This window comes from Anas platyrhynchos, chromosome 6 (genome assembly GCF_047663525.1).
Source record: "Anas platyrhynchos isolate ZD024472 breed Pekin duck chromosome 6, IASCAAS_PekinDuck_T2T, whole genome shotgun sequence".
In the NCBI taxonomy this organism is placed as follows: domain Eukaryota; kingdom Metazoa; phylum Chordata; class Aves; order Anseriformes; family Anatidae; genus Anas; species Anas platyrhynchos.
In genome coordinates, this window is record NC_092592.1 from 7,315,756 (window position 1) to 7,566,529 (window position 250,774).

At 50.3% G+C, this 250,774-nt stretch overlaps 7 protein-coding genes and 2 long non-coding RNA genes across 26 annotated transcripts; 3 read left to right on the plus strand and 6 right to left on the minus strand.

Annotated features, from left to right (window-relative positions):
- Positions 1–798: 798 nt before the first annotated feature.
- Positions 799–6,951, plus strand: AIFM2 (AIF family member 2). 3 transcript variants are annotated; one of them, XM_027460537.3, is made up of 9 exons: positions 799–1,199; positions 1,764–1,879; positions 2,578–2,697; positions 3,016–3,108; positions 3,399–3,507; positions 3,596–3,748; positions 4,407–4,610; positions 5,563–5,760; positions 6,069–6,951. In XM_027460537.3, exons 1-8 carry the CDS (start codon positions 878–880, stop codon positions 5,715–5,717), a joined length of 1,272 nt encoding a protein of 423 aa, XP_027316338.3. In that variant the 5' UTR covers positions 799–877; the 3' UTR covers positions 5,718–5,760; positions 6,069–6,951. The 3 variants fall into 3 exon arrangements, with proteins under 3 accessions (XP_027316338.3, XP_027316337.3, XP_027316339.3); XM_027460536.3 differs by lacking the exon at positions 6,069–6,951 and having other exon boundaries at positions 812–1,199; positions 5,563–6,021; XM_027460538.3 differs by lacking the exon at positions 6,069–6,951 and having other exon boundaries at positions 814–1,199; positions 4,410–4,610; positions 5,563–6,021.
- On the minus strand, positions 6,400–32,304 carry MACROH2A2 (macroH2A.2 histone). 4 transcript variants are annotated; one of them, XM_072040347.1, is made up of 10 exons: positions 31,420–31,560; positions 25,633–25,865; positions 17,395–17,501; positions 15,872–16,069; positions 14,283–14,393; positions 12,537–12,636; positions 11,502–11,591; positions 9,352–9,526; positions 7,826–8,000; positions 6,975–7,114 (listed from the first exon to the last, which is right to left on the minus strand). In XM_072040347.1, exons 2-9 carry the CDS (start codon positions 25,802–25,804, stop codon positions 7,844–7,846), a joined length of 1,110 nt encoding a protein of 369 aa, XP_071896448.1. In that variant the 5' UTR covers positions 25,805–25,865; positions 31,420–31,560; the 3' UTR covers positions 6,975–7,114; positions 7,826–7,843. The 4 variants fall into 4 exon arrangements, with proteins under 4 accessions (XP_038037470.1, XP_038037469.1, XP_071896448.1 ...); XM_038181542.2 differs by lacking the exons at positions 7,826–8,000; positions 31,420–31,560 and adding an exon at positions 31,970–32,304 and having other exon boundaries at positions 6,400–7,114; XM_038181541.2 differs by lacking the exon at positions 7,826–8,000 and having other exon boundaries at positions 6,400–7,114.
- LOC119717369 (uncharacterized) lies at positions 31,646–55,084 on the plus strand. Of its 4 annotated transcripts, none has more exons than XR_005266766.2 (5): positions 31,646–31,785; positions 33,551–33,638; positions 48,007–48,175; positions 49,510–49,929; positions 50,053–55,084. It is a non-coding gene; the product is annotated as an uncharacterized lncRNA (long non-coding RNA). The 4 variants fall into 4 exon arrangements; XR_011810432.1 differs by having other exon boundaries at positions 49,510–49,596; positions 49,749–55,084; XR_005266767.2 differs by having other exon boundaries at positions 49,510–49,596; positions 49,752–55,084.
- Positions 41,200–129,986, minus strand: COL13A1 (collagen type XIII alpha 1 chain). Of its 2 annotated transcripts, XM_072040344.1 has the most exons (46): positions 128,969–129,986; positions 122,268–122,337; positions 103,083–103,090; positions 100,468–100,494; positions 97,963–97,998; positions 97,393–97,419; positions 94,803–94,853; positions 91,016–91,051; positions 89,593–89,619; positions 89,087–89,113; positions 88,036–88,062; positions 87,908–87,934; positions 87,612–87,638; positions 83,818–83,883; positions 80,787–80,903; positions 80,298–80,339; positions 79,428–79,454; positions 78,651–78,686; positions 77,393–77,455; positions 76,805–76,831; positions 72,609–72,653; positions 70,972–71,004; positions 70,144–70,170; positions 69,520–69,582; positions 67,686–67,739; positions 67,044–67,130; positions 66,755–66,799; positions 66,035–66,079; positions 65,391–65,459; positions 64,878–64,901; positions 63,939–63,992; positions 63,392–63,436; positions 62,911–63,063; positions 62,278–62,376; positions 61,795–61,848; positions 60,951–60,992; positions 60,409–60,435; positions 59,049–59,129; positions 57,001–57,036; positions 54,655–54,708; positions 54,317–54,370; positions 53,478–53,513; positions 50,896–50,982; positions 49,941–50,018; positions 46,835–46,873; positions 41,200–43,042 (listed from the first exon to the last, which is right to left on the minus strand). In XM_072040344.1, the coding sequence occupies exons 1-46, from the start codon at positions 129,269–129,271 to the stop codon at positions 43,010–43,012; spliced, it is 2,535 nt and encodes an 844-aa protein (XP_071896445.1). In that variant the 5' UTR covers positions 129,272–129,986; the 3' UTR covers positions 41,200–43,009. The 2 variants fall into 2 exon arrangements, with proteins under 2 accessions (XP_071896445.1, XP_038037455.2); XM_038181527.2 differs by lacking the exons at positions 49,941–50,018; positions 103,083–103,090; positions 122,268–122,337; positions 128,969–129,986.
- A 4,762-nt stretch (positions 129,987–134,748) lies between these two features.
- On the minus strand, positions 134,749–158,304 carry LOC140002867 (uncharacterized). 4 transcript variants are annotated; one of them, XR_011810434.1, is made up of 7 exons: positions 158,033–158,304; positions 150,470–150,538; positions 149,251–149,369; positions 147,899–148,055; positions 144,241–146,794; positions 143,028–144,152; positions 134,749–135,033 (listed from the first exon to the last, which is right to left on the minus strand). It is a non-coding gene; the product is annotated as an uncharacterized lncRNA (long non-coding RNA). The 4 variants fall into 4 exon arrangements; XR_011810433.1 differs by having other exon boundaries at positions 147,899–148,034; positions 158,033–158,303; XR_011810436.1 differs by lacking the exon at positions 149,251–149,369 and having other exon boundaries at positions 147,899–148,034.
- Positions 158,305–167,357: 9,053 nt separating this feature from the next.
- NEUROG3 (neurogenin 3) lies at positions 167,358–168,383 on the minus strand. Its single transcript, XM_027460495.3, has one exon. The coding sequence runs from the start codon at positions 168,135–168,137 to the stop codon at positions 167,619–167,621; it is 519 nt and encodes a 172-aa protein (XP_027316296.1). The 5' UTR covers positions 168,138–168,383; the 3' UTR covers positions 167,358–167,618.
- A 6,141-nt stretch (positions 168,384–174,524) lies between these two features.
- TSPAN15 (tetraspanin 15) lies at positions 174,525–191,258 on the minus strand. 2 transcript variants are annotated; one of them, XM_038181022.2, is made up of 8 exons: positions 190,647–191,258; positions 186,640–186,825; positions 184,104–184,178; positions 182,386–182,481; positions 180,252–180,368; positions 177,574–177,621; positions 176,338–176,454; positions 174,525–175,857 (listed from the first exon to the last, which is right to left on the minus strand). In XM_038181022.2, exons 1-8 carry the CDS (start codon positions 190,740–190,742, stop codon positions 175,705–175,707), a joined length of 888 nt encoding a protein of 295 aa, XP_038036950.1. In that variant the 5' UTR covers positions 190,743–191,258; the 3' UTR covers positions 174,525–175,704. The 2 variants fall into 2 exon arrangements, with proteins under 2 accessions (XP_038036950.1, XP_038036951.1); XM_038181023.2 differs by lacking the exon at positions 190,647–191,258 and adding an exon at positions 190,496–190,625.
- TACR2 (tachykinin receptor 2) lies at positions 190,552–204,085 on the plus strand. 5 transcript variants are annotated; one of them, XM_072040349.1, is made up of 8 exons: positions 190,552–190,691; positions 191,740–192,497; positions 193,742–194,159; positions 194,285–194,912; positions 198,133–198,327; positions 201,301–201,457; positions 202,044–202,240; positions 202,678–204,085. In XM_072040349.1, exons 4-8 carry the CDS (start codon positions 194,509–194,511, stop codon positions 202,871–202,873), a joined length of 1,149 nt encoding a protein of 382 aa, XP_071896450.1. In that variant the 5' UTR covers positions 190,552–190,691; positions 191,740–192,497; positions 193,742–194,159; positions 194,285–194,508; the 3' UTR covers positions 202,874–204,085. The 5 variants fall into 5 exon arrangements, with proteins under 5 accessions (XP_071896450.1, XP_038036945.1, XP_071896451.1 ...); XM_038181017.2 differs by having other exon boundaries at positions 191,740–191,848; positions 191,943–192,497; positions 193,742–194,912; XM_072040350.1 differs by having other exon boundaries at positions 191,740–192,210; positions 193,742–194,912.
- A 2,744-nt stretch (positions 204,086–206,829) lies between these two features.
- LOC101794107 (hexokinase-1) lies at positions 206,830–238,549 on the minus strand. The gene is made up of 18 exons (XM_027459861.3): positions 238,371–238,549; positions 233,638–233,800; positions 229,481–229,629; positions 224,887–225,006; positions 222,441–222,536; positions 221,084–221,183; positions 220,807–220,990; positions 220,096–220,251; positions 218,192–218,425; positions 217,197–217,501; positions 216,615–216,763; positions 216,394–216,513; positions 215,283–215,378; positions 214,337–214,436; positions 212,316–212,499; positions 210,138–210,293; positions 209,279–209,512; positions 206,830–208,680 (listed from the first exon to the last, which is right to left on the minus strand). The coding sequence occupies exons 1-18, from the start codon at positions 238,431–238,433 to the stop codon at positions 208,536–208,538; spliced, it is 2,754 nt and encodes a 917-aa protein (XP_027315662.1). The 5' UTR covers positions 238,434–238,549; the 3' UTR covers positions 206,830–208,535.
- Positions 238,550–250,774: the final 12,225 nt, after the last annotated feature.

Here is a 250,774-nt window from a genome sequence, read left to right on the forward strand (position 1 = left end):
AACCCACCCGGGGCCATGCCCGCGGATGTTTTCCCTTTGTCTTGGAGGCAGGTTGAGGGGATTTGCGTTGTGGCCAGCAGAGATAGGGCAGGAACAGCGCCTGCTTTGTGGCAGCCGCCGTGCAAATATCCCTATTTAAGGGATTTTGGCACCCTCCATGCTTGCAGGGCCTTTGTCAGCCCCCCTGCTATGAGGACACCCAGCACGGCCCCGTCCCCGTCCCACGCCGAGCTGCCTGCACCCTCTGGCGGCCACGCCGCCTCCCTCGCAGCATCCCACCAGGACACCCTGAAAACGCTGCTCCCACCCCAAAGCCTGGGCACGATTTGGGGTTTTCTGCCTCCCGGCTACCTCCAGCCGACGGGCAGGGCCGGCTCTCCGGGAGCGAGTTCAGCTCTGCCCTGTTTTTCCTGAAAAAGTGCAAATTCCTTCCTCCATCCCCGCGGGTGAGGGTTGGGGGGGGTGCTCCAGCCCTCGACGCGGGGCTGGTGGGCGCTGCAGGAGGAACGAGGAGCAGAGGCGGCCCTCAAAGCTTCCCGTGGAGCACAGGGCAGCGCTGCCAGCAGCGTGCCCGGGAGCTATAATTACCACGGGGCCGGCCGCCTATATTTATCCGCAGTGCCACAGGAGCCAGAAGACTTTGGGGGGGGCGATTTCTGAGGTCTGGGTGCCCTATTTGCTGCAAACTTCTTCATCCTGAAGGGGAAAAAAGCATTTAAAATGTGCTCAAAGCTCAAGGAGCTCGAGGGCTGCAGGTGGGGGCTGGAGCTTGCAAAAACGCTGCTGCAGATGGAGCTGCAGGGGCGCACGGCTCGGCACGGCTCGGCACAGCTTGGCACGGCTCGAAACAGCTCGGCACGGCTCGAAACAGCTCAGCATGGCTCACGAGAGCTCAGCATGGCTCAGCACGGCTCGGCACGCCCCGCAGGGTGCTGTGCTGAGTCAGGGGGCGGGTAAGAGGCGGGCCAGCTCCTGCAGCACTGCGCTGGAGCCTTCCTCGCCCCCCGAAGAGGAGCGTCGAGCCATGGGCTCCCGGCTGTCGCTGGACGACTCCGTGCGCGTCGTCATCGTCGGCGGTGGCTTCGGGGGCACGGCGGCCGCCAGCCAGCTGAAGGCCTGGGCCGTGCCGTTCGTGCTGGTGGATATGCGGGATGCTTTCCACCACAACGTGGCTGCCCTGCGGGCCTCCGTGGAGAGCGGTAAGGGGCGAGCGGAGCCAGTGCCGTGGGCCTCATGGCCAGCTCCTGAACCGTGCCCCGGGGCTCTGAGGGGAAAAGGGAGGAGCAGGGCAAAGGAGGGGCCTCCCCGGCTCTTGCCATGCTGAAATGTTTGACATTTTCCACCTGGAAAACAAGCGCTCGGCTCGGGGAGGTCCCACACACCGTCTGCGTTCGGCTAACCCCGTGGCTCACGGGAAAAATGAGGCGTAGTTATCCGGATGCTCTTTTTTATTTTTTTTTATTGTTCTTCAAGAACTTAAAAAAAAGTTCACTGAAGTGAAACTCTCGGTGTCTGGAACAGGCAAAGGGATGATGTGTGAAATGCTGCCTCGCTCAGCAGCGAGGCCACACGGGACCAAGTTCAGTTTCAGCCTTGTCTGGGGCACCTGGCTCACCCCAGCCCTCCAGGAGCTGGGGATTTAGGGGGGAAATTCAGCTTTCAGGGCTAGGAGCAAGCAGCAGAATGACACCAAAACCTTTGTGGGGCTTGTTAAACCTCCAGCCGGAGGAAGATCTCTTCCTAACCATCTCCCCCTGCCCCAGGATTTGCCAGGAAGACCTTCATCTCCTACTCGGCCACCTTCGGCGACAGCTTCCGACAGGGCCAGGTTGTGGGCATCGACCCCGCGAGGCAGCAGGTCCTGCTCAGCGATGGCGAGGTGGGTGCTGAGAGAACTCGTCCCCAGAAACCCGGCAGCCTTTTGGGGTCACCTGCTGATGCTGAACATCGGGCTGCAGCGGGGTGTGCTGTGAGGCTCTCCTCCTCGGGTTTTCTTTGGTTGGTTTTGGCTGCAGGAAGGCGGTACCCCCAAATCCAGGCTTTGTCTGGTTGGAGAAGGGATTTGGGATGAAGGCTGCAGGCAGCTCTGTGTGTTTGGGGTCCTCTGGCAGGGGAGGGAGTGGGCTCACAGAGGGCAGCACACTGATCTGATCGCCCCTCGGCCCACTGAAATACCTGGCCCCAAAGATCTGTGCTGCAACAGGGGCGTGCTGCAAATCCTCCATCCCACCTGGTGCTCTGATAAGCTTTTGTTCTCAGGGCTGGATTTAGAGCTCAATTAGCCCTGGAGCTCAGATCCTTATCTGACCACAGGAATAAACCCAGGGAAGGAGCTCCAGGAGCTCCTGTCAGCCCCAGTATCTCACCTCTGTTGAGAAGGGGGTGAAGGTGGGAGGTCAGCCTGTTATCCGTGTCCCTCTGGACTCTGATCCCAGAGCTCCAGCTGATCTCTGGAGCCCTCTGTGACAGCAGCTTCAGCGACTGACACAAACACCGGGTTATTGCCTGTAAGCCCGTGGTTGTTCAGACTCCCTCTTTAAAAGGTCTAACACCCCCTCCCACCCTCTGCCCTCCCAGGAGCTTCACTACTCCCACCTCATTCTTGCAACAGGCAGCGATGGGCCGTTCCCCGGGAAGTTCAACAAAGTCATCGACATGGAAAGCGCCATCCAGGCCTACGAAGACATGGTTAAGGAGGTGAGGAATCAACTTACCAGACACAGCTACCCGTGTCTGAGAAGGAGACCACGATGCCTGGAGGAGTAGGACAAGGAGCACGGGCTAGCTTGTGTCCTGCACGCCCTGGGGGAAGCACGATCTGCACAAGGGGAGATCTGAAAAGCTCAAAAGTATCACAGTATAGACAGGGAGGGCGCATGGGGTTCTCATTTTCGTCTCCTCTTAACAGACCAGGTGGTTTACTGGTGTCAGGCTGACGCCGTGCATCGGGAGGGTCTGCTCGCAGAGCGGCTGAAAGCCTTCCTCTCCTAACACCAGTTTCTTCTTTACTTCGAGATCGAGAAAGCTGAGCGCATCCTGGTAGTGGGAGGGGGAGCTGCCGGCGTCGAGATGGCTGCAGAGATCAAAACAGAGCACCCGGCCAAAGAGGTAGCAGCACATCAGTTGCTTTTTTACTTGTTTTTGAGCCTGTTCTTTGATGGGCCTGCTGCAGGTATTGGAGATGGCTATGAATCAGGAGCTGCAGATGCAATGCCAACCTTCCTCCCCGTTGCCTCCTCTTCTGGGAGCACCCTTATGGCCTGCCACCAGCAATTTTTGGCATTTGGCATCTCTTTGGGCATTTTAATGGGATAGAAGGAAGCTGTCTATTGCTGCCGCCACGTGCGCGGTGTCCTGGCCCACTCCTGTATCCCCGTCTGCTGTTTTGTCCCCAACAGGTCACCCTCATTCACTCCAAAATTGCCCTAGCTGATACCGAGCTGCTCCACAGCGTCCGTCAGGAGGTGAAGGAGATTCTCCTCCGGAAAGGAGTGCGCCTCCTGTTAGGTACGGGCTGAATGCCTCTGAGGATCTCCAAGCCGCTCCTCCTTTAGCCTCGGAAAGGTTTGTGACCCAGGGCTCTCCGTCCCAACAGGTGAAAGGGTGAGCAATGTGGAAAACCTCACAACCAACCAGTTCCGGAAGGACATGGTAGTACGGACAGAAAAAGGCACCGAGGTGGCTGCCGACATGGTGATCCTGTGCACGGGGATAAAGATCAACTCTTCAGCATATGCCTCTGCATTTGGTAAGTGAGAAACACCGCGCGTGGGAAAGCAGCACAGCTCCTCAGTGCCTTCTACTCGAGTACCGGGAGGTCAGAAATCAAACTTAGGTTGTTCCATGACACAGCAAATGCTCCAACATCACGTTAAACACCCAACTGTGAAACGTGACCTCCAGAAACTTACGGATCACGAGGCTCACAACCTTCTCCTGCTCCTCCTGCTAATACCTGCAGCGTCCTGGGTCAGCATCAGGCAGGTTACACCTAGAAGCTGGTGACAACTCCTGTCATCAAGGCCAGGATTGCCTCCCAGATAAGGCGCTTGCAGAGTTCCCAGCACAAGTAGGCTCAGCACATTCAGCATTCTTGCTGCACAGTCAGTGCCACAGGGCATTGAGCGGATCAGTTTTTCAGTAGCACACCCTCAGAGTCCCTTACAGCCCACAACAGCTATGGAGTGCTGTGACCATTACCCAGTCCCTTTCTCTGATCTTAATGATTCCATGTTCCCAGACGTATCAAAGGATAATTCGTTGTATCAGAACATAACTCACTCCAGCAAGGCAATGAGCATCACCTTCTTGCTGTAGAAAAGAGAATGAAAACCTAACTCCCCTCTTTGTGTCAATGACACATTGGTGGCATCAACCCCAACCTGAAAGCTTGCTGTTTGGCCCAGCAGGAGAGCAGCTGGCAAGCAACGGAGCCTTGCGCGTTAACGAGCACCTCCAGCTGGAAGGACACGAGAACATCTACGCCATCGGGGACTGTGCAGACCTGAGGGAGCCCAAGATGGCTTACCACGCCGGGCTCCACGCCAACGTGGTGGTGACAAACATCATCAACAGCCTGACACACAAGCCGCTGAAAACCTACCAGCCAGGTGAGGTCGTCTCTTGGCAGCTGGCTTTAGCTGTTGAGCTGCTTTTCTGCAGGGAACAGCCGTATTAACACGTCTGCATGGGATGCTAGTTAGAGGGGGGGAACCCACAATTGGGGTTGGCTATGTAGGCTTCATCTTAGTTCTTGCCAAAGACCCTGCAGAAATTAATTACCTGTGCCAGTCTAGGTAGGGAACGCATCCTTTCTTCACTAACATCTTCCTAATTAATCTACTGGTGGGTATCTGCCATTCATCAATCTTGGTTCCTTTGCTTTATGTTCCTTACTGTCCAATTAAATCCTAGAATTAAGGAGAGGACTTGACTGTCTCCTTCCTTCTCCCCTTAAATGATACAACAAGCACAAACTGAAATATCTGGTCAAAAAAAATCTAGCTAGAGGATGGGTCTCACTGATAAGCAACTGATTTGCAAATACTTACTGTAATTATCTTGAAAGCTGTTCCACATGGATGGGAGGTATCTGGACTGCTGTTGGGTTTTAAAGGCTGCCCAGTCTACTTTCTTTTTTTTTTTTTTTTTTCCTCTGCTTAAATTTTGTTGTCTACCTCTTGGACTCCCTCCTGGAAGGACAAAGTCATTCTACACCACACAGCATCAGCCAAATCCTTCTACTGCACAGCTCTAAAGCAGGGGATCTCCTGTTACACCATCAGGAGAGCAGAGCTAGCCTTCAGTTTTTCTGAAAGGCCGATGCCTCCTGAGAAGAGGGAATGAAAAAGGCAACCTCACAGATGTAGAACAGACAGTAGAAAGGGGAGAGTTGCAAGTCGTTCTCCTTGGGCCTGCTCCCTTCCTTGTCACGCAGCACATGTGTTACTGTGCTCAGCAGAGGAGGCTGCTGGGGCCAGCAGAAGTACAGCACCTACATGGAGTACGGTTTGGTATTAAGCTTTGAAACTGCTTCATTTAAGCTCTGTCTCTTTTTTCCAGGCTCCCTAACGTTCCTGCTTTCAATGGGTAAGAACGATGGCGTAGGGCAGGTGAATGGCTACTACGTGGGACGCCTCCTGGTGACCATTGCTAAGAGCCGGGACCTGTTTGTCTCCAAGAGCTGGAAGACAATGGGACAGACAATGCCCTCTTAAAGGGGACTAGAAACAAACCCGCAAGGAATTCCACAACCAGAAGGTGAGGGCGCACTATTGTTGCTTGGACAGACCGATGCTGTCTCCCACACCACCTCTGAAAGCCACCCTTTAGTGCAACACAGTGAAGGGGAGCCCTGTGTTACTGTAAAGGGGAAGGAGGCACTTCCCAAATTAACGAGCAAAGATCTCATCATAAAGAACAAGGAAGGAACGTTTCGTTTACTTCCCCGGTGAGATAGCTCTGAGCAAGAAACTTGGTCTACCTCCATTTGTAACAATAAACACTGTGGTTTGCAAAATGCGTGGCTTGTTTGTTATGTGGTTTTTCCCTGGCTTTCTCTGCTCTAGCTTCTAGGAAGGTATCTGCCTGTCACTCGGGTCCAGAGCTGGCATCTGCTCTGCAGCATGCAGGAAGAATGGCGTGCAGCAGTGCCTGTGCAAAACCTACCTAGAGCCTTGAAAAGACTGTGGCGATCCTGAAACTCATCAGAATACAACGCAGCTTTGTGCCAGCATCTCCCCAGCAGCTTTAATTATGTCACAGCACTCTACTTCTACCAGAAGTACTTGTGTACTGAGGGTGATACAACAAGTACTTAGGGATGCTGCCTTCCTGTTTTTTTAAGGTGAGAAATTTCCAGAGCAAAAGCAGGGTTTATAACAATAACCACACTTGACACATCTTTTTCTTTTTTTCTTATAAAACAAACAAAATCAACATGAAATATTCCCAGTAATTACAGAGATTATTGTGAATTAAAAGCAAAACAGAAGCTCCTCATGCGTCACTTCCAAAATCCTCCCCCCCACCCTCCCCCGGCGGGCTGGAGGCAGAAGTTTAACATATACCCTCATGGGAGGGGAAAAGGGAGCAGAATATTTAAGAGCTTTCTCTAAAGTGTGTGTGTGAAAAATTCATCACTACAAATCTAAACTGAAGTTACTCTTTAAAAACTTCTAAACTAAAGTAACAAGGGACACTAAAACTCCTGGAAAAGAGATGGCAACTCAATTGCTTAAGGTGATATAAATGGCTAGAGGATGCTGAGAGCATGAAGAAATCGGACTAAACCCCGCTCACCTCTAGTCACAGCTCTTCATCAAGTCACAACACATCACACTACTACCACTCCCCCTCCTCACCACATTGAAAAAATAAAACCCACCTCTAATGCTTTTAATGCTACTCAAGTTTGTTGAAAAATAAAGTTTCATTTGGCTGCCGTTGCTACTTAGTGTCTAGCTTGGCCATTTCTTGCACATAGATGCCAATACTTTCGCTGTCGAAGAGCAGAAAGTAAATGTTCTTCAAGGAGGAAGAGCTGGTGCCGTCAAAATGGGTGGAAATAGCTCTGAGAGTCACCTGGGCTGCCGTCTGTTTGGGGAAGCAGTTTCTATGTGACAAGGGAAGAAAACAGAACAAGAGTGTCAGCTACCTGTGCAAGCATTATGCACACGTGATGCCAAAAGGCACAAAGCACAGCCATACCCACTACAGGTTGCTGTTAAGACAGCACCAGTTACAGCTTTTAACATGTACACATCCCAGAAGCAAACCCCAAGGTTCTGATAACAACATTCATCTGCTGCTGTGTTAGCTCCCTTGCTGGCGTAGCTACTGTTTTCGTTTGCTTCTACTCTTTATAACCACACAAAGTATTTTAAACACTCGCCCTCAGAATCAAACTCGTCTATGCCATGCCAGGCAGGCTAAAAAGCTCAAGGATTTGTTGTTGTTGTTGAAAACAGAATTGGTTTAAAAAGGTGACATCCGACTTCCTTTCCCTGTAATTAACAATTCTTTGCTTGAGACTTCAATGAAAATAATTGAAGTTACAACCTCAAACCAAGGTCCACTCCCTCTGAATTGTGACTCTTCTTGGAGCACTGGGCCCATGTCTTTGAGACTTCGGTTTTATTGTATCTTAATCGCTCTCATACTCCTTTTTCAACTCACAGAAGTTCAGCTGCAGCTCGGTTCTTTGCCCTCGTTTCAGCACAGAGTAGTTACTGTGAAGGTCAGCAGCTTTTCATCTTTGTTTATATGAAATATGACTGCTATAAAAACAATTTCAAGTACTGTTCTACTTGAACTTGACGCATACCTCGTGAAACACCCTGCCTTACGCTGTGCCTGCGCTTAGGAAGGTCTCCACATCATTGTACTTTGTGCTTAAGAAGGTCTCCACATTGCTGTACTTGTCTAACACCAAAGAGGTTCCTCGACCTAGAAAGCATCCCTGTCCTGAAGTGACAGATGCGTCTCTCTGTCGCTGAGATCTGGAGGGAAAGACACACTTTTTTTTCATTCCCTGATGGAGTTTCTCTGCTGCCTGACACTGGCTGTGATAGTTCTGCTGATTTTGCACAACCCTGGAGCACATGGATGTGGCTTCCTCGCTACATAAGCATGTAGACAGCCAAACAGCTCCCAGAGTCTGGGTGAGACTGTGCTGGGGCACGCTGAATTGTCTGAAGGCGAGTTAAGACCTGGCAGAGATTGCAGATAGGCATTGAGCATAACTGTTGTTTGCTCTCGAGTTTAATGTCTCCTATTTAGATTCTACTGTATGATAATGCTCCAAAGGAAGTTAGATGGATGCCAAAAACTTCAGCCAGAACAACCACACCCTTACTCTGGGGCAGGATTGCACACAACTCTTCTGCTTCTCAATTAAGTTTGTCTTAACTTATCCTCAAAGATCTCCAGTGACAAGGCCACACCAGAACAGATATGCCATTCCAGTGCCTAACAACACTTACAGGCGAAAAATCACAGAATTTTTAATAGCATCCAGAGCAGCTTTTAAATTGCTTCCTTTTTTCCCCCTTCTCTGATAACAATATGCTGTACATTTGTGTATTTCTCCTCCTAAGAGCAGTACAACTCACTTCTTACTCAATTTCACGTTAGGAATTTCAGACTTATCCCATATCTATTAAACACTGCCCAAAAAAGAGCTTGGAAACTGATTATCAACAACTGTCACGTGCATACTCGCTATCATCTACATGACCACGGACAGACAGACTTTTACTAGCTCTGGTCCCACGACAGACCTCTGTAACAACCCAGTTAATACATCTTTGTGGCAACTAGCTACCAACACAGACTTTTTGAAAAAGTTTTCCAGCTAGTTCATATGCACAACACGAAAACCACACCACCTTTGGGTTTCTTAGTCAAGAACACTTTATTTGCTAGTTATTAAGAAAGAAATGCAAAGTTTTACAGTTGGTGTCATAGCTGCCTTTTTAGAGCAGAACTGTGTTTAAGAAATGGTGATTTTCTTTTGAAAGAAATCATTTGTGTGACTAGTGTATTTACTGTATATTCTTGGGATGACTTAAGTAAATATTCTGCATTTACCTAGCTCGAGAAGCATCACTTACCTTCAGTATGGTGCCAGTGTAACCATATTAATCCCAGTGGAGCTTTACTAAGGTTCACCACAACAAAATGAAAGGACATAACAATGTTCTTTCATTCTTCTACTCACAGCCAGCTCAGCTCTCCTCTCCTGAGACTACGCTCATGTCTCTACTCACAGGCTCCCTCTCACAGCAGCAGCTCTGATAGTCACACAATTGTTACACAATTTAGAAGCCTCTTATGCAGAAAAAGCCATACCTGCCACTGGGAAAAGGGGGGAAAGCCACAGACTTCAACTTCTTGTCTTCTGCAGCTGTTAAGCAATTCTTTATGGTCTCTTCAAGCTGCTCTTCGCACTTGTCTGAGCCCCACTGTGGGATGTGACAGTGGATGACAAACTTTGCTGCTAGGCCACTAGACTGAGTAAGCGCAGCTATCAAAGGAAAATACAACAGCGTTTAGTTTTGAAAGGAAATCACCCGGCAATGACTTCTCAGTCCCACGTACTTTCTTAATTCCATTGCCTCTCCCAAAAGAAATATATGAGGAATGAAAGAAAGCCACAATGACTCACTTGCAATCATAATCTGACTGTGTTATCATTACTTGTGTGATCAATTGCTTCTTTATTCTCTAAAGAACCCGGGCTCATTTGGTTAACAAACAGTTATTCAAGAATAGTTTATAGCTTTCTCATTCTGCATGGCCTCTGCATGTTCTTTTTTTTTTTTTTGCAAAGTATCAAAACCTTGCACTGAATACAATGTCATTAATTCCCCAACAGACATTCCTGCAGTGTTGTCATGGCCTTATCTGAATGCCTTGCACAAATATTCTGCAACATCTGTACAGCTCCAGAGTTATACTTGGACTCCCTTCGTGGACAGGTGGTTTCAGAAAACAACCTGAGAAATCAAAGATGTTTATTGAAAAGTAGCCACCAGTATTAGAAATCTCAGATCCATTTTTCAGGACTTGCAACATCGACAGCGTGGCACCCGTTTGCTTTTGTGGCAGTTGTGACTTTCAGCACTTTTAAAATCTGAGCCTTGGAACTCTCAGGTCAAACACCCAGAAATTAGTCAGGCAATTATTGCCCAAGGATGAAAAAGTTGGATTTATTCACTCGTCCATCACAGAAGAATTCCATCTAACGCTTCACTTTGCTACCTAAATTTCAACCAGGAGAGAAGCCTCAGGCCTTTAACCTAAGGAGCAAATTGACTGAAAACAACAGAGGTAACCTGTGAACAGCACTTGAATTCAAGGCCTAGGCTGGAGCTCAAGTGATTAAAAACCATTTGTTAGTGCTTGCCTGAAAACCAGTGGATGTGGCAACATCAAACGCAGCAGCACAACACAGTGCTTGACAGAGTACATCTTCCTTCCATGAAACTAAAATTATCCTCTTTCTTGGGACCAGTTTAAGAGCACAAAGTAAGTCTATTGTCTATGTGATGTTGATAGAGAAGTAGTTTGGTTGGATGTTGTGGCATATTATTTCTGATGCAATGCAAAAGTGAAGTAAAATGTGCTGTACAAAAATCTCTCTGTGATTAGACTGTTCCTTTAGGAAATTTGAAAAATGAAACCCTTTAAAGTACTGACATGCTTTTTTCAGTGCTTTTAGTACTGAGGTACTAAGCCACATAAGGCACGAAGAGATGTATTGTAACTTCTCCCCTCTTCACCCACATCCAGCTCCTATAAGTCGGCTAAATTTGTCTACAAATGAAGACAATCTCAAGCCCTTAACTATTCACTGCTCCACATGCGTTAAACATTTAAAGAGAGCTCCTTTGTAATTTGTATTTCTATATTGTAGCTGTAATGCCTGGGAGAAGAGCAGCAATTGCTCTTTGAAAACCATGCCAGTTCTATAGATTGTATCACATCTACGTTTATTGGTGTTCAAACAAAGTGAGGGAATTGCTCTGTCTGCATTGTTCATCAAATATGCATAAATCCGGGTAATTTGTAAACTAGAATTGCTCACAGACTGAGAGCTAACCCTCTCTAAGAAATGTGGTACAAGTAGGAGAGGAAAGAGGCACTGAGGTAATAACACGATTTTTTTTCCATAACTTTTGGACTCCCACAGACAGGAACTGCCTAAGGGAAATTAATCATCCTGCTGTTACTTTTTAGGTGGCACTTAGAAGCCCAAAGACAGGATGTGCACAGCACAGAGGTATCCTAACCCTCTTCCCTTTTTCCCTTTTCCTGCCCCCAAACAGGTTGCCTGTATCAGCAACAATTTTGAAGAAGAAATGTTTGCATCACATAAGCAAAGGCACATATATAATCAAGAACAGCTTTGAATGCCAAGAAAAAAGAACATTTCAGTATGTTCTTTTTTCCTAATGTGTCAAGCCATTTCCACAAACAAAGCAGAATATCCTTTTTACCTTCAGCAACTTCCAAAGGTCCTTGAGATTTGCGAAGCTCCTTCACTGTTTCTAAAAACTCTTTTCCTCCTGCCTTTTCCAAAGCCTTGCCTGCAAGGAAACAGAGCAAAAGGCCTTGGCTTTGAGCTACCAGCAAAAGAAAACAATTCTACGTGATTTAAAAGGACATTGTGCACATACTGGCATGTTTCCCTCTATCAGCAGCAGCTGATGTTTATGCTTGCCACTATCAGCCACAGATAAAGTTTGCTTTTTATTGTTTTCACAAAAAACTTCTCTGTTATTACCGCACATTAACATAACTATCTGTAAGAATGCTAACTTCCTTTGGCTTATGGTTAAAAACAGTGAAGAGTGGGATTTTCCAGACTCGGATTTTCAGTCTCCTAAATCAACTCAGCATACAAACACTACTACTTTCCTGAAACAATTTCTGAAATAAACACAGCTGGGATGCCAGTCAAGTCCTCAATGACTGACTGTATACAACAAGGATCCAAAAAGCCTACTAGTGAATTCAGTCCTTCTGTGCAACTGGCTGCGTATCTTTTTTACCTCCCTCACGGCAATTCCCCTGTTTTACACCACAGTAATAATATTTCCTTGTATCACATGAGCAGTACAAGGCTTTGTACATGGGTATTTCTGAAGCATACAAAATCCTGTAAGGAAAAGCATAACTGTTATTACTGTAGATGATTTTCCTCATAGAATTTCCAAAAGCCAATGTAAAAAAGAAAACAACCCAATAAAGACTGGAATAACGATTATCTACACCTTTACTGCTCATGTGCAGCAACAAATCATCTATGTTTTCATTGTTGTTAGCCATCATTTAAAAAAATGAAGATAAATTACTGATTAGCATATTATATCTACTCAGTTCCAGCCTGATTTTCAGAAGTGTAAAGTGATATTTTATGGCCTGGGGAAAATCCAGATGAAACTGGATGGAATCCCAGCAGGCAGCTAGGAGACAAACTGCTGTTGCAACTTTAGATTTTTTTTTTTCCCCTGCAGGTAGCAGGGCCTCACCTATCTCCTCCTTGAGGTCTATTTCAGCAGTTGTAGGGTGAACGATGCCTTCTACTTTCATGGAGCCAATATGGCTGATGTCACTCTGTGTCAGAGAAAGCTGCAAGATACAGATGAGAGAGTAAAAAGAATCAAATTAGTAATCTGTGTGTGAAATTACTTTCATACGAAAAAAAAAAAAAAGGCTGGACTCACAATTCACACAATTTTATTTTATTCAGTATGGTTGACTCTGACTTTTAACCTTTAATTAGTCTGTACACCATTCAGATGTTTCACGATGTGCCCATAGCTTGGAAGACTGTTCCTGAGGAAATTACTGCTACTAGATTCATTCATGTCCTAGCATCACACTTTGAAGAAAAAAAATGCTCACCTTGGAAACCCTCTCGTTTAAAGAGAAAAATACTAAAAATAAAAGTTTGTCCCCTACAGAAACACTTGTCCCCAGTAAACTGCTTGCAGGGGAACTACTACCGATGGGCTAGACCCTATCTTGATCCATACAGACTTCACCACCCACGTAATTAATTTCATTTCAGCTCCTGACGTAAATAAAACAAGGAATGTTTTACCCACCCATGCATCAGGACACAAGAACTGGCCAAAACTTGATGTCTTAAGGAGCCCAAAAAAGGCTGCTCCCCAAATCTCACAGCCTCATCACTTTGAGCAGCAACAGAGGACAGAAATCCTAGAAATTATTAAAAAGACTTTACAGTTGCTGAACATGTGCCCGATACACCTCATTTCTTACAAGTTAAGCTACAGAATTGATGTCCTAATATGAAAAATAAACACCGCCCATTTTAGAGAAGAAAGGGGGAAGCTGCACAGGTTCTGGAGGATCTTAGAACAGCACTGAACTCTAACAAAGGAGATAAAGGTTTCATCCACCTGGCAAGAATATTGCTTTTAGCAGTCTTCTGGATCTAGTACGCCTCTGGCATAAACTAGACCACTAGTTTATTATGAGATGAGATCAGGTAGACTGAATTTTTAAGCACTGCTTCATATAAGGGTACATCAGTATGGGGGGCTTACAGAAGCAATTTCAGGAACAACACTTTTTCCAGATGATCCTACTACCTGAAAATCAATAAGACAAAATCTTTATCTCTACAATAATAATTAAAAATCTGTACTAGACTTTATAAGGAAGGAAAGAATAAGACAGATAGTTGGCTGGACATCACTGACACGGGTATTTTGGTGGGACAGTTTTGCAGTTCTGGCCAGGCAAGGTGTCACAGTCTGTGCTGAGATGGAGAAGCTGGCTTGATCACTTTGAAGAGAAAGGCACCCCATGGCCCATTTTCAGATGGAGTGCTCAGGCTTCTGGCACAAACTAGCGTGTGGAACTTGATGAGTGATCCTCAGGCTTGGCGCAGAATTTTAGTTTATTTTTTAATAAGTAATAAATAGCCTAGAAGGTTAAACCTGGTTTGGCAGTATGCTAGACACGCAGACAAGTCCAAATGGAACAAAACTCTACTATAGGTTTAGCCAAGAAATCAATCTCTAGAGAAGAGAGGCTGACTAGCATTGTTCTTGGAAATCTTTTATCTGCAGACATAGTTTTGAGATCCTCTGCCCCACCTATGACTTGAGTGAGTTCTGGCCTTAAATTTGGGACCACTAAGGACAAAGGCAGAGAAGATTTTTTTACTGGTGTTAAAGCATCTTTCTGTTTATGTGAGGCTCCACTGCTACGATCCCAATCTGTTAAATCATAAATTGCATTACCTTTTGTCCTGGCACGAGGCTCTTGGAGGACAAGATAGTAAAACCATCCCCAGGTCCATCTTCAGATGTTGAATTTGAAGCTCCTTCTTTTTCGTTGTCCTTTTGTTTATTCTAATTTGGGGTAGAAGGGGAGAGAAACAAAAACTCTTGAATGCAAATTAACGCCTAACATTATTCGGTAGGAGATTTCATGAGTTAATACAAATTTCATCTTCTCTGAGCAATATACTACTTGTAGCTTTTTACTCCCCAAAGATCGTGTAATAACAGAGGTCTTCACTGTCTATAAAATGCTAAAACATCAGTGGTTTATCTAAGGCATTACATATGTTTGTAGACATTCAGTGTCGGGGCACACACCTCCACCTGTGGTTTTACTGATGATTAAGGTTGTATTTATGGATGGGTGTGTGCTAGTGTGTTTGGTTTTGCTGCTAAGAGAACAGAACTCACACTGAATCAAACAGGAACCCTGACAAAATGAAAAAACATCGGAAAGAAACCGTAAACCTCAGGTAATGAATTGAATCATAAATCTCAATCCCTATTGACGGAAGGGAGCCATCACACCTCCATACAAACAGATGAACAACTAAATGAGCTAATAGGTGAAGGTTGAATGCAAAACCCCCTTTGTGAGACACATTCCTTCGTGCAGCCCAGCTCCAGGAGCAGGAAGCCTGCTCCTACATGGGCTGCTGAAGCACACCTTCAACTACACAGCTCTGCTTTCTTTTCAAAAGTTGTTTCTACACATTCTCAACTAGAGAGATATATCAAAGCTTAGAGGTCTCCAGAAAGATGTGCTTAAAAAAAGAAGTGTAAAAGGTTTAGGTCAAAGTTTAATGATTTAATGCCATCCTAATCAAAATTTAGCAATGTCTTAACGTGCAAGCTTTGGAATGACAAACCAAGTGCACTGATCTGAGTTACTGCTTTACCAAATCAAAGCATTTTGGATGGTGACAGAGGATGGGCAACCGTGAGGGAAGATGCAGTGGCCAAGTTCCAATTCATTTATTCTTCTCCTAACTCTTAAAAAAAACAAAACAAAACAAAAAAAAAACAAAAAAACAAACAAACAAACAAACAAACAAACAAACACATTTGTAACAGCACACCTAAGAATATATGAAACAAAATGCTTGTCAAAAACGACATGCATGTACCATGTCATGGCAACTTCTCCAGACATGAAAAATCTCTAAGAGCAATATGGTACCCAAGAAAGGCTGATGGTGTGACATGACTCAAAAAGAAAATGATTGTAAATGCAGCTCCCTGTATTTTAGTAAAAATTCTACAGTTATCAAGAAGGTACTGCAGAGGGTGACGTGGATATCTGAAAAGCTTCACTTGAAGCTTTAAAGGTTTTTGTTACAGAAATTCACTATAACAGTACTGTGATAAGCATCTTCCCTTCTATTTCCAAATTTAGAGAAGTAAGTTCCTGATGTGTCTACTACCAACTCCTACCTCCAGTTGTGACAAATGCAGAGGCACCGATTTGTTCCTCCTGATAATTTCAGTTGGTTTTGATCCAAACCTTCTCTCACATATCCAGGATCCCGTACCTGCCTCATGCTTACCTTTTTGGGTGTCCGGGCCTTGTTAGACTTTGCCTTCTTCCCACTCTTTTTGCTCACCATGGATTTCCGTCCCTTCTTCTCAGGAGTCGGGGAGAGGATAGTCTCAGATTTGCCTTTGGCACCGCGTTTCTTGGCTAGGAGCTCTGGCTGAATTCTGGGCAGGACACCTCCACTTGCAATAGTCACACCTTTTAGCAACTGCAAGGAAAAGCAGCATAAAGGAGTTCATTATAAATTCTCAAAGTTTGCACTCCAGCAATTTTTGCTGACTTCATAGCACAAACACACCGAGCCCACACTTCCTAAAGCACCGTACCTTTTCTGTTTATCAGAAGAAAACCCAATTAGAGGGAAAACCTGGCAAGTCCCAGCAAGGTCGGTCAGCATACCCCAGAGAACTCTGTCACTCTACAGGTCAGACTCTTTTCTGTCTTTCAGTGCTGGTCTTTCTGCACACCTCGGTGACTCGCAGGCAGTGAGTGAGGGTAAGAGGATACAAGCACTTGCAGGCTACTTAAAAAATAAATAAATAAAAATTGCACCCCAGTGCTGCTGAAGGAAGGTTGTAGACTGCCTGCACAGGAACGCAGATGCGGTGGAAGTAAGCATAAGACCCAAGAACCTGCTTTGCAGGGGTAAACAACAGGAACGGGCAGCAGTATTTACACAGAGGGCAAAACCTGGCCGATCCAACTGACAGCAGTAGATCTGTTCCACAGGCCAGTGACCAGTTTTATGGTGCAGGGAACGGGCTGGTAGTGTTCCAATTCTTTTCCTTCTCTCATCACCTCTGTTTTGAGTTTTCAGTTTCCGTAACAGAAAACAGAGCTGGATGACTTCACGGGCACCACATTTTCATTATTTAGAGCAGACAAACTCGGTGCAGGAACCTTTCAAGGTGTGAGTGATGTCATCCATCTTTGCACAGGGCCATCCAAGAAGAGGTCCTCTGCTGCTGACTGATCCTTTCCAGCAGCCCTGAATGCTGCAATTCACAGCCCATGCCATGACCTCTCTTCTCCCTCCACAAGTGATCCTCAGAGTCAAAACACACTGCAAAACCAGTCAGTGTGCTAACAAGACTCAGACATATGGAAGGAGAGGCAGTGCTGGACGCAGCTACAGCAGAGAGTCAGCCAGCTCCCCATCCAAGATGGGCCTCACAGACAGCGTAATAGAAAACACACACACTTCCACAGCTTTTGGAAAAGGCTGTCTGTCTTGTATATTTTTGTTAAGTATCAGATATCACCGAGTTAAAAATTAGGCATCAAGTTCTCCCACTTCAACACAACCCACAGGCTGTGGAAGCAACGAAATTTATATCCAAGTGATTTCAGACATAATATCACAGAGAACCCTTTTTTTTTTTTGGCTCTTCATTTGGGTTGGCAACATCTTGCCATCTTCTGCTTTAATATTTGTGTTTCATTCATATGTCAGGCTAGAATGTCTAACTTTCTTGGGAACAGCTTCATTCACGCTACAGCAGATAACACTCGCACTGCAAGGTAAAGGAGTACCTGATTCAGCTCCTCATCATTTGCTACTGCCAGGAGGATGTGCCTGGGGGCAATTCTTCCTTTCTTGTTGTCTCTTGCTGCATTTCCTGCTAGTTCTAGAATTTCAGCTGCAAAACACATTGAGATAAAAATGAGTGACAAAAATGTAACTTCTGTACACCCTGTGTACTCATTTTACGTTCCCTTTTCCTATCTATTTACCTCTTGGGGGGTATTTTACCGATTTAAATGATCTTTGCTTTGGAAATGCAGAAACCAAACAACACTCAATATATTTTAACATTACATGACAGAATTTGTTCTTTCTAATTTCCTAAAGGACAGCTAGCAGAAAATATGCTCAGCTTGGTTCACATAACTTCTTTTATGATTCCCAAGTCAGAGTTCTCTTTCAAAAAAGAACAAACACCCTATAAAAGTGTACATCAGCAGTCCAGAATGTAGCAGTAACCCTGTAACAACAGAACAGCAAAGCATGCAACGAAACCCCAAACCGAGTTCAGAAAGTTGTGACAAAACAGCAAGGATTCTGAGGACCAGGTAAGACAAAGACTGAGGTGCATTTAAAGAAGTACTTTGAAAGCCAACAAACTAGCCAGGCGATGCTGCAATTCGGTATTAAAGGGCACTGAAAATCGGTGAGAGGCTTCATTTCAGAACAAGATACAAAAGGTTTGGCTTAGATGCAAGCAGAGACAACACGGGAGCTTCAATGCATGATCTGTTGGTAGAAAGTTCTCTAGGTCTCCTGGAACAGGCGGTCAATTCAAAAGTTCTTTCTACTTTTGCAGTAACTTTTAGACAGTGACTGAAGTGGCTGAGGGTTTTCTAATTGGTATAGAGGAAACACAGACACATCTTTCTTAGCAAACTGTAGCCATCAGCATTATTAACTTACACAGTTTAGGCTGTATTTGTGACTTATTTCTCACATAAGAACTCCACTGTAGCACCAAGAAGAAAGGAGAAGGGAATGTTTTGTTCCAAATAACCATCAGAAGTCATATTTGCCTCTTATTTCATTTAAAAAGGTATCAAGTGCCCACCTTGTTTTTGTTTTTACATTTGTCAGTAACAGGAGTGAGAAACTTACAGCCCACCTGCTTTCTGTTATGATATCTTACTCCCATTTCATCAATTATATAAAGAGCTGCAACTATTACAGAAAGAACTTCCATGGAAAGTCTAGTGGGAATCTGCAAAATGCTCTCTGGCTAAAATCCAAAGGATTTCAACAAGAGGTTTAGCTCTCAGTTCATGGGAAAAATACAAGCTTTCAATTTCGCTCTGTTAGAATAACAAAAGTGCATACTTGTCATCCAGCTTTCACTGCTAAAGCACACATATTTAACTGAACGTTGGAGATGTGAGAGCCATTGTTTCAACTTGTGTGCACGTTCACAGCGAATTGCTCAAGAAACAGTCAGCCTCTGTTGAAACTGTTCACAACTATTCATGCAAAACTTGCAAAAAACATTATTAAAGTTGCAAAGAGGAGCATTTAAATTTTAGGAGCTATCAGAACCATGGCTGTCATAACTAGGCCTCCAGCCTGAGGGAAAAGCAGCGAGCAGACAGGCAAAAACAGGATCGGGACACCACCACAGTGGGTCTACAATAAAAGCTGGGCCAGCAACCTCAGCTCTGGCATTTCCCAACTCTGAGGTGTCTGACCTAGACTTGAAAGGAGATGGAAAAGAGATCCTGCACTGTCCGGTGATGGTCACCCCCGTGGGGCTGCAGGGCTGGTGCTTGCAGATCCCTGACCTCTGTCGGTGGAGCGAAGGCAGCAGCAGACAGCAGGAACAGATTGCCATCCAGTGTGCAGACCAGCAGAGAGCAAGAAAGGAGACCCACACTTCTCCGGGGGTTTGTGCAGATTTACGCTGACAGCAGAGGAGAATTGCAGCAGGAATTAAAAAAAAACAAACATACTTACCTGGTTGGGAACTGCAGTTCTTTCAGATGTGCCATCAACAAGCACATCCTGCTAACCGTGTGCTCACCCCACTCCCCCAGGCTCTGGGTCCTTTGGCCAGCAGCATCCTGATGGTGCACTCAATGTCCTCTGCCTAATGTTGAGAGCAAAAAACGCAGAACACTCAAACACCAGGCACTTTGCATCTACCACAGGACACCAGGAAGAAGGGAATCCAAGACAGAGATGATGTAGGGCAGACCGCAGAAGATGCATATAAGTAACTTACCAAAGGATGCCAATTATTTGCATAGGTACATAATTGCCTTACCTCTTTCTAACGATTGTCTATATGCATATTTTTCGAATGCTGGAGACTTCAGAATAAAGGCAGGGACTCGGTCTTAAGAACATAAAATGGCATGTGCAAAAAAGGAAAAAACAATCAAATCTGGAGGCTGCAGTTACCACATCCTCTACTGATAAGAGCAGATCCCTAAAGAAACTAGTTTATGTTTCCAGCAGAAACATCTCAACAGCTGAGGTCATCTAAACTCTAAGGAGACTGCAGTCTGAGAATATAACTCCTATAATGAAGTCCTTCACTACAGCAAGCTCTCTTGAAATTGGGCATCTGGATATTCTCAGACCTAAGTTGGTTTTATTTTATGTCCTCCTAACAGCAGACATTAAGAATTAAAGTGAATTCTGAAATAATTTGGCTCCCTCAAGATTCGAAATCCACACAAGAAGCCTCCACACTGGAAGCTTAACTTCAAATTCAGACATCTTCGGCACAGATGGCTAAAAGCAAACGAGCTCATTTGTGCACACTGCATTTCACCATAGCCTCATGAAGGAATTGAACAGAGGCAGCAGAACTATGTCCAGAACTGGCACAGCACCTAGGCCATTAAGTTCCTGGGTAGGTGATCACCTTATCAGTATTTAAAAAATCAAAGACAAATCTCACCCTCTGCAACTACCTTTATAAAAAAAAATGTGGAGTTTCTTGGACTTCGGGCTACTACAAGAGAGTAGAAGAAGACTGGGCACTGGTGTTTGGATCTTGAAAAAGTTAAGTGACCCCAAAAAGAAGGTTTTAAGTCTTTTCAGCAGACCCTCTTAATCCTGTTTGATAAGTACTCAGGAGCAGGGAAGAACCCAGCTGTCCTGCAACCAACACAAGCAGCAGCTAAGCCATGACCTGAACGGGATGCCATTGTCTCATCCTGTAACATACAGGAGAAAGAGAGGTTTCCTTAGCTGATGGATCAACAAATCTGGAATGTGTGCGAACTAAAAGCATCACAGTCAGGCCGAAGTTATTTGGTCAGCTGAGCCCAGCCTGCTTTGTGAAGCGCTCAGCGGGCCCGATAAGGAAGATAACTGAGAACTAACGACCACAGAAGCAGAAGGATTTCAGACAGGTTATTGGGTTTTCCACTTCCCCTTTAAGGTACGCTGACAGTTCCTGTTACGCTACGACACACAAATCTGCCCCGTAACACCTCTGCTCTGACAAGATGCATCAGATGGAGTTTTTGGTCCTCCACTGGCAAGTGGAAAAGCAACTGCTCCATTTGTCTCCTGATGGCAGGTGAGAACACCAGACAGAAGAGCACGCCAGTCGATGTCCTTTGAAGGAGGAAGCATTTGCTGGCGCTGTTCCTTCCCTAATTTAGAGAACGCGGCTTTCCACTGCCACCTCGATCGGTTTCTCTCACCAGCACATTGTTCACATCTCGTCTACTTCCTAAGCAAGATGCATCTGTATTCTTTGCCTAGGTTTTGGAAGGTGCTTTAGGGCGCACATTCTGCTGCTGTTTGACTCAGACGATGACTGCAGTCAGCCCCGCACATGCTGCCAGCACAGTCTGGCACGTGCATGTTGCAAAGTCCAGAAATCAAGAACCAAGCTTATTTTTTCATCAGATTTTTGACTCTGAAGCCAGTGGAGGCCAACACTGTTCCAGGAAACACAAGCTTCTGGACAGGAATTAAGTTGCAGTTTTGCAATATGACCTTCAAGCCTAAGATATGAAACAAGATAGATTATAAAAAATAAATAAAAACATAAAAAGCTTTAGATCCTTGATAAGATCTTCCTCATCTTTGCTAATCAGTCGAGGTTTAAAAGTACCTCTTCTCAAGATACGCTGCAGTGATTGTTGGCATTTTTACAACGGAGTTGACAAGCCAGAGCTCAGATTCAGTGTTGACAATGGCAGTGGGCTGCAGCCACAATCTGTCTTGCAAACAAAGGGCAAAAAGGGGATCTAGCGGCCTGCAACACAGAGAACGCCTGTGAAAGCCAGAAGGCAGACTGAACCACACGGTGGCAGGGCATAAGGATGCCCCAGGTGCACACGCACCATCTGGACAATGCCAGTCAAGAGGCTCAGTGCTTCAGGGTAACACAAATTCAGGCCACTGACGAATTACATACATGGGAGAGTCCATCCTATGTCCTGGACAGATGTCAGACAGCTCTGGTCCAATCTGACGCCTCCTGCCTCACCCACCCTACCCATTCCCCAGCTCCACAGCCCATTCCCCTTTCCTAGGCACTGAGACTTCCACCTCATTTTCCTTCCCTGGGCATTTCTGCCTTCTGTCCGCTCTTCTCAGACTCGATCTTCCTTTCTGGATTCTTCACCAGCAGCACCTCCCTCCATGGGATCCATGCCCTGTGCCCTATTTTTGCAACTTTCTCTTCAGCTTTGGGTGTATCATTGTGGACGCCCTCTGCCACTTACTTCCCCTTTGGCCCTCAGTTTAACTTCCCCACCAGCATGAGCCATCCTCAGCTGTCTCCAGCATCAGCACTCTTCTCCTATAACCATCAGCTCCCCAAAATATTACTAACTGTTCCTCCTTCCCCAAAGGATCTGGAACCTGTTCCCTGGCCCCAGTCTCCCCTACCTGGGATGTTTATCCGCTTAATCCCAGCCCTTCCCAGTTTGCAGCCAGTAAGCAGGATTAGCCTCTCCTACTCCCACCCAGGGCATCTCCAGTCCCAGACCTCTTGCCACCTGCCTCTTTGCAGCTTTTGTCAGCTCTGTGCCATGACCAGGGGCAGCCAGGGACAGCAGTGAGAGGGGAAATTCCTTCTGAGCACCTGTAGCCATGGGCTGAAGCATGCTCAGTCACTGTGTGGGGCGGCCCACGCGCGGTCCTGTATCACGTCAGAGCTGGGAGAGGTTGAGGCACGCTCCGTCGCCCTGCGGGGACGATGCACCGGCAGTCTGGGCAGCACTAGGAGCTGGGAAGGTCCTCACTGAGCACACTCCAGCCTAAGTCTTCGGAGATTTTAAGCTGTTAAAATCAAAGAAGTCACTGCTGAGCGTGAGCAAATCTGATTTTTTCAAAGTTACAGCTTGGCCAAACAGCAAATTTCTTTGGGATGGCGGACACCACCCTTCCCCTTTCCTAAAGCAAAAAAAAAAAGCCTCTGCCTAAAAGCAGAAAATAAAAAATTAGGGGAAAAGTTCTCATGAATGCTTTAACATGGCAAAAGAGAACTGTTCAACCCACTTTGGTGAAAGGGTTGAAGAACCACACCAGAGTTCTCCACCCTTTTACTCCCACTCCCCCAGATTACGCCTGAAGCAGTTCCCCTGTGTGCAGGCTTTCAGCCCACGTAGTCACCACTTGATGACAAAAACATCATCAAACCAATTTAAAACAGGAAGCCTCAGATAATGCTAAGAAATGCTACCAGTTTGATATAAAATACCCTGTCTGACAACAACCTCGGAAAACCACATTTCATTTCTAAAGGCATCCCCAAACCAAATATTCTATGTTATTGCATACCCGTTGGGAATAGCTAGATCAGCAGGGTCAGCCGCAGTAATGCTGCTTTTTAATCAAGCTATCCATCTCTGTAATCTTTTCAAACAAAACTCTGGACAGAGCACAGAAACTTTGGTTTGGAAGTCCACAAACAATAGGTGTTTGCTCAGAAATATTGCTCTGCTCTCACAATATATACAGGGCTGGGCAAGGGCTCTCTCTGCTGAACCAAGCAGCTTAAAATAACATTCCCTTACAATTTATGTGGGCCCCCAGCCTACATATCTAGCAGTTCTCTTGCTTGGCTGACTATACGTTCTGTTTTTTTTTTTCCCTAAAACAGAGTGTAGGCCTGCACATAATCTGTCCTTACCATATTAATCATTTAAATTTAACTGCATTTGTTAGCCAGAAGCAGAACCAGAACCGAGGTGCACTGTTCTAGTTCAGACAACAGGCAAACAGTGCTGTGCTGTGGGTTCTGAAAGGCTTACCATGACTTAGTCTGCGCTATGGAGGTGCTGCATGCAACAGACACTAACTTGGCAATTTATTCGTACACCTCGTAATAACTGTGGCAGCTCAGAGAACAAGCTTCTCCAGATGCTTATTCTAGGAAACTCCTCTGAAGGCTGTGGGCCTGTGGGCTGGGAAAAGAAAAAAGTGTTTCTCCCAGGACTGAAGGTCAGCAGTCACTAAGGAATGTGTTATTCAATAACAAAAGTTAGGACGATTTCCAAAATTCATGTAATGCTGTGTTCCTCTTGTCACCCCCAGACAACCGATGGCTGCAGGTGACTTCTAAGCAATTCATGATCAATGGTACCGAAAAGCAAACACACCTTGCTAGAGAAATCCATATTTATGGCAATCCTAAAGGTCTCAACCCCGCTAGAAAACATACAGGGGCCCAGCAATAACAACAAGGTTGAAAAGCAGTGTGGGCAGAGCAGGAGAGCTGTAAGAGCTCTGAATCCTCTACCTCCACATCTCCCCCAACTCTGAAGCATCTCTGCTGAGCAGCATTCTGTGTCGCAGGTAAGGAAGCTCCGCAAGCCACAGATTTCCCTGGAACAGCACAACTGCGCCAGCTCCACTGAGAGAGAGATTTCGGCACTTAGAAGACTTCGATTTTAACATCTGAAACTGGATCGTGCAAATACTTATGTTCTTAATGAAGCGAAAGGGCTCCTCCAAACTCACTTTCAGAACTGATCCTTCTCTGTGATGAAATAAGACTGAAAAATACAAACGTGTTAGCTCTTACACAGCATTTAAAAAAAAAGTGGGGGATATGCTCACCATCTTGCATTTTGTTCTGCTTTTCAGTGGTGTTTTGGTTTAAAACCAGCTCCCTACTTAACTCCTGAAGGAGCTGGAGGTAAACATAAATGCAAATTTAAAAGTTTTGTTCAAGTTTTTTCCACATAAGCAACATTTTATTTTGGTCCTGCAATTAACCAGCACAAACGTGGAAGTTTCTGTAACACGCTATCAGGCATCATCAGAAATGTAACCTGAAGTTATCACTGCTTCAGATGTTCTCCACACCTTTAAAGGGAAACAGTGCTTTTAATGACTTTATGAGGTTCTGGTGTGTAAAAAGACAGCAGTGTTTACATAAAGGCCGGAGCACTGTTATGGACAACCAGGCTCCATACGTGCTTCGCCTGTGCCACTTTGGTAATCTACGCTCCTGAAACATTAACCCACTCGACTAATTCCAGGCTGGTAACTCCTCACAGGTTCTTTAATGCACCTCAGTCTTGACCTGTAACACTTCAGGAACTGGAACTAGAATCCTCTCTCTGCCAGGCAATGAAACAATCTGGCAAGGTGCTGTTTTCCCACACTTAAACACGAATCCAGGCAGATACATTCATAGGATGGTCCAAAACACCACAGTACATTACAACACACCACAAAATATTACAGTATATGGCATCCTGGTATCACCTGCCCCTTTCTCTGAAGTCACTTTCATAAAGCAAAGGAAAAGCTCAGGTGTGGAGGAAGATTTAAATCTTGACACAGTTTCTTTACACATCCAAGAAGCCAAACAATTTTCTTTAAATACAAATGCACCACCTCCGTGTCTCATAGCACTTTGACACTGCTCCACGAGGAAAAATGCAGCCAACAAAACAGAGTTTGTTCACTTCAAACGCACTACAGACGTACAAAGTGAGGGTTTTTTTCCCCTCTCTACTGTTATTCACATCCAACTGTATCAAACCTATCAGTTTTCTCTCAAACTACCTATTGTAGAGCAGCAATAAAGAACAAGCAGCCCAACTAGTGATCAAGCACAGCGCCTCTAAAGGAGAAAATTTCCATCCTCAGCCTCTTCGAGAAGCAAATTAATCTCCTTGAGCACTTTAAGCGAATTTATACCTCTCCTGCCCTTTCAGAGCCAGACTTTCAGAGTGCTGAACACGTCCATACCTCACCCCACAGGTACCCCAGGCTGCCATGCACCATCAGCACCCGAGGGGCTGATCAGCATCAGGTTCTTGGTTTACCTGCTAGATACTCTATGACAGCTGCCATGTAAACTGGTGCTCCGACACCTATCCGGTATTTGTACGTTCCTTTCTTCAAGTAGCGCATCATCCTCCCCACGGGGAAAATAACGCCTGCCCTGCTGGAGCGTGACAGTTTGGACATTTTCTTCTTCCCGCTGCGGCCCGACATCTTGCTGCTTTGTGCTTCTCAACGTGCTGGTGATTCTTAGTCCCTTGCTCCAAACCAAAAGCTGTAAGAGAAAAGAAAGAGGACCGATGTTCAGGATATGAGAAACATCTTTATACATCGTTGCCTTGTACTTCCAGAAGAAAAAACAAACAAAAAAAAACAAAAAAACAAAAACCACAACAAATCCAGTCTCAACACCTGATAAAATCGAGGCATTATTTATATTCAGACAACTGGAACAGGTGCTATAGCTTTGTTTTGTTTGCTTGTTTTTGACTACCGCACCACCAGTATAGCAATACCACAGAAATACTGCTTGGAGAATTAAAAATAATAATAAAAATCCAGCATACATTAAATGAATCTTTAAAAAGAAACACAACCCAGAAACAACTCTCAGGAAGGCAGACAGCACAGCATGGCAAGTTTCAATGCTGATTTTAAAGTTCAGCGAGTTACAGACAGCTGAGAGCTGGGGTGATGGATAGCAGTAAGCAACATGAAAAGCAGATGTTGACGCCACCTTCGCCTGCAACTAGAGGAAGCTGTGCTGCTCGCACAGCAGAAGACAAAACCTACCTACAAATACAGCTTCCTCAGAGGTCTTTTATACAGAAAATTTAGCATGTCGGGCTGAAGAGAAGCAGGGAAGCGGCCGTGCTTCAGGCACCTCCCCTCGCACCGCTCGGCCGCAGGAACAGAGCCCCAGGGGGCAGCTCACAGACCTCGTCGCTTTAATAATTCTCTCCGGATCACCTTCACAGTATCTACAGAGGGCTGCAGAAGCCTTCCTCCACGGATCTAAAGGATTAAAGCCTTCCCTTTAATCTCTCATCTCAGAAGGACTGGCTACCATTTTCTCCTGTCCATCCAGCTTTCTCGGGATGGGCTTTTTCTGTGCTGAGAGCCGATCTTGGTACACAAAGAGTAGCTCGAGATGCTCTCCTCTGAAGGCAGTGAGGAGCGTGACTGCCACAGATGGCATTTCTGGTACCGAAGGCACAGCTACTTAATTCCCGGCATCCACCCGCCTCGGTGGAATGAGGAAACAAAAGGCAGGAGATGATCTAAAAAGTATTGACAACTTTACGTGATGGAGTAACATTTTTTTTTTTTTATAAAACCACAACCTGCATTTTAAAATAGCCACCTGAAAGAAGGCCTTGGGCAGCACTGCAGGCCCTTGGGAACATCAACATTTGTTCGAGGAGGGCACAAAGCTGGGTTTCCTTTGTGATCCTCCAGTGAAGGTCACCTGGCCCCAGCACAGCCAGGCGTTCACAGAAAATGGCTCATCCCTAACAGCCTAATGCCAGGGTGGGTTTCTACGATAATCTAAGCCAAACATTGGTTCCACTTACATCAAGGAAATAAACCCACCGCAAGGCCTGCGGGGATGGACAACGCCCTGGTGTCTCCTCGTCCATCAGCCAGATCATTTCTCTTAGTGCCTGCAATACATTATGGGGGCAGAGTAGCCGAAGCTGGGAAGGATTACACCAGTAAACCTATCAGATGTAGGGGCATCCAAATTTATGCTGCTCGTCATTCCATCCTGAGCTCCACAAAAACCGCCAGGCCGGAGTCACGAGTGATGGTAAAAAGCTGATAAGCAGCAATCAGCAGAGATTAGACAGCTAGGGCCACTTCAAACACACCCAAGTGAATCAAAACTTCCACGTAATGGGAATAAAGTGCATTTATGCAGGAGGAATTAGTTGTGTAGGACCAAACAACTGGTGTGCAAAGGCAAGCTCCGTGCCGCGGCCTCCGTGCTTCAGATACGGCACCAAAGGGGGATCCTCGAAAGTGTGATGGGGTCGGCCAGAGGCCTGACAGAAAATCTGAACAGAAAGAGGAAGTAAGACATAATAATGGTCTTTTGAGACACAAATGACTGCTTCAAAGATGGAAAAGATGGGAAAAGCTCCATGACAGCATCACTGGAAGGTGGCAGCAGCTCTCCCTCAGCACGGCTTCAGAGGGGCGAGAGATGTGCCACAAGTCAGCGAGGTACTGACAGGAGGCTGGACAAGGTCATCTCTCGAGGTCCCTCCACTTGACAAAGTTTGCTACTTCTGACAAACCCTGCACAACCTTCCCATTTTATACTGGGCTACCAATTAACCTTCCTAAAGCATCCTTTCCAGCTTGTGGTAACTGACGCTGCAACTAACCAGCAAACATAGGCTGGGGTCTAGGTTTCTAGCCAGGGGAAGAGCAAACTTGTGGATCAGCCTCCTGAGTAACACGAGCTACAGTATCACATTTTAATGTGAAACTTAATAAATGTGTGCACGAGCCTACGATCTGGTTCCTGCTACACCGGGATGGTTTCATCACCCAGCAATTCAGTTCTGCGCTGACATCCTGACAGAGAGCCACATTGAAGGAGCACACTACAAAGAATCACGCATCTAAATCATATTAAGCAAGCCTCTCATATATTTGCTGTAGTACCAAATCCCAGTTGCTTATAAATCAGTGGGAAAAAAAATAAAAAAAGCAAACATCATGAGGCTTGCATCCACAGAAAACACAGCGGTTGTACTTGATCTCTGTGATAGTAAATCAAAACATGTTTGCATAACTAAGCACACTGCTCCAGGGCACACCGTTACGTTATATACACTTGTGGGTATAATTAAACACTTCTGGCTCATTCCTTTGTTGCCTCATTGAACTTCCCACCTTTGTCTCTGTGCCTTTATTCTCTCCTTATCTCCCTCAGCCTCCGCTGTTCTCAGCCATTTTTGCCCCCTGCTGACAAAGCAACCTTTGGATCCCCAAACATTTTTCCAAATGCACTGCAGGTACCAGTCCAGGTACGTTTGCAGAATTTTGCTTAAGCCTCAGAACAGGAGAAGTTTCAAAACTCTGCTATCATTCTTCCCCTCTTCTTTGCAATGTACATGGACCAGGCTACACATGAAGCATCTGGAAGCTCTGTTCTTGTCTTGTATCCTACAGAAGATGATTACTGGTAGAAAACACCAAGCTATGGCATAATCAAATCTGCTAGAATACAATTAATGTGAACTTGAAAAAAGAAACAGGATACACTACAACAGTCAGCTACCTATGCCAGATATCTTAGAGAGTGGATGCTAAGGCAACACTTCACAGGCTCAGATGAACATCAGTCCTTGCTATCTTGTACAGAAGAGCTACACCTTGTCCACAGTGAGGTCCCAGGGGCCAGGATCATTTCTCCCCCTGGCAGGGACCCGTTTGACCCAGGAGGATGCACACCAACTCATACCTGACGCCATTTACACGATGCACCCACCTGGGCTGCTCCAAAGCTGCCAACAGCAGAAGAGCTACAAGTTGAGCACTGCTGGTCCTCATTGTTGTCTACAGGTGATGCTGCTTAAACATCAAGATCTTATCAGTTGAAAAGCACTCAAGTCTACCCACATTAATTATTGCCAAGCGATGCAATGACTCTGGGTTTGCCCTAACAAACTAGAGTCCCCGCTGAAAAAACACGGCCATGGCATGTACATGAAGTCCATCGTCACTGAGTTGGAAAAACTGCATCTATATCTGGCTACCGTGACATCATGAGGCTTGGGCAATTTAAAGCAATTAGTGCTTCCAATCCCCTAATTGGTCACGGCACACTCCTACTCTTCACAGCTCCACCACCCCTGTGTTGCTATGGGGGATTTAACAGCTACCAGATCTCCTGGAGCTCTCTACAATATGATGAAAATAAGGTAGACTGTTGCAAGCTGGGCCTTGCTCTGGGAATTGCATCTTCCCAAGAGCCCAAGGCAACCAACAACAATTTCCTTTTGCCTGCTGGAAGCAGGGCTCTCCCTGCTCCCAGGCGGATCTGCTTTGGCCACCTGGAGGTTCTGCCACTGCCCACCCCACCACGGTTACCTGCAGAGGGCAAGCACCAGACTGCCCCATGATTTGCATCCCACATATCAAGGTTTACCAAAACAACCTTAAAACCACTTTCCAGCCCTTCCTACATCGATGCGCAGAAGTACAAAACCACGTAGTGACATTTCGGTGGTGAGACCTCCAATACTATTAAAAAAACACACGGACACAAAACCAGATTGTGATGTGCAAGTGAGCCTGGAGTGGAAAAGCTGGGCAGGAAGCAAGCTCAGAGATCAACAGGTTCAGAGATTTACAGGTCAGGATCTGGCAAGAAAGCATGGGTGCCCTCCAGGTAGCTCAGTGCACCACCAAATGCCTACAACAAAACAACTGATTTTTTGTTTATGCTGAACAGCTGTTAGGCAAAACATAGACAAGATTTTTAATAGTTGATCAAAAAGTATCTAGATCGGAAACTGCTTGTTGGAGCCCAAAGCAGAAGCTGTTTCTTGCATGTGATGTTAGCAGCCTGATGGAGGGGACAGAAGCGAAGGCGCCCTCCTGCTCCCTCAGGTCCCTTCTGGCATTAGTTCAGACAAGCTCCTCAGACCAACCAAGGGAAACTAATTTTTTCTCTCAGAAAGAAAACTGATAGAAAACAAAGAAAAGAAAGCTTTGTCTGTGCAATGCAGAACAAAAGCGCTGCAACACGGGTGGAGAACAGCAAACTCCAGCTGCTCCTCTTCACATCCCTGACCAAACGCAAGGCAGGATAACACCTACACCAGGTATGAAGCACACGCTAGCGACTATCACCAAGCATTTGAGAAATAATCGGGTAAAACCCTGGTCAGATTAAACCAGGCGCTATATAAACAGCGCATATATGGCCAGCAGGCTATATACACCGTTGTCCTGCTGGGTTTTCAAGGTGGCAGAGACACCCCTGCAGCACAAGGAGCCCAGGGGCACTGGGGCAGGATTTGGGGCAGGATTTGGGGCAGGATTTGGGGCAGGATTTGGGGCAGGGAGTTTTGGCAGCAGGCGCTCAGCAGGGAGCTGCCCCCACAGCCCTGCGGCTTTGACACAGCACTACTGAGCGGTGCTTTGGGGCGTGTGCGTGAGCCGTACGCTTGTGCTGGGCACCCACGGGCTTTGCCTTCCACAAATTATAACTTTTATTCGGAAAATTAAAGGCGAAATGGGGGGGGGACAGGGGACGGGACCCGCGGCCCCTGAGGGGAGGCGGCAGCAGGGCCGTGTGCACGCGCAACGCCGCGCGGTTGCCATGGCGACGCCCGCCCCGCCCCTCCCTCCCCTCCCTCTCCCCGCGGGCGCTGAGGCGAGGCGGCCGCCGATTGGCTGCGAGCGCGCGCCCCGCGCAGGCGCCCTACGGCGGCGAGCGGCGAGGAGGGGGCGAGCGGGGAGGGGGGGGGCGGAGTGGCCGCGGCTTTCCCGCGCAAACCCCCCCCCCGCCCCTCCCCCCCTCCCGTCAGCGGCCGGAGCCTCCGTGAGGGGGCGGCGGCGGGGGGCGCGCACCCCCCTCCCGCCCCCTTTAAACCCCTTAAACCCCCCTCAAACCCCCTTAAACCCCCTCAGAGCCCTCCCTAAGACTCCCCTCAACCCCCTCACCCCCCTCAGACCCCCTCACCCGCCCAAAATCCCCTCACACCCCCCCCCCAAACCCCCTCCCCCCCCCCCCTCCATCCCCTCACGGCCGCTGAGGGGAGCGCCCCCCCACCCCCACCCCCCCCCCCTCACCGCCCGCTCCTCACCTGCCGGTGCTTCCTCACCGCCTCCTCCTCCTCCTCCTCGGGGCCCCTCTCCCCTCTCTCTGCCCTCGCAGCCGCCGCTCGCCCTCGCCTCCTTTTCCCCCCCCCCACCCCGACCCCGACCCCGGGCCCGCTCGCCCCGCCTCAGCCGCCGGCTCCCGTCTGCTACGTGAGGAGGGCGATGGCGGCGGCGGCTGCTCCCGCTCCTGCTCCCGAGGGGGGCGGCAGGGCTTCCCTCCCGCTCCGCTACACCGCCTCTAGGAGGAGTCACCGGCCTGCTGCAAGCCCCCTGCGGCTGCCGCCCTCCTTGCCCGGGGGGGAAGGGGCCGGCGGCGGCGGGGAGACCCCAGCCGAGCCCCCCCCATGGAGGTGAGCCCGGTGCCGGTGTGCCCGGCCCCACAAAGAAGGGGGGGGGGGGGGGGCGGCTCTTTGTGTCTTGCGGCCTGCTCAGCCTCCTCCCCGGCCGCCCCTGGGCTTTGTAGCCCGGCCACGAGGGCTGCCAAGTTGCTTTCTGCCTCAGGCAGGGCTAAGCATCGGCCCGAGTTTCTCTCACCTTTTTATCCTCACACGCCTCGCATCGCTGCGCTGCTTCCCCTGGCTCCGAGGCTGCTGTGAGGCGGCCTTAACCCAGCCGGCTCCAGCTCGCACACGGCGTGGTGCTGGGAGGGTGGCTGGGAACAACAGAGCAGGAGGATAAAGAGGCGTCCATGCTCTCAGCCTGCCCTTTGTTGCTGCGAAAACCACCAAGGTTCACCGGCTTCCCGGAGTTTGTGGCTGGCCCTGTCAAAAAGAAACTTTTGTGCCCGTGTAGAATCGCATTCGGTAGGGGGAAAAAAAAATGTTGAAGTGTTCCTTCAGATTATATTCATTGTGGACCACACCATCTCCCAGAGAAAGAGGGCGTGAGTGGCGGCAACCTAGGGTTTTCCTTGTGAGCACAGGCACTAACAACAGCTGTATTTTGACATGCTTTAAAAGGGAAATAAAGACACTCCTCGTCTTTTTCAGCAAGTTGCCCAACAAGATCCACATATCCCCAGTTTCATGCTTTGGAGCCTTCTCTTCCCCCTCCTTCGGCCCAGAATTTTTCTGATGTGCTATGAGGAGCGATTCCTCGTCGCAGCCTTGCCTCTATGGGCTTTCCTTTCTCCTTTGTGGCCATCTGCCTTTACAAAACTTCCAGGACAGAAGTACTTGAGGTGTGAACCCCTGGGCCAGATTTAGATGAAACTGGCCACAGATTTGCTGGATCAGTGTACGGGGGATGTGCAGACCAGCAATGAGATAGCAGAAGTTTGTTTTTGTAAATGAGGTCAAAATGCTTTGAAACCCCAGGAAAAACAAAACAAACAAACAAAAAACACCTTGCATTTGAATTATTTTACACAAAAGGGGAAGCCTTCATTGGATCTCGTCTGTTAATACTTTGAATGTAGCAAAGGGAAAGATACCTATAGAGTTTTAAGTGTATTGAACCGTTAATAGCTTTTGGGGAGGGTAGGGGGAACAGAAGATTTTCAAACACAAAGCATAAAACCAAAAGAATGTAAAACCCATGTGAAGGAGCAGGAGGAACATTTGTGTTTTTCTATTTCAAGATAGGAATAATTGCATCCAATAACGCTCACAACCATGCATGTGGCGCGTAGCTTTGTTATTAAAAATAATTTGAGACAAAATAAGCATCACATATTTTTGAAAACATTCCCAGTTTGTTGCAGATTAACAAATAGTTGCTGTGTGATAACAACACAAAAGCGTGGGAGGTCTACAAAGAAAAAAACATTTATGCCTTCTGCTTTAGGCAAACTTTCAACACTTGGAAAACTCATTCTATTTACAAAACAAAACACCACAACTTTTTCTGTTTGTACGCAGCCTTCTCATTACCTGCAGGCATGTTGTCAGGTCCACCACATGGGTACGTGCCTTTTTGATGGCTTCGAGGAAGTAAAACATTGTCAACGTGGGGCTCCTGCATGTTTTCCTTTTGTGGTATAATGTGGCTATCAGATGCCAGTCCTAGAAGAGGCATAGCTCCTCTGGGTGCACAGGGCTGTGGCCTCCTCATGCAGCTTTTGCCTTCCCTAAAATAACAATCTAATTTCTGTTTCTTCTTTATCACCCACGGCAGGTTGTTCCCGTTTTCTGCAGCAGCAGCCAGGTGTCCCAGCAGCCGTCGTGTCCCCGCACAAGTCGCCACACCACCGGCAGCAGAGCAGGTACTCTCTGGAGTTGGGCTTTCCTGTTTTGCAGCGGCTTTCTGCTATTGCTCACGTTATTTCTGTGGGGAGCGTGGTCTGGGAGGGGGTTCTGTGTCCAGGGAAGCAGCACCAGCACAGAGAAGACCCGTGTGCTCAGTGAGCCGTGCGTGCAGGGCCTCAGAAGCAGCCGTCAACTCACAAGCCACGATGCAGACCAGCAAGGATGGAGAGCTACCACCCGGTAGCTTTCAGAACCACCTTTTTTAGAGCAGCACAGACACACACATTTTCTTCCCAGCTCTGGGCTCGGTGTTGAACGCTGAGGCTGCACGGGAACGGGGTGAGCAGGAGGTCCCTTACTCTGCTCAACAAGGCCTCTGTGGCAGAGGGCACCTTCGCCATCATGGTAGGCAGGGGATGAGCCCAAGGTTTTTGGTCACAACAGCTTTACGTCCTGGTTTGTCAGATCAACTTGTTCAGGGAAAGGTCACGTATAAGTCACATTCCTCAAATGGAAAACTTCCAGAGCTGGATTAAGCGGGAGCTTCCCCCTGCCATCAACAGGAGTGGAGTCTGCCCTCACTAGGTTGTGCAGAGACCATCTGCCAGTTGCCTTCCCAGTGCAAATACAATCTGTTCCTTTGTCAAAATAAACAACATAGCTATTGACAGAGCAGTTATAGACTGCCGCCTGCCTAACTCACCAGCGAGTGGAATAACAGCCTGTTTATGGCACTCTCACTTTTGGGCAGAAGCTGTTAGATCTCAAACATTGCAATGAATATTTCATAGTGCCAGAACCAGGAGATACGGCTTCACTCTTGCTTAGGCTGGCAGGCATCCAGGGTTGGCCTGGCAGTACAGTAATGTCAAGCACTCCGAAAGCTCTGTCTTAGTGCCCTGTGTAATCCAGGAGTTTCATCAAAGCAGTACCAGTGTTGTCATGTTTTTAGGACAGCCTAACACAGTAAAAGTTGGTCTGCGTACATTATGGCAGTAGACAACAGATGTAGTAATAGAGTTCCGTAAATAATCCGTATTTCTGTTACGACTTTTCCACATTTTGAGCCATTTCTGAATCCCCCAAACACACCCTCCATAGCGTTTACAGCTTTAATATGCTGCAAGCATATTATGCTTTATGCACAGCAAGCTCTTCTTAAAGGAAGTGCAAAAACTAAACTTTTTTTTTGAACTCTTATTGCAGTATTAGTGTAAAACCAGGCTGTGGCATATACTTCATAATTAAACTGTTTCTGTGCCCGTCAGGTTCCGGCATGGTGTTTAAGGCAGACTGGTGGTTAGGATATCTTCAAAAAAAGTTGCAAACTAGCTCAGGCATAAGCAAAAAGAAGAGAGAAGCTTTTCCTGCCTAAGCACCCGTTCTAAAAGCTAAATGCTGCTTATCAGAGGGGAAAAAAAAGTATTTTTCATCCTTGTTATTTATCATTAAATACATTAGATGCAGTCTGCAGAGATAATTGTCTTGACTCAATTAGTCATATAAGTAAAAATATTTAGTAGGAATATTCAAATAGTTATGGTTACTCCTGATAATTACGTCTCTTGTCAAATTGAGATTTACAAAAATCTTTCAGAATTAGAGAAAAAAGAATAAAGGAACAAAAAGGGGAAAATAACACTATGTTCTTTAGTGTAGATAAAACCCGTTCGGGTTTTGTCCCCACAGCTCAGAAACAATAGCCAGAAAGGGGCGAGGTGTACAGAGAAGTGGCACGGTGATCACACAGATGGGGTGACTTCTCTGAATAATTAAACAGGTTGGGACTTCTAGCTAAGACAGCACACTATGACACTATGGACACTTTATTTTGCTTTGTGTCCCTGTACCTCCAAAGGAAACTATCTTTGCTGTTAATAAATAAAACCCTATTTCAGTCTCTGAGCTTAAGCAAAGCTGGATTGATGGAATGGTAAGTTTGCGATGCGTTTGGCTCCAGATTCAGACAATAACCAAACACTGCCAATCCCAATCTAGAAGGCAGAAAAGCCTCTCTCTCCGTAACACACAAGTTTCTTGAAGCAAACTACAACAGCATGCTTACGCTTTTACCACAGCAGGGTTTTTCAGGGATGCCTGGAGAGATGCAGAGAGCAACACACCCCAGCAGGCACCCAGGGACTTCTTCTGTAAGGGTATTGTGGTCCTGCCGTTTGTGGAACTTTGCTTTTTGTTGGAGGAGCAGGGGTGTAGCACTTCATCAGCTCACTGTTTGATCAAGTCACTCCACTATTCATCACATCAGATCTGTGCTTCGGGATGCTTTCTTAGCAAACTGCCACAGCTCATGGAAAACTAGATTCTTTATTTCATTCCTCGCAATCTTTGGTAGTTGTTTCTGATTCGTTGTTCTCATGCTAGTAAAAATATTTGTCCCTTTGCACTTACCCCCTTTGGTATGATTTGGAGCTGTGATAGATATTCCCTTTCTCCTCTGGTGACATTTACAAGCCTGGTGTCTTCCTGCACGGGACCAGTATGCTCTGAGCTTTTCTCAGAGAAACTTCAAAGGACATAACAGCACTGTGCATTCATCAACTTTCATAACTGCAGCTCAATTTGATTTAAAATAGCCAGTTTAAATCATAAATCAACTTTTTATTTTTCCCTACAGAGCCTTCAGGTGAAAAAAGTATCTCAAACCTGATCTATAAATGGAAATATATAGAAAGGCTTCATTTGGGTCACTTGTTTGTAAGGAGCAGAATGCAGCTAACCTCCAAAACACTTATTTATTGCACAAGTGCAAAATTTACTGCTCTCCTGAGGTATAGTGATTATACTTGCAGGAACAGGAAAACCAGAAGTGACCTTAGAGCCCCAAGAAATTATGGGAATCATAGGTTCCTGATGCATTTTCCTCTCCAAGTTGAAGCATCATAATGTGCTCTTTTTTTTTTTTTTTCCCTTTTTCTGTGTAGCTTAGTTCATGAGTCCCTGTTAACCACCCGGATCCTTGAGGATTTTGCCTCGTGATCCAGGGCTCATCACAGCTAAACCCAGAGGAGGTCAGGAGTGAGGCACTTAGTTTGGCTGCCTAACAGCTCAAGAGCTAAAGGTTTTTCAGCAAATCACTTTCCTCTCAAGGAAACACCACTGTGTCCATGGGCTCTTTCCCTCTGTGTTAATACAGAGAGAAAGCCAGGAGGAGCAGAGATTGATTCCTGCAGCTGCCCGTTTCTCCCCTTTCACTGAGAAGGGAGCTGAGGGGACCTTACTCTAAGGCAGGCGCCTGATTTTCACGTCTGGAGTTAGAGGAGGTAAATGTGTCAGGGGCATGGTGTGATGATCATGATGGCTGTCACAGCGTTTGAGGCCAGTGACACTCTTCCCTCTTGTTGCCATGCCAAAACCAAGCCGCCAGGCCAGGTGCTGCTAGCCCCAAACCATCAGCCAAAGGCTCGGTCATTTGGGTTTTTGGTTGTTTGTTCCCCCACAGTTAGGGATTCATAGAAGCTGATCAGATGTTTCATTTTAGGCCAGATCCCTTACACAACAGCTTTTGGGTTCTGAGCCTGCTATTTTGTGTTTTAAGAAAGAGCTCCGATAAGGCTGGTCAGGGGTCTCTGGTGTCCGGTAACGGAGCTCAGCTGATATTGCTGCCTTTGTCCTAGCACAGGCACTAAGTCGGGCTTTGTCCTCTGTCCAGCTGTTTCCACCAGGTTGGTGAGAACATTTTTGAGACTTTTGTCCCCCTGCCGAATGGGTTGAGATGTGCCACCTAGTGCCACGGTTCCTGGGGTGACTGGCGAACAGCAGATGGCGTCCTCTCCTTAGGATCTTAATCTGAACGCCACCCCCAAGTGCAAAGAGGGGCCACCAATTTCTGGTGCGTGATTTGCATTGGCTGGCGTTTAAAAAGAGACAGAAACTTTGTGTAAGTAAACAGGAGTTTTTATAAAATGGAAAAGTATGTACATCAGACGTAACAAATGCAGATCGCACTGGAATATGATGGCACACATTAAAATAGAAACCTCATTAAAACATTGACACCACGGAGTAAAGCTTCAACGCAAGGCACAGGGAATTCACCAGACTCCTCTTGGAAAATGATGGGACGACACACCAAACAGGGCGGTCTGCTGAACACCACAACAACCATCCAGCCCAAGACGTTTTCTGTTACCTCCTGCCTGGTTTTCCAGCAGTCCGTTCCCCAAACTAACTTCCTCCTGGAATCCCCCAGCTTTATCCTGATGCGGTGAATAGGCTAAGGCATTTAAAACACCAACACTCAGCTCTCACATAGCGATTTTCCTCGTAATATAAAAGAGCACCTCAGAATAAGATAAGTATTATTTTCTTTATCTGATAACTTGGTACACGGTGATTAAGTATATAAAATTTCCATCACTTGCAAGAAAGTAGAAATGCTATAAAGGCACTATAATTAAGCTGTAGGTTACTTTTTTGTAACTGAATCTCATTTATTGCTGAGCAATCAGTCAGCAAGTTAAGCACACACCTACTCTTAAGGACAGGCATGGCTCCTCTGAAACCATTCAGTTAATGGATGCGAAGTGGGGAACTGAGGCACAGTTCTGGTTCTGACAAAAATCATAGGCTAGTTGTCGTTCATACTGATGGAAGTCGTTTAAGTGAATCCCTTTTCTCATGTTAAATATTTCATCTGTTAAATATCTTTTAAGTTCTAAATCACACAAATATTTTGCTTATAAAATAGTGTAAAAATACAAAGAAAGAAAAACTAAATTATTTTAAGTTCCGTTATGATCAGTTAACTCCTTATGCCATAGCTCAGAGTGTAACCCTACAAAACAGTACCTCTGCTTTTCTAAAATAAGGTTAGAAACGCTCAACATGGAATTCAGAATTTCCAGGTTTAAAAGACAAAACAAATCAAAGTTCTCCTATTACCAAGGAAGAAGTAGAAAAGAGAAAGCAAATGCTTGTTTTGGCTGAAGAAGCTCCTACAGAGGCTGTAAAGATGAGAAAGAACAGCCCTTTGTTCTCTTCATTCCAGCAATTATTTAGTGGGGAATTTTCTTACAGGCCAAGAAATTTTGAGTAGCTGAACTACGTCAAAAGGAGTTGAAATAGTGTCTCAGAATCAGCACATTGACAATAACAATTGCTGGTAATACAAAAGAACATTACAGCACTTACATTCGTGAAAGCCAAACAACGTTGGATATTTAATATCAATCAGAGTTCAATATAACCAATGTAAAAAGTGTATACAGGCTTAAATGCCTCCATCAATCAGTGTTTATAGGCGACACACAGAAACAATGCCCTGTTGATATTTACCCATAACTCAGCACTTTACTACAGCTACGTTAAATATTGTACATTCTATGCCACCAAAAAAAAATAAAATAAAATAGAGTCTCTCTTGTAAAATTCAAGAAAACCAGATAGGTTACAAATTGCTTCAGCAATCCTTCTCCTGCAGGGATTAGTGAATTAACGCCTGCCTGACATTGGCCGACAAGCAGACCTTTGGCAGAAAGCATCTCCAGCATCAAAGAATTTGGTGTCCAGATTAGAGGAAGCTGAGAAACATACAGTGCCAATGACACAAATGCTCCAGGTGTGGGAAAATGACACCAGGGAGGTGTTTTGCTGGGCTCTGAGTACCAAGGGGAGATCCACTTGACACAACTTTCTTGGCAGAGCTCGTAAACAGGGATGGAGAAACCCAGTGAGGAAGCCCTTGGCCACACATAGCGAGCTGGGGAGCAGAGAGCACCACCTCTGCACGGCACTGCTCTGCGCTGGCTGCATTTGGCACATATCACCATCAAAGGTGTGCTTCTAAAGCACATCCCCTGCCTGTGCTCTCACGCTCTGCCTTGGCTCCCAGCACAGAACCGTCGAGCCCGTGGCATCTGCAGGCTCTCCCTGTAAACCAGCAGCTCCCCTCCCATCACTCTGCTGCTGAGCATCTGGAGTCAATTTTGCATCGTTAAGCCTGAGAATTCCGTGGAGCCAGGCCATTCCCCAGCATCAAAGGGATGCTCAAGCCTCCTTAACAGGGTGGGGGGATGCAACAGCTACGTTCTGCCCCGATTTACCCCAGCTCTCAATGAAATGCTTCTGAGGAAGCGTGTCATCTCAAAAACTCGCCAAGGTGGTGAGGCTGCTTGGTCTGCAGCTCGAGCACAACACCCGGGTAAAAGCAAACCCTTGCAGGAGAGCAGAGGGGAAGATTTACTGAAGCAACGTTTTGAAACATTACTGGGAGAGAACAATGGAATTATCACAAAATGGAATTTCACACGCCCCACAAATCCCCGCCAGGGACAATGGATTGACAAACAGCCTGCAAGAGAAAGCAAGAACACCAGATCCTTTCCATCAGTTTCACAACTGACCCTCTTGCACCTACCACCACCACGTCTAGCCTACTACACTCAGCATGTGACAGCAGTTAAAGCCATGTCTTGCAGCAAAAAAAAAAGTCTAGCAAGATTTTCTTAAACAAAACAACCCCTCTAATATTTGTACTAATTCTGTTTGTAAAAAACACTTCTTTATTTGATAACTTCAGCAAGCAAATAACCATAAGAAAGCTACGAAGCTAAACTGGTCTTGCCACGTAGCTTTTTAAACAGTAGAAGCTTTACAGTCAACTCCAAAAACTTCATAGATATCTACAGTCTTAATTTGTGTTTTGCTGTGATTTTTTTCCATTGGATCCAGGTGTTGGACAATGAAGGGCTACAGGAAAGGAGGAAGCAGTGCAGGAAGGATAGATAAATGAGTGGGAAAATGATCAAACTGTGACCAACAGGGATTTTCTGAAAATGCAGAAAAGAAAGTCCTTGTCCCTGACCAAACGGGTACATCTGGAAACAATAGGGACAAAAACAAGGGAAAAACAAAGATGTGTAAAAGAAACAGAGGCTCTCACCCAGCCCAGCATTTGCAGGCGTGTTCGATGTGGAGCAAAGGCCGAAGATGAGCTGAGTGTAAGTGCACTGCTGGGGCTAGAGGAGGGAAAATAATGAGAGATGACGATACTGTGGCAGGTAACAACCAGGAGCTTGCTGTTTTCAAGCAAGCAGCTTTTGAGCTGCTAGCTCAGAACCACCTCCTAGCGAAGTCTTCTTCAGGCTGCAGAATGCTCCTGAAGAGGGCACAGCGACCCTTGCCAGACTCCCTTCCAAATGACAGAGCATATGAAATCGAAAGAGACCGTCTTTAATCAACCGGTCCTTCGCGCAGCCCTTTTGGATTCTGTAAGTGGAGTTTTGGAGAGACCGTTTTGTCTGGGAGAGGTCACTGGTACCTGGTCCCTAGGCACAGCCTGTGGGGATGCGTCTGTCCCCACTGAAAACTGGTTTGCCTATGGAGAGCACCATCCTTATTCTTGGACTTTGGGAGAAAAAACAACACGCTAGGAATGTCCTTGGGACATCTCGAGTCAGAAACTTTTACAGACTTATTCCAACAGCTCATCAAAAATATATTTAAAAGGAAACACTAGAAAAGAGCAAACAAATTGCCCCCAAAATATCGTTAGTAAAAAGAAAGGTAGAAGTAGCATTATCAAACTATATACATAATTGTTTTTTTTTTTTATTAAAAAAAAAGAAGAAAAAAAAACACACCTACCGCCTGCAGTTCTGGTCAGGTTCTGCCCTTCTCCCCCCACCCTCCAAAGAAATAAAAAATAAGAACTACAAATAAAACAGATTAACCCTTTCACCAGCCTGACTCCTAACTGAAACAATTTATTCCCCTACTACTGTGCTTACTGAATGCATTTGTTCAGAAAAAAAAAATCACAACGGGTGTTCTTTAGATCAGACTCAAAGTAGAACTTTTCCCCTGCTCCTTTTAAGCCTTGAATTACGTTAGAAGTGTACTTTTTATGCAGTGGACGAAAAGGGCTGGCTGCGGGGTGCAGATGTCCTTCTCAGAAGGTCAGGACTATTCCAGCTGAGTGGACGAAGCTGTCTGAGCCAAGGTTATTGCGTTCTGGGGCTCGCTCAGATCTATTAAACATCACTTTGAACTTGAAATCAGCTCCTTCTCTCTGAAGCAGCATGAATTGCTTGTCATTTAGTTCTGCCTAATGCTTTAGATACCATTCATCAACTCTAGTAATAATGGCCCCGATTCACCAGAGCACTTAAATATGCAAATAGCATCATTTAGGCCAATGGCAATCACACACTTGAAGTTAAATGTGTGTTTTAATGCTTGGACAAATGGGATTCCCAATGTACTCAACGAAAAAGAAGTGTTATGAGTCATGTTCACAAAGTTATGCACTTAGTCTTAATTTTAGCCTTTTTAGTGTATTGGAAGAGCTCTGGTGAAAGACCCTACAATGTTCGTGTGAACGGGATTTAACCTTCAGCAGTGGGAACTGACGGCAGGTTTGTGTGGCAGTTGGTATGAGGTGCCCACAGTTGCATGTCCTGACCTTCAGGTAGCTGGGAAATGTCCTCTGCACCCCTCAGCACCTTGCCAAATCTTTATCTCCTTTCAGTAAATGTATTGGAACACGTGACAGTGGGATTTGACCCTTGTGATCCTGATTTTCCATCTGGAAGTACATCACCTGATGAAAGGTACCCACAAAAAGGGCCTTAATAGGACAGCAAAATAATACTTCTGGAGGGCTCCAGACAAAAAAAAACATCCAGTGTGCGTGGTGGAGACCAAACAGAAGCACAGGAAGCAAAGGAACTGTCCAGTGAAACCAGGTTTTATCCATCCTTCACATTTTCCTTCTCTGACAAGATATTTCACACCTTCAGTACCTTTCCCCTTTGCAGCAAAAGGCTTTGTTCCTTTCTAATTTACCAGGAGATAAAAAGTTTGTGATGAAAAGGTTAAGGATGGAATCATCAAAGATACAGGTGGAAGTTTGTCATCTGGGAACCAGATAGGGTAGGAAAAGGTTTTCTCGTGTCCTCGGAGCAGCACTCTGAACTGAGCACGCGCAGCTTGACTGGCTTTCCTACAGAAAACATTCCAGAAGGATTTCTTTCTTGGATCAAAGGATCCCCCCACTGAAATTGTTTATGTCTTGCGCTCATTTATACAGCAGCTGCTGGAAAACGAGCCCAGTTCTTCATCTGAAGAGCCTGACCACAATAATAGACTGAAGTGAAAATGACCAAAGAAAGAGAACACAAACGGTGTCATTTCCAAACTCTGCCACTGGCCTCTGGGAGAAGGCCGAAAGCAAAGCAAGAAGCGCCGGCACGCTGAGCTCCCGCGGCCCCAGCAGGCCTTATCTGGGCACAGACTCCGACACGGTTGAAGAACTCTTCCCAAGCTCCAGGGAGGGAACTTGCAAAGCATCTCCAGCACATCTTCAGGAAGGTCCTTCTTCTCCTCTCGTTTTGCTGTCGTTTCCCAAACTTCTCCACCCTCATTTCTCTCACTTTTTAGCTATCAGCCAAGGAGTTTGACCCTTGAAGGGGCAGACAAACAATTTCACATGAAACGGGCCAGCTGGAAAAACAGCGCTCAGCAGTGACAACGACCTGGTCCCTGGTTTCAGCAGGGAGAGGCCCTGAAACCAAATCACTGGATTTGGAGCAGCACAAGCCCAGCCTCTGCTAGGCGGGTTTTTCTTGAAATGCAAGGCAGGTACAGTTGGGTAGAGCAGCTGATCGGTACAATTCCCCTCTGACTCACAGCCTCAGGTTGACCCGAAGCGGCTGGGGGAGATCTCTGTACCCGCAACCTACAGCGGTTTCAGATTTTATGACTACGAGGGGCTATCTACTTCAGATAAGAAACAAAAAACATTTTTTTGCCAAGGTATAAAAGGGGCTACTGCTTTTCAAGCTGAAATAGAAATTAAATGAGTTTTCTCCTCTGAAACATCAGTCTCAAAAAAAAAAACACTTTAAAATACTTTTTGCTGAACTAATTCCAGCTTTTAAGGGAACCCAAAAGGAAGCCTTGGGAAGTCATAAATTGTGCTGCCCACAATAAACACCTCAGAGCCCAGCAGTGCATGTGAAGACAAACCAAGGCTATGAACAGAACCATTTGAGACAGAGAAGAGGAAGGTAATAGGGACGAGCAGGCGAGCTGCTGCCATGTACACGTGCATGTAGGGGGCACGCATCTCTGCTGACAGGGAGTAGCTGAGTCGCACAGAAGGGGTAACACCAAAGTCTCCCAGGGTCTGCCCTGGATAACTCAGGAACTGCTGACGGAGGAGTTATGCTGGGGCAAAGCTGGAGGTAGGGACATCAAATCAAGCCCTTTTGGTCAGACTCCTCCCTTGCATTTCGCTGATACAAGTCAGGTACTTTTAAAAGTTGCGGCAGTTGTATTTCAGGGTCCCCTCTGCCTCAGGCAAAAGCTTTCTCTCTCACAAACATATCCCTAAAAACCAGCCCAAGAAACCAAAACAGGCAGAGACTCCTAGAGGAGCCTTCAGCAGCTGCGTTAAGACAACACAATACACACGTGCTTCTTTTACTTTCAGATGAGGCAAACCCAAGCAAAGTCCCATGCAGCACAGTCACAAGGGCTACAAAACAAAAACACACCACAGACAGCAAAGGGAACAAGAAGTATTGGCGGGTTCCTCCATGGACCTATCAGTTTTTGGTAGTTAACTACAGCCAGCTTTTTGAGAAAGGACTGAAGCATTCAAACCACCTACCTTGTGAGCCACGTGCTACAAGAGCAGAGAAGAAACTCCCTGCTGCCACCACCATCGCTTTTCAAAACCAGCACTGTAGCTGGGGGGGCTTTTATTGCTTTGTGTTCAACAGGTGTGTAACTAAAACACCAGAGCTGTGTGGCATCCTTGCTTAAATGAGGACTGTTCTTGGCTGAGCTTCACAGCTGCAGAGCTTTGTACCAACAAGCTGGGTCTTAAATCAGTGAGAGACCTCACTGAGAACACAAATGAGAATCCCTCAGTGCTCTGCAGTTTGTTTTCTTTCGCTGCCATGTCAGCTCCAGTACCCCTGGCATCTCATGACAACATCACGCATGGAAAAGTTTCACCCACAGCACAATGTTGGCATAAGAAGAAATGTTTGTGAAGATCACAAATTAGTCTAGGTTGAAAGTTACAGGGAGCTTCCTGACTGCGAGAGCAATCTGAGCGGGGAGCAGCCTGTAGGCACGGGATGCGGGGGGTAGAAACCTCACTGCTTTTTAGCTGAAGCTCGAAACGTTTCTGGCAGGGCGAGGTGACAAACGGCTTTCAGTCAGACAGGGGCTGGGCTCTGCTCCTGGGGGCCTTTTCTTCTGCACACCAGAGGGGCACGAACCCTGTGGTCGTGGTGCTCTGTGGGGCGTGCAGGCAGCTGGCACACAACCAGCTCACAGCTTGAAGCCAGCTGAGGAGCGAGCACAGGAGGTGCTCATCATCACTTCAGCTGGCACAGCCAGGAGAGGCAGCTGGGGGCACAGCCTGTGGTTCCTGAACCATGGGGGTAAAAACCAGACTGCAGCATTGTGAGGGTACCGATAGGAGGATTTTTAAGTACTGAAAGCAGCTCTGCATCCCCCTGGAAGCCCCAGGGTGCAACCTGCCCTTCACCCTTCGTGAACGACCAAGTAAAGCGGATGTGTTTTAGGGAACAGATTTAGGCTCCCACTCTTTTGCTAATTTTGTAAGAAAAGCACTCTGTGATGTTCCTTAATCTGATGATGTGTTTTTTTTCTTGTTGGGTAACAAGCTTGAGACACTAACAGTGGCAGGACAGGAAGGGTAATTAGGGTGGACAAACACAGGTTAGAACACGCTGCAAATTTGCATGCGGCTTTGGTTAGCATTAAAGGAGCCACAGGGCTCGGTTTATCTCATAACCATTCATCAGGGCATCATCGAGGTACCTGCCATCTGCTTAATTGTAAACGAAGCTTTAATCAGGCTAGTTGCAGGCCTACAACTCAGAAAGATGTCTGAATTCCTGAACTGTGGTGTGAGGGGTAATCTAGAGGCAGGAGACCGAGAGGCTCTTCATACACACTGGGTCTGCAGCTCATGGGGACGCTTCCCTTTCTGCGCAGCCCCAGGGGCTGGCACAGGCTGTGCTCGGCTACCTGAGTGTGGTGCTGACACGTGGCTTCCTCCAGAATTATCAGGGAAGCTCAAAGTTCCCAGTGTACAGGGGCTGTCGTGAATCTTGGCCGCAACACCCTTATTTAACCCCCAAAACCCTGTGCATGCGCCTCTTTAGGAAAAATATGCAATACTCAGAGATACTCTTGAATGATTCCAGCTTGAAAAATGAAAACAGCCTTTGAATCTATACAGGGCAGCTCCCGTGGGCGCTTTTAATGCAATAATTTATTAAGTTCCTATATTCATCATGTGTGCACAAGTATCATGTAAATATTACAGCTGTACTCCATGACAAAACAAGCGTAAAGCAGACACAGAATTATACAGAGAACCGACAAACGGGGAAGAAGGGAGATGTAGTATTTTCTGTACAAAAAATATGCAGCTTCTTGATAATTTGTAAAAATGCATTAACTTTTGGCATTTCAGAGAAGAACACTGTATAAAAATAAATATTCTATGTAAAATAACACACACAGGCCAGTCCAGGGTTAGAATCATCACTGCAAAAGAAAACAAACGGGCGTTAGTGGCGGTTCAACAACAGCAGGACAGAGGGACAGCAGGACAGAGGGACAACAGGAGGGAAGCTGGCTCCAGCATCTGCTCCAGGAAGAAGCGGGTGCTGGATCTCAGCAGGAACCCTTCGTGCTCTCCTGGAAGCAAGGCCAGGAGCTGTGGTCCACGCTGCTCTGTACCTCCGCCCTCTCCAACCACTCTTGTGCTCTGAGTTACAGCACGCAGCAGGTCACGGAGCGGGGCCAGACCCTGGGGAGCAGCAGAGGCGTTTAGGGGAGCCTCCAAAGGGAGCTCCTGAGGTGGGCGAGCCAGCAGAAACATGGCGAGAGCGGAGGCACCGGCATTTACATGCTGCTGCTAGCGGCAGCGCCTGCCCCAACAGCAGGGCTATCGCTGCGCAGGTGCTGGAGCACTTCAAGGCCAGCCAGCTTACAGGCCATAAACCCAACGCTACCCAACGCTCTCCTTTTTAGCCCATAAAATCGACCAGCATACAAACAAGAGTTTTGCTTGCTGCTTTTCAGAGGTTTGGTGCTGGAAATCCCACGCGTGCCTCCACACCTATTTTGCTCATAGAAAAATCAGCGGGACCCGCAGCGCGGCCAGCTCAGCACAGCCACAACAGCGCCAGGGTTATTTTACCTTGTTCCAGCAGCCTTGAACCGGGAGGCCGTCTTCTCCCTGCAAAAGGGATGGGTGAAAGAGCAGGTTAGGATGTGGCAAGTCGTGCAGAGAATGCGGGAAGAAGGAACAGGCGAACTGTTACAGCTGCAACAAACAGCCCGAAGCGGGGCTGGAGGAATAGTCTGACAGATATTCCTCCCCCCTCTGCAGCGACCCAGCCCTGGGGCCAAGCCCAGCTGGAAGCAAGGAGGCAAGTGGCAGGTCTGTGCCCCCAGCTTGGCTCTGTGGCACCAAGGTGAAACACCACGCCTGGCACGCAAAGGGCAAGCAAACCCCGGAGGCAGCACTAACCTCGGGTCCAGAAAAAAAAAATCCATCTCCTTTCTGCCCTGCTTGTTAGAGGGTTGGCTTCATCGCGTGAGAGGCTGCCCAGCTGTCCCCTCTTGCCTCTGAGAAGCTCCAGGGAAACCAGGAGGGCGAGCAGCTGGCAGCCCGTGCTGGCTGAGCATCTCGCTGACTCCTGGAGTGTTTGTGTTTTCTCTTCCCCCCCCCATAACATCAGTGAGATTTCTGTGAAAATAGTTCTGCAGCCCTGAAGCCTCGGGCTACCCCATCCCAAGGTGGGCACAGGACTCATTTATTTTTTATCATTGAAGGCTGGATACTTTAAGGACTTTGCTACCAAAAGGCAGTTGGGAAATGCTTTTGTGAATTACTGCCATTAATTACATCTCAGCGCAGCTTTACTTAACGGGAGAAAAGAGGAAACAAACGTCAACAGTAACGTGCTCTTGAGCAGGAGATACACAGCTGAAAATTCAGGCACAGGGAGCTGCATCTGTGACACCAGAAGTCAAATACTTCTGTGTCTGTCAGGTTCTCGGGCTGGTGCTACTCCCACTGAGAACTGAAGGCAGTAAAATTCTACTGAGCATGATGCGGGTACATTTCTGCAGTCAAATGACTCAGTTCTCACTGCCTCCAGTACCAGAAACCACTGTTGTGCGTTTCATCCCATTTGAGAAAGGGAGAAAAAAAAAAAAAGCAAATGCACAGTAGCATATTCTGACAAAAACTATTTAACAGAGAGAGACTTTCCAGGGATTCATGAGCTGAGCACTGTCATGATGCTGTATGCTGTTTCTTGCTTATGTACTAAAATGCAAATTGCTTTCTGAATGCCTTTTCAGGACTGCAGTCTCCTCGTGGTTCTTTCTCCCCACTTCCCCCCTCTCCTCCCAATAAGTGGAAATCCTGAATCACGGATTCCTTAACCACCACTTCAACTGGGGCCTTCCCACTGGCACGCCGGTGGTGGCGGGAGCGACCGGTGTTGTGTGTCGCAGGAGGAGATGGCAGGTGAGGTGCACAGAGGAACGGGAAGGCAGAGTTACAGCGTGAGGATCGGAGGAAGACCAGGGGCATGAGGCAGTGTTTGTTGCAGAAGGGAAACGGGACATGCTTGTTAGCTCCGAGTATCCCCATCCATGTATCAGGTGTGTGAAGCTGTAGTTGGCAGCCTCCAGGAGTTATGCACGTGGATGTGCCAGCAGGATGCTAAGCTTTTAACCCAGTTGGATCAAAACCCATGCTTATTCAGGTTCCCAAGCTAGCTCGCATGCCAGTACGCTGTATCTACATATCAATAAAAATAATGGCATCTGCATTCCACCAGCTTCTCTGGCAAGTTTCCCTTAACAAAAATAGGTACGAAGAGGTGCGCATTCTCACATGGCCATGCAGGGTAAATTCTGACAGCAGAGACAAAAAAAGAAAGGCAGAATGTTGCGGCACAGGCAGAATCCTTGGCAGCTGCAAAATCAGGTGCTTTATTCAGCCAAACTTACTCCATAGAAACCTGGCTGTTATTAGTGGGAGGTGAAACACGTGGCTCTTCTTCCTTTGGAGACTGTTCCGGGCAGGCATGATTTCACTTTTGGGACTGGCAGAAGAGTGGCTTTGTGCTGCGCCGAATTTACAGAGCAGCAACTGAGAATGTGCAAGTGGTCACCACTATGGTCACTGCCCCACAGAGAAAAAGGCAGCACATGAAGCAGGGAGTGCTGGAGGCAAGCTGACACCAGCTCTTCACAAAGGCCAAATAACGAAGGCTTTTCTAATGGCAACCCTGGGGCTGGTTTCCTCAGGAAACTAAAAACCCCTTCTGGACAAAGTATGGCTTCACCTAGATACGTTTTTCTTTGGGATACGTTTTTCCAGCCAGTTGAAGGAACTGATCTCACATCCCCTGTAAATGGCATCAGACAGCTTTAAGAGAGCCTAAGGGATGGAGAGCCCAGGCATGGTGAACGGGGGCTGGAAGGGCAGGGGGATACTATGGGGTGGCTGGGACAGCTGTAGGGATAAAACCCTCACCTGGATGCTGCGCAGCCACAGAGCAGCTCTGAGTAAACCCACAGACCGGTGATGTTTAATGCAATACTTAGAAATCAGGTGAGGTTAAATGCTCCCACCTGCCTTTGTGCTACAGTCATAGGGTTAGATGCAGCACTGGTGCAATAAGCATTCTGGAATAGATGAGTGATTATCAGGAAATGGGCAGTTCCACACTTCTTGGGAGCTGTGGGTACCATTTGGAGTTTGGGGAGAGCCACAAATAGGAATGGAGGAAGATAAGTGCCTAAATGACATGTTTTACGTGGGCTTGCTAACAGCTAGCTGTATTTTTACAGTCAATGGACGGTGACTGAGGCAACACAGAGCAGCGCCAGACTGTGCTAACCACACCGAAACGCTTAAACGTGGAACTACGGAGGGAGGTAAGCATCGCAGCTCCTTGGCTACAGAGCCAAGCTAGCGCAGCTGCAGCCTCCATACACGAGTCTACTAAAAGCTCTCAGAGTGAAGGCAAAGCAAGAATCGAAGCAGTTTTACAATTCTCATTCCTGCTGCATTCTCCTCATGCTGGCAGCAGCTGTGAATCATAGCACCAAGGGGAAAGGACTGATCCTGGCAATAGCAGTGTGAGGAAGGCAGGGCAGGAGAGGTGAGGAAGGAGCTGCCACATGCATCTCGAGGGCATGCAGCTACTTGGAGGTATCGGGAAAGAACAACCAAGGCACAAAAGCAAACCACCATGCAGGAAAGGGAAGGTACGCCATACCAATGGGCACGGGGCATCCAGCCCGTCCAGCCCAGGTAACCCCGGCTCACCCTTCTCGCCTTTAAAACCTCGGAGACCCTGTTCATGAGATCAACCACTGTCATTATTTCAGATAATGCCAGGCACCTCCGTGGCACAGGAGGAGAGGCTCAGACCCGCGCTGGGAATGTCACAGGGCACTCTGCTGCCCACCCAGAGGGCACACCTCCCCGGTGGTACTTTATCCCTGTAATCAGCAGGAGCAGGTGCCTGCTCCATGAGTCAGGGCACACGTCTCCAGCTGAGCTCAGCCTGAGGATGGCAGTGATGTTTCATCTGCTTTGAAGTCCTCCATTTTTCCCATTTCCCAGCAGATGAGTTTCTAGAAGCACGATGCACAAGTATTGCTGGGATTTATGGCAATACTACCGATTTCTGGCAGTGTATTTGCTGCAGTATGAGATGAGATGAAATGTGCAGCTATTCATACATTGATTCACCCAGACTGACAGACGGCACATTCTGCCAGAAACGTGTCCCGCTCAGAACCACCGAGATGTGCTTCCCTCTGGGCAGTGCAGCTTGAGTGCCCCGTGTCACTCCCAGGCACTCACGGCGGCCAACCCTTATTGCAGGCCAACAAACAGCTCTGCTGTCACGCAGACGCGATGACACCGAACATTTCCTGAGAGCAGTGAAGGAGGCTCAGGGCTCTGTCCACACAGGAGAAAGCCCTGGGCTCCCAGCACGTGGCACGTAGCCACGAACCCCAAGGCTGTGTGAGCTCCAGAGGAGGAAGGAACGTAACCGTGGCCACTCAACGGATCGGCTGCTCCCTACTGAAGGCTGCAAGTGGGAGCCAGACCGGCCTCATCTTAGCGTTATGCTTTTGCAAGGCCATTATTTCTGTTACGATTTCCTTCTTCCTTCCCCACCGCAAATCTTAGAACAGTACATTTGATAAAACAGAACATACCAACGGACAGGGTGCATCTAATCCAGGCGCTCCTTGGTCTCCCTTATCCCCTTTAGACCCTCTAGAGCCTTTCTTGCCCCTCTCCCCCTGTAAATAACAGTTTGGTCCAAAAAGAAAAAAAAAAAAAAAAAAGAATACACAAAAGCTTTAGGATCATCCATTTCAAACAAATGTCAGCAATAGTTTAAAAAATTATAAACATTTAGGAAACATTTTAAAAGAAGTGAAACCTCCCTTTGGGATGTTAAGTGAGCCACAGAAGGGACCAAGGGAAGGCACAGGTGCTCTGTGACAATATCCTACGAGAGCAGGGCAGCCAAGGCCGGGTGTAACAATGGGATTTGCCAGAGGAAATTCTCAAAGCTGCTGAGCATAAAACAGGGAAAGGGGCAGCTGCGCAGGGAAATGAATTTAGGGTCCTCATGGGAAGGGTTAAAGGAATTAGGGGATAACATCAGACAGCGCAGGCTGCTGGTTCTTCTTTAAAATGTGTTAAACCCAAAGCTGGCAAGAGAAATGGATGGGAGAGGAGAAGCAACGAGGCAAAATCACCCAGAACCAAGCACTGGAACAGAGAGGATAATCCAGGAAAATGCAGCGTGGGTTGCTCTGGAGGGAGCAGGAAGGAACCAGGAAGAAAGGCGGAAGAGGAGGAAGGGATAAAGGGGACAAAGGTGGACCTGTAGGAGCGAGGAAGACACACGTACACACATGAGAAAAAATACAGGCATTAGAACAACAGCAGAGATATCAACTTGGCAGCAAAAGATCAGGGTTTGCACTTTTTCAGCTGGGCATCCCAAAAGGCTGTGCCTGTTCCCATCGGGACCTACTGGCACCCCAGGCACAGCTGTGCTGCGCCCCATGCTGGGCAGCAGGAGGGCTCCTGCTACTGCAAAACCACTGCTCTGCCTAAAGGAACTGGGAGGGTTCGCTGAGGAGCTTGGCAAACTGTCTGGAAGCTTAACAAAATTGATGCACTCCTTTAAGTAGTGGTGACCTAGTCACCATTTCTGGAGCGGAGCAGGAGTGAGGAGAAGCCCTGGTACGAATATATGGTGGGAAAAGAGGCATTTTCTAGGATCCCACCTGAAAAGGCATTGCAGTTGCCCATTTACAGGCTCGGCTTCCTCACGTTTTCATTTCAAAATGTTGGTTGCAGTGAGGCAAAACATGCTTCCAGGGGCCAGCGAGTCTTCCCACTCGTGCTGCTTTCCAACCCATCCTCTACAAGGAGGTGTTTCCAGTTTTCATTTGCTTTTATGAGAGCTTAGGGAAATCCTACTGGCACACTGCAGCCAGTGAAAAACCCTTCTTTTAAGTAATACTCCTAGTTTAAAAGCCAACTGAAGAAGTCTAGGAATTGTTATTTTCTGTTTAGAAGCCACACAAACAAAAACACAACACATCTCGCTAAGGAGGAAGTTAAGAAGCAAAGCCAGAAATGGAATGATTAAAAAAGGGGAGGACTTTGGAGCTCCCAGGAAATTTGGACCTTTCTGCCCTGGTTTAAGATGCCAATTGGCTACTGCACTCCAAAACTGCTTGTTCTGTGCAGAGCAAGGTCAGAAATACATTGCAGATAAAAACAGAGAACACTCATTATGTTTAAAAAGCAAAATCATATAATGAAATCACTGCACAGGCACATGCACTATAAATATTTACATTTTCAGAAAGATTTAGGTCATACCAGGGTCTTATCAAGAGAATGTGTGAGCACATGCGTAAGACATACACGTTTGCTTTATTAAAGCTGTTTGACATATTTACACAACTGTAGTCTTAAAACCATAATCCAGAAGCCATTTATATTTCTAACTATAAATTATATTCAACTGTTAGTATTTTAACTGTTTTGAATCGACAGGATTCAGACTTAGCAAGCAAGAAGTTCCTTATGTTGTTGAAAATCCAATGATTGGAATGCCAATGAAAGGCAAGGAGTGTTCAGTGCACACTTTATACTAATATCTATCTTTTTATAACATAGGTGGTGTGACAGAAGAGCAGCCATTCACATTACGTGTTTAGATCCAGCTCTTTAGCACATTCAGTCAGGACAAAGCCTGCGGAGGCTTCATGTCTGACTCTTTAAAGTATGCAAATTTAATTTATCTTCTCCAAATTTCCATCTTCCAAATTCTCTGGAGAACCCTTAGCTAGAGGTCAACTTTTTTCATGCTTCAGGGGGAATTTGAAAGTAACGTGATAAGATCTGCCAACTGCATCTCAGTTAATTCTCATGGGAATCCCTGGACACACTACCAAGCAGATAAGCAGGATTTCCTAAAGCACGCCTTGTTGGCCTAACTCCACCACACGTGAAGCCGTACTTCAGTGAGAACAGAGCTATGACAACAAAGAACACGTTAGAAAATCCCTCCTGTATCTTTCAGAGGGACATGCTGTGATGTCCTAGATGATGACACAAACTATGGGTATCACCTTCAGAAATACAGGTTTGTGAATCATTCACACAACAGGCTAGCAAACAGAATCTCATGCTAGCTGTCTCTCAGTGGCTCAGGCAGCAACCAGTCCACCACTGTGCAAAGACCAAGACTTGCTTGGTAACTTACCCGGATTCCTTTGTCACCAGGCAGACCTTGTAAACCCTGAAACACATCAACGCAAAAATAGAAATATTTCACAAACGGACAGGTCCCACTGTATACCTCCTCAAAACGAACATGTGCCCAAGAGTTTGTTTCCATTGCTATCCATTACTGTGTGGTAAAAATTAACATTTCCTGTAGACAACCTTCTCCTCACCTCCACGAGACCATCCAGGCTAACTACAGCACTGCTTTTACTTTAAGAATTTTTCACATAGAAACCAGACTTGCTGAAAGAACTCAGTTTCTGAAGAGGAAAACAAAAGTACACAACAGCAACCTTCCTTTGTGTTTTTTTTTCCTCTTTTTTTTTTCTTTTCTTTTTTTTTCCTCTTAAAAAAACAATGAAGCAGTTCCCTGATTACCTGAAACCAAAGGTCAAGCACTTGCTGCATTTTGCAAAAGTAACCCCAAACAGTGGAACTAACCTCACTCAAGGCAACTTTTGTCACTGTGATGAAACCGCAGATACCCAATGTGGAAAGGTACACCATGCTCAAAAGCAGTATTTTGGAGTAAGATACAGCTCCTGCAAGTCCCGCACAGCTTCATTTGGTACTTTGAGGGCAACAGAGAATTTAGAGTTCCCTTCAGCTTCACTTATCTCATTCTGAATAACTGCTCTGAAACTACCCAGCTCTTCCTGTTGCTCCCATGGGGTATTTGAGCTCATAATTTTGGTTCTTTAACACCTAACCTAGCTGAAATTGGAAATATTACATTACAGCAGCACCTTAAACTATCAGCCACAGCAAGGAAATAGGGGCTTGTAGATAACACAGTCCTACTGCTCTCACACTTACGGGAAGTCCTGCTGGTCCCATTGGTCCTACAACACCAGGATCTCCTTTACTGCCCTGAAATAGAGACAAAAAGAGTAGAAATTGTTAACGCTCCTATTTGGTACGAACAGGCAGCACAACAATGACTACAGAAACACTATAGAAGAAACAGGTTACGAATTAAAGTACCTAAAACCCCAAGAATAAAATGCTTAGAAATCAGAGACCAAGTTGAGGGTCCTACATGCACAAAGACAGAAGTTTCAGCTGCTAGAAAGACCTAGAGCTTCTCCATTTTAAGGAACTGTTGTGTCTGCAGAGAAGTTACAGAGCATTGGTCAGTTTTGAACCAAACTCACCCTTTCTCCTTTTGGTCCTGCTGGTCCCGAAACCCCCATTGGTCCTGGAGTACCCTGTAGTTGGAGGAAGGGAAACACGTCAGGCCTTTTTCATTCCAGGGCTTCGTTAAAGCCAGGAGCCACTGCTGCTCCTTTAGGAAGAAGCACAGCTGGGAAGGACAGTGCAGTGGCTGAAGGCATCGAGCGCCACTACAGCTTTCAGCGGTGGTGGTGGTGGGTTTGAAGATGTTACATGCAGCCTGACAAACAGGGGGACTGCTGCACTCAGTCACACCAGCACCATCTTACAGAGCCTCGTTTTCTGTTTCAATCTGTACAGGGGGCATTTCTACTAGCACCACGAGGGAATATTTTTCTCTCCAGTTTGTCACAGACAATACTGAAAGCTGTAGCAGAATAAAGGCCATTTATTTCGACATACAGTAAGCAACTTCTGTGTGTGTGTGTGTGTGTGTGTGTGTGTGTGTTTTCTTTACCCCCAACCTCCTAGCGTCACTAGGGTGGACAAAAGTAAAAGCTTGCATTCCTTGGTGGTAGGCAGCCAGTCATGCAAACTGAAAGACACCATGCAACAAAGAGGAACGCAGATGCATACCAGGAGGGGTGGTGGTATCATTCATTCCCAAGCCCTCTGCTCCTTTTTTGCCATTTCTGCTACTCCATCGGGCTCTTGATCACACTGACAGGAAAACCCATTTTTTCACTCCACTTTTGGCACAGGGGCCCTCTCCCACTGGCACACCAAACCTACATGCAGGTAGTGCTGAGTCTTGTTCAGGTTTGGGAAATGAACCCAGCCCAAACTGGTCTTTAACGGGGGCAACAGAGCAGGCAGCCAACAGTCCTAACAAAACACTCCTGTTGAGGTGATGCTGGATCCAGGCACCTTCAGCCCTGTCCAGCCTCCTGGGCTTTGGAGCATTTCCTGCTGTAGGGCCTGCTGCAGCTCTCCCGGACCAGCCAAAGCACAGCCTTCACCTCTGCAGTGAGCACTGCTCCCAGCCACACTGCACAGTCAGGCATTTATTTACCCAGCCCTACTGCCTACGCTTCTAAGACTGGGAAGAATCACAACGCATAGTCACAAAAGTAACCCCTCCAAGCTGAGTACCACTCCTGGATCAGAAGAGCTTTTCAGACGAGCCAAGATCTGCAGGACGTAAGTAGAGGCATGCAGCACGGTTTCAATGCAGTGAAAAAGAGTGGATCTCCTTGGATCTACATCACAAAGATCCTAATTGCCTGCATATTTGCGTCATTTTAAGGTAATTTGGTGCCATGAAATATACTGAGAGCTGACCTGCACACTTACAAAAAATCAAGCTACAATTTTCCAGAACGAGTGAGCAGATAAGCTGTAACTCAGAACCTGTCCTGAAGTTGCAGAGCAGGGGATTATCCCCAGTTACACTGAGGAGAAATCACTTTGTAAATAGCCAATTGGAGTGTACGTGGGTGATGCATTTCCCAAGTGGGATAAAAAATGTATTGGGCCCATATTTAACAGTTTTTACCCAGGAATGGCAGAGTGCTTTATGAGAACCAGGTTAGTGGTACTCATCTCGTTCCAAGTTTGACAGGCTGAGAAGCTGAGCCAGAAGGAATTTATTTCCTTCACATCTCACAAGTTAGCAACAAGAGGTGGGGATCTTCTTCCTGTTCAACTGAGAGAGGCCCTTGCCTCACAGAGGCACGCAGCCGACTGGAAACTCCCCCAGGTATCTCAGCCTGAGGGAAAGCATACACAGAGCTCATGGAGTTGCATGGCATCGTGCTGGCAGGTGAATGGCAGGTCCTGCTTGCAGAAGGCCTTTTAGATGCAGCTTCTTCTAACAGAGGGATGCTTCCCAGGCAAAGGACAGAGACCTGTAAGCATAACCCGCAGTAACGCAGCCCTGAGCACCCAGTGTGAAAACAAGGCACGGCCGAAAGCTTTTGCTCACAAGATAAAGCAGACAGGCATGATTATGGCAAAGACACAACTGAGAAGCTGCTGTTGTGAAAAGGCTGCAAGCAAGGCTGCCATAGAGAACAACAGGGCGGAGGGGTGGAGACCCCTCACAAGAAAGCAGAGGGGAACCGAGCACCATGGAGCCATGCGGAGGTTTCATTCATCTGGTTACTGAGATGAAGTGGAAGAGGTAGGCTGTGATCCCAGACAGACTCATGGTATCAAGAAACAAGCATGTGTCTTAATCACCTCCCAGGCTTTAGCACCCCCCCGCGCCCCAGAACCTGCTTTGGAGAAAACGAGGTTACTCCTGCCATAAACAAGACTGGTGGGGAAGACGAGACAAGTCACGATACGGGGGGAGGAACGTAGGGCAAAGGAGAAATGGAACTCACCGGTGGCCCAGGCCTGCCGTCCAAACCTGAAGCACCCTGAACAGGCGGGGAGGGTTCACAAAAACAAGGCAGGAGGAGAGGGGAGGAGGGTGAGGGGGGAAAGGAGAGGGGAGAGGTGAGTGAAGCCGTGACTTGAGACAAACATATGCTTGCAATCAACAACTAAAGGTCTCAAGGACAGATGATGGTACTTACAAGCAAACCAACAAAAACAAACACTGAGTACATGTAATATTGACCTATATCTCCTATATCCCCCTAGGAACATACATTTGTTTCCCTCTTGCCATGCCACCAAGGAAACCCCTGAGGAAGGAGCTGCTCTATGACAGGTGAGGACGATGTGACAGTGGAGTTGAAGCTTGCACAGGCTTTGCACAACAGAGACAGAGCTCAGAGGCCTTGCAGTGGCTCTGCCCAAGGTGGTATCTCGTCTAGCCCAGTGCGGTATCTCTGGCAAAGGCCAGGTGAGCAAGCTGAGGTAGAACTGGCACAAGCGGTGAGTTTCCTGCACTTGCACGTGACAAAGTCCTCAGCCTGTCAGCCACTGCTGCAGACAAACCAACTGAAATTCTGGCACAACGTCAAGCACAAAGTCTCACATGAAAAGCCAGCAGAGCCAACCGGGGGGGTTTTGTGGCATCTTGGTAGTAAGCAGCATCAAACAGGTCCTGAAATATTTCCACTGCATTTAGTTTGACAGACTGAAAACATTCTGGATCACGCAAGGAAAAAGCTTATGGAGAGAGGTAGTTCTGAAGAGGTCTGCAATATCTGTGCAGAGGTCAAAAGACCAGATGCAGGAATAAGCCACAGGACTCTGGTTTCTGGTGGGGCTCTGCAGGGTAATTCCCAGGGCATCTTCTGCTCAGACTGTCACAAGGACCTCCCTTCCCTGCCCTGGTTCCCTCAGAGCTGAGGGAACACCTGTTTGTACACAGAACACTTATTTCTCATGGCAGAATGGGGACTGGGTTTTTATTTCTCATGGCTTCACTGTCCTTTGGATTAGAGCCTTCTGAAAGCATCCCCTTCTCGCCACTGGCTCTGCGAGGAGCCTGTGGCAAATACACTCACAATGATCTCATGTCAGTGCCTAGAGTTAGAAGAAGTGCATCCAGGTGCTGGAAGGCAACGGCTATAAGCACAACTGAAAAAGCACAACATTTTACAAACAAAGACACGCACATCTCAGCCAAAGTCAGGGACAAGAGCTCTGGGTGATCAAACAAAGGCAGACAAAGCCACATAGTACACATGATGCGCTTTTGGTAGTGCTCGCTTCCAGGCAGGACTTCCAGCAAGGGGAGATGGTGTGCTCGGCCATCAGTGCTTTTCCTGAGAGGATCTGGGGGCTGGCAGAGCAGCTGAGGAGGACTGAGCCAGTGGTAACTCATTCTCAGCACTCAGGTGAGTGTCAGGCACTGGGCAAGGAGGCTTTTTAGCAGATATGACGTGAGCTTTTCTTTGCAAAGTCCTCAGGTTTGTATCTAAAGCTCTTCTAACTTCATAATCCTGCCAAAACTCCTCCCTGCAAGCTAAGCAGTGCACTAGTGCTAGCCTGGTGTTACTGAGGTCACAAAGCAGGAAAGAGCAGGCTTCTGGGGTGACAGGAAGGTACTGGCTGGCAAAGGCTGGATGCACACAGAACCACCACCCTTCTGCACAAAGCCTGGTGCAGGTGCCAGGCTGCTGGCAGGATGTTTCCTTCGTTACTTCTGCACATCTTTGTGCTTCAGGGAGATGGGGGCGAGACCAGCCACAGCCCTTTCAAACAACCCATGGGAAAGTTACTGTTTTGCCCAAACCTGCCACAAGCAGGAAGAGCTAAAAGGATCAGCGATGCATTTAACAGGCCTTAGGAGATTAAGATTGTGTACAGAAACTGAAGCTTTGTAAGTTTAAGCAGCAAAGGCACAGTTATTTATAGATCATCTTTCTCTGACTTTACATATCAAATCCCTGCGTACATCTCCCATTGAGGGATCTTCTTACGGCTGAAACAAGTTTGGCTTGCTGCAAGTGCTGCTTGCTTCCTGGATACTTACGGGTAATCCCAGTGGCCCTCTGTCTCCTTTTTCACCCTGGGCTCCCTTCTCTCCTTTCATTCCATCAATCCCTGCTTCCCCCTAAAGGAAGAAGGATGGAGCAGAAAATAAACCCACCGCGACACCACTTATATAACAAACATTCCTGTTCTGAAGCAGCAGAGAATGTGAGAGGCAAAGAACAAGGCTTTAGCCTGATTCTTGGCCCAACCTGAAGAAATCCAGTATCAGTCGAGTGACTTGCACGAGTACCTGTCCTACACCAGCGCCAGTAAGAGGGGAATCAGGCCCAGAGAATAACTGAAGATGGTCAAAGGGGGACTGAACTTGCCTCTGTGTTATTCCCCCTGCTCTTGCAGGGGTTGTCAAGTGATTGTTTTAAATGGCTTCACATTTAAAAGTGTGAATTACTAATTACAGGGATGGAACAAAAACTTCCCCTCTCAGGACATCTCACTGCACTTGTTAGTTTAGCCTACACAGATCCTCTGTTTGGGGAGGAAATCAGTGCAGCACTGTTTGTAATCCAGCCTGTGCTGTGCAAGACTGCCACCTGCAATTATTTGGCAGCCAGCCCCCGAGGAGGGGCGTGTGCCAAGACTTAGGGAAGTTTCCCCAGACACTTGATAGCAGTAGCTAGTGAGTTACGGACCAGGAAGGCAGATTAATTGTATTTGTAATCAACATCCAGAGAAGAAATGAATCAGGATAAATGTATCCTCCTCTCTAATGCCCAAACGGCACAGTGAGCCAAACGCTAAGCCTAACCAGAATTAAGATGTTTTGTACATCTTCAAACCTTTGCTGAGAGCGCCAGGAAAAATGCAGATCTCACTGAATATTTCCGCTCAATTATATATATTTTTCACCTAGGTGCATTCATTTACTGTGGGTAAAGGGGTGGTGCAGACTGAACATGAATACATTTAGATGGAGATTAGAAAGCTTCAAATCACCCGGAGGAGTGAAGTTCTTGAATGGGTTTACAGCAGAAGTCACAGCGTATAAAACCTGGCTAATTTTAAGCTAGAGGTCAGCTACTTAGGATTGTGTGACAGGCTGCCCGTCCTGGTGTATGGACCTTTCACCCTTCAGACAGAGATTTCAGCTATGCTCTCATGGGAAGATTTCCAAGGGCCAGTGGCTGCCTTCTTCCCTAGAACAGGAGCGCACGACTGGTTTTCTGGATCCTAAAACGAATGCTGCTAATCCATTTTCTTCAAGAAATTATACAGGAGGTTTTATTCTCTTACCAAGTTGGAAGAAAAAGAGCTTTGAAAGCTGAGGGGTTGTTGAAGAGAATTCTTGCACCCCAGACAACCCTAGTCAAATTTCAGGATTTGAAGTCTCACAGCCTTACCTTCGGTCCCGGGAGGCCCTGAGCACCCTGTATTTGGGATGAGAAACAAGGGATGAGCAATGCTTAAGGGTGTGCCTTAAAAGCCAGGTATTGCAGTTCACTGTGCAGCACAGAGCTTTCATTTTCTGACATGCTGAGGGCACAAATGCTTAGCCCAAAGGCCTCTTTATTTGTGTAGAGGGCACTTCATGTACTGTTCTCATCTGGTAATGAGGAGGCTCTCGCCAAGAACAACCTGGCTGCAGGCCAGGCTTGCTATTAAGACCATTTTTGCAGTTGATCCCTTTAATCCTGTCCATCCCGTCTCACTACTGTCTTCCCTTTCATCTCAGACTAACGTAACCTTCTCCCTTTACTTCCCCAGCCCCTCGTAGCTCTGACCTGCCCTGGGGGTGGTTTGGAAACGACGCTAAGCATGTTCCTGCTTCAGTGCTGCAGTGTTTCTGGCAGTTATCTCCACCCAAAAGCCTCCCCAGCCACTTCCCACTCTATCCCCACTCCTGATCAATCAGGACTCCTCAGGTGAATCACTCAAAACCTACCGGAGGTCCTGGTGGTCCTTGAGGTCCAGGGGGGCCAGACATCTAGAAAGCAACACAAGAGAAGTCCCTGTCAACCCAGCAGCAGGTGAAGGGGAACTGCTCAGTGGGGAGGGCAGGGCACAGGCTGCAGCTGAGCTCTGCCAGGCTTGGAAACCTGGGCTGCCCCCGAGGGCTGTGTTAGGAAGTGGCAGCAATCCAGGACAGAGCAGCCAAGAAGCAGCAGCAGGATGCTGGGGAGGGTTATTGTGGCAGCTGCAGAGACTTAGGTGGAAGGAAAGCAGTGATTTTTATTTTATTTTTTTCAGAAAAAGGTCCACTTCCACTACAGTCCCACTGTTACTGCAAGGTTTCACAAGATTTACAGCTAAAATATCAAAATATCTGGAGGAAGGTTGCTGGCCCTACACACACAAGAGTACTGATAGCCCATGGGGCTCCTCACTGCAGGGTGCTACAGAAGTTAAGAGTGAGCTTTGAGGGGAGAAGTGACAAATTCATGAACCCAAGATCTATTGAAAATAGATAGATCCAGGCAGGTATTTTTTCAGAAAATCTCTTTGCCACAAATGCCAAGGAAAATAATTGTTATGCTTCTCGTAGGCTCCTGTTCTTCCCTAAGCATTCATTATTGATTGCTTGCCGTGAGCTAGGTTGGTCTTGTGCAAAGGAGAAGGAGGGCAGCGGGAGCTAAAGAGGGCTGGCAGTTCAGCCCCGCATGATGAAGCTGGCTGTCCCTCCGTGAAGGATGTGTTGTAAGAGGGGGGGATGTGCTGGTTTCCAGCAGCCAAAAATCATCCCTCCCCCGCTGGCAGAGACTGCAGAGAAAATAAGAGAGGTGACCTACCGATTCTCCTGGGTTTCCTTTGTCTCCACGCTCCCCAGGCTCGCCCTTCTCTCCCTGCACACAACAGACCCTGTCACAACGGCTGCACGCTGGTGCCTCGCTCCAGCAGGAGCCACCCGTGAGCCAAGAAGCTCCCCAAAAAGGGCTGGGAACGGAGTGGGTACATCACACACAGCTCTGGTGTCCCTCCAGCACCCCTGCTCCCAGAGGTGACAGCCTACAGAAAGCGAGGCCCCTGGGAGCAGCGGGACACTGCCTGCCTCTCCCCAGCAGCCTCACACCTCTGCAGCACTACGGCACCGGAGAGAGGAGACACCCAGCTGGCTCCCCGCCTGCTGCTGGAGCCCCAGCAGATGTTTGCTGCCACCTGAACACCTCACTCCAAGGGACGGGGGCTCCTGAGACACTCTGCACTTTGAGGAATGTCTCTCTCTATGCTGTTTTCACCAAACAGGAAAGCTCAGCCTGTCTTTTCACTCTTACTGTCAATCCTGGAAGTCCAATGGGACCCGGCAGTCCTGATGGTCCTGGCATCCCTTGGTCACCTCGTTCGCCTTTTTCTCCAGTGGGGCCATCAAGACCCTATGGATCAAGAAAGATTTGCAGTTTTCTGAAAAACTAAGGCAGGTGTAAGAGACATTGCCAGAGACGGGACAAGCTCCGGTTGCTCCAAAAGCACACTGCAAAACCTAGACAGCCTTCAGACACCTGAGGAAAGGGAAGGCTGCACCAGCATGGAAAACAGACAGCGAGGTGCCTGAACCCCCTCCTGTCATTGGGGATGTGCCATTCCCCAGCGCAGGGACGGGGAGCTGCTTTCCTGCCTCCAGGTTCTGCTCATGGTTAAGCAGTTCGCTGTAGCCCATGCTAGAAACACTCCAAAAGCCAGCTGCTGTGAGAGCAAGAGGTTTTTTTTTCCAGTAATCCTGCAGAGATGCAAGATTTCACTGCATAAAACCCGCTTGACTAGGGCTGGGGATGCAGAAGCTGTGACAGGCTCAAGCCAGGACACTGTGCACTGCCCCAGTTACTTAGGGGCTCTGAGACATCCAAGAAACCCCATAACCTGGAGGGCCACAAGGACAGAGCAGCGCTGAGAGGCTCCAATTTACTTACCGGTGAGCCGGCTTGTCCTGGCTCTCCTTTATCCCCCTTCTGCCCTGCAGCCCCAGCATGGCCGGGCTCTCCCTTTATCCCGGGAGGTCCGTCCTTTCCTGGCAGCCCATGAGGGCCAGGGGGACCCATTTCTCCTGGCTTGCCTCGTGGTCCCTAAAAGAAACCCACACAACAACGAGTGAGTGTAGATAAAAGTTAGACTCCCTAGCCCAGAGCCTCTCTCATTGCTCATTCACTCAACACTAATACAATTTGAAGAGGCAGGAAAAATAAACAGTAGTTTTGCCTTGCCATCCCAACTCTTCCTTAGAAGTCAGTACTTTGATAAGCCACTAACACACACTTCTGTGGAGCCAGATCATTTCCCCCTACCACCTCCCAGGGGAAAAGTAACTGTGCATCAGCAGCAGCAAGATGGAGCAAACCAGCCCAATTTAAGGCCACTGAAGGGAAGAGCAATCACAGAGGCAGCTTGTCTTACCTTTTCTCCATCATGGCCTGGAGGACCCGGCAAGCCAATTTCACCCTGAAACACAAGATTGTTACTCTGGCAGTTTGGAAGCAAGTTCTCTGACAACTTGTGTGGCATTGGGATGATGAAGGATGGGCATTACAGAGGCAGTCAGCAGGGACTCTGACTTTGAAAACTAATAGTTACAGAAAAAGCATGGAAAACCCTGGTGAAACAGTACATCATGTGAGTTCTAAGAATTTCCCCAGCCTTGTTTACCCAGAATGACAGTTCACGGCCCCAGCACTGTAAGTCTCCAGCCAACACGATCCCTGCAGAGATCAGTTCCCATAAGCTGCTTCTTAAAGGGGAGTAGAACAGCAAGGGTCCCTCATCTTTGAGATAATGGGTGGGGGAAAGGGGATTCAGGATTTCATGCATTAGGCGTGGTAGAGCCTGACCAGATGCATCCTGATAGTGCCGATAGGAAGAAGAGGAGCACAGGGGAGGGATGTGTGTGAATTCTGCCCAGCCCACTCCCGTGTTTCCCTCAGCTCCACAAGGGCTGAGCAAATACCTTCTGTCCTGGTGGCCCTGGAGGTCCAGCCACACCCGGAAGTCCTGGTGGTCCCTAGACAAAGAAAAAACAGTTTTCAAAATATCATCAGGGTTTTTGTTTTTGTGTTTTGGACCCTGCTCCTCTGAGCTTACAGGGGAATTTTCCTGGGGACTCCTAGAATTGTATTTGCTTGGGAAGCTAAGCAATGGCAGGCCCTGAGTTAGCAACAGGCTAAATCCAAAGCAAGTTGTGGATAAGTAATCGTTTCTCTACTTTCACATGGAAGAAAAGTTACGACAGCTATTCACTCTTAAAATTGAGAAGAACCTAACAAGGTTTTCCCTTCCCATCTACAAAAATGTATTTTTAGACTAGAGCTCATAGGAGACACGACGCTTCTTAGATCCTAATATTTATGAGCAGACTTTATGACCAGCTTTGGCAATTACCACTTTAAGGCAAGCAGCGTAGCCTAGCAAGCGGTGATGCTTCCACCCATTTTGCTCTGTCCTGTTGTTGTTCTGTATTTTAAAAATCCAGCTCCCCCCACCCCTGCTTTAAACAATTAGATCTGTATGGGACTCACGTCAAATTACACTTACTAGTGGTGAAATGATGTCCTCCCCACCCACCACTAAGTGCCCACCATGGACTGCCAATGTTCTTTATTGCAAATCACCCAAGGTCTTTTTTCCACTTGGGTCAGCCTCCCCTTGCTCTTCCCTCCCTCTCCTAAGCAGTGTGCATTACATTACCTCTTAAATCAAAGAAATCAAGGGCCTGATTGTAATTCAAGTGCTAAGATCAAAAGGCAAGGTGAGCTCTTCCCTCAGCTGTCAACGCTGCCCCCACAGCAAAGGTCAAAAAACTTCAGTTGCACAAAAACCACCAGGCTATCTGCTTAGGATGAACATATGGCCACTTGCTTAAAACCACACAGTGAAGCCAGGAACTCACCATCAAGGCCAAAGTTCGTATTTCCTAGGGAAAAAAAAGTGAAGAAACAGTAACAGTCATGTGAAAACAGATTCTTCTCAGGCTGGGTTTGTTCTCTATGAATGTAACACCAGCCCAAACGAGTAAGCACCTTATAGAACGAAGCCAAAACTCATCTCCGAGTCCCATAGAGCTGTTATTCAGCAATTCCTCCCCCATCTCTTTCTTCCAAGCAGAACCCAGGCCAACCAGCAGCACACAGCTCTGGGAGGCTTTGCAGAGCTTTCACCAGTTTACTCCAAGTCACAGGCCCCTCCTGAGGGGCTTCGCATGGCCTTTGTGCCCACCAGTGCTAATGCACCTAATAAACAAGGTGCAAAAACATCTACTGAAACGCAGCACGCAGTGAGCTGTGGGTTGAAGGGAGCTATAGAATAACCAAGTATTTCCTTTGCTGCTCTGGGTTTTCTGCATCCCCTGGGAAACAGTAAGGCACCCAACAGCCACCTCGTGGACAGCCGGGCAGTTGCTCACCTGGAGAGCTTCACTGATGTTGCCATCGTAGTCCATCATTTCATCCTTCCCGGGCTCTCCTTTGGGGCCCTGCAAAATACCAGATCTTTAGTCAGGGTTTAGGGATCGTCCTTCCCACGGTGCAGCCTGAGAGCTGCAGCTCACCCTAAAGCAAGGAGGTGGCAGAGAGGGGGCAGTTTCACAAGGTTCTGGTTTTCAACTAAGCTCAAAAGCGTATTTTAGAGAGGAAACACTACAGAACTGTAGCCCCCCAGACTATCAGGCAACAGCCAGGGTCTGGCAAACGATGAAGTTGAGGCGAGAATCCAGGAATTGTCTCTGTTGCCAGACTTGGCATATCAGCAGATGGCAGCAGCAGGGTGTCCAAGAGCCAGAATTAGCCGGGGGTGCCCAGACACACCTCTTGCAGGTGAGCTGAGCGTGAGGTGGCTCAGAAGTCTATTTTTTTTTCCCCCCTGAAGTAGCAGCACCTTCTGATAAGGGTATGGAGAAGTGGCCTGCGTCAAACTTAACCCATGACCACCTGTAAGCACTTCAAGAGATGGTGAGAACATCAAGAAAGCGGATACCCAACCTAGACCATCAGTGCTTAGACCCCTGTGAAGGGCCAAAACCCTTTAGAGGTGTTAGTGAAGGACACCTACCCGTGGGCCCATGGGTCCCTGCTCTCCCGGTGTGCCAGGCTCCCCCTGTAACAAGAACGTGCTGTCAGCAGTGCCCATCACCTCGGCTGCTTCAGCTCCAGGAACCTCCTCTCTCTGCTGGTCCTCTCTGACAGCCTAGGTTGGGCTAGAAGACCCTGCACGTGCCTGCAATACCTCAGTCACCTCAAAGTTTGTAGGTTTTATTTGTAGGAAGTAGCCACCAACCCCCCTGGAGCCATGCCTGCTCCCCCAGACCAGCCTGACAGACTCTCTGGCACCTTGGAGGTTCAGCGTGCTCCAACACAGCCTGCTGCTGGAAGAGCTGCCCCTGGGGCACCAGGCCAGCCCAGAGGCTGTATTTCACCCTCCCCTCTCAGCATGCCGTGAGCACAGCACCTGTTTTCTGACACGTGGCCAGCCCGTTTTGCACAGAGGCATCTCTCCTTGCCCCTCCGTTCCTCCCCACCTACCCAGCCGAGGGGGCACCCTCACCCACAGCTATCGGGCTGGGGCAGCCCCTCTGCCTCTTTCATCCCGCAGGTACAGCAGCTGAGCACGGGGGGCTGGCCACCAGCCTTCAAACAGCCCGACCTCTAACCCTCTGCTTTTCGCCTGCTTCCTAGGCAGCTCAGTTTAAAGTGCTTCACTTCTGTGTTTTCCATGTACAGGAATCATTTTGCAGCTGAACGTAGAGCTGGGTTGCACGCGAGCCCTCCGTACCTTTTCCCCCTGCGGTCCTGCAGCGCCAACGTCACCAGCTTCTCCCTGAGAGGGAAAGAAAGGAAAGGGATCGTTCTGCATGGGGCAGGTGGTGCAGCTCCTGCATTTCCAGGAGGAAGGCCCACACCAGCCGCTAACCGTTAGCTGAAACAACTAAAACACCCTGCAGTAGCTGATACCCCTTCAGCATGTAAGCAGAAATGGGGACAGATGAGTGCAAACTTTCCCCACACCTCATGCTGGGCACAACCCCTCACAACAAACTCCCCACGTGAGGACAGACACTCACCTTTGGTCCAGGGGGCCCAGGCAGACCTGGGGGGCCAGGTTCCCCTTTCCCTCCTGCCAGGGCATTCTCGCTATTCCCCTTCTCGCCCTGCGTGCAAGGAAAAACAGACCACGTCTCACTCCATCTCTGCGATTTCACCTGGCAAACTGCTGGCTTAGAGACTCAGGGCCCAGGATGGATTTTGTCACTGTTCCCCTGACCCTCAGCTGGCTTCCTGCTAGCCCAGGGACACCTGTGCTCAGAGCCCCAGCTGGGTGGCCACGAACCAGGCCAATATTGCTCCAGCTCCAAGCCCTGCCAGGGCTTCACCCAGCGCTCACCCCTTCGGCTGCAGTGCTCATTCCTCACCCCCACACCTCCAGCTTGACCCCACTGTGGGTTGTTTTTTCCCCACTGTTGAAACCGAGCTGATAAAACCACTTGATGATGGCTTTTTTTGGGTACATCTCCCTCTGGAGGTGCAGTTCTTAGGCAGACAGCCTTACAGAGCAGGTACAAGAGCAGTAAGAGGAATTGTTGTTAAATCCTCATCCTCTCCTGCAGTGGTCACTGCCATTCAGTGCATGGTCCCCTTGCCAAAGAGCAAGTACCTAGGGCCTGGCCTGGGAGGTGTGATGGCCCCAAATCACAGACAATACAAACCTTCAGGCCGGGGAGTCCAGGAAGCCCAGGGTCACCAGCTCGTCCCTTCTCCCCCTGTTGAGGAAACACAGCCAGGGGCTGACTGCAGCCTGTGCAGGAGGAGCAGCCAAAGGAGAAGCTGCTCCTGCTTTCAAACCGCTCCCCTTCCCCTCTGGGATCTCATTTTAGGCACAGACCAGGCACCTGCCAGCACTGCCTGCTTGGGCAGGGAATTGTTTTCTCCTGCCCTTTGCCCACCTCTGCACATCACTGCCATTTCTCTCCCAAGGAAGGTGAGCGGGCAGGGGATCCAGACCCTCCCACCCTTAATGCTCTGGTCTGCTAAACCCTTCTTCCTGTCAGCCCTCCAGCACAGGCTCTCCCCACTCCTTATAATTAGAGAAGCTGCTGCCCAGGGTGCCTTATCTTATTTGGGGTGCAGGAGCTCAGCTCTTCCCGCAAGAGCTGCCCACTGATTTCCCAGTTTTCACCCCTCCCAGCCGCCATGAACTGCTCTGCCCTGGCAGGGATCCCAGCCAGCGTTCCTACACCTCTCCCGGGGTGGCTCCTGCCCCCACCTCCACACCCCAGCCTCATCAAGCCGGAATAAAAGCAGCGCAGCAGCTCGGTTAGCAGCCAAGCTCTGCGACACACAGTGGTGGTGGAAAGCAGCGAAAACAGGAGTTTGGGAAAGGGCAGGAGTGGGTTGAGGCCCCCGATGGGATGCCCGAGAGCACGGCCTGCTCAAGGCACCCTGGAGGATGAGGGATGGTGCAGGGCAGTGAGTAAAGAGGGCAGCCAGCACCCAGCCTTCGCTTGGTGAAGTGACTTTGCTTAGTTCACCACAGCATCGGGATCATCTGTGGATGCCTGGGGTTCAGCCAGTGGTCTTGATGTTGAAATTAGGTTCTGTTAATCCTATCCCACCCAGCCCATGGTTTCCAGCTACTGCGTGCTGCCTGGGGCTCTGCCTTTTGTCAGGGCAGTGTGATATTGGAGGGCTTTTAATGCCACAGAGACATTTCAAGCGCATCACCAGAACAAGGTGTGTCCTTACCTGCAATCCTCACGCCTCCAAGACTAACAATTTGTGCAGATTACAAAGAACAATCCCAACCCCCTTTCCTAGCAGGTGCCCAGCTCTCTCCAGAGCAGCACCGCGTTCCCTGGTGCCGCACACCATGGAGTCTCATGGAGCTCAAGGGCACACATCTGGCATGCAGGGGGCTTGCATCAATGCTCCAAGAACAGACATGCACTGGCAGCTCCGTGGAAAATAATTAACAAGCAGTAATCATTTTTAGGCAATTCAGGAGTGCAGTGACCCCTTTCTCTAAGGTATTTCAGCCTGCTGCCACCTGGAAGGCCCCCACCAACGTTTCTCCCATAGCAGAGCAGGCAGCCATGAATAATTTTCTCCCTGGAAAGAATAAAAACCTCACTTGGGCAGGACTTCATGCCTGAAGAAAAAAAGTTTGGCCTTCAGGGTTTTGGTAAGGATATCAGAATTTAATCATCCCAAATCCTGTCCCTGTAAGGGCTACAAGGGCTCTACCGAAAGCTTTGTGCCACCTGAACACCGGTGTAAGGAGGCAGCTTTCCTGAGGAGGGAGGTCAGCTTACTGAACCCTGGTGTTATTTCTGGAGCCAAGAGGTGCAGAACTGTCCTCAGCTGTTCCCAGGACAAGCCCACGCCCCGGGCCCTTCGAGAACACGCAAACGCACTTCACCAGCGGGGCAAGAGCCAGAGGAGGACACACAATGCCCCGCAAGCACAACGCAAGGCCAAGCAGGCTCCTGCCAGTCCCGCTCTCAGGGAACACAGCACACCAAGGCCAAACACGCGGTGTCCTACCCGCTGCCCCCTTTTCCCTGGCAAACCTGGGGGGCCCATCCTCCCTGGGACTCCGGGCTGTCCCTTCGTGGGGAAGAAAAGAGACAGAGAAGGGCTGTTAGGTGGCTGTAACACAACCCCGCCAGCCTCACACGAGGGGAGCCAGCTGCTCAGAAACCCAGCCGGCTGCTTGGTGATGGAGAGGGACGGGGTATTTTTGTACCCTGCCCGCCGCAGGAACTCAAAGCAGGTCGCACCACACTGAGACAGGGAGGCTGGGCACAAACAGAGGCACCGCAGGGCAGAGCCAAATGTCTCTGTGGGCACAGAGGGGTCTGGGGAGAAGGAGCTCGCTGAGACAAGCGTGCTGTGCGTGTTTTGTGGGGTAGGGCCAGCAGGAGGGTGCTCCCCAAGCCACAGGCACCAGCAGGAGGGAAGGAATCTGTTTGCAGTAGTCTCTCTCTCACTTGGCATCACTGCACATGATTGCCCTTTGCTATTGCCCTTGCTCATGGGGGCAGGTGTCATTGTGACCTGGGTTTGGGCACTGGGAAGTGCAGGGCTGTTCCTCAGCTCCCTCAGAAGTGGAGAAAAACACCACAAGACAAAAATCACAAACAAAACAGAGCAATGCCTACAGAGTACCTTTTCTCCTGGAGTCCCAGGCTCACCCTGGTGGGGAAGAGACAGGAAAATAAGGTGAGAAAAAAAATAAAACAAGAAGACAGCACAAAACCTCCTAGAGCTCTCAGGGTGGAGGAAGGAACATTCCTCTCCGGATGTCTTGCAAATAAAGGCATGAGGATGCATTAAATGCCTATTAAAACAAGCTCCAGGCAAAAGTACTATCTTCATTAGTCAGCTCCTGGAAAAACCCATCAAGCCTCAAACAAGAGGCTTTTGGGAAACTGAGTAACCACCTTGCAGGGTTTCAAGAAGAGGCTTCCAGATGCAGGGGAGCATGGTGAGACTCTTCTGCTGGCTTTAAGGAACTCGCCTGCTCCTGGCTGTGTTTGCAGACTGTGAGGCTGCAGGCCCAGCTGGGATGTGGGGGTGTGTGTTAATATGGGAACCATGTGGGATCAGGGAGAAAAACACTCCCCACCAGCTCTAGGGATAACTTCCTTATCTGTCTTTCCTGCAGCAGCTGGGGGTGATCAGGACAACAATCACTGCACATCTCAGATCCCTCAGGGGAACTTTCCGCCCCCAATAGGCATCCAGCTCATCCCTTGCTGTGCTGCCATCCCAGCCCTGCTGCGGAGCACCGTGAGCTCACCAGCCTCTGCTCAGAGAGGTGCAGAGCAGCAGGGGCACTGCTGAAGGGGGACGTAGCCTCTCTGCCAAAAGCAGTTCTGCGGTTCCCCTGCAGTGGGAGCTGTCTGACCATTTTCCCGTGCTCTCCTCGCACAGCTCCAGCCCTTCCCTTGGACGTGCCCTACTTGAGGGACTGCAGCGCCGCGCAGAACTGACCTTCATCCCGGCGGCGGCCAACCCAGGGGCTCCCTGTCAGAAAGAGAAGAGACAGAAACCTTGTTTAAATGAACTGGATGCGAGGTTTTTTGTCGTTAAGAAATAAAACAGTACCAGCCAAGTGAAACTATAAGGCAAAATCCACATTTTCCTTTCCAACACTCCAAAGTAAAGCCATAACGCCACAGAGCGCAAGTTCTCCTTCCCTGCACGGGGCGTTCACCTAGGGCAGTGGCTTTGCTTTCCAGAAAGCTCCTCTAAAGGCAGAGATCGTGGGCACAGCCTGGTCACAAAACCGATTTCCACCCCTACCCTGCTGGCGAAGCAGGGGCCAATAAGCAGAATGGCATCAAATAACTGCAGAAAGCAAAGAGACTGAGGACCAAGCACCCAGTCCAGCTCTTGATCCCGGATATGGAGCCCAGATGCTGCTTTTGTCAGAGAAGACGAGCCCTGCAGCAAGATGTTTTCAGGAGAGCTGCGAAGCCAGCCACCTTAGGGGAAAAAAATGACTCCCAAGCACTGCAATTCGGGTGTCATTCTGCACCGCAGAGCAAGCCACCGCAAAACCATGGGACTCAGCCTGCCCTGCAACCGGAGACGGGTGCTCAGGAGCCCCGGCAGACAGGTGCACCCGTGGACAGGCACATTTTCCTCAACAGCACGGATGCAAAAAGCAGGTCGTCGGCATCAACCCTTTGCTCTACAGTCTCTGTGTGCCCTGGGTTAGTATCAGTTAGGGGCGGGTGAAAATGTCCAGTTACAAAAGCAAAGATGAGGGGTAACGGGGGGTCTAAGGAGGGAGGAGGAGGTGAAGTAGTGTTAGGAAGTGGGAAATGACAGGGCTCGGGATGTAGCACATGAGGCAGAGAGGAGGACTGGGAGCCAAGTTCAAAGTAAAGAGAGCTTGGAAAAGTTCAAACAAGGAGGAGTGGGGAGCCAGAGAGCAGCGGGATCATACCTCTCAGCTTTCTGAAACAGAAATCGGGGACAAAGCTAAAAAACACAAGGACAGAAGATGGAGATCAGGGATTCTATGCAATAAAAGGGGAAAAAAGCATTCCAGAACGTCTCAGGGGTCAGTAGGTTTTAGTGAATATGGGCTGGAGTTATGAAAGGGATTATGTGCAGAAAGTGGCTTGGGTTAGGCTTTCATGGTACATTTGGGATGCCTGCCCCTCGCTCTTTGGCCTTTTAATGGCAGCGAACACAGATGTTATTTTCTAGTACTGATCCCAAAACGCAGCAAGGCACACGCATGCAGGCTTGCTCACACACACCGACCCTGACCCATCGCTGCACCAGTCTGGGTCCGTGCCCGCACAACCCCGCGGGCCAACACTCAGCGGGGGCAGGCTCGCGGCACGGCCCCCGGCTCACAGAGCACAAATTCTGAGTGTTGCCAGCCAGCATCAGACCGGGCATGCTGTTTGCTTGGTGAAACCCTTCTCCCCCTCGCAGTCAGCACCAGGAATCGGGCCCTACACTTGGCAATTTAGAAGCGGGAAGAACTCAGCTGAGGGCAGCTGACGGACACACACACACACACCAATCCAGGTGATGCTTGCGCATCAGGGCCAGCAGAGCGGTGTGGGGAGGTCAGGCAGACAAGCAGCACTGCGCTGTTTACAAGGTACCTTCATGCCGTGTCTTCCCGGCAGCCCTGGCATGCCTCTCTCCCCCTGGAAGCAGAGCAAGAAACACAGGAAAAGAGCAACAGACACAACGTGGTGGGACTTCTTGGGGGGACTTGCACTTCCCTGCTGGCATGGCAGCGTCACCCTCAGTGGGAGCCCACTGCCAACCCCCCAAAAAACATCCCTCAGCTCAGAGCGGGGAGTTCCCAGGGACACAAGCCTTCCTTTCAACAGCACCACTAAAGCTAAGGGCTCTCTGGCCATCCAGCATTGCGAGCCCAGTGAGGAACCGAACAAAGGGATGAGAACTGCGACAAAGCAGGGACAAAAACAAAACAAAACTTCCCCATCCTCCTTGCACTTCTGCTGTAGTTGTGGCTTAAGACTCATCACTTCTTGCTCAGCCAGCCCGTGGCACACACCCTGTTCTGCTCTAGGGAGATCCCCAAGCACAAAGAAGTGCCAGATGCTGGGAAGGTAAATCCAAGGAACCTGGTGGGCCACCAGCTCTGCCAGACCAGGGAGCATTCAGGACACAAACCTAACCGCAAGAGGCATCTTCCTTGGGCTGTGCTGGTTCACTCAAGCAAGCAGAAGCGTTGGTTTTTACACAGATGCTGAGCTAGGTGTCAGGGTCACACCAACAATTTAGAAGGCAGAACAAAAATACCCTTTTTCCTCACAAGCTCATTGTTTAATAATAAGATATAACCATTGCACGGCACCTTTTGCCCACTGAGCTCAAAACTATTTGAGAAAAAAAAAAAACAAAACACTAGTAATTATGAATGCTTTGCACTAGGGAAGTGAAGACCAGCTTCTGCCCCTCTCTCCCAGCTGATCACCCTCTGTTTTTTTTTTTTTTTTTTCCTGAATGAGACAAGACCAAAGCTTTCTGCTGGGAGCATGGCCCCACAGAGCAGCCCTGCACGGGGAAGCAATGCCCCATCCCAGAGAGTTTCCTGGAAGAAACTACCTGCCTGAAGAGCTGTTTAATTATTTAGCCCTGCGAAAGCAAAGCCACCCTAGTGAGAAAGAGCGAGGTAACCCCTAACAGGGGGCAAGTTACAGAGCAACCACGCAGCCCTGACGTTTTCTGATGATGGCTTCAAACCGTTTGCACAGCCCCCATCAACACCTGCAGGATCACACAGGCCCTAGAGCTAATTAGAGAGCAGAAACAAGCAGGACGCTGCACCATTAAAGAGCAGAAAGAAACCTCCAAGCCACAGCTGGAGGATAAGCAGGAAAAGCAAGGCTCCAGAACGTCTTTAAGCCTCTAAGTGCTTGAAAGCCCTTGTAAGGCAGTAAGTACCCACCGTGCTGATGGCTTAGTGCTCTCCCCACGTCCTTTGTGCCAAGGAAGGGCTGCACAGTGTGCCATAGCCACAACCAAAATGATGGAGCCAAGCCAGAAGCCGGGAAGGATCACCAAAGGCAGATGTGGGAGGTGAAACACCCAGCTCAGGACCCCAGGAAGGCAGCCAGCAGCATCTCCTGGCTCTCCCAAGCTTTGCACTTCTTAGGAAATACATCCAAGCACCTCAATCCCCCTGGAAGAGAAATGCTATCCCTCTTCTCCAGCACAGGGGAAGCCCCTGCTCTTGGTGAGCAGCTTTATAGCTGCTCGGTGCCAGCTGTGACAGAGCACGCCCTGTGCTAATCAGCTCGTTAGCAGCACTGGCTATGGGCTGCTAATTACACCGGAGACCCTTCCTTCTCTTCTTCTTGCTGTGACAGGCAGAAGACGTGGAGTTATTGAGCAACGCTGTGGCTGATTTCTTATTGCTCTTTCCTCAGAGCATGGGGAGAAGCCTCATCCTAAGGAGCTTTCATGAAAAGAGACCGAAAACGTCAGCTAAGCCGAATGCAATTGCCAAGCTGGGGGGCAGCAAGTGAAATGCTTACTGAAATGACCCAGCTGGTCATACTTACAGCTTGCCTAGTGGCCTTCAGGAGACACAGATGTAGGCCTCAAGGTTATCAAATGGACAAGAGGTTTGAATGCAATCTGTAAGCCCCTGCAGCAAGGCAGGGCCTTGAGATGTTCTCCCCGAGCACAAGAAGCAGTGATATGCTGCACAAAATTGATCGCTCCAGCTCAACCATGAATCAGCTGCGGTATCTGAGCTGGGCTCCCCAAACAAAGTGGAGGTAGATCCTGGCCAGGGTAATTGAATCCAAAGGTGGAAACATGAAAAGCTTCCCCAAGTCCCAAATGGCCCTCCTGGAAGGGAGGCAGACAGGAAGAAGAAATTTCCGGGGGCAACAAATTCATGCACCATGTGGATGCTCAGGAGCTGCTACTGGGTGATGTCTGGCTCCTGATTTAGGGCTATCTCTTCACTTTTGTTTCAATTCCTCAGAGCAAAGAAGAAAGGAAGTAGAGAGAAAAGCGATACTGACAGTAACAAATGAAAGTCTGTGTGCGAAAGAACAGGCTGTTTTGGGACCGGGGAGGTGGCCCTACAGAGCTCCAATTTATTAGCACAAAAAGCGTGGCAGGTTTTGTTTCCACTATTTATGAAGTGAGAAGAGTAAGGGCTCAAGTAGCTAGAGCATGTCTCCAGGCTCATGCTGAATCTCTAACACAACTCAGAGAAGGCTCTCAGCTGCGGATGACCCTGAGACATCACTGAAGACTTGGACATTTCCCTTTTGCCAGAGCCCAAACGCAAAGAGCAGGCAGAATTGCTGCAGAGCACAAAAGCTGTGGGGGGAAAGGACCGACTCCCTCTCTGCTTGGTGCAGGTTGCCCTGCAAATAACAGATGGCAGCTCCTTCCCCCATCTCTGCCCCTGGTCCCCTCCCAGAGCCCCCGAGAAAGGGGGAAGAGGAGAGCGTGAGGAGCTCCTGGACCTCCATGAAACAGCGATGCCAAAAAGTAAACTAGAATCGACTCAAGGGCTTGGGAGGCCTTCTCAGATCCATTATCTCCTGCGAAGGCTTTGTTTTCATCCCATCTGGGACGAGGAGGTTTCAGTTTGGGCTCCAGAAGATAAATCAAGGGCTGATTAGTCCTTGTACGTGGGTGCGAGCAGAGCAGGTGTCTGCTAACTGTGAGATGTGGGAGCAGGGCCGGAACACAGCCTCTCCTTCCAGACTTCTCTCCCACCTAGGCCGCGCTCCAACTTCAGTCCTGCAGTTCAGCTTAATTGGAGAGCACCTGGCTGTCGAGACAGCAGTGAATTTGTAGCTCCCAGAGCACCCAGCCCTGGGTGCAATTCTGCTTTCATTTGCACGAGCACAAACCAGAAGCAATTCTTTTGTGCTCGGTGGAATCGCACTAACGCGAAGATGGACACCGGGGAACCTTTGGACTCTGCATGCTCCGTGTTATTTCTGAGGAGGCATTGTTTTCTTGCAGGAAGACAATGCCGCTGTGATATTCGACTGTTAAACCAGAGCCTGCATTCCCAAAGAACACTTCCTGAAATTTGATGTGCTACATCCATCCACGTTTAGTTCTGAAGGTGCCTTTTCTTCTGTTTTTCAAACAGTGACGCGCCCAGATGGAAAAAATACAGCAAATGTGTATGCTGCACCATAAACGAGATGCATGCTACACACGGAATACTTCAAATGTCTGTGTCACTGTTAATGCCTTTCCAAATATTGCAGAACCAATCCTTTCTCGTGATGTTTAAAATGTATGGCATGACACGGGACGCTCTGACTGTCATGAGCACTTGCCAATGTTGTAATGTTTTAAGCACAGTCTACATTGAGTAATATACATTAAATATATGGGTACAGTAAATTTTAGGCAAATAGATAACATCTGGGCACAGACCATATGAGGCTGTAAAAAGTGTACAGAAACAGACAGAAAAAGCTGGTGCCAAACCTCAGCCTGAGTTGCAGAGTTTGAGTGGATTTGATGCGTCAGCTAACCAGATTTTATGAGGAAACCCCAACCCGTCCCATCGCATGGAGAGATGCAACAAATCATTAGCAAGCTTCAGAGTCAGAGAAATGCCTTTGCGAAGCATCAAATTCCACCGAATGGATAAAGGCTGCCTTTATTGCCTGAGCGTGGAGAGTCTGTTTGCTGTTAATGGCAGCACAGATGTGTACTCCATTAAATACCCCACAGAGCTGCCTCAGACCCAACTTCCTCTTACAACCCAGCACCCCAAGGAGCAGCATCTCCCAGATGATCTACTGTGGTAGAAAACCATATTGCTCATGCCTACCTTTATGCCAGCGTCCCCTTTTTCACCCTGCCCAGCGAAGAACAAAGGGAGAAGAAGCAGAGAGGGACAGTGAACATATGGAGAAATCGAGCAAGCAGAACAATCTTAACAGCAAAGGGCCAAAGAGAAAGTTGCTGAAGGAGGGAGTGGGTGATAAAAGCAAGTCCAGGTGTCTGGAGAAACCACGCTGCCCGTCTAAACGTGGGCTGTAACCCATCCCTCGTGGGAACGCAAGGTGGCTCACCTTGCTGGACAGGATGCTGGAGGTAGCCCACACTAATCCCTCCTGCATGTTTTGGGTGCAGACTACTCAACCATTAAACTGTTTTGGGGAGCAGAGTGTCATCATTCTCCCAGCCTTAACTCAAAAGCCTCTAAAAGGCAGGTCAGTTCTGTTCTTGTACCAGGACCTGTTTGGGGCTAATCCTGGTCCTGGTTCAGGAACAAGTCTTTCTGTGTGCATGCCTTACACCACGCAGGGAATCTGCTGCTAGCCCCCGGCCCTGTGTTTTCCTTTAGTATCTCTGGGCTTGTGTGGCACTTATCTGCCCCTGGCAGGCAGCCTCACCGGCTGCACCCAGCAGTTACCTTGGGGCCCGAAGCTCCAGGGAGGCCGTGCGCACCAGGCAGGCCTGCCATGCCCGCCTCCCCCTGGGGAAGAGAAGAGATGAAACAGAGAAAGAAGCAAACAGAGTGAGCAAGCACGAAAGGGAGCGTGCAGGATGGGGCAGCAAAGGTGGGAGGGGTCCTGCACACAGGTGCCTACCCGCCAGGCGTCACTAGGAGAGAAGCATCTCTCTGCATCAAGGATGCTCAGGGTGCAAAAAGTACAGATTGAAGGGAACGGGCCCACAATCCCGTATCCTAGCAGAGCTAGCATCTTTACGCAGCTCTTTGCCCTGTTTTCCCTTTCCTCGACCCACTCACCGGGGAGAATTTTCTCCCCTCCTTTCACCCATTCCTTCCACCTTTCCCAGGGAAAGGTCGCAGCCTTGGGCTCGTTCCTCCAGCCAGAGCGCGGGCTCTTAGCTCAGCAAGTAAATTAGCCAGACACGTTGTTTCACGTAAGAGGGGCTCGTAGCAGAGGCCCTCACCGTGAGGTCGTTGCAGGGACCCCCTCACTGCCCGCCCGGTGCCCTCAGAACAGGATGGGCCCTTAATGGAAAAACCGATGGTTCACTGGGACAGGAGGCAATAAATTGCATCTGTCTGCAGGAGTGGGCTGTGGTCCGCGGGGGCTATAATTTCCACTTCCTGACAGAACAAAAACTTCTCAGTTTATACAGGACTAATTAAAAAGCTCTAAGGTCTTGCCATTTTGCTCACAGAGCACCCATAAAGCAGCGCAGGGAGAACACAGGACACGGGACTCCTGCCTGCTGGGAGTGTTCACCTTCCCTGTGTCCTGATGACGTCTCTTCAGCAGCGTCCCTTCATTCCCTTTCCCTCCTTTGATCTCCCTCTGCGCCTTTCCCCTGTCTCTCTGTCTCCATTACACCCTCCGGACTTGACTCAACCCTGCTGTTAATTAGCAGATGCTAATTTAACCAGGGAAAGGATCAGCTTTTCCCTGCTTTATTGCAGGGAGCTATACTTAGCCAGGATTTGGCCCTTCCAGGTAGCGCAAGAGCCAGATCTCAGGCTGGAAGTGGCTGTAGAGAGGCACAAAGACAGGGAGAAATCCATACCACTACTGCTGGAGGGTTCAAGGTGACAGTATGGGATCTGTGGGCCTGTCACAGCCCCTGGTCCAGCAGCAGCAGAGCTGGGCAGAGAGCTCCAGAGGAGCCCACAAGGCATCTGTGCGGCTGAATTCACTTAGCAGCACTGGAACTGCCCCTCTTACCTTTCTCCCGGGGTATCCCTGAATCCCAGGGTCTCCCTGCAAGAGGAAAAAGACAAAACAAAGTGATGCTTGCGCTGAGAAGGACAGGTCCCTGCCCCTTCCCCCGACGAGATGCTGGCACGAAAGGCCACTGCATGAGGAAAATTCACTTTTTTGCTCAGAGGGACCCCCCCAAGTCGCTGAACCTCCAACCCCAGGTGTCCCTGTTACCTGCAGTGACTGACACCAGCAGGAAAGATACAAAACCCACTGGCAGCTGGGGAGCTCATGCCAGCTCTGTGCCCCAGCTCCGTGCTTCCTATCTCCTCACCCTGGCTAAGTATCTCAAACAAAAACAAATGGGGGTGGGCAGTTGCAGCTGAAAAACAACAACAACCACCCCCCCATTTGCACTTTGGCAAGTGAATAAATGGGAAACTGTGGTGGAGTTAACAATAGCATTGCAAAATCGGTTCCTGAAGCGCTGGTAAATGCTTTGAGAGTGGAAGAAGCCAATAAAGCTGTGTGTGGCAAAGAATTTTGCAAGAGGGGCTGATGAGGCGTGCCTTGCTCTGCTGAGATGCAACTCAGACACTTTGCCAGGGTAAAACCCATGAGTCAGCAAGCAAGCTGGGCCCCGAAGGCAATACAGAGCTGGGGCAGAAATCTTTCTCAGATATTTGATGTAACCTCCTTTTCCCCTCCTCCAGCCTTCAAAATGTACACTTCTCCCCACGCCAGCAGAGTCCACCTCTCAGTTTATCACCCTGCTCCTCTGAGCGAGGCCAAATGTCTCACCTTTGGTCCAGGAGGCCCAGGTAAGCCCTGTAGGTAAAATCAAAGCAGACACTGGAGTTGGCAAATGTAGACAACATTATACAGACTTTGGGGTGATGCTGACTGATTTGGCTTGAAATACACCTTTACAGAAATGACTTGCTTAGGTGAGCTACATCCCTGACCTATTCTTCATGTAGGTAAATAACATTTTAACCTGTACTCCCAAATAGTTCGTGCCCGTGCTGCTCCATTCCCCCAGGCCTGATCTCACAGAATCCAAAGACCAAAAGCTGCTTTGCCTCGTGCACTGTGCTCCAGAATCTTTCCTGCTTCTCTGGCTTTGCTTGGGAAACTCCTTCCCAGCCCACTGTGCAGCTCTGGAGTAAATCAGGCATTGGCAGCTTTCTCTGACTAGCTAAATAGAGAGAATATATTAACAAACAAACCACTTGTGTTTTGAAATGAGAAATAACCAAACAATTTACCTGCTCTGAACCATGAAGCACACCGGATATGCGTGCACGTAAATATAAATAAACAAAATATCCATACGGGAGCTGCCTCCCTGATGTGAGCAGACAGGAGGAGAAAACTATCCCAGACATGCTTTGATACCTATATCACCCTTGATTTTGCCTGCTTATGGCAATCCAAATGTTTAGTCACCATATCCTCGGCTCCTCAGAGCTCAAAGAGAGAGGAGGATGCTTGCAGGACACCCGACACTCCAACACGTGGAGAGAGGCACTTTGGCCTCAGGGGACAAGACTTGCTTGTCCTTCTGGAAGGCCTTGAAAAGTCCTGCAGATGGCAGCTCCTTTCACAGGGGCCAGCACGTCACGCTTCTCCCCAGAGCACCCAGGAGGGGAGCTGGGTTTTGGTACCCACCTTTCCATCTCTGCCAGGCTTCCCCGGTTCTCCCACTCGGCCCTGTTGCAAAAGAGAGGCACGTTAGCACGATTTTCTGCTCTGTCCCCTGACACTTAGCAACGGGCTGTATTTTACAAGGTGCTGTAGTTTTCGCCCTCCTGGGCTGCTTGCTGCCAGCCTGAGACAGGACAGGAGCAGGACTTCAAAGGCACGGCAGGGATTTTTATCAGCCAGGTTTCTGCTGCGAGGGGGATAATTACAGCCTGCGTGTTACTTCCGTCTGCAGAGGAGGAGGAAACGGGGCTGGTGTCACCCCCTCGCACGTGTGTGTCCAGATAGCAACAGCACAGGGTGCCCGCCCGCTCTCCCTCCTTCCTGGGAACTTCTTCCTCCCCACACACCCGCATCCCCTGCAATTCCCCCGCCCGTGGCTCCAGCAGAGGCCAGAGGAAATTGCCTGCACTCTAGGAAGAGGAAGCTGAAAGGCTTTTTCTTAATCAGACTTACGGGCGGCCCAATTGGCCCGGGCTGTCCTGGGGTTCCCTCGGGTCCAGCCGGTCCAGAGGGCCCTGGCGGGCCAGGGGGCCCCGGGGGACCTTGGATTCCTGCTTGTCCTTGTTCGCCCTGAGGTTTGTTAAAACAAGAAGTTATCAGCAGGCAGAGCAAACCCGTCACCCCAACACCCCGCCACCCACAGCAGGTCAGCCCGGCCGAAGCAGAAGAGGCAGAAGCAAGCCCCAGGTTAGTGCAGGAGAGGTTTCCAAGAGGCAGAGCCCTCCTGAGGACAGCTCCCCAAGGTCACAAAGCCAGCCGAGGCCACCTTCTCAGAGCCCAAAGGGATCTACAGATGACCGAGCAGTCCAAACAGATCTTTTCCTTTTTCTTCGCAAGTCGGTGAAGTACAATTTACGTGTTAGACATCTCCTGGGCTTCTCAGGAGGCTTTCCAAAGCACTTGACAGTCACATGTGAAGCGAAGCCTCCCGTGGCTGCGCTGGCATTTCCGGCAGAGCCGCAGTGTCCTACCTCAGCCTGTTTTTCCCCCCGCGCTCCGTGTGTTGGACAAGGCTCCCTCTGTTTTTCCAAGGACCGAAAGCAGAAATGCCACAAAAGCGAACGAAAATAACATGATCATCATGGCATTTCTGGAGCTCACCCAAAGCAGGCCTACGTCCGCCAGGCAGAGCCAGTTTCTGGAGGATTTCACAAGGCAGTGCATGCGGGGCCACCTGCCCTTTCCAGCTCCCCGAACGAGGCCGTCCCAGCCGGTTCCTCCCCTCGGTAGCCCTCCGGCGGCTGCGGCTCATGCCTCAGCAATGTCATCTGGCCCCGAGGACCAGGACTCGGGACCAAGCGGCGCTGCGGAGACAGTGGGTTGGAAGCGCCCCGCTTGAATACCAGACTGCTGATCTGTAAGCGATGGATCCAGCTCCATCACAACTCTTCCAGCCCTGCTGCTGCCCCACGGGCTCCTCTCCTCGTGGCCACATCGTGACACCCCGCTGCGGGCAACCCAACTTAAATCTGACCGGCTCTTTTTCCACGGGAAGCTAGGGATCAAGCGTGGTGGTTCCCCCATTGTAAAGCGTTGGGTGTCTGCTGCATTGCTTCTGCTGGGTAAAACCGAGCCCGCTGTCACACAGCATATGCAGAGGACAATGCACGAAATCTGTCCCCTGGCCGCGTGCCTCACCAGGGTGATGTTTATCCTGGCTGCCTGTGGTGAAAACACGGAGATATGGGGACATCTGCTTTGTTTAGAATGAGAAATGAAAGAAAGGAGCTGCAAATTTCAGCCCGACCGCCGTGAGCTCTGTTCAGAGGAAAAATTTCCAAGGCGTGGGCCAGGCGGACGGGAGGCTGGGGAACTGGGAGCGGGGGCTGGCTCCCTGGCAGGGGATGTGGAGATGGATGGGGAGAGCAGGAGCCCTGCCCCAGCACGGTGATTGGCCGCAGGGGGCTCACCCAAAGCCCTCCTCGTGTTGGCTTCGTGTGTAAGGCATAGCGAGTGCCCATCCATGCAGATCCCTCAGCGTGCAGAATGTTACTGCCACATGGCCGCGGTCTTATTAATGCATTCAGCACGAAAAGACCCCCACAGATCTAACTGGCCCGTAAGCGGATACCGTAAGGTGGAGATCGGGTGTCACGCTCCTCAGATGTCGTTCTGTATTTTTAGCTGTTGACTGGGGCGAATTTTTCAGCTCTTTCGAACGCCATTTGGTCACCCTCATTGTGCCTCGGCGATGCACAGGTCTTGCCGATGTGCTGCGAGGCAGCGGCAGGATTTTCCTCTCTCCAACACTGGTGCGAGTATTTACTCTGCAGCCTTGCGTTTTTTTCTTGGTGTTGAAACGCCGGGCTCCTGGAATTGCTCGGTGCTGGCGGATCTGTAGGCGTGGATTACGCTTCCTCGTGCTCAGGGAACGAACGTGGCAGCAGCAAAAGAGATCAGGGCAAAATCCTCCGGTGAAGCTGGCCTCTGGGAACGGGGAGAATTTGCAGCCCTGGCTGACGACAGGACGCAGGGCAGCTATTCAAGTTTCCCACTTCATCCTGGATAGGAACTTCAGCTTTCAAAGCCTTCCCAAGAGGTCAGCCCTTGGCCTGGCTCTTTGGATTGTCGTGTTGAAGGGCAACCAGCGCCAGCCACGGGGCTTTCCGTGGTGTGAACGCCGAGCTGATAGGAACGGGACCGAGAGCACGGGCCCAAGGGTTAAGGTTAGGGTTTTACGCAGCACTGGGCAAGGGGCAGGCACCTCGTGGTGCTGCAGACTGCAGCTCCCTGCTAGCATCTGACTGTCTAGACGTGCAGCTGGGTGACAAAACCCAGCCGCTTGGTAGAGGGTGCCCAGCACACTTCAGTGGGGTAATTACAGCGGTTTGTCTGCACAGGAAAGCTAATCCCGACGGATGGAGCGAGGGAGCTTAAAGTGGGCTCATTAAAAGCCACATGAACTCTGACTACGGACACTCTTATTCACCATTCATATGTCCGTAATTCCTTTTATGAATTCATTCCCAAAATAAACTAAACTAAACATGAGTTATGGCCCTGGAAACCAAAATAAATGTGTTTACACAAAGATTTAATGCAATTTAATGAAACCATTATAAGAGCTTATTTAAACACATTCTCCCAAGTGTCTTAGGCCAGACTAGCCCTCAGAAGCAGCGTTTGCCTATTCATTCATCTCAGTTAAATTTCACAGACATGAGCTACATTTCAGCAAGAGGCTTCCAGCCTCTTCTGGAGATTGAATACGCAGGAACTGACTCTTTAAGGTAGGAGACTGCTTGTCGACAGTCCTGAGAGCAGTTTCATGGCCCATTTCTTTTCATTTAAAGAACTGGCTTCGCTGCGTTTCTTTTTAGCCATATTATCACATCAAAGATTGCCTCCACTTCAAAGCAAGTCCCTCAGCTCTGCCCAAGCCTTTTGGAAGCCCCTCCGCAGGGGAAGACAGACAGGTAGCAAGCTGATTAATTGCAAGCATCGGAGTAGGCTTAGAAACAGGCAACGAGGAGGAGAAGTCTACCTGGAAAGTGCGTCTCTTTATGACCGGAGGTGGAGCCAGCCGCACTGAATTGAGGAGAGGCAACAGCTGAAGATCAAACCAGAAGGTCGCAGGGCAAAGGAGGCCGTTAGGGCACCGAGAGTCAGAGAGCAGCCAGGGGAGAGAACAGAGAAGAGGGGAACAGAGAGATTGCCATCAAAGTCGACCGCCGCGCAGGGCACGGGGACCTGCCAGCAGACCTCCGAGCTCCTCCGCGCCGCGCGGTGCTCACAGGGGGACGTGCTGCTCGCCGGCCTCCCGCTGCACAGCTTTCACTGCTCAGAGATAAAACTCACCCAGGGGATTTCTGACTCCGCTCCACTGCTCTCCTCCGGCAGAATTTATTGCAAGACACCCCCCCCACACACACTGGCTTTGCTAAGCTCTCCACTGACAGGACGGTTTCCCTTCATCTCTCATCATCAGATTCGGGGCGACTATCAAAAGGTTGATTTCCTCCAAGTTTCCCAAGTGTGATTTCCTATTTCTTTCCCCCTTCCCTTTCAAGAGACTGCCTGTATCTGTGGGCAGTCCCTGGGGTATGGACGGGAGTGCAGAGAGCTAGCTGGGGTCAGCAGCAGGCGTCGGGGCACCAGCATGGTGCATTCAGCCACGTGGACACCACCAAGGGAGGAGACGAGACCTTGGTGAGCCCCAAGCAGGGTCTTTATTGCCCTGGGAGACTGCGCTTTGCTTTTCCTTGTTTAACAGTAACATCAGCCTCCAACTGCTTATAGCCAGGAATGCTGCCCTAGTGCACAAAGCTGACCCGGACACGCAGAAATCAAATGCACGAAAGCTCGGGAGCATTTGTTCATCCTTGTGCTGTATCCAGTTTCCACTTGCATCCATGCTGCTGTCAGCCTGGCACCCACCGTGCCGGCTCCAGGCCCAGGAATGCTCCTCTGCCCTGATCCGCTTTCCTGTTCCTATCAGTTTTCCATTGAGGCCGATCTTGGTTTTACACAGGGAGAAGAGAAAGAGGCTTTCTGTGCTCAGGCACAAAAGCCCGGCCCTGCTGTGCAGCCTTTCCCCATGTGAGCTGTGCCCTCGGAGGTGTGCCCGCAGGTCTCCCGTGGCACCAGGCGTGCCCTGGTCCCTACAAACGCCGCTCCTCGCGCCCGCGGTGCAGGCCAGGACCCGGTCCCGTTACAAAGGGAAGCAGGCACCCAACATCGCAGCGCTGCCCCATGCTCAGGCGGCTGTGCTCCGATATACTGATCCTGACAGCCCCCAGCTATGGCAATAAAAGCACTGCTGGAAAATCAGCCGGGCTGATCTATCTGGAGGAAGTCCTGCTCTTTTTAGAAGACAAGTGCAGGAGGCCCCTTAGCTCAGGAGAGCATTTGGGGCTGAGCTGACCTTCTTGGGGGGGATGTTGCTGTGAACCAGCACAAAAGGTGTGCCTGTATGAGTGACCCGGAGCCATCTGAGCTGGCTTTGTCTGTCTCCTCGAGTGCTGAAGTGTATCTGAAATATTATGCAGCTCACAGGGAAGCAGAGGGAGGATGCTGGAAAAGGGAAGGAAGCAAGTGGAGGGAAGCAGTAAGAGCTTTCCCAAAACCAGAGGAGAGACAACATCCAGCGATGGATTCAGGTGCACGTAGGATTATTTAGAGAAGGAACCCGAGGCCTCCTGCAGGCAGCTCCTGCCCTGCCCCTCTGTGTCCCATTGAGCAAGCAGTGTGCAATATTGGGTGCGCATCCTTGTGCCTTTGCGTCGCAACCGGGTCCCGCCACGCCGTCACCCACAAACCTTCAGCGTAAGGATCTGGTTAGAGCGCAGGGCTGCGAGGGTGGTGCTTAGGTATTCCTAGGGGACAGGGAAGACGTGACAAAGGGGGTCAGTGAGACACACGGCGTTTTGGAGAGCAGAGGGAGCACGGCTGCTCCCCCTCTTCCTGGCACTGGGCTCCCGACCCCAGGGCAGCGCTCTGGGGACAGCCAGCCCACACCGAAGGTGCAGCCCCATGCCTGGGATCGTCCCTCGCAGAGCCGCAGGGGAGACAGACTCGTAGAGAAGAAAAAAATAGGAAACTGCAGCATGAGCCAAGGCATACATCCTAACCTACATTTCCTTCCTAAGAAAGCAAAGGCCAAACAAAACTGAAATGACATCTCTGGCTTTCCAGGATGTTGCTTTTCCCTTCCCTGACCAGAGCTTCTGACAAAGGTCCTTGTCCATGAGTAAAGCAAGAACAAATTTCAGTTCAGTCAAACGGATGGCACTTTTACTGCAGTATGGCACTTTTTACTGAGGCTCATCCTCCTTTTCATTCCAGGAGGAGGAAAGGGAACTGCACCTCAGCTGGCTGCTCGCACCCTGAGCCTGTGAGCAGACCCTCTGGGACAGCCCCCCACGGGCTGACCTGACAGCAGTCGCTCTTCCCACGAGCACATCCTGGAATGCCTCGGGATGACCCGTGGGCTTTTTAAAATGCTGAGCTTGCTGCTTTGGTGAGTCCAGAGCTAACCCCCTGAGGCTTTGCTGGGATGTGAGGCTTTGCTCCAGCCTTTTCCCTGCTGTCCCCACCCTGCTGCAGTCACCCCAGGGCACCTTCACCCCAGGAGCGAGCGCAGGTTTCCCCGTGTTGCTGCAGGTCCCATCCCCACTTTTCACCTTGAGCTCTGAGGACAGACAGGAGCCAAGGGCTGTAACCAGAATCCAGGACACTGCTGGGGTGAACATTGCTGCTCGCTTCTTTTTAGCATAACAATCTAGTGAGCCTGCTCGCCTAAAGAAACACAGCTGACCCGCTATTATTGTACCCGGGCTGGCACATGCCCACCGTCCCCATCTCCCTCAGTGCCAGCTGCGATCTCGCCCCTGGCTCTGCCACACGGAGCATCCAGGGCCCTGCTCCCCCGGGGACAGGGCACGGAGCCCAGCTAATTGTCCGGAGGCTCATCAAAAATAAACAGAAAGCCCTTAAGCCTGTCTCCCTGTACACCCAGATTGCAAATTCCAGCCGCTTCATATGATGTCGTTCCAATGCATTTCCAGTGGATTTCCAGCGCTCGGGTTGTTTTTAGAGCTGGTTAAATTTTGCCCCTGTAATCCCCTCAAACCCCACGATGTACTCTCTCCTCTCTTGGCTGTGGTACATGCTGACCAGGCCAGGACAGAGAGGCAAGTGGGGCAATATCCTGGCTTTCATTAAGCGACTGCTGGCATCGGTCCTCCCTCCGTGCCTCCTCTCTACCCTGGGGTCCAGCTCATGGGGGACCAGACAGCGCCGTGGCCACCCCTGCTCATCTTCAGGCAGGGAGCACAACCCTTCCTTCCCCTTGGCTCTGTGTGGGGTTGGGGACAGCAGGAGGAAGAACAACAAAAGAGGGAAGGCAATACAGTGTCCTGGGATCTGCAACCCCTGTACTGCTCCTGGCCATACAAGATGTGGGAGAGGGACGGAGCTGGAGCACCTCTGTTCCTCCAGAAACCCCAGGTTTCACTGGGTTTTGGGGTAAGGACACAGGCCTGGTCTCCACCACGTATCCGTGTCTAACCCCACGGGGGCACAGAGGCTCTCCAGGAAGAAGCAACAACAGCATTTAGCCGGGAGTCAGCCGCGGTGGGCAGGAACAGACCAACATCCCTCCTGGAAAACCTTATCTGCAGCTTTTCCATGAAACACATCAATCAGCCGGGCGCTGCTGCCTGGATGAGGCACCTCGTTAATGAAGAGATCTGTATTTCCAACAAGAAGCCACTCAAACGAAGGGGGATTAACATGCAGGAAGGCACAGGACAGACGATAACGACGCTAATGACTTACCCTGTGGGGGTACTCCGCACACTGACCCTGCGAAAGAATGGGATTAAAAGGAAAGGGTTTAAAACGCTAACAGAAAGGACCAAAATAGACATGCAGGGTCAGAGCCACAAGGTGTAAATCACTGCGGCCCTACTGAACTCAGTGAGGCCATGGCAATTTACACCTGATAAGCAGCCTGCCTTCCACCCCCTGCCCCCAGAGCCCTCTGTTTCTCCTGCATCTCTCGGCCACTCAGAGTCTTTAGTTTTAATTTTTAATTTACTTTGCATTTTCAACACATCTCATGTTAAAATTACCTTTTCTCCTTTTTGTCCCGGGGGTCCCTATAAAAGAAAAGTGATTTTTAAAAAGCTCTCAGTAGAGAGGTCGGTGCATGCGAGGGGAAAGGGATCGGGGAGGTAGAACTGCGAGATGGGGTACTTACTGGTTGTCCCCTGGGACCTGCAGCACCCTTTAAAGAAACACATTGTGATGAACGTGAGGGGAATTCCCATTTACAGTGACAAGACAACAAAACTCTCAGCATAGGGTGGAAGCTCAGATTTTAAACACGTTTGTGGCGAAAAGTTCCCAAGAGAGCTCTGGGCCCTTCGTGAAAGGGGGAGTGAAAACACACACATGTTCTGGCTGCACTGTAGTGGGGGAATTATTAGGAGAGGGGGAAAATCATCAGGAAAACACACCCTTATTGTTCCTGGGCCCTCAGCCGATGCGCTGGGATGGAACCAGCGGCGGCCAGGACTGAAGCCTGGTTGCGCAAGTGAGGGATGTCAGAGCAGGGAAGGGGATCTGCAACATGTGCTCGCCAGAGGCTACACCAACACCCAGGCTCCAAAAACAGAACGCGCAGAAGAGAGCACGCAGAAATTCAGTGAGCGAAGGTGACTACAGAGCTGCTAGCTTAGCACGTTGGTGTTCGGGGATGTCATCATCAGAGATGTCAAGAGGAACAAGACCGCATTTGGGTTGCCATCAAGCGCGGCCCGAGTTTATCATTCGCGACTGAAAGCATTTCGGTACAGCGCGCAAGTGAAACTGAGCTTCAAGAGGGGGAAGGAAGATATTTAATATGAAAAATGTGCTTGTTTTTGGTTAGATAAGTTGAAAGCCACCAGATGGGTTTTCAGAAAACTTTCCATCAACTTTTACTTCTGCTATGAGGCCAACCACGAAAAATGTCAGCTCCCAGAGTATATTTAAAGAACATAATTGCTAACTGCAAGGAAAACATATCCCATGCGTAACTAGAAAGTTGCTGTTGTGACATGATGAATCGATAGCCGTAATGTAAAAATGACAGACGTGCACCCCAGCATGCTGCAAGTTACAGGATTAGGGAGGGCAGTGGCTGAAGCAAAGGACCTCTAGCCTCGCTACAAGCTCATTTCCAGCTGAGTAATGTCCTTCCAAACTAACCCAGAAGCCACAAACAGACAGATTTTGTTATTATTATTATTATTATTATTCTTTTTTACCATTTCCCCCTTCTGTCCAGGATGGCCCTGCAAAAGAAAGACAACGTGTCTCAGCTTCAGTTATCATAACTTCTAGAAGATGTTGGCTTTTCCTGCTTACCCCTTGCCTTGGGAGGTACTTTGTTGAGGGAGTGGACACGCCAAGCACATGCAGCTTCGCTTGCGCACCTAACAGGACACCACTCGCCCTACCCAAAACACTCCGAACAAAGTGCTTTCCCTGCAGCAGGCAGGCTGATGCTCTTGCAAAGTGCTGTTTTATAGATTTGCCTAGAAAGAAAGCAGCCACGTTCTCTCTCCCTTCATCTCTTGACTCCTGCATCTCCCCCCAGGCATTTGTGGTCTCCTCCTGCCTGCCAACCTTCTAATTTTCTTTTAATCCACGCGTGTGCATGACATTGCAAAATTACCCTCTCTAAAGCATGCTTTGCAGCAGGCAGGTTGACAGGCCAGTGGGACATAGCAGGAGGGAGGGCACAAAGCCCTGAGAGAAGCTGTTTGCTTACCGGTTTGCCGTCCAAGCCAATAGGGCCCTGAAATCAAAAAAAAAAAAAAAAGAGAAATGAGGAGAAATGCTCTTGCTGGGGTGTCTGTCTACTTGTCCCAGCAAGCTCTATGTGCTGCAAGACTGCACAGCTGGCTACCACCCCAGCATCCTCACTGCTCCTGCAGGGACCTGCTCACTGTCAGCCCACTGCAGCAGCAAAGCTGGACACACGAGGAGGCAGGAGGGATTCACAGGCAATTTGCAAAAACCCGCAGCATTTCTCGTTGCTCCGTCCTGTAAAGTAGTTGGAAATCAGCACAGTTTTCTCAAGACTTTGATTTTAAAAGGCACCCACCGTTGGGGGAAGAGGAATTTTTGCAAATGATCGAATAAGAAAAGCGCCCCGGGGAAGAGGTGACACAGCTCAGCAGCATTTTGAAGGTACTGCCTGATGAGAAACAGGCTCTGCAGAGCGCTGTCCCACCCGGCGCTTCTTGAGCCGTGCCGATTTGCTCTCTGCTGCTCCAAAAGCCAAAGACCACAAGGGCTGGGGGGAGATCTGCTTCTCCTCAGCCCGGGGGCAGCTCAGGGCCCCCCTTTCCACAAAGGGCAGAGCCGCAGATCCCAGTCAGACAGCTCGCAGACTGCCAATTCCTCCTGTTTTCCAGGCGTGAGTCTCCCCCGCAGACCTGCTCTGGCACACGGAGCAGCAGCTGAGCTGCCTGGCGGGAGCAGGGGCGCCAGGGGTGTTGGTGCTCGCCTTAGGCTTCCTGGTTGTCCAGGAGAAGTGCACAAGAATAAATAGCAACCCTGTGAGTTCTCCAGCAGCCTCAATGCTCCGGAGAGCATTGCCAGCAACCGTAGGGCTGAAATGATATTTGTTTTGTCCTCTCCTGGGCTTGTTTCCCATTCCCTTGCCCATCTGTAACTTAGCATTGGAGAAAAATCTCCCCCTTCCTGCGCTTTTTGTCCTTTCTCTTTGGCATGACCAGAGAGTTCAGCTCACAGTCCCCAGCTGAACTGCATCGTGTGGGACCTGTTTGGATCACAGATGCCTGCTGCACTGCAGAATCACCTGAAAGCTCAGTGAGGGCTGGAATTTCGCCTAGCTGGGGTTATTTTCTTTGTTTGGGTGGTATTTTCACAGGATGGTTTTCTTTTACTGAACAGATCTGGCTTCAACTATGTTATTTTAACACTTGTGGTGTGTTTTTTTTTTTAAATTAATTTCCTTTTGGATTTTTTTTTCCCCCCCTCCATAAGTATCTTTTAAAGGAAAAAAAAAAAAAAAAAAAGAAAAACAAGTGAAGAAAAAGCTACTTTTTCCAGTGATCAGGTCAGGTCCCTGGTCTCAGACAGAAATGATAAGCTCCAGCGAGCACTAATGATGCTTCCTAGGAATACTGCACACACGTACCCCATAAATTAGCAGTTACACTTACCGGGAATCCAGGAAAACCTCTAGTTCCAGGCTGTCCCTGGAAAGGGCAAAACAGAGAGAGCAGTTTAGAGGAACCGAAGAGGAATTTGATGAACCCCCTGTCCTCTCTACGGAACCTTTCCTTCAGCCTCTGCCCATTTATCCTGCAGCTCTCTGAAGAGTTACCCAAGGTCTGATTTGATTTCCCTCCAAGGGGAAGGCGACTTGGGAAGGAGTGGAAATCTCACATCCCTGCTTCAATTTGTACAGGGCCAGCAAAATGCTGGAGCAGGTCCAGCTTGGACTGCAAGCCGTTTCCTTGAAGTTTGTACATTAATTAAACGGGTGTCCCTAGCCCATACGCTAGCCTTTTGGAGTACGTTCCAGAGGCTGAGCTCATTTTATGGCAATTCTTGCTGCCATAAACCAGAGGCGTTTAATGCAGGGTGCTGCTCTGTGCAAGACAAACCTCTCAGGTCACTGGTGTCTAAACACAGCCATTCCTCTTTTCCTCCCCTAATGTGCATGTCCCAGTGCATTCATTTTCCTCACAAATAATTCTGGAGAAGAGATGATTTTTTTTTCTGCCTTTTTTTTTTTTTTTTCCTCTAAGAGCTATGAGAAAAAGGAGAGTTAGGCGGTGTGATGAGGAACATGAGCACCAAGTTATTTTCCCCTGTGTTTTTCTGGCTAGCCAGTGCTGGCTACCATTTTGGGATCAGGTACAGCAAACAAACTAGCTCGCTACGTATTTGGCAGCTTCTTTACTCACTTAAAACACAAGGAAAAAAAAAAAAAAAAAAAAAGGAAAAAATTGTAATTGTCCTAGCTGCTAATTTTGCATAATTGTACAGTTTCTAGGGCTTGTGACAGGTCACAAATACCCTAGGCCTTTGCTCATCCAGTAAAGATACCACTTTACTTGAGGACTTCACAAAAAAATGAGTAAGCCAAGTCAGGAAGGAAGGTGGACCAGATTTCAGCATATCTGGAAGCAAAGCCACGTAGATGAAAATAGCAGGAAGAGGTAAATCCTGTACCATGCTCATCGAGTGACCACTGTCCAGCTTGCTTTCCCTAAAAGCTGTGCTGCGATGACAAGAAGCCCAGCTTTCTTGTGCCTTCTCAGCTTCGTTTTGGGGAAGAAAATGCCTTCCTTAGGCACTTGGAGATACCGTGACTGGACTGTTTGAGCCTTGCAAAGGTCTCCTAGGAAAGAGCTGGGTATGAGCAAGGGTTTGCTTCTTCACCTTAACATCCTGTGTGGTGATGTGGGAAGGGGAAGAAGGGCACAGGTTTGCCAGACTGCAGGGAGCTGATGAGATTTGCTATAGCAAATAATTTCTGTCCCCTTGGGAGACTTCTTGGAGCCACATCAGCAGGAGAGGGAAAACCTTCAGGTTACATCCCCTCCATCCTCCCTGTGCAGAGATATTCAGTGGGGATTTGACCCCGCAGAGAATGAAGGCAAGGAACCTCTTTGCACAGTCTGAGGGCTGCTCCTACCACAGCGCCTGGACTCGCACCAAACAGTTGTGTTTCTCTACACAGTGCTAGCAGGACCGAATCACATTTGCACTGTTTTCTTAGTTTTGCTAAGTTGAACTTGGTCAGCTTTGCTTTGCGTTGCAAGATACATATAAAACCACCTGGTCTTGTTGGCCAGTGACCAGGAGGGAAGATAGGCTATAAATTAAAGGATTTGTCCACCGCTGCTTTCTGAAAAGGCAAAAAGCAAGAAGAGCCTAGCCACAATTCATTAATTTTGGTTCCCTGTTGGAAGCCTCCCTGGACAAGAAGTGCTAAAAAAAGAATTAAGGAGAAAATCTGGAAATGGTGCAATTTGGCTTCCTCTCTAGACTACAGACTGCTGCTTCCCTCTCCTTGGAGGCCGGCAGAGTGATTTGCACGGTATCAGGCCAAAACAACAGTTCAGCAGCGAGCAATTCCAAGAGACTGTTTTTGTTGGGTAGCTGTTTTTCCTTGTCTTCTTTTTAAGATGTTGATCCTATGAAGTATGTAATCCTGGGAGCTGCCAAATCGTGGAGATCATCTGTTTCTGCCACTATCGGCACACTGTCCCTCTCCGGCCAGAAGTTTAGCAGCTCTGAGCTCAAGTGAAAACTTCAACCTCCAAATGGAAATCTGGAAACTATTTCTCATCCCACGTCTTCCCAAGTGGCCCCTTGGCCGGGCTTCCCGTGTTTGTCTTCAGTGCTCAGCCATCCTTTTGACCTATCACCAGCTCCACTGGAAACTGGATCATCTTCACAACAGGCTTTGGGGTGGAAAGCGGGGAGCTGCCCCGTTCCTTGCACCTCAGAGCTTTGACCAGGTTAGGCCAAAACCCATTTTAGGTACCATTCGCCATTTTCTGCCATTTTCAGGGTGCAGCATGTTCTGTGCTTTCCCAAACAGCAGCAAAGGCAAGGAGGCAAATAAGCAGCACTGAAACAAACATTAGAATTTGTCCTGCAGACCAGGCACATGTCCTGCAGGAAAAGAGCAGTGCCCGTCCCCATCTACAGGACCTACAGTGCCAGGGACCACCAGCTTTCCTCTCCCATTGCTATTCCACGCTGTGCAGGAGGCTGAGCACTACAGCTTGAGGAAAACAGAAAAAAAAAGGTGCGGCATTTACCCTCTGTATCTGCTCACAGGGCTGGGTGGCCTTTCTCAGAGGCTGGAGGGACCGTCTGCTGGGTAGCAAATGCTCAGGGCACCCATTCACATCCCGGGCTTCAGTTCTGTTGCTTCTCAAACTCCAGCGTGCCGGGCAGGTGTGCCTGGGACCCTGCAAAGCTGTTTCTTGTTAGAAACACTTATCACGGGGCTTTTGGAAAGCTAATTGGAAAGCCAGATGTAGCCAAGCGTTCGTGCTGCCTAGGTCTCTCTCACTTGACCTCTGCTGGGAAACAAAAGTCGCCGGCGGCCCATCCTCTTCGCAGGTCAAGGACGGTGCTCTTCACAGGTTAATCAAAATCGGAAGTGCCCAGCGGGAGGGAGAGAATTGAGGCTCTGGGTCTTTTCTCATGGAAATCTCCGGTGGAGGCTGCACGGGGATGGAGTGAGGAGGACTGGCTGCATCTGCACAAAAGCAGAGGCTTGACGGCTGAACCGCAGAGCAAGAAGCATCCAGAGCTTAGGGCACGCCAAGGCTCCAGCCCTTCACGTCCTGTCGGCCTGTTTTTATTACCCCACGCTTGCAAAAAGCTTTGTCTGGCTGACTCCCTGTGTGGATTCTTTTGCTGAAGTGCGGTGCAAAATCCTGCCTGGCCTTTCCTCTGCTCCCCAGCCACCAAAAGGACTTTCAAGATTGTGGTAACTGTGCTGACAAAGAGTTTCCAAGATTTTGGGTACTGATAAGGACCTCTGAACAACTCGGATCTACCCATCTGTATGAGTTCCCAGTCACCAGCTTAGCCCTGATCCTGCCCTTCTGCAAAATCAGGGCTTTTGGCCTTCACTAATGAAACCAAAGGCTGAGATCAGCCAGAAAAAAGGGATAGTCTCCTCAAAAGTGGTAGTGGCCCTGCCTCAAGAAGGAAATATGCTTCTTCCTTTCAAATACAGGACTACGGTCTCCTTGCGAGGCAAGGCTTCTTCATTTGTTCTGGAGCATGAGCTGTAATTTCATTATATATAGTATATAATAGTGGTATAAAACCAAGCATGGCTCAGCACGAGAACCACATTATACAGGGTTTTTGCTCTTTCCCACCGATGCTGTCTCGCTGCCCCTCCTAAGTCTTTCCCTGTAACTTGCCCACATCCTGAATCAGTCAAAAATAGAGAAAAAAGCCACTTACGGGTGGACCGCGGGGCCCAATGATGGACATGCCTGCTTCTCCTGGAGCACCCTGCAGAGAGGCAGAAGAAAAGGAAAGGGCTGAACGAAGGAAGAAATGAAAATACTTTAAAAAAAGACATTCCCACCAAGACTGAGGTTAAATGAGGGTGCCCAAGGTGTGAGAACATCAGGGCTCATGAGGCAGCTGCTGTTCTGGCCTCCCCCAGCTCTTACCCTGCACTCTGGGAGAGGAGCTGTCATTTGGAGCTAAAATGGAAGCTGCACAGCAAGGCAAACTGTAAACAAGTCAAACACTTGCAGGCTCTGTCTCTTACAAGTGTGAAAGATTGCCTGAAACCCTTACTGTTGTTAGAACACATCATGGTGTCAGGCCAAGCTTCAGCTCAAGAGATGACTGTTTTTCTTTGGCATTTACCCCTTGAAAATATCTGCTGCTGATGCTCAGCCTCAGTCCCTGATCCCCTCCACAGTGCAGGACTTTCTAGGCACCTTTCACATTCCTCCCCAGATGCAGCTCCATTTTAGTGACTGCTTTCTGCCCATCGTCTATACTCTTTGTAAAGCACTCCGTCTGCTTCAGACAGCAAAAATATTTGGGGAAAAATAAGCTTAAAGAAAAGCACAGATTCTGAATATTCTCCAGTGGACGTTTATAAGAACATCTTTTGTAGGCAATACTGCTGGCTGGAGAGCACCATGCTGAAGAGCATATTCTCTATTACAGGGTAAGGAAAGGGCAGAAAGGGATTGTGCAAGCTGCCATGTCTTTGGACCGCAAAGCTAGCGATTCTATGAATAGGTCAAATGAGACTTAATGACCGGACAGGAATGTAAAAGTTTAGGTCTAAATTAAATAACCCCACGTGGAAGCAGCTTGGCATACCGTGCAGTATAAAGGGCTGGGGGGAACATCCAGAAAATAAAGGGCTTGCTCATATGTGGTTTCTGGAAGAGACTGGGTCTGCCATGGAGGCAAGGAGTATGATTAATAATGGATCACGTTGAGCCAGACAGTTTGGGTCTGATCCTAAAAGGACATCAATCCTGACACCATTTTGGTACCTGAAAATTGTTGCAGCCCCGCTGCACCAACACACAAAAAAAATACTTGAGGTCTAGCCCCTCCTGCACCAAGAACCTGCCAGCTCCACCGTGGGAAGGGCTGGATGGAGCCTTTGGGGCTGGTTTCCAGCCCAGCTGGGACTCGACGCGGGAGATCCTAGCAGCAATAACCCCTGGCCACTCGTGCCCTGCCACACAAACTGCCTTCATCCTCAAGGCAGAAACAGCCAAGATCAGCCAGGTCTTGGATCCTCTGGATCCTCTTCTGGGTTGACTGAAAGTCTTAAAGCTGCAACATTGGCTGGGGAGAGTGCAGCACGATTTGCCCAAGGCTTCTTCTCTATTGAAGTGTGGACTGTACTAAGCGGGCACAGAAACAAGACCAGAAGTCAGCAACAGGCAGCTGATAAGAGGGACGGGGCAATTAACAGCTGCCAGCACAGCAGCTGAGCTGTCTCCTCCCCACAGCTCAAGACCTGGGTGTCCAGGAAGACACTGACGTGTCCTGCACAAGAGACAGAAGAAGGGTGGCCTCGAGGGGAATGGGAGCTGCGGGCAGCTTGCCGGGGAAGAGCTTTTCTGGTGTGTCAGCTCAGATGGGACGTGGATGAGAACAGCAAAGTCCTTGCTGGAAAAGCAAACAGCCGCTCCCCAGCTCCTAGCCACCCACGATGCACGATGGGCAGGCCACGTTCGTGCCTTTGGAAAGCACGCTGCATCCCTGAGAGGCAGCTCCAGAAGTGCCCTGGGCACAGCAGCCTTTGGATGGAGCAGCCCATAAAGCAAACAGCCTGCGGCAAGCAGGGCTCTCTGCAAAACAAAGCTGGGGTGGCCAAGGAGCTAGGGCCTCACGGAGGGCTTTGGGGAAGCGTGGTTGGTCTGTCAGATAATGTTTGTAGGCTCCAATGAACAAGCAGGAGCTGGAGAGCAAGGAGAGGATCTGTCCTACCTCACCCTTCCTCACTGAGCTTTTCTATTTCCTAGCAAGAGCAGCAAATGGCCCTGGCATGGTGAACGTCCATCCCTTTCCTGGTTCCTACACCTTGCTGCTGCTGGCTGCCGTTTCCCAGTTATTCACACACCCCAAACACATCCATTCCACTCTTCTTGCGGGTACCAACCACCACCACGTCAGAAACGGGAGCGTTCCATCCTGTTTGTCCCTGCAACAGCTCGCACCAGGGACTGTGCTGCCCTGGGAGGCAGAGGGGAGCTGCAGGGGTGGTTAGGGCAAGCGGCGCTGCCAGCAGGGAAGAAACTCAATGGTTAACACCCAGGAAGCCTTGAGGGGAGCCCTACATGTGCCCGCCAGCTCTTACACTGTTAGTAAATTGTCATAAACAATAAATGCAGTGTTTTGGGAGGCTGAGTGGCCTGGAAAGAATTTGGGAGATAAACTCACACTGCTGGGGGAAAGGGGGCAGCCTGGGGAGCGGAAGCCCAAAGCCAGGGCTGTGGTAAGGGGTTTGGGCTGGCCCTACAGGAGAGCAGCTGGGGACAGTGTGGGCTGCAAGGAGACGACTCACCTTCTCTCCGGGTTGCCCTTTTAGTCCCTGTGTCAGTGGCACCCATCACAGCCACATGCAAGAGGGTGCAGGGGGGAGAGAGAAAGAGAGAAAGAAACACAAACACAGGCGTCAGCGGCAAGAGCGTGCTCCCCTGCCCCCAAACCCAGGCTGTGGGGTCTGGGTGAGCAGGGTGGCCTCAGCTCCCACCCCAGTCCTCCTCCCCATCCTCACCCCAGGTTGCCCGAGCAGAGAGCAGCCCCAAAACGCAGCGCTCAGCCAGACAGGGCTTGCTCAGGGCAGGGTTATTTGGATAGGGCAGCTGCGGGCAGTGGTGTGAGTTAGCAAGCCCACGGTTAGCAAGCCCAGCCGGCGCACAGGGCAGCTCCCGAGGGAATGGAAACACCTCCCACACGTACGTGGTTTACAGGGCAGGCCACCCTGTTGCAACCAGGAAAGCCCCTCAGGTGTAGGGCTTGGGGAGGGTGGCTTTGCTCACGCTGACACCCGCCAAGGGCCAGCCTGAAAGACCCCTGAAATCTCAGGGGTTGGAAGAGGAGGGGGAGGACAAGGCACAAGGTTTTGACTTACCGGCCGTCCAGGAATCCCCATGGCGCCTTTGTCTCCCTGGCAATTAAGGCAAAACCAGAGGCAATTGGAAACTGGCCAAAAGCAAGGTTATAAAAACTGCACAAATGAGCTGTGCCACAGACACGGCTGAGAAGCACGGTGCAAGTATCCGGGGATTTTGAGAGAGGGAGAGAGCAAGTTAGAGAAAAAGTGCGTCTGTGTGCGCCCCAACCTGTCAAGGCAGCTGTGTAAGCCACTGGTTTCTTTGTAATATGACAAACCAGCACGTCTCCTGATAGAAATGACATAAGATGACTTTAGGAAGGGAAAAAAAAGGCAAGAGTCAGCCTTTTGTTCAGCCTAACAAAATCTAATCCCAATTTCCAACACTTCATAAAATCCACGTCCTGGGAACCAGCTTCGTGCAGTAGTCAACTGTCACATTTTTCTCTTTCTTCACCAAAGTCATCTCTGGTGTTAGCTATTTATTTATAGAGTTATCACTTTTAAACAGGATTCTCTTAGACTTGAGAATACACTCCTGTCCAGAAGCATGGAAAAAAAAAATGTGGGAAAACAAGCTGACACAGGAAAAAGCATGTCTGGAAGAAGACATACGAGCAGCTGTGTTCGGTGTCCTCTACCCCTTTGAGATACTTCCCAGCGCATTGTCAGGGTGTGAACAATCCTAACAGCGGTTTGGGGAATGACTTTGGGTCAGGCAACGCTGAACAGAGCCTTGTAAACACACTGACAACACCGGTGGCAATTTCCTTCAGCCACTTACCTACACAGCAGATTCCTGCCTCTTGCAGTTCAGTTTGACTTTGTAATTAAAAATAAAATAAAATGTATATTGCTTTTTAAAATTAACCCTTTCTACATTCCTGGTTGCCAAAACTAAAGGCTGTGCAGATCTGGTAGCCAGTCAGAAAGATCCTTTCAGCAATCAGCTGCTGTGGCTTCAGCAGTCACATCACTTTTGTTCTATGTTTTGCAAAAATGACACGATAACAATCTCTCAGTTCTGTTCCCAGCAACGTTTGGGATTTTCTGATGTTCTCCTGCCCATGGCTGCCTGCAGCCCTAGACACAAACTTAGCTTCCTAGTTTCTGCAGCTGGAGGCACTGCTTCATCGATGCCACTTCTTTGTGCCTTCCCCAGGGCCAGTCCCAATGTCTGTGAACGCGGTCTGAAATCTCTAGAAGGGGAACGCACTTTTTTTCTGGGTGTACACACAGGTTCCTTTGGTCATGCATCCCAAATCCATATGTTATTGCCAGGATCCAGCCACGACCTGGTGAGAGTTCAGCCATTTCCCTCTGCAGAGAGGGGAGGCCGTTCAGTTTTGGGTACATTTCTTTCCACACAGCTCATGTTTGGACCAACTGGAAAGCAGTAGCTGCTTTGCAAGAACATCCCTTGCAGATGGACAAAACACTAAGCAGCTGCTTGATATAACTTTCGTAGATGATGGGAAACTGCTTTCATCTAGGGTTTTTACGCGGGCTCCCAGTCCAGCTAATATTTGCCTATCTCTGCATGTCAGCAGCGAGCAAAACTCCCGGTGTCAGCATCCTGCCCTGGGATTACTCAGCGGCTGCTGGAGAGCAGAGCGGCGAGTTTCCCTAGGCTTTTAGCCCTTTAAAAGCTGCTTTCCTCCTGAGCTGCGCTCCCTCACGGTTCAAGGTAAAAGCTGAGTTTATTTCTGCTGGCTCTGCCGTGGCCGGTGCCCGAGCAGGAAGAGCCCGAGGTCGGGGCTGAGCTGTGTCTGGTCTCCAGTGAGTACCTGGTGCCGGAGCGGTACGTGACTGCGCCGTGTCTGTGCAGCGTTACAGCCCCCTGAGCAACCTCAATGAAAGGGGGAGCTCCCGGTAGGACAGCAAATAAATGCCAGATGTTTCTGAGGAAAGGTTGGCTGTGATGGGGAGCCAGGAAAGAGCGCTTCTGGGTGGACGATACCATGTAGGTCAGTCACAAATCCCCAGCGAAGCTGCCTGCAGCTCCCGTGTCGGAGCTAGAGGAGCACAAAAAGCCAGGAGCAGCCTCTGTCCTGAGCCAGGGGGAAGCCAGCAGCACAGTTGGCTTTGCATTCGTTGGGACACTGCCCCTTACAGCTGCTGCCGTCACCAGGTGAGCTGCTGTGACCCCAAACCCTGTGCTCCTTCCCTGATCACGACCATCACAGATGCAGATATTATGGACTTCCACATTTGTACCAGAGTGACTTAGCTCTTGCAAATCCTGCCACAATTACCAAGCCCCATCAGCAAGAATACAGCACGCTGCACCTCTTCAGCTGGGCCTTCACACTGAAAAAGGCATCTTCAGAAGCAGGTTCCCAAATGTGGGAAGGCTCATAAGGACTACGCTACCCTAAAGTCTGGTCCTACAAAGCTCTTGCGGTCCCAGACCTGTTACAAGCCATGTGTGAGACCTCTACCTTCTCCCTGCTTACAAACCCTGGAGATGGAATTACTGCCAGACAGGGAGAGGGAACAAAAAAGAAAGAAGGGAGTATTTACCGGAAGCCCTGGTCTTCCTGTAGGACCCTGAAACAAAATGCACAGAAAAAGTGAAAGTTAGCTTCAAAATCTGAATGGGGGTCTTCATAAAGAGAAGGAATCACAAGGCTTTAGGAAACAGGATGGTTAAAAATCTCCCCACAGCTTGTTGGCCATCAGCTCTGACTGCCTGGGTTTCCTAATCTCCTGTTCGTAAAGTTTTCTCTCCTTTCAGCATGGCTCTACCCACAGCTCTCCGCATGGGCTCCAAGGTATCTGCAAGTCCGTGGAGAACAAGCTAATTACAGGGCTCTGACTTTCCTCCTTAGTTTCCATCTGCTAAATATTAATTTTTCATGTATGGAATTGCTGTAGTTGCCACAGAAATGTTGCATGTTCAGAAATGGGAGGGAAGATGTCCGTGAGAGGATCTTTTCCTTCGGATGTGGTCCAGACAGCGAAAAGAGTCCGGGAACCTCAGGCCTATTGCATGATTTCATCATTTCCTTCCTTCCTTTGCCCCTTTTTAGTCCCGATCTCACCAAATTTCTCGCATGACTGCGGGTTGCCCTTGCCTTCACCAAAGCCTCGATTGACTTGGTGGGAGCATCTGTTGGGCAAGAGGAGTGCGTGGAGGCTCCTTTTGCTCCCGGGAGCGTTGCTCATCCTTTTCCTTGGCTCTTCCCCCAGCTGGCCAAGACTACAGGCTGGGCTCAGCGCGTTCCTGAGGTGCCAACACCAGCACCAGGGGCTGAGCCCTACCACCTGGCATCTTGTCTTCTGCGAGCTGGGAAAGAAACCCGGGAGAGGGGCGAGAGGTTGCCAGCGCTTTGGGGTCACCGTCTAGAACACGTACGACAGCCAGCCAGGCAGGAGCCCCAGTGGGTTGCTCATAAGCTTGGGTTTCCAGCCGGTTTTAATCATGAGAAACATGCAGGGAAGAAGTACTTCCTACGGCAATGTGGAAGACTCTGCTCGACTCTTCAGCAGTGAATTTCTGCTCACGGCAACTGAGCCGGTCTCGCTCACCAGCCCCTTGGAAACCCAGAGGTCCTGAACGAGACGAGGGTGCTGTTAGCCCTAGACACATCCCACTTTGGCTAAAGACTCTCGGTCTGCCTGACTTCCTCTTGTTATTTCCATTGGCTGGAGCACTCCTCACGGCCTGTCCTCAAAGTCTGCGTGCGGAGACAGGTTCAGGGGTCGCAACGAGGCAGGATACGGTAGCGCATATTGTCAGCACTTCTCCGGTGGTCCCATGTGTTTCTGCCAGACTTCAATCTTTCATTATGATATTAAGTTTCTAACCCTTATTGCTGCAAAGAAAGCCTGGAGTCTGCGTCTTCCTTGCCCTGCAAAGGCACGGACTGCTCCCCAGGAGACGTCTGCACTGACCTACAGCTTCCTCTCCAATTTCCCCCAGCAGCAATATAATCATCTAGTGCCAACTTCCCTACCAACGCTGTGCCACATCCCTTTAGCACCAACATGTGCCTGCCTGGGGCTCTGCTTGCAGCCCCCTCCGGAGATGCGATATCCCCCCAGAAACCACAGGCTAACGCTGAAATACGTTCACTTCAGTGGCCGGTCCTGAAAGCCCCTGGGATCAATGATTGCTGAAGGTTTGCACGGAGCAGGGCTTCCAGCTGTAAAATGCTTTCAGACCTTCTGGCCTGGAAGGTGCAACTTTTTGGAAGATTGTTGTCATTAAATCGGGCTGCGCTCATATATCTGTGGGAGTTCAGTCTACAGCATTTTGACTTGATGAAAGGGGAAAATAGGTTGTGCAGCAACTACTTCTCCTCAGAACGTCATCTGCAAACTGTTTAAGACATTTTTGCATGAACAGACAAAAGATGACTACCGTATGTTTAACTTCTCATGTTCCTTCACAGAAACAAAGTATAGTTACTCTATTGTACAGGAATATAACCCATTTCCTCTGGAAGGACCGTGCTACAGACAATATAGCATTTCTTTATAATCCTGAGAGATATTGATACATGGCCTCATTCCTTACATTGCTTCTTCTGATTCACTGTGGGTCTCTTAATAGCTGTAAGAAAACTTCTGCAATAACCTAGCTATTTTCCTGAAGCCTAAATCGTCTGCGCTGAGGTTTTGCATTAGCTAACATTTGAAAAGGAAGCTGTCAACACAATTTTTCCTCTGAAATTGATAGTTATGCAGCTATACTTGAAGGCCCAACAGTTCCGCAAGCCCGGGTGAGTAGCATGGAGCAAGTCCCTGCCGCTCAGCTCGCGCCATGTGTTTGCGATCCATCTTCCCTTTTTTCACAAACATGTCTCGTTCGGCGTGTGGCATCCAGTGCATGCGAAGCACATGCAGCCGATCCCCCTGGGGTATGCGGGGCCAACTGCTAACACGCGGATATCTGAGCCCCTCACGTTTGCTTTGTCCCCGTCCCTGCAATCCCCCTGTCTCGCCCTCGGAAGTTGCGACACGGCCGAGAGGGATCCCACCCCAACACGGGCGCTGAGCACCCGCAGTACTTGCTGTTTGTGACATCCCGGGGCACCCGGACTGCAAAGGACACCACAGACGGGAGACTTTGCCAGTTCATGCCCCGCAAACTGTGTCAACAGCTTGTAAAACCACAGAGGTTCGGTACTTACAGGCGGACCTGAAACAGAGAAGAAGAAGAAGAAGGAGAAAAACAATTAACTTCATTAATACAATAAATCCTAAGGAGAATGGCTGGATAAACACAGCGTTATCATTTGGGGGGAACTGATCCTGATGCTGCTTCCATTTCCTGACACGCTTTTACCACCTCTCTGCTCTTTAATTAAGGCATCCCCACAATTAGGCATCACTTGCCAGTCACCATGAGTGCAGGGCAGCCCCAGAACACCCCATGTTGGGATGGCTGTGCCAGTCAGGCTCCCAGCACTGTCACCTTCACTGGTGGTCCCCTGGCACACCGAGGGCTCCCTGAGCGTGACACCACTGAGCACAGGGTCCTCGTTACCTGTGTGACTCCCACTCGCATCCCACCCTCCACTCAGGGTCAAGAAAGCTAAACGTGGGGAGGTGGGAGCCCCTGTGCTGCAAAGATGCATCTGCCATCAGTGGTCCTGCAAAGGCGTGGAAAGGTTCATGAGGAAAGTGCAGCAATTAAACATGTGGGGTGCTTTTCTCCTCCAGTACATCCTCGTTTTCCTTCTTGCTTCTGCCTCTGTTCCCATAGAAGCCAACCTGCCCTCTTGGAAGAGATCCCCTAAAAACCTCGCCTCACCTCACCAAAGCACCACATCTCCCCTGTACAGAACCGTTGCACGATCCATACCCAGGCTCAAACAACACACTTCTTTCATTGGATCCCAGAAATTTCCTCAAAATCCTGACAGATATTGTGTGTGGAAAGAAACCCCTGAACTCACCATTTTGTGGTTTTCCTCTCTGTGAGAGAAGCGAGACACACAATACAACTGTCAGGGGTTTCTACATTTTCCATACTTTCTAGACACTCTCTTCCCTTTTTTTTTTTTCTCCTCCACGTAAAGTGCCAAGAAGTAAGACTAAGCAGTCTAACAGGCGAGCTGACAGATACCAGGCAGCAACCTCTCCTCTGCGCGGGGGGCGGATGTCACGGCAAGCACCTGCAGAGTACGTCGTCATCCTGAAAACGCCCCTGGCTGAATGTCCATGACAGGAACAGGAGACTTCAGATGAAAAAACGTTCTCTGTGCTGGAAACATCCCACTTAGCGTGACACCGGCAAACGGTTTGGCTATCAAGCTCTGGTGACCTAAAACTGCACTGTCAAATGCTGTTCTTAGCCTTGTGCTCAGCTTTCTTCTTAGCTGATTGAAAAAGGGTATCTTTCGGTTAAAACAGAACAAAAAGTTTAGCACCTTGCTGGTAACCAACTGAGCTGAGCCAGAAGGCTCAAGAACCCCAAACAAACAACTCTACCCAAATTTAGGATTGGAGCTCAGTGGGGCTGCCACCAGCACCAGCACTGCCCTAGCAGTGCGCCAAGTCTAAACAACAAAAGGATTTCTGATCAGAGAGTTAGTTTTGGAGGGCAAGGTCAGCCTCAGATTCAGGAATCCCAACTTATGCCAGACTAGGAGGAAAAAAACAACAGAGTTTTCTGACTCTGGCTTGGCTGACAATGAAGTTCTGTGAGAGAACTCTTTTGGAGAGATTCTGTTTCGGAGCGAGCACCCTGTCACAAGGTCACTGCTTGCAGCCTGCCAACACGCGGACTTTATTTCCATTAGCAACACGACAGACCCTTAATAACCCGCCTACCTGTCTGCGAGGCTCTGGGGCACTCGTGGGCTGCACGAACCGAACTGCTCAGCTAACACCGCAAGAAAAAATTAACGGCAAGCAAATCCTCAGCTCTCCCTGCCCTTCCACACCGAGAGTGGCCAGCCAGCAGCACAGCCAGCAGCGGTATTGCAGCACCGCAGAGAGAAAACACTGCAGCTTGTGTTTGCTCCAGAAGCTGTGTCTGCAGAGCTGAGTAAATCAGCAGTGCCGGCAGCCCCGGGCCCATCAGGCTGCGCACCCCACGCAGATCAAAGGCTGGAGGCGTACTGGAGGCCCATCTTTGTTACGTGCCCTCTATAAAATTAATGGTGGCGCGAAGGGGGGCTGCACAGCCTTGTGTAAACACGCACCAGTGGGCGGCAGGGACACGGTCTTGGCTGCAATAACTCCAGGGGTAGAGACCGTCCAGGGACTGGGCTTCAAGTGTCAGGAGCATCGGGGGGACCCAGGAGAAAGCAAAGCCCTCGGGCACAGCCACTTCTGAAGGCACCGTCGCCTTGCGAGGGCCCAGGGAGGAGGAGGGCAGATGGCCCAAGGACAGTGGGGAGGGAGGAGGTGCCGCTGGACGAACTGTCACGAAGCACCGGGGATTTTACCAAGTGAAATAATGCTTCAGCAAAGGGGATTTGTCATGTTCCGTCACGGTGATTAACGAGAAGGCTGAGCAGAGCTTCAAGAGAGGCTCAGCCTTTAATACAACAACGAGTAATTTAACGCACATTAGAGGGAAGAGCAGGCAAGGGAGGGAGGGGACCCTCGTGCCTCTGCTCCTGCCACCAGCAGCCGGGCTGAGCCAGCCTCTCCTGGGCAGCACTGGGCTGGCCCCTGGTCAGGACTAAGGCAGAGCCGCCCTGTTCTGCGCCAGGGACAGTGGTGACCTCATAAACTGAGCAAGCAGACCTGCAAATTGAAGCAGGAGCCTTTTAGCAGCTGGGCAAAGCCCGGCAGAGCTCCCCAGGTTGGCTGTGCTGCTCCTAGCAGGCGACCAGGCTGCACGGAGCCCTTGGAGAAAGCCAGGGGAACTGCAGCAGTCACCGCAACGCCGCTGCGGGTTCTCCCACGCACCCCCAGGTCCTGCAGTCCCCGCCAGTTTGCAGGAGCAGCACATAGCGTGGCCTGACTGCCCCAAAGAGGACAGGGCTCAGCGGTGGTGGACTTCCAAGGACTCCCCAGACAACCAGAACCAACAGCTTGGACAGCCACGAGTGCAGACCGCAGCTGCGGGGGCTTCTCCTCTGCCCTGCTTCTAGCAGGCTCTTTTGGGGTGAGCCCGAAGCAGCGCCGTGTAGGAGATCAGCTCCATCCCCTGTGCACAAACAGCCAGCAGAGAAAGGCAGAAAGCTGGCGACCTCCTGCCCACAACGGGCGGCTCAGGAAGCATCTCTCGGTGCCGGCACTCTCGCTGAAAGGCACTGCAGGGCTGCGAGCGCTGGCGATCGCTGTTTATCCAGCTGCGGCGCTCGGCGAGCAGCGGGGGACGGAGGGAGGGGAGGGAGCAAACGTGTGGAGAGTGGACGAGTGGGAGGAAGCAGCAGCCTCCTGCAAAGAGGAGAGCTCCAGAGCACCTTTGAAAAGGAGCGTTAAGAAAACAAAGGGTTCTTGCGGGGGTACCCGGGGTCCCTCCAAACATGTGGCCTCTGGAAATGAGCACCATCTGCACTGTCCCTCCTCTGCGGCGCTGCTTTTTGTGCAGATAGAAACTGTCTTTAAAGAAGCTCTGCTTTCCTGGAGACCGGGTGGGTAAAAGGAGCAGCCGTGGTCTGCAGGGAGGACGAGCCCACCTCATTGCACCTACTGAGGGGGCACACCTGCAAAGAACGGGATGGCCGTGCCACAGAGCCCTCTGCTCCCTCGCCCTCCTCTGTGGCCAGCTCAAACAGCCACTATCAAAACCAGAACTGCAGTGACCCCTTTTCCCTCAGCCACACAAAGAGCTAAAAAGCCACCCTCAGAGCTGTGGCCTCTTCGGGCCCAGAAGAGGGGATGCTTAGTTTTGTAAGAGGGTCATATTTATCCTAATCTGGAAAGTCCCACGTCCCGGCATATCGCAGCTTAAAAGCCGGACAGTACGAGAGCGGGTCAGCGTGGTGTGAGACCTTCTGCTGATGGCAGAGATATCCCCCGGCAACGATCTCGGAACTGATAGGATCATTGAAACCGTCCCAGCCATTTAAGGGCATTTCCCAACATCTGGGAAAGTGGCTGTTTAAAACACTCTTAAATGCTGCTGCTTAATTTTTTTTCCCCCCTGACTTCTTGGAGCCAGGCACACCAGCGTCCACAGCGTGGGTGCCTGCTCCAAAAACCCACATCCAAACCATTTTTTGTTCCTGCTCCAAGGCACAAACGACACCGGGAGGGTAGGGAGGGGACATGAAGACATTGCCATCGCTTCCTCAGATCTCATCTCACTCCACACGGCAGCAGGAGGGGAGATGTAAACATGTAATCCATCCCTGTGAGGAAATCCAGCCACTTCCCAGAGCCAGAAGGCAGCCTTAGCGCGTTAGAGAGATACAGTTACTTCCTGACATTCGGGACTGTTAATTGATAACGAGATAGCTGTGGGCCAGGCAATTAGTTATGAAAGGCTGATTGAAATGTCAGCAGCCCGCGCACAACCTGGCCCCGGGGCGGCAGAGGGAGCCCCTCGTTTGCAGCGTGGTGCTCCCCATTTTCAAAGCAGGCAGACCCCAGCGGGGTGCATGGAGCCCAGCTGGGGGTTTGCCTTTTTCAAAGACTGACCACGCTGCAGTTTTGAAGCCCAGGGTTCCTCACAGTCTCCTGGAAACATCTCCCCTACCTCCACCAGGGGCCAAATGATTTGAGAGGAGGTAGAGGGAGCATTAACTCAGAGAGCTGCAAATGAGGAGGCAAAAATGCCACGCACCTGCCAGGTAACAATGGGAAACACTTGCCATAATTCAACAGTCTTAGAACTAAGTTAAAGACAACTGAAACCTTCAAAATAATAAGGAAAAAATAATTAACAGCGGTGATTTCCCACAGCACAGCCTCCAGAAGTGTTGCTTCAGGCGGTGTCAGCCACCTGGGAGTACAGCTCCCTCCAGAGAGCACCAACCCCTCCGAAAGCCAGGCGCCCCGTCCCCAAACCAGCCCCCTCCCCGCTACGGCCACGCGGCACGGCAGGAGGTTCTTCAAAGGCTCGCAGCAATGCCGGGCAGCAAAGAGGCTCGCGGGATTTCACGGCCAAAAAATGCCACCAACGCTAAGCCGCGGCACCAGCTTACGCCAGTCACTCGAGCTGGCCTCCGAAATCAAGCCCATGACATCACCGAGCCTCGGCAGTCGATATCAGCAGCTGCTGGGGACAGAAGTCACTGCTCAGGCACTCTGAGCAGCCCCGTGCACCACCAGCACCACCCGAGGAGGAGCCGTCAAACACAGAACCAGAGAGAAGCCCATGGGAAGCCTTGTCCAAAGCCAGCAACAAGGAGAAGTTGTTAAGTTTTCCTGGAGAAATTAAAGTGGTTGAACAGCAGTCTCAAAACTAGAAGGTTGGGTCCAATAGTGAAGTTAAGTCAAGGACTCAAGCTGCACCTCTGAGCATCCACTTGTTTCAAGAAGTGCCTAAAAGTGCAACGGGAGCTGCTCAAGCCTGCAGAGAAAATCTGGGCTGCTGGCATGACCTCAGCGAGCCCATCGGGCAGGTTAAAGTGCTCACAAGTGAGGGATCAGCAGCCAAATAAATATTCTGGCAGACACATGGGAGAGCCCCTCATGAAAACAAAGGGTGGGAAAGGGCCAAGAGCAGGCGGCCCACACGGCGCTGGCTGCACCCGAGACGATCGTGGCACCTCGGGCACCACTGGGGGAGATGTTGGGATGGAAAGGGCAGAACAATGCTCGTTTCGGGCAGGCAGCCACGGGTCAAAAAGCTCTTTCCAAGCAGTGAACAATCACATTTGTCCCTGCCATGCTGAAGCACTTAGCACTGCAGAAAGTGGAAAAATTAGGGCTGGGAAGGGCCCTCAGGGTCAGCTCGCCCAGTGGGGTTTCTCGCTCAGTATCTGGAGGCCCCCTTGGGGTTTTCCAGTAGTGGTGCGGACCCCTGGATTGAAAATGTTGAAAGCAGATGGCAGCAGGCTCGCTGTGCCACCGCCTTCTGCCAGAGCCTGCGTGCCCCTGGGCTCCTGCAAACCGCCAGCTGCAAACCGCAGCTCTCGGCTGTCCCCTTTCTCTTCCCCTCCTTCCTCCCCTGAGCAAACCAAGCAGAGATGAAAGGATTCCCGGGGTGGGAGAGGGACGCGAAACCAAGGAGGGAACATCTTCAAAGCAACCCAAGGAAAAAGGCCTCTACCTAACCCACGTGGGCAAATATTGCTCTAACCTGCTGCTGTCCTCTGCGGCTGGAGACTTCACACTCTTACCTCATGATCCAGTCCAGGGAATACTCCTGCCCTGGTTCATAAGGCCCTATTTATTATCTTTCCTAGAGGCTACCCCAAATTTCCAGTGTTGCTGTTTAAGCCAACTGATGACCTCCCTGATGTATAGCAGACGTGAAGAACAGCCTTTTTATATTTCTCTCCCCTTTGTGGTCACCTTTCACATGTTCAAAGCCTGCTCTTCTAATCCCCATCCCAGTCTTCTCTTGTCTTTAGACTAAACAAAACCTAATTTTTCCAGTCTCTGCAGCAGCCTTGTTTTCTGGGTCGCTGGTGGTTCCATCAGCTTGCTGCCTGCCACGTCAGTGGCAGACGACTTGGTAAAGGCAGAAGACTTGGTGTCCATGTACCTTATCCACAGGGTCTCAGTCACACAGGGAAACTGAGTCCCCCCCTCACCATGTCTGCCTTCCTTTTTCTTCCCAAACATCACTTCTCCTCCACGAGCCCTCAGGGGTTTGGAGGTTTCTTGCAGTGTTTCTGTAAGAAGCTCAGGTGCTTGGTGTCCAGTGGGACCCACTCTCCTGCTCCCCTGAGGAAGGCTTCCTTTTCACTCACAACTTTTTCAGCATTGTCTCGGTGTCCTTGATCATCCTACCTCACGTTCTTCTGTCTTGAAACCAGCTCACTGAGGAGTTTGTGATTTTATTTCGTTGATCCCTTCCTCTACCCTTCGTACTGGGATGGTTTTAGCTCACACCTTTAACAGCAGTTCCCTGCCAGACTGCAGTGTCTCTTCAGCTCCTTCCCCAGGGGTCCTACGCATTAATTCTCTTGCCCCTACTGCACTTTTGAAGTCCACCTCAAAGATCTGGACATGAGTACCTCACAACTCACAGTCTGAAGACACCCATGCAAGTGCAAAAGGCTACCACTCCAATAAAATCCTACCCTTGGCAGAGTAGATGTTTGATTGTCTTTCTGTCCACTTCACATCCTCCATCGCATCCTATTTCCCACCAGAAATACGGTAGATGCTGTCTGAAAGCTCTGGAGATCCAAACCTGGATTGAAAACTGCAACTGGTTATTCAGCAGTCTTCTGAAATTTCTCCACTGAGGAGCTGACTGCTTCTTCATTGCTTGGTCAGGCCCTGTACAAGTCCTGCTCCCCAGAGAGCTGCAGAATTAGAAAAGAACCACAGGGAAAAACTGGCCAAAGTAAATCATGGCTGGGTAAAGAGAAAAACAAAATCCACTGCACTTTTACTTCCTGCTGAAAATTACAATCTCTCTCATAATGTGGTTGTCTGGGAACAGTAGAAATTTGGAGCTTACTGCAGCTAATAATTATTTAAATCCATTCTCTGATCATGTACTTAAAATGCAAATGATACATTTTACTGGTCAGATTGCGTAGATTCATTTTCTTCCTACGCCATTTTTGCAATTTGCTGTTCATTTTAATATACGGTGCACTAACTGTTACTTTTTTCCCTAGTTCTTGTTATTCTTCCCTCTCTTCCATCTGCTTTTTTCTTCTTCCTTCCCCCTTCCAAAATATTTTGCAACTTTTGTACCAGCAAATTCTGTCACCTAGTCGGGGAGGAACAAAAGACCATTGTGTTCGGTTCATCTTTTAATAGACTCCTTCCTCAAATACCTCGTGGACTGCCAGTGCTGTCTTCCAGACCTTGTCTCACACCCTTTTGAGTTATGAAAATGTTTGGGAGGGTCTTTCCTTTAACCGAGACGTTTTTCCACCCGAGATGATTGATCGCTCCCAGTTACCACTAATTACCCTATCAGCAGTTGGACACAAGCCTAGCCACAGCGTTCTTCCTCCAGAGGCCGGCAATGCATCCCTGTCGCTCGTTATCCTCTTCTTCAAGGATGGAACAAACTGGCTAATTAGAGACACCATAAATTCTTCCTCCAGGCTCTTTCCTGATGTGCTGCCTTGTTTCCAAACAGAGCATGTGGAGGAGAGCGGGGTTGATGCTAGTCCTTTTAAAAGGAAAAATGCGATGGGGTTTCTGAGCCCAAGCGGGTTTGCACAGCATGTTTTATTGCACAGGAAGAGGAGGGTACTCCTTCATTCATCTAAATCTAGCTGATGCTTTCTTAGCACGTCTCAAACACCGAGAGGCTTGCTTAGCTTGGCTCCTACCCCTGTGCAGGGCTCTGCCTGGAGGAAGCCAGGCCGGGGCTACACGCACAGATGGAGACAACTCGTGCTGGCTAACAGCAGTAAGAGGATTCAGGACTTTCCTTACCTAGGATGAACTGACAGGCAGATCCCTTCGCCGACGCCTCCAGTGCCCAAACCAGATGCTCTGCACTGTGCACGCTATAAGGAGAGCAATAGGACTGGAAAAGCACAAAATAATCCCAAGCAACTGCTGCCGCCCTGCTGAGCACGGTCTGGAAAGCACCTGTATTCTCTTGTCTTCTCACGGTTGTGAGTCTGGCTCAATGAGTACGTTTGCACAGGTTTTATTGCTGCATATACTTGTCAGAAACTCTGTCTTGTTTGAGGCCAAAAGATTTTTCTTATTTAGCCACATAGGACACTACTCTTTAAGGTAGCGAGAGATCTCCTGATAATCTCAAGAAGAAAAGAGGAAGCAATGAAGATGGAAGAGAGGTTTCCCCCCTAGAACAGAGGAAAAATTACTTGGAGGAAAACCGACTCAGTTTAGAAAACTAGTCACTAAAAAGCTCTTCCTCTCAGCGTCAAGGAAATGCCCTGAGGGCACAAGGAAGGACAAAGGGCGTTATATTTAGAGAGAAACCTCTCCGAAGTACCAGGGGTTGGTGGTATGCACACACCGAAGGGGTGCACATCTGGCAAAAAGAAAAAATCAGGGGGGCTGCTCAGATGGTGCCAAAGAGCTCGGAGTCCTCCCAAAACAGCAAGCCCTCACTGCTCCAGAAAGAAAAAGATTAAAGAGGAGGAGCAAGGACCGAGGTCTGCAGCAGTTTGCTGCTGGGGAAGGCATGTGGAGAACCCCCCCACCCCCAGAGAACAAGGCAATGGCTGAAACTGCATCAAGCCACACAGGGCCAGGGCCAGGGCTTGCCCCACACACGTCCAGGAGCCAGGCTATATATAGCTCCCCTTCCTAAAGGACCTGAGAGTCACTTCCCAACACCTTCCCAAGCAACTCCAGGACCCCTTCCCATTACAAGCTAGGTTAATGCAATGGCAAAGCACGGGAGACAAGCCAGGATGCCTTTGAAATTCAGGGCAAGAGGATGTCACGAGCCACAGCCAACAAACCCTGTCTCCTCCTGTTTCCCCAGAAAAAAACACTTGCTACAGGCACACAGGCCGTCTGTGAGATCACCACGCTCACGGACTGGCAGTAAGCAGAAATACAAGGCTAGGGATGAACGCAGGACATTTCATCACTTCTTTCCACTTCTCCTTCTATTTTTAACCCCACACTAAATTGTAGTGCACCAGGGATGCCAAACAGGGCCTCGCAATGCCACAGCTCTCCCCAGGTTTGGGACAGGTCAGGGCCAGGCTCTTCAGCAAGCAGAGGGTTGAGACTTGCCTCCCGCTCGGTGCCCAGGGCTGTGTCACAGACACGTGAGCTCTGTGGGGCACTTGGGGATTCAATCATTCTTTCACCTTGAATATAGTAGTGTTCAAAGGGTAGTTAATCTGCACGCTGCCTTTAGTGGTCATATAACCATTCCCACGTTGCTGCCAAAATACTTCTAAAAGGAGTCGATAGTTAAGAAAATAAATTATGAAAAACAAACAAACAAAAAAAAAACAGCCCATTGTGTGCTTCAGCTCTGTTAGGGACGGGGCCAACACACAACTCCCAGCAGCTGCCGCTGCCTCCAGCAACATCTCCTCCCTTGGACGGCAGCGGCTGATGATAGGGGAGGAGGACAAGCAAAGAGCAGCCACTGGGATCCGGCAGCATCCCAGAACCAGGTCTGGCCTCAGAAAAAACCCTTTCCCAAAGCTCAGCACTGCCTGCATCCCCTCTACCTGCCGCTGGCCCGGGCGCACGGCGGGGGAGCTGGTGTGGATGGGATCGCTGGGTGGTCCCATCGTAGCTGCCCGGAGCGATACCGAACCATAATAAACAAGTCCCTCGCACAAAGCCCTGTCAGTTCAGATTCCACTTGGGCTGATATAATCTTCATCTTCCCTTTGAAAGAAAGGATGAAAAAAAAAAGAAGAAAAAAAAAGACAAACCCAGACATCCTAAGGGAGAGGAGTGAGGCAAGCGATGGATTGATACTGCCCGTGTGTGTCTCAGCCCCCCAGCGTGGGGAAAATGTGCTGTTAATCAGCCGCCCCCCCGGGGAATACACTGATTTAATTACCACCCGCCTGCGCGGTCCAGCCACGATGCTGCTCGCCCAAGACATCGCATGAGGAAGGAGCAGACAGGGAGCCTCAGCAGCCGGGCTGGAACAGGACGAGAGAGCAGAGCAGGAATTTCCCCGGCCACGTTTGGGAGAGCTGGGGGGTGAATCAGTCCGGGGAGGCCGTGCAAGGGGGCTGCCTCACAAACCCACAGATGCGAGAGGGGGACAGCATCAAAGGGCGCATCACTGCCCTGCCAGGGCTGCGGGCATCACAGAGGGGATGGAGGCATCAGGGGGTCGCCTCTCCCCTATCTGAAAGGGGAGCTGGCTTGGGGGAAGCGCAGAGAAACACAATGAGGGATTTCCAGATGGGAAAGGGAAGAAACAGCCAGATGAAATGAAGTTTGGAGGCCCAGTTAGCAGGACCTGATAACCAGGGGGTCAGCAGGGCACCCTGCAGCCCCCATGGGGCAGACAGCTGCAGATCACGTTATGCCACAGTCCCTTCCCCAAATCAGCAGCAGGGCACACACCCCGCACGTGAGCGCGCCTCTCCAGCCCTCCAACTGTCATGCTGCTGGCATTTCATGACGTTAATCTGGGGTGCATTGGAGCGGTGCTGCAGTGAAGGCAAATGTTTTCCAGCGCTTATGTTTCACAATGCTTACGAATGTCAGAGAGGAAGCACAGAGCGGAGCAGAGACACGTGCCAGGAAAAGCAGGGTGCGAGCTATGGTGAGCCCGGCAGTGAGGAGGAGAGCAAGAGGGACCTGCAGTCCCCTCAGCTGGGGTTATACACGGGCTGGGACTGGGGAAACCGAGCGAGGGCAAAGTGCTACGGGGCTGTGCCGCGTGTGGCCATCCCCAGCAACCAGCAGCAGTGAGAGCTGGGACCAAGTGTCCCACTTTCAGTCCTGCTCACCTACACCCGAAACTATTTCTCCAGGAGCTGAGAAGAGAGACCTCTACCTTGGGGCTGTACAGCTTCCTTGGCTCACCTCGACAGCCTTAGTGGGGTCCTGGGTTGTTCGTGGCAGTTTGCCCAACGTGAGACCTTCGTCAAGAAGCTTTGTCCAGCCCCAGGAGAGGAGGAGCTGCATCAGGAGCATCCCCGCAAAGCAACGCCCCCGATGGTCACTTTGAAGTGGCTTCAGCACCTGACACAGCTTCATCTCTCCCACCTGGGGGACAGCGGGGATGTTTAATAATTAATGGCCGTATGCTCGCCTCCGAAGGCCGGCACGAAAAGCATGGCTGTGTCTTTAACGGCTGCCAGCGATGGGAAACTCATTGGAGTGTGTGTTCGGAGGGGAAGAAGGTTAAGATGATTAACTGGTGCTAACAAGTTTAGGATGTGGAAGAAGTATTTTCTTGGACGTCCATCAAAGAGAGGATTGAATGTTCCCCGGCGGGGGGGGGAGGCAGGCGGTATGTGTTTAGCAGATGAGGTTTCTGCCTCCACCAGCTCTGCCTCCCAAAGCTGCCCGCCCCACATGATGCAACCTCTCCTTTTTAAACCGCCACCTCTCCCCCCGCCCCATCGGCCCTACCTGCGGCCCCCAGGCTGGCACGGGGGCTGAAAGTTGATCCGGGGGGAGGAAAGCCGCCCCTCCGCTCTTCCTGTTGATCCTCGCCCCGGGACAGCCTTCGGGCACCAGCAGATCAGCCTGGCCATCGCTCCCCGCGGCCGGCGAAGACGCAGGCGGATGCCCGGAAGAGCAGAGAGGGAATCGGGTATCGCTGCGCCGAAAGCTGACACCTCGAAGAAAGTTCCTCCTGGGCATTTGCAGCCCTGCTGCAAAACCCCACTCCCTGCCCAGTCACGGGGAGGCCGAGCAGAGCCATCCCCACCACCAGCAGCCCACTTTGTACCTCTGCATGGCCCTCAGGCACGCGGCGGCAGCTAACATGAGTGCCAAAATCCCCTCGCGGATGGTTTTGGAGTGAGCCACTTGCTGCCTGCAGCATCTCCCTGGGTATTCTCAGTGCTCCTCACAGGCTGCCCACGCTTTGTGCCGTCGAGCCGAGCGACCGGCACGCCTCGCCTTCATTCCTCCAGCCGCCGCAAAGCTGCCGGGATGGGCAGCACACGCGAGACCCGCCTCGTGGGGCCCGGACGTGCGTCAGCGGCTGACGCAAAGCAGCCCGGCCATGTGCACACAGCCCAGGCCTGGGAAAAATCCCTCCAGCCTGGTAGAGCGCTCGCCCTGAATCAAAGCCCTCGGCGTACAGTAGCAGCGCAATGTGCTCTTGGGGTTTCCCCAGCCAGCTGGGATGTCTTTGCCTTGCTTTGTCACGACGCTGATTTATGCCCATATGTACCATAGACATTGTAAGCGCAGGCACGCAATGGTGTAAACACTTCCACCAGACATCTGTACACAAACCCATCAAATACGCAGAAGCTCGCTGCTGCAGCCCTCCGCCTGCATCGCGGGTGCCCTGCAGGCAACCTGTCGGGCCCTGGGCTGCGTGCAGGGGGCCATTCCCCTCCAGACCTGGTAATTGGATGTGCTCTGGTCAGGACAGTAAAGGTCATGGTGGGATCATTACCTGTCATGAATCAGCCTGGCCACAAATGCTTTCCTTCCGTGTCAGGCTGTGCCCCATGCTGGAGCCCACCATGAGGGTACTTGCTCCTCAGCAGCGCTGTGCGCCCTTTCTGCCCTCCAAAATCTCAGTGCTTCCTGCGCAATTCATCCTCAACATCTTTCTCTGCGCCATGTCCTTGTCTGGGGAAGAGCTTATTGCCTTTTTCAGACGAAGGACAGCAGAACCGAACAGCCAAGGCTTTTCTGGTGCTGGGCTATAGTACCTGGGCTGTAACATATAAGCACCACTGAAGCTACTGTTTGTGCCACCAGGACTTGTGCACACTGAGATGAGAATATTCACCTGTCTGAACCCTTAGGGACAGCTCAGCCTCCAGAAGAAAAGACCTGCTGCAGGCCCAAGGAAATGTCCTTCCACCACCCAGTCAGTTCAAACATGAATAAATAAATAAAAATGTAGAGGGTGGAGAGAGGAGCCCTGGGGCATCCAGGAGGTAGACCCAAACATGGCAAGAGGGAATCATACAAAAAAAAACAGACAAACGTAAATAAATCAGCCACCCTCTCACAGAGCCTTTGTGCCTCAGCACCTTCCCTTTTGACTGCATCGATTGCTTGTGGCCAAATGTTGGATGCAGAGGGAGAGGTGGAAGCTCTCTTCCAACGCCGTCAGTGTGACGGCACCATCAGGGTGCTCTTGTCTTCCAGTTGCTTTGCAGCCCGGGCAGCACTCACAGCTGTACTAACAGCTCCTGTGAGCCATCCTGGCAACAACAGCAGGTTCACTAAAATCATTTAAATAAGCCTTAATAAAACCAGCTTAAATCCCAAACACAGACTAAGCCGGATGAGTCGATGCTTAGGGGAATAAGGAGCATCCCTGCTCCATTACCGTCCCTCAGCAGCAGACCTGGTAACAACCTCCAGGTGACAAAAGCCAAGGAGGGGTGACTCCTCCATCTGCCCCAGGCAGTTGTGTAAGAGCACAGCTGCCTACGTGTTTGGAGAAAGAGAGTTAACCGACCAAACAAACTGTTTGTTTGTTTTCTTCTGAATCGTTCATCCCCATCTATTCATAACTGCTCGCAGAATCCGTGGAATTCATTGTGTGGTTTGCATCTTCAAAACAAATGAAACAACAGTATGTCTAAACCAAACAAACCCCAACCCAAAATACAGCCAGCAGGCCAGGGCGCATGAGCAACCTTCGAGGCTGAAGTGTGTGTATACTCTAGAGGGCCAGAAAAATGTGGATGGGGGAACACAGCTAAATTTCAGGGAATAATAGAATTCCCAGGGAGATTTCTTAAAAAGGCGGGGGGAGAAAGAGCACAAGCATTTAAGCAATGATTATGCTGCAACTTTGCTTCCAGATGTGCCGCACCGTGGGGATGCCGTGCTAGCTAATGGCATCTTCCGAGGCAGCGATGCGCTGCTCCGGACGCTCAGCAGGAGCTGGGCTCCTCAGCCAGCCCGCCTGTAAGGGCTTTGCTGGGGTATCCAGGGAAAAAGGCAATTCACAAAGCTCCTCTCTCATTAGTTTTTTGTTCGGAGGTAGTTAAAAAGCCATGTTCAGGCACTTCCAAAGCAGAAAAAGGTTGTGACGCAGCCCAGAACACCCTTTGCGTAGTCAGCATAGGGAAGCGTGCTGACTTACCGTCCTGAAAATGGGGCAGACAAAAACACAGCACTTGGAACACCTCCCGACAGCAGGCCACGGGGCTGGGTGTTTCATTAGGCACTCCTGCCTCACGTTCCTCAGGGCTCTGAGCCAGGGCCACCCGCTCAGCTCGCAGTCCCCTGGCATTTCAATAACCGGGGGAGAACCTTTCCATCCCGTGCCACGGATGCCAAATGCCCCCTCTACTCCAATTTGTCTGTATGCTTTCAGATTTTTAATCTCACAGGTGCCCTCGGATCAACCCAAGCAGTCCCAGCGAGCTAAAAATGACAGCAAGAAAATGTAAAAGTCACGAAAACCTGCAAGAGCTGGAGCACCCCAGCTCGTGTACGGAGTGGGAGCAAATGGTATTTGGTCACCGCTCTCCTTTTTGGCCGATCTGCCCACAGGGGAGTCTAGGGAAGAGATGGGAATCTCAAGGGAGAAACGTGGGTGCTGCAGGGCCAGGCTCAGCCCACGCTGCCCTGGAGGGCTGTCCACATCCCCGGTCGTGCCCTTCCCGACGTTTCCTCCCTCTGCCGGCTGCCTGCCGGGCCAGGCAGGGGTCGGGACGTGGGAAATCCTGCTGCCTGCTGCCAGCTGGCCCTGCCGGCGCTGGGTGACACGTCCTGGGCAGGAGCCAAGGCCCTGCCGCGGCCCCGCGATGTTCCTTGCTGGCCTCCTCCAGGGCTGAGCAGGATGCTCAGATCGAGCAGGCATCACCCACAGCCCCACGGCGTGAACGGGGCCTCCACCTCACCGCTGCTCTCATCGCCCACCCTACACAAAGGGAAAAAGCAGAAATATTTTTGGGGTGTGGCGACGCCTGCTAGGATTTCTGTATGGTCAGTCAAGCTGAAGAGAGCAGCCAAGGGGCTGGGGCAGACGGGGGAACGTGGATGAGGGTTTGTGTGAGAAGAAATGCCCAAGAAGGGTTCCCTTGCAAAGACCCAAAGGAGTGCACAAGACCCCAGCCCACAGCCAGCACCAAAATCCTCACAGCTGCCCCATGCCCACCCCAAACCCCTAGGAGGGATGAAAAAGCCATCGGGCATCCCTCCGAGCCACTTCCCCTCTCGCATGGCTGACCGCCTCCAGCCCTGCGGGCTCCCAACCTGCCCGAGGAGAAACCAAACCAAAACAAGCAGTGCGGAGGCAGAGGGAACGGAGCCAGACCTTTTCTTTTTTTCTTTTTAAGGGATTTCGAAGACTGGAGCAGAGAGCCAGCGGAGTGAAAAACAACCACGTGGGGACAGTGAAAATAGGAGCTGAAGAGGGGAAGATGGGAAAGGTCTAATAAAAAGTCACAGTATATAAAATACTCGGGAGCCCACCTCTGCCAGAAAGGCTGTGGGAGGGGGTTTGGGTGGTAATCCCTGGCTGCTTGAGACTGTCCAGGCAGACGGGGTCTGGATCAGAGCAGCAAGGCTTAGGGTTTCACTCTATCAACCTGAAATACAATGCTGTTCCCTCGCAGGGTTCTGTTATTACACAGCACAAACCAAGGGAGGTCAGTTGGCCATGAGAGGCTCCTCCAGAACTCGGGTAGTTCTCCACAGCACGCAGCCAAGTCCAAATCCCACACAGAAAAGAAATGCTTCCCTCATCTCAGCAAAAGCTACGAGGGGAAGCTCTCGCCTAGAAATCAGGCCCATGGTCCCACCAGCACCCGCTCAGCCCCAGCGAAACACCCCTGGGAGACAATCCCATGGAATATCTATCAGACAAAGGGAACCGAGTCCTTAGTGAACCCAGGCAGGTTGTGCTATGGTCGCTGGGCATGTCCTCCCCACTTGGACACTGCTGCAGAAGCCCACTGTGACCTCTGAGCTTGAAAACCCATGGTGCTGTGGAACAACATCTCACTCACAGGTAGTCACGCCTAGCCCCGGCCCAAGCGATCTGAAGTACCAGCTTCCCAGCTGAAGGAAACATATATTTCCTTATCGCTTGCTATAAATACAGCTGCGCTGTTTTCCTGACCCTGTTATTCTTACAGTCCTTATCGTGTACACTCAGATAGCCACGGCACAGTCACACGCTTCACAGCCTTCTTGCTCCGCTATTCCCAGTTTTTCCAAAGCTTTTACACCCACAAAGCCTCTTGTCCTGAAGCTCTGGCAGTGGGTGACCTTGCCCAGGACCTCCACATCCGTACTGAATGGGTCAGCAGATGAACTTGTCTTCCTTTTCCCTTCGCCACGCGGGGGCCTGGCTCCCAGTTAGGGATGTACTGAAATGTCATTTCTGATAAACATTTATTTTCGGTGGGGAACACGATGTGTGCTTGTTTACAGGCGGGGGAGCGGGCCGGTGAGAAGCAAAAGGCATGCGCCAAGTCTTGCGACATCTTGACGCTTCTCCGTGCTTCTGAATACCTCGGTGTCCCGCAAGGGTCACATTGTCTGCTCCTCGGGGCATTTTGGACACAGGGAAAAAAATGCATTGGGGGAAAAGGATTCCCGAGGTCTCGGCCTGGACAAGAGACCATGCTGAGACAGCACAACAGTGGTTTCAGGTGGCCTGCATTGCATCAGCCCGGAGACCGCAGGGAAACACCCCGCAGCAAAGTGCCTAAGATGAGACGACGGCTGGCCAAAGGTGCCTTCGTTTCTGTGCTGCCCAAAGCCAACCCAGGTTTCACCTGACAAAACTTCACCTTTGGACCACAGCTTCCTTTCCCTCAAGCGACAATTTGGCAGGGAGGGGCATGCGGATTTTTACAAACAGCTTCGTGGCCCCAGTATATTTGATGAGGACAGGCAAGTTCAACAGGTAACAAGGAAGCCAGAATCTTTATGGGGCATTTACCGTCCTCCCAAATCAAAGCTGTCCTTCAGAAACGCTATGAGCTTAATGAAATGAGCAAGTAACTAAGGGCTATGAGAAACCCAGCACCAACCACTGCCATGGCTTCACAAGGGTATCTGTAATCAAGTATGAGGACCTCAAACTGAAATGCTTGGGTTATACGTCTATCACACACATGGTGCAGGCGGCCACACTCAGATGGCCTCTCAGATCAGTGAATCTGCTTCTTCCTGTGCTGCATTCAAGTTCTACGTTTCCTTCTCCAAACTGGCTCAGAAACACCAGGAGGATATTCATTCCTGTGGTTTTATGGCATTTATAAGTCAAGTCTAGGCAGGAACTTGAAAATGGAGCAGTGCTATGATTTGTGTTCCCATTGAAGGGAAAAGGTTAAATTTAAAAACAGTTGAACCTAGTTTTGATCTATCTTTGGAGAAGTGGAGAAGACATTTAATTTGTGCTGTCTTTTAAATTTAAACCAAATGGTTCCTGTTGTTCAAGGGACTAAGATGAAAATCCATCACTCCTGATTTGGACGTATCAAATCACACATTTTCCAATGTTCTGCAAGTCTGAATCCTAGATTTCACTTCTTTTCCATCACAAACCTGTAGGGCTTTCTGCCTTGCTTTCACAAGCCACCTTACCAACCCATTTTAGTCTGAAAAGAGGCTGTAGCTCCAACATCTGTACAAAGGCCTAAACACATCAAGTATGAGAAAACATTAGTCATAGCAAAGTCAGCCCTTTTCATCATTTTTTCCACCGCTGTCCAACAGATGACCGTACTTAAATACGCTTTGATACCCCCACCGCCAAACTGCAAAAGGCTTCATGTTGAGCACCAAGAGAACCAAGAAAGAAACCACAGAAAATGGAAACGCCATGCTTAGGCACTTAACCAGACACAACTTTCCCTGCCCCTTTTCTTTTCAAGATGAGCTTCAGCTACTCAGTTTGGTTATACACATTCAAACTCTTCCAAAACTCCAGTGCCTCTGGATGCGAGGGGTAGCCAGCACTTTTCTATTTCTTCTACACAGTCAAATGTATCAGAAGACAATGAGAAAGGCTGCATGATTCATAGTAATGGAATGAAATGCCATTCACAAATGTTTTTTCCATAGCAATTTGTCACTTATTGTATTGAAACCACTTCAGAAGACGTGTCTCAAAGAGCCTTTTGATATTAGCATGATTAAAAACATAATGCAATTAAGCAATCCCATAAGATTTCTGTATGCTATATGAGTGGGACCTTCAGTGACCACTTCGTTCAACCCCCCTGATATATGGTCGCTTCTAAGAGAAGGCTGTTATTCTGCAACATGCTTCAGATAGTTGTACAACACCAAGGAATTCAAATCTCCTCACCCCAGAGGCATTTTGGCTCACCAAAATTTAGCTATCCAGCTTTGGTGTTCGGCCTAGCCTACATGGCTCAAACCCTCCTCACATTAATCAGAAGGATGCATCTCCTAAAAGCCATTCTGCCCACCTCAGCGTTGATATCTAAAGCTAATGGGAGCATTTTCCCTCTTGATGCATCTTTCCCCCTTCATTAACTATCCAGATGTCTACCCAGGTGACTGGTTTTCCTGCTGTTTGTGTCGTATGCAGAATCAATATTTATGTACGCACCTATCTTGCCATGCACTTGTCCGTATTCATTTCCTGCACTCAAAGCACCTTGTTACAGAAGCATGTATAACTTTTCATTCATATGGCACTGAAAAAGCCTTCAATGAGAAGTAGACAAAGAAGACAAAAGGCACCTCCCAGGCTGCCAGCCGCCGCAGATCCCTACCTGCCGGGCAGTTGCATCGCTGGTGTGTGTCTCGAACTTCTCGATGTCTTGGCAAGTGAAACTTTAATTTCTGTCAAGAAACATTAAAAAGGAGTCGTTACTACTGCTGAAAGCCAAAGCGTCAAATTCTTGGAAAAGTGGGGCTGGGGGGACGTGCCCCAGCAAAGATGGGAAAGACAGAGCAGACCAGCTTGGGAACGAAGAGAGGCAATTCAAGTTCATAGTCTTTAACTAGAAATGCAGGGTTTGATTGGAAGCAGGCTAAGGGAGTTTCGTAATGGCCTCCAAATGTGGTCCTCCTGACAGGCATTACAAAATCAAGAGCCATCAGCGGGGACTGTGTCCTCATGAGAAAGCTGCATTTCTCAGAAGACCCACTCAGCAAACAAACAAACAAACAAACAAACAAAAAAGAGAACCAAAGCAGGTACTCTTCCCTCTGACACTCCTCCAGGTGTCTCACTCACAGAGACACCTGGAAGGACAGAAGGACTGCACTAGAAAATTACAGCTGAAAGTGGTCTGAAAACAGCAATGACTTTTCATGAAATTATTAGGGGCTTTGAAGTTTAATGTTACTCTAGTGCAGAATGAAACCAAACCTGCCGAGCATTTCCACAAGGTGGAATTACGTCAAAATGCTCGTTTCCAATGAAGTAGTATTTCTACTGGTGCTGGTGTGTTAGGATTGCAGAGCAAGAGGCTATCTGTGCATCTCTTAGATGTGATAGAGACACCCAAGGCCCCGGAACCTTCCCTCTCTGGAAATGTCAATAAAATCAACCCATATCCCGAGCAAAACACATTTTGGGGGCAGCAGCCACACCACCCATTCATGGACGTTATTAAAATAACCAATTTAGTGAAGAAAATGCAAATCAATCCAAATAAGTTATTCATTAATGCCTGTGAATGACTCTTGGTTAATGATTTGAACTCATTTGAGAAGACTGAGCCGCCAGGGTGCCATGCTATGGAGAATCCCCATCTCCCCAGCTAACCATGCGATTCCAGTTGCATCTTCTTATCGTCCAATCTGCTTCATAGCCAGGGCTGACATTTAGAAATAAAGTCTTATGCTGGGCTCAAAAGAAGCCCACGCCCAGGATCATAAAGCATTGACTTGATTTTCACAAGTAAATGAGCATCGTCCTGCAAAAAGGAAGGCATGGGTTTGGGGATCATTTCTTTTATGGAGGAAAAAAGGCATGTTTCTGCCTGGGACAAGGAAAGGCAGAACTGGCTGGAATGTTTCTATTTTTCACTTTGAAAGCACTGGCTTCCTCACGGCAAGTCAAAATCAAAAGGGGTTGTTGCAACTGACCAAAAATGGAATATGTCCAGAGCTTTTTTGTCGCATTGGAGACTGAAATGTTTTGATAGTGAGTTAATTTGATACCATGGTGGGGAGAGGGTTTCACACCAGGAGAGTTGCCAGTTCCCATCCAGCATTTTATCTGAGTTCGCCCTCCCACTCTAAAAGCACAGATGCATGAATCTTGGCATTTGGGCACACTCCCATCTAGCTGCCACCCCTGATGGCATGACTCCGTTCTGCAGTGCTGTCTGGCTTTGAACACGTCGTGCTAATGGTCAAACATGGGCACAAGTAGGACAGGGGAGCCTTTATTTGGATACCCACGGGTATGTAGATATGCACATTCCCATTCCCATCTACACACGGGCCAACCAAAACGTTGGAACTCGGGACTGCCACATCTGGGTGGCGTTCCCGTATTTGGGAACTGGGCTTAGCACAGTTTGTGTGTTTGTAAGGGAAGAGTTGACAGCTGACACAGACAGGGGCAGGAAGTCATTTCCTAACAAGCAAGGGTCCAACCCCCTGCCCATAGCGGGGCCCTTTTTATAGGGTAAAAAACTGTGAGGAAATGTGCAGCAGATCCCACCCCACCAAAGGTCAGGGATGTGGAAGCTGCTCAAGGAAAACAGGGCCATGTGGGAGAGGGATGGAGGGGTGCTGCTGGGCAGGGCTGGGCGCACAGCACCGTGCATTCAGCAGGTGCGCACCAGTGCGGGGTATTTTCACCACCCCTGGCCATCCAGGTGGCTCCCCGGAGCCCAGCAGCTCCACAAACCCTGCAAGTGTAAAGGGCAGTGCTGCCACGGGATCGCTGCTCTGTGGTGGGAGGCAAAACCTGCCAGGAATTTAGGAGCGCCTGGCTTTCAGCTTCCTGCAGACTCTATCAAACAAACACTGACAGCAACAGAAAAAATCTTTGGCTTCTGGAGACCTCAGGTCAACTTTGGGTTGAGATGGTGAAGCAAAATGAATTCCTGGAGGTTTCTGCTTCCCTCATTACCACTGAAAAATACCGCCCGGTCCAACACGAGAAGCTGGATTTGCTCAAGGGAGCAGAAGGAAAAGGCTTTCCTCTGAAACTGGTCTTTTCCAGGCAACAGAAAAACAGTCACTTTACGGTAAGGCTGACTTTGTAAGCAGAAATAAAAGGACTTTGGAAATATGGTGTACCTCCTTTCTGAGAGCTCGGGTCTGCTTTTTCACCTGGAAGACATCAGAGCAGCCACTGTCTCCCTCTTGCCTACATAGAAATTCCAAAACCCTTTCCTATATGAAAGAGCAGGCTGTCTGCATAGCCTGCTTGCTCTTACCTGTCATGTTTTCCAGTGACATAAGGGCTGCACCTTCCCCCTACGCATGTGAAAGGGTCTGAAAGAGACTTTGCCAGTGGCTGACCAGCTCCTCCAAAGGGACCACACGCCCCTGTGTGCTCAGGGAGCCATCACACACTGCTAAATGCAAAGGAAAAGCCCTGTCTGCAAGAGGGCAGGGCCTGGACGAGCTGGAAATGGGCAATAAAGCCACTAGCACAGGCTTTTCCCCTGGGTCTTGTTAACTCCCCGCTAGTGAGAGCACAGGGCTGGCTTGGGTGGACAGAGCAGCGAAAGCAGAACCTCTTCTGGCATTAAAGGACCGTGCCTGTGGCCTCCTAAACCTTGCAAGTGCCTGTTTTGCATGGGCACTTGAGATTAGGTGAAAGGGAGGGCACTGCTTCAAAGGGGGCAGATTAATAGCTCTTTAGCAGATGCAGTTGTTTGCAGTCACCCGGGGAGGTGAAATCATTTCCCACCGCTATCTCCAACAGCTAAAAGAAACATGTCCCAAATAGATAATCTATTACACCCATCAGGAGGATTTCAAGGGCTGTTGGTTTCGTTAACTCTAATTGTTTTATCTCCAGTTCTGCTGTTTTTTCTTAAAGGCCCAGCTCCTGGAGCCTCAGGAGTACGCGGCATAGCGCAAAAGCGAGCAGCAAGCTCTCCTGGAGGGAGCAAAAGAGTTGGGAAGGAACGCCATCCAGGTTCAAGGACTGCAGGCAGCTGTGAGGAAATGGGACTGCGCTATCAGAGGAAGAGGAAGGGAAAATAGAAGAAATCTCACACGTTTAGCTTAGTGTTTTCCACCCCAAAGGGCAAGGCAGGGGAGGCTTAGGGTAAACTTGCTTGTGCCTGGGAAAGGGAATTGTGCAGTGCGGTTCTCAAGGTATTTAAGCAAATGGAGAAGAAAAGGAAGAAAAAAGCTTTTAAGTGGGGAGTGAAAGGGAGTTTTCAGGTGTTCCTCCTCTGCTTGTTTATGAAAGGAGAGTGTCCCAAGGAAATGAGACTACTGGGACAGCAGTGGTGACCAAAGCTCCCTGCTCATTCACAGCAGAGCCCCTCAGCCTCTTTAGCATCACTAGAAACTTGAGGAATACCTCTGACACAGACCTGAGAGGCTGTGCACACTCATCACAGTGCAGAAGGGCAGCTGATCATCCCCCAGGCTTTACATGAGATACCTGCTTTTGTTTTACACTCACACTTCTCCCCCTACAAACACACAAATTCTTTTTTTCCCCCTTACAGCAGCACTAAATCCATCGTGCTCTCAACCCTGCCAAGCTTTTGGCAGGCAAACCAGTACCAAATGTTACCCAGCATGGGCTAGGACCCTATTTTCTTCTTTGGGAAGTCCTAACTCTGCTACAAATGCCAGTAGTGAGTTTATTTGTGCTCTTTGTATGATTTTCTGTTGCCCCATAAATGCAGAGGAATTCCTATGTGGAGCCAAAGTTCTCCCTGATCTGCCCACTCCACACAGACATTTTTGGGGGAAAGCAGTCAATTTGTGCCTGGCAAAAATCTCCCCTCTGGTATTTGCTGACACCAGGCAGAGGTTTTCACAGTAGCAAGCAAAGCAGTGCTGCCTGGGCTGCTTCAGAAAAAGCATCTGCCATCCTCTCCTCGCTCGTCCCTGCCGAACTGAGATGGAAACAGCACCACTGCCAGCTGCAGATGCTCCAAAACTGGTCTCCAAGGACAAAAAAACATCCCTACTGGCTGGTTCGTATAAAATGTTAATTTTAAGCCAACCAACCTCCTCTCCCTGCCAGTTTTGCTTTATTTCTGCTTGCCCAGAAAGGCACCTGCCAGGACTTTGGCATTTTGCACTCCTCGGTGCAGCCCTTATGGTGTCCCCACGGGTGCCCACAGCCCCTGAGGACACCCAGGTAGAGATGTGGCACGGTCTGGAGGGCAGCGCACACACTCAGAGCAGAGCAGTACATGTTTGAGCATAACCCCTTGGAGCTCCTCTATCCTCACAGGCTTTGCTTCCTCACGCGCATCCAGCTCATGGGCAGAGAAGATGGGGAAGGGACAGAGATGGGAAGCAACAAGGATTTAATTTGCCCGTAGCAAAAGCTGAAGCGTGCCCTGGGCAAGGGCCACCAGCACCTTCACACACCACCTCTCCCCTCACCCTCTCCTGCCCTGACCTCCCCAAATTTTGAGGGCTGACCCCAGCCTCACTTCGGTGCCCTCCTGTGCCCATCACCTCCCACCCGGCGTGACCAGCTCTTTGCGAAGGCGAGCTTTCTTTCAAGCCTGGCTATTTCATTTTGTGATGGATAACGCGCAGCTGGCAGCTGTGAAACCCATTAAGGTCAGAACATGAGGAAACTGCGAGAACGTGGCAGCGAGAAGCAGCGAGGGTCTGCGTGGGGGGAATGAACCTCTCATTTTCACACCCACGACAGTCATCCTAGCCCCAGCCCCTATTCCCCCAGCCCAGCTTGCCACTGCCTTTTGCTTCCCCAGTTTTTCTGCTTTCACCCTTTCCCTGCTCCCCTTCATCTTCCCTGTTTTTCTCCACTCTTCTTGTCCCTCACCAGCCCATCCAGACACCCATCCAACTCAGCCTTGCTTCAGACCTACCAAAAAGGAGGGTGGCAGGGGGGTTGTCCTTTCCTAAGCAAAAACCCAATGTGCCAGCCCACCATCTGCCCTCCAGCAGCCCCTCGCCCTGCACCTTGAGCTGCTTGACCCACGCCACTGCCCTTGGAGGGGCTGGTTTGGGAGCTGGGTAAAAGCCTGCGGCAAGGCTGGGGAGGGGATCCTGTTGTGGGGGGCACAGGTGCTTTTCCCTTAGCTATTTTTGAAGCTTGTGAAGCTGAGGTGGCCCCCGGGGACTGAGGAAGGGCTGCTCAGAAAGCAGGGGTGCTGCCGGGCACGTGGGCAGCACGACAGCCCCGTTTCCTCGCTAAGCCAGGCTATAAAAAGGCAGAAAGGCGCCGCGGGCAGCGGAGCCAGCAGGACGCACGGCCCATCCGGCCCCCGGGAGGGGTCCTGCAGCACGTCTCAAATCACCCGGCGGATAAACCCTGACTTCCCAGGAGGCTCATGCCAGCAGCAAGGAGGGGGACGCTGCACGTCACCCCCTGTGTGATACACAACTGTGTGGCACCGGTCTGGCTGCTCGTGACACTTGTCCTGCCTCCACTCAAAGCTTTCCTCTCGGGGGTACGGCCCTTGCAGTCCCTGACATACCAAAACCACCTCAAAGCCCCTCTGAGGTGAGGGATCCTGGAGAGTGCCCGTCCCATCTGGGGCAGAGGCACGTGGGCAGCCCCCAGCAGCATCAGCACAGTGAAGAAAAAGGCTTCAGCAGTGAAAGTCGGTGCTTTTTGGCCCTCTTTATCAAGCAGCTCAAACTTAGGCTTCTTCAGCAGCAGCTCTACCCCGTCCTCAGCCTTGGAGGAAGACCCCACTGGCTGTGGTGGGGTTTGGATGGGACCCAAGTGGGTGTAGCACAGCCATATGCTTTGCGGCGATGCCACAGCAGCACCAGAAGCGATCCTGGCAGCACCAGCGCATCTTATTTCGTGAGCCAGGAGCGGTGGAAAGGGGTCAGAGCTGGCACAGCAGGGAAGCCAGCCCAGCGCAGCACTGGCACATTTGCAGCTACCTGCAAATCAGCACAGCCAGGGCTTTCCTCCTCCCGTGGTCATGCCAGCTGTGGTGTGCCCTGCCTGTCCCTCTCTCAGGGCTCAAACCTGCACCAAATTCTCACGTTCAACCTCTAGCCTCAGCCCTTCCAGCAGGCAATGCCACTAAAAACCAAACGGAGAGGGCTGGAGACTCTTCTCTTCCTGCAGGGAACAGGGATGAGGTTTCCCCTTTGCAAAGTGCCAGTGTGGGCTGGGGCAGAGGGAAGCAAACGCCAGGCAGGTTTGAGAGGTGGGAGGGACCTGAAGGCACGGGAAATTCAACCTAACAGCATCGCTTGTGCAGAAACACCTTTTTAAATGGGGGAGAAACACACAACGCGACTGTATGAGCACGCACGCGCCTTAAAACCTATAGTACCCCAAACTGCACAGGCAAAATGAAAGGACACCGACCTCATCAAGCAGTTGGTCAACTCTTCCCAAAATAGCCGTCTCCATTTGGTCTGCTGAGAGCCAGGCAGGGAGCTGCGTGGGTCTGTCCGCTTCCAAGTGGGACACCCGGGACTGCAGATCAGAGGTCCGAAAGTAAAGCAGGAGGCTGAGCACCAGAGAGAGCAGGGAGACGCCGGGCAGCCCCGAGCCCAGCAGGAGAGGGAGGCGGCAGCATCTCTCCCCGTCGCCGGTCCTGGGGGGAGCCACGCACCCCCTGTCAAAAGCTGCTTCGCCCACGCCTTTCCAGCTCTTCTCCTCCAACATTCCCTCCCTGTCCTGAGAAACAATAAATAAATAAATAGAATAAATAAAGCCTCACTCCTCCTCCGAGAAGCACAATCCAGAAGGCATAGAAAAAAAGACTGTCCAAGAGGATCCCAGTGCCAGCAAATGACAAATAACAGCAATTATGACAAAAGTGGATGTGGGTGTCTAGAAAAAAAAAGAACTACAAAAAACAACAAAACCAAAACACACACGCGTGCCAAAAAAATAAGAAGGTGCAGAAAAAAACGGATCCAACTGCAGCAAAGATGAGGAGAGGAAAAAAAAAAAATGTGATCAGATTTTTTTTTTTCTGTCTTTCAGTCTTTTAGGTCGCTGATGGTTTTTTTGCTTCTTTCTATGCTGCCAGTTTCAGTTCCTTCGCAGACCGGCCAGGAGCTCGCACATGAAAGTCCCCATTAGAGAGAGGTAATTCTCAGCTGCTCGGTGGACGCTGTGCTCTGGCTGCTCGTGGCTCCTCTGTAACATGACACACTCCCTCCAAACGACGGGCTGGGATGAGCGAGCCGCGCGGCTTCCCAAAGTAACCTCCTCTGCTCGCCCTCTCTCTCCACCTCTCCCTCGCCGCATGATTTATTTATTTATGCAAAGCGCCGGGGTGGGATCGGGCGATGGGACGCCCCCGTCCCGCTCGGTCCCCAAAGCTCCTCTCCGCTGCCAGCCCTTCCCTTTGAAGTGGCTCTCAACGAGGTTATTTATAGCGGCAGGAAAGAGATTGTAAAGCAGAGGCTGGGCTCGCACCAGCCCGCGTCTTTCTTTCCTCCCCGCAGCCAGAGCACAAACGGGACAGCACAAGTGGGCAGAGCCCCGGGCAGCACCGAGGAGAGGGGCTGTGGGGTATCTGGACCCCAGCATTAGGGAAGAACAGCTGGGCAGGGTGAGAACTAGAAGGAGACAGCCAAAAACCAAAGCCAGGAGCCAAGGACTCAGCAAAAACTAAGCAAAGGGCAGAGGGGAGCAATGCCCCAGGCGGGTGAGCCCCGGTATGGGGGGGGACCTTGTTGGTTGGGTTTGATTTGGGCGTGCAACATGCTGAGCTCGGGGGGACCGAGGGCGTTCAGAGGAATTAATCTGCTGAGGCCCTCTAGTGAAGCAGAGCTTCCCGTCATCTCCCCCACGTCCCACCGGACGCGAGGCACCAGGCAGACTCCCCCATGGCAGGGAGCAGCCTCCCCAAAACGTGCCTTAGGGCAGCTCCGAGCCACGCGACCAGGAAACAAAGCCCCTTTCTGTTCTTCCGAAGTACCAGAGGCTCACCTCCCCCAGTTTTTCCGAGCATAACGTGCGATATTTTATCCTCCAGAGTGACATGTGGGCTCTGCCGAGCCCCTGCCCGTCTGTCCGTCTGTCCTTTGATCCGCATCTCGTGCACACACGGCAGAACGGGGCCCACTGCTGTGCACGCTTGCTAAAAGCAAGGGCAGCAAACTGGTCTCTTAAAATCTGGCTCCCTTGTGGCTCCTTCGCTGTCATTTACACATTTTAAATGAAGATTTTGCGTGCAGTCTGTGCTGGAAATTATTGGCAAAGAAAACTCATATTCATCTCTCGCCCGCTCTCTGTTTCAGAGGGCTGGAAGAAACAGACCTTCTGGGAGCAGGTTAAAGCAAGCAAGAGCTGTTTCTTCTCCACCAGACAAACCCTCGGAGGGGCCAGTAGCACACAGCCCCAATTCTTTGAACCGCCTCATTCCTTTTGCAGCCACTCGCTTCCCGAAACGGGGGCTTAGTGTCTGCAAGGCAGGAAATCCTTTCTTTCTTTCTTTCGTTTTTGCAGGTTTCTTGTCATCTTACTGCTCAAATTCACTTTGCCGCTCCGGCGCGCGTGGAGAACACCCCTCTGACGACTGCAGCTTTTCAACAGTTTCTCATATGAGCGGGGCAGGGCCGTGCAACCCGCAGAGCCTCTGTTTGTTCTGGAGGTGCAGCTCCCCCGTCTGCCACCCCCTGCTCGCTCTCTCCCAGCTACACCCACATTTGCAGCCTACTTCTCTGCGAAGGAAAAGGATTCGTCAAGGCCATGCCTCTCCAGCTTGGTGCTGCAACAGTGAGAAACGGTTGTCCGAGGAGCCACCTAAGATGCCATCTGCCAGCACAGCAGCAATTTCACCAAACCTGACAGTGAGAAGTGAGGGGAAGAGCTGAAAAGCTGATAAGACATGGGGAACGCTGATGGACGCGGGGAAATAAGTGGGATGCTGGGCACCCTGGAGAGCGCTGAAGTACACAACTTAAGGCCCGGGCTGAGCAACTGGTGACAGCAGCAGCCCGCTTTATACGTAGCTTCACTGAAGGCTGTCTTATTTATACCAGTCCAAGCACTAAAAATCCGGAGAAATGCACCCTCTAAGCTGAGAACGGAAATCTGCTGGGTGTCTACGTTTCATTTCCCTGGGCCAGCTGGGGAGAGCTCTCTGTTCTTTCACTCTGAGTTGCAGTAGAGGTCCTGCTGTCCAGACACGAGCATCGCCTGAATGACTCTGTAAGTGCCTTTTCCTGCCTCCCCGCCAGCTCCCCTCCAGCTGATCAGTTCACTTACAGGGTATGTCAGAGCCGCTGCAGGCTGGGGAGCTGCACTCAGCCGGGTTTCACGGGGAAGCCTTGGCTGCAGATGTGCAGGAGGGTAATTTTTCTATCCACGAGGCATGGAGGAGCCCTGTCATCCCATGCCAATACAAATGGACTAATTTAGCCACGAGCCTGAGCCAAATGCGCACGTCGAGTGTGCAGCACTGCTCGCTGAACGAGCAGCCTCCAGGGACCGGCCCCAGCACACGGAGTCCTGGGGCTGAACACAGCCCAGCCTCCAGCTCCTCCCGCAGCCTCAGGGGTGGTGGGTGCCAGCCTGACACCAGCCCTCCTGCACGTTTGTGATGCCTGACACGGGTCAAGTAGAAGCAGATGCTTTAAACAGAGCGATTTCACTGACCAGTGACTCTCTCACAGCAGACCGGACCACCGAGCTTGAGGCTATATCCATCTCTCCTCCAGGAGGTTGATGCAATTCCTTAGGAGGACAGGAACTGCACAGTTCCACTGCTTTCAACAGGTCCTCTGGGGATGGTTACAGACCCCAGCACAAACATGCACTGAAATCCAGAGCAAATATAAATATATACCGCCCAAGACAGACAACTGAATGCATCCGTACAACAAAACAAAGCGTTTCACATCTAGCTTGTGGCATTGGGTAGCCAATACGCTGGGTGTAGTTACGTACAGGGATGAGAGCCTCCAGGTTTCTCTGTCTGGCACTGGCACTTTGTCCATCCTGTGCCCCAGAGAGTTTGCCCAGTGCTGCTCTGCAGCAGGCACGCAGTGCACAGCAGGGTACCAAGAGGTCTCACAGCACACAGCAGGGTACCAAGAGGTCTCACTGCAAAAGACCACGAACCCTCTGACTCCTGGAAATATCACCACAGGCCAGAAACAGGAGAGCCAGGCACAAGTGAGGTCGGGCTCACACTTCAGTGCATGTTGTTCAAGCCAACAAGTTGCCTACAGTGAGTCTTCATTTGGCCTGGGAAAAGGTGGGCAATATCAGCAGACCTTCCTCACTTTCCTTCACTTTATGCAGAGCTTTTAATAAAAAAAATAAAAATTAAAAAAAAAAAAAAAAAGAAACAAACATACTCTTCCTGTCACTAACTGGAAGTTGAGGCCAACTGAACGGAGATGGCCATGCACTCAATCCCATCAGTAATCTCCGAAACAGCCTGTAGAGTTTCCCCTTTTCAGGCCATTTACTAGGGAAAAAACAAACGCAACCCCACTTCTCTTTTTCTATTCTATTTTTTTCCCCTCTCAGGAAATGTGGGGATCTTGATGTGCTTGAACGAGCCATTAACTAGCAGCCGACATCTCCAGCTATTGTAAATATATTAACTCAAGGCCTTTCGCTGCGTTTATTAGACTCAAGAACAACATCTGGAAACAGATGTTTTCTGAGAGCAAAGGAGGGAAGGGAGGAGGAGAAAAAAACAAGGGGGAAGAAAAGACTTGCAAGTGGAAGTACATGGGTCTGCAGACCATCCCTTCACACAAGGCTGTTCAGAAGGAGTAGTGCGAGGGGCTGAGGCCAGCGCAGTCGTGTCCCCGTGTCCCTCCTGTAGACAAGGCTTTGCGAGAGCAGGACGTTTCTGGGGTGCATGTTTTCAGGGAATCAGTGATGGAGGAGTAGAAAAGCTCAAGACTGCTCTCAAGGCTCTAGCAAAGAGCAGTCACAGTGCTCACAAAGATGTCTCCTTCCCTGCCAACCTCTGGCACAGGGACCCACCAGTGTCCCACCTGCCACAAGCAGCCCTTGCTCAAAGGGCAGGCAGTGTGGAAACCTCCCACCCTGGGGCTGGGAAGGACCAAGGGGCCCTGCTCTGATTTAATGACGTCTTAATGGCACCATGGCTCATGTTTAGACACTATTTAGAGAGTTAACATAGTGTTACTAGGGGGAAAAGCATGCAGACGTGTACTTAAACCCATAACCCGAGCATTACTGGTGGAACTACACTCTCAACTGGACACGCTTTGCTCAGGTTCCAGAAGTGACTAAGGTACAAGAGAGATCTGAGCCCAAAGCTTTCCTGCATTTCTTCGGAGAAGAAGAAATATCCCTGTATCCCTGAATATCCCTGTACCCATATGCTTACATATGCATACTCACACTTTTTTTTTTTTATACAATCACTAATTTCTCTTCTGTTACCCCAGGCTGACCTCCAGCATGCCCAGCCCCATCGCTCCTCTAATATGCGGCTACTAATATTTGGCTGGTCAAGTCAGGAAAATTGAGCATTACCTACTTAACTGGGCAGTTGTTTATAGGATGCATCTAGTAGTCTACGGAGCAGAACAATTCCCGCCTGAGGAGCTGCTCTAACCCATTGTGGAGTTATAGAATAAAGACACATTCGATCCTTTGGGAAAAGGGTTAGGAAAATACATGGAAAAAATGTACTGTCCGCGCATAGTAATATCATGGCTGTTTTCAATCACTTGGTCCCTACAAAACAAAAGGGACCACTGCACAATATAAACTCCTAGCCCTGCCAAGCAGCAAAGGCAGAAAGAAAGAAGCGAAGCTCGCAGTAGCCGGTCGGGGCTTTGCATTTTCATACCCCTAAAATGCCTGAGCTCAGTTTTGCCTCCCTCCCGTCAAAGCCAAACCAGCTTCGTGCAGGCGCCGCAGTGGGAACCTGCCCCCAGAGCTGTGAGAGCTGCCAAACAACTGAGCAGAGCCGGGCTGGGCCAGGCCAAGTGCTCCTGCAGAGGCTGGGTCAGAGCCTCCAAGGGAAGATGAAGCAAACCCCGGCCTCGCAGCTTGAGACCACCCCTTCTCCCTCACCCCCCACAGAGGGAAAGCCCAGACCGTCCAGGCTTTGCAGGATGAGAGCATCAGGCAGCGCCTGGTGGACGCACAGTTCAGCTGCCCACACCCCTTGTGTTTTCAACTAACCTCTTGCCTGTTGTTCAGAAGAGGAGAATGGCCCTGAGCAAGCAGGCTCTGCACCCTTCTCTGTGGAAGGAGGAGTTTTTTCCCCGCAACAGAAGCATTTCACATCCAAGCTGGGGTGGGGAGATGTTTTGCTTCTTTTCAGCTGTAGGTTTTTTTTTTTTCCTCCTCCTGGTCTGGAGCTGATTTTTAATAGGTCGTGCTCAGAGCCGTGGGAGTCTGTAGAGATGGTCATCTCTGCTGGCTTGACTTCTGCCGTTATCTCATTTCTCACAGAGCCTGGGTGGTAGGACCTTCAGGGGAAGAGAAATGAAGAAAAATGACGTTGCTGCAAATAAGACAAGGAAAAGCCTCCACTGCTGCAGCAGCGTTCCCCAAATCTTTCTAGCTTACAGAGGCACACAGCAGCCTGTTGAAAATGGTCATTGCTCAGAGCTGAAAGTTACCTGCCTCAGGAAAACTGCTTCAGAAGCACTTCTGGTTTTGGTGCATCACTACAAGCTCCAGCACACAGCCAGAGCAGTGCAAAATGCTGGCCACAACAAAGGGGCAGGCAGCTTGAATGTTCCAAATCTGCTCATAGGGGTGCAAAACCGAGGGTGAGATTTTCAGGCACTAAACCTGCACAGCCAGCTCCCGGAGCGAGGGGCAGCCATCCCTGGGACACGATGTTCTCCAGCACGATGCTGGAGCTCAAAGGAGCTACTCAGTTCCCTCCTGCAACTCCCCTTGGCCCCTTGCTGAGCCGAAAGCCTGCCTTTATTAAAGCTGAGCTCAGGCTCAGTTACCCACACACCGAGGCCCTTGCCACAGCACCTTGGCACGCGTAGGGCTGGTAAGTCAGAGCACCGAGCTGCATTTGGGTTTCCCATTAAATCACTTTGCAAGAGGCTACTGCTGAAAGCCCGCAGCCTCGCTGCCCAGCCAGGCTCTTGCATCCACCCCAAATCCACACTCCTCCCACCCTTTCTCCTCAACAGGGGTCCTGTTCAGCCTCTGCTACTGTCTTCCACAGAGGCATTTCTAAGGGATCCCCTGCTCCTCACCTTCAGCAGCTGCGGTCCAGGCTCGTGCCCAGGCTGCCAGCAACCCAGGACATACGCAGGGTGAGTGCACTACGGGGTGAACAGGAAACCCCAAAAGCCTGGGGCCAAACAGGCCTGCCCAGGGGAACCCAGACACCACGTGCATACCCAGAGGCAGGCAGAGCCACGGCTCGGTCTAGGAAACCAAACCCTACAGTGCCGGGGCAGGCGCATGTCCCTGTGCAAGCAGCCGGGGAACCCACAGCAGCTTTGTACGGCCTTTGAAGCTAATGAATCGATGCTGGGAGGGTTGGGAAACCCAGACGAAGTGTCAACTGCTCTGAGGGAAGCAAAAATAATGAAGCAAGGCTCCCCCAGAAGACAGATTGCTTCAGAGCCCAGGAGCAAAGCGGAGTGGCTACAGCTAGCTCAGGAAATTGGAAACAACTTTTGGTTAAAACTTCCTTTTGCTCTAACACTCGGCCTTTTATCAAAGCTCATTCAGACTCTGACAGCAGCATGCAAAGAGGCTCTGCTCCATCGTAATGCAAAAGACAGGCCCAGCAGCCAGGAGGTTAGCAGCTAATGGAGCCGAGTCAGGTTTGATTTCCCTGCAAATTGCTCGCAGAGGAAAGTCAGGAGATGAGGAACGCTGCTAATGTCCTTCTGTGACACTGTGCCTCCTGCTGCTCAGGGTGAAGCCCTTGCTTGTGCCCTCTGCCTTCACCCCGCAGCTTGTTCCAGTGCTCCAGCAGGAGGGAGAGCAAAGCAAAAGCAAAAAAAGGGGGGGGGATGACACACACATGAACTCCTGAGCCACGAGCAGACAGTGCCAGAGAGCAGCACAGCTCCTCACATCAGGGGTTTTCCTTCCCACTGATGTCGCTTTCCTAGTGCCTGATGTAAATCCTCATGCCAGGGGGGTAACCTGCCTTAAATGTGGCTCTCGCAGCAGATCCTCAGCTATCTGAGGAGTCTCTTCCAGCTCATGGTATTTTTTTTATTTATTTTATTTTTTAAAGCTACCACTGGGGGGTTGTCTCCTTTTAGCAGCATGGCAAGGGGAGCGTGGAAAGCTGTTTTTCCACCCCAAAGGAGCTCTGGCACAGCTGGTTCATGTGTCAGAGGGACAGTGTGCATGAAGGCTGTGCTCTTCCTTCAGGACACTGCGTCCTCATCATGCTGGGGCACATCCAAAGCAGAGCACCAAGAAAAAAACATGTTTTAAGAGAAAGGGCCCAATTCGTCTCCCCTGGGACTTGTAACAGTCAATGGAAAAAACAAAAAACTTTTAGGCTTCCCTGGGCTTTGTCCCATATGTCCCAACCCAGCTTGACGTCAGTGTAGTTGCTCCTGCTTTGTGCTGGATCCGAAAAATGGAATTCATTGCGACAGGTCCTGATGAGACAAGGGGAGAGCTGGGTCCTCCAGCCCCAAAAACTCAGCGTACAGAGGGAGGAGCTGAGCTCCCCCCCATTTTACCACAGGCATCTGAAACTGCCTCACGATGCTTTTTAATGTTCTCCCTCTTTCTCCTCAATAAATCAGCCCTATCTTCTTTGTATGCATAAAAGTAAAAATAAGTGGAAGCTGTGCTTGAGCACTGCTACCTCCTTCAAATCTGAGAGGCCTGGAGCAGATTACAAGCAGCAGGGAATAAACCATAAATGCTTAATAGATCAATATTAAGAAGTAGTAAACACACCCTTGCCATTCCCCCTTAAGGATATGAGCCTGTAAAGGCGGTTCACATTCTTCAGGCTCAAAATATTTACGCGTTTGGGGTTTTTACCAATGTTACCAACGCAGAGAATAAGAATTTTAAAAGGGTCAAGATGGAAGAGCCCCCCTCAGGGATGCTGCTGCCCACCACCCACCTTGCAGAAGCCCATCCTGCCCGCAGCAGGCAGCATCCTGCACAGGTAGCAGGCAGCACTGCAGATGTCACGAGGGATCTGGGCAAAGCCACCGTCATCTGCAGAGGTTTGGTGTGCTCGGGGGCCAGCAGGAGCTGCCTCCTGCCATGCCCCAGCAGTGGGGAAAGGTGCGGGGGCCACACACACAACTGTCCCTGCATATTTAGAGTGCGGGAGTTAGCGCGGAGGCTGAAATATCACGCCCATCAGTAGGGCCCTGTGAAGAGAAAATAGCAGAGGATCTGGTGGCAGCTTCCTTTCAAGACGTACAGGAATAGCAGCACACATCTCTGCCGGATCAGATGGACTGAATTCCTCTACCCAAATCCTTCAGCTTTGAATTCTGCTGCAAACCATTTTTCCCCCCCTCCTTGGCTTGTTTGTTGTTTCAGGACCGCTAAATTACCGAGAATGGTTTACATTATATAACCACCCTGCCCTTATTGCATTTTGGGGAGGAGACTCTGACAAGCAGCCAGATCTAATTTGTACTTTAAATTGGCTTCTGGGCCAGACAGTCATGCCTTCCAGATGGAAAATCCAGTTGCACTCACCAGCAAACATCCCAGTGCGTTTGGCTCCCGAAGCAGCTTTGTTTGTATCGCCCCAAAGCCTGCTCTGTGGCATGCTTTACTTTTACACAGCTGAAGAGAGGCTGCTGGTCACCGCAGTTCCTGGTGAGGCAGCATCGCTTTCCACCACCTGTACCAGTTCAGCTGTCAGCCCTGCCTTGCTGTCCTGTTGTTTTTCCTAGAACCCTACTCAACAGCTGCAGGAGCTTTACAACTGCCAGATTCAGGATTTGTCTCCCTGGGAAAGTCCTTTCAGGTTGCCTTGTCCAAGGGAGACTCTGCTACACTTGCTCAACCTGTTTAATGCTACCCTGAATCAAAAATAATTTTAAGAAAGCAAACGCCACGTTTCTTTTCATGCCTGACACAATTTGGAAGGCGCAAGATCCTCTCTTCTCCTGCCAGGGCAGAATCAAGGGTACGTTCAGCCCTGGTTTAGGTTACAGCCAGGGTCTGGCCAGCAGCACGTTACACACGGGACTCTCTGACATTGCTCACATCCACAGGGACTTAAAATGCTCTTGCTGATGGTGACAAACCTGTGCTGTCATTTGCTTTGTAGGGGGCAAGCAAGGCGAGGTGGGCACTGCCTTGAAACACCCCCAAACACGGCTGGGAGCAGTCTGTGAGGGGCCCTGTTCAACACGTACAGCCTGGGGAACAGCAGCCCAGGGTGAGCCACAAAACTGCATCTCACAGGCAGGTGCACCACCTGGGGCTGGCTATTTGCTTGTATTCACCTACAGGAGAAGTAGCATTGTGAGAGACCATTACCTGCTCCAAAGGCAGGTGTGAACCTGCATCTGGGGTGGCCTCAGAGGGTCCGTGGCTTCCTCACAGTCCCTGGGACATTTTTTACCCTTTCAGCCTTGCTCTCACAAGCCGCGTACTGTCCTAAGGTTGTACATGTATAATCTGATGGATAAAACAACAACTTGAGTCTCTTAAAACTCTTTCTCGCAGGGGCAAAATTCTGCCACACTCGTTTTTTTGTTGGCATTAGACAAGGCCATTCATTCTTTGTGTCTTCATCCCTCTCCTTCTCTGCAAAATGAGACAAATGATCCTACTCTGTACATTGATCTAAAATAAACTGCTAAAAAAGGACAGATAAGCGAAAGCACTTCGAGACACAGTTATCAAAGCCTTACCTTGTGTGCAAGTACTGAATCTGACGCTGCCCACAACTGCATTGTCCTCCTGCTCTGGAAAGACTCTTGTCACCGGGGCACTAACTCTGCTGATGAGCCTCACACCTCCAGAAGACACGTGGCACGTATCATCCAGCGATGAGTGGTGCCGTGGGAGAGCTAGGAAGCCGTTTGGGGCAGTTCTGAGCTAAGTTCCTGTGTTTTCAGGGACTCTTTCTGCCTACCTCTTTCTTAGAACAGGTTAAGAGCAAGCTTTCTTGGGATCATCATCCGTGGACAGCCAGAGCTTGCAAGGAAGGTCAGAAGACGGCCAGCTGTGCTGTGCTCAATGAGCAAAATCTGTCCTCAAAGTCTTAAAGAGAAGTGCCCAGCCCTAAAAGCCAATGCTGCAGCTGAAAGCATTTGGGTGGCTTCTGCCCCGATGGCCAATGAGCACTGCATTGCACAAGAGCAGGACCACAGTGGCTGGCAGGGATGGAGGGGCTCAGACAGGCATGTTCCTTGTGCAGGAGAGCCGAGGTGTTGAGCAACACCCAGCAGAGACAGGCAGATGTACAGCCAGGTCTCTGCTACGTAGTCTGACAGTACCCACACATCTCCTGGGTCTCCTCCATCGCCTCTTGTAGGGACGCACATTTAGCACAGTAGTATAAACCACCATCGAATCTGAGTGGTTGCACTTTATAGCCACTTCAGCTCAGGCCCAAACAATTGCAGAGTCCACCGTAGCAAAGACCAGGCCCGTATATTATTTTAAAGCAGTAGTTTGTTTTGGTTTCGCTCCCTTGCCTGCACCTCTCTGAAATTGCCCTCTGTTTGTTTGGGATATCTGCAGGCATGCAATGTTTTCCCAGCCAACTTTGCAAAGGATGTTGCCGTCCTAACAGGCTCTGCCTTTGACTCCTGTGCTGCTGTGGCCAAGTCCTTGGACTCCTCTGCAGAGTAAATCAAATGACTTCTGCAAAAGCAGATGTGAAAAAATAACATATGCAAAATGACTGGCACGTAAAACTATGAGCAGTAACTGCAGGTGTGCAGGAGAGCTCCAGGGCTGATGCTTATTGCTCCAGCAGACAAAAGTGTCTCAAGGACCCGGGGCCTACGCTGCATAACCCAAGTGAAACTCCTGCAATTTTTCCCATTTTGTGGAAGCTGCCGCTTCAGAAAGTAGGGAAGCTGCAGCCCAGTGACCCCCCAAACCAGTCCCAAGCACTCCCAGCCCCTGCCCCCATTTGATGCTCCCCTGAAGCAGGATTGAGAGGCCCAGCAGCAGGGACTAGCTAGAAGTGGTTTCTTAAAAGATGGAAAACAAGTTTCCTGGGGGAAAAGAAGAATCAGGCTTCTTTCACTTTGAAGGCTTGTTTGTTTGGCGCCTTTAGAAAAGAGAAAGAAAACAGTGGTGTTTTTGATAAAAAAAAAATAAATAAAAAAAAATCCCCCAAATGAAGAAACAAATCGTGAAAAAATGAAATAAGACAGTTATGCCTTCTGACAAAAAATGTTGGCCAGCCACAGTGCCGTGCTAAGTCAGATGTGGCACAGCACAGCTCAGCAGCAAACAAGGGCGCTCACAGACCACCACCACTGGCAGCAGCTGCTGAAAAATCCTGCCCTGGCTTGGAGCTCATGCCCCCTCCTCCCACCCTGCTGTTCATATTAATTGCCTGCTACTTGTACAATCTCAGCAGCACACATATTTACCTACCTGTTAACGCTGCACTATCATCTGCCACACACCAGCGTCACCGAGTTTCTTTTTGCACTGCCTCTACACAGACAGCACCAGGTTTGCAGAAGCATCCTGACCTCTAGGAGAGACCCGAGGAGAGCCAGCAGGAAGGCACGCAGCCGTCATGGTGCCACCATTCCTGCTGTGGAGCTCTACAGCTGCCTGTGCAGTGCTGCAGGAAGCCCACTTTGCACAACTCTGCACACTCGGCCACACACCAGCCTTGCCCATGCACACTGCCACCCGCCTACCACTTCAGGCAGACTCCCTGCCAGCACTCCTTGCGTGCATGCCGCCGCTTGCTGCAGCTCACCACTGCACACAAGCTGCTCGCCAGCATTTACCACCACTGCAGGGGTGCCCGCAGCCCAGCACTACGTGAGGGCAGCCCGTTTCTGTCTGTGGACAGCTTGGCAATAGCACAGTGCACGGCACAATCACCATAGCAGCATCAACAACATTAGCACTTGGGTTGTGGCTTGCGATAGAATCAAAAGTTAATAACAGCAGCAGGAGATAATGTTCAGGACAAAGGATCCTAATTGCTGTTGGGATCCTAATGTTGGTCACTCACCACGTACCCAGGATATGTGATCTCTGCATGGCACATTCTGTTATCCATATTCTCATGATGTTTGTCCTTCTTGGCATCACTGGATTTTCAAATAAAGTCCTTCCCTAAGGCAACTGAAGATGCCTTAAATTAGAATGTGACTGAAGTAGCTCTTGGTGGTGTTGCTGTAATAACTGTGTTCCTGTATGGAGCCAGGAGCTGAACTCTATGATCCTTGCAGGTCCCTTCCAACTCGAGAGATGATGTGATTCTGTGATCTTTATGCTACCCTACTACACCGAGGAGCTTCCATCATGGATTAATTCCTCCTTCCCTCTGCAAATTTATTTATTAAGTGCTGAACTGGCTGATTTCTTGGGCCTGCCCTTCCAAGAGACACGTGATGGTTTTTGCAGGGAGCTGCACTGGGAAGAGCAAACAGTATGCAACTAAACATTGTTCCTGGTGAAAAGCAAGAGCTACAGCCAAGCAGCCCAACAAGGTGCCTCATGCTCCCAGCCTCTGTAGGACAAAACCGTGATGAATAATCCAAAAGAGTAATCTTCAATACCACATTTCAGCCCTAAACCAGCTAATCTGGTTAATATTGGTACGTACAGCATGCGTGATCCTACAGAAAGCAGAGGGAAGGATACCTTTCTTGGCATAACTGCCATCTGTGTTCACATCACAACTGCAATACAATAATGTTATCTTCAGTTACCTTTGCACGTATCTATCAAATGTCCCACAGTCAAAACATCTTGCCTCACAAAATACCTCACCGGCTGCAAGTGTCAAAGCAACTTTTCTCCTCCTCTCCTTAGACAAAACACATCCTCACCTCAGTGAATTAACACCGCGCGGGGTTTCTGACATGGTTACAGAAACCCAAGAGTTTCAGTGCCAAACCCACGCAGCCCCACACTTGTCACCAAAGCATTCAGTGCTCCAACACTGAAAACCCAAACATTGCCCCTCCTTGCTTTCAAAGCAGCAGCTAAGCCAAAAGCCTGAGCAGGACCCAGGAACCCGAGGTGGTGTCCACAGGGCTTGAGTCCCAGTCACAAAGGTAAAAACTCACATTTCTGTGGGTTTTCTTCTTCTTCCTCACGTAAAGGAGGCAGGCTCTGTGGGCTCACTGCCAGCTGCCCCCTCACCTCAGCAGAGGGGGGAAGAGAGAGCAAGTGGGAAAATTGGGGGTGGGGGGAAAAGATATGATAAAAACTGGGAGATCCCACACCAGTTACTAGCAAAACAGACTCATTTTGGGGAAAATTCAATGCAGAGACAGTTAAGATGGATGTAGATGGAGAGAAACAGACAAAATTAAACCATCACCTTGCCCTGTGTGGAAGGGGTACCAGCGACACCCGCTCCTCTCCAGCAGCCGTGGGGGCTCTGCCATGGCAGCCCGAGCCCCTCCCGCCCTTTCTCCTCCTCAGGGCCGTTCCTCACACCTTCACCCCTCACTACTCCCCTCCATTTGGCATTTTTGCCCCTTTCTTCAATCCGTTTCCACAGAGGTACCGCCAGACCCTGAGGAGAGGGAGGCGTGAGGGCAGTGCCCGAACATTCCGGAGCCTTCTGAAACTTTTCCCGCCTTTTCCTCACAGAGCCGGAGGTGTGGGGGGGGAGGGGCGCTCCCCACCTTCTCCCCAAAATATCCCAGTCTCTATGCTCAAGGAGCCATCACCAGCTTCCCCATGGGGTTCTCCTCAGGCTGGCGGTCCTTCACCTCCACCCTGGCTCCGTGACAGGCGGCATTTTGTCCTCCCCTTCAAGCCCAGCACAGAGGTGGTGCTGAGAGGGAAGCGACCCCGTACGCTCACCACCACACCACTCGCACCACCTCTGCCCAAGTTTCCAGAAACAACAGTAATTAAGTTGTAAATGCAATGCTTGCTCTCCCCTCCCCATGTGTTTTCACTTCAGCCATACAGCAAAAATATTTCCTGGCAGCTGTCTTCAATTGAGGGCAGGGAGGGAGGTAAGCTGGTGGAGAGGAGAGACCCGTGGAAGGGACATGCTCTTTGAGCCCCTTTGGGAGGAAAAAAAAAAAAAACACAAAGATGCCTTCGATCAATTTTTCATGACCACAATGCTATGAACAGCCATGGTGAAAGCAGGCAGGGAGCCTGAGCCCTGTTATCTCAGGTCTGGCTGACGAAGTCTGTGCATCCAGCGTGCCCTGCACGCGGCTGCTCCAGCCCCAGGCTACAGCCTGCCTTGCCACTTCCACACGCTGCTTTCCAGGCTCTGAAAACCCCCTCCCCATCGACAGCCGCCTGCATTACATGTAGGTCTGTGCAGCCTGCAGCATCGCTGGCAGAGGTGGCTTGGAGGCGATGCTGTCTTGGCTTTATTCACGTTTCCTTGCAAGGAGCTCACGTCTCTCCCAGGGATCTCGCTTCACTTCTGGATGCTGAGAAAAACGTCCTCATCTTCACTTGCGTGTTTCCTTGCCTGAAAACAAAGAATCCCCCCCAGGATTAGCAGAGCAGATACCAGTGCAAAAGCCAAAACAGGAACAGTAACACGCTAGCAAACTCACCGCTGGCCTCAGCACAAGGCTCCTGCCTGGGAAAGCACAGAGGCACCACGTCCCCATGGCTGCGTATTCATGTGCAAACCGCAGAAACCAGGAGCAGGAGACAACACTTGCAAATGAAAAATCACAGCAAGGTGGAGATCAGGATCCACACCTGCTGCACGTTGGGGAGCACACAGAGCTAGGTTCAGAAAAACTCCTGGCCAGAAGATGAACAACTCCTCCTTGCTGGCAAGTGCTCATGCCATCACATTCCTGTGCACAACTGGCCTGCACCATGTGAGCAATGTAAAAAATGTGTGGTGAAATATCACCTGTAAGCAGCTCTTGCTCTTACAAGGTCATTTCACCTCACCCCTGCTCTCCACATGCACACAGAGAGCTTATTACCCTCTCTTTCCATCTGCAGGACATGAGGTTTTCTCTTCAATATTATAACCCTTCCAGCAGATCCACTTGTACGTTTTTTCATATCCTTGCTGGGACATATAAAAAAATCCTCTCAGTGCAAAGCTATTTTCCATGGCACATCCTCCAGTTTGCCCTGCTCCTTCCCACAAGTTCCAGCCTTCCTCCCCAACCAACCTGGAACCAAAAACTAGTGTTTACTTACACTTGAAATGTGTTCCTGCTGCGTTGTGGCCCCTTTGTTAACTTACAAAGGCCTTGCGAAAAGTGCCTGCCATTTCCAGAGGGAAAGCCAAGCAATTAATGACTATCAGAGCCCAGCTAATCGTTCTGCATGCATTACCTTTGCACAGAAGCCAGCGAAGCAATAAAATCACCAGGGCCAGCATGAACTGCTGTATCGCCCAAATGGAATCACCTGCTGCTATGGTATTTCCATAAAACCCCATCCCCTCTTCCTCCAGGCCACTCCACCCCCACATTTTTTTTCCTGCACTGTGGACTCAAAGGGCAAAAGCATTTGCAGGATTTTCATCGTGCCACAGAAAACACCAGAATATCTCATTGGGCACCTGCTGACATTCTTCGCCTCAATAACCTGCAGAAACCCCAAAGATTTACACCCTAAAAACACTAGAGTATGCATCATGCGTAAAGAACAGGGAGATGTATCCACATCCAACACTCAGAGCTGTCTTACATGAGACTACGCAGAAAATCCTGACTTTGCAACACACCCCCTCTACTCTCCAGGTTACTCTAGGTGCCCAGCCCCACAATGGGAGAAGCTGAGCCCCATCCTTCCACACAAGTGCAGCTCCTAATTGTGCACAACCCCACATGATTGGGAAGGTCGAGCTTGCGGCCGCGCTTCCAGGTGGTCCCAATTAATCCCATGGAGCTCGAGCACAGCACGTAATCGGGAGCTCGCCCGCGCAGTCAGCAACTGGGAGCCCCAGACACGCTGTATTTATCTGTAAATCAAAGTGAAGCTAAGCAGCTCCCCGGCCCTGACAGCATTGGTGTGTCTCCCAGAACGTATTACGAATGATTTTTATGACATGCTATGTGTCTTTCCTCCTTGGACAGAGTGTTTACTCAAGAGTTTCTTCCGAAAAAATGCCAGGGACTGTCCATTGGGACCAGAATAAATTCGAGAGGATATGCCGTCCTGTTTTATTTTTTTATCCATCAATAGCCATTGTGCTGTTTAAAGAACTGAGAAAAGTTGTGTTAGTGGAAAAGCTTTTCAACGCTTTGATTCCCTCTTCTCCCCTCCTCCTTTCTCTGCGAAATGCCACTTGCAATTCCCCATCATTTTTTTTCTCTGGGTGGTTATGCTAAAAACTTCTGCCCAAAGGCTTCTGGATAAGTTCTGCCCTCAGATATGGATGTTCAACTGCTGGTGAAATTAGTGGCTTCTTTGCGTGCAAGTTGCAGGAAGGAATTTGGCTCAGCCAGCAGCATTTTCCGAGCGGCCACAGAGTGCATGCACACCAATTGTTCGGCCCCATGCTTCAGACACCATGGCCCAGGGGCAGCCAAATTCCCAGACCCCCACAAGTCGCATACCAAAACCTTCATGATGATGAGCTGTGAGGAAGCATTCCTCAGCACTGGAGGAGGGTGCAGCACGCCCGCCTGGTGTGCCAGCACAGAGCCTGGCTGCTGGGCTCTCCTCTCCAGGACTTCACCTCCTTCTTGGCTATGACACTGCTCAGCTGCCTGAAGGAATCCTCAGGTAGGATCATCACAGAAGAAAGTTGGCACTGTGTGTTAAAAATGTGCATCATCCACACATCAAGGGTTTCCCTGGGGTGCTGGTGCATTGCTGAGTGGTGCAGCTCGTGTAGGACCCTGCTTGTTCTTCACTGACTGAAGAACAAAGAAAACCTAGAAGAAAACCTGCTTTTAGAAATCCTGGTTCTTTCATGTAGGCACACGCTCTCCTTGAAGGAATCTGCCAGTATGAGGAAATCAGGCCAGAGGAAGCAGCGCTGTGCACGGCTGGTCCCCGCGTTATTTCGGTTAGCAGCAGGGTGGTAACAAATTCCAAGATGGGTGGAGAGCAGAAGAACAAAACAGCCCAACATCGATCTCTTTTGTTCATTCAGCTAACAGATGAATCGCCAAACGTCCACGCGCCGCTCTTCAAAAAAAAAAAAAAAAAAAAACGCTTAACATGCCCACCACATTTGCAGCCCAAACGCCTTTCTAGTATTCATGTCCATCTCCGTTCTAACACCCTCTCCTCCATGCTGAGGCACACAGGGAGAAAACAACACCCCTGACCCAAGACCCAATCCACGTCCTTTCCAGAACAGGTTATTCCCTCTCCCAGATTTGGGGAGCCAACCCAAACATGTACCAAACGGGGCTGTTCATAGAAACCTCCCGGGTCAGCTGTTGAACTGAAGGCATTTCAAGTCTACAGAAGCCACCTTTTTGTCAACAGGACTGCCTAACAGCTCTCTGGAGCAGCACCTTCTTCCAGAAGCACGCAACCATCTCCTGAGAGAGTTACATAAAGGCTGTCAGCTTCTTCAGGCATTCGGTTGACTTTTTTTGGCCCTTATCCTGTTCGTGTTCTCCAACAACCCCCCCGACATCTGTGAGGCTGGTCACTGAGTAAACACTCCCTGCCATCAACAAAAGCCCTGGGAGGCAACTTTGTAGGAACGCACATGGCTTATGGATCTATTGGCACAGTGCAGAAGAGATTTCTAACCTTTCTTAGCCTCCACACCTCCATAAACCTGAGGGTTTTTTGGACTGAACCTGCTCTCCTGCAGCCAAGTTGTCCCAGTGGAGCTGAACCAAAAAAAGCCCAATAAACTGCTCAACTAAGAGAACAAAAATAATTACCCCCAAAGGAAGAACCTCTCCAGAGTCTTGGCTACATAACACAATGATAAAACGAGGTAAAACTGGTCTCAGTCTCTTTTGACTCCAGAGACCTGGATGGATGTTGTTGCCATCACTTTGAACTGAAGGACACAGGCCTCATTTATTCTTCCTTCTTCATTCCCTGCCATAAAAGCCAGGAAATGGAGTAATATGGCATTTCCAGTGCCATTTCGTTCACTTTGTGCCTGAATTATTTTTATTTCCCAAGGCAAATGAAGGAGTGTGAGACAAGCGGCTGTCCTTAATTCCAAATTTCCTGCCATTGACCAGCTTAAACCATAGATCTAATGTTGTTAGGACAATATTTTCTTCTATACATGTCTTGCTGGTGATGTTAACTACTCACTGTTTATTTCCTACAGCAGCTGGGAACACGGAAACATGTACTGAAAGGGCTGAGTCACCTCCCCGTTGTCTAATGTTAGCATCACAGCCTGGACGCAGCTTGGTTAGGATGTTCTTGCCTCCAAAACCAGGAGCCCCTGTAAGGTTGGAGCACAGACCTCAAAAAAAAAAAAAAGAAAAAAGAAAAGAAAAGAAAAAAAAAAAAGGAGCAACAAGTAGCGAGAAGCAGCGCCAAATGGGGAAACGCCAGGCAAACGGTGAGCGGGGCCGGGCGGGCGATCAGCCCTTAATCCCACTAAATGAAAAGCAGATAGCCCTGATGGGAGGGGAACTCCTGCTACTCTCATCTCGTCATCTGAGCAGCGAGGATTTCAGCTCTTTGTGGACAAGCAGGGCTTGCAAGGAACGGGGGGAGCCTTTATCTTCTCCCCAGTTTGCGCCGCCAGCTGGAGGCGAGCCCCCAGCAGCAGCCCCCGGCACCAGCCTGGGGACCCCCCATGGATTCAGTTTGGGTTAAGAACATCCGTGTTCCCTGGGAGCCAGGGATTTGTTGTGGAAATGCTGCCAGAAGGGCCTAGCTTTGGCTCCTCTTCCCAAACACTTGCGGAAAGGCTGCAAAGTGTCCACTGGGACCCTGAGCTGAGGGGAAGATAAAGGCAAGCAGAGAGAGATGCCCATCAGGGCTGCAGCTCCTGCCAGAGATGTGGCACAACATCAACCCCTGGCACTCCAGGGCAGGTGGAGTGTCCTCTTCTTCCCTCCACAATCTTCCTTCCCGAAATGTTCCTCCAGAAAAGGGATGGATCCAAGGAGCCCATAGGCACCAGGGAGATTGGCACCTCGGAGGGCATTTCGCCGCCCTCTCCACCTTTGCACCTCCCCATCAGCAGGGAAGGTGCCATTTGGGACTGCCAGTCACCAGCTGGGAGATAAGCAGGGGTGCAAGAAAAAATAATTACCCTTCTATTTTTTTAGGGAAATACAGCAAAACAAGGACAGGGGATATGAAACTGCCGGCAGGAAACCAAGTCTTAGCAAAGTGAGGTGTAATGAACAGAAAACACCAGTCCATAGGACTCTCCGCAGGGGATGGTCACAACCCTAATGGAGCCATCAGAAAAAATATTGTTTTCCTTGCAGTAACACCTCAAGCCCAATTTACTACAAAGAGGGGAGAGCTGTAAAGGAGTGGGAAGTCTCTTCATCCAGTGCTGCTTCCCAGGGACCGCATGAGGCCAGTTCAATTTGCACCTTTTATCACCCCTGCCTGTGTCTCACTGCTTCGCAGGAGCCCTCTCCCCAAGGCAATAAAACCAAAATTACCGCAGAAAGCAGGCTGTGGAAATAGCTCACCTGGAATCCAAGGGAGCTTTGCTGGAGTGAGAGCTGCCAAAAGACACCACTGGACCCCTCTGGCACCAGCAGATCCTGGTCTCAGTAACATCTTTCACACCACACCAGGCGCCTGTTCCCTGCACCAAAGCACTATGAGCTGAGCTCCACATTTCTGTGGGTGCCAAATTACATTCTGCTCCTTCCCCTAGGCCCCCCACCCCACTCTCCCCTCTTTCAGGAAGCCCTATAACTTTTTCCATCATTTTTTTTTCTCCATTTCTAGGAAATGAGGGTCTAAACAGCTGCTGCCTGCTTCTCTCCTGCTGCAGCACTGCAGAGGATGAGTTGACCTGCAGAGCACCCCCTCCCTGACCCAGCGCTCCCCTCTCTCAGCTTTGTTTTCAGGCAAAATTAGGCTGAGTTTCAAGCAAACCTGGGCTGAGCTTCAAGCGAGCCTGAGCCAACTCCTAATTTATGCCGTCAGTGTATTGTTCGGGGTCAAAGCCATAAGACACATGGAGGCTTCGCTTCATTTTCCCTCCAGCCTGAGAGCACAGCAGAGACACCCGGGCTGTGTTTCACTGCTGGCAGTCGCCCGGACCATGGCACAGAGCAGGACTCAGCTGGGAGCCGAAGGAGGCAGGACTCCAGGGCCGGGCTGAGTAAAGGGTTAATGCACAGGGCCCCAAGTCCAGCCCGGGCAGTTATTTCAGGGTCGTGCTCCCAAGCGATAAATTCTCAAAAAAACAAATCTCGCTACAGTGGAAGATGCAGTTTCTCGTAATTACACAGAGATGCATCTTGGCAAGTAACCCTCCGCCTGCAAGGGGGCTGTGCGTGAGGGTAGGGCTCAACTAGGAAAATGGTTCTTCATTTGGACACCCACAGACTTCAACTGTACTTTGTGGATGCTGGGGGGTTATCACAGACATCTGTCACTGCACAAACTGCTGATGGCTTTTAGCTTTGCCCCTTTCTCTCTACACCCAGCCACACCTGAAATATTGCATCTCTCCGCCACTCTTTTCAGGACATGCAACAGGCACACAAGAGCCAGAAAAGCCACAGAGCCATTTGCACAGCAAGGTAGGCACCACAGGCCAGGGGCATGCAGCCGGAGCTTCCCACAACTCCCCAAATGCTGGCCAAGACCCCTCGCACCATCACCCTGCTGCCAGAAAGGTGGTGAGCAGAGCACAAAATGGAGCAGGAAAAGGGATCTTGCCTCCTAACAGACCTGCCAGGCAAAGTTCTTCCAGGAGAACAGGAAGGCAGGTTTTCTCCTTTGGAAACCCGTACACCAGTCCTGTAAAAGTCATGGGAGAAAGGTTTTGGCAGATTAGGGTTTTGCCTGCACTGCAAAACCAAAAAAAAAAAAAAAAAAAAAAAAAACAAACCAAAAAAAACACACACACTCTGAATTTGCAAAGGGAGCTGTAAATCAAACCAGCATTGGGGTGCTGAGGTGGGAAGACCCCACGTGCCTGCTTGCTTTGCCAGCGGAATGGATGGAAAAGCTGACCAGAGCATCTGCTTCATGCAAAACTCCCGTGTACAAAATCCAAACGAGCCGCCTCTTCACAGCATCAGCACAAAGAAGGCAAACCATGGTCTGCCGTGGAGCATCTGCATCTCCTCCTGCAGCAAATACCGACCTCAAAGAGGCCACCAAGATGATCGCACGGAGGCCAGCAAGGCCACAAGCTGGAGCACAGCTCCTCACCTCTGCAAGTTTTGCTCTCCCCGATGGGAAAGTTTAGTCTTTAGGAAGGCTGCATTTATCTTGTGGCTGAAGGAATTGCTCTGAGCTGGAGACCAGTAAGTTAAACAATCTCCCCAGCTTGTCTTTGTGCTGCAAACATGTTACACAGCGCTTCAATAGTTTGGGCAACAGTGGGGCTGTGTGTCATGTATTATTTCTGGCCATCTGGAACAAGCATTAACCACAAATAAGCAAATTTGCTTGTTCTTTACTGCAAAGAAAGAAGAGCTTTGCCAGAGTGGTGCTCATTTCCACTGATGACAGATGTTTCGGGCATGCTTGGGTACCGACGTGCATGCAAACCAGAAATCGCCCTCCTCCGCCATGAGGACCCGCCAAGTTTTACAGGCTGAGATTCAGAAGAATTACAAGGGGAGGGGGGTGGAAATCTGCTTTTTAAATTGACTTTAGTTTACTTTTTTCCTGGCTTTTTGGCCCGGACTCCCTGCGGAGTGAAGCTCACCCAGCGGCTCCATCTCCTCATTCTGCCAACTCCTGCAGCCCCGGGCAGCTTGCAGGCGACGCGCAGCGAGTCGCCCAGGGCAGCCGTATGCTCAAGGCTGGAGGGGCACAGAGCAGCACGTCTGAATTGGTGCCTGGAAAAGTCCCCAGACTGGGGATTAGATGCTTCCTAAAGAGCCAGCCCATACCCGCCCGCACACTTTCTCCCCTGCCTCTCGTACACTCGCGCGCGGGCGGCCGCTCGCTTACTTTCAACCTCCCACACGAGCCAGAGGGACAAAATGAGCTCAATAAATAACCGCTGTTAGCTCCTGCACTTCCAAGGAGGCACACGGGGATTTGAGTCCATGCAACTTCCATTAACCTCATTTAGAGTCAAAAACACAACACCCTGGCCACTGCTCCGCGAACGGCCAGGCTTTGCTGCAAGCCACCGGTGCTGGCAAGACCTCGCTGTTTCTTTGCCCAGATCCAGGATTTTTATTTATTTGTTTATTGAGATGGGCAGCTGCTGTCCTAAAAGCTCCAATTTCCCTGTTAGTGCTTCCAGTTACCAGCATTATTCAGAGGGGAGTCCAGGACCTCCATCCCTGGGTGCCTGGGACTTCGGTTGCAGGCTGTCAGAGCACCCTGCGCGCATTCCCATTTCCAGGCAGTCCCATTTCTCACAGAAATTGCCCTGAAAATACATGTGCTGACACTCCCTACAACCCAGGCAGGAGCAGGGAGATGTGTCCTGCCCCAGTTTGCAATCGGGATAACGCTGCTGCATCCTAGCACTACGGGCACATGTCGCTCATTTGGTAAAGCACCAGAGAGAAAAACACAAGGGCTCACTTGCTGCACCAATTCCTGCAGCCTGGACGATGCAGAAGGAGCAAGAAAAAAAATATATTATTTTTTCCAGCCCTGCTAAGCAGCCAATGCAATTAGCAAGGGAAACCAACTGCAATCTTCCTTGCCTTCGCCCTGTGTTCAGCTGAGCAGCTCTCCGAATCGCAGTGCAACAGCACATTGCTGCTTGATCACACCCTGATCTGCCCAGACCTTTGGCCGTGTGTTTTTAGAGGCTGCTCAGAAGTACCAGGAGACGAGGCAATTGTCTTCCTGGTTAGGAAATCCTTTTCGAGAAACCCAATTTATAATCGGAGCTCGCTGCAAAAGAAAGCATCCTTCCACAGGAAAGGCCCTTCAAAGTGTTCGGGGACAGCTCTGGAGGCAGGTGAATTGTTCTGGGTTTTTCCTGTGTACTTGCTTTCTCTTTTTGTCTACTGGGACAAAGACAAAAATAAGATGTTTCTGATGACAAAACAAAAACATTTTTGAAATTAAGAACAGAAGAGAAAGGAACACATGCATTTCAATCTCATGCAACTGAGAACCCCACTTTAGATAAAGGCACTTTCATACATGCTTGCTTTCTAGGGGGGAGTCTATTTTGAATGCTTCCATCAAAATGTTTTTAAACAAATGCCTTTTGTTTAAAGAAATTCAGCTGCATCTTGAGCAGCTCAGCACACGTAAAGCCAAGCGTTCATCCTGTTGGCAGAGACATTTTGCCAGCAGAACATTTGCAAGGTTTTCTCACAAAGACCAGAGCTGGGCTCTTTTCTTCACCCTCGGCATCACCAGCACAGGTGATGGATCTGTGAACCAAATCCACGGGGAAAGTACTGTGAAAAATAGCTGGAAAATAACACAAAAGACTGGGTTTGCTCAGTGAGCAACTTGCCTACTGCTACGTTGAAGCAAAGCCTTCTTTCAGGTCACGCCTGGAGACAAGTGAGCAAGCCCCAAAAGCTGTATTTACACACAGAGGCACTTCCACACACCTGATCCTAACAAAAAAGCCCATCCACGCAGCACAGAGCCACTTGCACAGGAAAATGTGTGCCTCCACACACAGCTGCGGAGCAGTGGAGTTTATGAAACCTCGTTTACTGCATCCTCAACCATCTGGCTTGGGCTCGCCGGTGCCTGATACGAGCTGTGCTCACGCACAGCCTTTCCCTCCAGCAGAACACGGAAAGATCTCCTTTCTAACCTTTTGGCAAGGCCATCTATCTCCACAGCCCCCCCCAGAAATTAAAGCCTTGGGACTTCTTCTCCCTCCCTGTCCTTCGCTCAGGATGAAGCTGGCCAGCAGGGAGGACACATGAATCGCAGGTGAGCTTTGCCCCAAGCATTGCACCAGCGTCCCCGTGCACCTCTCACCCTCAGCCTCCCCCTAGCATGGTGCGGGATCTGCCACCCTAAAAATAGGCGCCCGGCCGACAGCTGATCCCCACACAAAAGACCCTCCGTATCCCAGGAATTTCACATGGCTGGCAGGCCGGAGAGCAGCGCTGCTTTGTGCTCCTGGCCCCAGTCCTGCCGTCAGCCTGTCTGTCTGTCCGTCCCCAGCATCCCGAGCTCGCTGCAAGCCCGAGCAGCCCCCGCGGATGCCTCCCCCAGCCCTTCCCCACACCCTGCTGCAGAGAAAGCCAGCATTGATTTGCACTGACAGATGCAAACCTGGGATGTTCTTATACGTAGAGGCTGGGCTCATTTTCCTTCAGCCTAAACCTTTTGCTTCTGCCCCATTTTCTCCAAGTTCCTGCAACCTTTATGGTGGCACTTTGCAGCATCCACACAAGCTGCTTTGGACACGCACACGATGGGAGCTGAAGCCTGCCCAGCCCCAGCAGCGAGCCACAAAAAGCCCAGAGGCTGCTGCTCGGTAAGTTACCAGCAAAGCGCTGCCACGAGCGATGCTGTGAAAGTTACGGCACTTTTGAAAATAGCAATGGCAAAATTTTTTTTTTTTTGCCATTGCAACAGGCTGTGCTGAACACACCCCTCTTAGCCTGGAGGTTTTGCTCCCGCTTGGAGAGGGGATGGGAAAAGGGGTGCAAAGGGGGCACCTGGGGTCAGCAGCATTGCCCCAGTGCAATGTATGGGACGCCGCAACTGCTGAACTCATCCCAGTGTGAGATGGGCACGATGAGCAGGGCAGCACAGAGCAGGTGTGACTGTACATTGCCAGGGAAGGAGCTAGGACAAGCAGGGCACCTTTATAGGATGGCCACAGTCTCACGTGGGCATTTTAGGCAGGAGCTGGCAGCTCCAGGCTCTGCCCAGGCTCAGCAGACATCAGGGCCATGCAAGTGCCACCTGCTTTGGCCAGTCAGCACCACAAAGCCAGCCTGGTGCGGATGGACAGAGGGCCATGGGAGCCTGCTGAATGCCTGGGCTCATCCTTATGTTACCCACACACCCTCCAGCCCTGCTCAGCTGCATTTCCCTGCTCGTGCCAGCCAGTGGCACCAGGAAGGTGCGGGGCTGCTGACACCAAAGCCCTTTGTTGTCTATTTATACCCTGCCCTCTGCAAGCAGCTTGCCAGCGCCTGTCCCTCAGTGTCTTGTCTCTCCTTGCTTTGCAAACTGGCTCCTGGCAGCCCCCGGTCAAAATTTGGGAGCTGCTCCCTTCCACCTTAATCCTTTTTGAACAAAGCATCATTAGGCACCTGGATTGCACTGTCTGGTTAAAAAGCAGGGGTTGAGCTCCTTCTCAAAGGCACAAAGATGTGCCGTGACCCCAGATCCCAACCACTGCCTACATTTTGTCCCTGGCATGCTGAAGATCACACCTCCTGCTGCACAGGTGGGTACTGGAGGCAGGGCCCCAAACAATGCTCATTACAACAGCTCTAAGAGCCCCCAGCTCCACGAGCCTTGTCAAGGACCATCCCTATCACTGTCCTTTTTTCACAGAAGGACAAACAGGCACAGAGAGCTTCGATGACTGCCCACACACGCCCAATGCTGCTCCATGATACCAAAACCCTTGAGCTCACCAGGGACTGACCCATGGGAGGACACAGCCACAGTGCAGGTAACACCCACCTCCCTTCACGCCCCTCTTAGTCCGTGTCTAACATTTACCCCATTCACATCCTCGGGGCCTTCCAAAACCTGTGTTCTCCAACCACAAGACTGAGATTTTGATGAGACCAGAGCAAGCGCCCAAGGAAGGGCACAACACCCTGGCAGGGATGCTCTGGGCACCCTGCTGGGGACAAACCCTCTGCTGACCCCACAGCCTCTTCCTTCCCCCCTCCAGGGACCAGGGCAGCAGACAGGCACCCAGAGGGACTGACGGACAGGGTTTATTTATGAGCAGCCCAGGAAGCCTCCAGCTGTCTCTGGAGCCACTCGCAAAGCCGTGAGGCCAGAAAGCGTCAGCTGGGGGAGCTGGTCATGTTGCAGAGCCTCTGGTGGGACAGGGCAGGAGGAAGAGGAGGAGGAGGAGGGCCACGGCAGGTGATGGGGCTGCTGCAGCACAGAGCGGGTGTCCCTCCTGATGCATTCTGTGGAGGGCTTGCGCTTGGCAAGGTGAAGGGTGGGGGCGAACAAGCAAGGTCCTGGATGGCAGAGCCCCACGCGCAGAGCCCACCTGGGAGCCAGGGGAGGCTCTCAGGGCTCTGCTCAGCACCAGAAAGCAAGAGCACGAAGCAATACGGCCCCAAACCCTCCACCCTGCAACACAGCTGAGTTTTCCACCATGTGCAAGAGCTTACACAGCCAAGGCCACATCCACCCCAAGGGATGCCAGGAGGAGCCCGGCGACAGCAAACGCCGACCGCTGTGACCGATTTCCAAAGCATTTCCCGTTTGCTTTCCCGAAACCCCTTTGCTTTGTGCTGGAAGGCTTTGGGGGCAGCCTCAGAGGGTTGTTTTTTTTTTGTGCCCAGGGGCTGAAGCTGCAGTTCAAACAGCTTTCAGATGAACGTAGCATTGGTGAAGCTTTGAGCACCACATTGTTTCCCAAAATACCGCTGCCCAGGCCCCAAAGGACTCACGGTATGAAGGATGCAAGCGCAGTTGTTCTGCTTTGAGCAAGCAGATTGCTCAGTGGCACCAAGATCTAAAGAATTCACCGTAAAATGCAATCCTTGTGCTATTTGTGCTATTCTCTTTTTAACTTCTTCCCTGGAATTTGGGGGTTTGCTCTCCCTGGGAGGCTGGTTTGGGCAGAAGCTTGGAAAGTTTCAGCTCTTCTCAGCAGCCGAGTTTGCCGTAAATGCTGGGCTCACCCATCCCCCTGTAGGATGCCCCATCCCTGGGCTCCATCTCCCTCCTCTGGGCTACTTTGGGGGCAAAGCCTAAGTTCTGTCCTCCCAGCAGACCTGGGCCCAATGGCTCTCCTGCCAACGTGCTTTTCCCCAGCTAGAAGAGAAGTGACAGCTCTGAATGGTCACCTGAACGGCCACGTGGCAGCTTGGTGACAGGATCGGTGCCTCCAGCCCTCAGCTCCCCCCTACACCTTTAGGAAGCACTCGTGTGCCTTGGGGAAGAAGCTCTGGTGTGCACAAAACCGTTGCTCTGTAAAGTTTCCCAACACTTTACGTGCACAAGAAGAGAAAATCCCTAAAGAAGGCCATTAAAAAATTAACCACAAGCATTAACGATGTCTCCTGTGAGGCAGGGGAGCCCTGAAGGCACACACAACTTCTCCAGAAGCATCGCTGGAGACAGGCTTGCCATGAGCCACTGCTGCAGCTCCCCAGGCCTCCCCTTTTTCCCCCTTCCTCCTGCATCCCAGCTCCTGGTCCTCACGAACAGGCTGGAAACGCAGCCCCAGCTCCGAAAAGCTGCTGCCATCTCCTGGAAAGAGAATCCTTCCCTGGAGAGAGGCAAGAGCGCGCCGGGGCTGCGAGCCAGAGGGGAGCTGCGGCCACCAGCACCTGCTGCTCCGGGCTGGCCTAATCCTTCCCCGTGAAGTCACAGGCATCACCCAGCCAAGTGAGGGTGACTTCAAAAAATAGGATTAGGGGCCTGTGCTGGAGGGAGCAGTCAGGGCCACCCTTGGGACCACGCTGAATCTCAGCACAGGCTGCCCATGGGCACGCTTTTCCCCTTTAACCTAACCAGCACAGTTGATGGTGCAGCACCAGGACTGCTTTGTTCCCCTCCTGATTGCAAAGCCAGCACCTTCACTGCAAGGAAGGGGTGCAGGACGGCTCCCCCAAGCCAAGCACTGAGACACCAGGATCCTCTCACCACCAGGATGCTGAAAAGGTGATTAAAAAAAAAATAACGCTGCAACCCCCCAGCTTCCCTTTCGTCTGCAGCGCCCTGTGGCTACCACACAGCTGGCCAAAACACAACCTGCTGCTTCTGCAGGCCTGCACAGAGGTTTCCTGCAGCCCCAGGAGCCTCTCTCTGGCACTAATGCACATTTTCATAAGCACACATGTCAAACAATGCTGAGGTTTCTTTCCCCTGTCCCCCCAAAAAATAAAAAAAATTCCATCTCAGACATCCTTCCTTGGTGCCGTGAGGCTGAGGGGTTCAAATTGCCTTCCCCAAAGGATGGTGCCCATGGAGGCACAGCTGATGGGCTGTGTTGGGGCTGTAAGCCGGCCCGTGTGAGCGTCACTGCAGTATTTATATCCCTTTATTATGCTTTAAACCCTTGTGGGGAAACAGGTGCAGAGCTGCCTGCAAAGCAGCAGCTAGCAACTCACACCAGCAATGCTCCACATGGCTGCAGAGAAGCGACATGTGCTGACGTGGGTTTGGGGCGCATCTTACCTCCTGTCTCAGCTTCCAGCTGCAGGCAGTGGCCTGGGGGCACCCACAGGCCCTCCCTAGGGAGGAGGGGAAGTGTCCTGCAGAGAAAATCCAGACACAGAGCAGGCCCTTTACATCCCACCTGTGGTGCTCTGAGAACTCCCCATCTTCCTCCATGGTCACTTTGCGCCTCCCCTTGGGGACTCCCTAAAGAAATCTTTAACATCCTGGAGCCACAGCACCCCCAGCCAACCCAAAGACCAAAAAGCCCCACAGCACGGTGGCCAGGGGTGGTGCTTTATCACCTCCAGCTGGTTTATCACCTCCACCCCTCGCTCCTCCTTCAAGCAGGTGCTGAGGTTTACCAGGATCAGCGGGGAAACAGCCCCGTGCCCTGCTCTTGGAGATGCTGCAGTGGCACTGAGCGGCACCTTGCCAACGCACACCACCTCAGGACGTGCCTGGTTTTCCTGGAAAGGAGGGGGAAAGCCCTGGGTTAAATGATAAAACATTCACTCACACCCCACCGCTAGAAGGCTGCGTCCCCTGCAGCCGAACACCTCATAAATCTCCCTTTGGGAAGCCGGGGCAGCCCCGCTCTCACCCCAGGAAGAAAGCAGGGATTGTTCAGCTGTGCCAAAACGCGAGCGCTGTGCTGGGGAGCGCCTGGTGCGATGGCAGGGTGGCTCGGGCTGGGAGAAGACCCCCAGTATCCCCCCCTTCAGGCTCTGGGGAACAGCCCTTCCAATTTTTATGTTGTTTTCCAAAGAAAAAGATGTGCTGTGCAACAGGGAAATGGAAAGGCACGGCTCAGGTCTGCCTCAACCACTCCTCCTACCCATGCGGGTAGTTGAGATGGGTTAAGGGATGTGCCCAAGGACACATGGGGTCTCGGTGGCGGAGCTGAACCCTGAGCCACTACGTCTCGGGCTGGAAGCCTTGTGCTTTAACCAGACCTTTTGGCTTTGCCCCTCAGGCCAGCTTCGTGCAGCTTTTCTCAGTTTAACCTCACCCAAACATCCTCGACTTCGACACAAAGCCGCGGGCACCTTTCTCCGCCGACAGCCTGGCTTTGCAGATCTATAAAACATCTGGCCCGGCCAGGGGAGACCCCGTCCTAGATGTCACCGCCCCGAGAAGACGCTTCCTCTCCCTCCGCACGGCTCCCGCAAAGGTCGGGGCTGGAGGGAAATTTATGGCCTTCCCTTCCCTAAAGGACTTCTCCAGATGGGTCTCCAGCGCCGGGATTTTTTTTCCAGGTGAAGGAAGAAAGGAGGAGGAAGGAGCAGAGCGAGGGCACGACTGCAGGTCACATTTTTCGGCTCCCGGCAAACCCATCGAGCCCCCCGGGGCGCCTCCCCAAGGCCACCCGGCACCCGCGGCACTGCTGGGAGGCCACCAGCGGCACAAGTGCAGCTGCCCCGCGTCCGGAGGGACGAAATTGATGGGGCTGCGGGAAGCCCACCAGGCCGCACGCTGGCCCCGCAGATTGATGGCCCCGGCGACGAGCCGCGCACAATGGCCAAGTTCAGGCTGCGGCGGCCGGGAGCTGAAAGGCGACGGCCATAAATAAGCCCGGGGAAAAGAGGGGAGGCAGAAGGCTGGCGGGGAGGGATAAATAAATGCGCACCCTGCGGCAGGGGGGGCGCAGGGAGAGGTGGTGCTGCTGAGGGGGGCACTGGTTTGGGGTGATGCTCCTGGTTCAGAAACACTGAGCTCTTCCCACATGGCCTTTCACCCTGCTATGAAGGGGCTCCATCACACATCCTCCCCCAAAACATGCCGGGGCTCGGTATGGGGGATATTAGGGACATAATTACACCATTACCGGCACCGTCTGACGCTTCCCCCAAAGACCTTTAAATCCCATCAGGTTTCTCCACCGCCAGCCAACCCTCGCCGCCTTCCTCAGCCAAAAACACCGACCTGGGGCTCTCTCTCCTCTTCCAGCCATCGGCCACCGACCAACAGGGGACACGGGGGGGGAGCAGAGCGCACGGAGCTGGACATTTCCCACATTGTCCCCATCTGCTTCCTTCGCGCCACTCGCTCTTCCCCGCGTTAAACAAGCCCTTTGCATTTTGTTGTGGTCTCCTCTCTCTTTCTCTCCCCTCCGCTGTTTTGTCAGGAAAAAAAAAGAAAAAAAAACCTTACCCAAAGAGCTGCCGTGATTTACGGCACCGTTAACAAATGTCAGAGCTTGGGAGCCGTGTCGGAGCCGCTCGCTGGCAGCCTGCCTGGACAAACATACTAAAAGTCAACCCCGGCGCGGATACTTGAGGAATTAGCGTCCGTACAAAGATGCATTAAATACAGGGAGAAAGACGGGGATTTTTTTTTTCTTTATTTATTTTTTTTATTTCTTAAACAAGGGAGGCTTGAAAGGCTCCTCGGGGCTGTTTAACATATGTCACATCGCCCTGCACCTGCCCCGCGGCCCCTCGCTGCCCGTCCTTGTCACTGCGTCCCAAACGAGGACGAGCTGGGTTTTAGGGGGATCCCACAGCTCCGTGCCAAGCCTCTTCTTCTTCATCATCGTTATTTTTGAGGTCCCTAATGTTGTTTTGCCCAACCTTTTTTGTGGTTAATCCTTCCTGCAGCAGCTCCCACTCCGTGGATCTGCCCGGCCGCTCCGTGCCAGGAGAGGAGCGCTCAGCCTCGCAGAGCGCAGCCAGGCGATGTTCCCCGTCCCATGCCAGATTTCCTACAAACCAGAAGCAGAATATTAAAAAAAAATATCATGTCCTAAAATATATATAAAAAAATAAGTAGCCCCTGGGGTTTTTGGTAGAACAAAACATTTTTTCCCAAGCAAACCTGTTCCCATACACGTACGGCTGCACGCCGAGGCTCTGGAAAGGCTGTTATGGGAACTGATGTGCTGTAAATCTCCTGCATTAAAGGGAACGTCCTAACCCAGGGTAATTTAGCAACTCGACGTGCTGCCCCAGCAGGCAGCGTTACCTTATTTCACCTTCACGTCCCATCTCCAAAGCACAGCTCCTGGCATCGTGGATGGAGGATGAGCTGCTGGAAACCTCCCGCGGCTGTTCAGTGGTGCATAAATTGGGGTTGCTTACAAGGGACTGCTCATCAGCCTGGTCCCTCACCCCAAATGGCTCTCCCATCACAGAGAGCACCCAGCTGGGAGGAGGAATGGAAAAAGCAGGCTTTTTTTCATGCCACCAAGCAGGGACAGCTTCAAGGGCTGGGCTTTAATCTCAGAAAGGGGCGAAGAGAGGCAGACAGAAAAACCCCTTGGCACAGCAACCACCCAGCCCACGGAGCACGAAGTCATTTCTCTCCCCAAATTCAGGCCATTTCCCACCTCAAATAGAGCCTCTGGTGTGGGGACACCACAGGTGAGGCTGCTCAGCACCATTAAGGGCACTATCCCCATACTGACCATGTTGAAGCAGCAGGATCAGGCCCGTAAATGAAGTCAATGCGGTGAAAACACAGCATACATGGGCACGAGTGCCAGGTCCCCCTACAGCTCCACCCTAGGCCCCTATAACACCAAAGCCAGCCCCTTCCCTCGCCACTGCCACTGCTCCTGGCAGGCTCTGCGTAGCCCAGCCCAGGTATGCGGAAATTCCCCGTTTTTTCCATTTGGGATCACCCAATGAAAGCCCCCCCTGTTTCTGAGCTTCAGCCTCCACAGCACATCATAACCCGGGTTTTTATTAGCCCCTGGCCACTGCAATTCCAGGAAGCTCTAAAAAGCCACTTTGATTCCCAGAGCCCGCTTTTTCTTTGGGAATTGAAATACCTGCCATGGTCACAAAGAAGGCAGCGGAGCTCCAGAAAAAGAGGGAGGGGGATTAAAGTACTGAGGGGGAACGGCTGGAAGGCGCAGGAACCTCCTTGGGCACATGGGGACGAGGCTCAGCAGGGCACAGGTGGCCCGTGGACATGGTGAATGCCCCCATACGGGGGTGACGTGGTGGGGATCCATCAGTAGGGCCGTGTAAAGCCATGTATAAGGAGTTTTGAGCGTTAGGAGGGGATGCCAATGTCTGTTTTAATAGAAACGTGATGCCAAGGCTGCGCGCTGTTGGCCCAGGCACCCGACCCGCAGGGACAGCACCTCTCCATGCCGTGTAACGCCAGCTGGTGTGGGCAGCTCGGCTCTCCGGTGGTGGGAACCCATCCCACAGCACTCCGGTCCCCTTCCCTGCAACCGTGGGGACCTTGGGGCCAGGAAACGTCTATATCGGGCCGCTCCCCGGCGGCACGGCGGGCTGCTTCCTGCGCCGCCGGGGCTTCCTCTCCTCCCTCCTCCTGCCCGCTCCCCTTCCAGAGCACCAGGCGGCTGCTGGAGGTGACTCACGGGCCCGTTTTTAGCCCGGTGGCAGCCCCGTCTTCCTGCCGCCAGCCGGGAAGCACGGCCCCCCTCTGGCAGCCACCCCTTTCTCCGGGCTCCTCGTGAAGGGACAGAAAAGCAGGGGCTGGGCAAGCAAAAGGCAGCACAGCCAAAATGCACACGCTGGACAGCTTCGTGTGCCAGCGCCCAGGTGCACAAATCCTTCGTGCCATCGGGGTCATGAAAAATAGGAACGGGGGAGTTGGGGGAAAGGGTGATGGGCAGGGTGCCGGTGGGCTCGTGGACACACGGAGCCCGTCACGAGCAAGGGATTCGGCCAAGTGGAGAGGGAAAAGGGAAAAAAAATAAAAAGCGAGGCCACACCTTTCCTCAGCTCCATTCCCAGGCACTACAAACCTCCTGGGGCAGGAGCTGTGGGCCTGCAGCTCCCACCAGGCACAGCCGGGGAGCTCCCCTGCATCGCTCTGTCCGTCCGTCCATCCGTCCGTCAGCACTGCGGCAGGGCACTTCCACCCACCCTACACCAAGGGTCAGGATTTCTCGTGCAAGCACAGGCAGGGAAAGGCAGCGCTGCCCTTGGTGTATCACAAATTTGGGCAGGCAACAGGAAAAATCTTCCGCAGCCTGGGAGGCACCCAGTCGGGATGGGAACAATACTGGCCGCTGCGCGCTCAGAGCCCCAGCGCTTTTTTTGTGAAAAGTAAGAAGAATGGATGTTTACTCACAGGAAAGCTAAGAACGGAAAAAGTTATCAACTCCATTGTGTGCCGCAAATAAGTTCACCTTACCCAGTCACAGGGTGAGCTTTTAAAATAAAACAAACCCCAAACCGCTGCTTTTTGGCACTTAGCATCACTTGCAGCCCGGCGGGCGCGGGGGCAGCACCACCTCCTGGCCGAGCCCCCCGAGCTGCTCGCGGCTTCCCCGGGGGAACCATGAGACCCCCCTGGCACAAAGGACGAGGAGGTGGCACGGGCACGGAGCATCCCATGGCATTTTATCGTGGGCTGAGAAGGGGAGGGACATGCAATTAGGGGACACAGGGGGACCCTCGGTGGCCATACAACCAGGCATGGGGAGAGGGCAAGAGAAGGGGAGCAGGAGGTGAGTGGTTTGACTCAAATCCCCCAAAATTTCTCAGAAGCCTGAATTGTGGTGTGTTTTTTTTTTTTTTTTTTTTTTTTTCCAGCAACAGGTGCCTTTTCCTGTTTTTATCACGTTTATCCCTGGGCTCTGCTGCCTAAAGCAGTTGGTTGACGGCAGGAGCGCCGCACACCCATCGGCGCACGCACGGCTCCCCTCTCCTGCACATTTGGGCATCAGGGGACGCAGCGGGGGGCGGGGGGGGCACACAAATAGCAGCTGGGTTTGGAAGGAGAGGTGACAAATGGCAGCGCCGCGCTCCCTCGGGAATTATTAACGGCGGGGGAGGCTGAAACCTTGGCTTTGCCCGTGCAGACGGGGCCGGCCGGGAGCGGGGCCCCCAGCGGTGCGCCCTGGCAGGTTTACGAGCACCGTGTCAGGGATAAATCATTGCCAGAGCCACAAGGTCAGGGGACCCCCAGGGCCGGGGGAGGTCTCCTTGCTGTGATGTCCTTGAGCTCCCCGAGCCCACGTTGCTCACTGCTCTTGCACACGAGGGGTTGATGCAAGCCACAGTCAGACACGCGTTGTTGCTCCCAACCCAAGAGATAACAGGGTGGACCCAAAACCCAGGGACCCCATATGTTGACCCCATGTCCTCTCCTTTCTCACAGACCCTCCAGTGGCTGCAGCAGCAGCTCCAGGTGGCCACCGTGCCGCGCTGAGTGTTGACCCAGTGCTATCTCAGCTCCCACCTTATCAGGGAAAGGGCCAGCTTCGGCACCGAGCACCTGCCCCATTAATCTTCCCCTGCCCCACGGGCGCGAGGTCTGGCTGGAGGAAAGGACCCATCTGGGGGCAGGGAGCCAGGGATGGGGACGAGCTGGTGGCCTCCATGGGCTGGTGCCCAGCATTTCCCAAAGGCCGGTGAGCAAGTGGGATCTTCTCTGGGGTTAGCCGACGTGGCACAGCCCGGTTCCGGATGCAAATATGCATTGATTTGCCCTTTTCGTCCGCCGTACGAAACCTCCAGCGCCGGCCCCCGCCCGCCCTCCCCGTCGTGTGCAGCCCCTGGCCCAGACGGCGTTTCTCCCTCGCGCAAACTTGTGATCTCCTTTCAGCCCCGGCTTTGTGTATGGGCTTTAAAAGGGGGCACTGCGGCTTTAAAGAGATTCCCAGACTTGCCTTTGTGACCGGAGGAGAGGGTGGGGTGGTGGCGGAGGTGGGGACCCAGAAGAATGAAATAAAGAGGAGTACAACAAAAAGAAGTTAAAAGTGTGAGTGACAAGTTTGCGGCAACAGGCTCCAGCCCCTGTGGGGTCGTTTGCGCGGAGAATGGAAACAAATGAACAAATGAGCTGGATTTTCATGCTTGGTGGACGGTGAATGAATAAGCATCTTTTAAAACCCTATCAGGAACTCTTTGGATTGTCATTATAGCCGCGAGGGGCTGGGGGGGAAGGCAGACTTTTGAGGGCTGGCCATGTGAAAGAATCCCGATTCTTCGCCTTTTCTTCCCCGGCGAGCGCGGCTACGCCAAAACGTGCAGGAGGTGCAGGAGCTGGGAGGAGAGGGTCTGCACAGGAGCATCCTGGCCTCGGGAGCATCCCAGCCCCAGGAGCATCCTGGCCCCAGGAGCATCCCAACCCCAGGAGCGAGCCAGCCAGGCGTGGACGGAGCCAGAGGGCAGGGGCAGCGCGCTTAAAGCCACCCTCAGGGCACGGAGAGGGGCCTGAGGTCAAAAGTGCTGCCCCAGGAGCATGGGCATTGCCCAAGTTTTCTCTCTTCTTGGAGGTGAGGGATGCTATTTGGGAACGACGTGGTCAAAAATCCTCTTGTGCAAGCAGCAGGAGACCTAGACCCAAGGAAACGTTGGCTTGTAGCCATGGGGGTCTCCTCCGGCTGCAGAACGAAAAAGACGAGCACATCTGGCAGCGCGTGGGCCGTGTTTCTCCCCAAGCACATGAGGGCACAAGCCCCGTGGCCACCTGTTTCTGCCAGATCAAAAAGCCCGGAGGCCGCTCGTTGCGGCAGCCCCGGCCATAAAGGCAGGGCGCTGGCGCTGGGACAGCCCCGCCAAGAGAAATGAGACCATCGTGCACTAAACACAGAGAAAAGATAAATGGAAAAGGAGTCTTTCAGTCTTCATTATCAAGTTTCCATGGGCTTGCCAAAACCATAGCAACCAGTTCAAGCAATGATTAACCTAATAATGTGGAGGCAAAGGGAAAAAAAAAAAAAAAAAAAAAGCATTCAAGCCCCTAAAGAAGTCACTAGTTCTCCAGAGGTAGTAAATCCGACCCCCCCCCTCCCAGGACATGCAGCCCCGCAGCCAGAAGAGCGGCGGCATCCCGAGCCTCCAGCCAAAAGGCTTTGCAAGGCAGGAAAATCCTAGAATCATTAAGGTTGGAAAAGACCATCAGGACCTTCACCTGGTCCAACCATCCCCCTACCACCAACGTCACCCACTGAACTGTGTCCCTAACCCGCGGAAGCGCCCAGTGTCTGGAGGTGCGGGGGCACCTGGAGTCACCTCTCAGGGCTTTGGCAAAACCTGCTGCTCCTGGGGCTTTTAGGGACCTGTCTCCTGACCATATAGCCCTGAGCTCCCTTTGGGAATTTCTCCCAAAATGTCCCTTTTGCAGACAGAAGGGCTGCCCGCTTATCCCCCGCAGTCCCGGGGCACACTCAGGTGAGGCGCAGCGCTGTAGGACCAGCGAGGAGCGGCCCCGACGGCAGCAAGCACGACATCACTCCACCCCCCAAACCACCACCACCATTTTGGGGTTGATTTTTGGGGACCATTTCCACCTTTCCCCTCGCTGTGACCACACACGCTGCCTCTCCCCACCGCCGACAATAACGCGACTCAGCCGGCGAGCGGGGCGGGGGGCAGGACTCCCACCACCTCCCCACGCCGCCCGCCCCCGACCCCCGTGCGCGTCCCCGCGGGCCGTGGCGGGGCAGCCCCCACGCGTGGGGCCCCGATCGCCCCCGGCCCCTCCTCGGCCGCCTTCAGCACCAGGGAGAGCGCCCGGCCCGCCGGGACAGCGCCCGCCCCGCGCAGGGCAGAGCCCCCCCAATTCCCCCAAATCCTCCCCACCCGCACCCCCACACCCGGCTCCCCGCACCCTCTGCGGTTCCCCCCTCCCCGTTCTTCTTCGTCTCGGAGCTTTTTTTCTTTTTTTTTTTTATTTTTCCCCTTTTTTTTTTTTCTTTTTTTTTTTTTGTAGGGGGGGACGCGCGCCGTTGTGTCCCGTACCCAAATTTCTTTTGTCCTACAAATTGCCTCAATTGCGGGGCTCTTCGCTGCCGGCGAACGGGCTCGGCGGCGGACAATTAGCATCACAACGGGCCCGCGGCCTCGCGGCCCGCTTTGTCTCCCCGGGAGGGGAGGGGGCCCGGCCGTAAATCTGCAGCTACAAATTGAGACCCCGGGAGCCCCCCGTCCCCTTCCCCTGGGGGCTGCGCGGGAGGGGTTTCTCTCCCCACCTCCTGCGTTTCTAACCGCTCCGGCCTCCCCCCGAATAGGGGAGGCTGCTGTCGGGCCGGGCCAGCCCCGAAATGACCCCAGGGCGCTGAAAATCCGGCGGCGAGGGGGTCCCACGGCCCCGCGGGGAAAGGAGCGCAGGGGACGGCGCAAGATGCGCGGGTGGGTGGCGGGGAGCTGGGGTCCCCCTGCGCCGCCCCTGCCCCCGGACCCCAGCTCCGCGCAAGCCCCCGCAGAGGCCGGCGCAGCCTCCGCTGCGGGCTGCGCGCGATTTTGGAAGCGCTCCTCGGGGAAATCAAAACGAAAAACAAGCCAACGAACCCCAAATCGCCGCGTCGCGCAGGTCTGGCCGCGACACACTTTATTCCCCTCTCCTTCCGAATGAAAAAGAAGGCGCCCCCCCCCCCCCGCCCCTGTACAAACAGCCAGACCACCGCTGCCAAAAATACTCTTATGTACAAAATATATATTTGTTACGAACTATAATCAATAAATACCGATAGCGACAAATTAATATAATTTACCGTTTCCGAGTACAAAACCGTGATTTGGAGCCGCCTGCCCACCGCTCCCGGGCCAGGGGGCGCGGGGCTCCCGCGGGTGTCTCCCCCCCCGGTGCCCAGCGCGGAAAGTGCGCGGGGAGCCCCCTCCGACCGCGATTTGGAGCCGGGGGAGGGCAGGAGCGGGGGACAGCAGCTCCGGGGGGCTCAGAGGAAGGCGGGGAAGGCGGCGGGGGGCGCGGGGGCGGCGGGGCAGGGCGAGCCCCAGGGCCCGGGGGAGGCGGCGGGGGGCGGCGGCGGCGGGGGGGGCTCGGGCAGGCTCTGCTCGGCCAGGCGCAGGCTCTGCGTGAGCGCCCAGATGTAGTTGTGCGCGAAGCGGAGCGTCTCGATCTTGGTGAGCTTGGCGTCGTCGGGGAAGGTGGGCAGGACGCTGCGGAGCGCGTCCAGGGCGGAGTTGAGGTGGTGCATGCGGTTCCTCTCCCGGTCGTTGGCTTTCATCCGCCGGCTGCGCTTCTGCTTGCCCAGCAGCCCCTCGCTGCGCGCCTTCCCGCGGCCCCTCCGCGCCTTCCCCTTCCTGCGCGCCGGGGACGCGCCCCGGCTGCCCGCACCCGCACCCGCACCCGCGGGGCCGCCGGCGGCCGGGGAGGGGGCGGCGGGGGCGGCGGCGGGGGGGCCGCCGAAATAGGGCTGCCCTTCGCCCGGGGGGCACTGGCTCTGCGGGGCCATCCTGCAAAGCCAAGCCCCGCGGTAAGGCTCGGGGGGAGCCGGCCCCGCGGCCCCCTCTGCGCGGCCCCGGCGGCGGCTTTACCTGCGCGCCCCGGGGGGAGGCTGCGGGGAAGGAGAGGGGCCTCGGTTCCCCTTCTCCCGTGCCGAGCCGAGCCGTGCCGAGCCGTCGAGCGCGGGCAGGACAGGTTGCGCGGCCGGCACACGACTGCCGTTAGGCCCCTATATATAGGGCCGGCAGACAATGGGGATTTCCCGGCCGGGCAGCGTGTGCGCCCCCCCGCCCGCACCCACCCCTTGGCACGCTTTTATCTTATCAGCCCGCCGGGAGCGTGCCGGGCCCGGCACCGCCCGCCGCCCCGAGCCGGGCCACGAGAGAGCCCCCGACAGCTCCAGGGCGATCCCGGCCCCTCGCCCCCTCTCCTCGCCCCCACCGCGCCGGGGCCGGCCCCGCGCCCCTCGCTGCCCTCCGGGCTCCGAGCGGCCGGGGGGAGGACTGGGGGGGCCTCTCTCCCGCCCCCCCCGCGCCGTCCCCTCGCTCCCCCCGGGGAAACGGGGGCCGCGTCCCGACGGGGAAGGGTCCCCCCCTGTTGCCCCCGGCAGCCGGCGCCCCTCCAGCCCTGCGCTCGGGCCGGGCCGGGCGGCCCCACGGCCGGGGCTCGGTGCGCAAAACGTGCCCGGGATTTTTGCGCACCGGCAGCGACGGGCGGCGGGGACCGGCCCGTGCCCGGCTCCCGTTGCCCCGGCGCAGGGCGGGGGGGCGCGGACGGCGAGGCCGGGGCCCCCCTGCGGAGCCCGGAGCCCCCTCTGGGGGCGGGCAGGGCCGGCGGGGGGGCGCAGCCCCGGCGGGGAGCGAGCCCCCCACTCCCTCCCCAAAGCAGCGCGACGGCGCCCGCCGGGGGAACGGCGCCGCCGGGAGCGGCCGGGCCGGGCCGAGGAGGGGCTGAGGCGGCTCCCCCGGGCCGGGCCCCGCTCCCCGAGCCCCGGTGCTCGCCCCCCGACCCCCGGTCCCCGTTGCCCGGCCCCCGGCCCGGCGGTGCGCGGTGCCTCTCCGGGAGCGCGGCGCGGCGGCTCCGCTCCCCCCCGGGCGGCGGCGGCGGGCGGGGGAGAGGGGCCGGGGGGCGGAGGGGGGCGAAGGGGGGGGGGAGACGACGGCGGCCCGGGCGCCCCTTCTCGAGGGGCGGCGAGGAGGGCAGGGGAGGATGAATAGGAAGGGCCCGGCAGGTTTTTTTTGTGCCTGTGCAATTGGATGACAAAAAAATCTGGCGAGCGAGTTTCCAAGCCTCAGACTGCCCACTTCAAACGTCCTTCAAACAAAAGCTGGAGAGGGAAAGAAAGCCCCACCTGGTACCACTGTTTGCTAAAATAATAATAAATAGATTTCGTTTAATAAATAATTACAAGAGATTGTAAAGTGGAGTGCTTTGGGAAGCATTAATCATGGGGCTGGGGGCAGACATCACCTGCTGGCAAACAAGACAACTTTATTGTTAAATCACCTTCCCACTGCCACTTTCCGATAACTCCCTCCTGTTGCCACAATGCCCGGCCGGGTATGTTTACTCATAGTTAGCATAACAAGCACAATATTACCACAAACGTGATAAAAATCTCCGGGGGCACCGCGTCGGGCTCCTGCTCACACCTGTCTGAGCCGCTGCGGCGCGGGGCTGGCACCAAACGGCCCTTCCCGGAGGGGCCCTTCTGGCGTTTACATTGGCCTATTTTATGCTCCTTTATAACAGGTTTACTGCAAGCCCTATCTCCCGGCCCTATTTGTCTTATTTTATTGAAAACATATGGCAACCAGCGGAGCCCCGGCACATCCCTCGCCTGCCAGGCGTTGGAGACGTTTCGCAGAGCCGCGGCCCGGCCGCAGCCCGCCCGCCCGACGGCCGCGGGTCGAGCGGCGGAGGAACGGGGCTGGGGAGGGCGGCCCGGACCCCCACAGCCCCCTCGCCCCCTTCCCCGACCCCCACGGGCACGGCCGGGACCGCTCCGCGCCCCGCAGCCCCGGCCGCGCACGGCCCCGGGGCGCGCCCGCTGCTCCCCTTTCCCTCCTCCTCCTCCTCCTCCTCCTCTTCCTCCCGGGGCCGCGGCCCTGCCCGGAGCCCCCGGTGCCCACGGAGCCCCCCAGGGCCCCGCAGCCCCTCGCTGCGGCTCCCGGCAGATGCTCGGCAGCCCCCGCGCCCCGGGGCGAGCGCGCTGCGGGCACCCGAGGAGCGCGGATGCCGGGCGCGAGGTGCGCCAGGGGCCCCCCTCCGTGAGCGCCGGATCCAAACGAGATTTCTCCCTTGCTCCCCCACGGGGCTGGCCCCCACGGGGGGGAGAGGAAAAGGGGCAAAAAGGAGAGCAAAAAAAAGCAGGAGGAGGGCAGGGAAAGCGGCGCCGGGAGCGCGTCCCCGCCGCCCGACGGGGCGCACGGCTGGGGAGAGCGGGGCCCCCCCGGAGCTCGGCGGGGACAGCGGCAGCGCCGAGCCCGGAGCCCCGCACGGGCAGAGCTGCAAAGGGAGCTCGGAAATCCCGCAGGCACCGCTCCGACCGTGCCCCAGGAGGAGGAGGAGAGCTGCGAGGGCGCGGGGAGAGGAGCGCCGAGGGCTCCGTCCAAGCGTGGCTCTAAAACGCAGCCTGCGGGGGCAGGCGGCTGCTGGCGCCCTGCTTTAGGGCAGAACAGGAGCGCAAGCGTTCAGACACCTGGATTATCTCTGGGTAGGAGGTGGGAAAGGACAAAAAGTGCCAGGGAAAGGACAGGGAGGGAGCAGACGCCAAGCACAAAGTGGTCAGAGGAGGATTGGGGTGGGCGATGCCCACAGGTGCCCGTGCCACCCCGTTACACAAAGGCGCTCGCCCAGGGTTCGCCTCCAGCCCCACCTCCCCGGGTTTGCTCCCCTCTGCCTGGTGCAGAGCCCCCGGCCCCACGCTGCTTCACCACCAGCAAGGGGCTGCTGCTTCTCCAGCTGCACAGGGACGGCTCACGCAGCCAGTGCCTCTCCCTCGGGGTTTCCAAACGTGCCCAAGCCTCGCAGCCAGCCCCTGGCCAGGTCCCACAAGGCACCCCATGGCCAGGGTGCTCGGGCTGGCATCGCCCTGAGCAGCACTCCTGTCCCACGGGGCAAACCCCAGCTTCTGGCACGCTGGTGCACAACGGGGCTGCAAGGGTGCAGGCTGGGATGCTCGTCAGCTCTTTGTCCTGCCAGCTGCTCATCAGACACAGGGACTGGGCTCACCTGCTGCCCAAAGTGACCCCAGATGAGCTTTCCTCTCCACGTTGGAGACTCTGCTGGTCAAACGGGAAGCGTTGCAGGAGAAAGCAGAGAAATCAATGCCAAGTGCCAGCCCTGTCCCTCCTCACCCTGCTGCTCAGGACAAAGCCTCTCCTCACCTCCCTCCCAGGTCCAGCAGAAGACAAGGCGAGTCCCAGAGACAAGGGGATGGTTTCTGCCCAAGGCTGAGACCTGTGATGGATCCTTGGTGATGCGTTCATAGGAAGCCACGATCAAACCTCACACTAAAAAGCCAGGACAGCGAAAGGCAGTGATTTCACAGCAGATAACAGCAGGGAAAGCTCAAAACACTCCCTCACCTGGCTGCACCTGTGTGACATTAGCAATTTGTGTGGCCAGGTGACCCCCAGCCATGGGCTCATTGCTGGCCATGCCTGGCAGCTGGGCTCAGACCAGAGCCGGCCTCAGAGCAGGGGCTGCAGCCCATGGGATGGGGTCAGGACGGGACCATGGGCTGCAGAGCCCAAGGACGTGGTCCTGCTCCAGTCTGCAGCTCTGGCACGTGGCGTTCCCTGACCCACCGATGGGCTTGGGGACCTGGGGGCTGCCTTCCCCCCATGCACACACACAGGGGAGGTGCTGCTGGCCTGGGTGAAGCTTCCTCGATTTTATCAGCACCTTCCCCCCAGGGGACAGAGGTGGGCTCGGGTCCCACGGGGCACCCACAGGTGGTGCTCACAGCCACGAGGAGCAGCCCCCAGCCACCACCAGCATCCGTGGGTCCTAGGCTCCAGCCCCCCCGTGCTCGGCGCAGGGATCCCCTCCCTCCCCCAGCTCTTTCCATCAATCCCCACCACGTTCCCAACATCATTTAAGTTTCTGAAGCAATTTCTTTTTTCTCTTTTTTTTTTTTTTTGTCCTTTTCTTTTTTTTTTTTTTTTAAGCAAACCATCTACCATATGTTCTCCCCTGAAAGGGGTAATTGTTAACAGATCATTAAAACACCGTGGCGAGTGCTCTGAGATTCCTTCCCTCGGTCTTACGCATTATCCCGTCTCTGTCACCCTTTCAATGCGGCTTTGAGGGCTCTGCTTTTCTAACTTCCTTCTCGGGGGAAGAAAAAAAAAATAAATGAAAGAGCCACTAAAGTGACCCTCTTCACAGCTCTCCTCCTTTCTTTTCAATGTCTTTTTCGACACCCAACAATAATCGGGGCCGGCGTGCCGCTGCCGCGGGGCTGGGGGCTGCGGGGCCGCATCCTGCCCCGCTCGGGGGGCACCGGGGTTGAAAGGCAGCGAGAGGCACAGCGCTGCCAGCCTCACCTTTCCCTTCTGGGAAATGGGTCTGCTCACACCCTGTTTTCATTATGTGGCTCAAAAGCTGCCTCCCATCCATCCCCGTCCCTTTTGCCCCTGGGGTTTGTGGAGCTGGCCCCGGGAGGGCTGCGAGCAGCATCAGCAGGGGCAGGTGTGGTCGGTGCCACATTTTGGGCTGCTGTTTTGCTGCCAGAATGAGCCAGCAAAGCCACGGCCAGCCCCAAAGGCAGGGGACTGAAAGTCATCTTCTGCAGGGCCAGGCTCCCCATCAGTGAACGCCAAGTGGTCGGGGAAGGAGAGGGGGATCCTTCAAGGCAGGACAGGGATGGGGCAGGACACCGAGTTTCCTGCAGGGCTCCAACAGCTGCATTTGCAGGTGGCTCTCAGCCCCGTCACGAGGCAGGACTTCAGCCCTTCCAGCTGCAGACAGAGCAGAGCACGGGAACAGGGGCAGCGTTTTCATCCCAAGTGTGAGCACAGAGCAGGGCTGAGCCAGCTGAGGGGCTGGATTTCATTTTAACAAGCCCGACACCTGCTGACAGCACCGGTGGGGAGGTGCCCCCTTCCCTCCCCGCACAGCCCCTTCCCCAGAAAGGTGCGAGGGTAAATGATGGAGACAAAGCCGAAGCAGCCCCGTGTGCCCCCAGCGCGCTCCGGTGAGCCGAGGTCCGTGGCATGGCAGAGCCTGAGGTGACAGCGGGGAGCTGGGGGGGAAATAAAAATATAGATATTATTTCTTGTGCCGTGACAGAGCCACACCGCTAGAGGGGGAAGCTGGAGGGCTTCCTCCCCCCAGCCAGAGCTGCAGCAATTGCGGATTTCGTGGCAGAGCATCACAAAAGCAGCGGTGCTGGGGTCACGCAGGGCTGTGCCCAGCTGTAACAGCAGCGAGGAGCAATTCCCACAGCCGGCCAGGGAGGCGTCCGCGAGGAGGAGTTTGTCCATAGCTGTGGAAAGCAGGGACCGAGTGGGATCAGTGATCTTCACTCTTTGTAAGACGGCAGCCCCAAGAGAGCCCAGATGGTCTGGAAAAGCACGGGGCTGCGGCGGTTTTCATGCACAGCCACATGCAGGATGAGACCAGGACAAGTGTGGGCATCTTCAAAAGGCAATTGGGTCAAAAAGCCCCATGCACCTAGCCCACAATGGCCCGGTAAACCCTACTCTCAAGTACCACGAAAGTGAACTTAAATGGTCCAAAATTGGGTACACCCCATGAGTTTCCTTGCTAAAAGAGACCGGCTCACTGGCATCCCCCAGTATTCTCCCCATTCCATTTGCCACTTAAATCCCCCTAAATTTAACCCCAAACTTCTCTCACTTCGTGCTCTCCTGGGTATCTTGTCCTTCAAACATCCACGACACTTAAAAGACACCAGTAAAATAATAATAATAATAATTCCTTTCTCATTCCCTCCTTCCAAATTCAGCAGAGCGCTCCTGCCACCCCAGCCCCGGGTGCTGCTCCCCTCTCGCTGAAGGCCAGGGCACAGCTCTGCTTCTCCCCATTCCTGTTCCCAGCCCATTTCCCACAGCAGGCAAATTTGGGCTTCTGCACAGCCCCCTCACCCCTTCCTCCCTTCCACCAGCAGCCAGGTTCATCCTTCCACCCTGCGCCCTCCTTTTCTTTTCCCTCTTTCTTGCTTTATCCATAAATCCACCCCTAAAACCCGCCTTGCTTCTCACCTTGCCAAGCTGCGTTATGCAGGACAGAGAGCAGAAAAACGGAGCTGCCAAAGGCTCGGAGCAGCCAAATCCCCAAGCAAACACTAGAGTGTGCTGTGTAGGAAATAACCTCCCCGCGCTGCTGGGCACCGGGAGCCCCCTCTCACAACCAGCAGCCACCGGCATAAACAGCAAAGACTCGTGGTGGTCTTTATTGGTACCTGGCAAAGCATGAAACCCCCTCAGAAATCCTTGGTGAAGGAAGGAGTCTCTGGTTTCTAAGCCGGAGACAAAAAAAAAAAAAAAAAAAAAGAAACAGAAAAGGTGATATTAAGAAAAGCAGAAGACAAGCAGCGAGGAAGGAGTGACACGAGGCATTTCTTCTTAGTGGAGTATCAGAAAGGAAGAGATTTACAAAAGCAGGATAGAAACCATCATTTTAAACAACGTCTTTGTGTGTGTGTTTTGTTTTTTTAAAAAAACTTACATTTTTTATTTTGACAAGAAGAATCAAATTCAGAAACATTTCAGCACATACAACTCCAAAAGAAATCACCTAGTTAAATTACTAATGAGGAAAAATACAAGACTCAAACGTCTCAGGAATTTATACATACAAGACTCAAACGTCTCAGGAATTTATACCAACCCAGATAGCAATAAATTGCATTAAAAGTACATCAAGAATTACCTGATTAATTCCACACTGGCGTTTGCCCCATTATTAAAAGGCACAAAAGACTGAGCAATGAAAATGTTCAGCGTCACATCCACAATTGTCAGTAAATTGAGATTAGCATAAAAAATTATTCAAGGTGTTCAATATCCACCATTCAGGTCAGTAAGAAATCCATCTTCTGCCTTGCAACAAGTAAGAAAATAAAGTTTGATGAGGCTAACATTTAAATACAACACACCAAGGTACAAAAGCTCTTGATAGAAATCTAGCTTCGGATTTTCCCAGCATGAAGCCGTCCTGACCACGCATCACTCAGCAATCAGGCAGAGAGATTCAATCGCCGACAAGACCGCCTTGGAGCTGTAACAGGGAGCATCGTTCCCACCCTCCAGGACACCAAAATCACTGTCCACCGTGGTCACAGCGGGATGGGGCATCCCAGAAGGTCGGCGTCTCCAGGGCTCGCAGACAACCGGAGCGCGCTGCCGAGGGGCCTCGCGATAGCTCCGCGCGCACAGAGGGGCAGTAGAAATATTAAGACCACGGGGCAGGGAGAATTCGGGCTCTGTTTTTGGTACTGCAGTTTCAAAACTACCAAAAAGGAGTGAGAGTTGATTAATTACACCCAGCGTCTGGAATAGCTACGAAGCCAGCACAACCCAGCAGAGGTCGGTGGGCTCCTGCCGTCAGCCGGGGTAGCACATGCAGCAGCCCGAGGCAGCAAACTCGGGCTGGGATCTCTGCCACGTTTCTTCAAAGAGATTTTCGCTCAGCTTGTGTTCGCTGATGATGTCTTCCACTCGCGTTATGTAAAGCAGAGACAGCAGCACCCCGAGGAACTGCAAAACAAAGGGGCATCTCTGAGCAGGGGATTGCATGCCGCTTGTCTGGGCTTCCACAGCACGGCGTTCACAAATCACGCACACGTACATCAGGTTGATGGCTATGTACACAGTGTAAATACTGACAGAACCTCATGTTGATATTCTTTTCAAAGGGATTTTGTGTATAGGGGAAAAAAATGAATCCTGTTTGTGAATAGCTGATATAGCAAAATATTTACCAGCCCGTTGCCTCGGAGCACTACAAAGTCCTAGAGGACACAGATCAGGAGAGGACTTCAAAACTAACCCCAGCAACCCCCCCACAAGCTGCAGTGGATCACAGTAATGCTGCTAAATTACCAGATGCCATCTCAGCTTATCCGTCATGCTAAATTTAAATAAAAAATAAAATGAAATGTAGTAAATGGGACTTCACAGACCATGGTGACAAATCAGGCACTCCCCTTGCTGGGTACCGCACCGGGCTCTCCTTACCTGGGGTAGCAATATGCCGAGCAGAATGCCAGCCATGATGCTGTAGTTGTCTAAAAACCAGATGAGCACTGCGTTCGTGCACCCTCGGACGTAAATGATGTGCTGAACACTCAGGCGCTGCAAAGTAACAGAGCAGGCACTGAACCAGCAGCTGGCACAGGCGCAAGACGCGGTAACACGCGGCACTGCAGGGTTCAGTCACACTGGGTCTGACTCCTCCACGTCTCTTTAAACCTGCCGAGTTTGGTGGAGGCCTCCCCAGGGATCCTTTAGGCTGTTCCCTAGCTGTTCCACAACTGAGCAAGTTATTAAAAACAAAAAAGCCATCCTCTTCTGATACTACTTCCCCAAAAGAAATGCATCTGATTCTAATTTTAGACCACATGGAAAGGACAGAAGTCTCCCTTTAGCTTTTACTTCTACTTCTGAGTTGAAAGTACAGCAGTGGAAAAATATAAATTGCAGACAGAGAGCTTTGCAATAGCCTACAGGAAGGCCAGGAACAAGACGATTTAAGATCGAGCCCCACAGGCTGCCCTGCACTGTGGCCCCAACCCACTTGAGCCTGCAAAGAGCCCTAAGCAGATGAGTTGGGTGAAGTTAAGCACGTGCTTAAGTGCTTTGTGCGTTAGGGGCAGGCTGGAGCATTTAGGTTTTGGAGGCAGAAGTCAGTGCATCCAAAGGAAGGCAGGTTACTCCAGAGCCTCTGGGGTAATTTCCAAGGGGGAAAACCAAAGAAGGGGGCAACATCCAGCCCCCAGGGACGAGCAGTCTGGCTGCGGGCACAGCCCGGGCAGACCCTTTCCTCTTCCAGGAATCAGTTGTTTCCAAGTATTTTATAACCTAGTAATGGGTACTTTATTTCTAGGTCTTTAAGCCTAAATTGGCTGCAAGGAAACCAATTTTAGTCACACCACTGTTGAAAAGCACTGAAGTATCTTTCTTTGTATTTGCTGTGCAGTTACTGTAAGTGTGTGCGTGAGGGGGGTTGGAAAAAAATGCTTCATGCACATCAAACGAGAAATCATGGAAGGTGCAAAGAAGGGAAGATCCAACAAATCAAACAAGATATTTTTATATATACCAAAGCTATTCCAGGTAAAATCAGGTTTGCAGCTGCTTTAACTTCTTGGTAGATTCAAGGGTGCAGAAGACAATTTTATAAGTGACAAAAACGAATCCAGAAAAGCACAAAAAGCACCTTTACCGTCCCGTGGTGGATACGGGTTACTTTACCTCTTGGTCAATTGTTTTGTATCCACACATGGTGTTGATAATGTCTGTCTGAAAAGAAAACAACCAATTTAAGTACAGCAAAGCAAAAACCTGAAGGTCCCAACCGCCCCGGGCTGTGCTGTGGCTCTGAGGCCATCCCGCAAGGTGAGCGTGGTGGGGTGGGTGACAATCTGTGCCAAAATCAGCCAGGGGGAAAAGGAAGAAAATGCTGGGAGAGTTTCTCCCAGTGCCCCCAGGGTCAGACTTGGAGCCCTACGTGGTTTTAAAGAAATCAGTACTGGTGGCATCTCATGAGGTGCCTGACCCCGATCCATCCAGCAAGAAGAGTGGTGTCAGAAACCAAAGCTAGCTAGGACAGACCTGCAAGCTGTCGCTGTTTCCAGGGAATGAAGAGCCAGTTTTAATTGTAGGGCTTTAATAACTTCAGACACCATATTAAGAAAGGCAGGGATTAAGGCCATCATTCCATCAGGATGACAAGTTTAAACTTGGAAATGCCCCGGACCCAAATAACGTCGGATACTACAAACATTCTGTGAGCATTTTACGAGACCAAACTCTGAATGTTTGCATTCGTCGCAGATTACCAGACCATTTTCTGTGGGCTTTTAATATTTTACTTGGGTCCCGAAGCCTAAACAGCCTGCCAAGGCTAACAGGAAAATACTGTCCTGGACTTGCAAATCAACTAATTTAAAGCCCACTGGCATCAAACGAAGCCAAAAATGAGAATAAGTAAATGAGAATAAGGCAAAGCCAACTCTTCTTTACGGCAATATTCCCCCACAAAATTAAGACAAGATGTAGACAAGTTTTGTGTGTGTTTTTTTTTTTTTTAAAGAACCCAAGAAGCCAGGCTTTCCCTCGAACATGCAACTGGCAGGCAAACGAGGGGCAGGGCACACCTCAAGAAAACCCCTGCCCGTGTCCCAGGTGAAGGCACGGCGAGGAGCCGTTCGTGGAAGCCAAGGTCGGCAGTACCAGGGGCATCGTCGTATTGCCCTGTTTGCTGCCAGAGACTTCCCATTCTCACAACACTTGAGCCTAACATAAACACGCAGGCCATTAGCAAAATATTTGACAACAAAGAACTTCATTGCATCACTGAATTTTAAACATGAGGCTTGCTAGGGAGACATCGTGGCCCAAGAAACTGTGTGCAATGGAGATGAATGCACTAGAAACAGAAGTTTGTATGCTTCTGGGGACTCATTTTTATCTCAGCTACACTTGTGTAAGTCTTTATTAAAGACTTTGATTTGATAATAAATCCTTCAGATTGCCCCCAGCATAAGCATGATCAGAGCCTGGCCCGTCTTGCAAAAGGCTTTTAAAAAGGGTCAGAATCCAACCCTCCTACATTAACCGGAGTTTTCCATGACTATGAAGCGAATGAGTAATTACAAACCATATCTGTAGTTTTCCAGGACAGAAACCAGACTGTATTTGGAAGTGTTTGTCAAACATATAAGATTTATGCATCGTCTTTTTCTTTTTTTTTTTTTTTTTTTTAAAGCAGCTGGCCGTACAGAGCCGTGGTGTTCGTGTCACCCTGCCCGATACACACCCGTGCTGCTCACATCTCTCTGACCACGGCACGACACGCCAATGGCTCCGTGGTCCTGCTCCCAGGTGCAGCAAAGCTCCAAGCCCTAGCACATTGCAGTGTCTTGCTGAAGTCTACCCTTAAACAAGAAATCTCGTCGTGGTTCGGGGACTTCTCCGTGCCTCTCAGTTAACTTCGCTGAGCTTAACAGTTTGCAGACAACTCCCAGCTACTCACTCTGTACAAAATCCATCAATGCACATCAAATAAGGGACACGAACATACCACAAACAGGACCTAATAATTCCAAGGGTAACTTCCATGTAGCAGCAAGAGCCACTGCTTGTTACAGCACTTACCCTCGTGGTACTGCTGCATTTCTACACGCATGAATTAACAAAGCGTATAAAACAAGGCTTCATTTGAGAGATGTGAGATTCAGAAGAGCAAGCCCTGCAGCTGAGTCACCACTAAAAAGCCAGATTGCTCTTTACTGGTCATCTCTGTCTTCCTTTACCATCAACTGAGGGCAAAATCCTGAGCTCTCCTGCCAGCTCCATGCAGTGGATGATCGTGTATTATTTTCAGATACAGCATTTCTCAAACACCTGAGACTTAAAACATAACTGTTTAGCTTTGGTTTCTGAGAATAAATCAAAGCTTAGCACATATTTAAACAGACTCCTTCTGACCCACAAGAACGTGTAAGCTTATGTGATAAACACCTTTGTGCTATACACATTTCTCAGCAATACCCAGCCGGATTACTGAGATCACTATTGCATTTTTCTTTCTTTTTTTTAATTAAACATTCGTGCTTGACAATGAAAGGACTGCGCCTAACAGGCACCAGCGGGCTATCCGTCACTAGCTCTCCATCAAAACGGGTACAGGAGACAAGCTGCCAGGTGCTCCCCGTGAAAAGGAGACGTGGATTTGCTTCTCCGAGACGTGCCGACGCCTGCAGAGGGCATGTTTGGGTGACACCTCTCCTCGCTGCCAACTGCTGGCCCCCAGGGAGACAGGAACTCCAGCTCAATCCCTGCTTGTGGTCCCCAGCCAGGCAGGGCTATTTTACGTAGCCCTGGTCCATCCAAGCCACCAGGTCAGAGGATGCTGCCCCCGGGCTCACCTTGTTTGTGACACAGCATGTGTAAGGCACTCCGCAGGCCAGCGGTCCCGGTGCCTCACAGCTGTGGTACACGTTTTTTGCCCAGTCTCTGTAGTCCTCCCCACCGCAACACTTAAACTGGGAAAACGACACAAAAGACAAAGGAAAGAGTCAGATGTTAAGAGCAGCTCTTCTAATAATGGGAGGAAAGAAAAAGAAAATAAGAAATAAAACAGTTTTAAGAGCACCAAGGAACACGGCAGCTACCCAGCAATTCTGTTTTTCTATCAGAAAGGCGTATGTAGATGTATTAATGAAGTGTGACTATATACACAAATAAAATATGTAAGAAAGGGAAAACTATATTTCTGAACAGATAAAGCAACAAACCTTTAAACCTCATGGATGTTTTCAAAATCAGCTGAGCTGCAGGGATTGGTGAGAAGTGAAAAAGGAGTCTCTGGTCCCAAGGAGAAAAATTGTTTAATAATGTATCTCGTATAAAATCACGTCCAAAAGAATGCTTTCATGTTCAGGACAAACAAAAAGGGCAGAAAGAGACCAAATTGGTATCTAAAATCTGTGAGCGTGGCTTGGCCGAGGCCAGCATAACTCAGCACAGGCAATCAATTGAAGTGCAAATCCAAGTGCTGACCACTACTTTACACCAGCCATCAGGGAGGGCAGGGAGGGTGCCAGATGCTGGAGGCTCTCGCTCCTGAACAGCACAAATATTGCTCCTGCACCAAAGAAACACATCTGAAAAGAATTCAGGACATAGACAGCATTCCTCTGTTGCTCATCAAGCTATTACACAAGGTGTCAGAGGAAAGCACCTGGTGCTAAGTTCCACCTCCAACCTTTTCCAGGTTGAAAAACTTTCTTTTCAGGTCTTGACATCACTGAAAAATGTTTTTACATTCACTTCAGCTCATCTACAGCTGTAATGCAGTCCTTCAAATTTTTAATTTTTAAGACATTTCTAAATGTCTCTAAAAGACAACAGTGTTGATATAAGGCATTAAAAAAAAATCACCAAAATATTTCAGGTATAATTTAGTTAGTAGAACTGACAGCTGGCAAAAAAAATACTGTAAGTTTACACCAGCTTAATAGAAACATTCCTTTCCTTTAAAACATAAAGTAAACAGCAGCAGTTTAGATAATCACTAACATTTATATTCACTGCATATATATAAAATTTTGGGCAGTGCATGGAAACTTTAAAGCGTTATGAAGTATTATGACAAAATTTCCTCGGGATGATTTGTTTTTGACAGACTTTCTGTGCTAACTTTGTTTTTTTGAAGCAGGCTGCCATTTCCATAACGATGTCATAAAACATACATACCATTTACTAAGTTAACTTGTTGTATTTTATTTTTTCTATTTGGCGTGGTGACTGGCATCACATGGGCTCTGTAAACGTTCACATTTCTGAACATTTTCTGCTTCTTCTATAGTTTCCAAACTGTAGGTCAGAGCTCTTCAGTAAGCCAATAAACATTTCCACACACCAGTGTGAAAAAAAAGGCTATGAGTCAACTGCAAGTGCCATTAAGTAATGCTCAGCTGTGCCCAGCACAACTTCTGATTTTTAATTACAGGTATATATGCTTCCATGGGGATTTCATTTGAATAACCAGCTTATTAAAGAGCTTGCTATGTGCCCTTGAGTGAAAATATGATTGACCAGGTTAAAGCAGCTTACCTGCCACCCAATCTCTTCTTATCCAGCGCTTCCCGTTAACTAGATGTTGTTGAATGTCTTAGACCAGTCATCAGAAGCACTAAGAACAAGAACTTGGGTGGAATTTAAGCTGAATTTGTCCAAATCTGGCCGTGGGCCCCATATAAGCTTAAATATTTGCAGGATCTGGCCTCGATCATCAGTCACACCTACCAAGGCGAGAGCTGTGCTTTGCCCTCCCTTCTTGCAGTGATTTAGGGAGCTTCGGATGCCAGCTGGGACGCTGGAGGAGCCCTGCCCACAGCCACGCCGTAACAGATGACACATGAGACCTTGTCAATATGAATTTGATTACAACATCACTGGAAAAACTTAACGCTGTCACTGAGGACCCACTACATCTTGGCATTGCTTGGAACTGGGTTAGTCCCAGGAAAAAAAATTAAAAAATAAAAATAAGCAAACCTGTTTCTGAACTGAATCCATGATGTTCTTGAAGTCCAAATCATCGTAGTAATTCTCAATTCCTCTTCTAATATTATCGTTCAAAAATTTGATTGTCTGGAAGGCAAAAGTAAACACAATTCATCAGTTCGAAATGATGAAACACTTAAAGAACAGGTTTAAGTCCCAAGTGTACCTGACAAGCAGAAAAGAATAGCCTTTTAATTTTTATTTAAATAAATAAACAAAAAAAAAGGTTATCACCTCAGCAATTACAACTAGCAAGGTATTTTGCAGGACTCTCCTAACTATCAAAGAACAAACAACAGCAAACATCAGCTACTCTGGTGCCATCTTTAATTACCATCTCGTTTAGACTCGACTTCTTAGGATACACTTTGTCCTCTCATCAGGCTCAGGAGGAGCAGCGAGCAGCCAGCTCAGCTCTAAATAATTCATACACCTGCATCACAGCACTGCGAATACTGCTTTAGCTGTAAGGGGCAGAAACATCGATATTACACAATGGTTTTTAGCCCAAATCACAGCTGAAATAAACAAAGGTACCAAATGCACATGAAGAGAAAGGACAAGCAGGGCCCTGTGAAACCCAGTGTAACACATTCAAACAGTGTGGCAGACAGGCGAGCTGCACACAAACACCAACAACGCTTTCCTTGTAAATACAAGCCACTGAAAGGTATTTCTTAGAATAAGCATGACTCAAAGAAAAGGAATAGACTGTCCCAGCTCTGAGAAGGAAATAGAGAAAGAAATGGATAAAAACAATGGGATGTGTAAAACTATCAGTATTTAAATGGAGGCTCCTAGTGTAAGCATTTATTAAATACTTCCTTCTCCTCCCCATCCTAACCCCAACTCATCCATTAACCTCATAAGCCAAACAAAAAGCCCTATCCCCTGCACATAGCTGTCCTGCTCAGCCAGCCAGTAATCGCATCAGGAAAGTGCTCAATGCGCAGAAAACCAACAATACCCTGTCTGTGTGTGGGAGTCAATAGCTATTCTCCCTCACCCTCTCAGAAATCCCACAGTTGGTATTTACTTAATTTTCGGACAACCAAACCCTCTGTGTCCCGTGATGCCCCCTCCTACGCTGCTGAGGCTGATCTGCTCCGTTCAGATGAGCCGGGTGCTCCCACCAAAACTCACATGAGTATTTTAAAACCCTTCTAACAGAAAAATAAATAGTCTGCTGTTTTCCATTAGAAAAATAAAGGTTTAAATATATATATATGTAGTTATAGTGAGCTTGTAAATGGCGTGGTCTCCTGCAGAAATGAGTTGTGTTGCTCATGGATGTGGGCAGGGAAGAGGTGTCCCTTATGCAAGGTAAAACATTTTGGCCAGTAAAAAATAACATAGTCTCCAAATGCAGCTGGAAACTCCCTGAAAGAGCAATCTGAGACACAGAAGGAAAACTAGAAGAAAGCATGCTGTAATGCATTAAAAGCTGGAAACTCGTTTTGCCTGTATTTAGTTAGCAGATTAAGTTAACAGAGTTTCTCCAGATTCTTTAATCTGGAACTAATTTCCAGAACTGATGACCAGTTCCACCCTTCCCTACCCTGACAGGCCCTGAGAAGCCCGGACTTGCCTTCAGGCTCCCGTCAGCTAGTGCTTGGGTGACAAATGTAGTGCCTTGTATGTGCTCGGTAGCACAGCCACAACTTCATGTGCCAACCCTGGCGAGTGAAGTCTCAGCTCACGCTGCTCACCTGGTTTCTGAAGATCAATGCCACAACTCCACCCGTCAGCTCAATCAGCAAACAGAGACCAAGGATGTACATGAACTGCGGGAGAACAACAGCAAGTGAGATCTTAGGCAGAACAAGTCACAATTACTCTTCCAGTTACTCTCCTTAGAGTCTATAGCATTCAGTCGCCAGCATACCTGGCTTTCTGGAAACGAGATGTCTTTAAAGAAAATAGCATTTGTTGTTGTTCTTATAAAAATGGCTTATGTCACAAGAAAGACTTTCTTCTTCGCTTGAGTGATTCTATATTTTTTTCCCAACTGGCAAACATTATTTTACGGCTCTGAATGCAATCCAAACCAATAGATGCATTTATCATGCCAGGACACTTCTCCCTATAAGAGCAGCCTGGCTCATCGCGATGTACCTGAACTGCTAGAAAACACACAGAACATTGGGTTTTGACACTTCCAGCAAAGACGGCACGTAGCCGTTTTCATTTTTTAAGTAAAGCAGTGCTTTAAGATAATCCAAACCATTTTATATTAATTTGCCAGTGTTAAATCAAAGCCAAATTCTGGCCTTGGTACATTTCAATGTGCAGTTTCAGAAGTGAAGCCAGCAACTTGACTGTAGAGCCTTCAACGTGTGCACTTGCTGTGCCCGTGGTAAGAACAATGGTATCAGGTAGCCATTTATTTACTTGTGTCCTCTGAAGCCAGGACAGTGTGTAAAACCACATAGATACATACATATTCCCATACACATTGGCACACTGCCACAACACAGGTATCTGTGACTACTTATCAAAGCACATCCAACACATGAATATGAAAAAATACCACGAAATCCATAGCAACACCATCAAATAACCGAAACGTGCCAGTACTTGAAATGTTTTTCCCATCCAGAGGATTCTCTAGGTATAAAAGATCTGTTATGTGAATTTAGGTCTGCTTCTTAACAGCAAAATTCACCAAGAAAGAAGTTTTACGACCCCTGATCTGAAAATAATCTTTAACACTCTTAGGGCCCAGTTACCCTCAGGAGGAGGAGGTTGTCCCCATTCGGTATAATTTAGATGGACACCCAGCAACACCACAGGTGCCCCTGCTGTTCTGCTCACTAACGAGCTCTCTAACGAAGCCAGTGACTTCTTCTGCAGCCCTCCCTGTTGGGGAACCCTGGGCAGCTGCAGGACTTGTCTCTGCGCTGCTCGCTCCACCCCAGCGTGCGGGTTTCATGCCTGGCCCGTCAATACCTGGAATGGGTGTCATGAATTTACTGGACAGATGGATATCTTGCTGTTTTTTCCTGCTAACTATGGAATCAGTCTGAGAAACAGACAGCAGGGAGCTCGTTTGTTTAAGTGCCCGACCAGACTTTCTACCACAACACGAACAGAAAATGCCCTTGGCATCAGCTGGGGAAACAAAACCAGGCTGAGAATTGAGGAAATCGCTCCCAGCTCAGGACAGACTCAGCCATTTCTCGTTCCCTTTGGGGATGACAGCACAATGCCTCTCAGCCAGGTTCCAGCATAATTCCAAAATTCCCAATTACCTCTTGCTTTGGCCTAGGTAGCATACCATACACTTAACATTTCTTCAGAAACGTGCTCCTTCCAGGCACTGGAGATCACAGCTGTGTCCATTTCACTTCTCCCCCAGGACAGGCCCCGGTCTCTAAGCCCGAGGGAAACCCCGCTGCCCGACACATCTCCCTAACAAGTCCCATTTCTCCATCCTCCCCCCGATTTCACACCCCAGCCGAGGGCAGCCAGACCTCAGCCACCTGCCCCACATCAGCCCTGCAGCTTCTCTCTCTCGTGGCTTCCTGCGGGTCGAAAGGAGAAGCTTTTAGAAGAACCACCAGTGACCACAACTAACCTCTTCACTTTGTGCCTTCCCTGTTTGCTCACAGTACAGGCTTACGGCTTTCAGGCTTGCAGCATTTTCAGATGGGGCACGCCAGGGGCACTCCCACCCCGTCTGCTGCAAGCCTGCAGACCCCTTCTGTGCACTGACAGCACCCCCTGACAGCTCTGGCTCCGTGGTTTAGGTGATGTTTAATCTCTTAATCCTTCTGCCATTTACTATTTTACCTCCAGTACCCGTCCTAGTTCCCCTACACAGCCACCTCCTGCCTTGATTCCTCTCCACTTTCAACAAAGTCCCAACTGGATATATTTTAAAGACAGCAAATTAATCATCAGGAGGAATCAAAGCCACCTATGAAATAAAACACGCCCTAGGAGCAGGCTATCCCAAAGCCGTGACTCCCCAATCTTCTGAACTTTTGTCTGCTTTGGACTGATTTTATCCATCGGTGTCTCCAAGCAGTGATGGGGGAACCCATGCAGCAGTGAAAACTGCTTGCTACACGAGGCTCTTTGAGTCACAAGACATCTACAGACAACAGCCAGAGGACTAAACAAACAGAATATTTTTCAGTGCGGCATAGATAGGGCTACAGGTTTAAATTCATGTGGCACAAAAAGGAAAAGCAATAAGCTCTTAATATTATTAAGAAAAACAAACAAAAAACCACCACTCACCGCTTGAAGAAGGCATAAATTGTCTCTTAGAGAAGCCACTACGCCCACTAAAGACACAACGAACATTATAACGCCCAGAAGTATTAAAATAATTGCTGGGGCTAGGAAGGCACTTTCCAGAGTTTTGTACTTCTGTCTTTCAACTTCTGCATAAATCCCAACTGCAAGGACAAGGCCTCCGATCACCTGGAAGAAAACAAACAAACAAACAAAAACAAAAACAGAACACAGATGTTAAGCTTTTTACCAGTAAACACAGAGATGACATTTTATAAATACACACCAACCTGTGACTACTCACTTCAGAATTAATTATAACCTGTGAAACACTTAAATCAGAAGTTTGAATTAAAAAAATAAATAAATAAATCTCAAAGTCTGAAGCCAAAAAAAGCTGGGTTAGCAGAACCTGAGATTTGTTCATTTCCAAAAATATGTCTATTTAATAACATTTTAATGTTCTGGAATTCAAGCAGTTACGTGTGCTTCAATGTGTTTAAAATGCAATTTATTACTCATCTGACATCACACCTATTAACTCACACTACCAAATGGCACGGCATTACTTCTCCTCCTTCGCGTGTCTTTCTTCCCCGCCTGTGTACGCAGATAGATACACATGCCCCTAAAACGTCCTAATTCCTAGCCAGTCTGCAACCAGCAGCTCCTATGTCCCTTTTTTTCACTACCCAGCCCAGCTCCTGGTGTATTTAGGGTCACTACACACAGCCAGGTGTATCCTGCATCCTCACTCCTCCTGCCGTCATGGGAAACGGGCCCAAATAAAGGGAAAAACGGCACGTTTGGGATGAGGTCACCTTCCTGAGCAACTACGGGACAGAGCTGGCACGCGAAGCAAGAAGTGATGCATTTTGTATAACAATTTAAAGGTATTCCAATCAAAATAAATATGGCTAAGTCAAAATCATTTGGTATTAATCCCATGGCATGCTGCAAGTTGATATAAATGATGCTTTTTGGGAAAAAAAAAAGAAAAGAGAAAAAAAAAAAAAAAGTCCACAGTACTCAATCCACACTGCAGTGGAAAAACTCCAACTCAAAGAGTCAGGCAAGTCCTCAGGGAAATCCCACAAAGCCCCGAGCATCAAATCCATCATTTTGGCAATCAGATAAATAAGAGCCACCTCTCCTGCCCTGACTTCGCCGCAAGCTCCACGAGCCTGCTGCCCACATGCAGGCGGTCGGTAATTACATGAGACTTTTCGATACGACACAGAAAATCCCAGCCCCAGCTCTGGGCAGACACACAAGCTGCAAGATCGTGAGCCCAACAGTTGAAATATTTGTTCTTTATTAAGTGTTTTTAAATAAATAACTTCCTGGAAATACTTGATTTTCTAGAGAAGAATAAACCCAAAGGGCACTGTGTGAGGAACGCCACCAAGTTGTCATTTAAAAAAAAAATCTCCGAAGGGTTTTCACCTATAAAAATAGGTGCGTGGGAGTAAGTCAAAAAGCAACTTAAAATTTGACACAGCCAAATTCAAAGCAACTCCTCCCCTGACAAATTTAGAAGCTGTAAGATTATGGATGACACAGCAGACAAACAGCAGGTATTTTTCATTTACCCTTTCTAGGATTTGACCTTTTCTGCTGTAAAACTTAATCGGGTATTACATTACTGCACGGTCACTTGGCAGTGTTAGCCAGAATCTTTACAAAATTGGAACGACGGAGTAATAAATTACAAAATACTCAAGTGGAAAACAATATGAACAACTTATCTTGAAATCTTTAACATAGAAATATCAGTTGAGGAAGAGTCTCCGAAGCAGACAAAAATAACTAGAGAATTTAAAACTTGCCAAGTCCCTTCATTTCACACCGAAACACCACGCTGGGAGTGCTCTGCTGAAATGCAGGCCCCCAGCAGCAACGCAAGGAGAAACTGAAATTAATTCAATTCCGCAGACCTTTGGGACAACAAAACACTCCGCTAAAATGAGAGAGCGGCGCAGGTGTTTGATTAAAACTCTAATATTACTTTTTTTTTTTTTTAAATGAAAGTAAAACCCCAATACCCTTATGTCCAGACCACATTTACCTGCTAGGCAAGCAGCAGGGAATACAACGCACGGACAAGCCCTGACCCAAGCCCCTGAATATATATATATATACACCCCAAATTCCCCATTTCCTTCTCTCAGCCCCATCTGCTGCTACTGCTGTCCTAAGGCTCGAGGTGGACAATGTCAGACCCTAGAAAAATCACAGGATTAAAGGTATCTCACGAGCCTCGAGGGCTAACAGGGGCCTCCCATCGCTCCTCTGCTCCCCACCAAGCTCTGCAGGGCTGCTCGGCGTGCAGATGTCGGTGCTTCACCAGGAGAGGAACCCAAAAACTCGGTGTGATACAGCTGCCTCGAGTGATTCTGAAATAAGTTCTGCAAACCGTGAGCTGCAGAGAGCAGGAAGGCTTCGAGCTGCATTCGTCAGCGTTGCTGTTACCTCTGTGTAAAAGCACCAGCTGATGGGTACGAGACAGCTAAAAACTGTTACTGGGGGGAAAAAACACCTAATTGCACTATTAAAATCCTCATTCCCCACAATTTATGCTTTTATGATGTTGTGGCTTTTAAAGTATGAAATGAAAACCTTTCCACCCTTTCCACGCCGCTGTGCTGACTCAGTGGGAATTTCACCCCGCGGGCGCCGCCTCGCCAGGAGCGCTCTCCCTTCCAGTGCCCAGAGGTGGAAACACAACTTTTACGTCAGTGGCCACAAACACACCGCCTGTTTACATCCTGCATCCTTCCCAACAGCTCTGAATCCCACAGCTCAGGCTGCGTCCACAGGAAAAATCGACCGGCCTTGACTCACAGCCAGCGAGCATCCAGCCCCCTGCAAACACCAGGGGCTTTCCCAGGTGCGGAAGTTGCTTTCCCAAGAGGAAAGAAAAGCTTTGATTTCCTAGCTGCTGCTTTTAACCCTGTGTTTACAGCATGAGCTCACCTGCCCATACAGCAAGAGCACCCTCTGTGTAAAAGGCTGGATGCTGCTGGCAAAGACTGGGCTCCCGCCCTGTGCTGGGAGAGCACTGGGGTGACACCCATGTTATCAACAGGCTCCGGGTGGCACCGGCAGGCACCCAGGTGACACCAGCGGGCAGGGCAGCGACAGGCCCGTACCAAAATCAGCCGTCTGACGCTGTCACACTGACCTGCTTCAGACCCCTGGGATTTTAGGGAACGCCAGCAGCCGCCGTGCCGGGGAAACGGAAGCATTCGGCTGCAAACAGGGACCCGGGCATAGAAAATCCGGAGCAAACAACCACGAGCAGTAAATGAAACCCTCACACTGCTGAAAGGGGCTTTGTTCCAGGCAGCCGCTCGGCGAAACGTGACAGCGGTGTCCTTTTTGTGCTGGCAGAGGGATTTTTGCAGACCGGGGGCCAAAGGGAGGCACGGAGCAGGCAGCGCGCACCTTCCTTCTCGGGGAGCCTGCAAAACCGGGTGTGAAACCAGCACAACAAACCTGCCTTCCTTCCCCAAAATCGCACCCCCACAATAACCGAGTAATGCAGGAAGCCCTCAGAGTCGAAAATAAGGGGGCTCCTTTTGTTTGCTTGCTTGTTATCAGAGACAAGACCACCAGAAGGCATCCGGGATCCCCCAGGAGCCGAGCTACACCCAAAGCACTTGGCTTTTGGATTTTCATTCATTCCTCAGCTCGCAACCTTAAAGAGGCACCCGGTGAATCCGAAACCACCCTCCCACGCCTTTAACCTCCAAGGCGGAGACAAAAAGAAACCTGCCGGAGCGCCTGGTGCACCGCCACAGCCCGCAGCCCCAAAAAGCACCCTTTGAGAGAAAACGCGCGGGCTTCACCTGACAACCTGCATGAGCGTCGCAGCACGGCTTCCCCCAAAGCTCGGGGGAGAAATCGCCCCTTTACGCCGCCAGATGAGGGCAGAGGCTTTACTCCTCCATCTCACGCGGGGAAGCAGCAGCAGCAACACGCCTGACACCCCGGCACCCCCGGCTCACCCAGAAGGCGGTGGAGTAGGCGATGAGGGTGAACTTGAGGCAGAGGTAGGACAGCCGCTGGCAGTAGCGCGCTTGCTCCGCGTCCCCCGTCGCCATCCTCGCAGCACCTGTCGCTGCCGCCCTGCCCTTCCCTTCCCTCTTCCTTTTTTCCCTTCCCTTCCCTCCCCAGCCTGGCAGGGAGCGGCCCCGCTGCTGCCTCTTCCGCCCCCGGGGACGTGGGGAGCGTGTTCGTGGGACGGGCTTCGTCAACCTCCAAGGGCAAAGGAGAAAATAAAAGCGTAGCGAGCACAAGGAGGCGTCCCCAGAGCGCTCTCCGGCTGGGTTCCCTCTGCTTCCCCCCCCAGCAGGGCTCTTCAGACAACAACACGGCCGTGGGGACGTCCAGCGATGGCTCCGGCTCGCTGCCGTCAGCGTTCACGCTCCGTTTGCCACCGCCGGGGCTTGGGGAGCCGCCAGGGCTGCGTGTGGGTCAGGTTTGCTTGGGGGCAGTGAGAACACACCCGTCTGTTGTTAACATCTGGAACAAACCACCATCTGCAGCCCCTCACCACCGGCTGGCAGGCAGGGGATGCGGGAAAGCTGCGGAGCGATGCTGCGGTTGGGGGTGCCCCCACATAACACAATACTTTTGAGTATTTATCTTCTAAAACATCACCAACTTCAGCCTTTGCACAAAGCTGCAGATGTCCCTGACACCCCCCAGCTGTACGCGGTCAGGAATGTCACCGCGTGTAGTGTCACCTCGTAAATCATTGAGCACCCGTCCCTCGTGTCTCGTGGGCATCGCACCCACCCGAATACAGCCCTGCCACTTACACACTGCCCTGGTTTAACTCGGTCAGTAGCTGTCGTTTGGCTTTCCTGCCGCCTTGCCTTGCCCTTCATGCTCCGGTTTCTGCAAATAAAGTTTCAGAGCACGAGGGGCTGGCTGGGGAAGCCGTTTGACAGGAACACCCATTCTCCCGTTGTTTTCACTCCGGGCTGAGCCAATATGCCAAAGCAGGTTTCTGTTATGAAGGCGTATGGAAACAGCTGAATAATCCTCTTTCGTCTACATCCCAGTAACTTCCACTTCTTCTCCCTCTCCTTCAAGGCCAGCGAGCCATTGCAAGCACACCCAAGGCACGGTAGGTCCCACAGGACGTCAGAAAGCGATGGCCTGCAGAGAGCTTGACCCAGGACACTGGGGATCGGCAGGAAAGGTACGTGAAGCACAGCGAGCCCCCTGCCAGGGAGTGGCAGGAGGACCCCGAGCATTTCAGGGCTGCCAGCAGCCTTTCTGCTGCTTTCTTCCAGCTCACGTCTGGCCGCTACAGCTGCTGTCCAGCTCCGTCCTGCGGTCCTCACCTCCTGGTCTCAGAGCTGTTCCCTGGACAAAGGTCCTTCCTCCCAAAGCTGAGTCCAACGTGCAGTATGATTAAAGCCCCTACCACCTCTTATTTTGTATTTTTCCACCAGATCAAATGTACCTTTTTCACCCTTCATTGACCTTCCAGACCCACATCTTCTGTTTGCATCTCTCGCCCGCTGCCTGGAGCTGGCACCGGTGACTCAGCACAGCAAGGTTTGGCCCCCAGCTATCTTGCCCATGGTAAAAACAACAATAAAGCCAGCCAAACCCCACAGCATGCCTTCAGATAGGCCCTTTCCCTGGTCTATCTCCAAAAACCATTACAGAAGCAGATTTTGCTTGCGGTCACAGGCAAGAGTGACTTTCCTGAAGAATTTGGATTCTGCCTTTGTAAAAATTGCTGGAGTGTGTAAGTCAAGAGGCCAACAGCCCACACTTCACAGCTGGCCAGGCTCCAGGACAATAACCTCATCGATGCACAACCAGCAACCAAATACAAGGTGTGGGTGTGTGGAAGTGAAAGCGAGTCCCCAGCAAGTGGTATGATGAAATGTTGACCCAAGGGTGGCTGCTCTCAAACGAACACCCAAGTAACAGATCAGATATAGAGTTCAGAAAAAGGCCAGGGTGGCTCCAAGGAAGTGCAGGCGCCCTGAGCACCTTCAGTTTCACGGTCAGCCCACGGGGATTTTGGTTTCACCTTCGAAACATCAGTAATTTTTGTGGGGAATGCTTGCTAGTATTGTGCTTCCTGTAACAAAGGCTGATGAATTACTTTAGCCACCCTCTCAGCTAGACACATGGAGGCTTTTGCCTCTGTGAAACTGGAAGAGATTTGAGTGAGCTAAATTAAAAAAAAAAAATGTGAACACAATTAGCTACTGAACTCACATTGCAAAACAGATGAAAAGCCTTTCTGCACTGTACACAGAAAGCGAAAGGCTCGTAAGCTGTTTAACAAGGTGTCAGGGGAAGGGCCTGGGACAGCTTGGCCACGCACAGGAAGAGACATTTTGTGCATTTTTGCAGTTTCTGGGTAAGGGAGTGAGTTGAATCCTGAAAGCAGGTCTTAATACCTGAAATGCTTTTAGCTTCTAGCAGAGCATGCATGAGCCAGTGCCAAGTGCTCTTTAAAATCTCAGCCTTGACGTGTTGCATCTGTTTACGTAGCTTGCTCCAAAGCTGCCAGCGAGCAGGAGAGCTGTGCTCCCAGCAGAGGTGGGGCCGGGGGCTCCCCTTGCAGGTACACCAGACGTGGGCTCCTCACGTATATTTTTCTGCACCACACGTTGGGAAAAGGGGTGCAGGGATCCCAGGGAGAATTGAGCCTTGGTTTCTGCATCCCTCACTCAGCCCCTCAGCATCACAGGGCTGGGAGCTGAGGTCCCTTTGTGCTGGACAGCAGCTGAAGGTGGCTTTCTGGAGCTCCAGATGAGATCCTGGGCGCCAGCTTCCCTCTGAAGCCTTATTACAAGTCACTGCTCAGGTTTACTGTACCAAAAGCCTCTCTCCAGGCAATATTCACTGGTGATCCTTCAGGCACCAGCAGGACGTGCTGCTCTGATTGACATAAATCAAACCATACCAAGTCTATTAAATAGGGCTGGCTGAGTCGCATTATAGTGGAAGGTCCCCATTAAATGAAACATATCAAAAACACCGATAAGCCTACACAGAGCTGCAGAGAGCAGGAGCCCTTTGCTCAAATCTCACTGAATGTAGTTTGTTCCTTTTTTGCTACAAGGACTCCCATGAAGCCAGGAGGGGTCCTGGAAACCCAAGGACGGCAGGACTGGCAAGCCCAGCGCAGCAGCTACCTTTGCATTTAAGCCTACAAACGCTGATACAGCAGCACGTCCATTTCAGAGATGACTTCCAAATAAACAGAGGGAGGAAACGAGTTTTAAGCACCACTTTGCTGCGTTTCATTCGATGTCGAATTGGTTGTTTAGCTTTTGCCTGCAAGAGACTCCACCTCCTTTCAAAGTGCCCTTAAACCCCGGAGCAAACCCATCCCAGAACAGCTCCCGCTTCGGTGCCACTGCAGAGGGGTCGGATACCTGACGCCGTGGAAAACCACTGCCTCGAAAAGGGATTTCCCTTGGATCCAAGTTACTAATGGCTTGATACTTCTATTGTATTTTCTTGGCCCTAAAAATAAGGTAAAGGAAGAGATTGCCTGTCACTGACCTGGAAAACACCCCCCTTCCTTTTTTTTTTTTTGGTCTTTTTTAAAGGAAAAAGGACCTCTAGTGGGAAGAGTTAATCTCTTGGGTTTGTTCTTCAGGCACAGGTTAAAATGCCAGGCAAGTTGGAGGCCCTGGCCATCAATCACTTCCTCCTGGAACTGCATCGCCTCACTTGGAAAACAGGAGGAGAGGACACGAGACATCGCATCCCGGGGCCTTTTTAACAGCACTTAAGCCATGCGCATGGGGATTCGTAACACCAGCACTTACCGCAGGAAAATGAGCAGACTGATTTTATTCTCTGCTTAGCCGAAGAAAAACCATGAGCACATTTCCCGTTTCAAACGCGAGCGACATTTTGCAGGCAGACTCCCTCGAGGAGGGCGACAACCAGACGGCCGTCACCCAGTTCACCCAGCCGGGCTGGCAGATCGCCCTGTGGGCTATCACCTACTCCTTCATCGTCATCACCTCCATCGTCGGCAACATCACCGTCATCTGGATCATCCTCGCGCACCGGAGGATGAGGACTGCCACCAATTACTTTATCGTGAACTTGGCTCTTTCGGATTTGCTGATGGCCGCTTTCAACACCATCTTCAATTTCATTTATGCCAGCCACAACGTCTGGTATTTTGGCAAGGAGTTCTGCAGGTTTCAGAACTGGTTCCCCATCACCGCGATGTTTGTGAGCATTTACTCCATGACAGCCGTGGCCGCCGAGAGGTAAGAGGCGATTGGGGAAGATACAGAGCTGAGAAGTCTGCTCTAAGGTAGAAAACGTTATCGCAATGCTTTGTGCAATTGGCCCCCGCCTACCCTGTCAGGTGCCTTATCAGCAAAGTGGGGAGAGAGCTAGACAAATAGGCTATGGGGTTACACACTAGTAACGGGAAGAAAGTTGGGCTCTCCTCTCTTATCTCCAGCCTGAGCCATTCCTGAGTCTGTAACAAGTAGAAGTAGCTGAAATTTTATTGTTCCCATGTCCCTGGTCGTAAAATGTTTGCCCATCATCACGCAAGCTCTTTTTTCTTTAAACCACGAGCAGGCCCCATCATTGGGATGGAGCTGGAGCAATATGAACGTGTTGTGGGATGCTGAGAGCATTGTAACCCACAACCCCGCTTGCGAGTCCAGTGCAGTGGCAAACCACCAGAAATACCGGGAAGTGGATCAGAAATGGCAGTGGCTTTCACCAGGTCACAAGAGTGACCAGTTCCAAGAGGGAGGAAAGTAATTACAGAGGCTTTGACTTCTGAGGTAATTTGGTATTTCCGTAATACTCTCTTGCATCCACCGAGTCTCTTTTACTTGAGCTTAAATTTGGGCGCTCCGGATGTGCTTACACCTTGTTGTTGAGCAGCACGATGTTTTGCTTTTTACTAGAAAGCGGTCAAAAGCCCATGGGAATTTCCTGCCTTATGGGCAGTGACGTGAAAGAAATAAGGGAGATTGTGCTCCCTTTGAGACTCTCTGCCTGCCTTCCTTCCATTTCTTCCTCTGTTTGCCCAACCCTGGGGAGGAACATCTGTGTCTTTTCCATCCTATGCCCCTGCTGCAACCCCATGGCAAAGGTCTTCCCCTGGTCAGCCAGAAGTGAAGCCCTCGCGTTGGCTTTGCAGTTTCCTTCAGCCTTCCTCTGCTTCTTATCAAGCGTGCGTATCGGCACGGGGCTCTCCCAGCTCCCCCAGCCAACATCCCTCCAGAACCACCTGCAGACCTTGCTCCCTGAGTCATCGGGGTCACTTCTGCACCGCCCGTCCCTGCGGGCGGCTTGGTTCGCCCTGGCACGCCCAGCCGAGGAAGCAAGCGATAGATAAATCCCATGAGATAAACAAACCCAGCTGGCATAAGAAAGCTTTGCCCTGCAACGCCCACTGAAACTTGCACCTGAAGCCGGGACATGGCCGTGCCATTTCCAAAGAGCAGGGCAGGGGCTCCTGGAGGCACCGGGAGGATCGCTAACGAGCCCGGGGAGATGAGCCGTGTGCTGGTCACCCCGCAGGTGTCCAGATGAAAGCAGATCTCCAGTCTCAGTTTGAGACTCGAATACCCTTTTGCTGTTCCTGGCTTTTAATCACGAGTTGTTGATAACAGCTGTTTTATACGTGTGGTCTTCCAAAGAATATTAAAAAAAATAATAATCCTTTTCAGCCTGTCCCCATGTCTCCCAGCTCCCATTTTCCTTGGGGACACTTGGCAAAAGTTTCTATAAAGCCAAAATCTCTTTTGTCGCGTGACAAGGATCAGAAAGAAAACTTGGCATCTCCCTGCGAACCATATTTAGCTATTCTCGCTTAACCTTAAAATAGATCCTGACGCTGTCTCCTGGAAAATTGCAGCTTCCACTTGTTGTTATGAGAACTTGTGTCCTCTTCGGCTCGGTTGTTTAAGTTTAATAAAACATCTTTTGAACCTGTTTATGGTAAGGCAGGACAAGAGGCGATCGATCTATTGGGCATCTTTGCTGTGGACAAGGCTCTGTCACAACCGCTCATCATCGCCTTTAGGACTACTCTGCTGCCCCATTTGGGGCTGCTGTGTGCTGGAGCAGCTGTTTCCACTGCACGCAGCACTCCAGGCAGAGAGGTATTATCAGCTCAAGTTTCACACTCCAGATAACAAAATCTCCTAGGCCTTCTTTGCAAGAGTGGTAGGAGCTCAGCGTATTTCGTCCACGCGGGACAAGGACCAGAGAAAGGGTGCCAGCATCTTGGGGTGTCGCTTGGAGGGGGCAGAAAGCAGGGGGAAATGGAGCTTTTCTGCACAGCCAGAGAAACGAGGAGACCTCAGCAGATCTCACCAGTGGCAGCGTTTATACCTGGGGCTTGTTGGTCACCAAAAGCTGCAGGGCACGGGTTTGGGCACTTCCCTGGGCAAATATTCAGGAGAACGTTTGCTGCTTGATCCTTCCCTGAGCAGTTTTGAGCACTGTATAGTGAGGATGAGCTAAGGAAAGCGAGGTGACACGAACATTTCATAGCTAAATAAGGCTCTGCTGCCGTGCAGCTCTGGCTTACTGTGCTGCCTGTCCGTGCAGTCGCCCTCTGTCCTGCAGCAGTGCCTGAGCAGAGCTCTCTCCAAACGGCTTGGCCAGGAGACAGCACAGAATTTGTCACATTTTCGCTGTAAAAACCAGGAGGCAATTGGCATTTTCCACTCTGTTTTGCCTTTGTAAACAACCATGACAAGGAGAAGGGAAAGCATGACAAGAAATGCATAATTGATTAAGGGCTTGTTACGATACCCTGCCTTCCTACAGAGGGAACTTAAAACCAGACAGCGCCCTGGGCTTGCAAATAATCTAATAGTCAGATGTGCCGTGAGGGCTCTGAGCAGGTGTGGGAAGAAAGAGTCAGCCTTTCCCTTAAATCACAAGCACAAGTGCTCTGGCATTTACAGGCAGAGGTGGATGGCACAGGGCTTTTCCACTGCTAAAAATCAGGGGGAAAAATTCCAGAGAAAAAGAAATTCAAGGCTTCAATCTGCTGTTGTCATCACATGGGGTGTAAAACAAGATCGAGATAATTAATGGGACCAGCACGTTTAGGTCATTTTCCTGAGGAAGGAAGACGGGCATGGTGTTAAACAGTGCATATCTCCAAACTAACAGAGTTCACAGCACCAAATTTCAGACCAAATGTACGAAGCATTTTAAAAAGTAATTTAAAAAAATTATCAAAGAGAAATACTTGCGAAGGCCCATATGCAGACAGTATAAATGCTTGCTTCCTCCTTGCACCAGCTGTATCCATCCAGATGGGATCAATCCATCCTACCTTAAGACTTGAAGTTTTTCTCTTCAGAAGGGGGTTAGCTCCTGGAACCTGACAGAATGGCTCTACAAATAAATCCCACCGTATCAGCTGGGGAGTTTTTACACCTGCTGCATTTGTTGTACGGTTTACCAATGGAACCATAAAAGCATCACCCATTTTTCTTGCAGGTATGTGGCTATAATCCATCCCTTCAAGCCCAGGCTTTCTGCTGGAAACACCCGAGTCATCATAGGAATAATTTGGCTGGTGGCATTTGGGCTCGCCTTCCCGCAGTGCTTCTATGCCGAGATCTTGACAGACAACGGAACGACGAAGTGCATCGTCGTCTGGCCAGATGACGTGGGATCGAAGCACCAGCTCACGTAAGAGAAACAAGAAAACTCACGATTCCTGCCAAAGTTAGCTACAAAATGAATGTCGTGACCAAACTGTTGGCTACAGACAGCACTGGGAGAGAGGGCTGAGGGAGGGGGGGATTGTTAGGGGAACCACGCAGCTGGGGAATATGGGTTTGGGGCAGCACATCTAAGCTTGGTTTAAGGCAGCTGTGGAAAAAGCAACCACGTTGTCATGCTCAGGGTGAAGAAGGGTGATACTCCATCCTCCTCTGCTTTGAAAGTTGGCTATAAGATCTAGAAAGCCTAGATACAGGGCTTGGTGGATTTAAGAGAAACTAGAGCATAAAGTCTTTAAACAAGCAATAAATTCCAGTTTTTAAAGATTTTGGATTCTCCCCCTCCATCAGGCAGAAGGGAGCTGGGGATTTTTAATGCCGAGAAGCCACATAATTAGCTAAAAATCATGCTGCTGTCTGTGAAAAAAAAAAAAAAAAAAAAAAGAGAAGAGCGTGTTTCAGACATCTTAAGGTTTTAAAGATCTACTTATCTAGACACACATCTGCACTCCCGAGAGCTCCTAGCCCTCATAGCAATTTCCTCCTGCTTTACAGCAAGATTGTTCAGACAGATGAAACAAGCCATACCCTGCATTTGGGGGATCTGCTGTGATTAATCATGATTCAAAGTACATGATATACAGAGCAGCTTGAGAAATCTATCAGGCAAAACATTTCTACAAAGCAGTAATGGAAGAACTGAGGAAAAGGAACAAATTGATTAACAAAATGGAAACAATTCCTCAAACCAAAACCGAGTGCTAATCTCCCCGCATCCATCCTTCGCTGTGAGTGCCTTTCCCCAGCTACATGCACCACGGATGCTTTTCCCTTCAGCACCTCTGGCAGACAGCTGGGCGCCTCCTACAGTTAGTTATTGCCCAACTAACAGGTTTTCACACTAATAAGTGCCAAGTTCCAGGAACTCCATGTAAACTTGGCTGATCCACGGCACATTCAGCCCTTGGCTGTCAGTTTTTCCCAGTCCCAAAAAACAGCAAAGAGTAAAAACAGGTTCACATCCCAGCCCTGCTGGGTCACATACCTCCAAGGGCTCCTTGGTGCTACCCCCGTCCTACGTGCTTGGGAACAAAGTACACCAGGTTCCCATCAACCGAGAAGTAGGGGTAGTAGGAAATCACCAATTAAAACCAAGCAGCCTTTTGGTAAAGGCTCTGTTCTCACCTGAAAGTGAAAATAAAAGATTGTGTCAGCATTTGGGGCCGAAACAGACCTACCTGCTTTTATGAGTCAAGCTGGAGAAAGCTACCTAACCCCTCACCTGCAAAGGTGCGTGCTATTTCATTCAGGTGAAAAGCATCAGGTTTATTTCTCCCACTGCCATTCTTTGGGAGGAATTGAAGCAAAGCTTTGGCAGATTACCAATGAAATCTCTGCCTGTTATCTCTGTGGGCCCAGAAAAGTTGGTCCCGACCATGGCAAATAACAGGGCAGATTCCTTCTGGGATCCTCAGCTGAAGAGCAGCAGCTCCTGAGCAGAATAAATCCCAGCACATTCACCAGCTCACCCCCTGAACAGCCTCAGATTTGCGGGTTTCGGTAGCTTTCCTAGCAAGGAGGTTGGAAGCAGTGATCTCCAGAAATCATCGTGACTGATGGCTCTGTCGGGATGAACGCCTGCAATACGGAGCAGGGAGAAAAAGCCACATGCAGCCACTCTCGTGACAGTCCCAATCCTAAGGAAAAGAAGCATTAAGAGAGGTGGAGAGCAGGCTGACAACAAACACCCCACAGCTGACAAACAGAGTATTTTTCTATACTTATTTACTTTATTAAGTGCCTTTTCCAGGGCAATGGCTGGCAATGAAATGCAGCCCCCCACACCACAGGGTGGATTCCCCCTCCCAGCACAGCTTTGTGTTGCTATTTCCTGACTCCAAACCATCCCCGCTCCCCTTTCAGTGTCTGTCGGTGGGGTTTAATGTTGCAGAAGGGGGGTCCCATGTGGAGAGCCCCAGTGCTGACTCCTACAGTGCTCTGCAATACAGCCGAGCCCGGTTGCTAATGCGATGAGTATCCGAGTACCCACACGGTGTTGTCCCACTGAGAAAAAACACGCACCCAGACTTTTGTGGCCTCTGCCAGCAGCGTGTGCCAGAGCCCTCCTGCCTAATCCCAGTTTTTCACACTGTTTATGTTAATGGGACAGCTGCTGTAATGGAGTGTGCAGGTTGTTCCCTCCCCATAAATGGTGGTTGCTTAAAAAAATCAAACCCAAGCACGGGGGAACCAGCAGAAGCTCATGGGGTATCACAGCTCAAGCTCACGTACAGCCAAGGGAGATGGCAGCGCTTTCATCTGGAGCAGAAACCAAGCAGCCTGGTGGTGACAAAAGATTTAATTGTGCATGTGCTCACAAATAAAACCAGCCAGCAACAGAAACACAATAATGGCTGTCACTCACCGTGCACGTGCTATAAAGCAGCAATGCTCCTTCCTCCCTACCTGCCCTGCTGAGTTCATGCACTCTGCTAGCAGCCAACTACATTTGCAAATCCCTGATCATTGCTGACTTAAGATTTTGACACCACTGAATTCATCAAGTAGTTTTTTGAAATATTCCTTTCGGAAATACAATCTAAAGGTTCATATTTTTAGAGCCAAAAGCCTTACAAGTCTCTTCCCTGAGTGCAGCAGGATAGCAAAGTTCAGGTGGCTGTGGACTGTAACCCTCTGATAAAAGATAAATAGCATTACACTGTCGTGAAAGAGCAATGAATCCAGTCCAAGGACTAATCATCACAACACGGGAGAGATGAGACGAGCCTTTGCTGTTTACAGAAGCCCCTCTCTAATGATGTTTGCAGGCAAAATTTCTGCTGCTTTATGCTTTGGGCTTGAAGTTAATGGGAGCCAATTTCTGCCAGATCCCTTCAAAGGATGTACTGACGATGCAAATGTGCCTGCTTTTCTGTTTCAGATACCACATCGCAGTGATCGTGTTGATTTACTTACTGCCTTTAATGGTGATGTTTGTTGCGTACAGCATCATAGGAATTACTCTGTGGAGCAGCGCGGTTCCAGGCAACCACATTAATAGAGCCCTCTACGAACACCAAGTCAATGCCAAGAAAAAGGTCAGAGGTGAAACTTAAAAATAATTACCCTAAACACACCAGCTCTTCTGCCCCCAGCTCCAACACAGAGCTTGCACGTCATGCAAGATCTTGTGGGACTGGGCACGAAAGGTTGACGAATTATTTTGGGCTGGGGGGTAAAGGGTAAAGACAACAAGCATGAAAAAATGGTGATTCACACGCACCAGCCAGGTTCCAAGGAAGAAAGGCTCACGTCAGTGGGCCAGGCTGCCCGGCAGTCCTTAGAGAGTAAAGCAGTGCCCAGTGAAGCCACACACTACAGGGATAAACTCTGGATGGGGTGGAGAGGTTTCAGGGTAACTGCAGTTCTCCCATTTCCCTACCAAATCTCCCTGATGGCTCCTCTGCAGGAAGCGCATGGCAAAACATTTGCTCTCACTCCCTCCTTGTTCCTCATTTCCATCACCAGGAGTTCGTTTGCCCAAGCAGCCCAGCTCTACGTACCACACACAGCGCTTCAGGAGGGCAAAACAGACCCAAAACAACAGCGGCATCTCCCATTTCCCCAGCCAGCCCAGACAACCCTACAGAGGCCCAGGAATAACACACGGTGTGTTTCTTCCAGTTTGTGAAGACCATGGTGGTAGTTGTGATCATCTTTGCCGTCTGCTGGCTGCCCTATCACATATACTTCATCCTGGGGAGCTTCAAGGAGGACATCTACCAGCAGAAGTACATTCAGCAGGTGTACCTGGCGATCTTTCTGCTTGCCATGAGTTCAACAATGTACAACCCCATCATATACTGTTGTCTTAACCAGAGGTGAGTAGCGTGCACGCAGATCTCAGTCTGTAAAGGCAGAAACCTCTGGAGGTCAAAGCCACTGTGATTCTCAGCTGTGCCCAGCAGACAGAGAAGTGAATTTATATGCTACTAACAACAAAACCGTAAGATTTTCTGCCTCCAAAGAAAGTGCAGACAGCAGGCGTGTGATCAGCACGTGGCCACGAGCGAGTGTCTGTGCGAGCACAACCCTGCCGTGCCAAGAGATGTCTCCCTTGCTCTGCCCTGAGAACGGGCTGCTCTCAGGATGCTGGTGAAGCAAGCCCAGCCTCGGGCTCCCCAGTGCCATTTCCTGCTTCAATTTCAATTGAAACCTTTCATCTCCATGGTCATTTCGAGGTAGAATTACACACTTGCTCTTTCTCTGCGCAGTTAAAAAAAGATCTGCCATTTGATTTCTTTTCTTATGCTTACAGGTTTCGTTCAGGCTTCAAGGTAGCCTTCCGGTGGTGTCCGTGCATAAAAGCAACTGAGAAAGACAAGCTGCGACTTACATCCCCATCCCTTTACCAGTCAACCCGCAGGAAGTCACAGAAATCAAGTTTCAACACAGAAACTCACTTCAATGAGGAAGAGAAGACATCATTTACCCCCACCCAGCAAACGCTTTGATTTCTTCTTCTGGTTCTGACCCTACTAAAATCACAGAACGGTTTGGGTCAGAAAGGACCTTAAAGAACATTTAACTTCAACCCCCTGCCACGGGCAGGGACACCTCTCACCAGCCCAGGCTGCTCAAAGCCCCACCCAGCCTGGCCTTGAACGCTTCCAGGGATGGGGCATATCCTAAGACACCATTTAAAGGCAGCAGGTTTGTAGATGTCCTGAGGCAGGTCTGTTTCCTAGGGGGCTTTTACAGGTGCCATCAGCACCAAAAGCACTCTGACAATAAAACAAGACTTACATCCACGTGGGTCCGAACATCACCCAGCTCTGGATACAGCCTGCCTTTAAACCCACGCTGCAATACAGAAAAGACAAGGTTTTGCCCATCACGTCAAAACAGAAGCAAAACAGACCTCAGGCAGCATCCTACCAATTATTGCCTTCCTGATGGTGAGCTCCTGTTCTCTGTTCCACAAGACAGCTCCATCTGGAAAAGAGCTGAAGGAACAGAAAGGCTGGGGCTCCTCTGGCCCAGTCTGGGCGGACCCTTGGGGTGTGTGGGCAGCTAATTCCTGTGGCTCAGCAGCCTGGAGGTGGACGAGGCTGTGGAGCTGAGCTCCTTTACAACAAAGGCACCCGTGCTGAAAAGCCTGCCCTGAAGCTTTCCTGGATCCTGGGATTTTCAGGCCTGTGATTTCACCTGCACCACCTCTCATCATTTAAAGTGGGAAACAGCTCCCTACAGTCATTTTTTCATGGATTTCTGCAAGCTTGTACCAAAACACAATGTATTTTTCCTGTTGAAGCGTGCTTGAGCGATTCCTCCACCTGCACATAGTTCCTCACCCGAGGAGCGAGGCTCTCTGGAGAGCCACAGGCAGGCTTGGTCAGAGGGGCTGCAAGCTCCCGTCACTGGGGAAGGTGCTCAAAAATAGCTGCTGAGCATCGCTCCTCAGCTCCCTAGCTGAGCAGTCATGTTTGCAGCACGACTGCTTGCTTACAGGAGCAGAGGGCCGCCCGGGTGTGACATGCTGGGGTGGTGCACAGCTGGTGGCATCCCGGAGCTCTGCGCTTCCAAAGCTGCCTGTACCCCGACCCCGGCAACCCCACCATGGTCCCACCACAGCCAGTCCCTTCGTTCCCCTTTCCAGACTTACCCCATCTTGTCATCACTGTTCTTCTCTTCTCAGATACTAAAATAAAGGCTGAAATTTGTCATCTTCGAAGCCTGAGGCGTTATGTGCAGACACGCAGAACAGGACAAGCTGAAACACAAGCACGATACTTAATGCCATGCAGTATTTAATGCTGGTGTGATAAGTAGCACCTTGCAATCACCTTCACCTTTAGTGACAGGTTGGCACATAACACCCCAGAGACATACCTTGGCATACAGGAGGCTCCTACAACACCACCAAGTCCCAGTTATTCCAAATATTCCCCTTTGCTCTAGGAGAACAAAAGCCACAAAGCGTTGCCAGGCTTGACTTCTGCAGTAAATTCAGCACAAAGCTTTGTTGCTTGATCAGAAAAAGTGCTCAGGGAAATGATTTTCCCAAGTCCATTTCAGCACAGAAACCAGCAGACACATCTTTCTTCTGCACTTAATCTCCTCCACCTCGCTGGCTGCTGTGGGGAGCAATTATGGTACAGAGAGACCCAGCAAACTTATCTCACTAATAGGCCGTGGCAGATGGCACAGGGCTGTGCGCCTTTCTTAAAATGTTCATCATTTTAAATTGTTCCAGCAGGCAGCTTCTAGCCTCGATGTTATCTACCCAGCCTGCTCCTCCTGAGAGCACACCGCAGGGGTGCACCAGGGCAGAGGGAGAACAAGAAGGAACAGGCAGTGGCAGCCAGCCACCACCAAGTCTTCTCCTACAGGGATTCAAAACACTTTGGAGAGGTGCTCGGCGAGGCACACGCCGCTGGGACTCATGCTCCAAGGAAGTGAAGAACACCTGCACGACAATTTTGCTGTGTTACATACACAGGCTGTATCTCTCCCATGTGCAGCTGAGGGGATGGTGAGGCGTTAAAGCCCTTCTCCAGCAGCTTTCCAGTGCAGATCTTTTGGGACCAAGCAGGTCCATCTCCAGCATCCCAGCTTACATTCCCCCGTGCAGCCCCTGACAAGCGCCGACGTTTCCTGCTCATGGCATCTCTCTCATTCTTGGTGCAGAAAGCAGAGGACGACTTCTCCTGTCTGCAAACGAAGCTCCACATCCCCTGAAGGATTCACCCTGGGGATCCTGAGAAGTCTGTCTGCTAGAAATAACAACGGGTAAGGAAGCAGAGACGCCCCAAGCCCTCGTTGGAAAGAGGAGGGCATGCCGTGGCCAACAACATTATTTCCTGTGATATACGAGGTAACAGGAACACCGTGCTCCAGAGTAAACACACACAATTCTCCATATAAATATAGACTTGATTAAATGCCACGCAGCAGTATAAAATGTCCAGGTCAGCGATAAATCCCCCCTCTGTACAGCTACTCGTGCCCTAAGTACCAAGGAGTCCCTGCAGACTGTAAGGAAAAACATTTGAAGAATCTCATTGTTATAGCAAAGGAACAAACAAAAAGCACGGAGCAGGGTTCAGAAGTTCAGAGACACTTTATTTTGCCTTCTGCTATTATTTTTCTTAAGAAAACAAAACAAAACAAGGGCTGCTTGTTTTAAACCTATTCAAAAGGCTTCTGAGAGAACCCCCAGAGGAGTAAGGAGCAGCTGACATTACAACAGTGGTATGCAAACGGCCTTTTCCCCAGGAAATGTAAGATTTGTGTGTTGATATCAAAGTAATTTCTACAGCTTAACAATTAAGAAGACCATGATTTTATTCACCAAGCCTAAAAGCTTTAAGTAAGACATCTCAGTCATTGCTTGGCTAACACTGAAGACATTTCTCTGGACAGTTATAGCTTGTGATTCACTTGCAAGTTTCCTAGGGATAAGAAGAAGTATGGAAATGGAGGATGGAAATGGAAGTCCCACCAGGTCCTGCTCTTTCTCCTCCAGTACATCACCTTTGGGCCACAGCAGGAACCGCCACGCTGTTGGAAGCACAAACTCTCTCCCTGTTTGTTATGAGCTGGATCCAATAAACAGCACCACCTCTGCCAGCATCTCCTCACTCCACAGTCACCCCACGACCAAGTTTAACTTGCACTTCACATTCATCCTCTGTCCTGCACCGAGCCTAGCCCACAGATCATAGCACGATTAAGGTGCTGAGGAGCCCCAAACTCAGGTCCCCCACTCACACCACCCCTACAGCAGCCCTAAGATTTGCAAACCTTCAGCAACTAAAAGGCATCCCCTGCACCCGTAAACCTTCTCAGCTTCTTCTGCCTCCTGTTTGGGGTCAGAGCTGCACATCGAGGCTGTCAGACTACTCAAGCTGTAACATCAAATGGGCTAGGGGAGAATCCCAGCTGTAGGGTATGCAGAAGCGGCCTTCATACACAACTCCAACGTAGGATGTGCAGCCCAGCAGCACCTGAGGCCGTGCTTCTGCAAGCACCAGCCCTTCGTGCACGTGGCTGCTGTGTGCCAGGCTCCTGCAGGAGCACAGCTCTCATAACACAGCCATCAAAATATCTGGCAAAGCCTAACATAATCACATTTGTGTTGGTGCAGTGGGCTGAAGTCTCCCTGCACTGCGGTTTCCCCTGCACAACAGGGCAGGAGAGGCACGCAGACCAGCTCCACACACCCCAAGGTTTGGGCACTGCGAGCTCCGCGCCTCTGCTGAGCCATGTTAGGAAAGGCGAGGTTTGGTGTCAAACAAAACCCACCCCCTTTGAATCTGACCCCGAACGCCCGGGAATAAAAACACACACACACAAAACCCGGGCACCAGTGGGATTAGGTTCCAGCTCTCCCTGCACAATAGCTCTGCCCAAAGCACTGCGCCAGCAGCCGAGAGAATCTCTTCCAGAAAGAACCACCGCACACCAGTTAACGCACATCAAAAAAAGTTTAATATTTCCACAGATATCACGTAACACTAGTATCGGAGCTACTAGTGTGCAAAGTAAAAAGACTCTCTACCTTTGCAAAACCAGTTAGGCATGCAATTTTTCAGGTAGACACACACGTAAAGCTGCGAGGACTGCTTGCGACTCACATGTTACTTTACAACATTCACTCACAGTGCACCATAATGCATATTGAAATGTTATCCATAGGCAGGGCAATCCAAATCTTAGGGGGTGGAAAGAGGACAGAGAAGAGTAGCCTGCAAATTTCCATCTACTTTCTGCAGGAGAAGAACGAGAGCAGGGAAAACCATGCAGAGATCTCAAATTCATTTTTGGTAGGAGAGCGGGAATTAAATACTGCTGTGGGGTCTCCCTCTTTGCAGAAAGCGGCGTGACTTGCAAATGTTAATTGCCTTTTGCCTTCCGAACTGGTTCTCGATTTAAGTAATGCAACTGCTACACAAGTATAATAATGGCATCAGCTCGACAGAGGGCGGAATACACCACGTGTACACGATACCAACCCTGCTGCTGCTTTAGTTCGTGGGATAAGCTGGGTCCGATTCTGTCTGTGTGGTTTGTTTGGTTTACACACCCAGCTCCTCAACGTCGAGATCCAACTCGAGCCCTCATATTCCTTCCTGATCATTAACTCTAGCTGAGTGTTTGTGTTTCGAGTGGCTGCTTAACAGTATTAAAGATTAAAGCTTTGTGTGGAAGCAAACACCCATTTAAGGCAAGAGACGGAGGTGTGCACATCCAGGTGACACTGTTTTGCTGCAGATCCTGTAGACGGGCAGCTGCAGCGCCCTGATCTAAACCAATAACAAGAGAAAAAATAATTTTGCTCCGACCCCTTATACAGACAGATACAGTACAGCCTGCCTAAGGACCATAAATGTACCCATTTCCCAGGTCTGGAGATTTGGATTACCCCAATCACCAACCACTGTGTTTTACTCGTTAGGGATTTCTTGCCCAAACGTTACAGGTTTTGCTCGGTAACACAACACCATTCACAAAAGCAGTGGGAAATACCAGTGGATCCAGATCCGTGGGACAAGGGCGTTTACTTTAATTTTACCATGACAAAACAGGCATCAAGGAAGCAAGTAAGTCACATTGTCAAGTCCCACTACAGAGTTATGTGCGTGCACAGTGCCGACACACCGCGATTTTTCCACGATTGCTTTAAACGAAACAACAGCAGGTAGGTATGCAGGAGGGAACCGCTGCTTCCCTTTCACTAAAAGCTTCAACACCCAGCTTTGGTGGTCAGCGTGCTGGCGGTGCACGTAACAGGGATGCTGCAAAGGTCACACTTGGTACGATGCAACAGCAGCTCTCAACGCACATCAACTGGGGGCAATTTCATCTCAGACAACAACTGATTTTTGACAGCTGCAGAAATTAGAGACTGATTTTTTCCATGACCTACAGATGGGGAAGGTACCAACAAGGTGAATAAGAAACATGCAGATTGGGGTCCATAAACAGGAGATAGTATTAACAGCACACATTCTATCTTGTATCCTATACTTTTTTATGTCATTAGTTGTATTTTTTTTTTCCCAATAAAGCAGTGAGTTCTGTTTTATTTATTTATTTACCAGTTCAGACTACGCAGTCGCTGCTTTATGAGAAAGTGCTCACAAGACAGAATCAGGGCCGGGGTTGTGGAGTTCAGTTCTGCTCGGCATCACGAAGCCTGCATCCCACCGCCGTGATGAGCGCTGCCCCTTTCCCACTGCCGTCTTCCGAAAGCAGGAAGGTCACGTCGCACTTGGGTGCCAGGTCTTTGACTGTTTGGTGCATAATCCTCGAAAAGCTGTGAAGGGAAACAGTGGCCGTGGGCAAGGGAGGCCTTGCAGCACCTACAGAGCATAGCAGTGCCACGGGCCTTTGCAGTGCTCCCCCTTTCACAGCAGAGAGAAATAAAATGCTGGAAACATGTTACTACACTACACACACTACGGTGGGTATGAAGACTGGGAGCAGGGGCCAAACCACTTTCATCCCAGCCCTTTGCTCTCCGTGTGGGGTTAGCTGGATCCCTTCTGCCACAGAAAAGTGCAAAAGACAAGACAGTGCCCCACCTCCTCTGCCTATCGGACAGAAACATCTGCCCAAGAGGCACCAGGCATTCGAGCACTGCTCTCTCACTGCGTCTGCACAGCCAAGAGATCTTTCCCCTTCCTGTGTGGCTCCCAACTTGCCCAGCAAGCTGTGTTGCCTTTAGTTTGGCACAGCCCCCTGAATCCTTCATGATCCTCTGATTAGCTTTTAGAAAGCCCAAGCAGCCCTGATTAAGATCTCTTTTCCCTGGCTCTTACCCTAACAAGTAAGAGAAATCAGTCTGGAAAAGGACATGCAGCAACACGTTACAGATCATGGGCAAACAACCACGGAGAAAGGTGAACACTCACTGTGGGTGTAGCTTGTACAGCGTCCCGTCCACACCAACCGTAATCTCCAGGTGCTCTAATCCTCTGTTCTCCCGAATTTTATCTACAACTGCAGCCATGCCAGCCCCGCACAACTGAGCTGCTCGCTTCGACACTGCTCCACACACGGTCTTGACGATGATGCTGTCGTCGCAGGTGCTGTTGAGCCCCAGCTGCTGGAGGATGGTTCGCACCTGAAGCAAAGCTAACCTGTCGCTGCAGGAGCAGAGGAACACAGAGTTCAGTTCAAGGCCCTCCTCAGCTGAGCCACCAGCATGACCCCCACCACATCGAGAGCTGCAGCCACACTCCCAGGCCACGCAGCCGTCCTTGCTGCTGGTACACGAGACCCCAGAGAATGCAAACGCACTCAGCACCGTGCTGCTGCCAAATTCGGGCAGAGCAGGAGGAGAGCACAAGCAAGCCAGAGGGGCTCTGAGCACAGCTCTGGGTTGCTTCCCTTTCTCTTTTCATACCAAGTGCATTTCAGGAAATTATTTTTAATGATGGACTTTATTGTTTTTTTCCCCCCCATAAAGACTCAACAGATTTTAAGACAGTGTCTGAGCAACAAAGACACAAAAACATCCACTAAAGAAGTACGCATTCAGCTAGCATTCATTCAGTCCAACAACAACAGCTAGGCACTCACAACAGGCACAAGGAAACAGCCTGATTTCTGGTGTTTTAAAGAGCCTGCACAGGTACAGGCTCTCAAGGAGACCAAAATCATCTCCGGAGCTCTGATCCATCCTCTCCAGTTGTCAGTCCCCTCCAGCAGCATCACCAGGTGAGCAACACCACAATATTTCACTCTGAACAGCCTCCCGTGCTCTCTTACCTCTCGATCTGTGAAAGGAACTTGGTTTCAAAGATATGCCTGGTCTTCAACGTCTCTGAAATCTGGCCTCTGAACAGGAACCCCCGCTTGGTGAAGTCGATCAGAATATTGCGGACTATTTCCCCCAGGTACATCCCACTGATCATTTTCTCATACCTGCAATGAAAGACAACAGCACAGCTCAGGACACAGCTCATACCTGCAGAAGTGGCACTGCAGCTGCTTATTACCTAGATGTCCTGCCTGCACGTAATGGGGACATGAAATCTGCAAACTGATTTACACAGAATGGCCATTTATGAGGAGAATTGGGCAAGAAAAAGCAGTGGAAAACCTTGCAAGGTTTTCAAGCAAACCTTGTTTGCATCCTACAAACACCTCACATACTACCATTGTCCCCCAGGGTAGACCCCCAGAGTCCCTCTATAAGGTACAGGCACTGGGAGTGCAGAGTTTTTAAGGGAGTCCTGTGCTGAAAAGCACCCTGTGAAAATTAGAAATAAATAAATGAACGTGAAGAGGTATGTTCAGCATGTTCCCAGGATCACTGACCTGTAAATGAGCGAGCCAGGGGACCAGGGTTGGTTTGTGCTTTTCAGTTAACTCCAGCACCAGGTTCCCAGCAGGGAAATAACAGCCCAAAAGCCACAGGGAGGAACCAGGGTGTTTTGAACCCCCTCTTGACCTCACTTCGCACACAGAACCCAAGTTTTCCGCTGGCAGGCTTGCCCCAGGCTAGAGAGAGGGATATTTTCCACCTGCAGATCTCTTCCTGGCACGCACCAAGGGGTGCTCAGCGCTGGCATGGGGCAGCCCCATGCTGAGAACAGGAGTCTGCTTCGCCTCCCTCCCCTCCAGCACCATTCTGCTTTGAAAGGGGCATTCTGCGGTCCGTGACCGAGCTGTGCCCTCAGCAACAAGAGCTGAACACTTTCTCATTTATTGAAAAGTTCATTCAGCCACGCATCCTTTATTTCACCTCCTGGAGCTCTGAGCAGGGTTTCTGCCCTGGCCTGAGCTGAGCACAGCGCACCAGCCACCTGGAAGCAAGCCACACAGTCCATTTAATACCATGAGCTCTCTCGGGCTTGTACCCAGCAAGCGCCTTCCCTCTCAAGTGCCTAACTTCTTCTGGAATAAATTATTCCCCTTGGCAGCTTCCCCTTCTGCCTTTGGCTGCTTACTCCATGCCAACCCTGCCGCCACATCAGGCTTGCTCAGCGTCCGCCTCTCCGTGTCTGTTTGTGCCCTAAACCCTACAGAGCTTCCCAAGGGAGCTGCCAGCTTGCCTGCATCCCTCAGGCTTCCAGGCAGATTTGCTGGAGTCACACAACTTTCTTAATAGCTTCACTGCCCTCGTGTCAAAGCAGAGAAATTATGAAAAATTGCAGTCTGGGCATGCAGCAGCCTCAGCCCAGGAGCGTTGTGCTGGGTCCATCTCCTTGTCAGCTCTTTCTTCGTGGGGGCAGGGAAGCACTTGCTCACACCAGAGTTGGGTTCCCGAAATGGGATCCATCCTCCAGGGCCAAGAAAGGCAGGTCCTATACCGGGGCATGTCATCCAGAATATTGCCTGATGTCAGAGCTGGCTGCAACTGCTTTACAGTGACCAGCCCCGAGCTCCAACCATGCCTGCAGGTCGAGGCTGAGGATTTCAAGAGGCAGAGCCCTCGAACTAAGAGAACTCAGCTAAAAGAGATTAAGCCGAGACCAAGAGCATAGGAATGACAAGCCTTCTTAAGCCTTTAAGTACAACATGGGATGAGAAAAAGGGTATTTTACTAGTTTAAATCCTCCTGAAGTTCTCACCAAAAACCCTGCTGCAAACAAGCTCTGGGCAGATGCTCAGTGGCCACAACAGCTCTGCCCACCCAAAAGGCTGGCAGAGGAATTTGGCTGTAGCTAAATGAACGGCTGCAAAACGGCCAGACAACGGTAAAGACATCTATTGCCCATACAGAAGAGAAAGCAGAAAGAGAAGATCATGGATGTTTGTCCTTGGGGAAACTAGAAAACAAGAAGCAACCAGAGGCACAGAGGAGGGAAATCCCACAGAGCAGAAGGGCTGCGTTCATTTTCCACTCTTAACCTCCTTTCTGAGAAGGGGAGAAATTCAGTTCTCTCAAAAGCATTTGAGGCAGCCTGGCTTACTCTTAGCACAGCGTTTACCCCACAGTACCTTTGCTTTCCAGCATTTAGTGAAAAGTCATCAACCGCTTTGTCATATATCGTCCTGATATCGTCCAGGCATCCATTATCCCCGAACGCTCCCCACTCCATGTTCACACACATCCGTCCTTGCTCACCATCCACCATCTCTACGTTTCTCATCTCTTCCATGTAGCAGGCGTTGCTGCCAGTTCCTGAAAAGAGAAAATAGTGAAATTTATGTGGGCTTTGTACTTTTTTTTTTTTTTAAACAAAACAACACTGGAGCAAGAACACCAGTCCTGACCAAACCTTCTGGTGGATCTTGAAGGTGCCTCTTCTGAATGATGAGAAGTCAATTCCAAAAGTCACAAAGGAAAAACAAACAAACATAAAAAACCACTTTGATAATCCTAAACTAAGGGAGAATATTAGTGCATTATAGGGAAGCTGTGGCACACTGCCCAGCACGGCTCAGAGGAGCAGAGACTCATCCAGGCTGGCTGGGCTGAGGGTCCCATGTTGCGGGGGGACCAGCAGCATGGCATTTTCAGCACACTGACCTCCAAGTGCTTTTAAACCCCAAACCACAGCAAGCAGCCAGCTGAATTCTGAAGTTTCGGAAGATAGGAGTCACCTTCCACAAAGCCCACAGACCTTCAAAGTTCACAGGAAAAATTGTTGAAGTGAACATCTCAGGAAGACTTGAGGCATCAGTCAAAGAAAAACCCAGGGATTTTGCTGGCTAATGGCAGGGCACTTTTTAGTTCTTGTTTGTTTGTTGTTTTTTTTATGATGCACAAAATTCAACTGTTTCAACTTCCACATTGAGATGCTGCCATGTTTGACTCTGCTAAACAGGAACCCTAAGGATTGTGGTAATTACCAAGTGCTCCGTGGGCACTAAGTCTTAGGAAGCAGAGCTCTGTTAGCAAAGAGAGGCAGATTTGCTATTACCTGGGGCACAGAACTTCCTGAAGATGCCTAGGAAACTATCACGTGAGCCCTGCATCACAGGCTCTGCACAAATTATACTGGCAAGTGTGTTTTACTTTGTGATCACTAGGTGATATATCGATAGAGTCCGAGCAAAAGTCGGTCCTCCCACAGTTCTCCCCTGCTGCAGCCAAGCTGAGACTCAGCACAGGGTCTTGGGGAAAAGTCATCAGAGCGGCCAAGGCAATCCCAGCAGGGGAGAGGGAGTTGTTAAAGCCCTGGGGCTTTTGCTCTCCTTATCCCAGATGTCCCCAGGCCACTGAATGAGGTGGGGCTGCAGCAGTAGCATCCCAAGGACACACTGCCCTTCCTGCAGAGAACTCTCACCGAAAACATGGAGCTCACAGACACAGCTCCCTACCCACACTGTGCTGTGCTGACTCATCCTGGATGTTTTCCAACTGTCTGAAGGAGAAACTGGTGGCACTTCATTTTCCTACAAGTCACTTTGCAACTGAAAATGTTATTTAAGCTCACAGAAGCCTTGTCCCTTTCCTTCTCTTTCTCACCTGGCAAAGCCCAGCAAACTCCTTTCCCTGGAGAGCTCTGGGAATTCACAGGACCCATGCCACAGGGACTGTCAAACCCAGGCATGGGTTTTGCAAAGGCATCAGCAGTCACCCGTGGAACTATTTCAGCTGTTTCACTGCTGGGAAGGAAGCTGTTAGTCGCTGCATTTTGTCTATCAGAGCTTTCCATTGCATGCTATTCAAGAACCGTGGCTGTGCATTACAAGTTTATTCTGAGAGACCACATGCTCAAGGCAAGCTGTGGGTCACTTGAACACCCAGGCAGGAAAATGCTTATGGGTTAAACTAACAAATACTCCAGGAGCTGATAAAACCAACTGAGCTCAAGTTTGCTCATTTCCTCAAGTTTGCTCATTTCTGAAGGTATAGCTGTTAATCTCCAAATCTTTCACTTCTGGACACCCTAGCTGTATTTTTAGATAAGCACAGGGATGGCTCCATGAGAACACAGACAGGTGTCTGCATGCTGTTTAATTTAAAAAAAAAAAAAAAAAAGTGCCAACTGCAAAGCATTTCTAACACATACCCACAATGAGTCCAATTTCACAGTTTGGGTCTTCATAAGCACAAGTCATCATCGTGCCCACCGTATCGTTCACCACAGCCACCACATCTAAGTCAAACTCCTTTGGAAGAGAAAAATAAAACAGTGAGAACTCTGGGTTTGGAGCCACCCCGAACACCAAAGGGGACACAAAAAGAACACAACAAAGGGTCGCTGTGAAAACACACTAGGAACAAATAGCTGGAAGTACTGGCCTGAATTTACCTCTGCAGAGATCAGAAGTTAGCGTACCAGCAGGTAGCTAAGGCTCCTTGCATGCTTTACCTACTACAGACTATGGCAGCAGCAGAAGGCATATTCCTGACTGTTCTCTTTGGCTTAGGCATACTTAAGAATAGATCTTGTGTATAAGTACACGGTAGAGACCTACTGCCATTCTGTATCAGAGCAATGCAGTAGCAAATACAGCAACATTTGCTGATAAAATTCTGTTAAACTTTAGCTCTCCTCAGGCTGTTTTTCTTCCCTTCCTAGAAAGTTTCAATTAAGCTGCTTAAGACTTTTTCAAGAACAAGAGCTGGGAGTGAGGAGGGAACTGTCAAATTCAGAAGCCTCTGGGGAAGAAAAAAAAAAAAAAGTGAAGAAAAAATCTCCAGCATGGCTCATTTTGAGTAGCAATTTCAGTTTGGTGCCTGACCTCTCCCATTTCTGCTGCATGCCCTCTAGACCATCCTACTACTGGATTGTGACTGGGCTACGTGCCAGCACCAGAGCCAGTACAGCCACAAGCCATCAGGGGCTGCTGCATCTGGACCTGCAGCAAGACAAACACCTTCTGTGCAGGGCAGGAGGCCCAGCCCGTTTCCTCGAGGCACGCTAACCCCACAAGAGGGAGCCAGCCTGACCCATGAGGTCTGTAAACTGCAGGGGAGAAAGAAGGGAAAGGAAGAAAAATAATAATAATCACCTCTCTTCTTTTAATTCCTTCTCTAAGCAAATACACCACGTCTTCTCCCTCACAGTCTGTAGCCTTGAAGCCTTTTGTCCAGTTGAGGAGGATACCCTAAAAAGAAAGCAAATAGGTTAACACTTTTCTTGATGCACTACAAAATGCCCCAAATCCTATAATCCTCTAAGGAACCATCATTGAATAATTGTATCTAACAACTTCCTTGAATGAACACTTGAAATTTAAAATGTTTTACTGTGTGGTTATACAGAAGACTTTATAAAAAGAAATCTCTCTCTATATAAATCTCTGGAATCTAAAACTAATCATGCTTAGTCTCCAGATTTCCAAGACAGAAACACTTGCTAATGAGTGAACCATTCCGCATCGTGCACAAAGACAGAAAATAAAAACAAATTAAAAAAAAATGCAAAACATCAGATACCATAGTTCAAGACTGGGAAACTTTTTTCTTTTTGAAAATGCAGCTCACTAAAAAGGCACATCACCAGAAGCACTATTGCCCAAACTGTAGCAATGCAACAAACTTAAAAATAAAAAATGTGAAAGAAAAGATATCTATCTACAAAGAAAGTGCTAAATAGACATGATATTATTATCAGCTGCACAGATGGAGTTGGTGAAGATGCATGGCAGTGAAGGAGTTAAACAGGAGAGCCAAGAGAACACGGGTACGCTGACAGGGACATGTTATAGGCTCCCCCAGTTCCTGGTTCATCCACTCCATCCAGCAAAACCAGATCAGCCTGGGACCAGGCGCTGGCAGCAGGGAAGGACAGACCCAGCTTGTGCTTATCACTCACGAAAGCAGGGCAGTATCACAGTCCAGCAGGTTTATATGATTGGGAAAAAACACGTTACATTAAAAAGGGCCTATCACCACCACGGAAACTGTAAATGCTCTCATCCGGCACAGCCACGGACTAACCAGCACTTGCATTACTACCTTTAAAGGAGCTGTTTATAGGACAAGCTGTACTGGTCAGGGTCAGAGCATGAACCCTCCCCTCACACGACCTGCCTAAGTGTCGGGTAGGTGATATGAAGGCACAGAAATGCAACCTAGCATAAGCACAAAAGTAGATTTAAAAAATACTAACGGACTTACAGCATCTAGACTGGTCTGCTTGCAAGGGAAGGAAAACGTGAAGCCGAGAGGAAGCCGTGCACCTTTTATTCCCATATAATCCAGGAAGTCAGAAATGCAGGTAACGATGTGATCAAACAGCTTTAAAGAGAAAAGTCACGCGTTTGAAGTTGTACATTACACCGCTCTTAAAAAATATTTAAAAAGCTGCAGTGCTGCAGAAGAGAAGCGCAGATACTCACCTCTTCTCCCGTTCCCTGCATCACCTCTATAGGAATTGCATAGATCTTGTTGTGCATTTCTACTGTTCTCCTTTTACCACTGCGAATTTTCACCAGCAAAACTCTAAAGTTTGTCCCTCCAAGGTCAAGTGCCAGAAAGTCACCGTTCTCTGTAAAAGAATACACGTGTGCATTTAAAGAGTCCATCAGGTGAAGATATTAGGTGCTGCTCTAATTATTCCAGACTTTTTTTGTGCGTGTGTTTTTGTTTCCTTTTGTGATGTTGCTGTTTTGGGTTGTTTTTTTTTTGTTTGTTTTTATAAATCAATGAGGGAAAGAGGACCCAACAGAACTGCTCTTTGTTTTCACTGTGAGAAAGTTTCCCAGTTAGCTGACCACCATGACACACAAAGAACTGCCCAGGTTGTGTGGGCAGGATTCAGGTGGGTTTGGGTGGTTAGCCTAGCTGTGGTCTTCTCCCCGTGGGCCACAGCTTGCTTGCACCCAGAGGCACTGAAATTGGGCTGGAGTGTCTGCCCTGCCCAGAGCTGGGATTTTTCTCCTTAGCACAGCTCTGGAGATCACACCAGACCAGCTCTGTACCTGTCCCATCCGGCGTGCTGCGGACGAAGGTGGGCAGCATCTTCACTTTGGCAGTCTCGTGACTCTTCTTCTTCAGGCCCGCTTCCATCTCCGTCCTCATCCTCTTCTTCACCTGCAGCAGCTGCTCGTGGGTGAGCTTGAACTCGGCCAGCGTCTCGTCGATCAGCCGGTGCTGCTCTGACAGCCGGTACGCCACCGCCGTCACCATCGCTGCCCCCTTCCCGCTGCCGCTCTCTGACAGCAGGAACCGCACGTCCGAGTCGGGCACCAGGCGCCGGGTGGTTTTGTGCAAGCGCCGAGCGTACCTGCAGGGAGAGGCTGCACGTCCACCCGCTGCCTCACCTCCCCCACGGCCCGCCAAAACCTCACTGACTGACTGCGGGGGGAGCAAGGAGCCTCAGTAGCCTGAGCTACGGCCTCCCAAGCAGGGAAACTGCCAGGGAAGAGCAGCTCTTCTTTACAGCCTCTTTCCCCCTAAATTCCTAAGAAAAGTCAGCAAAAAACAGGGCAGGGAACTCAGAGTCTCATGCCCTGAACCCAACCACGGATGGAAGAAACACCCTGGCTCTGGCACTGCTCCGATCCCCTCAGTCGGGTCCTCAGTCGTCCTTTAGATGGTGTGGGGAAACAGTTCAGAAATAAAAATTGCCCATGTATGTTATCCAGACCTGAACATCTAGAAAAGTTAGTCAAAATAGCATTCCTGGAAATGGTTTTTGCTTCCCAAATGCTGTGTTTTTCCTTAATTAACCAACATGGTTTTTGTTGATATTTTTTTTTCAACAAAATAGTGGCAAACTGAAAATTAAATGCTACGTGGTTTTGTTCTTTTACAGATTTCCCCATAAACAACACTCAGTCCTCCCTGCCAGCCCCAATGCAAGGCAGAATCATTTCACTGGTATCCAAGTACTTCGGGGTTTGGGTTGTTTTGTTGTGTTTTTCTCTCTTGTAAGTGTGTGTGCACGTGCTAACGGCAGGAGCCAGGGACTCACTGTGGGTGCATCTTGTAGAGGGAGCCATCGACCCCCACGGTGGTGCGGAGGCGGCCGACCCCCTTGTTGTCTCGCAGCTGGTTGAGGATGGCGCCCAGCGTGGAGGCCACCAGGTTGGCCGAGCGGAAGGACACGATGGTGCAGACGTGCTGGACCGCCACACAGTCCTCGTGGGACGGCTCCACCCCCAGGCGGGTTAGGATTTCTTTGGCTTTGTTCAAACCTTCTTTGCTCCTACAAAGAGAGGGAGGTAAAGGAACTCCTTAGAGGGGGGAGGCTATAAAACATAGGATTGAGGCACATCCAAGCACATGTGTCCCTGCATGGGGTTTGAGAAAGGGATTAGGAAGAAAATTTCTTAGAGACCTGGACTGAGAAGCTTTCTGAGGCTTAAAACAAAATGCCCTTAATATTCATTCATTCACAGATAGAAATATCTGTCCATTAAAGCCTGGTGCAAACATGCCACCTCCAAAATATACTATTTCAGCTATCGCAGCAGCCACCCTCTGGCTGGGATTCCTCCATCTGTACTCAGCATCCTGCCTTCTTCACGTTCCCTTCCCTCTGGGCAACAGTTTACCATGTCCCTGGAAACCTATCAAACAATAACCACGTGCACTTCTCTCTCCAACAGAGCAGGTTTCAGCTGCACTAGGTGGTGAGACCAAGTCGTGTACCCGGAGAGCTTCCTGTGCCCCAAAAGCACAGGCACAAAGCTTGGGACTGGCCCTGCCCTGCTGTACTGGGGCATCTCCCAGGAGCAGATCCCATGACAGCTCCTTCCGTGCACCCCAAGGAAGTCAGCAGTGGCTCCTCCAAGAATTTTAACAGACCTGGAGGAATTAAATGTTTTTTAATCACCCTGATGCTTTAAACTTTAAGCAGCTTCTCCTCTCTGGAGCAGGAAGCACCAGCCCCACAATTCAGCACAGACCCAAGTGTGCAGCTAATCCTGCTCCCAGGTCTCAGTAAATTAAGCTCATTATGAAAAACAAAACCCTGAGTAAGGGTTGCCAAAGTGATTTCATCCTCACGGCCCTCTTTTCAGGCTTTTACAGCCTCCCTGACTTTCTGCCTCTTGCACTCAGTTTTCCCACGTTAGCACCCAGGCTGAGAGCAAAGTTTCTGGCAAAACTTAGTCGCGTACTGCTCAGTCATTTCCAAGACAAAAACAGAAGGTGTGTATCTTGCCATCACTAGCTGCACTCCCACACATCTTTTTAAGGATTCCTGCATCTTGCTAGCATCAGCTGGAAATTTGAAGTGGCACAGGAACACCCTCCTTAGCTGTAACCAAAGTGTTCTTCAGGGAATGAGGTGGAATTTCAGGTCAACTTTTGCTCTCATTAACTGAATTCCGAAATTGGAAAGCTGGCCCAATCCCCGCAGCACGAGCTACCCCAGCGATGTGAATTTTAAAACCACGGGGGGCAGAGCCAGTAAGTGCTGACCGAAAGGGTGATGACACCGTAAGGAACCAACTGGCACATAGCTCAGAGGTCACCACGCAGCGCCCAGCACTGCCCACGAGACTGAATGCTCTGCCTTGTCACACTCATTTTCTTTCTGCCCAGTGATCCCGCGGAGACAGTGAGGAGCAACACAAGTATTTGGTAGGAGGCACTAAGCCAATTCACTCCCACGTTTAGCTGCAGGCTAGCAACGTTTAGGTTTATGCCATCAGGGTGAGTGGCAGCACAGTGAGTAGCTTGTGGCTGCACGGACTGGTGGTGCCTCCCAAAGCAGAGGGAAGGAGAAACCTGCCACCTCCCAGCTCATGGAAGCTGGTGGCTTGGAGGAGAGGATGCTGGCTGCCTTCTGGGGACCCCCACACGCTGGATACACACCCCACGGGTGTGTATCACATTCCATTTGGAACCCAGGGAGGGAGAGGTACTCACTTTTCTATGGCAGAAACATGCTTTGTCTCAAACTTCCCTTTGGTGAGAAGCTCGGGGGTGATTCTCCCTTCAAAGAGCAGCCCCTCCTTGGCCATCTTCACCAGGATGAGCCTCACCAGCTCCCCCATGTACAGCCCGCTGACCATCTTCTCAAACCTGCAGGAGAGGGCAGCAGCAGTCACCCAAGGGTCCACAGGCAGCACCAAGAGGCAGAGCCCAGCTGTACGCCTGCCCCAGCACAGGTAAAGTCAAGCTTTCTTCAACTGCTGAATTAATAACGTAAGTGGAGAAGGGAATGGTACACAAAAGCAGCAAGAGTTAATTTTAATTGCCTGGCTCCAGCAAGGGCTACATTGATAAGCTGTGAACTGAAGCTGATAGAGTAAAAATCAACAGCCCCAGCTGGGACTGTGGCAACCCTGATCAGATCCTTTCCTCTGAAAAAGGCTACTAAGGGAGAAAATTTGAAGTAATGAGCAAACCATTTGGGGCCTGAAGACTCCAGTCCAAGCAGGGCTGCCCAGTCACCTGGCATGGTGCCTGCGCAGGGAACACGCACTCTCCTCCCAGCAGATGGCAAACTGCAGGCAAAATGCGGTTCTGCCTGGACCACGCCACCATCCCCTAGCATCAGTGAGCGCAAATGTTTCGCCTGAATCATACCACATGGCAGCAAAAGCCAGAGAGCTCGTAAATAACCGCCTCACTCACAGCTGCTTCCCAGGATTTAGGGATCCGCGGTCGATCTCTCTGTCGAACTCGGTCCTGATGTCCTCTAGTGAACCGTCATCTCCGAAGGCCCCCCACTCCGTGTTAATGCACATCCTGCCCTCGTCCCCTTCCACCAGGTCTATGTGCCGCATCTCCTCCATGTAACAGGCGTTGGTGCCAGTGCCTTGAGGGAAAGGACGTGAAAGTGCTAAGCAAACAGGCCAGGCAAAGGGAAAAAAGCCACGTGCATGCTGCTGCAGCAGTGTGCGTGTGTTACCAATGATCAAGCCAACTTCACAACGCTGGTCATCGAAGCCGCAGGTCATCATCGTCCCGACAGTATCGTTCACAACAGCCATGATGTCTGCATCGTAGTCCTGGTGGGGGAACAAAACGTTACTTGTACCATATGGCTGCTCTGCAAAACGCTGCTGGTGTTTATCAGCGCTTTGCTTAAACCCACTAATTTCCCCAGAACAGGAAACAAATCATTTGTCTGAATACCACAGCTCAACTTTTAAATATCACCTGCTCCATCTGCCACTTCTCTACCCCATCAACCCAGGGCAGACTTAAGGCACCAGGAAAACCAACAAACGGTTGCAGCGTGACTTCTAGAGGGCAAAGACCTGCTCTCACATAACAGCCTTACGTGGGAAAGAGAAGGGGAATGCATGAAGGAGAGAGGAACTATATAGTTAGAAGATCATGGAGTAATTTCATGCCGTTACTTGGAGCGTCAATACAGAAAATATACTCCCAAGATAACAAATTTCTCACAAAATTCACTTAAAACATATTGTTTTATGTCAAATTAAGATTTTAATAATAAGTGTATAAGCAAATAATGCAATTAAATAAGCTATCCAAGCGACAAGCAGCCATTCCTTTCTAGTGTCTTCAGCGTTACTCTGATCACAGTAACTGGCTACAGTAATGCTGTTTGGTGACAGTGAAACTGAGGCTTATGTAAAAATCCACGGCTACCCAAATTGTGCAGATACTGCCCAGTTTCTAACAAATTTAGATGCTGAGTAATCAAAGTATCACCTGGCTGGGAGAATTATGCAAGCCCAAATTCATCCCACCTCACGCTCAGTGCCTTTTTATTTGCCTAAATCAGCAACCTGGTCACCTTCATCCTCCATAAAATCAGCAGGGAGAAACTGCAGGGAGCAGCACTGCTCAGTGAGCCTGAAATCCCCCTTCTCTTCTCTTCTCTCTGCTCCTCTCCTGCTTCCCAGTGAGCCAGCTGCACAGCTCAGCCGAGCTGCTGGGGGGAGCCCAGACCACCAGAGGCAGTTTCTCAGGAATGGGAGGTGTAGGTGTTACTGAAAAGGGCAGCTTTTTCTCAGTGTCTGGAGGGTGACAAAATTGCTGAAGGTCGTGAGCACCAAACCAGAACGTAGTTTTGTGCTACGAGGAAAATCACAGCTTCCCCACAGCAACACTGCGACAGCTCCACTTCCCCAGCAAACAACAAAACACCTCATCTTCACACAAGAAAGCAGATTTGCACCATCATTCACATCCCATGCCCAAGCTGGCGATGTGAATGGTGCTCTCTGGCAAAGAACCACAAGTTTGCTACGACAGAGTTTTTTAAAAAAATCAAGTAATAATGTACAATTTACCCCACGTTTCTTGATGGCCTTGTTAAGCAGCTTCACAACGTCTGCTCCCTCCACTCCGCTTGCTTTGAAGCGCTTCGTCCAGGTTATCAGAACACCCTGACAAAAGAAGAGAGCCACACTCAATACATTGCCACTATAAGACATAATTTTTTTTTCTCCTTTAAAAACAAGATTTTGTACTCCAACATCACCTCCAGGTCTCTTTTCTTATGCAATTTACCAAAACAAATCTGAAGAGACCGAGTCCTTTATTCTCATTACAGTTAGCTGCAAGATGGGAAATGTTTTTCTTTCCTCTTCCTTGCTAGAAAACACTTTGTTTACATTTTGTATCTTCAGCCCACTCTTCTGCCTTCAGCTCCTTGATGTTTTTTCTTAGAAAAACATTTAATCCTGTTGGGCCACAGAAATCAGCTGCATTTATAAAAAGCTGACTGTGCAGGACTGGCTAAAGGGAAGGGACGTGATTTTTGTATGGCCATTGCTCGGCTGCAATGGGCATCCAGCTGCTGCACATTTGCTGCCTGGAGTCCCAGTTGCCCAGGCTTGTTTCACTGGGAGATAATGCTTATGAGCTAAGGAAAATGGAAATACTGCAAACATAGCAAGGGTTAAAATGCTTAAATATGTATGTGGGTATCTGTGCTAAAAGCTAAGGGCCAGGATTTGGTGTAAATTAACATCTATTGGGCTATGTGCTTATATAAAAGGTCGATATGCTAGGCTTAGGCAAAAAGTCTAAACATGAAAATAATTTCTGTGCTGAAAGGATGAAGAGATATAAAAATAAGGCAAGAGAACAAGATTTAAAAGTTAAATGAAGAAGAACCTAAGCAAAAAGTTCGTGTGATAGATTAGAGTACAAAAAACTGTCATACACCATGGCTTAAATAAAAAGGAAACCCTGGTATTGAATTCCTTGTCTGCAAACTACCATTCATAAGGAACCTGGACATGGTTCCAATTCCAATGACGACATCTGATTTTTCCTATTCAGATGATGCCTAGCTCATTCAGAACACTCAGTAAATAAGTCAGTGATACTGAGATAAAGATAAGAGCATCGACAGCAGTCAAGAGAAAGGATGACTGGGATCAGCTGAGCTTTTCATACCCACCACATTATTCACACCTATCACAACAGGAGTCTGGGAAGCTAAAAAGCAGAGAAGCTGAAGCCTGTAGGCACAAGCAGCTGCTACCCAAATGTACGTTTGTCCATATATCAGCTACCCGGAAAAAAAATCTAGTCCACAGAACCCAGCAAACTATCAAGCTCCTAAATATCATGAAAACTCTTAGAAAACCTTCTTATCATAGGACACCCTTGCCTGCCTCTCTTTCCCTCTCCACTCTACCACCACTTTTCTCTGAGTCTCTTTGGGTGTCCCCAGCCCATCCATGTGCTCCCCCCCTGCCCCTGCACCACACGAGCTTTAGTTTATCCATTTCGTGCAGCAAAACAAGGGTAACCCAGCTTCACACCTGCATGCCCAGCACGGCTCTGCTGTGGTCAGGTAGCTTGAGCCTTACCATGCCCCACGGCCAGACTGCAAAGCCACACCAAAATGAACTCACCTCTTCTGAACTAACACGGAAAAAGGCGCTTCTCTGCTCTGAACCACATTCAAACCCCAAGCTAATAAGTACCCTTGGCTTCAGCTCTCAGCATTACTCAAGATTTATGAAACGTAATAAAAACCATTGCCTCACCTGGCCCTGCTCAGCACACCATCTGGGAGCTGTTGCAGCAGGCTACCTAGAGCCCCGGCAGCCAGAAGAGCAGGTCATGCTTTAACAGCACAGCCTCTTAGGGCTCAGTGTGGGTTTAACTTCCCCGCATGAATTTGTGCCCCCATTGCCACAGCAATGCTGCACCAGCAGGCTGCTGAGTCACTGGTGCTGAAATGAGCAAAATAAAGGAAATATTGGGGCACCCTTCTCATGGGAGTCACATCAGTGGTTCCATACGATGCTGGTTATTTGCATGCCTTTTTAAAGCACGTTGCTTCCAGGTGTGCTATCCAATTCCTCTTTGCACTGAGCACACGCCTATTGGCACAGCTCAGCACCACTGATCGAGGAAAACCCCGATCTGGATCAGTGTCCACATTCGGGAAGTTCAGCAAAGTCTGAGCAAATGCTGCTGGACCGGGTCCTTCCCAGTTACGCTCCATGGAGAGGAGAAAAAGGCTGCACAGGAGCCAGGCAAAATTGCTGCTGTGTTTACACGGTAAGCCGTAATACCGGAAAGGTCACGCAGAGGCAGTACAAAACATCAGCTGGCGCTTTGTCATCTTTTAATCAGCTCTTTCAAACAGAAACGTAAATACAAACACCAAGCCTCATGGTGAAGTGAGACCTGTCTGGGACGCTGCTTTCATAGCAGCGAGTTAATAACATGGTGGCTCTTCTGCGTAGTAAGAAAATCGTGAAATCTTCTTACCTCATCTAGCTTGGATTGTCGGCACGGGAAAGAGAACGTAAACCCAACGGGTAACTTCTTGTCTTTGATTTGTTGTTTCTCCATGAAGTCTCCCAGGCATTCAGCAACATGATCAAAAAGCTGTAAGAAAGGGAAGAGCATAAAACCATCACTAGAGTACAGTCTGGGGGAGAAGATTTCCAACTGCGTATGAAAACCATCTGGGATGGTGAGAAAGGGGAAGATATCTGCTCCAGGTTTTTGAAGAGATTTTAATGACAGAACTATGAAAATGCTCTCAGTCACTGTATGTTAACATCTTAATAATTAATAAATTATGAAATATGATGTCATTTTATGCAGCCAACTCTGCATTGTATCTTTTACATCCACATCAAAATGCTCTCCAGCCTGCCCTAACGCTTGTACTTAACATTTGATGAGAACAAAAGACTTTTAACCTTTCAACAGCAGGAAGGACTATCTTAAAAGAACCTTTGGGGTCTGGTCCCACATGAGGCTGAGCGCTTTTCCAGTGATGCACAGAAGATCGATATCCACTTCGCTCAAGCACTGCTGACACCAGAGAAGTCAGAAGTTGCAAGAGCCACCCAGAAGGACATCACCTCTCAAATCTCTTCCTAAAGCACACAGCAAACAAATGAAATGGAAACCTGGGGGACTTGTCTAAATGCTCTGAGAAACAACCCCAAATGGGAGCATTTTCTGCCTTACCTAAGACGCTGAAGCCTGCAGGCAGCCAGTGCCAGGCTGCGGGTACCAATTCCCACCCAGCAGTCCCTCATGGCCCCATGGGACAGGCCAGGGAGCGCGTGGCCCCAAAAGGGAGGGATGGCTTTCACACCAAGCTACTTGGGCAACCCTTCAAGAGGATTGCAACACTCAAAGCCAGAATCAAGCCTTGGCAATAAAAGCAACAAAAATACCCATCCATATCCACCTAGAACAAAAAGCCATATGTGAGCTGACCTGTACCCCAAATAGGTATCGAGCCTGCCAACAAGTCGCCTCCTGCCCCAGAAGATAACTTCATATTTTGTTTGATTCTTTGCAAAAAATACATAATTACACAATATTTAAAAATAAAAATCTATCTGCAGCGTTGGCAGGCCAAGGCCATGAAACCTGCCCAGAAGACTGGGGATAATTGGAAGGGAGTACAGAAAGATATCTGTTGGTTGCAATTAGCCTTCGCAGCTTCATTAAGAATAATTTATGGTCTCAGAGATAGGGCAGAGCACTACAGACAATTACAAAAACGACGAGGAATATTTTGCTGTTTGAAGCAGGTCAAGAAGTGGTGCATGTAACATTACAACTTAACACCTTTAACCAATTCCTACTCTAAGATCAGATTGAAATAAGCAAAAGCACGGTGGTTTCCCAGGGAAATGTTGCCAGTCCTTGTCCCAGGCACATCAAGGCCACATCCCGGAGCACACACAGTGCAGCAGCACAGAAAGTAATGCACGCTGCACTGCTGCAACACTGTTTTCAGCTGTTCCAGCAATGGAGAGAGAAAAAGGAGTTACAAAAATAACTACAGCAAAGTAATAAAATACCACAATTTCTCAGGAGGAACACAAAAATAACAAGAGGATACGTCTCTATTATGTTTTCCATCCGAAAGTATCTTGCTGCATCGTGTACCTTATTAAACTCCCAGCTGCTACCAGGATTACGGATGATAACCAGGGACCAACTGCAATCCCCTTGGGAATTTGGAGAGCAGGAAACAGCAACATTGACTGAGGACATTGCTGCACAATCCCTCCCTTACGCAACAAACCACAACCACACAGAGACAGGGCCTGCTTTTCAGTTCCCTCAGCGATCCCAGATCGCTCACAACAGTCCATACACTTGCTGGCGTTTGCCTGTCAAAAACTCCCCTCCCCTGGTTAGCATCCAGCAAGCAGCACACAGAGACTCGTGCACGGGGAATGCCAGTTACCCATTAGCCACGTTCCTTGTGCTATGGTAGCTGGCTCTAGTCAGTAACGTCTGGGCTGGCTGTGCTACTGCTTCCAATGAAGCGTGGAGAAAAGGCGTTGCTCAAAAGGAGGGGAAAAAGAAAAAAGGAGAGAGGCATTTATTAACTTTGCTGCTGTCAAGCATAGTATGTTTTTTCCAAGAAGCCTTAAGGAAGATGGGTATGTTCCTACACCCACCTTAACACCCAAACCTCACAAACAGGGCACAGCAGAAGCACCATCATGAGGTCCTGCGGAAGACGTGAAGCAACACAACTGCCAGCCACCGAGCAATGCGGTACCAGCCCTCGCTGCTTCCCCTGGCCCTGGCACTGCCTGCTCAGGTTGGGCTCCAAGAAGTTTCCACAGGGATGCACTGGGCTGGCAGCCAGCAGACTTTGGCAAGCAGCTGAAGATCGGAGCTGAGGCTCAGCCTCCTGAAAAGGGAAGACTTGAAGGAGCAAGGAGCTCACAGCTTCAGATGAGAGCAGCTGCAAATCCAAACCCTACCTCCAGCAGTGGCAGAACACACAGAGCTGAAATCAAGCCTTGAGCACGCTCCTGTTTGCTGCGTTGACACAGAAGACAGGATTCCTGCAAGTTTTAGACCTGCTATTACACTGTGGAAGTCAGTGAGAGTTTTGCCCTTGACTTTGACAGGGAACTGTCTCTGACCAGCAAAGGTGGCAGCCTGCACCTGACAGGTGGGGGAAAATCGAAGTGTGAAAGCAATGAAGTAGAAAATATCAAAATGAACTGTGCCATTGAGGCACGAGGCCATAAATCGCAATCCCTTCAATAAGCTGATTACATATCAGGCTTTTAGAGTGTAATTCAGTGAAGTTAATGACACAGCCTGCTGAAAAACATATTAGTGGCCTACCCTGTGCAGGCAGTTCAGTCCAGTCCAAGTATTCCACTAATCTGGCTCAGAGATTTCGCAGTACCTCAGCCACAGGCATCAGTCATAAGCATCAAATCACCACCTGCCTGTGCTCCTCCTGGGCATCTGCCATGTTTTCCTGTGAAGTCTCTCATGGAGCGTTTTAGTTGAGGTTGCATATTGTCACAGGACGACTTCAAGCCTGGATGCAGTTCTGATGACGGTCACCTCTTTTTTTCCCGTTAAATACTGGGAGCGACTGTCCACCAAGGCTCACTGGAAACCTTCCTTGCTTCCCTTCCCGTTCAAAAGCCATGACAAAAATTATCAGCCTGAGCTCCAGGCTGCTGGTTCCCGACAGCCAAATGGCCTTGGGATATTTAAAAATTAAAATACCAACACAGCAACACCCGGGAAAGAATGCAGACCTGATGTCTCCTCTCCCAGCTTCTCCTTAGTGTCCTTATCGCCTCTCCAGCAAGTCTCACCCTAAATCAGCCTGCCTGCACTGCCTGGGGCAGATTCTTGCCTCCTGGCTGTGCATGCAGCCCTGCTGCTTGTTGGCCTCCAGCCTCTGATCCCCCCTTCATGGAGGGGCAGCCCCAGGCTCCAAATTTGCCTCTTTGGCAGGCCACCTGACTTCTCCACTTCCACCAGTAACAGGCAGCGTAGCTCAGGTCCCCTCCAAAATCTTTCCATGGGAAAGCTGCTGCACGGCCTGTCACAAAGCAATGATACTAGGCAAAGTCTTTAGAAGAAAGGTATTTTATTGCTGCAGTTCAGATAGCCCAGCAATACTCCTTGCAAGCCACGATTGCCATCTCACACGCACCTTTACAAAGGTAGCAGCACTTACACACCTTAAGGATGTTGAGGTGGCTACAGAAAATATATTAAGGACAGAAATGCTGCTTACTTTTTGTTATTATTATTCTTTTGAAACAAGCTTTAAGTTTTCTGCAAGCCTCTTGTTATACTTTTAAATGGCATCCTATTCTAGTAAAAAGTGTAAAAACCGTGCTTTTTCCAACTATTAAATTACCTATTGTCTTACACTGACACGGAGACAAAACTACCCGTAAAACATTCACTGCAATCTGCTTCCTGATTATAAAAAGAAAACAAATTCTTCCAACTAGCACAACTTGAAAACCAAGTAAGTGGATTCAAATATTTTCTACTCTCAGAACGTGGGGGACCAAAAAAAAAAAAACAACAACAAAAAAACACATCATTTCTTCAGCAGAAATTAAGTTGAAGTTGTCCCCAAATATTTTATCAGCTTCCTGTAATGTTTCTAATGTACTTGTACCTTTCATGAATGCTGAGTGGCTCAGACTGCCAGGACAAATATTTGGTTGTCGGGATTTTCTGTCCCCCATGTAGTGTTAAAACCACAGGGCTGCTCTGGCTATCTGCTTACCAAGGCCAAGTTGTTTTCCTGCTCTCTGTTCCTACCTCCAGAAGGTTAATTTATTATAAAAGCCAGAATTCTTATTTCTAGGCCAGTTTTCTCCTAAGCGAGGCAGAAGTGTCCCACACAGTGACAGCAGAGCTGCAGCACCCAAGAATGCCCTGTTACTTGTTTATCCTCAGCATTGACAAAGATGTAGCGGGGTCCGTGCATGCTATAGGTGCAGCTGATAAGATGATAAGGTCAATCTTGTGCCCTTTTTCTAAAACGGCAGTGGGAAAGCAGCTGATCTTTCGAGAGAAGTCATAAGGAGGAGGCACTTACCCGTGTCCCGCTGCCGTGCATGATATCTTCAGGTGTGTTATAGATTTCGCTTTCCATTTGTACCGTCTGCTTCTTTTCGTGCGACACTTTCACCCGCAGAATGCGAAAGTAAGAACCACCAAGATCCAGAGCAATGAAATCTCCTTTCTCTACGTGGAAAACAAGACACAAGCAATTAAAATGTGCAGGCAACATAAATGTGTGGAAAAAAGAAATAAGCTCTAGTAAGTACAATGCACAAGCAAACACACGGTTCTTATAGCAAGTTCTCAGCTGCAGGGCATCCAGGTGAAGTCCTGCACCACTGAAGCAGATATTTGGAATTTGTTAGCCCTTGTAAGCTCCTGAATACATCCCCAGGAGCCAGGGAAAAAGTTAGGATACCCTCATCTCCCTCTGTAGTGGAAAGGAATTGGGATTTAAAAGGTCTGGAGCCAAATCCACTGTCCCCCCACTGTCACAGACTCCAAGGTGTAGTTCAGGTGACAGATGTGTGAGCCAGCTAACCGAGAACTGGCACTCTCAGTCCCCCTGGAGAGCAAGGCAAATAGATTTAAGTGAACCGCTTCTGCTATCTTGTCTTATCAAAGAGGGAGCAAACAAAGACAGCAATCACCGAAGTTTGTGAAAAGATAATTTTGAGGAAAGCAGTGCACACACCTTATCACACAGCCGTGTGCGTTCCGGCTGCAGTTAATCACTGAGGCTCTTTGCAAGCCTCTGCACACAACATCCCCGGGCTCACCCAGAGGAAGGCTGAGCACAGGCACACAACACTTTCTCCTCCCAGTTCCCTCACTGACTGGCACTTTGCTGCAGTGCCAGAATCACTCCACACTGTAGGTGGGGTGAGCTGAGGCCCCTGCTTCCTGCGCCGCTGCTGCATGTTGCCAGTCCCACCCTATAGCCCTCGCTGGGCTCTTTTTCATTCCTGTTCCACCTTTAAACTATGACTACAGGAAGGCCATTCCCAGCATCATCAGTTTTCCATTTCTAACTAAATGCAATGTGGAGAAACCTCTACCAGTTGGGAAGGCCAGTACCTGCTGACGTACCGTGTCACTTCAAACTTCAGCTCAGCTCCAGGAGCCTTCTGAGGCCACGCTGCCACCAACACATTGTGTATGCACCTCACCCAGAGGATTTCCAGATGCAGACTTGCCTCTGAGGTTGCTGTGCCCAATCTCAGGCCCAAACTCCCAAAGCCTGACTCAGTGACTGCTCCTCCTCATTGCCCCGTGCACCTCCAGGATCCCCATCCCACTCAGCACAGCTGGCGGGGGCATCCCTCGGGGCAGGACCTCGAATGGGAACAGCCAAAAGAGAAGCAAACACACTGCAAAAGGCTTCCTGCTTTTCCAGTGCTGCAGTGTAATACAGCAAACAAAGCATCACCGAGGGAGAAACGACAAAGAACAAGAGCCTGAATACAGAAAACCTGACAAAAAGACAGTGGGAGCCCACAGCTCCTACCAAGCCTTGTGATTTCACGATGTGACCGTTCCTTCGTGCTGCTTAAGACAGGGGCAAACTCAGAGGTCCCAACATAAGATCACGCAGAGCTTGTCTACCTGTTTCGGAGCTTTAAACACTGCTTAGCTCCAGTACAAATGTCCTGTCAAACATGTAGGCAGCCAAACTGCCTGATTGGAGCTTGCATAACGAATTCGGCTCCTCAGCCTTCACTGGGACAGGGCTGGAAGAAAAGCATTTAGCACAAGTACCTCATTAAGCCGAATACCTGAATACGCGTCCTCATCCTGGAGTGTCATTTGTCCAATGTAAACCATTACCTTCGATGAATAATGAAAAATCAACACTGGACCAGATGGCCCTTCTTCAAGCCTCCATGCCCCAGTAGCACTTCAAACAAAGAGTGCACTTCATCAATACCTCCCTGGCAGGAAACTAACAGATTAGCCCGTCTGATTTCCAGCGCAGTCAGCTCATTACAAGGTAAAATTTAGCAAGGAGTTATCCTTCTGCATCAATAACAACGCCTTTAAACGCAGTGTAGAGCTTCCTATATGCAAAGGAACAGGTTTCTTTCCAAGTATTTCAGGAGCAGTATCTAATCTATACATTATAAGACAAAGACACAATCAAAGCTGCTGTAAATTAATTTAGGCAGATCCTTTAGAAGCGTTTTGAAATAGCTTCCAATATCGTTCAAGGCACTGTGGACAAAACCTCGTGGCTTTCATAGACTAAACCACTCTGAATGAAGCAAAAGGCCCTGCCAACAACAACATCAACACAGTCACAAAAAAATATGACTCAAAGGCTCCTTGTTAATGGAGTACACGAGCACAGACCCAAAACCAAACAACAGCATTTGTCTGAGCAGCCAGCTCTCAGAAGAACGATCGCACTCGAAGGGAAGGGCTTAGGAGATGGAAATCAGAGAGTGGCCAGAGAAAAGGACGGGGTTTCAGCCCTGGGTGTTTACAGAGGGAGAGCTGAAGGCAGAAATTGTGGTCAGCCAGGAGCCACCCTGGGCACTGCAGCACAGACACATCCCGAACCCGCCCGGAGCCTTTGGAGGCAAAGGGATCGGGATGGGGACGCTGCGCCTGCCCTGACGTGGCCAGCACGAGCAGGTGAGTCAGGGAAAGCGATGCCATGACACCGCCCACAGCAAATATTCCTCCTCGGTGGGGTCAGAACGTGCCTTTCCCAGGAAAACAATGCAATGCTTCTGCTTGTGCTTCCAGCAGCTAGCCAGGGAGATGCTCGCAACCTGCGTACACAGATGACGAGCCAGGCACACAGAGATCGTCCGGGGCAAACCACTGCCTTGCTCTAACTCCATGCTACAAACACAGAGAGCCTTAGAAAGCAATCTCTCACACCGCTCCTGGCCAAGCACACATCTCTTTTCCTCGTGCCATATCTCCAAATCTCCCCAGTTTGTACCACGGAACAGCCTGCAAAATTATGCGACTCACTGCAAGCGGCTCTGATTTGCTATCCCGCAGTGCCTGAGGGACCTGGGGACAGGTTTGTACTCAGCTGAACTCAAGCATGCAGGACAGAAAACCGGGGATTTCAGAAAAAAAGGTTGGGATTTCAGAAAAAAGGTTGGGATTTCCCACAAAAGCCACCTGGCAGCACTTGCACAAGGTCACCTCACCTGCAGTCCCGTAGAGAAAGCCCTGCCTGTGACCCGGCAGTGTGCAGCCGCGAAATGGTTGCCTTTCTCAGCAGACTGCAGGTTTCAACACATTTCAACACAACAGCCAGCAGCGCTCATTTAAGGGAAACACAGGGTTCAAGCTTGTTCTCCCTTTAGGCAGACAATAGCGTTTCTATTAAAAAGCATAAGGTGGCAGAAAGCAACAGCAAAGCAGAACTATCGGAGATTTCCACCTGCCAGACAGCTCCAACTACTGCAGGCTTCTCTTTCCTTCACCCACTCACTTCTTGATCTTAACTCAAAAAAGCCTCAAAACATGCAAGAACTGTTCAGCAGCTGAAACTGTGTAATTGCTGCACACGGGAACTTAATTTGTGGAGCCACCAAAATACAGTTAACTAACTCATGCTACAGCAGATGGACACCCAGTGTTAACACTAAATAATAAGCGTTTAGAAAAATATTTATATACTCTATAGAGAGCTTTGGTTTGTTTGCTTGTTTGTTTTTACAAATACTAAAATAAATACTAGGTGTAATCTGAGGCTCAAATACCAATACAACATCTTTTTGGTTTCTGATAGCTCAGCAAGTATGGGTTCGTACTTCCACTGGAAAAAATAAGTAGGAAAAGAGAGGTTGAGTCAAGCAGCAAATGACTAAAAGCCGCTATATTTGCTAGGACTAAATCACATGAACATGAGCTGCATAAATCAGAAATCTTATGCAAAGTACTGATTCTTGGCAGACCAATCCCTGTGGAAGTGTTATCTATCAGCTGTTGGTGGGGGGACTGACAGGAACGGCTCTTCTGCTGCCACCAAAGCGGGGCTGACACAGGAATCACAAAATCCTACAGTTTCTGTGGGAACAACACTGAGCACAGAGGGGAGGTTATTTCCAAAATGCTGTCTGGGCTCACCAGGGAGCAAATTGCTCTAGTTCTCAGTAGTGCTTTGGTGTATTTCTAACAGGTTTTTCCACCATACTTTATAGGGAAAACAATTTCTCAGCCCCTTACCTGAGCCGTCAGGGATGGACCTCACGAAAGTGGGAAGCATTTTCACCGTGGCCGTGGGGTTGAAGTCTCGGGAGAGGCCGTTCTTCATCTCCCTCCTGAAGCGAGCCATAATGTCGATCAGCGTTTCGTCGGAGAGCCGCATGGCGTAAAGGTATTTATCAATCTGGGGAGAAGGACAAACACCACAACAGGGTGAAAGGCTACCCCGAGGTGCCCAAGCAGAGCCATCCCACCCTCTAATTACAAGAACAATGTACTGTCCCTGCTTGGCCATGGGGCTCTGCCCAAGCCAGCTGCCCAGCTGAGCGCTTCGTGCCTTGTCTTTTGGTACAAAATCAAGGAAAAGGTACAAGTGTTATGACTTACGTGGCCCATAAGTCCATCCTGCTGCCTTTCAAGGCAAGGCCCAGTCCTCCATCACTCTGCCTTCTCCTTTCCCCAAGAAAAGCTCACCCACAGCCTCCCACTTTGTCTCCAGCCTTCCTCCCACTCATCTCTCCTGGCTCTCTGCAAACTGAGAAGCTGAAGCTCAATACGCCTCTTTTTGCACCTTGTCTGAGCTGGGGGCATCGCCGCAATCCCCAGAGGTGCCTTGTAGTGAAACCTTTCGTCATGAAGGGCTCGCCACAGCGGTTCCAGCTCTGTGCTGCCAGCTGAGCCCCCATTTCTGTGTACCAGGCCATTTTCCCTGTCCTGCCCCAAAGCGATCACAGCCAGGGGCTCAGCAGAGACAGAACGGCACTGTGGGCAGGTGGCGTCTGCCTCCTCCACACACAACATCAAATTACAAGGTGTTGACTTCGCCCTCGTGGTTTCCCAGGAAGGAAGTTTATCTCCCTGGAAAAAGGAGATGGCTCCAGTTTTGCAGTAATAATACTTTCCATAGTATTACGCCCATCTTTATCATCAGGAAGAGCGAGAGATGCTTTGATGGCTCGGAAACACAACTTGGCCTTGCGGGGTTCTTGCTAAACGCACGTCCCACCCCTTTCATCTCAGCTGCCAGCCCGTTCTTGCCTCGTCTCATTATCTGCCTTGGAAATTTGGTTCCGCAAACAGTTCAGACCGAAGCCACACCTTTGGGATCACTTTGTGCTTGCAGCTCAGTGGGATCAAGAAAATAAAACCCTGCCCATGTCCTCCGTCCCCAGCAAAACTGGAAGAGCCACCTCGTGTTATTGGCCTCGTGGGCCATTCCTGCGCTGAGGTTGGAAGCCTGGAGAGCGCTCACCGCTCCCCTGCCACCGCACCCGAACACAGCCGGGCATCAATAAAACTCCCCTCGTAAAACCCGTGCACGCAAACGCCCCGTACAGCTGGGACTTTGAGACGGGGAGCGACGAATAATGCCACGGGTGAGCGGGACACGCACGATCCAGATGCAATCAGACCCTAAAGCTCCCATAAAAGCAGCTCCCCGGGAAGCGGTGCTGCACGTAGCCGAGGTGCCGATAGCTGATAGCCTATCTCCCCGTGCCAGGCGCCCTCGCGCCGTGACCAAGCACTTCCACAGCCGGGCATGGACGGCACCACGGGCTCCCCGGCCTCATCCTGACCCATAGGGACAGCATCCCGGGGTCCTGGTCGTGTCCCGTGCCACCCAGCTGGGCCGACAGCCCCGGCACGGCCCCACAGTGGAGGCAGAGCCTGGCTCGGCTCCGCCGCAAGCCCTGCTGGAGCTTTTTTTAGCCGCGGCGGCTGAGCAGTGATGTCAGAGCCTGAGGTTGTTCCCTTTTAAAGCAGGGGGGGCTGTTAAGGCTGGCGGCAGCCCACGCCGCCACTCAGGGGCCTGCTCACACAAATCCAGGCTCAGCCCCACCAAAAGCCCTGGTGTGAGCGCAGATTTGGGGGTTGTGAGCTCGGGACCAGCTGAGCCCACGCTCCCCAAATCTGCAGCAAGGGGAAATGGGAGGGAGGGCCCCTTTCCCCCCTGTGCAAACACAGCCCATTGGAAAGCCGATCTCGGCCTTATCCCCAGGTTAGTGGCAGGGACAGAGGCACCCGGGCGGACCCGGACCCGCAGCCCCGAGGGAGCCGGGTGCCAGCCCTCCCCTGGGGCTGGCGGAAAGCAGGAGTGATTTTGGGCAGGCTGTGTGGGCAAGGAGCAGAAAAGGCTCCTTTCTTTAGCTGCCACCTCAGAAGGGCATCGTCCCAGCGTACTGCCGCAGGAGCCCTCCAAGCGCTCCATCAGTTTTTCCTTTTCCTTTTTTTTTTTTAAAGCAGACAGAATTTGCAAACCATTTTTTAAAAATAGGATCTCGCAATCCAAACCACACGCGCCTAAGTTTTCCCGGTCACATACAAGAAAGGCTCTTTGTACGCAGGGAGAAGAACTTTTTGGAATCCCAAAATCGCAGGAGCCTCCGCGGGACGCTGGGAACGCTGCTGAGTGCGGAGCGAAACGCACAGCCCTCGCGGCCCTTCCTCAGACACGTGCCTAATTCCTGGGACGCTGACTGCAGGCGGTGGTATCCAACAGCAGGGCACTCCCATCACAACCCCAGAAATCATTAGCACCTACTCTCCCGACAGCTTCGCACGAGCACCCTTCCCTGTGTGAACACTTCTGTGCAGAGCTGGTCGTGCTCCGCATCAGGAATATTCACCAGGAGCTGAAGCGTGTTGAAACAGGTCGTTTAGGCACCCTGAAACTGCTCGTGCTCGCTTACCATTTATCAGATTGGTTCCTAAAAAGCCTCTGTAGGGGCAGGTCATGTTTCAGGGGGGTTTAATATCAATTCTTTCATTTCACACCTCACTCCATCGCCTTCTTTTCAAGGTTAATGATTAAAGTGTGGCTCCTGATTGCAGGACTCTTTGTTTTTTCCTTCCCTCACCAGGCAGCACGACAGAAAGGTTTTGTTCCCCTGGCAGGCGGACAGAAAGCAGGCAACACCTAGAGGCTCCCTTCCCCAGCGCCAGCCGCTGCAGGTCCAAACCTGCTGGAGCCAACAGGAGCTCGCTCCGCGGGCACTTTCACAGCAGCTCTGCTGCTCCTGGGCCAGCAGCACAGGCACCAGTGACACCCCTGTAACAAATCCATCCCCGAATTCACCTGCTGGGCACTCGTAACCCTCTCTCGTCCCTCCCACGCCCCGCAGAGGCATGCTCAAGGTGACCTGCCGCCCGCACCACGGAGGCTGAGCACGTCAAAACCCCAGGAGCGAGGCCGAGCCCCGCGGGACCAACGCCTGGAGCTGCAGCCCCCGGCCGGCTGCGAGCACGCAGCAGCAGAAGGCGAGCGCTGCTCTTCCGGCAGCAGAGAGCAGAGGGAGGGACCTGCAGCAGAGCCCCGCACGCACGTACTCCGGCGAGCCGAGACGGGGCCAAATCCCACAAGCAGCACGCTGAGATGGAGCCCAAAGGGCCTCGCGGGGTGGCAGGGCAGCCAAGTGAGGGGGCTCGGCCTCTGCTTGGAGAGGAGACAGACAGGAAAAGCTGCCTCACGTCCTCCAACGCCAGCAGCCTGCTTTTCTTTAATTGGGTTTTATTTTGCTCTCCCCACAAAACCAGAGGGCTCTATCAGAAGGCTTCCCCTTGCCACCAGACAATAGCGGCCTGGTGGTGCCAAGGCGGCCCGCAATACACAACCCCGGGAGCACCACTGAGTGTCCCCCGTGCCCGCAGCCCCCCGATTCTCCCCCTCGCCGCCTTTCTGCTGCTCCTCGGGCAGCGTGCAACCTTACGCTTATCTCGGCTTGCTAAATATAACAGGCACAGAGAGACGCCCAAGGCCTTACCCAGGCACGCACGCCTGGCGCGGGCACAGCGTGGCCAAATCCCCCAGGAACAGGAAAAAAAGGGGCTGGGGGAAAGGCCGAGCCGCTGCGTGGGGGCAGGAGAGGCAGGGAGCTGCCTCGCGAGAGCTGCTGGGTGGGAAAGCAGACCAAATCCACCAAAGGAGATGGGGAAGGCAGGGGGTGCAGCCTCAGGTTTTATCCGGCAGAGGAAGGGGTGCGGGTGGGCTCTGCAGCAGCCTGGGGTGTAGGACGGGTGTAGGACAGGGCCCCCCGGGGCCTGGTGCTGTCTGTGGGGTGGGAGGCACAGCACGGCCCTGCTGGGGCGTCCTCCGAGTGCTCCAGGGATGCTTCCTTCGGTGGGTGCTCGCCGCGCACGTAGCAGCGCCGGAGGAGGTGGCGAGGGGAAGCCTCAGCTTCGTGACGTCAGCCCGGCCCCAGCGCGGGGCTGGGGGATATTTGCAATCATTTTCCCCCTTCGCATCCCCAGCCCCGGGCTCTCGGCTCCCCGCAGCCCCGCTGGGCCCTGCAGTGCCGTTTTCCTTCACCCCACGCTCCGCACCCAGTGCCCTGGTGGTGCTGGAGGCAGCCCCCTAGGGCTAAAGGCAGCCCACAAACACCCCCAGGAACACTTTCCCCTGCTCATCGCTCCCCAAAAATTCAGGGGTGGCTGTGACACACAACCCAAGAGCCAGCTGCAGGCCGCCGCCTTATCCCCATCACCCCACGCGGGAGCCATGGATGCCAGGGGGAGGAAGGGACATCCTCCATCATCATCATCATCACCATCATCATCCTCCACCATCCCCATCGCCCCGCATCCCCGGGGGGGCTGTGGGCAGGATTTATTCCCTCTTCTCCCCCTGCGGGGTCGCTATGGGGACGCGCAAAGCGACGCCGGCAGCGAAATCGGTGATTTAAAAAAAAATAAAATAAAAAAAATAAAATAAAGAAACGGACTTCGGGCCAGGGCGGGGGGGGGGATCTCGGCCTCACCTTCTTGACCTGATCCTCCTTCAGCTCGGTGAAGTAGTAGGCCAGCAGCTGGGCGGCGATCATCCTGCCGGCTGCACGGGCGGCTCCGCGCACGCAGCGATGCGGAGCCCGGGGATGGCCGCGCCGCCAGCCCAGCGCCTCCCCTTCCTCCCCTCCCTCCTCCTCCTCCTCCTCCTCCTGCTCCTCGGCCTCCTCCGGCCCCGCCCGCAGCCCCCGCGGCGAGGAAGAGGAGGAGGAGGAGGAGGAAGGAGGAGGGCGATCCGCCGCCCTTGCTAGCTTTTCACAGCAAGCCCCCGGACACCCAGTGCCCGCTGCTCGTTCAGCTCTAGTGGGGAAAGGGAAAAACAAAACAGATTTATTTATTTCTAAATGCTGAGCTAACTAAAGCTGCTTTCAGAAGCAGCCTCTGCGCCCAGAAACCTTTGGGAAAAGAGCAGCACTGACCCAGACATCGTCCTCTGCCCCATGTGTGGGATCACAGCCAGGGCGCCCCGAGCATCCCCTCGCCACGAGCTGTGGGACCAGAGCGAGCGGGGCACAGCCTGGGGGTGCTGGGAGCCCCCCAGGGGGTCCCCAGGAGAAGGAGAATCTCTTGGGCTGCTGTGCTCAGAGGGCTGCCACCTCCCTGCCTCCTCCACCAGCGAAACCCCTGCCTCAAGGTCGCTGCTGGCCGGGACGTGCCGCTGTTGGGTGCGTTCCCCGGTGTTTTCCCACCCCTGCAAAGCCTCCGAGGGCCTGTGCAGTGATGCGATGCCCCCCTGGCAGCTGAAGGATGGACGTGAGCTGACACCGAGGTGACGCGTGCCAGCAGCCCACAGGGCTGTCCCCCACGTCCTGTCCTTCCACGGGGCTGGGAGCGCACACCCATGCAAACGGCGGTGATGCTGGAGGCTTGATTTGCATGGGAATTGGCTGCCAAAGTCCAAGTGATTCAGAAGCTGTTCCCTGCCTTTCCGGCTTCCTTTTCAAGGCTGCTTGAATTCAGTGGTTGCGCTGGCAAAACTCACGAGCTCCTTTGGCAGACACGTCTTCCTTCATGCTGCCCTGCTCAGTGCAGGCAGGCCGGAGAGGATTTCCAGAGCCGTGGAGCTGGGCAGCGTCACGCCAAGCACCTCCTGCAGCATCCCCCTTGCACGGGCTGACCGAGCTCCCGCTCGGGTGTACTTCACCTTTCAGCCACTCTCCTCCTCGTCTGCCGGTTAGAAATTATCTTTAATTCCCGGCCCAGGCTTGCTCCTGTTTTCAATCCATCTGTCATCTGCTCACCCTCGCCTTTCAGCTGAAGTTGCTCCCCTACCTCCCTGCTGCTCACTTGCTATAAATACCCGGGAAGGTAACCGTACACCTCCCGGCTTTTCCTTCGGTAAGTACGACAGGGCTAGCTCTTTTTTCAGCTCCTTTCCCAGAAGATGACCAAGCTGGATTAGCAGCCCTTTTCCACACGCTCTCCAGCCTGAATCCGTCTCTACCAAAAGTGGCAGCTAAAGGCAGGGAAATTGTTCAAGAAAGGGCCCAAACACCCGTGCTGACAGGCACAGCTCTCCAACGGGAAATACACCAACCCCTGCCCATTCAGGAGCACAAAACCTGGGGCTGCCGAGGTTAACTGGGCCACAAAGACTGCCCTGTGCCATCAGCCCTGCTCCCAGGGGACAGCACACCCTTCATCCCCTGCTTACAGCCCGGCGGGGCCGGCAGCATGCTGGCTGCCAGATGTCCTCACCAAAAAGCTGCCCTACAGCAGCCCAGGTCGAAATTCACAAACAATAAATCATTTTGTGCACGTGTGCCTTTCCATCTGCTTTTTGCTCCTGTCTGAGGGCAGCCTGACAGTGCTCAGTTCCTGCAGGCTTTCCATTCGTGGTGCTGCCTCGGCTCGAGGTGTGCAGGCTGCCCTCGTATCCCCGCCAGCTCCAACACCACCAAGATGCACAAAGCATTGCGGCAGGAGTGTCTGCCCGCTCAGTTAACACACTTGGACGAGCTCGAGTTCTTTTCAGCTAATCTTTTACCAAATGAAGGCAATTCAAACCGCGCCCTCTCAGCTCTCGAGGAATTTGACTCAGCCAGCTGAAACTGAGAGGTACAAAATATCCAAACTGGCTGTGAATAACGAAGGTCTTCAGAACAAAGAAGGAAGGACAAATTCATTTTTCTTCACCTGCCAAAATTATGCCCTAGGAGTGAACTGAAATCACAAATTTCACGAATCATTACGGTGGCTTTTCTCTCCTCTGACCATTTGTATTACTTCATGTTTCAAAGCTCGCCCAGGTTCAGGTTTCCTTTAAGCTACAAAAAGCAATAAGCAAGTTCCAAACCATTACCCTGAAGCCTTCCAAGTTCTGTGCAATGAAAATGAGGCCCATACACAATATAAACCCCCAAATAAACTAGAGACTAAAGCATACGCTTGAGCAGGAGGTGGTTTGTGTGACAGGACTCAACAGCAATCTGTGGAGACGGCACCATGGTTTAATGAGCATTGCAAACAACCTGGTTTGTCTTCAGCTGTTGAGCGTGGCACTCAGGAAGAAATTAACTCGACACTCTAAACGACATTAGAAAAAAAGTAACAGCCCATCTGAAGCAAAACAAGCGCGCTGTTTGCACATTTAGCATCTTTAACCTGCACCCTGTGAGGACAGGTGGGCATGTGGGCAGCTTGTGTGCTGTAACCAGCACTGGGATGCAGGAGCAGGGCAGCTAAACACCCCCACGGACACCCAGCCCCCTTGCAAGCCCTCTCTGCACCGCCAGGCATGCTGCTGGTACTGCTGGGGTCCAGGAGGAGCTGTGCCCAGGCTGCCTGACACAACCACGCAGCTCCCCACCTCTGCATGCTGGAGAATGCCACTCCTGCGAGGCTCTTGTGCCTCCTTACCACCCAGCCCTGGGATTTTCCTTCTGCTTTACTGGAAAAGATCAATTCAGCAGCCAATTAATTACCGGCACCTAATGTACGCTGCCAGGCATCCAGCAGGCTAATTTTGAAGTCTACCGTGCCTCGAGACAAATCACTGGAGGCTGAACGTGACACCTGATGACTTGCAGCTATTTTGATGTTGCTCTAATCTTATTGCCCAGGTTTAGCTGTACCGACTGAAGTCATTCAGAGTATCAACTCTCCCGGGTGTTCCCCCAATTTCCCCCTGCACGTTTCTTCATTAAGCGTTTGCTGTTCTGTATTAGTCTGTGTTCAGATGTGACTCCAGAGAAAGAGGGGATTTTGCCTTTAATCACGTCCAGCAGCTAAGTCAGTCCTATTTTTGTAAGGAAAAATTCAGGAGGTAGTTGTGGGGTTTTTTTGCTTGCTATTGCTTGCTTAAGTGTCTGAAAAATGATCAATCCACATTTATCCAAGTTGCATTTTCCCTTCATGATACTTTAAGCACAGTGAAAGAGAGCAGCAACTCTAAGAAACAGTAATTTCCCAGCTCAGAGCAGCACGTCCAACTAAAAAGAGGATTTTTTAATCTCCTTTGAAGCTCCCGTTCCTCAGTAGGAGACCATGTGCTAGCGTGAAAGGAAGCACTGAGCACTGGTGCCGAACTTGGTGCAGAAGCTACTAAGAAAATCTGCAAGCAGCACAGATATCGATTTGCTAATGCATTTAACCTCATTCGGCTGAATTGCTTCTGCAATTTCACCTTGCCAGGAGGCACAGCAAGCAGGCACTACCACACAGCCGGCTGGGGGCCGGGATGTTTCATCTCATTTTTCCTCTATTAAGAAACACGATTAGCTAGGAGCACCTTGGGCAGATCTCAGTCCATACACGGGAAAGGCCACACCACACGTGGACGTTGCAGCAGGCACTCAGAAGGTGGGTCTGATGCTCCTGGTACAGCACGTGAGAGCATGTTTCCTAAGGACGAGTGCTTCTCCTGGTTAACCAAGGGCCAGAACAGGCTGGGCACATCTCACCAAACCAGACACCCCAGCCAAGAAAGCACTGCGGGTTTCACCTGCACCCAAACACCAGCAAGGCCCTAAGGCAGGGACCTGGTGGGACTGCCAGGGCTCTGGCAGGAGAGGCCAGAGCAGACAACCACCTCCAGCCCCCCAGAGCAGGACCCCTCTCCTGGCCCTCTGGTGACACAGGCTGAGGACTGCCAGTGCTAACAACTGCCTAAAAGCGTTGTTTTCTTTTCAATGCATACTATATATAATCAAAATAATGCTTTAAGTTCTACTGTTTTAATTTACAAGCTAGCATTTTCCATGTCCAATAGTGTGTCTGGGCTGTCAGGCAGCATCACTGCGATACGCACCCCGCTGTCACTGCCTGCAGCAGCCGCTGGTGGGGAGAAGGCACACTGGGGGAAAAATAAATAAAATAAAAAATAAATACACTATCTGGGAGGTCTAGCTGGTGATTTGTTTTTAAACCTTAATGATGGCAAGCTTCATTTAACTGGGATCAAAACAATTACTCTCCCTTTAGCTAACCAATACCTCCAAAACCCGTGGGCTGCACGAGCTGCTCCGCAAAGGACTTCCCTCCCCAGCTCCTCACATTCGTGCTTAATGCCAGGAAACATCTCTCCAGAGTCACACCACCACATGACCTCATCTCCAGCTACCGTGCTACGCAGCAGAGCTTCTCTTTGCAGCCCTGCGACAAAGATGCTAAGAATTGGAAGTGGTTTAGTGTCTGCCTGTGCAGTGTTTGAGCAGAGAGAAAGCCAGCGCAGACGGGAGGGCACAAACGGCAGCCGAGCTGAAGGGCGGAAGGGAGGCCAGGCGGCACTGTTTGTGTCCAAGCCTCCCCTGCTGGCTGGAGATGAAGCAGGACAAGGAGAGGCTGTAGGGAGAGGAAGAGTTCCTGCGGCAGTGGCAGGAGAGGAGCCTGACTTGGCAGCGAGAGCCAGGCCTCAGCCAAGAGCCACCAAGTCTCTCCTGACACAGCTGTGAATGGGGTGATCCTGAGGTGATCCAGTGCCCTGCCTCAGTAACACTCAAACGAAAGTGGGAATTTACCTACAACTAAATGCTCTCTTGTCACTCTTTAATCTCAAAGCCCAAACTCAGGAGCTTTATCACCCCATATTTATACAAATACCAATAACATAAATCTCCTATTCTCTGGTATTTCATAACATGTAAACAGAACTTGAAAGCCCAAATACTGCCCTGAGATAGATTCCTTCCCCGTAGGAGCATACCTGGCAGCTCCAGAGCGCAGCTACAAAAGGAAGGCACCATCTCTTTTGTGCTACTGGCATCCCCTGCAGCACGGGGATTCACCACAGCAACTTCTCTCTCCCCAGTGTCAAAAGATTACACCTGCTTTTACATCTCCACAAAGAAAGACTGTTGCATCAAGGAAGCGCTTTCACTAGGGCTTTGGCACTAAGTCACCGCTGCAGACCATGTGTGTATACACACACACACCAGCATTTCAGCAACCTCAGTTTATAGGGCAAGAGAAGGGCTGGGTTTCTATGGTGATGAACCTAAAATCAATTAATTGCCTTTCCTGACCAGGAGGTGAAGCATTTGTTTCATTTCAAAGAACATCTCTTGACTCCAGCAAATTGAAATGAGCACAAATGCAGACTTCTGATACACTGCTTAATCTCTAATGTTAATAGAAAGTTTACAGAAATAACAGTGAAAAGTTAAGTATAATACAGAGTGCGAACTGTTCTGAAATTCCAGAAGTCGGGACATAAGTTTAAAATATTTCCCGTTGTTCCATTCAAATCCTTTATCCAGAGAGGAAGCAGCTAAATTAAAGGATGTCTGCATAATCAGTAATTCACTTAAGTGACGAGGCAGTTACAATTAATTCAATGAAGAAAACACAACCTAACTTATTGTACTACACAGAGACAGCTTTCCTAAATCTGCTTTCAGCTCCTCACAGATCACGGAGGCACTTTGTCAAAGTTTAGCTCTAACACACCTTCTGTGCTGGATACAACAGCAAAGCCAACCCTGCATCCTTACAAAAAGCCCACAGGAAAGGGAAGGGTAAATGCAGGTAAATTCTGACAAACAGCTGGTTTCTGTGCACTGGTATGCACTGTCCCAAGAGCGTTTTTAATCACACACTCCAGACAAGTGTTTGGAGTGATACTCCAATGCTGAATTAATGATGCCCGCCACCCTTTAGCCCCAAAGGGGTGCAAGGCAGTTACTTACTGGGCACAGCGGGGAGCAGCAGTAGCCAGGCACATCCAGGGCATTCGGCTCCTTCCATGTAGCCATAGCGAGAGCACCTCTTGCCATGTCACATTGTCATCACAGGGGGCTGACAACAAGAAAGGAGGCATATTTTGTAGGTTTTCACGCCTCCCCCCAGCCTCAGGATGCCTATGGACACCCCATAGGCTTGTATATGCCTTGCAGACAGGTGCTCTATTTAAAACCCATCCAACAGCTGGGGTACAGTCACACAGGCTGGGCTTGCAGTCAAGCATCACCCAGGAGCAACAGCAGATTTTGAGCTGTGCTGTGGCAATTTGGTGATATTTTTGGCCAACCTCTTCCATCTGTCTCAGGAGAGGTTGGGGGAAGATGTCCACCACCCCTCCCAGCCTACCTGCATGAGCAGAGGAGCAAGGATTTTGGCTTCTGTGATTTGACAAGTCTTAGTCACAAAATCCACACTTTTTAGCCCAAGGGAACCAGGGACCAGAGCTTTCTCTGGAGAGCAGAGGTCGATGTGCAAAGCTACCTCCAGTGGAAAACCCCAGGGGGTGAGGGGGGCACGGTGGGCTCAGCTCCCACACGCCTTGTCCTGGCTTTCAATAAACCATTTGGGCTGCCAAGGGAAGGGGTGACAGGCCCTGCAGAGAGAATCCACCTGCACCTGCCATGGTCAGCCACATCTGCAGGCGGCTTCCCCTCACCTCCCCAGCCCCCTCATGCAGCTTGTGAGGCGCCAGCAAACAACCTGTGAGGCAGTTTTCCACCCCAGTTGTTTTCGGGGTCCAGCTCCAGCCCCAGCCAGCCCCCAGGGCACCCACAAAGGCTTTTTGGGGTCCTCCTCTTCCCACCTCAACCTTTGCTCCCTCAGGCCACCCTGGCTCTCACAAGGTATTTGCCAGGTGGACAAGGTGCCGGCGGCGGGGCTGAGGGGACTCTGTGAGGAGAGGGCATGGCTGCCCGGCTGCTTCCAGAAGGTTCCAGCAGCCCCGCTGCAGGCCACAGCTGAGTCCCTCAGGGGAAAACAAATTGAAGAAGTGACAAATTGAAGGAATACCAAACATCAGAGTAGTGAGGGGGAAAAAAGCGTGAGGAACAGCCCTGCAAGTCCCAAAAAGGAGGGGAAGTCTGGGTACCAGAGCAGAGACCAAAAGCCCATCAGGAGACCACAGTGGGGCCGATCCCCACAGTGCTGATATGTCCACACTGGGAAAGACGTTTTTAATTTTGTCTTTGGTTCTCACAATCCAAATCTACTTTGGTAATGAATTAACTTAATTTTCCCTCAGTCCAGTCTGTTTTGCCCGGGACACCTGAATTTCTCCCCCTATCCTGCTGAGGATGGGGGTGGGAGCAGCTGGGTGGGTGTCTGGCAGCCAGCCCATGGCCATCCCAGCACAAATACAAACCTCAAAGAGATTCTGGGCTGATATTTTCATTCTCAGATTTTCACACACACAAAAAGGGTAGATGGGGAAGAAAAAATTTCAAAATTCATGTATGTATCAGGAAGTCCTTATTTTAACTAAATAGGTTTCTCTGTCCCTCTGACCTGTTCCTAATAGAAACAAGAGTCTGGGTTCATGACATTCTTGAAGCTTTTTTTTTTTTTTCTTTTTCCTTTTATTTTTTTATTTATTTATATATTTTTTTTAAATGTAAAAGAAGAAGCTGAAACACCCAGAATAAAGTTATGGCTTGATTTTGCAGACAGAGGAATTCGTGTTTGGACAGGAGAAAACACTGTGGCTACCAGGCAGCATTTGAGACCCAGAAAATCCCCCTCAGTTGCTCTAACACCTGCCTCAATATAAGATGCTACTGATTCAGGCCTCCAGCACCAATCTAGAGGGATGCACGTCATTCACAGATCAGGAGGTCTCCGGCTTTTCAGTACAGGCCTGGACAACCCTTTCCTTCCCCCTGCGTGGCAGTGACACCACACGTGGCTTAATAAATGGTTTCCTGGGTGGTGGGACAAGCACCCTCCTTTCAGTGCCTTGTCAGAACCCCGAGTACTCAGGGAATTTTTGCCTCTCTGAAGCACTACTTATTCAAAACAACAGGGCTCAACTCAGATTCTTTAAACTTTGATCGGAGCTGGGACAATAAATCCGGTCAATTTCAAACTGCAAAAGAGGAATTTGTGTAAAAATAAAACTGAATTTTTCACATACCCTTGACTTTATCTGGAGAGCAATCTGGACAGTAAGATACAACCACCAGCACAAACAGGATCCCCAATATATTTAAAGAGCAAAAAGTCCCTCTGCAGCCGGGTGACAGTGGTGTTTCATTTGGATCTGCTTTCCAAATACTTACACAGCATCCCCTTCCAATCACAACATGCCACTTTGAAATGCCAGTACCACTTAGCTCCTGAGTCTATTAGACCATGAAACAATAAACCCAGAGATATAAAAATAACCCAGATACCTACTTTAGCACCCAGTTGAATTGACAGGTGTTATCCCGATGGCTCCGTGGCAAAAGCATCTTCAGAAATGCCATACCTTGACCTTTGCACAACAGGCGTCATGAAGATGGTCTCCAAAAACCAGTGTCTTCCCAAAAGGTGCTAATATTAACTAGAGCTCTTTGTTTCTTTGCACTCAAGGTTTCTCCCTGTCAGCTTTCTGGCATTTGCCAGCGTGGTGCACGCTTTATTGGGCAGATATTTAACTGCAAATTCCTTCATACTTCTCTATCCGCAGCATTCTGCAGCTAAAGCGCTAACCAGCCAGCAGATGAAAATGCCACTTATTGCTTACTCCTGCTGCAGTTTGTTGAATTAAAACCTCTTTGTTTGCAAGCTGTAAACAAGTTCTTCTTAATCTTTCAATAAAAAATGTCAATTATGCTCTCTAACAATGTAACTTCATTGTGATGAAAGAAGGCATTGCTATTGCACTAATCATGATAACATATCAGCTGCTTTTAGAGTCAATTCCTTTTTGTGCAAAATTTAATGACCATGCAATTATTCAGATTTCAGACTAACAGACTAGGCTTTAGACCTACAATGCTGCTCCCTTACTCTGAAAACACACACTTGAAAGCAACAGAAAAGTCTCTAAAGTAGAACTTCCAAGCTCAGAACATAAAACACCTCTAAAATTCATTCAGCACAGCCAGACTCAGGCCCACATTAAACACAGCTACTTCACTGGAGAGCCTAAAAAGAAAGCCAAATCTTCAGCAATCTACCGCAGGTGCTTCTCAGGCCCGTGGCTTTCATTTGGCTTCACTGGGGGCCGTGTTTATCTCCACCTTCCTCGTCTCTCTCTGGTTTCAGTGCATTTCCTGCAGAATCGCTGGCCGCAGCAGATGTGCCCTTCGGGCATTTCAACTTTTTTTTTTTTTTTCTCATGCCAGTATTTATCCCATTTGTTTCCAGAATCAGCTGCAGCTCCCAAATCAGCATCTGTAACTTTCCACTTTGAAGTATTTAGGACACGCCTGCTGGGAAAGCATCTTCCTCCTTTACCTGCTCAGACCCTCACAGACTCTCACTCCCTGCCCTTCCGTCATCCATTTTCTCCTCCTGCAGAGAGCTCCCCGCTACAACAAAGTTGTCCATCACCAGCTGATCTGCTCTGTTAACTGCTTACGTCCCAATAACCATTCTTGTCATCCTAACCATGCTTTATTTGTGTTTTCATGCAGCCACAGCCAGACGTGGCTGCTGCCACAGGACTTCAGCTCCCCCCGTAAGGTGCCTTTCCCCCACTGCTGAGGGAGCGCCTGTGCTAAACGCAACCCCGCAGGACCCATCCCTTCCATGTCTCCCTGCTCTCCAACTCTCCACAGCAGCAGAGTAGAGCCTTTTTTCACTCCCAGGAGGGGCCAAAGACTGCAGCAATGAGGACAACCCTCTCTACATCCTCACGGGAGCAGCCCCGGTCCTACAGCTAACCAGATGGCCCAGTACCACCGTATGGTTGCCCTATAGGAATTGGGACTTCCCGCGGCCTTCCCAGGTGCACGGAAACCTTTGCCAAGCTGAATTTCCAAATAGCAAGAGGCAAATTAAGAACCACAAAAATAGTAAATTGAATCAACATTGCTGGTGTTTTCAGAGCTGAACCCTGGCATTTTTGAAACGCCCAAGGCGAGGAGCTCTGTCGTCCTGCCAAGTCCGAAGGAAACAGACACTAGTACAGTAGCCACCTCGCTGCCTCCCTTCCCTTTTTATCCTGCTCACAAAACAAACTGAGCCAGTTGACTTACTTATAGCCCTAAATAATCCTTGTAATTCACTGCTTATAACGTATCACACCTTGCATTGCTCTTACCCCTCCTCCCCACTACTGTGACTTACTTTGAGATGTTCCAATCTGCAATAACAAATCTATGGGGAAGCTTTGGCTGTTGCTGTGCCATACTCTTCACACATCTCTCCCTTCTTCTCCAAAGTCTTTATCCTTCCCAACAAAAAGAAGAAAAGAAGATATAGTGGCAGTGAAACCATTTCGATCTTTCCCCTGCCCATCTCCTCCCTCTGCTTTTTATTTTTTTTAACCTATAGCTTTATTTTTATTTATTATTTGGGTTTAACTTATTGCTTTGTAGATAAAAATAGGAAAATTGTATTTGTTTTGAAAACTAGTCAGGAAAGATAAAGGGTGAAAGGACCTTCCACTCCTTCCAACAAGCTCCAGCTTGCTGAGACTCCCCATCATTTGGGTCTGAATTCCTTCACAGGAGACCTCCAGCCTGGAGTCTTTTGTCTATTTTCCTGTAGCATATTCCTTGTGCCAGTGGCAAAAGTTTTCTGGAGGAACCCGTATTTACTGGGTATTTTAACTGTTCTGTTCTCTCTCTGTGGCACACAGTTTGTTCTCTCTCTAGAGGTGCCAAGGCCACGTGGGGCCCTCAGACACAAGGCACAGATGATACGTAAGACTGGGTAGGGAAGGGGCTGAAATCCAGAAGACATTAAAAAGCACATAAGAAGATCAAAGTTATTTTGGCATTTCCTTCTCTGATAAATGTGACCACCACTTTTACAGCACTTTTAATGTGCACCAAAAATGCAATAGGATCAACAAGAGAGAGGAAAGCATTAATTAAGCTTTCTGTGCTTTTATACCTTGCTTTATATCCACTGAACGGATGCAGTGCTGGGACAAAGTAGACATCTGACTTCCCTGCCTCCCCAGACAGGCCATCCACACTCACGCATAGGAACAGTTCTGTGATGTTTTCTGTTGTTGTTGTTTTTGTTGTGTTTGTGTGCTTTGTTGTTGATGATGGTTGTTTTTTCATGATGTTGTGTTGTGGGTTTTTGTTGTTGTTTTGTTTTTGATTGACAAGCTACCTACTTGACAAGTCTGGGAAACGCTTGGGATGGGCCCTCAGTGACGGTCCAAGGCAGCGGAGGTCCTTACAAGAAAAACTGTGAGTTTACAAAGATGGACACCACTGAGACTTCCAAGTCCCTCCTCCCTCTCCATGCACCACTACACTGACATTGTGTAGAGATGACATCTGAGACCCCAAACAAAAGACAGCTCACTTTACAAATGCAAAGAAACAGATGACAACAATACTTTCGTTTTGGTATTACCTACATTTCAGCCCCCAACTTCTTTACGCTGATCTGCTAATCCTATATAATACTGACTTCCCAAGGGAGATTATGCTAATCAGGATTTCTGAAAGATTTACACATGATCCTATATTTACTTTTGCACTGACAAAGGGTGGATGTCACCAACGAGCTGCTACTGCATTTTCCCTGGAATATGAGTCAAGCACCAGCGCTGTCCAAATCTATAGCCACTGAAACATCTTTTTAGCAAGAAAAACAATCTATGTAGGATCACCTTTTCCCCACAGTTGAAAGGGTAACTGCAACCTCATGCTGGGAATTTTTAGAAAGCAAAAGCCTTTATACCTCTACCCAGTTAAAACTTTCCAAATCAAATGTGTGACTTAGATCTGAAAAAAGATGTTCATGTCTTCAAGAAGCAACAAAACAAAAATCAGGTTTAAGAAGCACCAAACACGTTGACTGCAGGGAAAACCCACAGAGCTGAAATATTATGAATGTACCAAAAAAAAAAAAAAAAAAAAAAAACAGTAGAAAAGCACATCTAAGACATAAAACTGGAAGAATCCCATTTTATTTTAAATCAACTACCAAGGTTATGTGATCAGTTGTACTATGTGTCTTTCAGAATACGGCATACTGTGTCGTATTTAATAGACTGCCTCTACTTTTATTTTAAAATAGGTCTTTTAAC

Coding starts and splice junctions, on each gene's coding strand:
- MACROH2A2 (XM_038181542.2), bottom strand. CDS start 25,804: ATGTCGGGCCGCAGCGGGAAGAAGAAAATGTCCAAACTGTCACGCTCC. Junction 16,070..17,394: donor ATGATGAGGAGCTGAATCAG/GTACTCCTTTAC, acceptor TTTTCCTTGCAG/TTGCTAAAAGGTGTGACTAT. Junction 11,592..12,536: donor AGACCTCAAGGAGGAGATAG/GTGAGGCCCTGC, acceptor GTTTCCTTGCAG/GCAAGGCTTTGGAAAAGGCA.
- NEUROG3 (XM_027460495.3), bottom strand. CDS start 168,137: ATGGCCCCGCAGAGCCAGTGCCCCCCGGGCGAAGGGCAGCCCTATTTC.
- COL13A1 (XM_072040344.1), bottom strand. CDS start 129,271: ATGTTGGAGGAGAAGAGCTGGAAAGGCGTGGGCGAAGCAGCTTTTGAC. Junction 97,420..97,962: donor TGGGGATTCCTGGACGGCCG/GTAAGTCAAAAC, acceptor CCACTGACACAG/GGACTAAAAGGGCAACCCGG. Junction 91,052..94,802: donor TTGGGCCCCGCGGTCCACCC/GTAAGTGGCTTT, acceptor TGCCCTTTCCAG/GGACAGCCTGGAACTAGAGG.
- AIFM2 (XM_027460537.3), top strand. CDS start 878: ATGGCTCACGAGAGCTCAGCATGGCTCAGCACGGCTCGGCACGCCCCG. Junction 3,109..3,398: donor CAGAGCACCCGGCCAAAGAG/GTAGCAGCACAT, acceptor TGTCCCCAACAG/GTCACCCTCATTCACTCCAA. Junction 3,508..3,595: donor AGGAGTGCGCCTCCTGTTAG/GTACGGGCTGAA, acceptor CCGTCCCAACAG/GTGAAAGGGTGAGCAATGTG.
- TSPAN15 (XM_038181022.2), bottom strand. CDS start 190,742: ATGGCGACGGGGGACGCGGAGCAAGCGCGCTACTGCCAGCGGCTGTCC. Junction 184,179..186,639: donor ATTTATGCCTTCTTCAAGCG/GTGAGTGGTGGT, acceptor GTTCTCCCGCAG/TTCATGTACATCCTTGGTCT. Junction 175,858..176,337: donor TCGGCATATTGCTACCCCAG/GTAAGGAGAGCC, acceptor TTTGTTTTGCAG/TTCCTCGGGGTGCTGCTGTC.
- LOC101794107 (XM_027459861.3), bottom strand. CDS start 238,433: ATGATCGCCGCCCAGCTGCTGGCCTACTACTTCACCGAGCTGAAGGAG. Junction 229,630..233,637: donor GTCCATCCCTGACGGCTCAG/GTAAGGGGCTGA, acceptor TTTTCCACGTAG/AGAAAGGAGATTTCATTGCT. Junction 210,294..212,315: donor CTAAATGCTGGAAAGCAAAG/GTACTGTGGGGT, acceptor CTTTCATTGCAG/GTATGAGAAAATGATCAGTG.
- TACR2 (XM_072040349.1), top strand. CDS start 194,509: ATGAGCACATTTCCCGTTTCAAACGCGAGCGACATTTTGCAGGCAGAC. Junction 194,913..198,132: donor ACAGCCGTGGCCGCCGAGAG/GTAAGAGGCGAT, acceptor TTTTTCTTGCAG/GTATGTGGCTATAATCCATC. Junction 198,328..201,300: donor GGATCGAAGCACCAGCTCAC/GTAAGAGAAACA, acceptor TTTCTGTTTCAG/ATACCACATCGCAGTGATCG.